Here is a 288,358-nt window from a genome sequence, read left to right as displayed (position 1 = left end):
GTGTTAACATTTCAAAGACAGGGCTCCTAGGCCCTTGAGAAAGATGATTCTGGTTCATAAACCTGGCAAGAACTTTATCTAGTTTTCAAAAGGATTTTTATACATTTCAAAAGGATGCAAAAGTACCCTCAATGATAAATTTTTTAAGGTAAATGCTCTAAGAGAAATGAGGGGATGGAAATCTCTCCCCCATTTTCAACAGGGAGAGTTAAACCTCTTATTTTTAATTTGTGTTTGTTCTTACAGTTGAGCTGACAGCTTGGAACTCTCAAGGCAACCCCTGTGTGTGGGGGGGGGAGTGTCGGGGGACACAATGAGCCTCAGTTTTCATGAGGCCCAGGTGCTTGGGGGGGATGGGGGCTAGGCAGCACCATATTCCCACTCCAGCCACAGGAAGAGCCATGCCAGGTCCTGGGGTGGGGTGAGGGGGCGTGTCTTTATCCTTCATAACCCACACCTCTCCAAGAGGGCTTGTTTGAATCTTATATAGTGTCAGGTGCTGAGGCTTGGCTATGCTCAAAGAGGTTTTTAGTTAAATAATAATATTTAATGGTGCATGCTTCTGTGTGTGTGAAATTTTTATGGGGATAAGCCTAGTAGGTCTTTGGGAAGGGTCCTTTCTATCAACTTTAGCTTTTGATGCATGTGCATTGCTAGTTAATACTTTTATTTCCAAAGGACTAGGTTTGAATTCTGTCTGAGGGTATCTTTATCAGAAATTTGCTTTTTTTTTCCCCCAAAAGTGATATTCCTTCTAACTGGTTCTGTTTAAACTCAATTTATCAAGCAGCTGAGTCTTAGCCAGCAGGTTTTGAAATTAGCACTTATTAGATCAGATTCTATTATTTTTTTCAGTCGGTCTGTGAGAATAAACCTAGGTGCCATTTGAAATGAAGGCACATAACAGCCTTGCTCCGGAGATAATTTTCTCTGTTACACAACACTGTGCCACCAGATCGGTTGCTCAGTTAAAAGCATTTAACCCAGACCAAGTGATAATAGCAGGTGTGTGTATCATAAGAGAAGGTCAAGTTACATCACCCCCGTCTCAAATTCTGCTTTACTTTGTTTGGCTATCGCCACTATTGGTTCTTGATTTTCCACAGATCAAATGAAGGTGAACGACAGCTGTGTTGGAATTACAATGTAAATTGCAACGTGCAAAGCCTACCTGAACAGGAAAAGCTGATGTGAAGCGGACAGTCATGATGAAGGCCTCCACTCTGAACTGGTTTGAACTTTTTAGTATGAAATAAACATATGTTAGTGTAAAAATGGTTAGGGTCTTTACTTTGTGCTATCACGTATCAAGTTCATTTAGTAAAAGCTTCAAGCAGTGAGCAAGTACTTAGTTACCAACAGTCTTAAAAGACAATATTACATTTCCAAATTACTTTAGGTTGGACCTCAGGAAATGTAATTATATTCTTTACATTATTTCGTGACTGTGAATCCCTTTCATTCTTATTCATATTTTATAAAATCCATCATATATTTATTTGCATTTGCTCCCTTTTCAGATATTAATTCTCTCTCCTCAATACCAGCTGTGCCTTTCAATCAAGTTACCTTTGACTTCTTAACATCACTGAAGAGAAGTTTTAGCAATTCATAGCCTTTATACACATGCTTAGTTTTCTTCTGCATTTGATTGCCTTACCTAATAGAGAGTAAGAGGTAATGGTCAAGCAATGAAGCAATAATGTGGTGATTCTCAAGAAAGAAATGAAATGTGAAATATGCCTGATATTATAGGTCCCTCTCTACATTTTGTATCCCCAGATAGATTTTAAATTTCCTAAGAAAGCATCCTTGTTTTCCACATCCCTGTGTCTCTTACAGTGACTAGTAAAGGGACTGAAGCATGGCTTTGCACAGGTAGATGCTCAATATATGCCTTGTTGACTGGAAGATGAAATGCACCAGAAGCAGATGCCCGTCTAACACTTCCCTATAAAGAGGACATGACTCTGAATATCAAGGAAGTTGAGATGGGCATTTTCAAGATAATTAGTTCATCAAAATGAATTCAATAAGCTTATTAGAGCCCCTGGCAATGTATTCTATTTTGGACATAATACATTTAGTAAACACACCTATTGTCTGGCTTTCTGGGAAGGACAGGCTTATTTGCATTTTACTCAGCTGCCTATCTGTTTTTGACCCTGTGTTAACATAGCACCAAAGAGTTGATCGAAATATTCTCACGTGTCTTATGAGGATAAAAACCATTCAGTTTTTAGAAGAGAATTTGTTTTGTTTTAGATTTAAGGAAGAGTTGAATGATCACTTGGGATGTTCATAAACTGATGTCTGTACTGCATCTGCACTGTAACAGATCAGCTAGTTTCTTCCCCCATATCCCTTCACCAGAGGAAATACCCTCACTATTTACATGTGACATTTTTCTTTATCAGAGAGCGGAAATGAATCTACAAGCCCTTTTGGCCTTCATGAACTTAAAGAAATTGATTTAACTTGTTTTTAAGAGAGATTGAATGAAAAATGTTTTTTCTAATTCCCCTTTAAAATCAATCACATCAAACCATAATTTGGTTTCCAACATTGTTACCTCATTATTCTAATAAATTAAAGGATTGACTGATATTTCCAAATCTTCGCAATATATTATACGACTTTTATGTGGAGTTCATCACCATCAGTGAAATGGTAGCTCAAAAACTGTATGTATTGGTGAATTATTTTTGTCTCTCCTCTCAGTATAGAAGAGTCAGTGGCCAGTGTGTTAGGTTAAAATAAAGTAGGCGGGGCTTCCCTGGTGATGCAGTGGTTGAGAGTCCGCCTGCCGATGCAGGGGACACGGGTTCGTGCCCCGGTCCTGGAAGATCCCACATGCCGCGGAGCGGCAGGGCCCGTGAGCCATGGCCGCTGAGCCTGCACGTCCGGAGCCTGTGCTCCACAGCGGGAGAGGCCGCAACAGTGAGAGGCCCGCGTACCGCAAAAATAAATAAATAAATAAAATAAAGTAGGCGATTGAGAAAAGAAGAAAGGTGAAGGGCATTAGTATTTATTAGACATCTGCTTTGTGCTCAACACATTGCCTCATTTAATCTTCCTCTTTCAAAGTAAGTTTTATTGGCTCTACTTTACAATGATGAAACTGGGACTCCGAAATTTTGTCCAAGGCTCCCTAGCTAGAAAAAAGTGGGGGACCCAGGATGAGAGACTGGATTTCTCTGGCTCCCAAATATTTCTACTAACCTATGATGGCACAAACATGATTCAACTATGAAAAAGACATAGGATAGGACAGGAAAAATTTAGCCTGAAAAAATGAATACAATGGGAGAAATTCATGTTTCACCTATACTGTACAAAGAATAGTTGCACAGAGAAAGAGGAGATGATTTCCAAGGGCAGGTTGGAGAACATTAAAATAGGAGGTGAAGAATTTTAATTAGATTTATGGAAAAAGACTTGCCTGTGAGGGCTGTAAACACTGTAGCAGATATTTGAGAGGAGGAACTGCCTTGTCGGAAGCTGTTAGAACAGAAGAGATTCTCTCCCATTAGATTACGCTAATAAATGTCAAGGCACTTAAACCCATCATGAGTCCCTGCATGTGGCATTTGATCCTCACCCCTGCAACTCCTTCAGTTGAATTGTCAGTTGGAATAAAAAAAAAGGACTTGAAATCTCGGGCAGAAGTAGAGTCTACTATTGGTGAAAGGCCAACAGATTAGCTCAAATACACATGTGTGAATATAGATTTGGTAAGATCAAGACAGCTTTAACCTTCCCCACAGCTTGATTCAAGTTTAGACAGGTTTCTTCCTGACTTGAGGTCCTTGACCTTTCTTTTCTTAGAGTTTTACTAAGTTACTTTAGAAAACTTGTAAATTCTTTCTCTGCCCCTTTGAGATGCAAAATGTTAAAAGCCTTTTGCCAGTTTGACTTCCTAAGACAATCTTTCTCAAAGACCTGGGAGTCATACCTTTGAAATGCAATTATCAAGGGAGAGAGCACCCTTATCTCCCGTTGCTTCCAGAGGGTAGGAGCCTAACTTTAGTGGGCATCTTACACCAAGTTGTAAAACTACCTCCTGTCATGAAGGTTAGAGGAAGTTCACTTTTCCTTTAGGTAAAGATAGTTAGCAGACACAGTGGCCTACCATTCCCCTTCCAGCTCTTAAAAACTCTCCAATCCTTTGTTTTAGTAGATTGAGCTCAGACTGAGCTCTGACCTTTCTCCTCTATTGCAGTAGCCTTGAATAGAGTGTTCTTTGCCTGTTTAATTTTGTCCATTGCAGTTTTTGCTTTGGCAGATATTATAAACATATTCTCAGTTACACATGAAGAACTTCTGCAGAACTGAAAAAATGCAGCAATTTAAGACAGAAACCATAGTAATTTTCAGGTGATGCAGAAAACACAGTTAAAAATGCTTATTTGATTTTTTGGGTCATCTTCACTGAGAAATTATGTTCTTCATTATCTGTATTTTACTTTTTATTTAGATTTTAATAAATTAAGTTGATGTGTATTTCACAAACATCAAAGTACTACTTTGTCCTGGTTTTGTGCTAAGAAGATGTGCAATTCCATTATGCTTAATGTGAGTGGCCTTTTTTTTTTTTTTTTTTTTTTGCGGTACGCGGGCCTCTCACTGTTGTGGTCTCTCCCGTTGTGGAGCACAGGCTCCGGACGCGCAGGCCCAGCGGCCATGGCTTACAGGCCTAGCCGCTCTGCAGCATGTGGGATCTTCCCGGACCGGGGCACGAACCTGCGTCCCCTGCATCGGCAGGCGGACTCTCAACCACTGCGCCACCAGGGAAACCCGTGAGTGGCTTTTTTGAGAAATGATAATTTGTTTGTTTTTGTGCTTTCAAGTTTCTTATATAGTAAGCTGCCTATTTGGGGGCAGAAAAATCATCCTAGCAGTTAAGCTCACTTATAATGTTAAATTATTAGTTTATCGTTAATTTTTCATGTGATTTACTAATATAGACATGAGATTAGTTTCGAACTCAGTCAGAGTCTCCTTGTGAGTAATGCTCTTCAGTATGTTATATTGTTTATCAGTTTTTCTGTCTTAAAACAAGGAATCATAATATAATGAAGACTTTCTTTATATAATGTGATTTAACCAAATGTCTTGAGTTAAATGGCACTCAGATTATTATTTAGTTCTTTTTTTTTTTTTTTTTTTTTTGTGGTGTGCGGGCCTCCCACTGTTGTGGCCTCTCCCGTTGCGGAGCACAGGCTCCGGACACGCAGGCCCAGCAGCCATGGCTCACGGACCCAGCTGCCCCGAGGCATGTGGGATCCTCCTGGACCGGGGCACGAACCCGCGTCTCCTACATCGGCAGGCAGACTCCCAAACACTGCGCCACCAGGGAAGCCCCTATTTAGTTCTTTTAACTTGGGTCTCTAGAATTCATGCATATTGATATCACCATGATATTTGGAACATCCTTGGTTCCCCAAGTAGATGTATGGGTAGTAGTCTCATTATACTATAGTAGTATAATCTCATTGAAATGGTCTTGGGGTAATTCCTCAAGCCAAAACTGAGTCTCCCATGAATCTCTGGGACCAGGGATAAGCTTTAGCTAGTCCACATTCTCTAGCACCTATCTATCATATATCTATTTAACCAATGATGACAGCTAACAAAACTCATTCCTATAAAATAGAAGTTTATTCTAGAACTGATTTTGATTTCAGACTCTGAGCTCCCGGACTGTCTTCTGATAAATAACCCTACTCAAATGATTGCTTGTAAGTTTAAACAAATACAATGATTTGTTGGTCAAATTTGGGATGATTAACTCAGTTCAAATCTCCGTCTCTGAACTCATCCTTCCTCTGGGTATACCCTAAAACTTTGAGGGTTTTGATAATAATAGCCAGGCATCTCAGGGTTGGGGCGATATCCCATTTCAGCCGTGTCATGAGGCCACTCCAGGAGTCTTATGAAGAGGTCCATCTGGGAGGAACTGAGGCCTCCTGCTAATAGCTATGTTAGTGAGTCATCTGGGAAGTGGATCCTCCAGCCCCAGTTAAAACTTCCGATAACTGCACCCCCCATCAACATTGTGACTGCAAACTTTTACAAGACCACTGAGCCAGAATCACTCAGCTAAGCTGTTTCCCAAATTCCTGACTCACAAAAACTGTGAGGTAATAATATTTGTTGTTATTTTAAGCTGCTAAGTTTATGGATAAAAATTTTTCAGCAGTAAATGACTAATAGATCTCAATGTGTGTGTGCCTGTGTGTGTTTGTGTGTGTGTTTTCTCTTTCCTGTGTTGAGCTGTCTACACTACTCCTGGGGGTATTTTCCAGTCAACTGCCAGGTTGGAGGTGGGCACTGAATTTGGGAGAGAGGGATAGAATAGAGATAGCTCAAGGGTTTAGGTTGAACCTGTCCGCGAAGGTTCGGGGTCTTAGGAATTGCAACTAAACCACGAAGGTTTAGTTGGGGTCTTAGGAATTGCAATTCAGGAGGTACAGATTCAAGCAGCACCTCAAATGTTCTCTGAGAGAAGGAAAAATGGTGGAGGTTTATAAAGACAGCAGACAAAGACATCCCAGAGAAGTTACATAGTTGTTTTGCAGAACTATGATTGATTCCAGCAGACATTCATTTACTTGTCAGCAGCTGATTGGTTGCTAAGCTGTGGTTTCCAGGGAGTGAAGAAAATTAGTTCCAGGTGGCCTGTAGTTCACCAAGTCAGAATTTTATGTTGCATCTGGGTGTGGACATATGTAAGTTCTACTTCCTTAATGGCCTCTTGGCTCCATTATAGATCCCTTTGACATAAGTGACTCCATTTTGTTGTTCATGGTCTGCAAAGCACGTTTTATTGTCATATCGTTACAGAAAATGGTATCTCCGAAGAGGTGAAAGTAATGGTTTCCAATTTAACAGTCATGACACATTTGAATTCCTCTTCCATATTGCAGCCAAAAAGCTCTTTCTGAAGGGTAAATCTAGCTATCTAATTCCACTGCTTAAAACCCTTGAAAGGTTAAGGTCCATACTCCATAAATGGTTGACAAGACCTTTCTTAATCTGGGCTCTGCTGACCTGTCCAGCCACTCTTACCCACCAAAAACTCTCACCCTTAGACTTACTGAAAGATGCTCTCTCCATGAGCATGGCTGCTCTCACTTGCCAGCCTTGCTCAGACTTTACCCTCTGCATGGAATTCCACACTCTTACTCTGCCCTTTTTATGACTCCATGAATCACATCCAGCCCTTTGATATTTTGCTTGATCTTCACAGCATTTTTGATAAATCTGAATGAACATTTTAAAAACATAGATTTCTTCTTCAGGAACAATCTGAAGATAGGGCAAGATGGAGTTGTCCCTTGGCCCTGGAGACACATGATGTCTTCCTTTTTTAATAGTATTTTTTAAATACCATTTTTAGCAGGCAGTTTGAGTTGGTCTGGAGGCTCAGATAAGCAGATGCCAAGAGAGGGTTAAATATGCAAGGATGCTATTAAGGAGATGGCTGTGTGAAAGGAAATAGGACGTTGTTTTAAGAATACCTGGGATTTGTTTTAATCAGGTATGGTAAGGCATGCAGACATGAAAATAATAGTTACAATTCTCTAGAAACAGGAGGCATATCATGCCACACAGATGAGCACCAGGGTTGGTCAGGAGACAAGGAATGGAGGAAAATGTGGGCAAAAGCCTTTATTGTGGTTTCTGTGGCAAGGAATAGGCAGAGGCAAGTTAAGCAGGTTTAGAATTGGCTAGTTTCAATAATTTCAGCAGCTCGGGAGCCTAGAGGCTGTCTCCAGTTGCCTGGTACCTGGCCTCGGGATGATTAGGGCAAATGGATAGTGGCCTGGGGTGTAAGAGCCCAATAAAGAGGCAGTTGGATATACGGGCTCGAGATTGAGGTTTACATTTGAAAGAAAGTTAAGCTCAGTGACAACTTGTTTATTATCTCTTGGAATCTGCTAATCCTGGGAGGGCCCTTCTTTCCAGGCTCAGCAAGGCCCCAGATGTCAAAGCATTAGAATGCAGAAAATAAAAAGACATGGTTAATAGATAAGGGACCTAGCAAAGGCAGGGAACCAAAGGACTGCAATGAGAGTATGATCCTGAGAGAAGAAAAAGGAGAAAAGGCGGGGTGGAAGTCTCCAAGAGTGCCAAGCAGTTTGAGGAATATTTGGCAAGGTAGTTGGGGAGTATTTAAGCCCAAGTTTGCTGGTGAAGAGTCCCCTGACAACCTGAAACAAGACCTGGTACCCGATCAGATCACATTCGTTCATTGGATGCAGGTGGTCCATGGGAGCACAGCCTCAATGCAAACGTAGTCATGGGTTTCAAAGCAGAACAGCTGGACCCTCAGCCTGGTGTGCTTCCTGTAGTAGGGGTCTGGGAGGCACATTTTCATGGCTGTCATAGAGTTCATCCTTATTCAGAGGTGAGGAAATTGCATTTCAGAAAGTTCAGAAAGCATTCCCAGAGAGTTAGAATTCAGCATTAAGAACCTTTGCTCATACTCCCATGCAACACATCACCCTATCAACAGACAAGCTATCTGTTCATCAGGCAGGGCTTTTTAAAAACTCTGGAGACGTGGTAGCTTCAGCCAATTCCCTTTATCAGTGTCAACAGTCCTTATATTGTCAGTTGAAAACTACTGAATTCATCACGGAATTGATGAGTAATACAACTTTGAATGAGGATTTTCATTTATCAGACATTTAGAATTTAGGTGTTCAACAGACCCCAGATAACTTTAATATAATACGTTTAGGAAATATGTTCCTGAAGGGAAAATTATTATAAACTGTGCTCTTTATCATTTCCATATTTTTTAATCCTTGATATTAGTGACCATTGACCTGGAAGCCATACAGTCATGATGTACTCAGGCATTGTTTGTATTAGGACCAAGCACTCGTTTGATCAGGGCTAATGAGGCCAAGGTCATTGGCTTAACCACCTTGACGTCAACTTAGCTTTAACTAGTCCCAAGGTCACAGACTTTTGACTTTTCAGCTAAGTTATCTATACTGCAAAGGTATGTGCAAGAACACCAGCACTTCTTAGCATCATATCAAGATGGATTCAGTTTTACCTTACTGCCCACTCTTAAGCACAGGACGTAAGCATTTGCCAGATTTACAGGTGTCAGTATACCATTGAATGAATTTCACACATGCCCATTTTATCTACTGACAAAAATGTCATCAGACTTCGGTATGGTAAGCTTTTTATACAATACTTTGAAAAATGTAAATTACTGTTGAAGCATAAGTTATTCATGCTGTTGCATGACTCTAATAATAATGATAATAATGTTTGCCTTATGATCTAGTGAGTGTTGGTTTGTATGGTAGGTAGCCTCTAATAAGAGCCCCAATGATCTCTACCTCCTGGTGCCCACAGCCTTATATAATTGTCTCCCCTTGAGTGTGGGCTGGACCAAGTGACTCAATTGTAAGAAACAAGAAGAGCACAAAAGGGATGAAAAGCCCAACATTGGATTTTACAAAAAGACTGTAATTTCCATCTTGTTTGCCATCCTGCACTTTTTCTGGCTTGGAGATCTTGCTCTGGGAGAAGCAAGCTGTCCTGTTGTGGAGAAGACCATGTGGGGAGGAAATGATGTCTCCTTCCAAAAAGACAGTGAGGATATCGGGCTTGCCCAAAGCCACATGAGTGACCTTGGAAATGGATCGTGCGAGACCTGCCAACAGGAAGCAGTTCTGTCCAGGTCAAGCCTTGAGATGACCGTGGCCCTGGCCTACACCTTGATCGCCACATGGTGTGAGAACCTGAGCCAGAGAGCCCAAGCAGCCGTGCCCAGGTTCCTGACCCACAGAAACTACGAGACACATATTTTATTAGGAGATTTTGGAGGTAACTTGTTATGTAGCAATGGACAACGAATATACCTGCGAAGGCACATAAAACATTTTGGGTGTGAAGATTTGCTGCAGGTTCATAAAAAAACTCAGCTAAATTTTCATGATGCTGCACTTCCTTAGAATCTCCAAAGGATTCGCACAGCCAAAGAAGTGGGAACAGATACTGTTCTTCCTTATAACTTTTAAAGTATTCATTAAGGATTCTCTGAACATTTCATATTAAATTACTTCCGTTATTATGTAGTGTTAAATTATGTCATAAACTGCTTATGTCAGAATAAACTAAAAAGGGTTGGAAAGGGACAGTATACTTATGCTCCTATGCAAATCAATGAAAAGTATAAACCTCTATTTTAGAGCCACCCGTGAAAGCATAAGAATAGTTTGGGGAGAACTTCAAGATGGCAGAGGAGTAAGAAGTGGAGATCACCTTCCTCCCCACAAATACGTCAGAAATACATCTACATGTGGAACTGTTCCTATAGAACACTTATTGAACGCTGGCAGAAGACCTCAGACTTCCCCAAAGGCAAGAAACTCCCTATGTACTTGGGTAGGGCAAAAGAAAAAAGGAAAAACAGAGACAAAAGAATAGGGATGGGACCTGCACCTCTGGGAAGGAGCTGTGAAGGAGGAAAAGTTCCCACACACTAGGAAGCCCCTTCACTGGCGGAGACGGGGTTGGAGGGGGGGAAGATTCAGAGCCACGGAGAAGAGCACAGTAACAGAGGTGCACAGGGCAAAGCAGGGAGATTCCCGCACAGAGGATCGGTGCTGACCAGCACTCACCAGCCCGAGAGGCTTGTCTGCTCACCCGCTGGAGCAGGCAGGGGCTGGGAGCTGAGGCTCGGGCTTCGGAAGTCATATCCCAGGGAGAGGACTGGGGTTGGCCACGTGAACACAGGCTGAAGGAGGCTAGTGCACCACAGCTAGCCAGGAGGGAATCCGGGAAAAAGTCTGGAGCTGCCAAAGAGGCAAGAGACCATTGTTTCCTGGTGCACGAGGAAAGGGGATTCAGAGAACTGCCTAAACGAGGTTTAGAGATGGGCGCAAGCCGTGACTATCAGTGCGGACCCCAGAGATGGACATGAGACGCTAAGGCTGCTGCTGCAGCCACCAAGAAGCCTGTGTGCAAGCACAGGTCACTATCCACACCTCCCCACCTGGGAGCCTGTACAGCCCACCACTGACAGGGTCCCGTGACCCAGGGACAACTTCCCCAGGAGAACACATGGCGTGCATCAGGCTGGTGCAACATCACGCCGGCCTCTGCCACCGCAGGTTCGTCCCTTATTCTGTACCCCTCCCTCCCCCCTGCCTGAGTGAGCCAGAGCCCCCTAATCAGCCGCTCATTTAACCCTGTCCTCTCTGCGCGAAAGGCAGATGCCCTCAGGCGACCTACACGCAGAGGCGGGGGGGGGGGGAATTCAAAGTTGAACCCCAGGAGCTGTGAGAACAAAGAAGAGAAAGGGAAACATCTGGCAGCAGCCTCAGGAGCAGCGGATTAAATCTCCACAATCAACTTGATGTACCCTGCATCTGTGTAATAACTGAAGAGATAACAAATCATCCCAAATTGAGGAGGTGGACTTTGGGAGCAACTGTAGACTTGGGGTTTGCTTTCTGCATCTAATTTGTTTCTGGTTTTATGTTTATCTTAGTTTAGTATTTAGAGCTTATTATCACTAGTAGATTTATTTATTGATTTGGTTGCTCTCTTCCTTTTTTTTAATATATATATATATTTTTTCCTTTTTCTCTTTTTCTGAGTGTGTATGTGTATGTTTCTTTGTATGATTTTGTCTGTATAGCTTTGCTTTTACCATTTGTCCTAGGGTTCTGTCTATCCATATTACTATTTTTGGTAGTGTTTTTAATGCTTGTGATCATTGGTGGATTTGTTTTTTGGTTTGGTTGCTCTATTCTTTCTTTCTTTCTTTTTTTTATTACTTTTTTTTACAAAAACTTTTTATTTTATTTTTTCTTTCTTTCTTTCTTTTTTTACTCCCTTTTCTTCTGAGCTGTGTGGATGACAGGGTCTTGGTGCTTGGTCAGCTGTCAGGCATATGCCTATGAAGTGGGAGAGCCGAGTTCAGGACATTGGTCCACAAGAGACCTCCCAGCTCCACGTAATACCAAATGGCAAAATCTCTCCCAGAGATCTTCATCTCAGCAGTAAGACCCAGCTCCACTCAATGACCGGCAAGTTACAGTGCTGGACACCCTATGCCAAACAACTAGCAAGACAGAACACAACCCCACCCATTAGGAAAGAGGCTGCCTAAAATCATAATAAGGTCATAGACACCTCAAAACACACCACCAGACGTGGTCCTGCCCACCAGAAAGATAATATCCAGCCCCATTGTCCAAATCACAGGCACCAGTTTCCTTCACCAGGAAGCCTACAAAACCCACTGAACCAACCTTAGAAACTGGAGGCAGCCACCAGAAACAACAGGAATTCGAACCTGCAGCCTGCAAAAAGGAGACCCCAAACACAGTAAGTTAAGCAAAATGGGAAGACAGAGAAACACACAGCAGATGAAGGACCAAGGCAAAATCCCACCAGACCAAACAAATGAAGAGGAAATAGGCAGTCTACCTGAAAAAGAATTCAGAGTAATGATAGTAAAGATGATCCAAAATCTTGGAAATAGAATGGATAAAATACAAGAAACATCTAACAAGGACCTAGAAGAACTAAAGAGCAAACAAACAATGATGGACAACACAATAAATGAAATTAAAAATTCTCTAGAAGGAATAAATAGCAGAATAACTGAGGCAGAAGAACGGATAAGTGACCTGGAAGATAAAATAGTGGAAATAACTAATACAGAGCAGAATAAAGAAAAAGAATGTAAAGAATTGAGACAGACTCAGACACCTGTGGGACAACATTAAATGCACCAACATTCGAATTATAGGGGGCCCAGAAGAAGAAGAGAAAAAGAAAGGGACTGAGAAAATATTTGAAGAGATTATAGTTGAAAACTTCCCTAACATGGGAAAGGAAATAGTCAGTCGAGTCCAGGAAGCAAACAGAGTCCCATACAGGATAAATCCAAGGAGAAACATGCCAAGACACATATTAATCAAAATATCAAAAATTAAATACAAAGAAAAAATATTAAAAGCAGCAAGGGAAAAACAACAAATAACATAGAAGGTAATCCCCATAAAGTTACCAGCTGATCTTTCAGCAGAAACTCTGCAAGCCAGAAGGGAGTGGCAGAACATATTTAAAGTGATGAATGGGGAAAACCTACAACCAAGATTACTGTACCCAGCAAGGATCTCATTCAGATTCAACAGAGAAATTAAAAACTTTACAGACAAGCAAAGGCTAAGAGAATTCAGCACCGCCAAACCAGCTTTACAACAAATGCTAAAGGAACTTCTTTGGCCAGGAAACCAAGAGAAGGAGAAGATCTACAATAACAAACCCCCCCAAAAAATTAAGAAAATGGTAATAGGCACATACATATCCATAACTACCTTAAATTTAAATGGATTAAATGTTCCAACCAAAAGACATAGACTGGCTCAGTGGGTACAAAAACAAGAACCATATATATACTGTCTATAAGAGAACAAATTCAGACCTAGGGACACATACAGACTGAAAGTGAGGGGATGGAAAAAGATATTCCATGCAAATGGAAATCAAAAGAAAGCTGGAGTAGCAATTCTCATATCAGACAAAATAGACTTTAAAATAAAGAATGTTACAAGAGACAAAGGAGGACACTACATAATGATCAAGGGATCAATCCAAGAAGATATAACAATTGTAAATATTTATGCACACAACATAGAAGGACCTCAATACATAAGGCAAATGCTAACAGCCATAAAAGGGGAAATCAACATAACACAATCATAGTAGGGGAATTTAACACCCCACTTTCACCAATGGACAGATCATCCAAAATGAAGATAAATAAGGAAACACACACTTTTAATGACACGTTAAACAAGATGGACTTACTTGATATTAACAGGACACTCCATCCAAAAACCACAGAATACACTTTGTTCTCAAGTGCTCATGGAACATTCTCCAGGATAGATCATATCATGGGTCACAAATCAAGCCTTGGTAAATTTAAGAAAATTGAAAGCGTATCAAATATCTTTTCTGAGCAGAACGTTATGAGACTAGATATCAATACCAGGAAAAAACACCTGTAAAAAATACAAACACATGGAGGCTAAACAACACACTACTTAATAGCCAAGAGATCACTTAAGAAATCAAACAGGAAACAAAAAACTACCTAGAAACAAATGACAATGAAAACATGACGACCCCAAACCCTATGGGATGCAGCAAAAGCAGTTCTAAGATGGAAGTTTATAGCAATAAAATCCTACCTCAAGAAACAAGAAAAATCTCAAATAAACAACCTAACCTTACACCTAAAGCAATTAGAGAAAGAAGAAGAAGGAGAAAAAAAAAACACACCAAAGTTAGTAGAAGGAAAGAAATAATCAGGATTAGTAGAAAGAAAGAAATCATAAAGATTTCAGAAATAAATGAAAAAGTAATGAAGGAAACAATAGCAAAGATCAATAAAACTAAAAGCTGGTTCTTTGAGAAGATAAACAAAATTGCTAAACCATTAGCCAGACTCATCAAGGAAAAAAGGGAGGAGATTAATCAATAGAATTAGAAATGAAAAAGGAGAAGTAACAACTGACACTTAAGAAATACAAAGGATCATGAAAGATTACTACAAGCAACTATATGCCAATAAAATGGACAACCTGGAAGAAATGCACAAATTCTTAGAAAAGCACAACCTTCCGAGACTGAACCAGGAAGAAATAGAAAATATAAACAGACCAATCACAAGCACTGAGATTGAAACTGTGATTAAAAATCCTCCAACAAAAAAAGCCCAGCACCAGATGGCTTCACAGGCGAATTTTATCAAACGTTTGGAGAAGAGCTAACACCTATCGTCTCAAAGTCTTCCAAAATATAGCAGAGGGAGGAACACTCCCAAACTCATTCTACGAGGCCACCATCACCCTGATACCAAAATCAGACAAAGTTGTCACAAAGAAAAAACTAGAGGCCAATATCACTGATGAACATAGATGCAAGAATCCTCAACAAAATACTAGCAAACAGAATCCAAAAGCATATTAAAAGGATCCTACAACATGATCAAGTGGGTTTTATCCCGGGAATGCAAGGAGTCTTCAATATATTCAAATCAATCAATGTGATACACCATATCAACAAATTGAAGGAGAAAAACCATATGATCATCTCAATACATGCAGAAAAAGCTTTTAACAAAAGTCAACACTGATTTATGATAAAAACCCAACAGAAAGTAGGCATAGAGGGAACTTACCTCAACTTAATACAGGCCATATGTGACAAATCCACAGCCAACATCGTTCTCAATGGTTAAAAATTGAAACCATTTCCTCTACTATCAGGAACAAGATAAGGCTGTCCACTCTCACCACTATTATTTAACATAGTTTTGGAAGTTTTAGCCATAGCAATCAGAGAAGAAAAAGAAATAAAAGGAATCCACTCACATTTTTTACAGAACTAGAACAAAAAATTTCACAACTTGTATAGAAACACAAAAGAGTCCGAATAGCCAAAGCAATCTTGATAAAGAAAAATGGAGCTGGAGGAATTAGGCCACAGACTTCAGACTATACTACAAAGCTACAGTAATCAAGACAGTATGATACTGGCACAAAAACAAAAATATAGATCACTGGAACAGGAGAGAAAGCCCAGAGATAAACCCACACACATATAGTCACCTTAATTTTGATAAAGGAGGCAAGAATATACAATGGAGAAAAGACAGCCTCTTCAGTAAGTGGTGCTGGGAAAACTGAACAGCTACACATAAAAGAATGAAATTAGAACAGTCACTAACACCATACACAAAAATAAACTCAAAATGGATTAAAGACCTAAATGTAAGGCCAGAAACTATCAAACCCTTAGAGGAAAACATAGGCAGAACACTCTATGACATAAATCACAGCAAGATCATTTTTGACCCACCTCCTAGAGAAATGGAAATAAAAGCAAAAATAAACAAATGGGACCTAATGAAACTTCAAAGCTTTTGCACAGTAAAGGAAACCATAAATAAGACGAAAAGACAACCCTCAGAATTGGAGAAAATATTTGCAAATGAAGCAACTGACAGAGTATTAACCTCCAAAATTTACAAGCAGTTCATGCAGCTCAATATCAAAGAAACAAACAACCCAATCCAAAAATTGTCAGAAGACCTAAATAGACATTTCTCCTAAGGAGATATACAGATTGCCAACAAACACATGAAAGGGCGCTCAACATCACTAATCATTAGAGAAATGCAAATCAAAACTACAGTGAGGTATCATCTCACACCAGTAGAATGGCCATCATTAAAAAATCTACAAACAATAAATGCTGGAGAGGTTGCGGAGAATAGGAAACCCTCTTGCACTGTTGGTGGGAATGTAAATTGATATAGCCACTATGGAGAACAGTATGGATGTTCCTTCAAAAACTAAAAATAGAACTACCATACGACCCAGCAATCCCACTACTGGGCCTATTCCCTGAGATAACCATAATTCAAAAAGTATCATGTACCACAATGTTCATTGTAGCTCTATTTACAGTAGCCATGACTTGGAAGCAACCTAAGTATCCATCTACAGATGAATGGATAAAGAAGATGTGGCACATATATACAATGAAATATTACTCAGCCATAAAAACTAATGAAATTGAGATATTTGTAGTGATGTGGATGGACCTGGAGTCTGTCATACAGAGTGAAGTAAGTCAGAAACAGAAAAACAAAATACCATATGCTAACGCATATATATGGAATCTAAAAAAATAAAAAATAATAGATGGTTCTGAAGAACCTAGGGGCAGGACAGGAATAAAGACACAGAAGTCCAGAATGGACCTGAAGACACGGGGAGGGGGGAGGGTAAGCTGGGACGAAGTGAGAGAGTGGCATGGACATATATACACTACCAAATGTAAAATAGATAGCTAGTGGGAAGCAGCCTCATAGCACAGGGAGATCAGCTCGATACTTTGTGACCACCTAGGGGGATGGGGTAAGGAGGGTGGGAGGGAGATGCAAGAGGGAGGAGGTATGGGGATATATGTATATGTATAGCTGATTCACTTTGTTATACAGCAGAAACTAACACACCATTGTAAATCAATTATACTCCAATAAAGATGTTAAAAAATTTTTTTTTAAAAAGCATAGTTTGGGGTTTCATTTGCCTCTGGAGTGTTCAATAAATATTTTTCATGGGAATACATTTGCTCTATACCAAAGCATGGCATGTCATAGTGCTATGCAAATACTAAATATAGCACCTTTAAGAAGCCATTTGTGAAATATTCACTCATTGCGTTTAACACAAATCAATTTGCACATTTAATGACATATTCCACATCTTCGAGGCCCTGAATAGTTTCCACATTGCCAAGAAATCTTAGGAAAATTGTAAACAGTTCTCCTTCAGTGAGGAGGCAATGCAATATAACAAAAAGACCTTGGAGTCAGATAGACATAGGTTTGAATCCTGGTTCTTCCTTTTGATGAACTGTGTAACACTGGGCAAGTCGCTTCCCTCTCTGAGTCTCAGTTCCATATTTGTAAAGCAGAGATAATAATTCTGACTCCATGGGGTTGTCAAGAAATTCGAGAAAGTCTTTGTGAAGCACTGGGCCAGACACATTGCAAGTATATAAGAAATGGAAGCTATTATTGTATTATTATTATTCAGAAACTTTCTCATTATGAAAACTCTTCTAAAAACTTTTTGAAAGTAGTCATCATGCAGCTCAATCAGCCCCAGATTTATTCCATTCTCTCATTCCTCCTGTTTATCGCTTTTCGTCCACCATTACAGCCCTTTTCCATGTTGTATTGCTTGTCAAACTCCAAGTGAAGGGAATATAAACATCTGTCCAAGCCTAACATCCCCATATTGCTCAGCCTTTTCTGGGGAAAGCTTATTTCTCCACCAGAAGACAGAAAAGAAAGATATTTAATCAGATAATTTCTACATACAGCTTAGAGTAAGATTTATATATCATTTTAATTTATAAAACATTAACCAATGTACATATGTGTCATCAGTTGTATTTCACCTCATATCACTAATTAACTCTAGAGATGTGTCATATGGTCAAGTTCATTTTACTAATGAGAAAGGGGTAGAAATTTTAAATAGCTAAATCATATTTGATGCGATTATTATGACATATACAAGATTTTAAGGTAATTTAAGATTGAAGCACACAGTTGTTGTATCACACATAAAAGCCATATCTAGATAATAATGTCGACATGATAAATTCCAGCCAGAGTCTTTAAGAAATCCCTTATTGCAAAGATGGGTCAGACAAAACTCCTAGTCTGCTATGACCACCTCCTGCAATTTAAACCAGGCCTTACTGTAATTCTTTGCAATTGCAATCTGTTTATTTGCACAACTAATGGTAGAACTCAACATTTTGTGTTTACTTATTGATTTATGTTTTTAATGCTGATCTCTTCCACTAAGTTCTAAGCTTTAGGAGGGTAGGCAGAGGGAGTATTTTGTTTACCACACTATACTCGGCCTTTAGCACAGTACTCAATAAATAGTTGTTAAATGTTGAATTAAAGAGTCAACTTATGTGTTCATGGTTCGTTTTTGATGATTTACTTTTCCATATGTTTGGCGTACTGATGGTGAACATTTTAAAACATTTCCTTACCATAGCTTCTGATTACTACATATAATTATTATACATGTTATAGTTACTATACATATAGTTATATATAATATGTAACTATAACTATATAGTATATATATAATATGAAACTATAGAACTCTTCCTATATATTCCACTTTATTGGGGGGAATTACATCTCGACCCAAAGTCTCAAAAGCTTTCATATTAAGACTGCAAACTCTAAAAAAGAAATCATTAAGAATGCCAGACTCAGCCTTAAAGAGTGATGGCAATCAATGCAGGTCTTCTTAAAGTCTGCTCATTCTACCATCGAGTCAATCCCTGGATAGCACACAAGATGATTCTGATTGATATAGCCACATGAAGACCTGGTCTTGTTTGCTGCTGTATCCCCAGAATAAACAGCGCTAGGATGGAGGAGGCACTCCTTAAACAACTGTGAAATACCCTGCCCTGGCATTGTAGACAATTGCTAAACCAACCTAATTAATAGACTCTTCTTGTGTTGTCTCAAATTAACAGGTCATTTTGATGATGGCTTTTGATAGCATTAAGGTGATCTCTGGATTCAAAACTGATACTCCTAATAAATAATCTAAGAGAAGATACATTAAGTCTAGAACAATTTACTAGTTTTCCAAATGTTTACCAAAAAGTTAAACAAAAGTTGAATAACTTCTAGTTACTCAGTTTGGAAACAAAACAGTGACATTTCTTTATTGTAATGGGTATTAGCTGCCAATAGAAGGAAAAGATATTTAAAGAGTGTTCATTGTGCATGCAGAAGAATTCACAGGATGACATTAGTTTTAGACAATGTATTTTCTTTAGAAAGAGAGAAAGGTCAGTCACATGCTGTAATTCACCTTGGAGGGACACAAATGATTTTGAAAGGCTATTTTGAAGTATGCAAGTCAAGATGGTCTACTAAAATGTATGAATTTTATCACCAAATAATATTTACAACAGACATTTCAGACTCATGCTCCTTTCATACTTGACCCCATCTCATCTCCCACTCCCAAATTAAGGAAGGCTTTCATTTTTTGTTCATATTTTTGGAATTTTTATCGGTGTGTGTCACTTTGCCAATCAGATTTTTTTTCATGTAAACAAGCTTTTAACATCTTTAAGAACCAACATTTCTCAGAGTGTATCACCTGTTCTCCATGATTGTAAATTAATTTAATGACATTAAATATAATGCGCAGATTACTGATAACAAACTTCTGCTAGACTTTTAAGAATTATTTTTTAATTACATAAATGAGGCCTAAACATATTCTTGTTTTAACAAAAACTGCTATAGCTAACACAGTTTTTAAATATATGTATACATATATTTAAAAGATATATATTATTATATATTATGTATATAATCTACAATTTCCATTTTTTAATTTCAGTGTCATTGACAGTCTTTTCATGTTAGTACTTAAAGATGAAATGCTACAAATTTAATTGAAGATTTCCTCTACAATTTGCACTGAGAAGTATCTATTTTTCTCCAAATAATCTTCCCTTACCCCCATCAATTTCTAAGATACAACTAATCAGATGAGATTAGCATTATCAGGAAACCTACAAAAAGGCACTTGAGGTAGTTTTTCTGCATAAATATAAAATATGCCAAGCCAGAGTCTATTCCTGCAATGCTTTTGGCTCTCCATCATTACACACTAGAAAGCCACCTCCTTTTCTACCTTAATTTCATAGCATATTTAGAAAAATTTATAGAAGATGGATGCCTCCAAAACAGAAAAAGTTTGAATTCTAACTTAAAATTTTAGAATTCACTCTTTCTTTTTTGTATTCATTTGTTTACACATTAATCACACTAATGCTATGTACAAGGCATTCTGCTAAGAGCTAAGAATAAGAATATAAATACCAGATTCCTAATGCAAAAGAGGTCATCATTTACCACATGAAAATATCTAAATAACAAAAAAATTCAAGACAGTGTTATAAATGCTGCAATAGAAGAATGAACAATGCTTTAGCTGCCCTGAGGATAGAGAATATTTTAGACAATCAATTAACCAACATTTACTGTCCACCTATATGTAAGACCATTTTTCTTTTGTAACAGTGTTTACCTAAATATCTTTTCATTCTAAAGCTTTTCTGAGTATATTAGAAAAGTATAGTTCATTGGTTAAGAACACATGTTCTGGTGCCTAAATGCCTATGTTCAAATCCTTGTTCTGCTCTTTCCTAACTGAGTGATCTTGAACTTGACCTCTTAGTTTCATTATCTACAAAATGTGGATATTAATAATATCTGACCCATAAGATTGTGATGAGAATTAATACACATGAAGCACTTAGGACAATGTCTGACGTGGAGTCATTCTCTTCCTGTATTCATTTCTATTATGCCATCTTTAGTGGCTTCAATTTAAAAGATCTCATCAGGCATTTTCTCTTTGTCTTTAGTTCCAGACATCCAACCTTTTTGCTTAGGGTAGGCTTTCATGGCATACCATGCAGTCTGTCAACTGTACTCACTCATTCATGACTTAGATTTCATTTAGATATCTCCAGGATGAAGGGAAGCAGTCATAATCTGAAGAGAGCTTCAATCCAGTTATACTTTAATAAGCATCAGACTTATTTCTGGGATATACTATCAAATATAATCTCTTTTGTAGAAAGAAAATAATAAAATAAAGAAGAATTCAGAATAAAACACACACACACACACACACACACACACACTTGTGATTTAAATTTTGAATACCTTTTCAAGAAACTTCATGGTACAGACATTATAAATGCAACATTTTTTTAAAATCTAGCACTTTAATCTCTCCCAGGGGTGATGTTGCTGTTTAATTCTACTCCTTGGCAAAATTGACTATAAACCATTTTTATTGAGGGAGGAGCAATAGAGTTGTCAGATTTAGTAAATAAACTATAGGACACCCAGTTAAATTTGAATTTCAGATAAAGGACGAATACTTTTTAAGAGTAATTATATCCCATGAGATATTTGGAACATATTTATGTAAAATTTTTACTCATTGTTTATCTGAAATTCAAATGTACCTGGGCATCATATGTTTTATTTGGCAACCCTAGGGGAGAATCACACCAAATCTGTTGTAGGAATGCCTTCACTTTTGTTAGATTGCTTTGTCCTTGCTTGCCTCTACACTTCCTACTCTAACTCTTTAGAAATATCCCTAGAAAAGCATTCATGCATAATCATTGTTTTAAACATCTAAATTTAATGAAGAAAATGACATAGCCACACACATAATCCAAGTCTATCATACCTGTCATTCTCTAACTTCTATGACCTCCCCAACCCACCCCATTTCTTTCTGCCCTTTGCTTCCTTTTGGAAGCTTTCTTTTCATGACTGCTTTTCTTTCTTGGACAGCATGGCATCTCATTTTTTCCGATTAGATGCTGGAGTACAGGGACAAAAAATATATATATGAAAAAAAACGCCTATTGAGCCTAGAAATATGTCCATCATTTCAACTATTCTCTTGTATTGTCCTCATCATCATTAATTTGTCCTTCCATTGTCCCCAACTGATGAAATGCGAACACTAGATCAATCCAAACGTCCTCTTTTGTTTTTTTTCCTGGAATCTGAGCATTATAGCAAGAACCTTTATTATGTGCAAATTGGTGCCACTATGAACTGATAGTTTTCAAACAGAAATGTATATTCAGCATTGTGCAGAAATATTGTATTATTTTTTGTAACCAGTTTTCTCTCCCATTGTCCAGATGGGTTAGTTCAAAACAAAAAAATTTTTTTTTCATTTCAAAACTTTCTAACTCCAGGCTTCACCCTTCACTCTTAATAAATAACTTCCCCTTAAACTTGCAGAGAAAATAGAAAATAGGGACCATCACACAAGATCTTCCGCAGCTTCCTTAAAATCCCACGTTCAATTTGTCTGAACTCATTCTTCCCTGATGTTTACGATGGAAAAGGTACTATGTCTCTTGCCTAATTTTATATTACAAACATGCCTATTCCCTCAAGAACCCTGCATATCTCTTTAACTACAGTCTTACACCCCTCCTCCTCTTCAAACTCAAGCATTTTGAAAAACACAAAATAGAGATGTAGAATGACCATTTATAAGTCCTCGTTTAACCAGTAACCATTCTGCATGTTAAAAATCTGCTTTTGTTCTTTAAAATGAAACTGTTTTCAAAAAGATTCTCTTTGCTATCTTTGTTGCTAAACCTAATGAAATCTTTTAATCTTTATCTTGCTTGATCATTCTTTTGCATTTGATAGCATAGGCCACCTCTTGAAACATTTTTTCTCTTGCATTTCTGTTAGACCACATCTTCCATCTCATTCTTCTTCCTCCTTCTATTTTGCCTATGATTTCTAAATCTATAGTTCCAAACCACCTGTATTAATTTCTCCGGGCTACTCTAGCAAGTTACTACAAACTTGGTGGCTTAAAGCAACAGAAATTTATTCTCACACAGTTTTGGAGGCTAAAAGTATGAAATTAAGGTGTCGGCAGAGCCGCTACCTCCAGAGGACCAAGGGGAGAGTCCATTCCTTGTTTCTTCCAGTTTCTGGTGGCTGTTGTCATTTCTTGGTATAACAGTTGTTTTTTTTTTGTCAGCTTGGCCAGGATATAGTAGTCAATGATTTAATCTAACACTAATCTAGGTGTTGCTGTGAAGGTACTTTGTAGATGTGGTTAACATCTACAGTTAGTGACTCTAAGTAAAGGGGATTCTTAGGCTAGCTAGTACAATATTATTTTCAAGTAGAAAAATATACTCTGTTTTTTTAAAATAATGGTCATGGTATCATTTATTTTATTTTTAATTATTAATTTATTTATTTTTGGCTGCATTGGGTCTTCGTTGCTGTGAGCAGGCTTTCTCTAGTTGTGGTGAGTGGGGACTACTCTTCGCTGCAGTGTGCCAGCTTCTCATCGCGCTGACTTCTCTTGTTGTGGAGCACGGGCTCTAGACGCACGGTAGACACACGGGCTTCAGTAGCTGTGGCATGCAGGCTCAGTAGTTGTGGCTTGTGGGCTCTAGAGTGCAGGCTCAGTAGTTGTGGCGCATGGGCTTAGTTGCCCCGTGGCAAGTGGGATCTTCCCGGACTAGGGATCGAACCGGTGGCCCCTGCATTGGCAGGCGGATTCTTAACCACTGCACCAGGAAAGTCCGAAAAATATACTCTTAATGTAAATGGAGCTTGAGAAGAAGGAAGCTGATTCCCATATGACACTAGCTTTCCTGGAGTTCACTGATGTCTCACTGACTTCTGATCTCCTCCTGCCCTGAGGTCCTTCTCTGGCTTAGTTCATTAGTGTGCTTTCCATCTGCAGAGGGCTAATGAAGCTTGATCTGTGCAATGAAAATCACAAAATACTGCTTAGAAAATTATAGAAGCGTCAAATAAATGGATATATCATGTTCATGAGCTATACATGCTAATAAAATCTCAATAAAGAGTCTGGTAGATTTTTCAGGGGTAAATTGACAAGTTGATTTTGAAATTTTCACAAAGCAGCAATGGATATAAAAGAACCAATATAATCGTGAACAAGTAAAATAAAGTTGGGGACCTATCAATAATTAAAATGCAGCTAATAAGACAGTCTAGTATAGGGGTAAGTGTAAACAAAGAGATCAATAGAACAGGATAGAGGATACAGTTGTAGACTCATGCATAATCTGGTCACCTGATAGAAAACTAAAGCATCAATACTTTCAATGGAGGAGAGGCTGTTCTTATCGATAAGTAGTGCTGGACCAACTGAATATTTAAATTGGTTAGAAATGAACTTTGACCTCTAATTCATACACCACACTTGTCATGTTATACTAAGAAATACTTCCCCACCCAAATTTAAAGCTCAATCATTGGCTGAGTGTGTCTGGCTTTCTTGTCTTTTAGCATGAATTTCTCTGGGAAGTTTCTCAGTCCTTCATATAGTTTAATTTCCAAAGATCTGTTTGGCAAATTGACCAAATATACTTGTTTCTGCCTGAATCCAGCAGTGGATGTAGGTTAGTTTCAAGTCAGATTTTTCATCAAAGTCAATAGAATATATGTTTCCTGGATAGAGTGGTAGTTCTTCTCAAACTTAACTTTGTATTAGAATCACCTAAGGGGCTTAGAAGAGAACATAAAAGAAAGGTTTTAGGACCTGGGGTTAGGCAAAATTTTTAGACATGACACCAAAAACACAATTCATAAAAGAAAAAAAATGATAAATGAAACTTCATCAAAATTAAAAGCTTTTTCTCTGTACAAGAAACTCTTAAGGGGATGAAAAGACAAGCTACAACCTGGGAGAAAATGCAAGTCATATATCCAGAGTATATGAAGAATTCTTAACATTCAACATTAATAAAATAAACTAATTTTGAAAATAGTTTGGACATTCAGCAAAGAGGTTATAAGGATGGCAAATCAATATATTTTAAAAATGTTCAACATCATTAGCCATAAGAGAAATGTGAAGTTAAACCATAATGAGATACAACTACACACAAAAACAAAACATATTGACAATATCAAGTGCTGAAGAGGATGCAGAGCAAGTAGAATTCTCATACTTTGCTATTGGTGATGAAAATATGTAAAACACTTGGGCAGTTTTTAATAAGGTTAAACATATATGTACCATGACTCAGCAACTCTCACTTGTTGGAGGAATGAAAGCTATGTTCACACACAAAAAAGCTGTACACAAAAGCTTATATAGCAGTCTCTCCAAAACTGAAAACAACCCAAAGTTTTTCAGTGAGTGAATGGATAAACTGTGATACATCTGTGCAATGAAATACCACTCAGCAATAGAAAGGAGCAAGCTATTGATTCACACCACAGTTTGGATGAATCTCAAATGCATTGTGCTGAGGAAAAGAAGCCAGTGTCAAAAGGTTGTATACTATGTGATTGTATTTATACGACATTCTCAAAAAGATAAATCTATAAACATGGAAAACAGATTAATGGTTACCAAGGGTTAGGAGTACGGGGAGGTGTGGCTAAAAAGTAATGGCATGAGGGAGATGTTTGAGGTAACAGAAGGAACTCTCTCCATAGCCTAATAACTGTGGTGGTTACTTGAATCTATACAAGTGCTAAAATTCATAGAACTGTACATGGAAAAAAAGTCAGTTTGACTACATGATAATTTAAAAGGTAAAATTAATAATTAAAACCCCTAAAAACTCCACATGCTTGCAAGTTATAAGGATCCAGGTGAGTTTGTCGGGCTCTAGCTATAAGAGCTCATTAGACAGTATCATTAGACATATTTCCTCTTTCTTTCTTCACTTCACAGTTAAAATCTAACCAGGCCTCTATGTCTCTGTATGTTAAATCAATGTGTTAAAAATTATTTGTGTGTAAAAGTGTTTATTTTCTTTGCTTTAATTGTGTTGGCTTCATTTTAAGACAAGTTCTCCCTATAAGATGGAAAAAATGACCACCAGTAATTCCAGGTTTACATTTGCCCCACAAACAAAAAGAAATGTTCGCTTTCCCAGGACATAAACAATTTCCACTGGCAAAGCTTATGTCCCATGTCCATTCCTGGATGCACCATTTTGGCCAGGAGATGGAATTCCATATTTGTCCATGTCTGCTCTTGGGCCAGGGTTAGGGGCCACCTCATTTACTTCTAGATAAGCATGAAGTGAGTGTAGTTAACCAAGGCATGCTGGACAGCCAGAAACATATATCATCTATGGTGGACTTAGTGCTGGGAAAGACATTTAACTAATCTTTGTCTCAATTTGTCTATGAAAAAAGGGGATAACGATAGTACATTTTAAAAGCAATGATAGCATCTACCCACAAGTGAGCTGGATCACAGGCTGCTGCTCTATTTCTCTCAGCCATTTTTATAGGATGTTAACTATGGTTGAAGAGAATGAAGTAACAGTGCCATAGTACCTGCATTTCACACTTGTAAAAACGTAGAATGCTGGGACTGAAAGGGTCCATGAGAAGTCTTCTTTCCCATCTTTCTGATTTCAAGAAGAACTATACCTGTGTATCTCTAAAGGAAAGAAAAAAATACATATATATGTTTATGATTTTCATGGAATAATATTCTATTATAACCCATCCTCAGGAATCTCAGAAATGTCTTAAATTCAACTAAGTCTTTCATGTTATTGCGTTCATGAAATAATATGAAAGCTCAGGTCCCATTAGTATTATTCTTTCTTTATTAATAATTTTTTAAAGGAGTAAATGAGCTGATCTTCACTCTATTTCAAATGTCATTATAGATAATATTGAAAAGTCTTTAAGTCATAAAATCCTTCAGCAATCATTTGTTCTTCATATACCAAATTCTTGTTCCACTAAACTTTATGTTTCACTTTTAATCCTTTAGATCTCGCTCTTTTTTTTTTTTGAACCCTTCAGAAATTCTGAACAACCCTCTTCAGGACAGAGGGAACATGAGCTCTATAGATTTTCTCACTGACAACTAAAAACCCAGAAATGTCTTCAAAAGAGGAAACGAGCACAGGACCTGGAGATGAGGTTATTCCAGGATTCTGAGGGAGTCCCAACACTTTCCAGACCATCTGTTCTATATCTAATTGCTAATGCATTGAATGGATTTTTTTCATCCATAAATATAGCCTAAAGGAGAATTAAGCTGGATTTTTGAGAAAGCCTGGCACAAAAGAGCTGTTGTCAAAGAAAGCTAAAGAGGATAGTATTAATGTCAGTACATCAAATTGCAGAAAATACTATTTTCATTTGCTGATGGAGGAGAAATATAGAGCTGCTTATGTGAAGCATTTTCAAATTTGTTCCCTCCTCCCTATAAGTCAGCCTCACTAATTAGAATCAATTTAATTTCTCCAACTCATTTTAAAGAATGAATGTGAGCCAGTAGTCCATTTTTTTTTTCTTCCTGAAAAAATGATACTGTAGCTTTAATTGTGCATGGAGCTAAAAAGGTTGCCATGGAGATGAAAATCTGTGTTGGGGCTGCTCCACTTCTCTGGCCTTGTTCTGAGCCTGAAGTGGCAGGTTCTGTTGTTAAAAGAACAGAATTTTAATTTCTGCCAATAAAACCTGTTTACTTTTTAATGCAATTTTGTTCCTGTTGCTATCTTTTATTTCATAAGAACAGACAAGGTGCTCAAAATGACAATAATGAGAACGTTTTAGACTATTCGGTTTGTGATTGCTGGAGAGCCAGCCTCAAAAATATGTCCCAACAGGCTCTGACGTTCAGTACAGGCTGCTGCCATAGTTTGGAAATGTTTGCCACCTAGTGGTGGAAGTTGAGAAATGCCGAAAGATGCGATAAACATTTCACGTTTTGGAAATTATGAAGCAAAAAGAATTATTTAATAGATTTTACGATCATTATTTATACCTCTCGCACCTCTTTATGCTGTTGTCTGGAATGCGTTTAAGAGTCAGCTCAAATGTTAATTACTCAATGCGAGGCTCCACAATTCCTTCCTTCTCGGTCCTCCTCAATCAGAAATAATTATTCTCTCTATTGCACTCCCACAGCATTTTGTTCTTGCCGCTATTACAATACCGATAACATTATATTTAGGGGTTTGCGTGTGTGTCCATCTTCTGACAGATTCAGTAGTTCCTTGAGTGAAAAGTGCTTTAACACTTTGTGATTTCTCTGTACCTATGGCAATAGTAGGGATATAGCAGGTTCCCAGTAAATGTTTACTAAATTGATTAATTGCCTCTACCCTCAGCCTCTTCTTGAACCATACTCCTCCTTACTCTCTTTATTCTATTGACTTTTTTTTAGCTCCTCCTCAGAAGAGAGGATGTCCTGCTACAAGACCTTTGCACACTGGTTTCCTTTGCCTGGAATAATATTCTTTCTTTCTCTTTTACCTGATTGACACCTACTCACCATAAGGCTCTCACTTCAGAAATTTCCTCTGGAAGGAAGGTTTTCTCTACCCCCTCATCCGTTGATTCTCTTTTTTTCTTTTTGTAAACATCTTTATTGGAGTATAATTGCTTTACAATGGTGTGTTAGTATCTGCTTTATAACAAAGTGAATCAGTTATACATATACATATGTTCCCATATCTCTTCCCTCTTGCATTTCCCTCCCTCCCACCCTCCCTACCCCATCCCTCTAGGTGGTCACAAACCACGGAGCTGATCTCCCTGTGCTATGCGGCTGCTTCCCACTAGTTACTTTACGTTTGGTAGTGTATATATGTCCATGCCACTCTCTCACTTTATCACAGCTTACCCTTCCCCCTCCCCATATCCTCAAGTCCATTCTCTAGTAGGTCTGTGTCTTTATTCCCGTCTTACCCCGAGGTTCTTCATGACCTTTTTCTTTTTTTTAATCTTAGATTCCATATATATGTGTTAGCATATGGTATTTGTTTTTCTGTTTCTGACTTACTTCACTCTGTATGACAGACTCTAGGTCCATCCACCTCACTAAAAATAATTCGATTTCATTTCCTCTTATGGCTGAGTAATATTCCATTGTATATATGTAGCACATCTTCTTTATCCATTCATCTGTTGACGGACACTTAGGTTGCTTCCATGTCCTGGCTATTGTAAATAGAGCTGCAATGAACATTTTGGAACATGACTGTTTTTGTATTATGGTTTTCTCAGGGAATATGCCCAGTAGTGGGATTGCTGGGTCGTATGGTAATTCTATTTGTAGTTTTTTAAGGAACCTCCATACTCTTCTCCATAGTGGCTGTAACAATTTACATTTCCACCAACAGTGCAAGAGTGTTCCCTTTTCTCCACACACTCTCCAGCATTTATTGTTTGTAGATTTTTTGATGATGGCCATTCTGACCATTGTGAGATGGTACCTCATTGTAGTTTTGATTTGAATTCCTCTAATGATTAATGATGTTGAGCATTCTTTCATGTATTTGCTGGCAATCTGTATATCTTCTTTGGAGATGTCTATTTAGGTCTCCTGCCCATTTTTGGATTGGGTTGTTTGTTTTTTTGTTATTGAGCTGCATGAGCTGCTTGTAAATTTTGGAAATTAATCCTTTGTCAGTTGCTTCATTTGCAAATATTTTCTCCCATTCTGAGGGTTGTCTTTTCATCTTGTTCATGGTTTCCTTTGCTGTGCAAAAGCTTTGAAGTTTCATTAGGTCCCATTTGTTTATTTTTGTTTTTATTTCCATTTCCCTAGGAGGTGGGTCAGAAAGGATCTTGCTGTGATTTATGTCATAGAGTGTTCTGCCTATGTTTTCCTCTAAGAGTTTGATAGTGTCTGGCCTTACATTTAGGTCTTTAATCCATTTTGAGTTTATTTTTGTGTATGGTGCTAGGGAGTGTTCTAATTTCATACTTTTACATGTAGCTGTCCAGTTTTCCCAGCACCACTTATTGAAGAGGCTGTCTTTTCTCCACTGTATATTCTTGCCTCCTTTATCAAAGATAAGGTGACCATATGTGCATGGGTTTATCTCTGGGCTTTCTATTCAGTTCCATTGACCTATATTTCTGTTCTTGTGCCAGTACCATGCTGTCTTGATTACTGTAGCTTTGTAGTATAGTCTGAAGTCAGGGAGCCTGATTCCTCCAGCTCCATTTTTTGTTCTCAAGATTGCTTTTGCTCTTCGGGGTCTTTTGTGTTTCCATACAAATTGTGAAATTTTTTGTTCTAGTTCTGTGAAAAATGCCAGTGGTAATTTGATAGGGATTACATTGAATCTGTAGATTGCTTTGGGTAGTAGAGTCATTTTCACAATATTGATTCTTCCAATCCAGACACATGGTATATCACTCCATCTATTTGTATCACCTTTAATTTCTTTCATCAGTGTCTTATAATTTTCTACATACAGGTCTTTTGTCTCCTTAGGTAGGTTTGTTCCTAGATATTTTATTCTTTTTGCTGCAATGGTAAATGGGAGTTTTATCTTAATTTCACTTTCAGATTTTTCATCATTAGTGTGTAGGAATGCCAGAGATTTCTGTACATTAATTTTGTATCCTGCTACTTTACCAAATTCATTGATTAGCTCTACTAGTTTTCTGGTAGCAACTTTAGGATTCTCTATATATGGTATCATGTCATCTGCAAACAGTGACAGCTTTACTTCTTCTTTTCTGATTTGGATTCCTTTTATTTCCTTTTCTTCTCTGATTGCTGTGGCTAAAACTTCCCAAAGTATGTTGAATAATAGTGGTAAGAGTGGGCAACCTTGTCTTGTTCCTGATCTTAGTGAAAATGGTTTCAGTTTTTCACCATTGAGGATGATGTTGGGTGTGGGTTTGTCATATATGGCCTTTATTATGTTGAGGAAAGTTCCTGCTATGCCTACTTTCTGTAGGGTTTTTACCATAAATGTGTGTTGAATTTTGTCAAAAGCTTTCTCTGCAGCTATTGAGATGATCATATGTTTTTTCTCCTTCAGTTTGTTAATATGGTGTATCACATTGACTGATTTGCGTATATTGAAGAATCCTTGCATTCCTGGAATAAACCCCACTTGATCATGTTGTATGATCCTCTTAATGTGCTGTTGGATTCTGTTTGCTAGTATTTTATTGAGAGTTTTTGCATCTATTTTCATCAGTGATATTGGCCTGTAGAATAGAAAAAAAAAGGGACTGAGAAAATATTTGAATAGATTATAGTTGAAAACTTCCCTAATATGGGAAACAAAATAGTTAATCAAGTCCAGGAAGCACAGAGAGTCCCATACAGGATAAATCCAAGGAAAAACACGCCAAGACACATATTAATCAAACTATCAACAATTAAATATAAAGAAAACATATTAAAAGCAGCAAGGGAAAACAGCAAATAACACACAAGGGAATCCCCATAAGGTTAACAGCTGATCTTTCAATAGAAACTCTGCAAGCCAGAAGGGAGTGGCAGGACATATTTAACATGATGAAGGAGAAAAACCTACAACCAAGATTACTGTACCCAGCAAGGATCTCATTCAGATTTGATGGAGAAATTAAAACCTTTACAGACAAGCAAAAGCTGAGAGAGTTCAGCACCATGAAACTAGCTTTACAACAAATGCTAAATGAACTTCCCTAGGCAAGAAACACAAGAGAAGGCAAAGACCTACAATAACAAACCCAAAACAATTAAGAATATGGCAATAGGAACATACATATCGATAATTACCTTAAATGTAAATAGATTAAATGCTCCCACCAAAAGACACAGACTGGCTGAATGGATACAAAAACAGAACCCGAATATGTGCTGTCTATCAGAGACCCACTTCAGACCTAGGGACACATACAGACTGAAAGTGAGGTGATGGAAAAAGATATTCCATGCAAATGGAAATCAAAAGAAAGCTGGAGTAGCAATACCCATATCAGACAAAATAGACTTTAAAATAAAGACTATTACAAGAGACAAAAAAAGACACTACATAATGATCAAAGGATCGCTCCAAGAAGAAGATATAACAAATGTAAATATTTATGCACCCATCATAGGAGCACCTCAATACATAAGGCAAATAGTAACAACCATAAAAGGGGAAATCGACAGTAGCACAATCATAGTAGGGGACTTTAACACCCCACTTTCACCAATGGACAGGTCACTCAAAATGAAAATAAATAAGGAAACACAAGCTTTAAATGATACATTAAACAAGATGGACTTAGTTGATATTTATAGGACATTCCATCCAAAAACAACAGAATACACATTTTTCTGAAGTGCTCATGGAACATTCTCCAGGTTAGATTATATCTTGGGTCACAAATCAAGCCTTGGTAAATTTAAGAAGATTGAAATCGTGTCAAATGTCTTTTCCGACCACAACGCTATGAGACTAGATATCAATTACAGGAAATATCTGTAAAAAATACAAACACATGGAGGCTAAACAATATGCTACTTAATAATGAAGTGATCACTGGAGAAATCAAAGAGGAAATCAAAAAATACCTAGAAACAAATGACAATGAAAACATGACGACCCAAAACCTATAGGATGCAGCAAAAGCAGTTCTAAGAGGGAAGTTTATAGCAATACAATCCTACCTTAAGAAACAGGAAACATCTCAAATAAACAACCTAACCTTGCAGCTAAAGCAAGTAGAGAAAGAAGAACAAAATAACCCCATAGTTAGCGGAAGGAAAGAAATCATAAATATCAGATCAGAAATAAATGAGAAAGAAATGAAGGAAACGACAGCAAAGATCAATAAAACTAAAAGCTGGTTCTTTGAGAAGATAAACAAAATAGATAAACCATTAGCCAGACTCATCAAGAAAAAAAGGGAGAAGACTCAAATCAATAGAATTAGAAATTAAAAAGGACAAGTAACAACTGACACTGCAGAAATACAAAGGATCATGAGAGATTACTACAAGCAACTATATGCCAATAAATTGGACAACCTGGAAGAAATGGACATATTCTTAGTAAAGCACAACCTTCTGAGACTGAACCAGGAAGAAATAGAAAATATGAACAGACCAATCACAAGCACTGAAATTGAAACTGTGATTAAAAATCTTCCAACAAACAAAAGCCCAGGACCAGATGGCTTCACAGGCGAATTCTATCAAACATTTAGAGAAGAGCTAACACCTATCCTTCTCAAACTCTTCCAAAATATAGCAGAGGGAGGAAGACTCCCAAACTCATTCTACGAGGCCACCATCACCCTGATACCAAAACCAGACAAAGTTGTCACAAAGAAAGAAAACTACAGGCCGTTCATTCTCTTTATGAGACACTCCCATTGTCTAATATTCTTAGTCCTTTTCACAGTTGTGATTTTATATTATCTGTGCAACTATATAACTCATGTCTGCCTCCCCCAATATGTATGGAAGGGCTTTGAAAGCTGTAACCACACCTGCTTTGGTTCACTCTGGTTATCTCTAGTGCTGAAAAAAATCAGGCTTAATTGTTAATTATAATTAAATTGAATATTTGCTCATGATTACATTTTTTGTATTTATTTTTATTGAGATATAATTGACATATAGCACTGTGTAAGTTTAAGGTATAAACTGTATTAGTTTGATACATTTCTATATTGCAATATGATTACCACCTTGACGTTAGCTAGCACCTCTATCACATGTGTCATTTCTTTTCTTGTGGTGGGAACAATTAAGATCTAGTCTCTGAGCCACTTTGAAATTTATAACACTATTTTTGTTATAATGACTATGCTGTGCATTAGATCTCCAGGACTTATTTATCTACTGGTTGCCTGTTTGTACCTTTAAAAAACAGCTCTCCACTTCGTCCCAGCTTCCCCTTCCACACCCCCTCCACCTCGTGTCCTCAAATCCATTCTCTACGTCTGCGTCTTTATTTCTGTCCTGCCACAGGGTTCATCAGAACCATTTTTTTTTAGATTCCATATATAGGTGTTAGCATAAGGTATTTGTTTTTCTCTTTCTGACTTACTTCACCCTGTATGACAGTCTCTAGTTCCATCCACATCTCTACAAATGACCCAATTTTGTTCCTTTTTATGGCTGAGTAATATTCCACTGTATATATGTGCCACATCTTCTTTATCCATTCATCTGTTGATGGACATTTAGGTTGTTTCCATGTCCTGGCTATTGTAAATAGTGCTGCAGTCAACATTGTGGTACATGTGTCTTTTTGAATTGTAGTTTTCTCAGGGTAAGTGAGGGAGTAGCATTGACATATATACACTACCAAATGTAAAATAGATAGCTAGTGGGAAGCAGCTGCATAGCACAGGGAGATCAGCTCGGTGCTTTGTGACCACCTAGAGGGGTGGGATAGGGAGGGTGGGAGGGAGGCTCAAGAGTGAGGGGTTATGGGGATATATGTATACATATAGCTAATTCACTCTGTTATACAGCAGAAACTAACATAACATTGTAAAGTAATTATACTTCAATAAATACATCAAGGTACTATAGACCTACTGTGTGTCATCCCTAGCATTAGGTAAAGAAGATACAAACAGAAATATTCATGGTCCTGGTTCTGATATTTTAAATGATGATTAGCATTTAATCAGCATTTAAAATATGCATGATCCACCATAAGACTTTTCACTGAGCTTGTGAAAGTGTCCAGATCTGGGCTGTTTAGTATGGTAACCACATCACACTGGATTTCAAACATCTCTTAGGACAGAGAGATTGTAAACTATCTTGTCAAGAACTTTTCAGAACTGATTACAGCTTCAAATGGCAATATTTGTGATATTAAAATAATAGACACAGAAAAAAAATCTCTCCAATCCCCACACAGCCCCCCCACCCCGGCCCCTGGTAACCACAATTCTACTCTCTGTTTTTACAGATTTGGCTTTTTTAGAGTCCACATCTTAGTGATATCAAGCAGTATTTATCTTTTTCTCTCTGACTTGTCTCACTTAGCACAATGCCCTCAAGATTCATCCCATGATCACATTTTTAAATGTTCCACAAAAATAATTCTACAAGAAGAGTTATCGTCAGAGAATTTTTATCTTATTGAAAAAAAGAGCACATTTTGACTAAATTTATTTGAAAAGAACAATATTCATTTGAATAGTTAGTTTATTGAAGGATGAAAAATAAACCATCTATCTATCTATCCATCTATCCATCTATCCATCTATATGTATCTATCTTCAAGACACTCTGGTATGTTTTGCCATGGGATTTTCACAGGCTCCTTTCAGTCAGTAAACATACAATCAACCATAAGCATGTGTGTGTTCTATAGCAAAAAGAACACAGACTTTGGAGTCAGGTTTGGTTTCAAATAGCTTGGCTATTTCCAAGCTATGAGATATTGATGATGTAGCCTCTAAGAATTTCAGTTTACTCATCTGTAGAATGGGAATAACAAAAACTGTTTTGAAGCACAGTTACAGAGATTAACATACCCTTACTTTTAAATTATCCTTGTTAATCCTTGCTAACCAAGGCAAGTACCTGCTATATGCTAGGAAAGCAAAAATAAATAAGATACTGTCCTGGAACCCAAGTAATCTTATGACGGAGATCAATAAACCAGTGATGATGAAGAGGGCTAACAATGCTGTAAATGGTAACTGCAGTGGGAGGTAACAGTGAGAGGAACAGGGTAAGTCAGGAGCATACGTGGTGCTGGCAGTGGGGCGCCAGGATCAATGGTCTCTTACAGTAGAGGCATATTGGTTAATACATGCTCTAGCACACTGGCTGAGACACTAGCTGTGTGATTTGTTTAATCTCTGCATGCCTCAGTTTTGTCCTCTGTAGTAATAGTAGCAGCAAGAACTTGCAAAGCACTTACTATGTGCCAGGCATTCTTCTAAATGCTTTATGTGTCTTAACTCCCTTAATGCTTATAAACAACCTCATTTTATAGAAAAGGAACAGAGGAAAAAGTTAAGTAACAAATATCTTGCTCAAAGTCACAGAAATAATAAAAATGGCAAAGCTGAGATTCAAATCCTGGCATCTGGCACCAGAGTTCCATGCTTATAGTAACTGTGTAAAGTGCAATTAATAATAACTACATGTTCAGCACTTTACATATTGTCTGGCACATAGGAAGCATTTGATACGTTTTAGCTTTTATTACTATTAGATAATTCTGGTTAATGGAAATATTCATTTACTTCAAAGTGATTTTTTAAGTTTAGTTAATTCTCAGGGAAATATTTAAAAATCTTGTTTCTCTAGTTTTTACCAATAGATGTAGGCAGATCACTAATCATGGGCAGTGTTTTTGCCTTTCAAGAGCACTCTTGTGGAAAAGTATAATGATTCAGGGTAGCATTTTTATTTATCTGAGAATTGTCATATACCTGGGAAGAAATACTAAATGTAAAGAAAATCCATTAATATTTTAAAATTTAGCATCACATTTCATTTCACTGAATGTAGCAAATATATTTCATTATTGATGACTCACATTATAAAATTAAGTAGGTAAAGCATTGCAGTGCTGTAAAAAATTAAAAAGCAATTCCAGGGAAAAATTGAAATCTATTTACTTAAAGTCACAGTAGAGCAAACTTTCTATGACTTCACAATTTAACATTTTAAATTTTCAAAAATTTTCTAACGTAAACATTACAGGTAAAAATCTACTTATCTAAAGAAAATAATTACAACATTAGCATTTAGTATGAGATGATAATGTGCTATCCTTTTGTGTCATTTTAAAACAAATTTGACTAAGGAATTAACCTTGAACAACAAATAACTCTGAATATGTTTAAATATGTTACAGTGTTTAAAAGGTTTTTAGAGCAATTAAAGGCATGAACTGATTAAATATTAGTATCTGGATGAATAACTTATTAGATGACTCTACTGTGAGAGCTAATGCATGCCTTTATTGGAGAAAATACTCCCCTGGCAACAAGTATTTATTTGTCTCTAATGTCTCTAGTTTGTTATTGTAGAAGTGTTTATCACAGTAACTTTATATCTTTCATTTACAAAATGATGCTGTTATCTGCTCTCAAAGCAGGGAGACAGCTGCACTTTCTAACTCATGATTCTGAAACATAATGATTAGTGATAGTTTTCTGTGATTTCTTGGGTTTTTACCATCTCCACTCTGAAAATAGAGATGGTATGAAGAACTTACAATCTTTTCCAAATAAAAATATACATGGTCAATGGATTTTTTAGATATGACCTTACTATTTAAGTAATCTCCAAACCTCATTAATTTAACTTATTAGGAAGAGCTCAACCTTAACTTCTATTGAGTCTCCTTCCAACGCAGATGTTCATTGAGCATCTACACTCTTACTCAGATAATATGCTAATGTTTTATGGCCATTATCTCTTATAACCTTCATAATAAGGAAACATCATCAATCAGAGCAACTAAGTTGGTCAAGGTCCTAGAACAAGTAGATGCAGAGCTAAGACTGGAACCCAAATCTGTCTGACTTAACTGCGGTCTCCCAGCTCTTTGGGGTTCTGTACCCAATTTCAATGTTGAGGGGGTGGATTTCCCCCTGCACTACCAAGAAATTCTCAGACACTAGCAGGGTGTCCAAGAATTCAACTCAATTCTGACACTACCTATCCAAACATAGAATCAGATTCCACAGGTAAAAGGCTCAGTCTCACGAGACCGCCTTTCACTGTAGACATCAATGGCAAGTCCAGGCTGTTACCTGTGCTTCTGACCCAAATAACTATAAATCAGAGGTTCCCACAATGCCCTCCTTGGGTTTGCTTAATTTTCAAGAGTGGTTCACAAACTCAGGAAACCTGTTTACTCATTAGACTTCCAATTTATTATAAAGGATACAAATCAACAGCCAGATGAAGAGAGATACATAGGGTGAGGTTTCAAACAAAGGAGCTTCTGTCCACAGGAAGTTTGGGGCCTGGCATGGTGGCTAATGGAAATGTTCTGATTCCTCAGCCTGGAAACTCTCCAAACTCCTCCTTTTGGTTTTTATGGAGGTTTCATTTTATCGGCATGATTGATAAATTCACTGGTCATTGGTAATTGATTCAACTTCTATCCCCTTTGCCCTCCCTGGAAATCAGGGGTTGGGACTGAAAGTTCTACCCCTCTATTCAAGGTTGGCGCCCCTGGCAACCAGCTCCCATCCTTAGGAGCTTTCCAAAATTCACCTCATTAACATAAAACCAGTTGCGGTGGGAAAGGCTTGTTATGAATAGCAAGACACCCAGTTCACTTTTATGGCTCTAAAATATTTTCAAGAACTGGGAATAGGATACAAAATATTGTAACAAAAGTTGCTCCCATGGCTCTTATTGCTCAGGAAATTCCAAGGGTATGGGGAGCTATGAGCCAGGGACTATGGAGGAAGACCAACTATATATTTCTCAGTTTGGTCGTCTGAATGATCAAATGTATATTTATTATAAGTCACAGTATTGCACCAGCAACTTCCCAGTGGCTTTCTTGGTGCCTCAGGTACTGCCAAGCTTGGGAGGAAAGAATATGAAAGGTGTTTGAGCTGGGATGACTTGGGTTCTCAGCATGTTCCAGAGAACCTTTTCTTTTATATATTTTGTAGTTCTCTCAAATGTCTTATTTGTCAAAAGAGTTCTACAACTAAAAACCACTTGCCATAGACTGAATGTTTGCATTCCCCCCCCCAAATTCTTGTGTAGAAACATAATCCCTAATATGATGGTACTAGAAGGTGGGCTTTTGGGGAGGTGATTAGGTCATAAGGGCAGAACCCTCATAAATGGAATTAATCCCCTTATAAAAATGCTGAAGAAAACTCCTTTACCCCTTCACCATGTGGTTTTATTGATCTTTGCTATTGTTTCCTTCATTTCTTTTTCATTTATTTCTGATCCAATTTTTATGATTTCTTTCCTTCTGCTAGTTTTGGGGTTTTTTTTGTTCTACTTTCTGTAATTGCTTGAGGTGCAAGGTTAGGTTGTTTATTTGAGATGTTTCCTGCTTCTTAAGGTGGGCTTGTATTGCTATAAACTTCCCTCTTAGAACTGCTTTTGCTGCATCCCATAGGTTTTGGGTCGTTGTGTCTCCATCGTCATTTGTTTCTAGGTATTTTTTTATTTCCTCTTTGATTTCTTCAGTGATCACTTCGTTATTAAGTAGTGTATTGTTTAGCCTCCATGTGTTGGTATGTTTTACAGACCTTTTCCTGTAATTGATATCTAGTCTCATGGCGTTGTGGTCAGAAAAGATACTTGATACAATTTCAATTTTCTTATATTTACCAAGGCTTGATTTGTGACCCACGATATGATCTATCCTGGAGAATGTTCCATGAGCACTTGAGAAAAATGTGTATTCTGTTGTTTTTGGATGGAGTGTCCTATAAATATCAATTAAGTCCATCTTGTTTAATGTATCATTTAAAGCTTGTGTTTCCTTATTTATTTTCATTTTGGATGATCTGTTCATTGGTGAAAGTGGGGTGTTAAATTCCCCTCCTATGAATGTGTTACTGTCGATTTCCCCTTTTATGGCTTTTAGTATCTGCCTTATGTATTGAGGTCCTCCTATGTTGGGTGCATAAATATTTACAACTGTTATATCTTCTTCTTGGATTGATCCCTTCATCATTATGTAGTGTCCTTCTTTGTCTCTTCTAATAGCCTTTATTTTAAAGTCTATTTTGTCTGATATGAGTATTGCTACTCCAGCTTTCTTTTGGTGTCCATTTGCATGGAATATCTTTTTCCATCCCCGTACTTTCAGTCTGTATGTGTCTCTAGGTCTGAAGTTGGTCTCTTGTAGATAGCATATATAAGGGTCTTGTTTTTGTATCCATTCAGCCAATCTGTTTCTTTTGGTGCGAGCATTTAGTCCATTTACATTTAAGGTAATTATTGATATGTATGTTCCTATTCTCATTTTCTAAATTGTTTTGGGTTCGTTATTATAGGTCTTTTCCTTCTCTTGTGTTTCTTGTCTAGAGAAGTTCCTTTAGCACTTGTTGCAAAGCTGGTTTGGTGGTGCTGAACCCTCTCAGCTTTTGCTTGTCTGTAAAGGTTTTAATTTCTCCATCAAATCTGAATGAGATCCTTGCTGGGTAGAGTAGTCTTGGTTGCAGGTTTTTCTCCTTCATCACTTTCAGTTTGTCCTGCCACTCCCTTCTGGCTTGCAGAGAGATCAGCTGTTAACCTTATGGGGATTCCCTTGTGTGTTATTTGTTGTTTTTCCCTTGCTGCTTTTAATATGCTTTCTTTGTATTTAATTTTTGATAGTTTGATTAATATGTGTCTTGGCATATTTCTCCTTGGATTTATCCTGTATGGGACTCTCTGTGCTTCCTGGACTTGATTAACTATTTCCTTTCCCATATTAGGGAAGTTTTCAACTATAATCTCTTCAAATATTTTCTCAGTCCCTTTCTTTTTCTCTTCTTCTTCTGGAACCCCTATAATTCGAATGTTGGTGCTTTTAATGTTGTCCCAGAGGTCTATGAGACTGTCCTCATTTCTTTTCATTCTTTTTTCTTTATTCTGCTCTGCAGTAGTTATTTCCACTATTTTATCTTCCAGGTCACTTATCCGTTCTTCTGCCTCAGTTATTCTGCTATTGATCCCATCTAGAGTACTTTTAATTTCATTTATTGTGTTGTTCATCGTTGCTTGTTTCATCTTTATTTCTTCTAGGTCCTTGTTAACTGTTTCTTGCATTTTGTCCATTCTATTTCCAAGATTTTGGATCATCTTTACTATCATTATTCTGAATTCTTTTTCAGGTAGACTGCCTATTTCCTCTTCATTAGTTAGGTCTAGTGGGTTTTTATCTTGCTCCTTCATCTGCTGTGTGTTTTTCTGTCTTCTCATTTTGCTTATCTTACTGTGTTTGGGGTCTCCTTTTTGCAGGTTGCCGGTTCGTAGTTCCCATTGTTTTTGATGTCTGTCTCCAGCAGCTAAGGTTGGTTCAGTGGGTTGTGTAGGCTTCCTCGTGGAGGGGCCTGGTGCCTGTGTTGTGGTGGATGAGGCTGGATCTTGTCTCTCTAGTAGGCAGGTCCACGTCTGGTGGTGTGTTTTGGGGTGTCTGTGGACTTCTTATGATTTTAGGCAGCCTCTCTGCTAATGGATGGGGTTGTGTTCCTGTTTTGCTAGTTGTTTGGCATAGGTTGTCCAGCACTGTAGCTTGCTGGTCGTTGAGTGAAGCTGGGTGCTCTTGTTAAGATGGAGGTCTCTGGGAGATTTTCGCCATTTGATATTATGTGGAGCTGGGAGGTCTCTTGTGGACCAGTGTCCTGAGGTTGGCTCTCCCACCTCAGAGGCAGAGCCCTAACTCCTGGCTGGAGCACCAAGAGCCTTTCATCCACACAGCTCAGAATAAAAGGGAGAAAAATTAGAGAGAATTAGTAGAAGTATGAAGAAAGAAAGAAAGAAAGAAAGAACGAAAGAAAGAAAGAAGGTAAAGTATAAAATAAAGTTATTAAAATTAATTATTAAGAAAAAAATTGAAAAAAAAAACAATGGACGGATAGAACCCTAGGACAAATGGTGGAAGCAAAGCTATACAGACAAGATCTCACACAGAAGCATACACATACACATTCACAAAAAGAGGAAAAGGGGAAAAAATCATAGATCTTGCTCTCGAAGCCCACCTCCTCAATTTGGGATGATTCGTTGTCTATTCATGTAATCCACAGATGCAGGGTATATCAAGTTGATTGTGGAGCTTTAATCTGCTGTTTCTGAAACTGCTGGGAGAGATTTCCCTTTCTCTTCTTTGTTCTCACAGCTCCCAGGGGCTCAGCATTGGATTTGGCCCTGCCTCTACATGTAGGTCACTGGAGAGCATCTGTTCTTCGCTCAGATAGGACGGGGTTAAAGGAGCCGCTGATTCGGGGGCTCTGGCGCACTCAGGCCGGGGGGGAGGGAGGAGCACTGCGTGCGGGGCGGGCCTGCGGCGGCAGAGGCCGGCGTGACGTTGCACCAGCCTGAGGCCCGCTGTGCGTTCTCCCGGGGAAGTTGTCCCTGAATCCCGGGAACCTGGCAGTGGCGGGCTGCACAGGCTCCACGGAAGAGGGGTGTGGATAGTGACCTGTGCTCGCACACAGGCCCCTTGGTGGCGGCAGCAGCAGCCTTAGCGTCTCCCACCCGTCTCTGCGGTTCGCGCTTTTAGCCGCGGCTCGCGCCCGTCTCTGGAGTTCCTTTAAGCAGCGCTCTTAAACCCTTCTCCTCGCGCACCAGGAAACAAAGAGGTAAGAAAAGGTCTCTTGCCTCTTCGGCAGGTGCAGACTTTTCCCCGGACTCCCTCCCGGCCAGCCGTGGTGCACTAACCCCTTCAGGCTATGTTCAAGCCGCCAACCCCAGGCCTCTCCCTGCGCTCCGACCGAAACCGAGCCTTCGCTCGCAGCCCCGCCCGCCCCGGCGGTTGAGCAGACAAGCCTCTCGGGCTGGTGAGTGCCGGTCGGCACCGATCCTCTGTGCGGGAATCTTCCCGCTTTGCCCTCCGCACCCTGTTGCTGTGTTCTCCTCCGCGGCACCGAAGCTCCCCCCTCCCCCTCCCGCAGTCTTCGCCAGCAAAGGGCCTTCCTAGTGTGTGGAAACTTTTCCTCCTTCACAGCTCCCTCCCACTGGTGCAGGTGCCGTCCCTATTCTTTTGTCTCTGTTTTTTCTTTTTTTCTTTTGCCCTACCCAGGTACATGGGGAGTTTCTTGCCTTTTGGGAGGTCTGATGTCTTCTGCCAGCATTCAGTAGATGTTCTGTAGGAGTTGTTCCACGTGTAGATGTATTTCTGGTGTATCTGTGGGGAGGAAGGTGATCTCCGCGTCTGACTCTTCCACCATCTTCCCAGCACCTCCCATAGGTTTTGGATCATCATGTTTTCATTGTCATTTGTCTCTAGGTATTTTTTGATTTCTTCTCTGATTTCTTCAGTAATCTGTTGGTTATTTAGTAATGTATTGTTTAGCCTCCATGTGTTTGTGTTTTTTATGTTTTTTTTCCTGTAATTGATTTCTGATCTCATAGCATAGTGGTCAGAAAAGATGTTTGATATGATTTCAATTTTTTAAAATTTACTGAGGCTTGATGTGTGACCCAAGATGTGATCTATCCTGGAGAACATTCTGCATGCACTTGAGAAGAAAGGGTAATCTGCTGTTTTTGGATGGAATGTCCTATAAATATCAATTAAATCTAGCTGGTCTACTGTGTCATTTAAAGTTTGTGTTTCCTTATTAATTTTCTCTCTGGATGATCTGTCCATTGGTGTAAGTGAGGTGTTAAAGTCCCCCACTATTACTGTCGATTTCCTTTTTTATACCTGTTAGCATTTGCCTTATGTATTGAGGTGCTCCTATGTTGGGTGCATAAATATTTACAACTGTTATATCTTCTTCTTAGATGATCCCTTGATCATTATGTGGTGTCCTTCCTTGTCTCTTGTCACGTTCTTAATTTTAAAGTCTATTTTATCTGATGTGAGTATTGCTACTCCATCTTCCTTTTGATTTCCATTTGCATGGAATGTCTTTTTCCATCCCCTCACTTTCAGTCTGTATGTGTCCCTAGGTCTGAAGTGGGTCTCTTGTAGATAGCATATATACGGGTCTTGTTTTTGTATCCATTCAGCCAGTCTGTGTCATTTGGTTGGAGCATTTAATCCATTTACATTTAAGGTAATTATTGATATGTATGTTCCTATTGCCATATTCTTAATTGTTTTGGGTTTGTTATTGTAGGTCTTTTCCTTCTCTTGTGTTTCCTGCCTAGACAAGCTCCTTTAGCATTTGTTGTAGATCTGCTTTGGTGATGCTGAATTCTCTTAGCTTTTGCTTGTCTGTAATGCTTTTGATTTCGCCATCAATTCTGAATGAGATCTTTGCTGAGTAGAGTAATCTTGGTTGTAGGTTCTTCCCTTTCATCACTTTAAATATATCGTGTCACTCCCTTCTGGCTTGTAGAGTTTCTGCTGAGAAATCAGCTGTTAACCTTATGGGAGTTCGCTTGTATGTTATTTGTCGTTTTTCCCTTGTTGCTTTTAATAATTTTTCTTTGTTTTTAATTTTTATCAATTCAGTTACTATGTGTCCAAGTGTGTTTCTCCTTAGGTTTATCCTGCCTGAGACTCTCTGCATTTCCTGGACTTGCGTGGCTATTTCCTTTCCCATGTTAGGGAAGTTTTTGGCAATAATCTCTTCAAATATTTTCTTGGGTCCTTTCTCTCTCTCTTCTCCTGCTGGGACCCCTATAATGCAAATGTTGGTGTGTTTAATGTTGTCCCAGAGATCTCTTAGTCTGTCTTCATTTCTTTTCATTCTTTTTTTTTTATTCTGTTCCATGGCAGTGAATTCCACCATTCTGTCTTCCAGGTCACTTATCCATTCTTCTGCCTCAGTTATTCTGCTATTGATTCCTTCTAGTGTATTTTTCATTTCATTTATTGTATTGTTCATCTCTGTTTGTTTGTTCTTTAATTCTTCTAGGTGTTTGTTTTGTAATTCTTCTAGACCTTTGTTAATCATTTCTTGCATCTTTTCGATCTTTGCCTCCATTCTTTTTCCGATGTCCTGGATCATCTTCACTGTCATTATTCTGAATTCTTTTTCTGGAAGGTTGCCTATCTCCACTTCATTTAGTTGTTTTTCTGGGATCTTATCTTGTTCCTTCATCTGGTACATAGTCCTTTGCCTTTTCATTTTGTCTATCTTTCTGTGAATGTGGTTTTTGTTCCACATGCTGCAGGATTGTAGTTCTTCTTGCTTCTGCTGTCTGCCCACTGGTGAATGAGGCTATCTAAGAGGCTTGTGCAAGCTTCCTGATGGGAGGGACTCGTGGTGGGTAGAGCTGGGTGTTTCCCTGGTGGGCAGAGCTCAGTAAAACTTTAATATGCTTGTTTGCTGATGGGTGGGGCTGAGTTTCCTCCCTGTTGGTTGTTTGGCCTGAGGCAACCCAGCACTGGAGGCTACAGGCTGTTTGGTGGGGTTAATGGCAGACTCCAGGAAGGCTCACGCCAAGGAGTACGTCCCAGAACTTCGGCTGCCAGTGTCCTTGTCCCCGCAGTGAGCCACAGACACCCCCTGCCTCTGCAGGAGACTCCCAACACTAGCAGGTAGGTCTGCTTTAGTCTTCTATGGGGTCACTGCTCCTTCTCCTGGGTCCTGATGTGCGCACTACTTGTGTGTGCCCTCCAAGAGTGTAGTTTCTGTTTCCCCCAGTCCTGTCGAAGTTCTGCAATCAAATCCCACTAGGTTTCAAGGTCTGATTCTCCGGGAATTCCTCCTCCCATTGCTGGACCCCCAGTTTGGGAAGCCTGACATGGGGCTCAGAACCGTCACTCCAGTGGGTGGACTTCTGTGGTATAGTTGTCCTCCAGTTTGTGAGTCACCCATCCAGGAGTTATGGGATTTGATTTTATTGTGATTCGCCCCTCCTACTGTCTCATTGAAGCTTCTCCTTTGTCTCTGGATGTGGGTTATCTTTTTTGGTGATTTCCAGTGTCTTCCTGTTGATGACTAATTGTTCAGCAGTTAGTTATGACTTTAGTGCTCTCACAAGAGGGAATCTAAAATCTTAATAATAGCTAAAGTGGCAGGTAAAATTATTGTATCCAATAATTCCTGAACATAAGGGCCATTTTAAATTTTATTTCCACTGGCAGTAGGGAAGCCACATTGCTTAAACAGCATTCCAAAATCATGAGCTACTCCAAAAGCATATCTACTACCAATATAAATATTAGCAGTCTTGCCCTTGGCTAAATTATAAGCCCATGTAAGAGCAAATATTCATCCTTTTGGGCCAAAGTAGCCATAGGTAAATGTTCTGCCTCAACAATATCAAGAGGATTTGCAATAGCATACTCAGCACAATGTTTGCCATTGTCACCTTTTAAATAAGAAGCATCCGTTAAACATAAGAAGTCAGCAGTATCCAAAGAATTTCCCTCAGATCATCATGAGGAGTTAGGAGGTGGTCCATCCGTGTTAAAGGGTTGTGACAGACTTTGTCAGAGACAGAGGGGAGAACAGTAGCTGGGTTAAGGTTATTACAACATAAAAGAGTTACGAGAGGAGCAGTTAACAAAAGAACTTGCTCAGGAGAGCTTCTACTGCACAAAGTACAAAAGTGGTTAAAGGGAATCCACAAAGATTTTCTTGGTGGCCTTAACCAAAAGGTCAATGGCCGTGATGGCTCTAAGGCAAGGGGGTATCTCCATAACACATGGTCCATGTCTGGTTATAATATGCTATGGGTCAATGATGGTCCCCATATTTTGGGTGAGTATCCCATGGGTGTTCCCTTCCTTTTCATATACAAAAAGGGAATCTGATCATTGGGATGCCCAAGGGAAGATGGGTTCATCAAACTCTCCTTTAAAGCCTTGAAGTTTATGTAGTCTGATTCTTCCCCAAAAATTGGGTCAGAGTTGGTGTTTTGTAGTAAAACATACAGACGTTTGGCCATTTGGAATCCAATTTTGGTGATAATCAACCAGCCTGAGAAAACCTCACAGTTGGCACTTACTTTTGGCTTTTGGAAAACTTAGGACACCATAAAGACTATCTGGATCAAGATGTAGCACTTGTTCTGATATCAGGTGCTCTAAATAGCAAACCTGGGTTGGGCAAAATGCAATTTTTCTTTGTTGACTATGTCCCTTTAAGACTAAAAGCTTTAGCAAGTGGATGCTGTCTTCCTGTGAGGAGGCTTGAGAAGGAGATCAAAGAAGCAAATAATCAACATATTGCAACAAAGTAGAACCCCTAGGATGATTTTATATCATCCAGATCAGTCTTCAGGATTTATGAGAAATAAGAAGCACTCTCAGTAAAATCCTGAGACATTACTGTCCAGGTGAATTGTTTTTCTCTCCAAGTGAAAGTTAAAAGGTATTGGCTAGCTTCATCCTTTGGAATACTAAAGAATACACTGAATAAATCAATTATAATAAAGAATTTGCTTCCAGAGGGCATGGATGTTAGTAGTGTATGAAGGGTAGAAGTAATGGTGTCGAGGGATAATAGTGTTGTTTGTTGTTCAGAAGTCCCAGACAAACCTTCACCATTTGCCCTGAGGTTTTCTCATGGGTAAAATGGGAGTGTCACAGGGACTAGTACAAGGGATAATGAGGCAGGAGTGAACAAGATGGCAGAGTAGGAAGCCTCTGCGCTCCCCTCTGCCAATGGGCACACCAAAATTACAACTCTTTACAGGGCAACTATTGATAAGAACAACCTGAATACTAGCAGAAAAGACTTTCCAGAGCTAGAGGTACAAAGAAGGAATCACAATGGGTTGGGTAGGAGGGGCAGAGTCATAGTATAGTCAAGACACAACCCGGTTCCTAAGAGGAAGGAAAATCCTAAACCCAACTACTAAATAATGTAAAAATGGAAATTCAGGGAGGCTAAGTGACATGCTCAGGGTTATCTTCCGAGCCAGCAGTGTTGCTGAGCAAACTCCAGGAGCCTCCTACGTCCTTTCCCAGTACTCTAGTTTACAATATGATTCCATGGCTAAGTGCCCAATTATACTCATAGAAAGACACCAGAGGAGCATATTTTTGTATTGTATTTCTCTCTTTTGAAGGGAATAGTTTTTGTTATCAGAAGCCTGTCACTTTCTTCTAATAATCGAGTCCCTAATACATTTTCAAGTAGAATTTCTTTTAAAGAAGCCTTGTGCATGGCAGTTTTATTGTTTGGAAGCTCAATTTGTTCCAGAGATAAACCTCTGAGTAAAACAAATGGTATGTTCTGTGCAAAACCTCACAGCTATAGTTTTTCTTCCTGCTTATGTCAAAAGAGATAAAACTAGAGAAATACGCAGGAAGATAACCTAGTTAAGATGCATTGGAAATCTCAACATTCAATGTTATTTACAACTAGCAATGGGATGAAATACACCCAAAAATATATTAAGGAGGAATAATTAAATTGAAGGGTGAGATGGTAGGAAGAGATGAAGAAAGAGAGAAAGAAGAAAGGAAAGAAAGAAAGGAAAAGGGAAAAGAAACTCAGTTTTTACATAACTACATCAAGAGGCTAAGCACCTTGTCCTAGATTAGTATAGTCCATGGGAAGCTTTGAAATTACAGAAGTGAGTATTACTATAGTTCTCACTATTGAGTATCTACTAGGTGCTGAGAGCTTTAAGTGTATTAGCTTTGATCTTCACAACAACATTGCAAGTTAATTATTATTATCTCTACTTTTATATAAGGATACTAAGACTGAAACAGGCCAAGTAACTTTCCCATAGCCCCAGAGCTAACAAGTGTTGGAGATGAGTCAATCCTTTTTCCTGTTTTGTTCCAGAATCCAAGACTTTTTTTCCTTATGCTGTGCAGCCTCTGGAAACTGCCTCAAATGTGAATACATCTGCTAAAATCAGCCACAGGAACTTGTCTTTTGTGTACTACATTAAAATACACAAACCAACTACTCACATCCCGTCTCCAGGAGATGTCTCTTTTCAGGTCGTTTTTGTGTATTCACTACCTCTATCTCTTATGAACATCCCTTACCTGGGCTACCATTAGGAAATATAACACAGAAGCTTAAATTTAACTATCACTTTCAATGCCTGGATGGGGAGCTACTTTCTCTTAGATAAGAAGTACATTGCTGTCAGTCATTACCAGGAAAGATAACTGACTCAGGATGGCAGACACCTTGCAAAAGGCCTGGGACACCATAAGAGATAGTCAACCAGGTAGAAAGTGGTGGCAACTGCTAATCCTAATCACTTTCATTCACAGAATATGAAAGTTTCAGAACTGCAAATTCAAAGAACCTTTTGGGGTAGTAAAAATAAGATCACCAACATAAACCGTGGATTGCTGTCCAGAGTGAACTCATATAATTCTGTAAACTGGCATTATATGAGTAAAATAATATTTCTTTGGCAAAATATTTCTGCCCTATTACCATAGTCATAGTTGCATTTTTTTCTTTCTATCACATATGTGCTTTTTAAAATGTTGACCTATTTCTGGTACGTATTTTATAAATGGAAAGAAAACTCAAGTTGATGTAATAGTAGCATCTGGTTTTCCAGAATAAATAGTTTATACTTATTAGCTTGATATTTTCCCCTTCTTTTTCTTTTTCATTATTAGTAAGAGAAGCCCTTTAGGGTATGTTTTGATTTTAAATATTAGGTCAATATATTTTGAATCACATTTCTAAAATCAAATTTTCATCCCTGAAGCAAGTTATCTATTCCAATTGCTAAGACAAATTCAGCTGTTTCTGAATTAGAAATAAAAAATATAGAGAGAATTAGGTATCAAATATTTTCCGTGATAAGATTTAGTAAAAATATTTGTGAAGCCTGTATTCGGTGGTTGTAGTTTTTGTTTCAAGGAACTTTGAAAGCATTGAGTTCAATTTCTTATTTTCACCAGATAAGGAACAGTTAAATTTCCCAAAATCTACTGTAGTTGAATATATGAGTTAATATGTATCCCTTAGAATTTGTCTAAGTGTTGTTATTTTTCAAACTAAACAGAATGTAGTTTGAGGGAAGAAATGAGGCATAGTGATAAAAAATGATATTTTAGAGACTTCCCTGTCAATGATGTAAGAAAAATAAAATCTTGGTGTATAATTACAGACACACACACACACAAGCACACTTATACACACTCCTGATTTCGAAAAAAATGAAAATCAACTCAATTGCCTCTGAAATTGACCAACAAAAAAAAATTCTCAGTGATTAAAAATAATAAGAAAGAAAGTAAGGATATTTGACCACCTAAGCTAGGGATGTTCAAAGAATTTTTCTGTCTTTTAATATATTCACCAGGTTATTATTATTTTTATTTTAAAATCTTTATTGGAGAATAATTGCTTTACAGTGGTGTGTTAGTTTCTGCTTTATAACAAAGTGAATCAGCTATACATATATCCCGTATCTCCTTCCTCTTGCATCTCCCTCCCTCCCACCCTCCCTATCCCACCCCTCTAGGTGGTCACAAAGCACCGAGCTGATCTCCCTCTGCTATGCGGCTGCTTCCCACTAGCTATCTATTTTACATTTGGTAGTGTATATACGTCCATGCCACTCTCTCACTTTGTCCCAGCTTACCCGTCCCCCTCCCCGTGTCTTTAAGTCCATTCTCTACGTCTGCATCTTTATTCCTGTCCTGCCCCTAGGTTCTTCAGAACCTTTTTTTTTTTATATTCCATACATATATGTTAGCATACAGTGTTTGTTTTTCTCTTTCTGACTTACTTCACTCTGTATGACAGTCTCTAGGTCCATCCACCTCACTACAAATGACTCAATTTCATTTCTTTTTATGGCTGAGTAATATTCCATTGTATATATGTGCCACATCTTCTTTATTCATTCATCTGTCGATGGACACTTAGGTTGCTTCCATGTCTTGGCTATTGTAAATAGAGCTGCAATGAACATTGTGATACATGACTCTTTTTGAATTATGGTTTTCTCAGGGTATATGGCCAGTAGTGGGACTGCTGGGTCATATGGTAGTTCCTTTTTTAGTTTTTTAAGGAACTTCCATACTGTTCTCCATAGTGGCTGTATCAATTTACATTCCCACCAACAGTGCAAGAGGGTTCCCTTTTCTCCACACCCTCTCCAGCATTTATTGTTTGTAGATTTTTTGATGATGGCCATTCTGACTGGTGTGAGGTGATACCTCATTGTAGTTTTGATTTGCATTTCTCTAATTATTAGTGATGTTGAGCATCCTTTCATGTGTTTGTTGGCAATCTGTATATCTTCTTTGGAGAAATGTGGAGGGAAAATAGAAATGTCTAGTTTATATTTTAAAATAAATCCTGCATTGTGTATTTTTTACATATATACTCATTTAGCAAGAAAATAACTCAGCATAAACTTTGAAATATAAAGAACTCAAATGTCAATTCTATTATGAAAACACAGAAAATTTTAAATTTGTATGTGAGAATATTTTTTCTTTGAAAAACCTCAAGGTTTTTCATTCTTTTTGTGTATGTGGAATTAATCATTATATTATGAGAACTGGACCAGTTTTATTGACTTTATCTGATAAATTCCATTGATATTAGTAAGATTTTATCAGGAAAAAGTTTTAATAATGCTATTTTAAAATATGAATAAACAATAGAAATTCAATAATAATTGTTATATCCACTTTTATTGGAACCAACTAGACTCCAGAAGTTTAACAAACATTATTTTTCTTTAGTCTTTACAGAAATTCCCCAAGGTAGGTATTAACCTTATTTTACAAATGAGAAGAGTAAACATGCTGAAGCTAAGTAACTAGTCAAGTCACGCAATTTGTGAATCAACCCCAAGATTGATTTCAAAGCCTGTGCTTTTGCCACTAAACTGTCTTTCCTGTAAACAAAATGCTTATTTTCTGCCACTGCCAACACTTTTAGTGTCAATTTTAGGTTACATTGCATCTGCTTATAGTCTCTTCTCTACTTAGATCAGTCAAGAGAACCTAGGATTTGCTGTGGTAACAATTTTAACTCTGAAATGTCCATGACTTTATATAACCGAGATTTATTTCTCAATCACCTGCATGCACTGTTGGGTTGGTGGCATGAGCTATGCTCCACGGGTCACTAAAGGTCCCAAGGTGACGGAGGCTCTTCTATGTGTAATCTCACGTGCCACATAAGATGGAGAGAGGGACTAGAGCACGGCACAGACTTCTCAGTGCCTTAACCTGGAATGACACAGATCACTTCTGCTCACATCTCATTGGCCAGGACTAGTCCTAGGACCCCACCTAACTGCAAGGTTTTGGGGAAGTCCAGCTTTTCTTTTGTAGGGAAAACAAAAAAACTCTTTATTGGTGAACACTAGTAATGTCAACTGTAACCTTCTTATTATATGCTAATTTGATTAGCATTAAGGACTCTTTTAGGTATTCATTAATATAATGAAAAAAAGAATTCCTTCCAAATTATTAAGGAAAAGCATATAGACAATATGGCAAATGATAGAATATGAAAGGAGCAGTAAGGAAGCAAGCGCAAAAGCCAAAAAATAAGCAAAAAGAATAGAATACATGAGGAAATAAAGCAAACATAATTGTGTAAAAATATTGATTAAAAAGTAACATCAAGCCAGAATTAAATATTTTTTAAAAACTAGTTCAACTTAAAAAAAAAAAAAAGAAGAAGGCAGCTACAATCCATGCTGTGTGAATGAGTCACACCTAAATCTAGTTAAAGGATGAGTAATTCTGTATGACTCAAATACAGACAAAAAGATAGAGGGGGATGAAATCAAAGATGTACACAGAGTAGCATACATTATCTTAGATAGGTTCACTACAAAATATGAAAGAAGTAAAATCAGTTAAACATCTAACCCAAGTAACTAGGAAAGATTACCAAAACATATATGAGGGAAACGGAATGATTTGATAAAAATATTAAGGAATTTTGGAATAACAGGGAAAGAAAGTAGAATCAATCACAAATTCCCCAGATGTGGTTTATGGAAATGGCAGCAGCAGCAACTGCAAGAGTGAGAATGAATTTGATAATCCAAGTAAAGAAAAAGCAAAACCCACACATACTCCCAATTCATAACAAGAAAATTAAGTCATGAAACATATCAGGAAAATTAAAGAGAATTAGGAAATCGTACTTCTCCCAACTAAGTAACAATATCTGAAGTCCAGGATGAAATGGTATTGTTGGTAAAATTTAAATTGTGTAATTTGACCCAAGAAGAGAATATATCTAGAGTCTAATAACTGTAAAATAAATTGAGAAAGTTGTCAAGAGATACCTTTGAACAATATTTCAAATGCAGGTAATTTCAGCATGAAATCTTTTAAAACACCAATAGAAATAGAGACATTCTGTTATTTAAACTGTGCCTAATCTCAGAAAAAGAAGGAAATCTTTCCAACTATTCTGTGTATTGAAAATTACACATACATTGGAATCTGACAAAGATAACATAGAGTTTAAAAAAAACAAATTTGCCTATGAATATTAGTGCAGAAATATGACGAACTCTCCAAATTGCTAATACAATATAATAACGTATTTAAAATTTTTGCTCCTGATAAGAAAAAAAAAAGTGGAATTATCCTTAGAATGAAGGAATAGTTCAACATCAGGAATCTATTGATATGATTAGTTGTATTAAGAAGTATAATATGCATAAACACAGATAATCTACAAGTTTTATTAAAAGATATAAAAGAAGATTTGAATAAACACAGATATCTTCTATTCTTCATTTGGGCTACTTAAATCTGAAAGAATTAAGATGTTGGGCTACAGCATCTGAAAGATGTTGACTCCACTAAATTAATGTAAACATTCAATGCAATCCCACCAAGATGTTTGGAACTTTATTAAACAATTCTAAAGTTCATCTGGAAGAACAATCATGGGGAAATTTTGAAACATTACAGTAATATACTATGTGGTAATAAGGCCGTGTAATACTGTCCCCAAATGGGCAAAGCAATAGAAAGGACCAGAAGCAATAGATAAAACAAAGTCTATATGGCATAATTTTATCATAAAGTATATGCTAAAAATAGCATTTCAAATCAATGACAAATAGATTATTCAGTAAATAGCACTGAGATAGTTAGCCTAATAGAACACAGAGTCTATAACAGCATATACCCAAAGCCTATTGATTTGCCTTCCTGGGTTTCTTTCCAGTTCTTCTTCTTCTCCCTTATTTACTGCCAGTATGTAAGTGAAGCCATCACCACCTCTCTCCTGAGCTGTTATGATAGTCTTCTGACTACTCTCCCGAATTCCAGCTTCTGTATTAGTTTATATTTAAATAAACATCAAAATGAACTAAGAGTTTAAAAAGGTGGACCTTCAAAGTAAGAAGTTTATATTAGTAGGAATTTTTAGGAAAGTTTCCTGAGACATGTTAGTCATTCCTTAATTTTGTTTATGAATATATTATAAGGGCAATATTTTAACAATATCTCATTGATTACATGATTTCAGACTTAGAATGAAAATTTGGAATGTGATATAGAAAAGCTTCTGTGTTAAAATACAGTCACCTCTTTATTATTCTCTGAGTTCACAATCAGAAATAGCTTTACTGTGAATAATATAAATAGTAGATGATACAGGGGCATTTACCTTGGTTTGGAATAAATTATATGATATTCTGGGAAGTAGGGGTTTGTTTTCGGTGATAATCACCTTTTACATAGGTTCAAATTAAAATGTATAACATTTTCTGGGAAACGAATTAGACCTTGGAACTCACAAAGTATGGTCCTCTGACCAGCTGTATCATCATTTCCTGGAGACTTGTGGGACAGGCAGAATCCCAAGCAACACCTCAGATCTACTAAATCAGAACTTGAATTTTAGCAAAATTTTCATACATTCTTGAGAACATTAATATTTAAGAAGTAAATATTAATTTAACCTAAAATTAATTTAATGTAAGAGTATTTTCTGGGATAATCCCAGCTCAATCTGTGATTTGAAATTTTTGTTCCACAGCACATAAAATCACAGGGGATACTTAACTTGGTCGTCTATCTGTCTACATCTTTTCTTCTCTACCCCTTTGCCAAATGTAGGAATTAATAATTATCACAGGAAAGGAGAATTGACAGAGAAAAGTTCCCCTCTTTTTCTTTTTCTATCATACCAAGCTTTATCAAGCATCTGCTGTAATCACCCAAAATACAAATGACTATATCACGGGAAGCAGTATATTTTTCTTCTTTCTAGAAGAAACTATATTTTGCTTTTAATCATTTCAAGCTATATTTCATTGCTAACTCTGGACTATGTTTTTCTATTGCCAAGGGCACTATTTAAAAAAAAATTTATAACGCAAAGCATTGTGCAAACATGAAAATATTGGAACAGTTTGTTTCAGTATGTTTATGTTACTCTCTATTATATCTGTAATTTCTATTGGCAACTATTTTCACAGTTTATAAATGACCTTGAAAGTAGTATAAATTTGAATCATATGTCCCAAATTCTGAGAATGTGTCTCTAAATATGTCTATTTTGTATATATATATCTTTTCTTTTTCTCTCTCTCTCCCAGAGGAGACATTTTTATCATCTCGTTTTATCCCTTCAGTCAAAGTAAACTTGGACAATAATTATGGGTGTGCTTTTTGAAGGATAAGCATTTTCTAATCTTTCTACTCTTGTCACAGCAGGAAATTGCTTATTGGTATCATGTATTTCTTTTAAAAGCAGATGATCTATTCAATAAGATAAATCGCGGCCATATGTTGGTAGCCTGAAAAAAATGCCATAAGCAGAAAATATATTGTGAAAATAAAGTGCTTACAAAATTGTCCAGGCTGTCATTATTTTATGGGTTTAGTAGAAGGTAAACATAAGATGCATATATGTTGTTATTCTGGATCTTGAAGTGCACAATAATTTTACTTCTTACAACAATATCTCTTTTCAACTACTGGAGAGTTTTCTCAGTGTGTTTTCTTAGACTATGAAAGAGGGAAGATTATCTTTTTGTTCCAAAGAGATACCTTAGATTGAATAATTCCTGGAAAGGAGGCATAGGGCCTTTATGGAGTGCGGGAGGGAGCTAGTGTTACAGGTCCCCAGTCACAGCGTGGGGTCCCCGGGTGAGTCCAGGGTAGGAAATGGCATCACACACACGCAGTCAATGCTTTGAGGCCACATGGACAACGGGACCGTCCCACAGTTACACTCTACCCGCATTTACTCATTCATTCTTTCAGCACCTGTGTATTGAGCACCTGCACAATTCTAGGCGCTGTTCTAGGCATTCACGACAAAGCACAGAGCAAGAAAAAATTGTCCTCAAGAAGCTGTCATCCTAGTGGAAGAATACAAACACAAATAAATTGACAGTCACAAAATATATGGAATATTAGATAATGAGTATTATGGGACAAAAAGTAAAGCAGGAAAGGAGTATGGGCAGTATTAGGAGGGGTCTTTCTAAATATGGCGGTCTGTTGCACTTCAAAAATCGGTTTGACACTGAGTCTCAGAGTTCCTCTCTATTTTGTTATAGGATGCTGACAAAATGAGAGACACAGAGACCTGTGTTTCAAGACTAACTTCTTTTTCAATTTTTTGTTCATTTATCCTTCATTCAGCTTTTTAAATATATATATATATATATATATATATATATATATTCTTGATTGTGTAATGCTTCTCTTCACAACCCATTTAGAGTTTACTATCTTTCTTAGTGTAAAATCCAAAATTCTTACCACGGCCTACAAGATCACTACCTGATCTGGTCTGTCCCTCCCTGTCTGGCATCATCACCTACCATTCTCCTTGTTCTCTCAGTTCCAGCCACCATGGCCTCTCTGCTACTCCTCAGACACACGAACGCTTATCTGAGGGCTTTTGCAGGGCTGCTCCCTTTACCTTGGCAGTTCATCCTCCAGGTATCTAAATGCCTTGTTTTCTTAGTGTTGGTCTATAAAAATGAACAAAAAAAATTCTCAAATAAAAATAGAGAAACCTCAATTGCAATAGAGTCGAGAGGCCAGAAGGGGGAGCTCTCATACCTTACAACGATAGCAGAGCCCAAGAGCGAGAAGGAAGACTTCCTCTTTTGCCTGGCAAGAGCTCACCCAATAAGAGACTGTCACAACTCAGCCAATGAAAAGTCACTGTACTCTGAACTCTCAATTCTTACAATGGACTCCTCATTTACTGTACCTCTCCCAACTTCCTTTTCCCCTCTGGAAAATAGTTCTCCTCTCCTTGTCATGTAGGATTTGCTCATGGTTCACCATGGCTGCAGGCCCCAAATTGCAGTTCTTTCCTGATCCCAAATAAACCCAGTGTTGCTGGAAAAATAAATGGCAATCTATTTGTTTAAGGTCAACAGGTCTTTCTTCAATACGACATCTTCAGAGAAGTCTTCCTTAAACCCCCTAACTAAAAAAAGCACCCCAATCCCCATCAATCTGTCCTCTTGCTGAACCTCAACTTTATTAATAAATAGAGACTGAGTATTTTCATCCTTAGATTGGATGGTCCATGTAGGACCTCTCAATGTAGGTGACACTTAGGCTGAGAATCAAATGACAAAGCTAGATTCAGTCATGTGAAAATTAGGAGGAATGTCTTCTAGGCAAATTGATGTAAAAAGTCTAAAGCGTGAGAAGTTTGAATTACTAAAAACATTAATGTGGCTGGAGCAAGGAGGATGAAGGGGAACAAGTTTTTAGATGAAGTTATGTGATATTGTGTTTTATAAGAATGACCAAAATATATTTCTCATATGTATTTGTTCTCTATCCATGGTTCCTGGTTCATACCTCCCCAAACCCTTGGAATTTCCTGAGTGATAAGAGCAACGTGAGCATCTTTTGTTAGAATATTTGGTCTTGTCCTCAGTTCCTGAAATCTGTCTCAGAGCCATAAATGTAAAATGGGTGTCTTGTTACTCATAACAAGCCCCTGTTCACCACAACTGGGTTTAAGTTAATGAGGTGAATTTTGGAAAGCACCTAAGGAGCGGGGCTGGTTGCCAGGGGAACAAACCTAGAATAGCAGTGTGGAACTTTCGGTCCCAACCCCTGATTTCCTGCGGTGGGGAGGGGCTGGAGGCTGAATCGATTGCCAATGGCCAATGATTTAATCAACCATGCCTATGTAATGAAGTCTCCATAAAAACCCAAAGGACTGGGTTCGGGGAGCTTCTGGGTTGGTAAAAACATGGAGGTGCTGGGAAAATGGTCCTCCTGGAGAGGACATTGAAGCTCCATGGCCTTTCCCCATACCTTGCCCTATGCATCTCTTCCATCTGATTGTTCCTGAGTTGTATCTTTTTTAAATAAACTGGTGATCTAAGTAAAATGTTTCTCTGAGTTGTGTAAGAACCACTCTAGCAAATTAACTGAACCCAAGGTAGGGGTCTTGGGAACCTCTGATTTACAGCCAGTTGGTCAGAAGTACAAGTAACAATCTGGACTTGCAACTGGCATCTGAAATTGGGGGCAGTCTTGTAGGACTGAACCCTTAACCTGTGGAATTGATGCATCTCCAGATAGTGTCAGAATTCAGTTGAATTTAGTTAAATTCTTGGACACCCTACTGGCGTTCTGTGGGAAACACCTCCTCCCCCCCACACACACACTGAGGGTCCAGGAACCCAATTTAGGTTAGAAACATGGGCAAGAACCAAATCAAGTGAGAATTCTGGTTTACAGTAAAGAGTTTGGGTGTTTTGTACATCTGATGGGAAGACATCATAGAATTTTAAGCAGGATAGTAGTATTTTAAAAAGATTACTTTGGTCACCATGTAGTGCCTTTTACAGAGATGACTTAAAACTGTAATGATTATTATCAATGAACACTCCTGAGTACCATGAAGACCTTTGAGGGCCCTAATCTAATCTGTGTCATCAGGTAAAATTTCTGTTCTCAAGTGTCAGTTGAAGGAAGAGAATCTGAATAAAGAGCAGGAAGAGAAGATGGGTTTGGGGTGGAGAGAAGGTCATTGCATGCAGAGAAATGTGTGTGCAGCCCCTGAACTGGTGGAAGCTTGGTGCACTTGAGGATTGAGAGAAAGCCATCATAACTGGAGGGCAGAGATGCCTCGCTAGAGGAGGAGAGTCAGGTAAAAGTCAGCCTAACAGGGGCTTATAAGCCATGTTAAGAGCACTGGAAAATCAATGAAGAATTTTAAACAGGGAATTTCATGATCAGATTCTCATGTCTTTAAGGTGCTTATGTATAAGCCATTATGTGTGGCTCTTATGTATACAATAGGTTTAGGTGAGTGAGAATAGGGCAGTTTGGGTGGGTGTTGGACGTTCTTATATTGCCAGAACCTATGGCCCTGTCTTATATGGATATTTTATATACACTAGGAGGCCAGAGGATAGAATGGAGTGGAATGCTTGTGGTGGGGATGTAGAGAAGTACATAAGTTCAAGATTACAGATGTATTCGATAGATAGATGGATAGATCATTTTAAATAATCCAGACTTGGTGGTACATTACATGAAAGCTTGAGAAGATGGGAACATCAAAGAGGACTGCTAGGCCCCTGGTTTGTGCAATCAGAGGTTGACGATACCCTTCACTAAAATAGGGCATTTAGTCATATCACGTTGGTTTCAATATGATATGTTGTCCTAGTCAGTTGTAAAGTGACCTTGTAAAGTCAAATAAAGGCTTAAAGACCATACTATATTAGAGGTATTACCTCATTTTTGAGGACTTTACGTTTTAGATACAGTTTTTGCATTTAAGCCAGGAATATTCTCTATAAACTGAAACTCTTTTAAATACTGGTTGATTTTACATACTTATATGATATGTTTAGCAAGTTAATCTTGTAGATTTTTCTCACAAAGACATATTTAGCAATACATTCTTACCATGAAAATCTTCTTCCTAGCTAATAATTATGATAGATGAAGACTAATTCTGTTTGCCTCAGTTCTAATCTTCTGTTTTCCCACTCTGTAAGTCATTTTTGTCCCTTGGAGAGCAAAGGGGGAATTTTATTCAATGGGTGGCACACATTTCCAGGTTTCTTACATTAATCTCTAGATAATGAAAATTTAAGAATGCCAAGATTGTTTCTTCCATCTCACTTTTTCACATTATTTCCTGATAGCAAGTCTTTTTTTTTTGAAAAGTAAAATTAACATAACACAAGACTAACCATTTTAAAGTGTAAAATTCAGTGGCATTTAGTATATTCACAATGTTGTGCAAACATCACCTCTATCAAGTTCAAAATCATTTCATCACCCCAAAAGAAATCCCCATAGGGATTAAGCAGTTACCCCCTGTTTCTTCTTCCTCCCAGCCTCTGGCATCCACTAATCTGCTTTCTTTCAATAACATGTTATTATTATTTTCTTAATTTACAAAGAAAAAATACACTAATCTGCTTTCTTTCAATAACATGTTATTATTATTTTCTTAATTTACAAAGAAAAAATATTTATTATTTTCTGTAAATTGTGCACTACATATCTGTTATGTCAGGAAAATATACATTATATATGCGTGTGTATCTATGTGTGTGTGTCTATACACACACACATTTTTCTTTTCAGAGTGCCAATTGTTAAACACTTACAGGCACACCACTGGACATACAGCTTTTGCTCAGGAATGAGTAAGGAACAAGGAAATCTGACTAGAGAAATTTAGGCAAAATGATCCCTCAGGAGCCTGCATTCTTAGAATGACTTCTACCCTCCCCTCTGCTCTTTTTGTTTTTTTCTAATAATAATAGTAATAATAACCTTTATAATAAAGACAATACAATTCTGAGCACTTAGTATGTGCAAAGCCCTTAGAATTATGACTACTTAATTCAATCCTTACAACTACCTGGAATTTTGGTATTATTATTATTATTTATTTACTTTTTAACATCTTTATTGGAGTATAATTGCTTTACAATGGTGTGTTAGTTTCAGCTTTATAACAAAGTGAATCAGCTATACATATACACATGTCCCCATATCTCCTCCCTCTTGCGTCTCCCTCCCACCCTCCCTATCCCACCCCTCTAGGTGGTCACAAAACAACTGAGCTGATTTCCCTGTTCTATGCAGAAGCTTCCCTCTAGCTATCTATTTTACATTTGGTAGTGTATATATGTTCATGCCACTCTCTCACTTTGTCCCAGCTTACCCTTCCCCTTCTCCGTCTCCTCAAGCCCATACTCTACATCTGCATCTTTATTCCTGTCATGCCCCTAGGTTCTTCAGAACCATTTTTTTTTTTTTTTAGATTCCATATATATGAGTTCGCATACGGTATTTGTTTTTCTGTTTCTGACTTACTTCACTCTGTATGACAGACTCTAGGTCCATCCACCTCACTACAGATAACTCAGATTTGTTTCTTTTTATGGCCGAGTAATATTCCATTGTATATATGTGCCATGTCTTCTTTATCCATTCATCTGTTGATGGACACTTAGGTTGCTTCCATGTCCTGGCTATTGTAAATAGAGCTGCAATGAACATTGTGGTACATGACACTTTTTGAATTATGGTTTTCTCAGGGTATATGCCCAGTAGTGGGATTGCTGGGTCATATGGTAGCTCTATTTTTAGTTTTTTAAGGAAGCTCCATATTGTTCTCCATAGTGGCTGTATCAATTTACATTCCCACCTACAGTGCAAGAGGGTTCACTTTTCTCCACACCCTCTCCAGCATTTATTGTTTGTAGATTCGTTGATGACGGTCATTCTGACTGGTGTGAAGTGATACCTCATTGCAGTTTTGATTTGCATTTCTCTAATGGTTAGTGATGTTGAGCATCCTTTCATGTGTTTGTTGGCAATCTGTATATCTTCTTTGGAGAAATGTCTATTTAGGTCTTCTGCACATTTTTGGATTGGATTGTTTGTTTATTTTGATATTGAGATTCATGAGCTGCTTGTAAATTTTGGAGATTAATCCTTTGTCAGTTGCTTCATTTGCAAATATTTTCTCGCATTCTGAGGGTTGTCTTTTAATGTTGTTTATTGTTTCCTTTGCTGTGCAAAAGATTTTGTTTCATCAGGTCCCATTTGTTTATTTTTATTTCTATTTCTCTAGGAGGTGGGTCAAAAAAGGATCTTGCTGTGATTTATGTCATAGAGTGTTCTGCCTATGTTTTCCTCTAAGAGTTTTATAGTGTCTGGCCTTACATTTAGGTCTCTAATCCATTTTGAGTTTATTTTTGTGTATGGTGTTAGCGAGTGTTCTAATTTCATTCTTTTACATGTAGCTGTCCAGTTTTCCCAGCACCACTTATTGAAGAGACTGTCCATTCTCCATTGTATATCCTTGCCTCCTTTGTCATAAATTAGCTGACCATAGGTGCATGGGTTTATCTCTGGGCTTTCTATCCTGTTCCATTGAGCTATATGTCTGTTTTTGAGCCAGTACCATAGTGTCTTGATTACTGTAGCTTTGTAGTATAGTCTGAAGTCTGGGAGCCTGATTCCTCCAGCTCGTGTCTTTCTTTCTCAAGATTGCTTTGGCTATTCAGGGTCTTTTGTGTTTCCATACAAATTGTGAAATTTTTGGTTCTAGTTCTGTGAAAAATACCATTGGTAGTTTGAAAGGGATTGCATTGAATCTATAGATTGCTTTGGGTAGTAGAGTCATTTTCACAATGTTGATTCTTCCAATCCAAGAACATGGTATATCTCTCCATCTATTTGTATCATTTTTAATTTCTTTCATCAGTGTCTTATAGTTTTCTGCGTACAGGTCTTTTGTCTCCTTAGGTAGGTTTATTCCTAGGTATTTTATTCTTTTTGTTTCAGTGGTAAATGGGAGTGTTTCCTTAATTTCCCTTTCAGATTTTTCATCATTAGTGTATAGGAATGCCAGAGATTTCTGTGCATTAATTTTGTATCCTGCTACTTTACCACATTCATTGATTAGCTCTAGTAGTTTTCTGGTAGCATCGTTAGGATTCTCTATGTATAGTATCATGTCATCTGCAAACAGTGACAGCTTTACTTCTTCTCTTCTGATTTGAATTCCTTTTATTTCTTTTTCTTCTCTGATTGCTGTGGCTACAACTTCCAAAACTATGTTGAATAATATTGGTGACAGTGGACCACCTTGTCTTGTTCCTGATCTTAGAGAAAATGGTTTTAGTTTTTCACCATTGAGAGTGATGTTGGCTGTGGGTTAGTCATATATGGCCTTTATTATGTTGAGGTAAGTACCCTCTATGCCTACTTTCTGGAGGGTTATTATCATAAATTTGGTGTTGAATTTTTTCAAAAGCTTTTTCTGCATCTATTGAGATGATCTTATGGTTTTTCCCCTTCAGTTTGTAAATATGGTTTATTACATTGATTGATTTATGTATATTGAAAAATCCTTGCATTCCTGGGATAAACTCCACTTGGTCATGCTGTATGATTCTTTTAATGTGCTGTTGGATTCTGTTTGCTAGTATTTTGTTGAGGATTTTTGCATCTGTGTTCATCAGTGATATTGGCCTGTAATTTTCTTTCTTTGTGACAACTTTGTCTGGTTTTGGTTTTCAGGTTGATGGTGGCCTTGTAGAATGTGTTTGGGAGTGCTCCCCCCTCTGCTACATTTTGGAAGAGTTTGAGAAGGATAGGTGTTAGCTCTTCTCTAAATGTTTGATAGATTTCGCCTGTGAAGCCATCTGCTGCTGGGCTTTTGTTTGTTGGAAGATTTTTAATCACAGTCTCAATTTCAGTGCTTGTGATTGGTCTGTTTATATTTTCTGTTTCTTCCTGGTTCAGTCTCAGAAGATTGTGCATTTCTAAGAATTTGTCTGTTTCTTTCAGGTTGCCCATTTTATTGGCATATAGTTGCTTGTAGTAATCTCTCATGATCCTTTGTATTTCTGCAGTGTCAGTTTTTTTAATTGTTCTCATTAACACAACTTTTAAATATAAAAATAGTATGTTTCTTCAGAATATACTTAACATTTCTTAATATGTTAATTTTTGCTATATCAAATGTGAAAACCTCACCAGCATAAAATTAGTGTTAAGATCTAAGCTGAAATTTGTAATTGAATACACAAACTTATCTCCCAATTGTTTTAAATATTCAAATTAATTCAATAAATATTAACTGATACCTTGATATGTTCATGATTGTAAGGAATAAATATATATATAATATGTGATCCTTCCATTCAGGGAATTAATTTTAGTAAGTTTACTGTGAGTCATCATTCATCAGTATGATCAGTAGATCATGAGAAAAAGGAAAGTTGTAGAAGTTTCCATGATGGAGAAAGAGATTGAGATAGGCCTTTAAAACACAGGAATTCAAATCGATGGCAAAAGAGGAAATACAACTCCAGACAAAGTGAAGAGTATGAGCAAAAATTAATCAGGGAGATGTAGAGACACAGAGATATAAAGAACTTTCCTACAGCATCCTCCAATCACACCCTCCATCTCCAGTTTTTAATCAATGCTTTTCTTTTTCAAGAAAAGTACCTATGGTTAAGTGGGAGAAAAGCGAGTAGGGTCAAGAGTCAGAAAATCAGGGCTTACTTATGGTTATGCTATGTACTGGATTAATATTTGCCAAACTATTAACCCCTATAAACTTCATTGTTCTTATTTGCAAAAGGGATCTTATAATAACACCTGATTTATAAGGCTGCCATTATAGAGCTTTCACCCAGTAGGAAAGTAGAGACAATGAAAAAAATGAACAAATACATATAAATCATGCTGAATGATGATAAGGCCTGTCAGACAAAGGACAGTAAAGGTGGTTTGGCTGGACAGAGCAGTGGACGGAGTGTGCCTTTTTACATGTATTGATCAGAGAGGGCCTCTGATAAAAATGGCATTTGAGCAAAGACTTGAATGAGATGATAGATCAAGCCATGCAGTTTTCTAGGGGAAGAATGTTTCAGGCAAAGGAAGAGCAAATACAAAGATACTGAAGTGGGAGAACACTTGGTGTAATTGAATATTACTGTAAGAAAAACCAGAGTAGCTGAAGTAGAAAGACCAAAGATTGAAAATAGTACAAGAGAGGAAGTTGACCTGAGGATGGGGGGACAGATAAAGGAGGGTCTTATCAGCTGTGGCAAGGATTTTGCATTTTACCATGAAAAATACGAAAAACCATCGGAAGGTTTTGAGAAGTGACTTAAAATGACTTATTTCTATGGAGACTAGATGGCAAGGGGTCATGAGTAGAAGTGAGTAAACCCATTGAAAGGTTAGTGCTAGAGTTTAGGTGAAATACAGTACTGCTCTATAAATTTTACTTGTAAACTGTAATATAAATATTTACTATTATATTTTCTATTTCCTCCGTTCCAACCCAAGAAACTCATCTTAGCTCTGAATACTTCCCCCTCTTTCTTGCTACATCCAAGAAGAAAAGGGGAAGTGAGGGTTGGCTGACAAAATATAATTCACATTAAAATGAACTTTTATGATCTACTTCTCATAATTATCCAGGCTCTGGTCTGTCTTACTTGATAATGAGGCATAGTTGTTACTGCTTGTAAATAACTGAGGTGTCAGAAATCACAAGGAGGTATTTTGAAATTTGCCTTTTTACTTCACAAATGCAAAGTTTTCTTTACCGTATAGAGGCAAGTAAGAAACATAATTTCTCCTGGCCCAGATTTCTTTTATGCATGCATCTGTAATGAAAAGAACCTTGCTTAGGGAGGGCTGTTACCTCAGAAAACTAGAAAAAAAGCTGGATTAAAGAACATTTTATTACAGACTTTATGAAAACATTACCAGTTTAATAAAAATACAATATAAGCCAATAATTTTAAAGTACCGTATTAGTACTTGCACTATATGGTCTTGATACGTTATTGTTGTCGACAGGATCATAAGTACATAGTAGCCATAAGCTATTGTGCTGAGGCTGATTAATGTATTCAGATTTCAAAGTATGACAACGCTTTATAAAACTTTGCTCCTTCTTCTTGCCTGTAAATACTTATTTTACTGCTCAGTGTTTTGCAAAAGTGAACAATGAAAGGATTCTTTAGTTGTTTCTCTTTCTACCCTCAACATAAATCTAATTTAGTGCAAAAGCTTTGATCCAGGACTGGCTTAAATGCCACATATACCCAAACTCAGGATCATCTAAAGTCCCTGGTTTAGAGAATGCAGCAGTGAGGAATATTATTTCAGACACAGTTGAAAAAAAAACCTGCACATAGTTCTGTTGTGACAAAGCAAACAGTCACCTTATTTGCCCTTCATTTTAAAAGAAGCTGGTGATGATTTTAGAAGTGTTATTTTCCATAGCCACTCACCTCCCATTGGCATTCCTCCTGCCACCTCATCTTACAATATTCGCCTCCACCATACAGACGTCTATGTTACAGGAACCACACTTCCATAAAAATGGCCATTTCCCAAATTTCAGTAAAATGACTCAGATACTGCCTGGTTTTCTGATTTTGTTGCCAAAATACTCTCATATCTCTACAAATTCCCTTTTGAAAAAAGTTTAGAGCTGCATGTATTCCATTTCTAGCTGTATTTCTTGTCTAGCAGTTTTTTTTTGAATAGACAATTATCGCTCCAGGTGCTCCACAGTATTTTCAGTAAATAAAACTATAGATTATATAAGTATAGATTTGGGTATGGGGGGAGTAAGGTTATATAACTAGGAATCAAGATAGAGTTAGAGATCAGTAGAAGAATCAGTATAGGTGTGCAAATTTCTATTTCTCTATTTCCTGAGAAAAATTACCCTAGAAAACTAATCTGTTTTCCAATAAACGAAGCACCCAAAACTTGACGAAAAACACAACTGAAAATACAGAATATATTTTCCATTCTTTGGAAGGCTTTATGAGTAACAAAGGCCAATGCTATGTTAAATTATCTTCATGTGTATAACTTATGCATGTTATTGGATCTATTTGCTTGTCCTAAAGATTTCTGGGTAGGAAAAAAGTATAGGAGTAGAGTCCAAAGATGTGAGTTTAAGTTTAGTTGTATGACTTTGGTCAGTCATTTAAATTTTTATGGCTTCTTGGTTTTCTTTTATTTTTAAACATAAATTTAATACCTTATATGTATATTATATGATATAATACATATCACACATATTGTACATTATGTATTGTATACATGTGAGATATATATATATATCTATATATCATAGGATTGATATAAGTATTCAATGGATTACAAATGTAAATGCCATTGGAAACCAGCATTTATTATTTATTTATTTTTACGTTTTAAGAAAACTAACAAACGACCTCCAGAAAGGAAGAGCAGAATTATCAGAATTTAGGAGAACAAAAATGTTATACAAAGTCTTCTGGATTCAGTTGTGTACTCTGTCTACAATTTATTTTACTTCTATCTAGCATTTTTCACTTAAACTAAGCTTTCTTAAACTAAGGCTCTTTTTAAAAAAGAGCTCTATACATCGGTTGTGGACGGAAGAGGAAAGGTAAAAGGCAAGCCTCTTGGTGAACTATTGTTCACATTAGCTGCATCTGAAGCTGTGACATAGCTTGATATTTCCAGGTGTCATATATTATTGTTTGACCATTACTTCTTCCCCATACCCAAGACCTCTATGGGGGTAGAGGACAGTACTTCCTTGACCCCCAGATGTTGCCCTAGCCTTGTTTTGTCCAATAGGTAAGAGTGAGAGGGTCCAGTTCCAAACTTAGTCCTTAATAGACAACAGTGCTCCCATTGGCATTTCTGGGAGCTTCTGATGTTCAGTATGAGAGGATATGCCCCAGGTATTCACTGCGCCTCCTGTCTGGGCCCCAGAACGTGACACAGAAAGTACCGCACCTTCCCCAGCCTACCTGCAGATCTGTGAGCAAGACACTAAATGGCTGTTGTTTCATGCTACTGATTTTGAGGGTGTTTGTTAGGTTGCATTATTATGATAAGAGCTAGTTGTCCTTACTACTAAGACTTACTGAGAAAGCTTTTGGAGAATATGAGACCCAAATGTCTCTGCTACTCCTTCTCCCCAGTCTAGTCTTTGGAAGAGCCCGCCCGAGGGAAATGCTGTTTCCAGAGCAGGGCACTAGTACCCAGATCATTTATCCAGTGGGAGTGGGAGTGCGGCAAGAGGCAGAGGGAACAAAGACCAAAGGATCTCAGTTTAGAATTTAAGATAGTTGAAATCCACCACATTGAGAAAAATTACCAGTCAACTCAGTTTAACCTTTGTGGGGAGGAATCAAGGGGTTGAAGCAAGAGGCTATTCATGTTTAAGGACAATCCTTCTTCCTTAACTAGAAAATTAGAGATGAAAGATACCCCCGACACACACACACACACACACACACACACACACACACACACACACACACACACACACACCGGACTTAACTGTTAAGCAGGGAAATCAGCAGCTTATCAGGAAGCCTTGCTTCTAACGGGGTTCAGGATTGCTAACCCAACACATGGCACCTTGGCATATCGAATACTTCAAGCCGAAGAAATTTGAGAAATGGCAGGTGCAGGGAGGATTTTTTTACTTTTTCCTGAAGCAGGTCATAAGATCCTCATGTGAGAGGTGGCCTTCCTATGCCCAGAGGAAAGGAGTATCCTCATCTCCAAAGACGGAGGGATGCAGAGGGGAATCTGAAGGAACAGGACTTGCTCGGTTTTCCCATTTACTGATACCTCTTTTTGTCCTATCCCATTTTTCCACAACTCTCCAATCTTCATCAAAGCTAGCAAAAAAATTCTCAGGTTTCCATAAGAAAAACATCAGAAAACCAACAGACAAAAAATTGAGGGACAAAATACCTGACCAGTCCTCCTCAAAACTTTCAAGGTATCAAAACCCAGGGACGTCTGAGAAATGTCACAGCCCAGAGGAGACTGGGACAGAAAAAGGATGTTAGGAGAAAACTAGGGAAATTGTAATAAATTGGGGACTTTAGTTAATAATAATGTATCCATCTTGGTTCCTTAGTCGGATAAACATGTCATACTAATGTACTAAATTACTAACGTGTTGGAAATAGGGGTACTGGGTTGGGGTCCACGGCACTCTGTACACTCTGTACAGATCTTTGCAACTTTTTTGTAACTCTAAGCTATTCTAAAATTAAGCGAGTACTAAACAGAGATAAGAATGTTAAAAAAAAATTCTCAGATTTCTTCATTTCCTTATGAAGTCCTTCCTGTTGCGTAAAATTTATGTTAAATAAATTTGTAGACTTTTCTCTTGCCGAGAACTTAGAAGGGTAGAGAGAAAAGATATTTCTCTTCCCTTACACATCCATCTTTATAAAGCCAGCCTGCTTCAAATTAAAATGCAGACCCTCTCCAGATCCTTCTAGTAGGCAGCAGAGATTTTACCCAGGAAGACTCTGAAATGAGTCATTACTGGATATTCATTAAACTGAATCCAAGTTAATGCTGTGCTCAAAGCCAAAAGTTTATTCTTTATTTATGTACTACTTCAAATTATGACTACCTTTTTGGTCCAATGTAGCAACGAAATTAAGATATTCCAATAATGACTAAAAACATCCTAGAGAGGCTGCAAAATTTCTGCTATGAACCTGGTCAAATTACCAAATTCCCAGGGAGAAACTTTAAATCTCCTTCTAAGTCCAAAGTTAAAGTCTAAACATGAATCCAAGGCTGGTATCAAATTCTCTTGTCTAATGAATAAAATGTTCGAAGAAATAAAAGCCTCAGATCCGTCCTCAAAAATGTCTTATTCTGCTTAGGCTCAGCTGGGAAAGTTTTCCATGTTGGGTGAAATTGCGGTTCCCACAGCAGAAGCATCCTAGGACAGCCCCTTAATGGAATGGGTGATTAAGTACCTAAAGAGTTACTGATATTACACTAAAGAAGCCCAAAGATTTTCTAGCTGTGCTAATATATCCTCAAGATTTAAAAGTGAGTGAGTTTCCAGCCCCTGAAGAAGCTCTTCAGGGCAGCATTATGACACAGGATCCCTTTTGTACTCAGCTTTGATCACAGCAGTAGCAGAGTCTCAATGAGATCTGGATAAAGTGAATTGAGTGTGAGTTCTATCTACACACTGTATTTTCAGTCCTTTGCCCTCTGGCTGTGGCTGCTGACTTTTGCCCTGGACTTTCTCAGACATACGAAATTATCTCTTAGGAGGGTTTTCTCTTCATCTTTGCGTTTGGTCAAATGGAGAAATCCCCTCTGGATGTTTTTGAAACACGTGTCCCTGAGGGCTGAGAAGGGCCAATACCTCTGCCACATGCCTCGCTAGATTATATAAAAGTTAGATTGGGGAAGACTAAAGCCGTGGTTAGAGCTTGCATAATTACAATTTGGGACCAGTCAGGGACCACATGGCAGGATGTGACTCTCGAGCCTCTGGACCAGTCACACTAATCTAAGATTCATCCACGCACAGGGCCATGGATGTAGAATGGGATTTGGAGCAATTTTCTAATGCCACCTCTCTAGGCCTAGCACTGGCAGTTACAGCCAAAAATTCACTAGTGAACAGGGACATCGACTGTTTTGTAATTAAAAGTAGCAAATATAATGCTGCCTACCAATGCCTCCAAACTGTTGAATCCCACATCAGCCTCCCCTGTGATGCCAGGCCAAGCTGTTGTCAGGAACCTCAGGATCAAGCTGCAGCAGCCAAGGGCCTAAGAGCCCTCCCTGCTTTTTGGTTAAGATCACTTGCCTGCAAGCCCTCCTATAAGAGAAGCTACTCATTTATGGGCAAACCTGATATAACTTCCAGTGAGCCAGCAAGGTCAGAATCCTGCCTGGCTTAGCTGCTTAATGTCTCCCGGCTCAGGGCTATTGGCTTAGATTGAAGCGATTAATAGCCATGGATACGCTGGAAAAATATGGTGTGATATACACCAGCGTTACCTGCTTGGGTCAAAACCCCACCTGGTCAGCATTGAGTCAAGCATGAGCAAAGCTTGAAGATCCCCACTCTACCTACACTAGAAGTTTAAATTTTTTTGAGCTAAATGCCAGACCTTTTTGCTCTTTCAGATTGCTGTCCGTGCACCAAAACACTGCTTATTTATGAGACCACAGGTTTTCTACCACTAAACACCAACCACCCCCATCACCCCAAATTTGAAAGCCTCATCCCTCCAGTCACAAGGTCCAACCCAGACAACGGATGCCTGCTGGAGGGACTTAGTAATTACAAGTTTACTGCACGCTTGAGAGTAAACCAGAGACATGCTTCCTACAGACATGCCAATCCCAAGAAGAAAGGAGAGAGAAACAGGCAGAGCTAAACCCTGTTGTTCCCACCAGCCCACTACTGATGGAGAGAAGGTGCTGAGAGGCTAGAGCGTCAGGGAACAGTCAGAAGGATGGAGGAGATGTATTACTCATCCTCAGAGTAAGGGTCCAAGGCTATTAACTTTTTTCCAAGCATCTTTTATTTTAAAAACCACCTTCTCCTACTGACTTGAAGTGTCATTTCTTCAATTACTAAATTTACATTTATTCATGGGCCTGCAATTATCCATTCAATCACTACTCTCAAGCTAGTTACATTACAAAAGTGTTAAATAATGTATTTTTAAATATTTAGTAGGGTTATTCTCCTCTCTTGTTCTTTTCCCCACATTGTTTTAATAGATATTAATATGTTAATTTTCCCAGATTAAAAAAATCATTTTGTGGTATTCTTTTTGAGATTACATTATAGATTTGGCATAGAATTCTAATACAATAATCAAACATTTTATACCATTTCCTTATTTGTACTTTTTTCTTCAACTTCTAGGTTTTGAACTCCAAAAGGACAAGGACCACTTATTTTTACTTCTGCATTTCATACAATAGTTTCTACATATGTTAAGTGATAGAAGCAAAGACATTTTCCAAATATATTGGGTATTTTTACATCAATGCCTTTTTCCTTAAAAAAAATTATACCTTTTACTTAGATTCTCTTTCCCCACCTTCTCTGTCTGCCATATTCTGTTTATTCTGCCATACTCACCTTAAATGTAACCTCCTCTGGGAAGCCTGCACATATACCTGCCCAGGTAGAGTCTTAGTCTCTCCTCTGTGCTGCTGTATTACTACCTATAGGTCTATGTCCCTCATGACATTTTACTGTATATGTATTTATCTCTCTTCCTAGAAACACCAAGTTAGGCTTCTTAACAGAGGGATATTCTTTGTTTTTTCATCTTGTACATTTCCTGATATATAACCTGGTTTTCAACATGTGTTATAAATGAATAAATGCAATAAATGCAAATTGCTTCTGCTTAATATTTATCACAATGGAAAGTAAATAAATACTTTTTTGTGTAATTCATTACATACTCCATTTAAAAAAAATTTATTGGAGCATAGGTGATTTACAATGTTGTGTTAGTTTCTGCTGTACAGCAAAATGAATCAGTTATACATACATATATCCACTTTTTTTAGATTCTTTTCCTATATAGGTCATTACAGAGTATTGAGTAGAGTTCCCTGTGCTATACAGCAGGTCCTTATTAGTTATCTATTTTATATATAGCAGTGTGTATATGTGTCTTCCCCATTAGATAGTAAGCTTCATGGTCAGAAACCATGTCAGTCTTGTTTAACACTGTCTCCTTAGGGTGTGGCACAGAATAGCTCATTAATAAGTATCTATTGAATAAATTGATATTATTTCCTATTGTAAGTTAATAATATTATTATTCATATTGTGATGAGACCATAGCAAATGTTCAAATTGAAGTTTTGCATACAGAAATTGTATAGAGAAATACAAAAGATCAATAGACACTTCAGGAAAAGGAATAATATTGTCTTACGACGTTTTCAAGATTTAAATTCCGTATTTTAAAAGTCATGAAAAGACTGTGACCACAGGAGATGTCCTTCAGCGAAGCAATATCTTTATTTTACTCTAAGTCAAAATATGATGAGTAATTTACCCATAAAGCATTTATATGGTGCATATAAATAGGCTATTAGCAATAGAAACAGCAGCCAACAGGTTTACCCTGTCAACAGCAACTTATTAACATGACAAATAGATAAAATAACATGTAAAATGAGCCACAATCCTGCTTCATTTTCATTTCAATGGTCATTCCAGAAGAAATTTTATTATCATTGCATTTAAATGTTTCCTTATTGAATATTTACAGTTGTTTTTAATAAAGAAGGGTCTGCAAAGTCATCAAGAATTTTTTTAAATGACAGTGAAATATATCTAGAGTGGCACCCTTTTGAAGGGAAAATAATTCTGAAGATATAGAAATTACAGGCTCTCCATGAACATGACAGAAAAGATAAAGATGCCATTACTGAATAATGGACTCACCATGAGTCATTAGTAAGTCGCTGTTGTTAATATATTATGTATTCTACTTAATATATGATTATATACATTATGCTTGTGTGAATAACTGCAAGCATAGATCTTAATAGTAACCTCACAGTAAACATTTAATTTAAAATAAATCTTTATAGATCCCATTACGAATCAATTTTAAAGCTTAATTGTACACCCTCTTTGGAAAACTTGGTTAAGATTATGAGTTGTAATAATAGCTAATATTTATTGAGAATTCACTATGCATCAGGCACTGTTCAAAGCAATCTATACATATCGCCTCATTATTTGATCTTTTTAATGACCTATGAAGTAGGTACTGTTATTATTACGATTTGATTAAAAAGGGATCTAAGGCTAACAGTGGTCAATGACAAGGCCTATGTTACCAAAGTCAGCAGCGACAGAACTGGGACTTGAAATCCAGTTACAAATCCACAGTTTTGTCTGTGCAGTGGATTTTAACCACTGTGCTCTATTCTGTACAGCAAACTGGCAGAATAAAGAACAGATCTGGCTAAAATCTTGGTCAGGAGACTATTACAAATACATTTGAATTTGAATATATTTTGGCATGGCATCACTTTACAGCTCTTTGCATTTCTGCCTTCCTCATTACTCTCTATTGCCTGATTACCCCTCTTGGTGCAGTTAGTTGACCTCTCAGAAGACATTCGATTTTGAGATTCTTGTTTAATCACATCAAAGACATAGAATAGAATAGTAAATATTGAAGTCTGGGGGCAAAAATGAAAAGGTCTAGGATCAATAAGACTAGTTGAAGATCCAGCTAAAGTGTACCTCTAAGGTTCTAAATAACATCTGTGTCTGTGTTGGCATCTTTCTATCAACCTCTCCATTGGAATTGGATTTTAGTGCAGACCTCATTTAGCTTTGACATCAGGTATGTAGCAATGTTTATACGCAGATACTTCAATTTGGGATTACAGAAGATGGAACTGATTTAGAGGACACAGATCTTGCCCACAGGCATTTTATTATCTAGATTAGGAGACATCTGGTAGGAAGTAACTGAATAAAAGCACTCTAATAAGAAATGTGAGTATAATTTGAGATACAGAGATTTATAATAGAAAGAGCCCAGGCTTTGGTGTCAGAATGACCTGAATAAAAATCTCAGAGTTTCTATTTAATAACTCTCACCTCTGGAAAACACATTAACCATTCTGTTTTACTTTTGGCCTATCTAGGATGAGAGTGGCAGTGCATTCCTCCCTTTCTAGGAAGAGATTTTGGAGCTCTGAAATTAGTTCATTTAACTTTTTTGTACCTTAACTTTCTGATGGGTATAAAACCCATGATATTTCTACAGTTCACAGGTCTTCTCTTTTGAATTGTCCTTTCAGCTTTTAGGAACATGAAATGACTTTCATTTTTAATATTGTATTTTTCAGTTCTAGAATTGTCATTTGTAGTTTTGCACTGTTAATTTTTTGCTAAAATTTCCTATCTCATTATCCACCTTTTCTGCTAAACATGTTAACATGTTTATAACAGTTATTTTAAAATTCTTGTCTGTTAATTCTAATCTCTGGAATACTTTTGGGTCTGTTTTTATTGACCATCTTTTCTTTTTTAAAATTAAAAAAAAAAATTTTTGGTCATGCCATGGTAGCATGTGTGATCTTAGTTCCCCAACCAGGGATCGAACCCACACCCCCTGCAGTGGAAGTGCAGAGTCTTAATCACTGGACCACCAGGGAAGTCCCTGACCAGCCTTTCTTTTGAGGATAGGTCATGTTTTTGTGCTTCTTTGCCTGTCTTGTAATTTGTATTCTGGATATTGGTATAAAAGAATAATGGATATTGAAGTAAATGATATTTATTCCCATTAAAGGTCACGATCCTTCCTATAATTTATAGTTGAACTGATTCTAGAAGGGATTGAAGTTTGGTTTAATTTCAGAACACCACTGGTTCCAAATAATTTCAGAGTCCCGTTAGGACTCTCCTTTAAGCAGGACTTGGGATTTAAGCACCAATAAAAATCTTGAGATGTCTCACGGTTTTACAGTCCTGCTTTTTAGGTCATCAGAAAGCTTTCACTGCACTCCAGCCCTACTCCCAGCGTTCATAATTTCAGCGTTCTCTATCTGACCTCTTTCTCTGCTCTTAGCCCTTAGTGAGCTCTGCCATGCACACACTATAGCCTCCATGAACTTTGTGGGATTTCTTTCAGCTCTCCTGCTATTTTTCCCAGCCTTTGCCCTGAGTGCTGGTGAAGATCCCATAAAAGAATTGGCAGATGGGTGCAGACTTGTTCTACATCTGGAGGTCCTCAAGATTCTAATCTGCCTTATCAACCTCTGTGAGACCTTTAAAAGTTTCTCCTTACTTTGCAACCTCACCATTTATGTTGGGCATGCATTGTCTCCCACCATGTTTCCAAAGGTGAACACAGCCGGCAACATAGGAGGACATTGTAAAGCTCTGAAATTTAACTCCATTAACTTTTTTGTGTACCTCACCTCTCTGTGGGGTATTATAAACTCTAATTTTTGCCGTCTATCCATCTTTTAAGTTGGTCCACTGGGAGCAATAATCTCTTGTGATTTTCTACATTCTAACGGAGTGAGGAAATCTTACTTTAACCATTCTCAGTCACTATTTTGTCATCTCTGAAAAGGGAAACTTCGTGTAGATTTAGGATAGCATGTGAAAATTACTTAGCATGATGCCTGACATTGGTAGGTGCTTGATAAATACTAATGTATCCTTTCTCCATCACGTTGGCTATCAAGGGATGTCCAGTAAAAAAATAAACAGCTGTGTGGGTTTTGCCGGAATAGCATTTGGAAGGGGTTAAGTTTTGAAGACAGAGCACAGATGGGCAGAAAGGAATAAGAAAAGCAAGTCTTTGTATGTCTTGTTTATTTCTTTCAACTAATATTTACAGAATGTTTACTTATTGACTGTGCTTATAAGGATTGTTCTTAAGGAGACTTATAAATCAAAGGTCATGTGCTCACCTATTAATTTTTTTAACCCTATTAATGTATCCACTACATTCTACAGAAACAAACATGGTTATTTGCACTTAGGGGTTTGTTTAAAAGGGAATGGGAGATGAAGTGGAAGTTGTGGAAACATAATGGATTCTGATAAAAGGAAAACTAAATTAAGGGGCAAAAGAAGTACAATGGGTAACAAATTAAAAGAGGAGGAAAACTCTTCCCAATCAAGGACAGCAGACAATGACTGAGAGTGCTTATGTCTCAAGGAAGGAAATTAATTTATAAACAACTCCTTGTTATATATCAGAAAAGAGCTATAGATCATTGCTAGGATTCACACCTGGAAGGATGAATTGGATTACTGGGGGGTGGGGAAAAGATCAAAAAGGGAAGCTGCACTGTCAGTTACATTTAACCGCTAGAGTTTTCTCTTGATGTTTTGCATTTACTCAGACCAAGAAGAGTCTTTTTGCTCAAACTGCTTTTCCCTCACCAGGAGAACCAGATGGGTTACCCCAATAGGAAAATGAAGTAAACCTTTACGTATTAAGAGATTGTTATTGAACAGAATAATTACATTTTGGGGGATGTGAATTTTCATATCTTCCAATTTCATCGTGAATACATGATTCATAGAAAGACAGGAAATTAAAGCCAAAAAATCAAAGGAAAGAATAAGAAAAGAGTCTCTTGCACATTTTACTTGGGTCGGTAACAAATTAAAACCTCAGTGAATTGAAATCCCGTGGGAGTGGAAGCAGGAGTGAATTTCTCCATTTGTGATCTTGACCTATCAGCTATTACATGAGGTTTCCCAGATGCTGGCAAAATCGGTCCTTGTTCTCTGGGCTCTCATCATCCCCTCTACAGTTTCCTGCTTAATCTGGGAGAATTTGATTAAAAAAAAATATATCTAACAAACCTTAAAGTCTCTATACTGGCCAGACTAAGAACTATACTGTGTCATCGGGCACAGCAGTCATTTTATATCCTTTCTCTCTTCCTTTCCTGTATCTCTGTGGAGGGAAATATTCCATCAGACGTCTGTATCTTTATGCAACTCTCTAAAACTGGGCATTAAGAGCCTCTTGATTATATGATTTTCTTTGCTGAATATCACACCATATATATATATATATTTATTTATTTATTACACATATTATCCTTGCCATTCTGTTTATGGCAGTCAGTACGCTAGGAAACAAAAATACTTTCTGAGTGTTTAACTTATAAGTCACTGACCTTGCTATCTATTTCATAACTTACCCTCCTAGTCTATTTGAAACCAAAACCACAGTACTGTGGGCTACATGCATCCTAACACTTAGCACATTATATTTTAATTAGGAGATGTGATGGTATAATAAAAAGTACACGGGCCTTGTTATCAGCATACTACCTCTAATACTAATTGTTTGACATTGGGTGAGTTACTCTAAAATTCACTCCCTTTACTTGTGAAATGGGCATAATAATTAGAAGCTTTTTGTTGTACATTTTCAGCTCTTGTACATTTTCATGCAGTTATTGCCAAGCAGAAGTAGATGGCACTAGACTGGCTACTTGAAGATTTTTTTTTTCTGCTTTTCTTGATTCAGATTCTTTCCCATATCAATTCATCAATTTCTAAGCCTTTGGGGTCAAACAGAGCATGATAGTTGCACTAATCTTTCAGGATTCATGTGGTATATCCACTGTCTCTCTGATGTACACCTTTCTTATTTCTCAGATTGATTCTGGTTTAAAAACTTCAAAAGCCCCAATCTCTGGAATTTAGCAGGACAAAAGAGCCAATCTCTGTGGCCTGTGAGGCTTGACTGAGAGACATCTGAGAGGACATTCTGCTTTATTTCCCAATTTAGGGTCTTTGGTGGATATTAAATAATCCCTGACGATAGCTGTGACTATTAGAAACCCAGAGGGAAGAAATGGTAAAATTTATCAATTTCCAAATGAACATGTAAAGGAGAACAAAACTCTTGCTACCTAAGGAATATATTTTTTTCTTAAACAAAGTTAAGTTGAAGGGAAAACTGAATAAAATAATCACAAATTCAAAAGCCCCCAAACTCTACACCTATAGAATTTGGTCTACCATTTCAGTGAAAAGGCTCGGAAAATCTGCCCTCTTCCCAGAGAATCTCAGTCTCTCTAGTGAAAATTTACCAATCAGATATCACATTCTGTTCATGCCAATATGGTCTGTCCTATTCAGTCCATCTTTAAATAGCACTTACAAAGGAAATGATAGGTGCTAACTAAGAGAGCAAGAGTTCTTAAAGGAAATCAGGACCCTGAAGAAACACAATTGGGCTTAAACAGCCACTACATCATAAAGTTTCAGTTTCACGAAGGAGAGATACAGTGTTCATAGGGAACGATATTGACAAAGAAACGCTTTAAAACACTCTCCTACTGTCTTAAATTTGGGCCCCTCACTCCTATGTAGTTCTAGTTTTCTAAAGAGTTAATTTTTTTGCCTTTGAGAGTATAGATCCCCAACAAGTCAATGGCCTCCTCTGCCTTCCCTAAGTCTTGCATCTTACCACTCCAACAGCAAGGAAAAAGGAATCCAGGACACACACACCAGAGGGAAAAGAAAGAACACTGACCCCCATATTTAAGGTGAGCTGTCCTAGGCTGTCCTCCCCAGGCCTTCTTATACCGGGCAGCTGCAGTGACCCCAGTCCTGCATCACCTCACCAACTGTGAGTTTGAAAAACATCCTGTAAGTAAGCAATGGAAGGAAGTGTAAAGAAAGAGTAATGGTTTGCTAGACTTTCTTCCAAAAAGTAGCAACACTGACCCTACTTCTATACAAGCTCCAGGGAATACCTACATCTAAAAAGGGTTTTGGGGCCTCAAGTTTAATCTATTTCTCCTTTAAAAAAATCTATAATATGTAGTACATCTCCATTTTCTATTCCACATTATCTATTTTATCTCCAATCTTTTTTATTTCTGTATTCCAGAGAAGCATATCAAAATTTCCTCTTAATCAATGAGTTGCCTTCCTGGAGCTTCAGTTCTGCAGTTTATAACCTCAACCGTGAACTTAAGTTGTTCATATTTCATCTTAAGTTTTCTAGTACTTTAAAGTTATTTCAGTCTACTTACATTTACTTAGAAATCATTCGTGAAATTCTCAATTATTTTTCAGCACTGATAGTGGTCCTTGACCAATTCTAATTGTGAGACTAAATAGTTGTGGTAGGTAGTTACTTAAAATTTGTTGATGACAAATTGATGTTATTCGTGAAAGTTACATATAATTTTAAGCATTTATGTGGACAAAAAGGGGCATTGTAACTTATGTATCTTGTTGCCTCAATATGATGTTTTTACAGTACAAAAATACTAAATGAGATGATAAAATATCCCAGAATGTAAAGCACAAAGACAAAAGTATAAAAAATATAAAAGAGAGTGATGAGACATGGAAAATCAAATAAAGTCAAACATACATTAAAAAGTATTTCCAGGGAAAGATAGGAGAGACATTAGTCAAAGAAATAATATGAGTTTTTACCAAAGTTAAGGAAAAAATAAGTCCGAAGATTAAGTGTCGAGCAATATAAGTGAAAAAGGCCCACACTTAGGCATACACTCCTAAAGTTTTTCAAACCAGGAATAGAGAGAAGATTCTAAAAGTTTACAAGAAGAGAAAAGAATAAAATTGACTATCTACACAGAAGTGAGAAATGAAATGACACCATGTTTTTCAATAACAAAGGCTGATAAAAGGCAACAGGATATATATACTTCATTGAAAAAGTTTCATAATATTAGAGAAATGAAACTTACACAAGAGTGAGCATAAAATCATAACACTAACTTAGCTAAGCATCAGCTTCAAGACAGTGTTTTCAGCTGAGTTCCTAATGAACAATTGACTTTACTGTTAATAGGTGAGAAATAAAATTCCGCTCATTTACTTGAGTATACTGGAGAGAATGTAGCCACACAGATAATATATGGACCGTAGCTCAGCCAGAAGATGAACACCCCCTCACCAAGAGCTCAGATCAAAAGGGAAAAGATCAAGAGTTGCTGCATCACAAGACCTATTCTCAGTTAAGTAAAAATCAGAATGTTGGGGCTTCCCTGGTGGCACAGTGGTTGGGGGTCCGCCTGCCGATGCAGGGGACACGGGTTCGTGCCCCGGTCCGGGAGGATCCCACATGCCGCGGAGCGGCTGGGCCCGTGAGCCATGGCCGCTGAGTCGGCGCGTCCGGAGCCTGTAACGGGAGAGGCCACAACAGTGAGAGGCCCGCGTACCGCAAAAAAAAAAAAAAAAAAAAAAATCAGAATGTTGGAGGAAAGCAAAGCTTTTCATAGATTTTCTGTATGGAATTCATCACAAATGTGTAAGCAAAATCACAAAAGTTTTAATCGTCCCAAACCAAGGTGACATCCACCATATGATGGTTAGGGATGAGACTGATAGCACATAAGAAGAAGAGAAACAAGAAAGCCCAGAGCACCTCCAAGTTTTGAGGATCCCAAGTAATTTGGGTAGAGTTTCCCTTAGAACTCTGAGTAATTTCATAGATGCCAAATAATTCATGCTTAACATAATGTGTGATAAACTTATTAGTTCATAGTCTGTATGAATTGAAGAAACCTGGAAGAATATATACCAAAATGCTAATAAGAATTATCTTTAAACTGTAAGATTATGAATTATTTTCACTTTCTTCTTTACATGTATTTATAAAGGGAAGTAAATACTTTTATATTCAGAAAAAATAAAGCAATTTTTTCAATTGATAAAATAGAAATTAGAACCATTCTAATAATGGCAAAACTATGCTATATAAATTCAGGCTGCTATGACTAGTATACTGCTTAAAATAGCTAGAAGAGCTAAAACTTGTCCAGTTTAGTTCAAAAGATAGCTGAAGTGATCAGTAATAACATACAGTGCTTTTTTTTTTATCTTTACAAAGTGACGTAGCTAAGTTTATCTTGTAGTTTCTGTTCCTATTGAGAAAAAAAAGGCTGTGGCAGCATGTATATACGACCACAGTTCTGAAACGTACAGTAAGATTCTCTGAGTCACTGTAAAGTGCCCATTGTATACTGCTGGACATCACCAACACTATTCCACTTTTTAGGTTGGGCTACTGAATTTATGCAAAGCCTAAAGACATGGCTAGAGTTTCCAACATAGTATTTGCTGAAAACCCAGGTTCACAGATTCTGAATTAAGCTCTGCAAAGAAAAAAAAAAAAATCCATCTGTTTATTCAGACAGGGATGATTGGTCCCCCAACTTCTTCCATATGTAAATAGAAGTTTCAGAAGGGCACATTTCCCAGATTCCTAAGCACCTAGGTGTGGACTTTTTATTGTGTTCTAGTCAATTCTGAATTGATATGCACATTTCCTCTGTGGGAGAGGACACCTCCTTCTACTCCTTTCCTCCTTCCTGTTTCCTAGAAAGCAGACATAGTGGAAATGAGCCATACTGGGCTATGTAGATGAGGAAAATGCCTGGATGACAGAGCAACGTGATAGAAGGAACCTGGATCTTCAACACCATGCAGCTGCCTTATCTGCCCCACACCATGTACACCTGGACTATTACTTAAGTGGGAAATTAATTTTTGTTTTTTTAAGCTACTGTGATTTTAGTCCTCTATTACACATCTGAAAAGTATCCTAAATAAAGCAATTTCAAAACTGATGGGGTAACAAGGGAATTGCCTATTCGTAGGATGGTCAGTTTAAACACACGTTCAAGCTACGAAATCAGTAGCTTTTATTTTTTTACATGCTGCTCCCTCATCTTCCAGAAAGCTGCCATATTCACCCATTATTTTAAGGTCTCACAAACCTCAATATTTAAAAGTAAAGATTAGAGCTTGACAAAGAGGAGATTTTTTTATATTCATGTTATTTTTTCCTCTCACTCTCTTTCTTCAGGAAAATGCGTGTAAGCTACCAGTTAAATTACTGTGGGTTGGTGAAAAGATAACCTAACCAAATATTCCCTGAAATTATACACAACCCATATGACAGTACCCTAGGGCACACAAGGTTCTTGGCATTATGGAAGATTTTAATATCATTTTGTGAAATTCTTCAATAGAAGCTGCAATTGATAATCAATGAAGTATTTTCTTGTAGAGGGTGAGTTCATATATATGCACTGCTTGAGGCACAAGGGGACAATTAATGTAAATCAATTAATACAGAATAAGGTATTAAAACAATATATAAATGGTAATAAAATGTAGAATCATATTGTGGGGATCTCTGGCAATAATAGAATAGCATTGGTGAAACTTAATTATATTAATTTTGCTTTAAAAAAATCTGAATTTTTCTGCAGATATTTACATACTTTAAGGACACAATAATATTACAAAAGTAGCGATAATGTCCAGTCCCCTCTTAATTTTTGCACTAATGATGAATAGATGTAGCAAAGTTAAGCAAAATTTTTGATTATCTTTAAATCATTTCTAATGGAATGTGTTATGTGGTTTCAGGGATAGAAAATACAACAGATTTACCTTCCTAATTATGTTTTTCTGAGACTAATATTAACATTAATTAGCATTCCATTTGCACCTACCAGGAAAATTATTCTAGAATTTAAATTTGCTATAGTTAAGTCATATTCAAATTGAGTAGATTTTTTCCATGTATATTAAAATGTTTAAATTTCCCCTGAGTGGGGAAAAAACTTCCAAAATATATTACATTTGAATAATTCTTTCAACTTTTCAATCTGTTTTATAGCAATATAAAAATTTTTCCAAGATTATAAAGCTAGTAACTGTTCTTAAGATCCCCTCCAAAAAAGTCTAATTATCTTTTCTTACCCCAAAACTGCTACTTAGATACCAGTTAGTCCCAAATATATATAGCTAAATAATGATTGAATTTAAAGTAGCATATGAGACCCCACTCTAATACCTTGGTAGCTCTTACCTAGTATATTAGCTTGCTAGAGCTGGGTGGCTCATATGACAGAAATTTATTTTCTCACACCTCTGGAGCCTGGAAGTCTGAGATTAAGTTGTTGGCAGCAATTCTTCTCCCTGTGTCTTCACATGTTCTTTCTGTGTGTGTCTGTGTCCTAATCTCCTTTTCTTATAAGAATACCAGCCATATTGTATGAGGTTCTACCCTAATGACATTATTTTAACTTAATTACCTCCTTAAAGGACCTATCTCCAAATATAGTCACATTCTGAGGTACTTGGAGATTAGGACTTCAACATAGGAATTTGGAGAAACACTGCTCATAACACCTAGAAAATATAATCTCCTCTTTTTCCTATCACAAAGATCCCAATTATAGTTCCACAGACAGAGGTTACTATCCATCTGTTTGATTAGGAGCTGAGCTCTGTAGTACAAGGTCCCATATCCTGAGACTGTTTTGAGTGGACAGTACTTATTAAGTCTTCTTCATACACAGTATTTCACATGATATTTCATTTGATCCTCAAAACAAACTTGTGTGGTAGGTATTATTACTACACTCATCAAATAGATGAAAAAACTGAGGATCAACAGGACTAAATGGCTTGCACAATGTTACACAGTGATTGACAAATCCAGGACTCAAGCACAGTCCTCAGACCACACCACCTGCAAGGAATTAACTAACCAAATTCTTTCCTTCCCCCTTCCCTCCTTTTTCCCTTCTTGCCTTTTTTTTTTAAATAAATTTATTTATTTATTTACTTATTTATTTATTTATGGCTGTGTTGGGTCCTTGTTTCTGCGCGAGGGCTTTCTCCAGTTGTGTTGAGCCGGGGCCACTCTTCATTGCGGTGCGCGGGCCTCTCACTATCGTGGCCTCTCCCGTTGCGGAGCATAGGCTCCAGACGCGCAGGCTCAGTAGTTGTGGGTCACGGGCCCAGTTGCTCCGCGGCATGTGGGATCTTCCCAGACAAGGGCTCGAACCCATGTCCCCTGCATTGGCAGGTGGATTCTTAACCACTGCGCCACCAGGGAAGCCCTCCCTTCTTGCCTTTTAATTTTTTTTCCTTCCTTTTTGTTTTGGGTGCTCTATTTAATTTTTTTTCAAATGCTATAAAATCAATGAGGATTGGTTTTTAAGATACATATGTAAATTTATATATTAATATTTATATACTTTAATATTATGTATAAAACCCCAAATACATAGAAGATATATTAAACCAAAAGAAATTGCTAATATTCAATGAGCTTTGACCTACAAAAGTGGCAACTTCCTACGATTCAATCAAGAAAAAACACACCATAAACTTCCAGTTTCCTATATGCATCTCCCTTGAATTATTTCCCTTGAGATTTACTCCCCCTTCCATCTCTCATTGGACCCCATCCCAAACCCAGCTGTTTGTCAGCCAGTTGTTCCCTTCAAGATACCAATCTGGGAACAAAGTGGAAAGGTCAGGGCAGAAGACATGGCGATGTGTCTCTTGAAAAGTGAATAAGTGAGTGGATCATGAGCAAAAACTAAATAACCATTTCTGAGAACAGCTTCTTATAGTTCTATTCCACTGAGAAGTTAAAATGAGTTGACATTTACTGTTAGGTATTCCCTTCTCCAGGATAGATAATATTTCTTTACAAAGAAACTAACCCCCAATCCCCCCAAAAAAACAAACAACATACCACTCATGATCACTGTTGTTATCTAATACACACGTGTATCACTGTTAATACTTGTGGTAATTATCTATTAGTGTGTAAAAAATTACCCCAAAGTTTGGCGGCTCAAGACAACACACGGTTATTACGTTCCAGCTTTTGGGGACAGGGAATCCAGAAGTGGTTTAGTTGGGCAGCTCTGGCTCAGGATCACTCTCATTGCTGCTGTCAGCACATGGCAGGAGCTGCAGTTACATGAAGGTTTGGCTGAGGATGGAAGATCCATTTCCAAGATGCCTTACTCACATGGCTATTGGCAGAAGGCCTCAGTTCCCCACTGACTTTTGGCGGGAGGCTAATGTTCCTGCCACGTGGGCCTCTCCTCACAGTATGGAGCTAACTGGCTCCAGACCCAGCAACCTAAGAGCAAGCCAGCCAACAGGAGGACACAGTGCTTTTTATGACCAAATTTCTGAAGTCACCTGCCATCACTTCTGCTCTATTCCATTCACTAGAGGCAAGTCACTAAGTCCAGGGGAGGGAAATTAAGCTCCACCTATTGCAAGGAGGAGCCTCAATGAATTTGTGGACATGTTCTAAGCCTGCTACACTACATCTATGTCGTGCGTGCCAAGAAGCACTCAAGAAAGAGTCCGTGGCTCTCAAACAGTAATTCGAGATCGAACAGGAAATTTGGGGCCTTCGTCTTGTACATATATAATAGAATACATTAAACACTTCTGAAAAATAGTTTAACATAACTGAACATACCAGCAGAAAAGTTGTCTTGGCTTATTTAAAAGATCAAAACATTTTGATCCTAAAGCGTTGTGTTCATGTGTACAAAGGCCATTCCTTCCTGATTAGCTCACCTGTTGCTTCATATTATAGTTCTACTCAGTGTCTGACTTTATTTAAATCCCAAATCATTGATAATGTGCACAGACTTCAAATAAATTTAACCGAAATGTATTGGTTTTATGATGAGTATGACAAATTAGCATATAAATTTATCAAAAGTTTGTCCTTACCTTTGCTCCTGGTTTCCAAGAGAGGGCACCAAGAGCTGAAGAATGACATCTTCATTTTGGAAGGAAGATTCTGGCAACTTACACCAAGATGGAAAAGGTTGAAAATGATGCTGGCAATATGCCATTGCAGAATTAATCATTATTTTCCCTCTAGTTTAATAAAGACCACATTTCCTTTTTCATCACTCAGTCACTGTACACATTAAATTTCATGAAAGGTTATATTAGTTTATATTTAGAGAGGGAAGGGATAATGCTTGCAGCGTGCAGACATCTAAGGGCTACGTGACCCACAACTGAAGCAAGACCATGGCATCTAGCCATCTGCTTCTCTTTTCTGCATCTCTCTCTGTCTCTCTCTCTGTCTCATTCTCATCCTAAATTTTGGGGATCTCATATAATTTGTTTTTCATCATTGTCAATTTGGATTAGTCTTTTGTGGCAGAATTAATTCACAGACTTTTTCTCCCAGGGCTTCTTTGAAGGTTCTTTGCAAGAAAGCTCAGAACCCCCTCCTCCCTCTTCCACATGCCTTCAGCTCCCCCTCAAAGATGTCCCTCCCTGCACTGTCTTGCTGCTTGGATTTCCTAGCCTGACAAGGTGCAAGAAAGCCCAAAGCCCAGGTCCCTTCTCTCGTGTCAGCTCCACCCATGGGAAAATGAAACATCCTTCCCCTGTCAAACAGTGGGTGTGCAGGCTACTTTTCAGTGACTTGTCCCCAGCCTTACCATTTCTTGGCTAGTCTGTGCTGAAGGTGTAGAGTAAAATTGAAAACATGTGCACAGGGCCTCCCTGGTGGCGCAGTGGTTGAGAGTCCACCTGCCAATACAGGGGACGCGGGTTCGTGCCCCGGTCCGCGAAGATCCCACATGCTGTGGAGTGGCTGGGCCCGTGAGCCATGGCCGCTGAGCCTGCGTGTCTGGAGCCTGTGTCCCGCAACGGGAGAGGCCACAACAGTGAGAGGCCCGTGTACCCCCCCAAAAAAAAAAAAAAAAGAAAAACATGTGCACATAAAAAAATAATTAGAATATATAATTGTTATCACATAGATTTCTTACCATTATCTTCAAAATTAAACTATGTATTTTATCTATCTATAGAGAGAGATGGATGATAGATAGATGGAAGTAAAATAAAATATTTTAAAATAAATTATATTAATGAAATTCAATAAGATCGCTGCATGTCATGAATCTCCAATAATTTAATCCATACAATGAAAACCTTATAAGCTAAATGTAGCAGGAAGCAATCTTTGGTGAACAGGATGCTGCATGTAAGTAAAATTTTTGTAATTGTGAAACAATGCCTTTATTCCATGTAAGCTTCCCTATCCATAATAATCTTCTCTTAAATTGTCGCATAACTTCTTGTATTTGTTACCATCACAGCTAAGCTACTACTGACATATTTTAAATGAGTGTAAGCCAGTGGGATGTTAGAAAGTGGGGCAGAATGCAGGAACAATTCTTCATTATGTATAGAACTGTCCTGGGTACAGAAGAACATGTAGCATCCCTGGTCCTTGCCTTTGAAGGTCAAGAGAGGGTCCAACTCATTGTAATGACTTAATTCCCATTTACAATTTCCAAATATCTCGTGAAGTAAGGCATTCTACTGAAAACTACTGAACTATGGGGAGAGAGAGGAAGAGGTTGGAATGGTTTGGCTCCTTCAATAGGAGGTAGACCCCAACTTCTAACAGCATCTGAACTTAGAATATGGGACATCACCTTTTGGGCCTGGTCATGATAGCACAACACAGGGAAAAAAGTCACACTTTATCACCACTTCAGCTTCATCTACAGATGAACATAGAAATTCAGATATTTCTTCTGTCTTTAATGAGTTGTTTACACACACATATTTTTGTATGTCATTCTCTGATGGTAATCCTAAATAAATATTTAATTTAGACTCTAAGGTTTTGACTCCGTAAGATTTTGCCTCCTTGACTATCTGAAGGAACTGAAACTATTTACTTATACCTTTTCATAAGGATCATAAACAAAATACATTAGTTAATAATTCTGTATACACATTTTCACTGTTTGACTCATGTTTACCTAATCAGGTGGTTTTCACATTGAGAATATTTTATTTTGTAAATTTTCCAAGCCAAGTGGTGAGGATAATAGGGAACGTTCTTGGAATTTGAGCTCCTGATCAAAGTTCAGGACCTCTTCCTCCTTCATCATGTTCCTTGGGTCAGGGGTACCTTGTCATGTTATTGACAAGTGTTTACTGACAAGAGGTCATCTAAATAAATGTCTAATATTATGGTAGAATTGGGTAGGGGCGTATCTTTCAGGCACAGAGCTGCAATAGGAGGTGTGGCCATGGTGCCCAGTGAACTTCAATGCACTATTTCCATAGCCATAATGCCTATCTCTGGGACAGATATAATCTAACATTAGATACCGGGTTATGCCTGCATCAGGATGGAAGTGGAAATGTTTGATGATCTCTCTCAAGCCAGAGGTAGCATTTAAAAAAGAAGGATCCCTGTGGATGCTATGTGTAATACAAGTGAAAAAATATTGATGTTTCTGACATTCCAAACAATAACTCAGGATGCAAGATGTCAGTTCCTGTTAAAGACAAAGTTAGCTTTGTAATGAGAATTTATGGAGCTTCCACAGAGCATATAGCCATGAACAAGCTGATTTCAAAATCATTTTTTCTTTCTCCTTATCCCAACAGACAAACATGTTTCCAAATCATCAAAGCCAAGAGTTTAGGAGCTACACAATTTTCCCCTGCTTCATCTTTGTAGAGGTAAGATTATTCTGAAAATTCGACCTTAGAATATGTATTAATCAAAAGAAATATGTTACCCCTTAAAAGTTACTCTATGTATCCTCCTCTGTAGACACTGAAGCTTTAACTATAGAAATCTGTAATGTCACAGGTGTATTTTCATCTGAAATGTTTCATGGTCATGGTGATTATGAACATGTGTTCCACATTTGTGTCACGTGCAAATGCCTTTCTAGATCTAGAGTTACAGTTTCATTACCTCATCAATGCATTTCCTTCTGTCTACCTCCACTTTCTGATATCCACCCCTCCCTCCGCAAGCTATTCCTTATCCCAGGACCTGTCAGCTTTGCTCTGGAACTCCATGTGTTGACTTCACTTAGTTGATTAATATAGCTATAGCTGACCCTAAATTAGCCAACAAGCCTTGAGGCTAATGTCATGCAGTTCAGGACCTTCTGCCTCACTTTCTGCATCATCACCACTTACTTATTTTGGCTTCCTCCACCTCATTTTTCTTTACTCACCTTCTTTTCCATCTCATGCTCTTCTTTCATTATATTTATCAAGGATTATAAGGAAGTTGGGTTGATGGGAAGTTAGGGTACATCTCCAAGATTTTTGCATCACACAGCCAATGAAAGAGTTCATGGGAGATTTAATGTGCATATGGATGAACTGTTACTCACATTGGCCTTTTTAGATTGTGCGTGCATAAGAAACATACTCATAATGCATCAACTACGATGGAAAAGAGACACCCAACTGAAACCTGTTTGGCCAGCCCAAATTACTGCTATATATTTACTTTTTTATTAAGTACCTGTACAACATTAGAGATATCACAAATACATTTTACAGTGACCTCATCTTTATTATATGTATATTATTTCCATGTTATAATGAATAAAAGTAATACTTTAATTAAGCCAGAAACACTAAATGATAAGTGCTTCTTGCAATGATGGCTTTAATAAGATTATAGCTTAGTGCTCAGACATGACAATTGCTTTCTTGGAGTCAACATCCTATTTTTATGACTGCAATGCAGTTTTCTCTTATCCTTCTAAAAATGATTCATGCCAATCATATGTCTTGGGAGGCAAAGGTATAAAGATATTAGAGGAAGGAAAATGATGAAATAAACTGGCAAACAGGTTTTCAATGTTTCAAACTTTCCAATTATTTGAAAATATGCTTTAAAGCTCTAGAACTACAAGAGGTAAAGCTCCTTTAAGAAACTAGGTTTTGTAAAAAAATATCCAGTAAATACACAAAGTAAGCTGAAAGTAACTATGTTTAGAATTTATGACAGAGAACTTTAGCCTTAGTGTCAGCAATATTTACATAAAGATAAATAAACTGATGAATAATGGATGAGAGAAAATGCTTTCTTTACAGTTGGGTAAAAGATATACAACATGCTATTTCTACCAATTTTTCTTTCATGATCTGGAAAAGAAATAGCATGGATGGCAATAGGAAGAATTTAACTCAGTCAGACTACAAGTTAAACAAGTAGAAGTTCCTGGGTAGCTAAATAAGGCTGGCAATGGCAGGCACAGACCTTAGTTTTTCACTATTTAAAGTTTTCCAGATTAGGTGGAGCATGAGAACTAGAGCACAGAAGGATAAATGACAACTTCTAATGCCTAATCACGTTGTTCCTGAAACTGAAAAAGTACTGGTGTTTGGGGAGCAATGGATGTTCTTTAGAAGGATTCTAAGAACTGAAAAAATGCTTTAGGGTGAATTGGGGACAGTTGCTAAATTACCTGTGGAGTCAGTCCAGGAAAATAGACTGCTAATAGTTGAGATGGAAGGAGTAAGGCAGGAATGGTGACTAGTTGTTTTAAGCTAATTTTAAATACTATTTTAACTGATGTTAATATATGAACAGAGATTGTTAGTCTATCAATTTACTTTAAGTGATGTTAACTTGCGCCTCAGTTGAGTAAACTAGAGATTAGATTAAAAAATGTTTGGAATAGCATCCATTAGTCTACTTAACTATTCATAGCTAAGGAAGAAAAGGTCAGGCATGGTCCTCCTTCTCCACTATTTCATCAACTCCATCCACCTAATATTTAATTGGACAGTCAGAATATAAAAAGATATTCTGATCTGGTTTCCTTGACCCTCCTTTGGATAGCTCTACTCCTGTGCTTTCACAGACATGGACGCAGTTTTCATGCTCCATGTGCTTTGTTTCTGCTACCTTGATGTCTCTCAAAGTAGTAAGACCAAACCACCTCTACCTGCTTGACCAACCGCTTCACTCCCCTATTTTCTGCCCAGACAGCATTTAAAACTTTTCTTTAAAGTAGAAATTACTTTCATTTTCTTTCTGATTTTAAATTAAGAAATATGAAGTTTTAAAAAATGGATATTATAGTAAAGTTTTTAAAATTCCATTTATTCATTTCTGTTTACTGAACGCCTTATATGAAGCAAGCATTGTTTTCAGCTCTGGGGATACAGAGGTGATAAAAATAGATAATATCTCTTTCCTCATGGGTGTCACATTCCAATGAGCTGGGAAAACAAGTAACACATAAGTGAGTAGAATATTTAGAGAATCAGTCGCAGATAAGTGCTCTGGGGAAAAAGAAAGCAGGGAATGAGGATGGGGTCAGCTGATGCCAGGCAGCCTCAATTTTCCTTATAATGTTGCCACTCATAAATAATTCTGTTAATATTTTAGCATATAACTTACCATAAAGTTTCTTTTTTAAATTCATTTTATTTTTTTATCTATAAACATATTCACATAGTTTAAAAGGTTAAAAAGCATTAAATAATTATAACAAAAAATCGCAGTATACTAATTCTGTGTCTCTCCCTCCCGCAGAGTAACTTTTTAATCTGTTTCACCAAATAATATGTGTATACTGCTGTCTTGATTCATAAATTTTAAACATCATCTATTGACTTGCCTTTGAGGGAATGAAGACTTTATATCTCTTACATTCCCTACTCCTTTCTCTCCATTCCATTCTACTATAACTGATGTATCAGAGTTTCTGGCACAAATCTGTACACAACATTTTCATTATGATTATGGCTTTCTAGATTCTATTCAAGTAATGGACTATTGGTTCATTTCCTTTCTTTTATAACTTCGCTTTCCTTGGAGTTAATAATGGCTTCGTTATTTTATTTGCTTAGTTTTCCTTAAATCTGATTAACTCTTGACACACTATTTAATCTATTACAAATGTCTTACTACAATTTTCTACATGATCGAAGCTATCAGATATTCTACTAGTTACTGTTCCCTCTTAATCCCTCTAGGTACCTTTTATTCTCTTGTTTGAAACTGGTCTATCTGCTCTCTAGGCCTCGTCCAAAACAGTTGTCTTGAGGTTTCCTTTGCCACCATCTTGGGGATTATCTTTCTTTCCATCTCCTGTGTTGTATTGCCTGTTCACTGCATCTTAGGTCTCCTGTTCTTGGTTTTTTCTCCTGTTTTAGTGGAGAAAATCTTGCAGTAGATTCTCAAAAAAGTTAGTTTTCTATTGCTTCTGTAACAAATCACTACAAATATAGTGGCTTAAAACAATACAAATGTATTATCTTGCAGTCTGTATGTTAGAGTCTAACTTAGATGGCACTGGGCTAAAACCAGGTATGGACAGGGTTGCATTCCTTTCTAGAGGTCTGCGGGTGAATCTTTGTCTGTTCTAGTTTCTAGCGGCTGCCTGCACTCCTTGGCTTGTGACCCTCCCCATTTTAAAGCCAGCAATGGCGGGTTAAGTCCTTCTCACACTGCATCACTCTGACCTCCTCTTCTGCCTCCCTCTTCTACTTTTAAGGACCTTTGTGATTACACTGGGCCCATCTGAATAATCTCCCTATTTTAAGGTTAGCTGATTAGTCAACTTTACTTCATCTGCAACCTTAGTTTCCCTTTGCTATGTAAGGTAACACATTAACAGGTTCCAGGGATTAGGACATGAACATCTTTGGGAGATCTATTGTTCTGCTTACCTCAGGACAGATAGGAAACACATATTAGTCTCTGTTGTACATGGACATGTTGTACATGGATCGGTTGGATACAGGATTATATGTTTAAAATGATTCCATTCATAATTTATAAAGTATTATTTCACTCTCTTGTAGCTTGCAAATTTCTCTTCAATTCAGATGACATTCTGAATCTCAAGAAGCCTTAAGGAACTTGTTTTTACTGGTATTACAAAATTATATAATCATATAATTATATACCTTAGTTTGTATATTTTTTATTTACTGTTTGGGCATTTGGGGAGGGTCCTTCCACTTTAAAGACAAATATCCTTCAGTTCATATATTTTTTTCTAATTACTTGCATTTATTGATTTTCTCCTCATCATTTTTTCTATTTTCTGTATCAGGAGCTCCTGTGGTTTGGTTATTGGACTTGAATAACATACATATATGAGATAGAAGAGGCATCATACACACATGTAGATAAAAGAAGAAAAAGAGGAGTTATGTTTATATTAAATTATGTAAAAATTAAATAAAATATATAAATAAATATATATATATATATATATATATAGAGAGAGAGAGAGAGAGAGAGAGAGAGAGAGAGAGAGAGGATTCAACCAACCAGGACCATGTAGTACTGAAATACTCTTGAAAAATATTTGCATATAAGTGGGCCCATGCAGTTCAAATCCGCAGTATATATACATACTGTGTATATATATATATATATATATATATAATTTCTGTGGTTTTTTATTCACCTCTTTATCTTATTTTCTGAGAGATTTCCTTGATATTATCTTTGAACATTCTCACAGAATTTGTAAAAAAAAAAAGCTATAAAATATTTAATTTATAAGAACTGAACTCTGTCTTAGTCATCCTTTTTTGTCTCATTTTCTTCATACATTTTTTCTTTGTAAAGAATGATTTATTTCAAGTTGTCTTCTGCTTCCTGCATTGCCTTTTCTGGCTCTTAATTCCTTTTCTTTCTTGGTGTTTTTTTCTGGCCTCTCTCTTCCATATTCTTCTCAATAGTTAGTAATAATCAAATTTCCATTTCTTATCAGAATAAGACATAAAGAGTTGATTGGAAATTTTGCATGTAGAGGTCAGATTTATTGATAACTGTGTTAGGGCACAAGTACTACTCAAACTCTACCCAACCCAACGCGATGAAAAATTTTGAGATGCCCAAAATATAGAAGTCACCGTATTTCTTACACATAGAAGTCTCTAGTGGGCAGGTTGTTTATAATTATAATATGATACTTTAAATATGATCAGATGCATGTGAAAATTGTGTGAAAGTGGACTGTGAGGCCTTTATGAAAAGGTCTTCCTTAAAGGTGCATAGTAACTATTCTGGAAAGAGAAGAAGAAAGATCATTCTAGCTTAACAAACAACAATCCAAGTGGTTTATTACAGCCACTATGGAGAACAGTATGGAGGTTCCTTAAAAAACTAAAAATAGAACTACCATATGATCTTGCAATCCCACTCCTGGGCATATATCCAGAGAAAACCATAATTCAAAAAGATACATGCACCCTAATGTTCATAACAGCACTATTTACAATAGCCAAGACATGGAAGTAATGTAAGTGTCCATCAACAAACGAATGGATGGATAAAGAAGATGTGGTATATATACATACACACACACACACACACACACACACACACACACACACACAATGGAATATTACTCAGCCATAAAAAAGAATGAATTAATGCCATTTGCAGCAACATGGATGGACCTAGAGATTATCATACTAAGTGAAGTAAGCCAGACAGAGAAAGACAAATATCATATGTCTCTTGTATGTGGAATCTAAAAACATATGATACAAATGAACTTACATACAAAACAGAAACAGACCCATAGACATAGAAAACAAATTTATGGTTATTAAAGGGGAAAGGAGGGAGGGGATAAATTAGGAATTGAGGATTAACATATACACACTACTATATATAAAATAGATAACCATCAAGGACCTACTATATAGCACAGAGAACCGTATGTATAGTGATATATATATGCATATATGTATCACTTTGCTATATACCTGAAACTACCTATAACTGTAAATCAACTACACGTCAAAAAAAATTCCTGTTGGGGAAGAGTGGATCTTAAAATTTGATAGACTATGCAACTCCAGCTTTAATGGATTTTCATTTCCAGTCTGAAAGACAACAGAAATGAATATGGATTTTTTTAATGAAAGAAACTTTATGAGTAAGTGAGTTTTAAAAAATTAAACTGGTGGTGGTTTTCCAAATGGCTTTCTTTTTAAAAACGAAGGCTTGGAGAAGGAAAGGAGACCACACTGGAAGATATTTTATTAATCAGGCTTTTGTGGTGATAAAATTCTGAACTATTAAGTGGCATTGAGTATGAAGAGGAAGTGACAACCTAAGATGTTGTTTCTAAGAGAAGCATCAATATTCACTCAATGATTAAATATGAAAAGGGAAGAGAGAAGTTAAACATAACTCAAAAAGTTCAGGCCTAGGGGACAAGTTTTAAGTAATTTGTGTGGTGAGAAATATTTTCTGTATAAGCCCTGAGTGCTTTCTGATTAAAATTTTACTCATTCTCTATTTTGAGAGCTATCTCTTTATTTTCTTAAATTTTTTTTTTTTTTTTTTTTTTTTTTTTTTTTTTTTTTTTTTTTTTTTTTTGCGGTACGTGGGCCTCTCACTGTTGTGGCCTCTCCCGTTGCGGAGCAGAGACTCCGGACGCGCAGGCTCAGCGGCCATGGCTCATGGGCCCAGCCGCTCCGCGGCATGTGGGATCCTACCAGACCGGGGCACAAACCCGTGTCCCCTGCATCGGCAGGTGGACTCTCAACCACTGCGCCACCAGGGAAGCCCTATTTTCTTCAATTTTATAACCAAGCCTCTGGCTCTTTCTGGAAAAGCATCATCTTTCAAAAACAACTTTTTAATTAATTACTTAACACTTTGTACGTCCTTATGAATGAAATGCCCATGTGCTTTTTTTTTCTTTTCTGGAATTTAGAATTTATCATGTGGTAGTGATCTGAATATTACAGCACAGACTAATGAGAACTGAATTTTTTATACGTTTTTTGCTTGATAAACATCCATCTTTTTTTCTGTTTCAACATGGATAAAGTTGATAAATAATATTAATGTTTTGAACCTGACAAAGTTTCTTTCCTTGACCAAACTCTACTCAGGTTCCCTTGAGCTCTTTTTCAGCTAGGCTTGACTTTTGACTCGGTGTTCTTCTCCGCACTGTTCACTTTTAACCAGTTTCCCCCATCCTCCATATCTGATCACCCTCGATATACAAGCAGGTTCCTCATCCTCTACTGTCTCCCAAGTGGTCTCTGATCACCCTGGCTTGCTTTCAGCAAGAATCCTGTTGGGTGGATTCAGCCAGAACCTCCCATTGCAGTGATTCCTATACCTATTGTGATACAACCCCTTTGAATAAAAAGTCCTCCTTACCCTCTTCAACAAGTATCGTGAATAATTTTTTTCTTTAATTTTTTTCTTTAACAAGTCTTATGCCCAAGTTTCATCAGCCCCACATAATTTATATCTGTGGAATGAGATTTGACTGTAGCTAAATGTCATTTGACTGTAGATTAATGGATGATCATCACCTCCACAATCACCCAGCAGCAACAAGGTACGCCTGGTACCGTGCTTGGTTCTAGGGGTACAGGCAGATATAAGACCTTTCCATGGCAAGTCAAAGATTACAATTATTTGGAAGGAAAAATATATGCCAAAATGGCAAATAACTACTTAGGTCAATATTTCATTTCATGGCTTATATTAAATCCCAATCTTCTCTTTAAAATTAAGTTTTAACTAAACATTGTCTCCATAAGTCTGCCAGGGAAACCTTTTATATCTTTAATCCTTCAAAACTGTCAGGACAGAGGAATGTGAAAGCAAAATAAATAAGGAAATGGGGCAACATTGCCAATAGACTACTTTTATGTATTTGAATTTGTCTTGTATTTACACAACTTACTAGGTAACAAGAATGAATACTATCTCAAAAATTCATCATGAAAAGTAGATAATGTTTTCTATTCTAATTTACCATAGAATAACAAGATATTTATCTCATTCATATTCCATCTGACGCATTTAAACTCAGTTGGCTCTCAAAAATTTTTGTGACTCCTGCTGATTCTTCACCTCTCCCTTTCATGTTTCCTTTTATCTTTTGAGAAGCACCTTTTTAAAAAGTTACTTCTAAAGGGACAAAGAGCAGTGTTGTTGCAGTACACACTACTCTTCACATCAGACTATTTCGATTGCTTTGGTTACCTGGTAATTTACATTCACTCCCTTCAGGTAGCATTCGGACCCCACAAAACATCTTCCCCAGCAGGCTTATTGCTTTTTCATTCCTATGGAGTCTTGTGCTGAGACAACTTCAGACACAGGCCTTCCATCCAGTCATAGCTCCTCACTCAGTAACACTCTGCTGTGATTCTTACATCCAGCGCAAGATGGTTTGATGGTTGAGACTGCCAACTTTCTACAGAAATAATAAGAAAGGTTTAGAGGAGTTGGCCTTTTAAGTCTCTATAAGAATTGGTCAATTAAAAGCAACTATAAAAAACACCTTCCAAACAAAAGCTTTTCTTCATACTGTGAAAGGCATTATGGTGTATCTTATAAAATCTGCTTCACCAAAAAAAGGCAATCTGTCCAACCCTGTATAAGTAGCTGTAGGTATACATTCTCATGGATGCTTCTTTTTTCTCACTTGGCTCATTTTTAAGCAGAAAAAAAAATAACTGTACTTTAACTGAGGCTACTAAATACTGATAAAAATGATGATGAACCGGCAGTGTGATAGAGAGAAAGTCCACTCAGCTGAGATGCTCATGATTCCTGAGAAACCTAGGAGTACTTGGTGCAGAATGTTTTGTTTAGCGAATAATCATATTTTGGAGTCAGATCCTTGGATTCAAATTCATCTCTTAATAAAAATGAAAGTTTTGGAAGTTACTTTAACTTTTCTCTGAGACTCAGTTGCCACATCTGTAAAACGGAAATAATTCAAGTGGATTGTTCACAGGATCGTTGCTAGGAATAAATAAATCATTTACATAATGTATTTAGCACTACACCTAGTACATATTTGTTCTCAATAATACAAGTTGTTAATGTGTATCTATTCTACAAGGGTCTATTGTGCTGTTTATACATCCTAGTCTTTTTTGAGTATCCCAAACTGAGTATTCCTGCACTCAAGGACTGTGCAATTTAATATAAGAGATAACCTCACAGTCAAGTCATTTAAACTAGCAGAACCTATAGTGACGAGCCTAGGAAGCCATACTTTCTTTCTGTAATTTCCTCTTTTGACCAGTTGATATTTGATTCAAGGTGATTCTGTCAGTCCATGACATTAGAGATTTGGAATTGATTTTAAGAGATACAAATTAGTCTCTGAAAATTGCCTGAATCGAGGACAAGCATATCCAAGAATTATGGAAATCGTGGTCAAGTATTTCCAAAGCAAATCAGAGAAATTTGATATGCCAGGAAAGAAAGACTGAGAATAGAGTGGCCTTGCTTTCTGGTAGCTTTCCAATTTCTGATTCCATTTCTTTGTGAAAGCAAGCTGCACTTTCTGCTTATCGGTTACATTTAAAAATCTATATCTTAATAATTAATTTTCCTTTTGGCTTAAGTTTGTATGATTTGAGTTCTATTGCTTAAAACCAAAGTGCTTTAACTAAGACCTAGGATTTGATAGGAGAAAGTGAACTGATATTTAAAGATCTGGAAACAAAGTCACATCTGATGAAGGATTTGTTGTCAGTTATAGCAACAAGAGGAGCAATAAAAAGAAAAGACTGAAAGCCGACTGAAAACTGAGCAGGAGTGGTGCATACCCAGGGTCCAAACCTAATTGTGTTGAATGTGTTACTGCTTCCTCAGCAGACTTTTATTCTCAGCCATTCCTCTATGAAAATCTGAGCCCAGGGTACCTTTAAGAAAGTCACTGTAGGACTTCTAACAATAGTAATTGTTAAAACCCATGGATACTATAATTTGCAAATAATATTTAGTATTACTTTGCTAATGATAGAAACACCTGCCCCAATATTGTGTGTCCTAGCAATGCCTAGAATAGTGTTCTAATGTATTTTTTGCATGAAATACAGTAGTGAATACATAGTAATTACTTAATAAGATACGTACTTTGCATAATTAATAAATACTCTTTCAATGAAATGTTTGATTCAATATACGGCAGTAGTTAATAATAATGATATACACTAATTAACCAAATTAAAATATGTAAATTATCTTCTGGTATTCTGTAGTTGTCAGTTCACGTCATGGATTTGAGACTAATTTTTGTTAATTAAAAAATAATAAACCTAAATAAACTATAGGTTATTTTGAGATTTAGCAAGGAAATTTCTTCAGTAATAAAGCCAATTTTATATAAACATATCTTTTATTCTGACTCATGTGTTGTTTGAGTATCAGAAGTACTCACTCCTCATACTGCAACTTAATTTCTGGTAAGCACTGGCTCCACAGGAACAGAAATCCCAATTTAGTTCTCTAGACATGAGTTGAATGAGAACCCCCAAATTTGTACCTGGAACCTTAAAAATTAGGAAAATATGTCAAAGGCTTTACCATGTAACAATTTCTTTTCCAAAAAAGGATTTTGTCCTTTTAGAAGTATTTGGGGATGTATTTACTACCTTAAAAATACATATTCTATTTCTTTTAAAATGCTTGCTCAGGGTTTTGCATCAGATTAAGATGGAAGGACAAGAACTGTGTTTACACTCCCACCAGAAAAAACTTAAGAAGCAGACCTAATATATCAAACAACAGTTTGCAGATATTAGATATTAGGCAGTGCAGGGAAATGATCATGAGACAGGGGAACAATTAATGTAGTCCTGTGATTGCCGGAGAGAGTTTCCAGGCCACAGATCAGGGAGGAGGAGCAGAGCCCAGGATTTTCCCTGAGTTGAGGTTATAAAGTTGGGAGTCTAGGAGCAGAGTATTGGTAAGAAAAGAGCGGGAGAGAGAGAGAGAGAGGGAGAGAGAAAGTGAATGATAAGCAAGTAGTGGCATATCCATATAACCTAAGGTTCCTCAGCAATAATAAACTATAAATGCAGCAACACAGGTGAATCTCAGTTTTGAGAAGTGGAAGAAGTCACACCTCCCCAAAAAGGCTATATTCTTTATGATTTTATTTATATATATATTTCTAGAATATGAAAAATAATATATAGTGAAATAATATATAGGACATCAGCCCTTGCCTAAGCATGGGAGAGAGAAGTGGCAAGGGGAAGAAGTGATGCATAAAGGGCATGAGAAAACTTTGAGCTAATGGATTTGTTCATTATCTTGATTATGGTGATGGTTTCGTGGGTAATAAACTCACCAAATTATATATTTAAAATATGTGCAGTATATGGTAGGTATTTATGTATATGCAATACATTGTATATGTGCAGTCAAATTTATCAATTTTACCTAATAAAACTGAAAAATGATTTTAAAAAGCACATAAAGCCTTTTAAAATATGAGTATTTTAGCATTTTGAAATTTTCGAGTAAAGAAAATCAATCTAGGCCAATTTACATGAAAACACCTATACACAGTCTTGAATGTCCTTAGATGGAATGAAAATGAGTTATGTCATTAATTATATATCAGTATTGTTTCAGGATAATAATTATCTCTAGGCCTAAATTATCATAATGTTCATCACTTAAATCTGTGTTCCTTGCTTCTTTATTCATTTTTCTATAAAATACATTATTTTTAACTAAAAACTGATCCAAATAGCTGATTGGATAAAGGCAAAAATATATTTTATTAATATGCCACCTACTGATGAGATTATCCTCTTATATATTAGCTATTATATGCAAAATCTTCCTTTGTCTTTTTTTAATCAGACAAATTTAAATAAGTTACTTAATTTTATGAATATTGATGAATGGAGAAAAAAACATGGTCCATCTCCTTATCATTTCCCATTAAAAAACTTTTGTAGGAACTACATAGCACTCAGCTTGATACTGTGAACAGGGCCATCACCATGGGGGATAGTTCTGTTTCAGATCTTTAATTGATAAAGTGTCCTGAATCCATACAGTGGAATACTACTCAGTCATAAAAACTATTGACATATACAATAACATGGATAAGTCTCAAAGACATTGTGTTAAGTGAGTAAGTCAGTCTCAGTAGATACCATACAGTATGATTCCATTTATATGGCATTCAAAAAAAGGCTGGGTACCAGACGTTGAGGGATGTAGGATGAGGGAGGGTCTGACTACAAAGGGTCAGCAGGTGGGAAATCTTTGGGATGTTGGAATAGTTCTGTATCTTATTTGTGTTTTCAGAAAGCTTTCTTTTAAAGTTCTCATGTTCTCCTTTAATTTATTTTTGAGTGGCAGTGTGCCAACTAAAATCTCAACTTCTTAGCCTTGGTGTCCTTGAAGCTATGGATAGCCATGTAACATGTTATGGTTAATGATGTAGAAATATGGTACCAGGTGGGAGGTGTAGAAAACTATGTAACATAGTTATGTAACATAGTTATGGTTAATGATGTAGAAATATGGTACCAGGTGGGAGGCGTAGAAAACTATTCTCACATGATAAAATATTAACTAGACTAATCTTGTGTGCACCTTTTTGCCCATCACTTTTCCCCATTACTCTTGCCTTCAATGCAGATGACATGAATGAAGGTGTGGCAGCCATCTGTGACCAAGGGTTATACACTATAAAAAAAAAAAAAGAAGAAGATAAATAAAGTTATACTGTTATCAATCAATGAGTTTGAAAAAATGCTGACTTTTTATTGCTCAATTTATGATTTAAGATAATCATTTTTCAAGTTAATAAACTGTACTTAGTTAACAAACAACCTTGCCTTCATATTGGTAGCATGAAAATTCTAGTGATCTGTTATAAAAAAGTTCCCCCTTGAATTTCTCTGCAACTTTTCATAGTGATCATTAAATCTACTGTGACATTTTATCAACATGTTCAGAGTTTGCCTTTTGTGGATAATACAAACGTTGCTCTCTATCAACCTGTCAATGTATTTGGCTTTCGGAGCTCTTACTCAAAGAGATTCATTCCATGTTATCTTGAGGTGGTAGCAGCTTGTGAAAGGTTATCTGTGGGGAAAGATTTTTCTCCTAATGCTAATCTCTTACAATGAAGTAGTTATCAAAAAGATGGAGTAAAAGGAAAACTCATAGTCGATAAATAACAAAATGTGAAATATGATGTAAATACACATACACATATAATATGTGTATAGTCTATATCTATAGCTGTATCATACAGATAAATGTGGGACACTGTATAAAGGATGAAGGTATTCCCTACAGACATTAAGAAATCTAAGACTTCCTGTTCTTATATTTGGGACAGTACTATGATTTCAAATAATTAATAAAAATACAATGAAGCATTTGCTAGTGTAAAAGATAGCTCAATCTCTTCAACAAGGAGAGAAATAAATCTTGTTAAATAAAATTGTCTAAAGAGTGCTACGTAGCTACTTCTGCACACTGTTGAAAGCAATAAGAATCTCGATGGTAGTTACCGGCTGGGGTCACCCCAATGTATATCTATGACATCAAACCCACTTTCTTGGGGAAAAATAAGCATTTTACTAAATAGGTACTTTAACATAGAATGGAAAATGAATTTCAACCACCTCACCACCAGTCTATTGGTAGTGGCTGCCTGAAGCATTGCGGTGAGAAGAAATCTGAAGTAAAAATTGGATTCAACATGAAAGAACAAGATTCTTGATTACCAGTGTCTGCACTGGTTCGCAGGTGAATTGAAGTCTCAAGTACCATGCACATCCCAGCCCTGGACTGGATTTTAAAAGATAAAGGGATTCGTATACAAATATCTGATTCCTCCTTAAGGAGCTGATCAAAATCCTCAATTAAAGGAGTTATTTTTCGTATGAATTTCTTTTCTTTTAGGTTCTCTTTATGCTTTTTTGTGCGTAACCCCTGTCACCATTTTCCTATGTAGACTTGCACTGGAATAAAATATTCTGGCATAAGATACCTTACTACTTTTGGCAGACAATTTTTGTTCTCAGCTTCTGTATTTGCTGCTTCTTATAATAGAATTTTTTTCCATATTTTTGTCTTCCTAGTATCTGATCTCCTTTCCTGTGCAGTATGAATTTCCCACTTCCTATGCTGTGTGAACTCCCTAAGCTGTGTGTACAAGTCTTGGTCTTTATGGGAGATGGAGCCTGTTTCCCATTTTAGAAGGCTAAATGACTAGATGCTCATTACGCCAGACTCTTGTAGCATGGGTATAGATAATTGACCTAGGCTCAGACAATCAAGTACTATAGGCATTCAGACAGGAGCTGGTGACTGATAGAAGTGGATATAAAGATTGTGATAGAAGCAGATATGGAGATTGTGATAGCGGCAGCAGTATAAATAGTATGTTTCCAAAAGCAGCTATGTCAGTAGTTCCAGTGGCAGCATCCAGTGTCCAGTGCAGGTCTTCAGGGCAGTGGTGGCGGTCATGCATGCTGTAGCACCTAGCGACCAGGGGCAGCAGCAGCGGTGTCTTTACTAGACCTGCTCTGTGATAGGATTCAGGCTAGGGTTCTTGCTACTGCCTAGCTTCCTTTGCTTCTGCACAAGTTTATTTCTCCAGCCTTACCAAAAATTCTGTGGAAAATCCAATATATTTTCCATAAGTACTTTTTCTGTGTAAATGAATCAGAATAGGTTTCTCTTGGTTGCAGCTAAGATCACTGACTAACAGATTTGTGAGAGCCTTTATGAGTGATAAAACTAGGTAAGTTTTGCGGTACGCGGGCCTCTCACTGTTGCGGCCTCTCCCATTGCGGAGCACAGGCTCCGGACGCGCAGGCTCAGCGGCCATGGCTCACGGGCCCAGCCGCTCCGCGGCATGTGGGATCCTCCCGGACCGGGGCACGAACCCGCGTCCCCTGCATCGGCAGGCGGACTCTCAACCACTGCGCCACCAGGGTAGCCCAAAACTAGGTAAGTTTTGCTTCTCCCCACTTTGCTCTGTAGATGCTAGCTAGCTTTGTTACTTGATAAACCTCAAAAAGGGTTTTTCTGTCTCCCTGTTGAAATTTGCTCCTTTATATAAGCTCTCTATATAGGTTATATGCTGGGGTTTCTGCTGCACTGAAGCAATGGGGCTGATAAATTTTGTACCTTTTGACAAAAGGAGTAGCTTCACTTAAGTCAGAGCCAAAAGTAGAAAATTCATCTTCAGAAACATGGATACCATAACTATTTTGTCATCGTTTCTAATGATGACAACAATATATTCCAAATTCAACCAATTCTCACATCTCCACTCCAACATTGTCACCATCATTTCTCCACAGATGACTCAAGAGCTAAATAACTGGTCCCCGGTTTGTCTCCTGCCCATCCTACCCATCTCCCACATGCACAGGTTATCTTCCAGATAAAACTTTTAATGGCATCTCAGCATGACTTAGGGAAAACAATCCAGAATCTTCACCATGGTTTACAAAGATCTACATTCTTTTGCTTTTGGCTACATCTCTGACTTCATTTCCTATTGCTTTCCATCTTGCCACACTGGCCTTTTTGCTGTTCCTTTACCAAGCCAGCAGTGCTCCTATTTCAGGGCCTTTGCACTTGCTGTTCTCTCTGACTTGAGGATTCCTTTCCCAGAGACTCACATAACTCATCCACTCACTTAGTTCGGATCTCTGTTACAACACCATCTCCACAGAAAGGACTTTACTTGCTATTCTTTCTAAACGACCACACTTGTCACTCTTTGACCCCTATTCTACTTTATTTTCTCCTCATAATTCTTATTACTATCTGACATTATACAATTTTGTTGTTTGTTTTTTTGTTCTACTCCCCACCCCCATTAAAGTGAGCTTCATGGGAGGCAGAGATTCTAACATACTTTTTTTCATGGCTATATGACAAGTGCCTGGTAGAGTGCCTGACACACAGTATTAAATAGAGGGATGAAGCGGAACAGTTCAGAGCTGGGTGTTGGGTAAGTGTAGAAAAGTGTTGTATAGACTCTGACTTCCTTCCTACTACTGCAGCAATTTGTTTCATTGGAGCTGGACTCAAACATAAAATCTCTGAGAGAAGTGTCAGCCTAGCACCTAACAAACTCTAAAATGTCTGTGTATGAGTTTGACTACATAAATTAATTGGTGACAAAACCACTTAATAAACATAATATATTTAAATAATGATCAAATGATTAAATAAGTGAGTGATCAAATATAACTGGACAGTCAACTTGGAATCCTTGCAAACATTAGGAAATGCCTCGGGTGGCCTCATTCCTAAATTCTATATTTTTTTCCAGAAGTTTTTATTTCATATTTGTACCCCTGACTTAATAAATTTTCTTGAGCCTTTATGTTAAATTGGAGCAGCATGCACAATTTAAATTATCTGTTAAGTTATAGTTATTATTTGGTTGGTATTTGTGGCTTTTACAGAAATTCAGCTAAGCAATTCTTTTGTCATCATTTACCATGAGCGTCCAGGTAAATGTTATTTACTTCATTCCGAGAATATGGTGTTATCTGGTGCTTGCTTCAAGTCAATTAAATTCAGAGCACAGTGCTAGGAAATGTGGAGATTCTCTAAATAAAATGGCATATTTCCTGTCTCCAAAGAGTCTGACAGTTCTAAAACTAGTACAAATTGGGAATCTTTCTGGGTATGACACTTGGTCTGTTTCCAGCTGAGTCAGTCTTCGTCTTAGTTTCCCCAACTAAAAAATAAAGCTAATAATATCACTGACAGGAAAAAATAGTGGAGAACAGCGAGATAAAGTTTAGAGTTTGAACTTACTAGTAAGGTACAAGTTAGGTCAATACATTCTAGAATGTTTCAGTTGTGTGAAACAACAAAAAAAGAAATCAGATTCTCTTCTAATATCTGTTAGCGTTAGATGACCTATTAGAGCTGGAATTCTAACAATTCTAACAAAACAACAAATCTAGTGTTTTCAAACTTTAAAAAATTGGAATTATTTTGCAATGAAATCTTAAGCTGAGCCATAAGTGCTTAAAGTTGTTCAAAGTAGAACCATATAGGTGTACACTGCTTAATTAGAATTTGACGTCTCTGAGACCAACCTCCTGGGAAGCTGTCACACAGATACAACAGTCTGACAGTTTTATGGTCACCTGCACTAATTCAGATACAGTCTTCCCTTTGGCACCATTAGACAGAGATTACCTATTTCCAGGACAGCAATATAAGCTGTCCCAGAACAAAGAGATAAGAGGAGGGAATCGAGCCGCCTTAGATATAAGAGCTTGACTCTTCATCTCAGCAATTTCCTCTCGATATTTTGAACTTATCACCAGCCTTCCTTAATTCATGGTGTCTCATCCTTTAATCTGTGCTGCCTCCTGAAAAATTAGGAACCTAACTCTTGTCCCAGATATGATTTTCTGTCCCCACATTGTGTGTGTGTGCATGAACACACACACGCACACGCACACACACAATCTGATCCCATTCAAGTTGGTGGTCACAACCCAAAGCTGACTTGCTCCTATCTGTTTTACAAGGACAGTGTTGGCAGAGAACTTGCAGATCTTGTTCTCCATTGTATCCCAAACACCTATCACAGTGCCTGTATTCATATATGCCTGCAGTTATTTATTCACCACTTAGTTAAACACTTGCAAGCTTTCTCTACATCCGACACTGTCCTTAACACATAGAAACAGTGTTGAGAGAATTTGCTCCTGCCTTCCTGGATCTTGCCATCCTATGTATGGTTGGTAATCTATAAATAATTTTTCAATTAATGAAAACAGTTTCCTTCTGGCAAATAAAGAAGCAGTCATGATTGGACAATAAACAAACAAAGAAACAAACAAGTTTTTAGAGCAGGTTTAGGTTCACAGCCAAATCGAGCAGAAAGTAGGAGAGTTCCCATGTACGCCTTGCTCCTCCAACCCCACAGCTTCACCCACTAGCAACATCTGGCACTAGAGTGGTACAGGTGTTAACAATTGATGAGTCTGCATGGCCACATAATTACCACCCCAAGTCCACAGCCTACATCAGGGTTCACTCCTAATGTTGTACATTCTATGGGTGTGGACAAATGCCTAATGACATGTATCTGCCATTTTCGTATCTTACAGCATAATTTCACTGCTCTCAGAATCTGGCTAGACTTTTAAAATTCTATTTTAGGATTTACAGAAATTAGATTGAGTAGCATCTCCCTTCAGATTTTTTGATCAAAAGTTCTGGCTTAGATGATATTTGATTTTCTGAGGAACCAGCCCATTCTGGCTGAAACATGTGTTCAGATCAGGTGATCTCACAAACATGTAAAGGATCTGGCTTCTCATCCTCTCATAGCAAAGTAGTTTCTAGAGAAGTTTCCCAAATGAGGCAGTATATGGAATGACAGAAAAAAAGTCTCTGCCTTTGTCATCACTAGGCATGGACATCACTTTGATAGTCTTTTGTTTAACCTTTTTTTTTTCTTCTGGAAAAGGAGCTTCAGTTGGCTGATTTCATTTTCAGAAACCCACACAATCTAGAGAGACTTCTTTATAAATTAGGAATTGTCTGGCATGGACTCCTCTCCAGTCATGACCCAGAACGGGATTGCCACTCAGACTTGCCTTTGCACTTGACCGCTCACAGGTGGGCTCTAGACTCAGAGCTTAGAGAGTCTCAGACGTCAGAAAACAGGATCAGCTGAGCACCAAGTGGTTCCTGAGGCATCAAACACAATTTGAAAGTCATATTTCTAATTCCCTCATTTTCAGAGAATGAAACAGAGAGTCACAGGTTGAAGTTACCTACTTGCTTCAGATCAAATAGCTGAGTAGAGGCAAAGGTTATGCTAGAACAGAGGGATGTGGAACACTTATTCCAAAATTATTTCTACTGCTCTATATTAGTGATGTATTTTCTGATGTACTGACTTTCATCAGTCAAAACCAACTAATCATAAACCAAGATTGAATAGAATTGCATAAAGATGATATTCCTGATTTAGTAAAACATTTTGTAGTGAGATGAATCAAAATTTTCCCATTGAGGAAACAGGTCTCTGAAAGCAGACATGATATTTGTGTACCTGGGAATATTTCCTTGTCTTAGAAATGCTCAAGGCTTTTTTTTTTTTTGATGACACTACTCTTTCCTTTCTGAATTCCATGCATGGGGCACCAGCAGCCATTTAGAGGGCCTTGGATTTCTTTAAGCTATTATTTTCCTCATCATTTAAGCTTAAGTATAAATCTGACCAACACAACTCTGCAACTACTGAAATCAGAAGGGAAGAATGTCTTAAGCAGGTGAAATCCCCAGGAATCTCAGGCAAGTCAGATAAAATTATTCCGTTGGAAGCTGGCCCTGGTATGAGAATAGCCACCAACACCCCAGGGAGAATTGCATGGCATCTTTAGTGAGAAGACACGATAAAACATTAGTTTCTTCCTTCAAAAAAATTATCACATTTAACTCCTTTGAGAAGGGTGCAAGAGTTCACCACTACTTCCATCTGATTATAGAAGTCTAGTTTTTTTTTGAAATATACAGAAGCTGACAAATTCATTGAGCCAAGGGCTATAGCATCCCTCAGGGTTTCACTTGAGTACTCATAACAGGTGGCTGTCTAGACTGTTTTTGAATACTCCAAGGACAAAATTCCAGTTTTAATTATGAAAATCATTAATATATTAATATGCTTGCACATGATTTTCCTACTTTACATAGCAATAGTGAGGATGAAATGAGATAATACATGCAAAATGTTAAACACAGAGGCTGGAATATTGTAGGGTTTAATACAATTTATTTTCATTTCCTTTTCTGTCACCAAATATAAACAAAATATAAATTCCATACACCTGAAACTAACACAACATTGTAAATCAACTTTACTTCAATAAAAGTTTTTAAGCTAACAGTAAGCTAACTGCAAATGCATCTTTTTTCTAATACACTATGAGCCCTTAGAGCAGACACCATCCTATTTCTGTACTCTCCCTGTCTAGTTCTGTGCATTGCTGAAGAGTAGGAAATGAAGGAAGAAGGGTGGAGAGGAAGGAAGGAAGGAAAGAAGGAAGGAAAATAAACAGGAAGGGAGAGGGTAGGAGATAGGAATCATCAAACAGGCTTATATTTCTCCAGTAATTCCCTACCACTTTCAGGATAGAAAGACATGCAACTCCTTAGCTTGGTTTACAAGACAGTTCTGGCTTGGCCCTGGCAGCCTCTGTAACCTCTATAAATACAGTTCATGTTCAGCTTCAGTCAAGCCCAGTTAGTAGCATTTCCTCAGATACACGCTACAATCACAGCCCCCAACTTTTGCATATGCTACACTTCTAACTTGAACATGTCCTCTCTTGATTTCTGTCCCCTTAGAGCCTAGCTAACTTCTCCTCACCTTTTAAGCCTCAGCTAATGCATTTCATATAATCACAGTAAGTAAATTCTTTTCATCCTTTTCCTTTCTATTGCCTCCCATTTCAAAAAGACACTTTGTCATTTTTTCTTTTTCAAATATTCATACATGATAGCATATTTGCTTTCTCAGAATGTACCCCAAATATTTTTTTGCTTCCCATTCTGTCCATTTTATGTGTACCAAATCCACATATAAATTTCTTTATCCATAACATGTGCAATCCTCTTCCCCCCTAAATATCACTTGTTCCCACCTATTCTTTCCCTGCTATGCACTCAGGAACCAGTGCTACACCTTAAGTAGATGATCTCTCTTGGACTCTGGGACTCTGGAATACTCTGTAGGAGAGTTTGGTATTTTTTTTACACCAGTCCTACTTTAAAACATTAAACTTTTTGTTTTATAGAATTGGAGGTTTATGTGCAATTGTCAGAAACAGTACCGAGAGACGCCTCATACCCTTCACCTAGTTTCCTCCAAATGTAACGTCTTTGAAAGCTCCAGTACATCACAACCAGGATTTTACTATCAATATAGTCAATATACAGAACAGTTCCATCACCACAAGGATTCCCCGAGTTGCCTTTAATATTACAAGCACCTCCATTTCCCCAGCACTATCTTTGACAGGTGGCAACCACTAATCTGTTCTTCATTTCTATAATTTTGTCATTTCAAGAATGTCATAGAAATGAGACCATACAGTATGTGACTTATTAGTATTGGTTTTGTTCACCCAGCCTAATTCCCTGAAGAGTCATCCAGGTTGTTTTATGTATCAATAGTTCATTCCTTTATGTCACTGGCTAGTATTCCATGATATGGGTATACTACAGTTGTTTATCCGGTCACCCATTGAAGGACATCTAGGGTATAGTTTTTGGAATTGTAAGTTTGGTTCATGTTTGTTTAGTACCCATTTCTTCAACAAGGACATAAGGACCATGAGGACAGAGGTTATTACTCCATTATTTATACCTAAAGGTACACTTAGCAGTATCACATTGCTTGGCACACAGTACGTACTTAATACATATTTTTGAATAAATAAGAGGCAGAATCTTGTCTTCAATTTATGTCCAACTGAGGATAGTTATACACAAAAAACTAGGTATTCTGAGTAGTTTATGATCCCCCTTTTCTACCACATAAGGTTGTATCTTGCAAATATATCAAAGATTGGAAGGAAGCAATCCAGTCACCCAGTTCCACCATTCCTTGGGCCTGGTGAGCACTGTTGCACCATGTCTCCTCTGGGTCTCTCTGCTCTAACTGCAGCTGACAACCTCTGAGAGCTCTACCCCTTCAGCCCCATCTCCCTGAAGCCCCTCAAGGCTTTCAGTTATTTACTGAGCACCTCCTTTGTGCCAGGCACTGTGTTTAGAGCTTGAGGAAAAGCAGTAAACAAGATGAAAAGACAGAGTCTTAGCTTTTATGCACTCCATATTTTATTAATGAAGACAGACAATAAATATGAAAAACAGAAATTAACAAGATTTCAGATAGTGATAAATACTGTGAAAAAAATAAGACAAAGTGACATGGTAAAAATATGCTGGTGGACTGGGGCAGGATGGAGCTGCATTTAACCAATGGCTTAGAGATGGTCTTTCCAAGGAGGTAAGATTTGAACTGAGGTATGAATCCATAAAGGAACCAAGCATATGAAGGTCCAGGAAGAAAGGACATTTCAGTCAGAGCAAATAACTAGTGAAAAGATAGGAAAAAAGTAGGTATGTTTGGGGAGCAGATGGAAGGCCATTTTGATAATAAACAATGAAGTTGAGGAAGCAGGCAGAGACCAGATCATTCAAGACCATTCAGTACTTGCTGGACATTGGGAATTTATTCTGAGGATGAGGAGAAGCCACAGGAGGGGGTTAAAACAAGAGAGTGACATAATTAGATTTTTATTTTAAAAGATCACTCTGGCCATGACGTGGAGAATAGTTTAAAGGGAAGCAGGAACAGAAGGAAACCAGTTATTTCATCCTCCATTCTCTTTGTGATCCTCTTTTTCCCTTGGACCAAACTTTACTTGTTTCTCCCTCAGTGGTGTTTGTTTCCCCTTTTGCCATCCATTTTCACCTAGTTTAGGATCCCAAAGCAACACTTAGGTATTTATTCCACTTTGATAAGAAGTTATATTTTATATATGAACTTAATTTCCCAGAAATTTTAAAAGTTACTTTACTTAGAAAAAAGTTATGGAAAGACATTATTTTTTTCCTAGAAGCTACTTTTTAAAAATTTTTATTATTTTTTATTGAGGTATGGTTGATTTACAATAATATATGTTTCAGGTGTACAACATAATAATTCACAATTTTTAAAGATTATACTCTATTTATAGTTATTATAAGACATTGGCTATATTCCTTATGCTGTACAATATATTCTTGTAGCTTATTTATTTTATACATAGCAGTTTGTACCTCTTAATATCCTATCCCTTATCTTGCCCCTACCCCTTGCCCTCTCCTCACTGGTAACCACTAGCTTTTTCTCTATATCTGTGTTTGTTTCTTGCTTTGTTATATTCACTAGCTTGTTTTATTTATTAGATTCCATATATAAGTGATAACATACAGTATTTGTCTTTCTGTCTGGCTTATTTCAGTAAGCATAATATCCTCTAAGTCCATGACAGTTATTTTTAAATGGTTTGAAAAAGAGAAGTCTTCAATACCCAAAGAAACTCAAGACTATTTTCATACATATGGTAGAATTATGACCAACATTTTCCTAAAGCAGTTTAAGAATTAAACCAGTCCTTATACACAGTGGCCAATCAGTGATTAATGTTTCTGAGACTGCTAATCACAGCACTATGTCAAAAGGCCAAATAGTTCAGCTGACAGTTATGCTATTGGACCTGCAGCTGTACTTGTGGGAATAGCCATTGACTCAGCAAATAAAGAGCTATAAGAATTTCCTAGTAAACCAATTTAACTCCCATGTATATGTGTCTATATAAAAACGTTTCATGTGATATTGCTAGCAGTTAATGAGGTATTGAGGTGCTGTCTCCTGGGTCCCTTTAAGCTACATGATTCTATGTTCTGTTTCTATAGAATTATAAACCACGTAGCAGGAAGCTCACATTAAGCTACTACCTTTGTGCTGCCCGATGCTGGGATTCAGGCATAGTTAGATAAGTTGTAGAATAGATCTGCCAGAGTTTCTTAGTGACTGAGAAGCTTTCTGGAAAAGAATATAAACTGTGTTCATTGCTGAACTTCAAGCATATCTGATCATGCCTGATGAATTGATGAGTTGGCTTCAAAGAAGCCTAACTGTGAGTAAGAGATTAAAAACTATATATAGAGAGTTGATTCCAAAGAAGAAGAAAGCAGGCAAATGGCTTAGATCCAGTAACAAAGATTTTAGTCATCAGAGGAGGAGGGACTCAGTACAAGTCTTGGTTGATGCATGATTTCATTCTAGGCTTAGCTTCAAGGACCTATAAATTAAAATAGAAAGACTTCTTTGGCTAAATGCTGTAAGACTTCGTGACACAGGCAACATTAATTTCCACCATTGTAGTAAAAATTTGTTAAAAAATATTCAGAGGGAAGTAAGACTGCTCCCACATCCTTTCATGGACCACACAGACCTTTGTTGTAACTAAGGGCTCAGAGTGGACACTCAGAGGTCTTGGGAACCCAGGAAAGCAGCAGGAAAGACTCTCACCACCACTGTAGCTGTGTGGTGGTCATCCGCCTCTGCATTCTTGAGAATGGCGACTTTTGCGTCAGTGGAGCATTAGATAGAGCATACAGCGTCAACAGAGCAGCATGGATGCTGTACGTTAGTTCTTCTTCCTGACAATTTGTAAGACACTTCCTGGGGAATCTCCAACTTATTTGTGGCCAGGTGTGTTGAGCTGGAAGTATGGAAGGATGTGATGCAATGCTAGGAGAAGAAATTTTGCAAAGGTTGGATTTTCCTATATTGAGTAGGTCAAGGCCAGAGCGAGGATAATTTACAATAGGATAACATTTTTAAAATTTTCTCTAAAATTGAGATTTTCCCCTGCAAAACTCTAACCACCCATCCATATAGGCACCCATTTATACATTTTAAACATATTCAGTGACTGCCTTTATTTCTCCCCCTCTGAAACCAGAAATGGAAAACATCATTTGTCAGTTTGGTTGGGCTTATTATAAAATTTCTGTCACTTTTCAGTTCTTTATCTTGTCCTAATCTTAGTTTCTTTATTCTTTCTTAGTTCCCTCTCTTTGATTAAGTTTTGAAAATTATTCTTAGAGCCATGAAGTAGCTATATCAATAAAATTATATCAATAAAAATGGACATATTTTTGTTGTAAAAATTGTTGGTTATTAATTGCTCACCGTCCTTTCCTCCTGGTTCTAGCTAACTGAGAAACAGAATTGAGGGGATAAATAAGGAACACAATTAAGTATTGATACCGATTTTATTGATAGAATGGGATTGAGAACCCAGTCTGGATCTGAGGCCAGGATGGTACTTCCTATGGCCCCTCCTGAATGGAGTCTCCTCGGTCCCACGGAAGTATTCACTCATTCACAGGCGGAGATGCTAGGTTAGAGAGAACAGAGGGCAAGCTGGGCTCACCAGGACACTTTTCAGTTTGGTGACCACACGGGTGGGAGTGCAAGGTGGTCAGGCCCTCAGCACTTGAGAATTGGTGGTGATTACTTAGCAATGCAGCAGTATTTCAACAAAGTGACACTGCCTCACAGTAAGTGTGGCTCACAGATGTTAAGCTCCCCTAGATCTCACCAATCAGATATTTTACCTCTGCTCCTATGTGTGGAATATGTGACGTACCATCCTCTCTCCAAGGAGAAAAGGAGAAGGAAGTCAGGGAATGAGTTCTCTTCCCCAATACTCCCAAACTTTGTGCTTATTTAATTGTGTGTGTTTAATAACCAAGCCTACGGTCGTCCAGGGTTGTGACTATACCTCTTCAGAGGAGGAATTAGCAGAGTATTAGAGGTGCCCCATGGCCCACCACTGCCTCCTGGGCCTCCTTCTGGGTCAATAGTGAACAGTTCAGCTTTTGAACTCAGAAAGTTCTGACAAAGCTTAGAATAAGCCATTGATTGATGTAACTCACAGGGTACAATGTACTCATGGCCAAAAACTCATTCCCTGTTCAAGTTCTAACCTCAAATTATGCCCCACTACATTGTCAAATGCTTCTTATTAGAAACTATACAAAAAGTCCATATAAAAGCAAAAGTAGCGCCAATAATACAGTTTAACTTCAAACTATATCACACACTTGCACAACATGAAATTCTTCTCAGTATTGTATTCCTAGAGAGAAATGAAAGACCAGAAGCAAAATCTGATTCAAGTTAATGAAACTTCCAGGAAATCAAAAGTCCAAAATCTTGCCTCTTCAATGTTTTTCTTTCTATTTTCAGCAAGAAGGATTTCAATCACATGCAATCAGGGTCCTTTTAGGAGCAGGCTGGCCTTTTCCTATGGGAATAGGTGTAGCCTCTCCAACAACTTCAAAATTTAATGACTCCAATTTTAATTCACACTCACGTGTGATGTGTTATCAGACAAAGAATCCAGGGTCTCTAGGACATGGAAGATGATTTCAGCTGCAGCCTGCACTCATACAATTTGAAAGAGACAAAATAATTTCAATCTTCCCACAGCAGTTATCCCCATACATAATATCATGTCACAGTGCAACTGTCAGCACTGAACCATAGCAGAAAAAAAAAAAAAAATAGAGTAGATTTGATTTGTCTTGCCAGAATGCCTGATAGTCTAGGCCAGTTTATTTTGAGTCCTTACACCATGAACTTAAATTCAGTTATGAGAATGCTTCCATTAAGAGGTTAATGATGACACTGTTTCTCACATTTCATATGTTCCTACATTTTCCAAAAATTACAAATTTGCTGTGATAGCCTCTTCAGCCTCCAGGCCTTATTTGAAGCTCTCATCTTTCACTTTATGTTCATTTCACAACTTTTCACTTCCATATCTCCCTTGAGTCGTACTCTTCCAGCATGATTCTGGCATGTGGATGCTGAGGAATGAGCATGCCGCCTGGGGATACAACCTCCCCTCCTCCTTGAGAGCTGGGTACCCTACATTTTAAAAGAGCCAACACTCCAGAGTTCATTGCATCACATTCTCCACAATGTCAATCTTCTGCTCTGTGTTTGGATTTCTTCAACCTCAGAAATATCGAAAGGCATTTTTAGCAGTGTGTCATTTTCTGTTGCAGCCTCTTCTTTTGGAATTCCTTGGGCCTAAGAATCCTGTGTCTTAGTGGGATCTTTCCCTCACCTTCATATTTGCCTCAGCTGGAGATTTTCCTTCAGTATATTATTGACTGAAAGTTGCCATTGATTTTTCCAATGTTTGTGCCCTTTGTGGATTAACAGAGGATAAATATATCTTTCCTGTGTGCACTTTGTCCAATTCTGCATTCCCAGAGTGTTAGAGTTGGTAGAAGTTGAATCCCTTATGCTTCTTCCAAGCATCCCAAACACTGCTTCCTGCTGTCTCTTTTTCCCACAGGTTTCCATTTGCCTTCAGGGTTCTATTTCTCTCTGTTGTTCCCCTGCTCTTTCAGTGAGAACCAGCTGAGCTTTTAAAATTTTACTCACTTCTTAAATGACTGTCTTTCCTTCTCTAAAGCAACAACCATAATATTAATTATAGCAACCTAACCTTTATTGAGTACTTATGGGGGGCCAGATCCTACGCCAAGAGTTTAAAGGTAGGCATGTTTATTTCCTAGTTACCAATGACTATTTTAAGGATTCAGGAGGTGAAGATATCTCCTGAAGTTTACAAAATTAGGGTTAAACTAAAAGAGAGAGAGAAAGCGAGAGAGAGAAGAGAGATGAATTACCTATTATCCACATTTAAATAGGATACATCTATCCGTAAAAAAGTTCCTCACCTCACCAGCCAGTTAAATCACTTATCCTCCAATAGAGAAGAGCAAATGAAGGGTTAGAGATAGTATCGGAAAATATGTACTGCCGTGCTGGAGAAAGGCAATGCTTTCTTGTGGTCAAGGGTCCAAAGTCCCTAATTGAGTTGCTGTAGAGACTAAGTGATTTCATATAAGTTACTCTCATTAATAAAATCAGTAAGTGCTGCTCCTTTCTCAAGAGTGTTACAAAATCTTCTTCCTTCTACAGAGTTAAGGAAAAAGGGAATAATTGTGTTCTCCAATAATGTCCAGTTCAGGACCCACAGCCAAGGATGTGATTCCTCACAATCACAGTGGAAGGAGAACTTGTTGATTCATTCACATCATATTTCTCTCTGTCTTACAGCATGGGAGAAGAGCATGCCTATTAATACGGAACTTGTGGTGATTATGCCCCTTGTATGGTTTATAATAATGGTGTTTGATCACTTACTCACAGTGTTATATATAAACTTTAAGGATTTTTTTCCTAAGAGATAGCTTGGGTGGTTTTTTAAAAGTATAAATACAAAGCATGTCATTGCAAATATTTTATACAATACTTATACAGGGAAAAGTAAATGAAAATCACTGGTTACTCCACTTCCAAGAGACGTTACTGTTAACATTGTCATGGGAACCTCTCAGGGATTTTTCTGTTCATGTGAACACACATACCTTAAAATTATAAAGTGGGGCATCCATTATACTAGTGCCCACTAATGTGTTAGAATGTATTTTTTCCCTTAATAATATATCATTGGTGGAGGGGCGTCAAGATGGCAGACTAGGAAGACCCTGAGCTCAACTCAGGGAGCCCACAAACACATCAAAGCTACAATTACATATATGGCAACTCTCACTGAGAATTACCTGAAGACTAGCAGAACAGCTCTTCTACAACCAAGGCTATGAGGAAAGAACCACACAGAGTCTGGTAGGATGGAAGGAGAATTAATCTAGTTGGGACCCACACCCCTAAGCGGGGACCCAGAAGAGAAGGGGGATTTCACAGGCTTGGGGATCCTCCCTAAGAAGTGAGAGAGATACGAGCCCCATATTAGGCATCCCAGCTATGGAGTCTGGCACTGGGAAGATAAGCCCCTGTGACTAGTTTGAAAACTAGTGGGCTTACCTGAGGGCTGTAAGAAACAGAGCCTCCACTCTTGAAGAGCACATGCATGGACTAGCTTGTTCCCAGTCCCAGTGCAGAGGCAGCAGATTGAAAGCTGCCTGATGCTCCAGCTGGCCTGCCAAAACCTCCCCAGTACACCTTCCAAAGCCACACCAGCCTCCTGCTCGTCCATCTTGCTCTGACACTGCTCCCTGCTAAGGTGGAGACCACCATCGTTTGCCCCAAGGAAAAGTGAAGCCAGCTCAGGAGAGCTGCTCCAGCACCTTGGGCCCCACACATGCCCCCAACCAAAGAGAGACTGCCATGGCTGCCAGGAGAAGCCCAACTCCTTCAGGGCCCCTTGGGCCCCAGCCTTACCCCATGAGAGCAAGGCAACAGCCCTTGATCCTGGGAGAAGCCCCAGAATTCACAGGGCTTTGGCTCTTGTCCCTCCAGCTTGCCAGGCTTACCTCTCACCAAGGCAGCAGCCACCAGTGCATCCCAGGAGAAGACACAGCCCATGCTCACTTCAGATTCAGCTCTCTCACAAAAGCCATGGGGCACAGGCAGACTGCATAGGGACACTCCCAAACAAGGACTCCTGACCATCCTAACACGGCCAAAGTCCACCATGGCAATTGGTAACAAAGGCATGACTACTTAATTGTGCACTTACTGTAGATATTTGCAAATAAGTCCCAAGTTTACACCCATATATGCCTTATGTCCGATAACTGATGTAATCTTTCTTTGAAACCACCTTCCTGCCACCCTCTCCAACAATGCTGGCGAGTAGGGAAAATATAATTTAGTTTAATCCAGTAACTTACATCGATCCAATAACTTAAACTTTTTTTTTAGATAATAGTCTTACTCAAGCAAATTCTCCAACTTCCAGATTCTCTGTCCTTGTCCTGATATGTCCAAAATGGTCTCAAGTTGTGAGATGTAAAGGGCTACATAACCCATGGTGATTGAGAGAATGGGAGGGACAGGTCTGCACACAGGTCCCTGTATGCCCTGCTGGCATACTGTGCTAATGTCTATGATTGGGGAATTTGTTGCATCTTCTTTGGTTTGATCAGGACCCAGAGATCCTCTGCTCCTGACTCAATCTTTTCTTCGCTTACAAGTGCTAAAAGGTCCTATGTGTGGCTGCAGGGTTCTGTACTTGGTTGCGCTCGGCTATAGTACATTTAATCCCTGCCAGACCTCTATGGAACCTCTGGGAGGTACCGTAGCTGGATGCCCAACTACTTCTACATCTCCACATCAACTTCACTCTGAGGACATGTGGTACCTTCCAGGTCTTTTTCATGGCACATAAGAGTTAAGTGCCTTAGGAGTTTTATCTAAGACTCTCATTCTGCCTAAAGACTCCAGACGGAGAGCAGGAGGGATGCTCTCTGTAGCTGTGTTCTCTTCAAGGTAGACTTATTTAGATAGTTCTTGATCCAGGGCTCAGTGCCAGCTGATACATCTCTCCATCTTAATGTTTCCTGTTTAGTGTGGCAGACACATATGTATACATGTCAGGTATAATACAAACCTTATATTCCCAGCTTGTGTCAAAAATATTTTTCATAGTCATTGGTAACTTTCCATTTAAAAATTGACCTAGCTTAGCGAGGTATGTAGGATAGATGATCTTAAGTCACAGCTCATAAAGCAGATCTACCACCAACAAGTAGCTACAAAAACATTGGATTGAGGCTGATGGGGAGGTTGATACAAACAAGCGTAATAAAGACATATCCTTTGGCAGGTGTCTGGGTCAGCATTATAATGTAAATTTGTTGCCAGTACTCTTTATCTTCTCAAGTCATTTGCGATTTTAGAGATGCCCAGTTTGCACTAAGGCATAATGAACCCTATGAGATTTTAACGTTGTTGGCCCAGTTTTAAAATGTGGTTAACTGAGTGGTTAATGTAGGATGAGTTCTTAGGACTGCATTAGGCCAATCAGTCTAATTAGGTTGCATGCCCGTTGGGCATGGACTGTGAGTGCTTGACTAAGTTTTTCGTTAAGATTTAGCACATTTTGTCTCAATAAATTTCTTTTGCACTAAACCTCACAAAGTGGTTTGCAAATCACCACTTAACTATTATAAAAATACAAACACATGATTTATAGAACTAATACTTTCACTCAGTTTGAAAGCTGGCCTCTGATTTTATGAAAGTACTTTAGTACTGTTACATAATTTTTTCCCCAAAACAGTAAAGGGAAAAATCTGGTGATACATGTGTACATTAGATACGTGTTAGGCTACTGGACTCCTGTAGGATTCTATAATTCTATGTCAATATAAAGGAATTTTTAAAAACTACTCTGTCCTATTTCCACCCACAATTTCTAGACTGATTTATTAGTTGTTCAGTTATTTAATCAGTAGCTCAAGATATCTTACGAGTTTCCACTTTTTCAATAGGCTGAACTGATATTAACACTGGTCTATGTAAACATAACTTTTTACTTCACTGGTAGCTAACTTTAAAGACTTTATGAGAATCAACCTTTTTCTACTGTCCACAGCTGTATGTATTATATATGTATGTACACAGAGCTAAAATATTTTCAAGAGAAACTTTCTAATCATATGCCCATATCATGGTATTTAGACTGTAAGATTCATGAGGACACATCCAAGTCTTTTTCACCTTTGTTTTACAACAGAGTTTGGCACACAGTAAGGACACAACCAAATATGAATAAATAAGTACCTATTGAAACCTCCTGGCAATAAGAGACACCCAGTCATATGTTCATGAGATACCACCTTGGGAAAGAGATAGAACGGTGACTCTAGGGGACTCTGCTTATAAAGATTCAGGAGATTCATAAAAACTTCAGTAAGGAAGAAACTCATTCAAGATGGTAAGATCCATGTAGGCAAATATTTCCCTACAAATAACATACCCGTATCTTACTTTGGCTTCATAGAGTCCATAAGATCCGTATGAGGTGCACAAAAGAGAAAATAAGTTCAACATCTTATGAACATTCTATAGTATCAGAGATTCCTAGAGTTAAGAAGAATCTTAGAGGTCATCCGTCTAAGTTTCCACCAAAAATTAGAGATTCTCTTCTCAGCCATAGTAATCATCCAGCTCAAATCCTTCCACTAATAGGAAACATGTGCTTTGTAATTATATACTTACGTGCTTGTAATCCAAACTAAACAGATTTAGATCCTAAGGAAATGAGTGGGCTTGAAGAAAATGACCATACATGTAGGACAGAAGAGTCCAGATATAATGAAGAAAATTTACCTAATTAGAAATAAAGCCTATATCTAGATCAAAGGGAAACATTATACTTCAAAAGCCAGGATTAATGAAAGAGACCAAACCTATAAATATATTGGAGAAATTGTGATTTCAAGGATAAAGCATCTTTTGGGCTATACTAGAACTGCTAATTGACACCCCGACCCAATATCATTTTCTCATCTTCTTTTGTAATAAGGGTATTTTAACAGAGCTACCTAAAGTAAGCATTCCTTTTCCCAGACTCCCTTTCATCTTAGTGTGGCTATGTACCACATTCTGATCCAAAGGATGTGAGCAGAATTTGTGTATGTAACTTCTAAGTCGTGTCCTTAGTAGGAAGAGGTATATCTGCCCCTATGCCCCCATTCCCTTTCCAGCTGGTTGAGATGTGAACATGGTGGTGAGCCATCTTCCATGTGGATGAGAACAACTTCCTAGAAATGGCAGAACAGCAGGATGAAAGGACCTGCATGTTTGCCTTGATTGCTTATGCTTGGACTATTACAAAGGAGAGAAATAAACTTACTTCTAACTTATCTGAGTTCCTTTTATTTTAGGTCCTTACGTAATACACAGCTTTCCAGGTGGACAAATTGCAAAGTGTCAGGATCTAAGTAATACAGATATAAGTGTGTTTAAGTGATATATAATAAACTTAAGCATCATACAAAAGATACAATACTTTCTCTTCTGGAGCTGATGAAATATTTTCAAATATTATGTTAGGTCAACAAAAACTCATTAAACTATAAAAAGCAAAAGTTGTACAGGTGATTTTCTTTGATCAAGAAAATAATAACACAGAGGGTAAGGAGATAATTATCAAAAACATTTGACTACTTCGAAAATTTTAAAATGTATCCCTTAGGTCAAAGAAGAAATTAAAGTTGCAATTATAGCTATTTAGAAAATAATGACAAGAAGCTTCTATTAAAGCTTATGAGCTATGACCTTAGAGCTGTGATTGTGGTCTCTGGATGTTATTTTCGGCCAAAAGGAGCCAGAACTCACTGAAGACAGCTGATTTCAGTTCTGGGTCAGGAAATGTACACATGTACAATATGAGTCCAGAACATCTTTCATAAAAGAAAGTAAGAAAGTTTTCATGGTGTACTGGGTTCATGTCAAAATGACTCCAGAACAAACATGAAAAGATTTCCACTGGACAAAGGTGAGCATCTTGAAAAACAATAATATGTGCTCTGGGTTGAAATACATCAAATATGTTTAAATCTACGAGTTCATGAGGGTAAGTGCTTTCCCCACTCCACCCAAGCAAATTAAAAAAAGAAATCCTTGGATAACTATGAAAGTACTAGGAAACAAACTCACTGTTTTGAAAAATGTAAAAAAGAAAGTAATCAATTATTTATCTTGTCCTTCACATAAGATCTACAGCTCAGAAAAACAAATAATTGATGAGTGAATATTTCTCCTTATGGAAATTTTGAAGCTAATAAATGTAAAAGGAATGATAAAAGTGAAAATCACTATTCTGCAACCCTAATGCAAATCTAATGTAAACAATCCAGGCAATGATCAAAAATGGCTGCTAATATGACAAAAAGACAATCAACATTATGTGTTTCTTGATGGAAGTATTATACATAATTCCACCTTTGATTGAAATCAAATCTGCTCTGATAAGGACCAGTTTACAGGGAAATAAGGGACAAAAAATATGATAAATGATACCTAAGGAAAATAATCATCAAAATCCAGTCTTGGGAAACTATAGAATAATAGAAGAAAAAGTCAGGTTTCTTTAATAAAAAGATGGAGAGAGAGAGAGAGAGAGAGAGAGAGAGGGAGATTTGTAGAGTATAAGATACTTAAAAGACATATCAAGTTATATAAGAATGCTTATATTTTAGAGGTACTTATAGATGAAATGATATGATGTCTAAGATTTTCTTCAAAATAATCCAATGGTGAAAGATCTAGCTGAAGACCTATAAATAAAAGAAGACTGGTCATCAGTTGATATATTTGCAGCTGGGTAATAGACCCACATGGGAGTTTATTACACTGTCTTACTTCTGTATATGTTTAAAATTTTCTAAAATTAATAAATTAAAAAATTATGGAAAAAAGCATTTCTCAGAGAAAATATCATTTTAGTCTTGGATCTCTTCATTATTAAAGAAGATATAAACTAGCAATTCCGCTCAAGAACTTTAAAAAGAATAACAAAGCAAACTCAAGGAATATAAAGTAAATTAAAACATTAAAACATATTAAAAATTTCAGAAGCATAATGTCTTCTGTGTCATAAATATTCTTCAGTACATCAATTGATTCCTAATTTCCTGTGTGAGGGCATTTAAATCAAGCAGTCTTAAAATCTAGCTTAATAACAAAAAGTCCTTCTAATGGAATTCCATCAGAATAGCCTCCCTTGTCTTCATCTAACAGATGTAGAATATGTAGACTTATGAGTCCTGGTGTCACAGAATCAATAAAGGTGATGGAAATGATTTCTTTTAAAACAGTATTAGAATACTGGTCTGTTTCTGGGACCTCATATGTATAATCTTAGGACTGTTGACTCTCCTTTGACTTGAACTCTTGCCAATATTCCAAGTGGTAAACCCTTAAAGAGTCCCAAATCACTATCAACACATCAAATTCCTTAAGAAGGAGATTTCTAGTCATGCCATCTATAGTTGACTATATTGTCTTCCTCCTACAGATTGCTGTCACCCTGGTGCCTCCCTTTACTACTTCTATAGAGGGCACAAATGTCTGGAAGACAAGCTTTTCATATGATAATTTCTTCTATTCAGTCAAGATAGATTCTAAAATCAAAATCATTATACAAACATCAGAGATGATAGACTCTTCCATTTAAAAGCATTGCTGGCATTGAGCTGGTTAAGTTTCTGATGTTGAAAGTCATTTTATAACACGCTCCGTAAGTAAACAGTAAATATCTAGTCACAGTTTATGATATATCTTTTCAATATGTATAATCATTTCTTTTTCCCTAAAGTGTTCTCCCTAAATTTGCAATAGCTCATGTAAGCATTATGAGCTGCATAATTGGCAATAGCTCATGTAGGCATTATTTTACCTATCTGTGTAACTATTTGCTTAAGAATCTATGCGATATTGGGAAAATACTTTATTTCTCTGAGGCTGAATTTCTTCATAGATAATACTGAATAGTAACACCGTATATTGATGTTGTACAAATTAAATAACAATGTAAACGTTCAATATAGTGCCTGACTTATGAAATATACATTGTACAGCTTAGATTTCTCTGGACAAATACAAAAGGACAAACATTTAAGCACCAAAGTATATTCCTTATGAGTTGTATATTACTATGCTGTTACAGTGGCGACACTATGATATTTGGGCAATAATTCTTGTGTGTTTTAGTCATGACATTCTTTCCACACCATTTAGAAGAAATTTTTAGAGAAAATCATTAATAAAGAAATACAATTTACATTTTTTCTCACAAATTAATGGCAAAAAATTATGAACTATAAGCACCTAATAGAAAAAAAAGTCATGCAAAGAACATTAAAATGAAGCTATTGATGGTGGCTTATTCATGAGCTATTGATTATGCTGATTTAATTACCCACGGTTATAAGATTTTAGAACGAAAAAAAAAAAATTGAGGACACCCAGTGCAATCCTGATCATCTCATCTTCTGTACTTGGGAGCATTATTCATCTTTTTAAGGGAAATATAGATCCTAATAAATCAAAACCAAATGTATTCTTCCTATGTTAAATCTTTTAGGGATATAAATTTGACAAGTTTTGAAAATTTAGGAGGGAACCTTTTGCTTTCTATATCCCTTTAATTCCTTTAATGGAATAGGGTGAGGGTAGAGGGGTGGGGCAAGGAGAGATGAATAATGGTATCATTTTGATTTATTATAAGGCATAAGCTAATATTATTTCTGTCCTCCACAGTATCAGATAGAGAAAGTAAAGAAAGCACTTATTTTCAAAAATGAAGTAGAAGAAAAATAAACACACTGAAATTTATTTTTGATTATATGGTTGCTAGATCAATCTTATTTTCCATTGATTTATTTTGTTTCCTTCAGAGAAATCTAAATATTAAAATCTTGCCCAAACAGATAAAGATTTTTTTTTTGCCTTTGTCAATTTTAGTTTAGTTCTTAAATTTGGTGCAGGTTTTTCAATCCCAGAAAAATGTCTGAGTTATAGGTGCATAAGAGGTACAACCAAAAGAGTTTCTGTCATCAAAGTTCATGATTTTTTCGTGTGTTACATAAGACAGCAGGCAAAGGTCACCAAAACCTGGTCCCTTCTGAAGGTATAGTTTTCTCCCCTTTCCCTCCTTTTCACTACCACTCATCCCTCCCCACTCCATTAAAATAGCTGTACATAATAAACAGACTAATAAGACCCCATTATTTGATAATCTGTGTTATTCTTTACCCGCTTAAGACTTATTTTTCCATAATTTTCTTCTATTTGGAGAGACTGTTCAAACATTTTGGCTACTCGAGGCCTATATAAACTCAGGATCCACCTCAAACCCGTTTCCTGCCAAGAAACCATCTTTGATTTCTCTAGTATCTGGAATTAGTATCTCTCCAGTGTAATTACTTGTGAACACCCCAACCCTCATTAAATTCAATTAATGGACTTTTATCTTGCTCCAAGCATCTGAACTTGGTCAGAAGAAAGACAGCAACGCTGATCAATATAATTTTAAATTCATCTACACTGACCTCAAGTTACAAGCAATTCTTTCACATTTCCTCACTTCATTAACTTTCTTAGTCTCTTAGGTAAAGGTTTCACATTTTCTCTCTCTCTTAAAACTCCAATACCCCATCCTTCTCCCATTTGATTTCCTTGATTTTTTTGTCATTGAGAAAATATGGGCAACACATGCTCTTCCTACCAAATTTACCAATTTACTTGCATCTGTACTCATACCACCAGTCTTTATTTCCATGACAATGGTAAACTAATGGTACCTCTATATCTGAACAAACTCTTCCTTTGTGCACAAAATTCCATTCCTCTCACTCACCCTAGGGCATTATTCCTGCAGTTGATCCTTTCTCTCCTGCATTGCCATTTTTATCCTCTTTTATTGGATAATTTTTATCAGCATAAAAACAGTTACAATATCTTCCATGTTAAGAAAAAAACCCCTTTCTTCACCCCACTTCCCCTTCCAGCTACTACTCTAATTTTCTAACCCTCTTTACAGCAAAAGTCCTCAAATGAGTTGTCCATCCTCACACTCTCCATTTGTCCTTTTATTCTCTCTTGAATCCAAGAGATTCATCAGAAAATCAGTTGGCTTTATCTTCCAAAGACATCCAAATTCCAACAACTTTTCACCACCTTCACCCTCTTCTAAAGAACCATCATTTCTCACCTGAACTAGCGCTTCAGCCTCCCAACTAGTCTTCCTGCTCCCATAAGTGTCCCCACCCCTGCACTCTGAGTGATACTCTTAAAACATAAGTTAGTTAGATCATGATACGCTTCTGCCCAAAACCCACTAAGGATTTTGCATCAAACTCAGAATTAAATTCAAATCTGCAGCATGGTCGGCAAAGCTCCCATGATCTTGCCCTCCACTAACTCTATGATGTCATTTGCTGCTAATTTCTCATTCTGACCTCACCTCATCTCAATTATTCTGCCCCAGCCACAGTGTCCTACTTGGAGATCCTTGAGCGCACCGGGCACACTCCTGCCTCAGACCTTGGTACTTGCTGTTCCCTCGCCTGAGAAGCTTTCCTCCCCCCACATACCCACACATTTGCCTCTCACTTCCTTTAGTCTCTGCTCCAATGCCACTTCTTAACAGAGAGGCCTCACTTAAACACTCTGTATTATGTCTCTACCTTTCTCCCTCTGCATTATTTTTCTGCATAGCATTTATCAGTACCTAAATATTACATAGGTATTTGTTGAGCAACAGCTTTTCCTGCTAGAATATAATCTACATGAGAGATTTTTTTTTCCACTTCTCTATTTCCAGCATCCAGACTGTATCTTTCAAGTAACTGCTCTCAATAAATATTTGTTGGCTAAATAGTAATATCACATGTTTTATCTTCCTTTATGTAATTTATTATAACTTGTTTGCACTGTATGTAATACATATATATCTTCTGGTCCACATACATAATATATCTTCTTCAGAGCAACCAATGATGCCCAACAATACATCTGTGTTTTGTGGACATTATCTGTTTTAATTCTTATAACAATTCTGAGATTAGGGTTATATTATCCTCATTTTACAGATTCGGAAATGAATCTAAAGAGATTAAAACTGTTGAACATAGTTACCATTCACAAACCTCATTCCTGACCCCCCCAAATAAAGGCTCTCCCTGTAACTTTACAGTTGAATTTGCTTTTCTAACATTTAGTTCAAACTATGCTATTTGTTGGAAATTTAATTAAGTTAACAGCTCAAACGTAAGCATCGTTTATACACCTTTGAAACGTGGATCTATAGAAATGGCAGTTGAATTAACTACTTGACAAGAACTATTTTCCCATTTGCCTTTACTTTCCTCTACGTTCATTAATGAAAGCACACTTAAATACCATGAAATAATGGAGTTGCCTAAATGATTGGGCATGAAAAGCTGGAAAAACACACTGTTTTGGCTCAGTGAGATATTGAAATTTTTATTTTTAGAAATATTTCTGGAGAGAGTAAAGCTTGATGAAGTATATGAAAACTTGAACTGAAATGTTTTATTTATTGACGTAAGTTTTTTAAACAATCCAAGCTTTAATTTTTTTTCATATTTAATTATTTTTATGCCACTAATTTTCTATGACTTTCTACTCATGCGCCCATATTCCCTCCCCGAGGCCTTTATATTTCTAATTCTTACACATATAATAAAGGTTGGAACAAACTGATGAGGAAAAAAAGTAGAATTCTGCCTTACAAGATCTTTCTTATAATTTTCTAGATGTGCATCCCTTGCTTTCAAATTAGCTACGGTTCAGGAAGTGATGCTGCTAAAACTCCAACGTGAATGTATGAAGATCCAGACATGAGAGAAGCTGGACTTTACATATAGATCTTTCCTCACTGGCGTCCCTCTCCCTGCCTTGTTCATCTCTGCGTGGGGTTATGCCATCCACCCAGGGGCACAATGTCTATTTCCACAATGCATGGAAATCACCCTGGGAATCTCTTTTCCCTCTCTATGCTTTCTGTCCCCATATTAAATCCATCACTGAATCTTATTGACTTTACTTCTAAATAACTCTCTAATCTATGAACTTCTCTCCCTACTTATTGTCACAACCCTGGTCTAATTCTCTGGCTTATGGCAACAGGTTTCATACGGTCTTCCAGCTTTCAAACCTTTTTTGATAAACAGCCACTGTGATTTATTTTAAACACAAATCAATTCATATCTGTGTAAAACCTTTCAATGTCTTCCCATTGCATTTAGGAAAAAATTCATCTCCTTTCCATAAATTATAACGTTCTTTATGCTTTAGCCCAGCTAATACCACTCTCTCTCTCACTACCTACCATCCAGTGTTTATAACTTCACTGGAACTTTTTCTGGTGGTCATCCAACCACCTAGAATGCTCTTTTCCAGACCATGCAAGGCTGGATTCTTCTCACTTTCAGGTCTCAGTTTAAATGACTCTTCTTCAGAGAGGCTCTCCCTGACCACCCAAAGTAAAGTAATTGTTCTCATTGTATTCTCTGTCAAACAATTTTATTCATTTTCTCTGTAATACTTTTTGCATTCACAATGACATATCTACTTGTTGATTGTATGTGTCTCTCATTACACTGTAGACTTCATGGGAACAGAAACGTCTATATTGCTCTCCAGTATACACCCAGGGCCTTGCACAGTGCCCAGCATGTGGTAGTTGCTCGATAGATAACTGACGACTGACTGACTGACTGACTGACTGAATGAATCAATGAAAAACTGAATAAATTGTTTGATTAACTTGGTAAACCAAAATTATTGGGTTCAGAGTCTATCACAAGATGTTCAAGCCAAATAAGCTTAATTATAGATAAAATTAAAACATATATATATATATATATATAAAACTGTTGAAAATTGTAAAGCACAATAGAATTGAAAGAATCATTCAACAAAAATATATACTCTTTGTTCAAGCTGATATTTGTAATTATAGACTAAATACTGGCTCCTTAAAAAAGCATAAATAAAATCATTATTGCATAAAATTTATACAGTAGTGCTTTACATCTTTAATAGTATAGGAGTAAATTTGCCTCTGTGGAAACATCAATTTTATCAAAAAGCATTAATTAGAAATCAAACTATAAATGTTGGGCTCCTGAATTAAAAGTGAAGGCGTATCTGTCTCAACACTGCGAGTGCTTTATTCTCACAATGTCGCTCATGAAAGCATCTCCTTGTGTCTGTGCCTCGTTCCTCTCCACGGGGCTAGGATTTATTTATGTTGTAGCATTGCTCTGGGAAAAGGACACCACACTGCCCACTTCCGTTGCCTCAAACTCTGGCTCATTCAAATCAGCTTATGCAAATAGATGTCTGAGAGCAGCCTTCTCTGTCTCCACCAACTCAGCAGGCATATGTGGATCTTTGTTTAGGTCAATGCATGCCATATATGCATCCACATGGCATGAAAAATATATTTCTTAAAGGAAAATTCTTAGTATAAAAATTTAAGCTAAAAGCACAGAATATAAAATGATGTGGGAAAGAAAGTATAGTAAATTTGACTACAGGCGTGATATGTAAAGTTATATTATAATCCAAGAAAATTCATTACAGCAGAGATGAGAAAACATTGCCTTATCATCTATTCACTTTCCCAGAATACTGCTGAATTCTGGGAAGAACAAGTGGAAAATAATAACAGTTAAATATTCTGAAGCCTTAAGTTTTCTAAGCACTTTATGTACATCAAGTAGTTCATGCCCCACAAAAATTCAGTGAGGTAGGTAGTATTATTCATTGTGTTTGACAGATAAGTAAACATGACACGTAAATATTAGGTAACTTATACAAAGTCATGCAGCTAGTAAGTGGTATGGATAAGATTTGAGTCTAAAGCCCACATTGTTTGTTTGTTTGTTTCGCGGTACGCGGGCGTCTCACTGTTTTGGCCTTTCCTGTTGCGGAGCACAGGCTCCAGACGCGCAGGCTCCAGACGCGCAGGCTCAGCGGCCATGGCTCACGGGCCCAGCCGCTCCGCGGCATGTGGGATCCTCCCGGCCCCGGGCACGAACCCGTGTTCCCTGCATCGACAGGTGGACTCTCAACCGCTGCGCCACCAGGGAAGCCCTAAAGCCCACATTCTTAAATACTGTTCAATACTGCCTCTGATAAATAAGTTACAGTCCAATACATTCTTGAAGAACCTACAGATCAGTAAAAGGGAAAGACACGTGCCCGAACAAAGGATTAATCCTTTTATATAATTAATATTTATAATTTCCAGAATATTTTTACTATATTATTACATTAATTCATATAGGTAAACAATTAGCATAATACTTGGCATATAGTATATGCTTGAAAAGTGTTCTTCTTCACTGGATCCTCACCTCTACTCTGTTAGGTAGCAGAGAGTAGATGTCAACATGAGGAAAGCTATTCATGATTATGAATTAACCATGAAATTCTGGTGACATATTCAGCCAGAGTTTTTCTCACTCATGCAAAGTGCCATGTTGGTCAGCAAGGGCTCTCCTTCAAGCATGGATCAGAGGCAGTAAAATCTTTGACCACGGTTACCAGTCCTAAACCTCAATCCAACTCCCTCCACCTCAACACATGGCTACTTGGGAAGGCACAGAATGAGGTCAAATGTTGATAGCTCCCTCCATCTCAACACAGGTCATTTCTTTTCCTTTTTGTTCTTTATTGCGGTATAGTTGCCATACAATATTAAGCAAGTTTCAGATGTACTACATAGTGATTCACAATTTTCAAAGGCTGTACTCCATTTATAGTTATTATAAGACATTGGCTCTATTCCCTGTGCTGTACAATATATCCTTCTATTGACGCTTATTTATTTTATACATAGTAGTTTGTACCTATTAATCCCCTACCCCTATCTTGCCTCTACTCTTTCCCTCTCCCCACTGGTAACCACTAGTTTGTTCTCTGTATCTGTGAGTCTGTTTCTTTTAGGTTATTCAATAGTTTGTTTTATTTTTTCAACACAAGTCATTTCTGCTGCTTACATTTTCTTAATCAGAACCAGTTATACGACCTGAATGCAAATCCAAAAGAAGTTGGGAAATGTTGTTTTTCTATGGGCCCATATAAAGAAAATCATGTAATAAACAAAAAGAATTGTATCTGCTACTAGTACTAGTATTCCTCTTTGTCAGATCAGTATAGTGAGGTACATGAAGGTATAGTGACCTACTCTTGACCATTCAGTCAGTACACATTGAAATGAAACAGGCTTTCTGCATTTTAAATTAGTGGTCATTATGCTAAGTATCATAACCAAATAGTTAAATCTTATGAAGAAAACAGTTATTTCAGTTGAGAGTTATTGAAATCCTTCATAGAAGAAATGCCATTGAAACTGTTATTAAAGGTAGATAGGATTTGTGTACAGAGAGATGGGATAAGGGAATCCTAGGCAAAGTTACATAAGCAGAGTAGAAGTAAAGTAGTAGAAAGTATATATAGGAGCTAACTCAATTTGACCAATCAGGATAATTATTTTAATGGGCATAAAATTATCCTGCTAAGTGAAAAATTTCACCTTGGTCTGATTGATACAAAAATCTAAGTGCTTAGTTGATATGGACATTAAGACAACTTATTATTTCATGGTTTGATCACCTTTGCTCCTTTTATTGTTAACCCAGACATAGCCTTGGGTTCTAAAATGTACATATGTTACCTGAAAACTCATAATTTATTTAAAGTTTGCTAGTGGTAAAATGCTTCAAAATATTCCCCCGATTTCAAGTATGGTCATTAATGACTGGTATATACTTGAAAAAAACAATCTAAAAAGCCATTAATATAGAAACGTTAAATTTAAACAAAACTAGCACTCATTCATTCATTTATTTATTCATTTGGCATTTACCTTTCAAGGATTTACGTTCTAGGCAAAATACTTGATGCAGGTTAGACATGATTGAGATAGGTCCCTCACATTCTTTTAATTAGTATAGACCAGTGCACTTCACATAGAATTAGAATAAACAGGATTTGCAATAACAAAGATATGCTTTGTAAGTATTTGTATTTTTTTCCCTTTTTGAAACTCAAATGCAATAATTAAATTAAGTTGGGCACAAATACTGACATACAAAATGGAAGAATTTTTTTAATCATGCCTGTCAGGATTTAACCTAAATAAAGCAGAGGATCAGTTTTTTCTCTCTTTCTGTGTATATTACCCAGAACAAAGGGGAGATTCTGAAGCTTTGGCAGTGGACTTGGAAAAGAAGCATACAACATCTCCCTAGGCAAAGCCCTAAAACGATTTAAACTGTGTGCTTCTGTGAAACATGCTATACGTGATATTATTAGGCTGAAGCAGTAGAAAACAATAAAAATAATACAGCTTTTCATTTGTGCTCGTCTTGAAAATTAGGCAAAGAGGATTCACTCAAGAACAGATTAGTTACATAAAACATGACACATGTACCCAGTTAGAGGGCACCTCCTTGTTTAGATTCTTTGGTCTCTGTGGTTACAGAAGGCTGGGCCAGCTGAAGATGGACTTGCCTCATCTTTCTCATAAAGTGAAGGGGTGACAGGCAGATAGCGGCCCACACCCTTACCACGTGCTGGGGTGTCAGGAAAGAATAGATTGAGTATCAAGGATGACAAAATATCATCAAAATGTTCCATACAAAATTAAAAATAATTATTTCAGGATTTTTGGCACAAGAAGGTAATGGATGGATTTTGATACAAACTATAGTGTGTTATAATTTAAAACCAACTATACATTATAGAAGGCACTCTAGGATTAAGGAAATTCCCACAGCAAATAAAAATTAATGTAAATGTTCTCTGGGGTTACATTTTTGCAGCTTCATTATTTCGTGGAAACTTCTGATGTGGGAAACCATATTATTCACTGGAGATAGTGATATATGCAATCGACACAGGGTAGAATATTTCAAGTAGGGCTTCAAGGTTTAATTAGAAAAGGCAGGTTAGTGACCTATAAACCTAAGAAAGAGATTCCAGTATTTCTGTCTTAAAAAAAAATCAACAAACATACAATCAATAGACTGTTCTTATGGAGCCTTTGACGTAAACGATGAGGGATATATAAAAGAGAATGAGAAAACTTTATGCCTGCTTGAGAGGACAAAATATACCATGATGAGCACTGTTGTTTGTCAATTTTAAGAATCCTATGAGAAGAGGAGGACTGGAGACTAATATGCAATAATCAGAGAGTGATATAAGTTGGGATAGAATGAAGAACTAAATTGTTGGTTTTCACTCATCTTATTATAAAGTTTTGGAGAAAAGCGCTATCTGCAAATACTAGGTTAGACAGAAAAACATCCAGAGAAAAGTGAGCCTTGAATTGAAGCTTAAGTGAAGGGAAGAAAAGATATTGAAAAGAAGAGGGTAGAGAATTCCATGACAGGGAACTGTATGAACCTAGGATATAGAAAGATGATAAAACTTGGAAGTTGACATCAGGGCAGAGTTGGAAGTTGCTTGAGATAACTTAAGGAGGATCAGACAATGATAAAAATCATGGAATTGATATGTTCAGCAGAGAATTCATTGAAAGTCATATTTTAAAAAGTGTGATGTGATAATTACGCTCAGTGTCTTCTGAAGAATAGCCTGGAAAGTTTAAAAAAGATGAACAGAAAGTTGAGATGTGATGTCAGGGAGACCACAGATTGTACTAATTAAAGCATGAGATGATAAGGGGCCAGGAATACTCTATGTTATATAAAGAACAACAGATGATCTTCCTTGATTATTAAAATTAACCCATCCACAGTGATACTCCCTAATCCTCTTCACGCACTGCTTTTTCTTAGCTTTCCTAACCATTTTATTTTTATTTATTGTCTCTCTCATCTCTACAATAGGTAATCTTTTTTGTTTTGTTTTGTTTTTTCAGTGTTGTATTTCCACAGCCTAGAACAGTGCTTGACACATGATACGTGCTCAATAAATTTTTTTGATAAATCAATGAGTAAATATTGCAAAAATCCTGAAGAAAGTGATCCTTAGGAGCAGACTGAATATAAAGAATGCCTACTCCTGGGCATATATCTGGAGAAAACCATAATTTGAAAAGGTACATGCACTGCAATGTTCACTGCAGCACTATTTACAATAGCCAAGACCCAAGTGTCCCTCAACAGATGAATGTATAAAGACGATATGGTGTGTGTGTATATATATATAAAGGCAGACAGAGAAAGACAAATATCATATGATATCACTTATATGTGGAATCTAAAAAAATGATACAAATGAACTTATTTACAAAACAGAAATAGACCTACAGATATAGAAAACAAATTTATGGTTACCAAAGGGGAAAAGGGGGGAGGGATAAATTAGTTTGGACTGACCTATATTCACTACTATATATAAAATAGATAACCAACAAGGACCTAATGTATAGTACAGGGAACTATATGCAATATTTTGCAATAACCTGCAAGGGAAAAGAATCTGAAAAAAAAAAAAAAAATATATATATATATATATATAACTGAATCACTTTGCTGTACACTTCAAACTAACAACATTGTAAATCAACTATACTTCAATTATAAATGAATAAATAAATAAATAAATAAATAAAATAATGAGGAGTAAGATAAAACTAAAATAATGATTCCACAGAATACAACGTAGAATATTTTTTAAGTGATGGGAACAATTGAGGAGTTTTTATCCAATGGGGGTAGTTTGGAATTAGTTTTAGGTTGGAACCTAAATAATATTAGTAAAATTTTATTTGGTTAGTATTGTCTTCCCACACTTAACACAGTACCTACAAAGTTGGTGTTCTATAAATTCATTTTGAAAGAATACATTCTATATTGAGTTTAAGGATTAGTGAATGTGCTCTGTTTGGAGTTGGAAAGGTAAGTCTGAAGAGCAGGGAAAAATAGGAAAGGTAGATATGAAAGGTTTCAGCACAGAAGCTGGACGATCTGGTGTGGCAAAGGAATTTTCAGAGTTGGAAATGCATAAGTGTTTTCATGTGTTCATGCAACTAATTTTGTGAAAGAAAGGTTACTCTCATTTGACTAAAAACTTGTTTTAGCAAATTTAGAAATTAATTTGAGAAATTTGCAACCTGGAGGCAGAGCATACAAGCACTAAACTTTGGAATTAATTTTACGCATATGTGTCTTTTATTCATTAGGTAAATTTCTGAAAAGTTATATGCAAATCAAATAAGGGCAAATCTAATAACATTGACTCACATTAGAAGAGCTATTTTATATGCATTTCTGATTGATTTGCAATTGGCAGTCCTTCATAACACCTTCATCCTTTCTTTGCCCTTCAAGATTCTGTCAATTAGTTGATGAACTGTCAGCATTTAAAGTCTTCAGGAGCTTACTATTTAAAGGATGCCTGTAGTGAATGCTTTAGTTGTATGAGAAAATCATATTGGGATATATTGAGTTTTATAGAGAGTAAGGAACATGTACCATGACATCTCAGAAAAGTTTTAGTATCATAAGTACACACAAAGCATGGAATGAAATAATAGTTGTTTAAAACACAACAAATGTTGATGCAAGTTAGTTTGTTGAAGTTAGTTTGTTGTTTGTCCCCTTTAAGGGAATATATATAATGCTTTTAATCAGTGCGAGAATTTGACCAGCTATTAAGGTCTCTGAATTCAAATTTTCCAAGACTGAGGACTTGATATGAAAACTCGAAAATGCCATTGATTTGCTTCTATTTCATTCTCTTTTGTCTTAAGACAAGCTTAACATTTTTACTTTGGGGATATTTTAATTATGTGTGTCTGTGTGGATAAGTGTGCCTCCAGTATATAATCTGTACATACACATAAATAATTAGTCAACTTACTTTTTTCCCCTTCTCCTTGGAACATCTCTTTGTGAATAATTTGAGTCCACTTGAACCAATTAACATCTTCAAGAAAATATTTTGTACACCAATTACATGCAAATGTTGGGGAAACAAATTTGAATAAATTTTGAACCTGACTCAAAGAGTTCTGAAATCCATGATCCAAAGATCTCCCAAGGAACACGGAGAGCAGGGGTCCTCGTCCAATGGTACCTTTTGGACCCCATGGCACTAATGAAAGCTGTGCAGTCCGTACTTGAAAATAATGTGTCCTCTGATCTGAAGATAGTCAGATTTATTGCATTACGTATTAATATAGTTACCCCTTCTCCCTATCTTCTGATAAAGATAAAACAGTATGAGTAACAAGCCAGTGAGGCCTTAGGCACCGACTCTTTTCTGATGTAAACCTCTTCCAAAACAAACACACTTATCTTCTTCCTCACCACTCTCAGCTATTCTCCTTTTCTCACCAAAACGTATGATTTTGATGCTGATGGTCTGAATTTCCTTCCCTAGGCATTCCTGCTAAAGATACAGGCAGAACCAGCATGATCATCACACTATAATACTATTCTTAATCTTTCCGAAGATTAAATAATGACTGGGAATGAGAGTAAATTATATAGGAAAATACCATTGTGTAATTCTCATATGTGAACATACTCTGAGTATTATTGAAGATAGACTAAAATATGTTGCGGTTACACCCCTCCCCCCCAAAAAAAATCCTTTAAAATCTCAGTGGCTTTCAGCGACAAAAGGTTTGGATTTTTTTGTTTGTTTTGTCTTCCTTATTCCTGCAACATATTCATCTCAGGTCAGTGGTGAGCTCTGTTCCTTTTTGTCTTTGTGGGGTGGGGCGTACAAGCCAATATGGTTTCATGTCGATGGCAAACAACTGTGTCTTCCAAAGACTTCCAGCTGGAAGCGGCCCGCTCAACTTACCTTCACAATGCTTTGACTAAAGCATGTCACACGTCTATGCACAACCTCAAAGGGATGGAGAGTGCTGTCCCATCAGGTGCCTGGAAGGAGGAAAATTACAAATCACAAGTGCTCTTAAAACTAGCTCACCCTGAACTGAATAAGCAATGTGTGTATATACTTTTTTTTAAAATACAAATTTTCAGTTTAAACCAGTTCAAAAGCATTTTGGAAAGAATAAAGCACTATATAAATATACGTACTATTATTATTAACATATTTTAGGCAACATATGATCATTAGAATGGAGAATTTGGTAATTATAATAAATGACTAGTTTTAAAGTGTCCTTTGCTTTTTTCCCCCCATTCATAGAGTATTTATTGAGTACCTCTGATTTTCCTGGTACTGAGCACATAGGAATAAGTGAGACATATAGCCTCCTATCAAGGAAATTACAATCCAGTAGAAAAGAGTCACTAGTAAATCAACAATAATGACAGATTACATTAAATGTGATGACAGAAACAAATAAGTGATGTAAAGAGAAATTTCATAAAGCGATGTCAGGATGACTCTGCTTGCCCAGGTAGATTGCCAAGAGTAGGTGACTTTGAGATGAGTCTTAAATACTGAATAGAGATTATTACAGAATGGATAAGAAAGGTCTGGACAAGCACAGACATAAGAGTTTATATAATGGTGAGAAAGTGCAAGGACATCCGAGGCTAGAGAATAGATTTATGAGGGCAAGGGGTCCACAAAGCAAAGTATAAGTTGAGAGATGTAGGCAGATATATTTGTGTCATGCTAAAAATTTTTCAACGTTTCTGAAAGATAGTGGTGAAACATAGTAGACTTTGCCTTAGAAAGAACATTCTCTTGGTAGGTGAAGAACAGATCTTCATTACCTTGTATAATACCTAGTATATAATCGGTAGTCAACAAACAATGCTGACAGAATGAGTGAGTGAATGGTGGCATGTAGGCCTCACTGCAATACATTAACCAATTTTTCTGAAATTTGGAAATATCATACATTCAAAATGTTGGTAATGTTTATGACAAGTATTTCTGAATAAAGACCCAGAAATGCAACTATTAATTTATTCATTCAAGTATTCATTTCTAGATTTTCTAAATTCATTCATGTAACAGATTTTGCTTCTATGCAAAGCACTACATTAAGTGCTATGAGAAGCGAAGGTACTGACATACAGATTTATTTTTTCCTGCAAGGACTATAGAGTCCAACAACAAAAAGAATAAGACCCATGCTCAAATAATTGCTTCAATGTGGTATATGGTGAAAGGAATAAAAGAAAAACAGATTGGTGCTTACTCTAGGCCAGTGGTTGTAAATGCTTTCTGGAAGAGGTTATCATTCAGGCTGGCCTTTGACAGATTTATTTTAGACTTTTAGAGATAGTCAAGTTAGCAGTAAATAAACAGCAATGCCTATTTCGAACAATCTGATCCATTTTGTATTTTATTGTTGTTATTTATGTTAATCCGTCGAAATTATGAGTCAGACTAATTTTTAACTATGCAGCTGATTCAAGTCAGTGAGATAACCCTGAATTTATCTTGCATACAAGTTAGCTCTCAATGCACCAGCTACTCATACTTAGTTACCTTTCCTGACTTGTGGAACAAATATTGACAGTTTGTTTTTGTCACCAGTATTTCCAGAAAATTAAAATTTATCAGCTTTTCAAACCATTTTCCAATTTTATCCTTTGGGAAAAAGGTGATAATGGAATGATTAAGTACATATGCAGATTTTATAGGAAATACATTACATTTTATAACCTGATAAAATGCTTGTTGATAAAATGCTTTCATTATATTATTTTATTTCATAAATTTATTCATCATTAGAGTATTTGTTATGTTCCAGAAAATGTACCAAATGATTAATAATACCAGATTCATTAAGCCTATTGATTTGCCAAGCATTCAACTATTTGCTTTGCACACCTTATTCATTTAATCCTCAAAATGACGATATAAGTATTGTTATTCTCATTTTACAAATGAGAAAATTTAAGTGTAGAGAGTAACCTGCCAAATGTCACATAAACAATATGTGGGGATCCAAGATTCAAACCCAGATCTGTCTTTTCCAAATCATACTCTTAATTTCTATACAGATTGAGGAAAGAGTGAAAAAAAATCTGACTCATCCTAATGTCCACCCAGGATAACTGACATATACAGAAACCACAATACTGTAACAGAAGTGCTGAAATGGGGACTGGAAGTTCTAAAAGGCAGAGTCTGTCTTTTCCCTTTTGGAATCCCAATGCCTCACCTTGTTCATTGGTGTATAGTGGTTGCTTAGGATACATTTGTTGAATGAACAAATGAATAAATAACTACAAAGAGATAAAAGGAGAAATTGGAGCATCAGGAGGCTTTTTTTTGCATAAGAGGAAATTGAGAGGTTAAATATCTGCCCCAAACAAAACATCTATTCTAATCAAAATTAGGCTTGAGCCCAGACCATCTAACTCTATTCTTTTCCATGGTACCACAGCTGCAGGAAGATGGCATACAGACACAGATGACACTTGTCCTTTATCAAGATGACAATACCCTTGAACTCAGGTGTCGCTCTGTATTTACTGTAAAGCTCCAGTGTGTTATTGTATGCATGGGGTGGAGGGTTATGTAGTGATGAGAGCATGAGCTCTCAGGCAGGTATGAGCAGGTTCAGATTTAGGCTCTGCCATTTATCTCAGGTAAGTTGCTTAACCTCACTAAACCTCAGTGTGATCATTTATAAAATGGACATGTTGTGCCCGATCATAGAACTGTGAGGATTGAATGTGAAAACTCGTGAAAAGTGCTTAGCACAGTGTCTAATGCAGAGTTCAAAAGACCTGGCTGTTATTTTATATCATCAGATGTATTTGCTTAGTAGGACTGCTGCAGCAAAGCACCCAAAACTAGGTAACTTGAAAGAATAGAAATTTATTGTCTCACAGTTTTGGAGCCTACAGCTCTGAAGTACAGGTGTTGGCAAGGCCATGCTGTCTCTGATGGATCCATGGGAGAATCCTCCCTTGCCTCTTCTAGCACCTGGTGTTTGATGGCAAGCCTTGAGGAATGTATTACTCATTATTTAGCTTGAGGATGTATTACTCCAGTTACATGGCTGTCTTCTCCTCAGGTGTCTTTACATCATCTTCCCCCTGCACGTGTCTCTCTCTGTGTCCAAATTTCCCCTTTTTATAAGGATACCAGTCATACTGGATTAAAGCCCACTCTAATGACTTCATCTTAACTTGATTACCTCTGTAAAGATGCTATTTCTAAATTAGGTACTTGGGATTAGGATGTCAACATATCACTTTGGGGAGACAAAACTCCACCTTTAATACCAGGCATCTACTTTTAACACCGCTCCTTAAGGGAGCCGTGTAACTTCAAATCTCCCAACCCAGAAGAGCTGTATAGAAAGCACTTTTCTGAGAACGTTCTCTTGTGCGTCCTACTTTTCTGTACCTAGCTTCTCAGCTATCTCCTGACAGCCTCAATTGAGAGTTGCCTCTTGGGTCTGGTTTAGATGTCACTCCTGGACTAATTAGGGGAGTCTCTTGCTGAACCTGCAACCTCTGTCCCCAGTGGCCCCTGAGTTCTGTTCTTCTCGCATCAGTACTGCCTTTGGTGGTAAGACTGCCTCCCTTGGAGGCCAACCTTGTCCTCATTTTACCTTCATTCATCCTCTATTGACATAGATGATAGTAGTAACTGCTCATATTTATTGAAAGCTCTAATGAGCTAGGAGTTATATCAAACACTCGACAGGCATTGCCTCATTTAATCCCCACAACAGCCACATAAAGGTTACAGATGAGGAATCCAAGGTTCAGAGAGGAGGTTAACTTGCCCCAAATTGCACAGCTAGGAAAAGACAAAGCTAGAATGTAAGCCGAAATGTGTTTAACACAAAAGATTGGTTCTTAACTATACAGTCTCTGCCCTAAAGGAGCACAGAATATAGTAGAAAAATGAGACCACAAAATCAGTAACTATAGAAAGTAAAATGAATGGAATACGAGATAAACATAAAAAACTATGTGGACACCCATCAAGGGTCTTAATCCCCATGGCAGTTATCAGGGAAGGCTGCTGAAGGATTATAATTCAGTAGGCATACATGGAAGTATGTGTCATGGGCAGAAACAGGTAAAAGAAGAGGGACCAGGAAGGGCTTGTATAGCATACAGAGGTCTGCAGTCTTAAAAGATGGTAGAGGGATGGAGAGCATACCAAGAGGAGATGGCATTAAAGATTCTTATTTAAGCAAGGAAGTGACATGATTTGTTCACATGTTGGGAGATTCATTCTGAAAGGAATGTGGAGAAGAGATCTGACAGGCACACATTGAGAGGTAGGGCATGTCTATTTCATGAAACAGGTAAGAAACCATGAGGCTTGAACTAAGATGGTGGCTGAAGGAATGGAAGAGAGAGAGGATTTCAGAGAGAGCAGGTCTAATCTATTGCACTTGGACCTGACTTAATGTGTGCAAGAGACAGTAAACAATGAAATAACTTCCAAGGTTCCAGTGTGATACCTGATGTGTGCAAAGCATTGCTTTTCACTGGAATAGGGAATGAGAAGGGAAATCAGGTGTGGATAAGATGGGAGGCAGTCGTGGCTTTAATTCTGAATTTGTTGAGTGTGAGGTACATGAGGTTATGTAAGTGAAGGAATTTCAGAACTGGAAAAAGAAGTACAGATATGAAACCAAAGAGGTTAAGTACAAATCTTGTATTCCTGACTTTGAATTGAAATGTCAGTATGAGCTCATGGTGTGTCTTCTCTAAAAGAAAAAGTTAGCTCTATCCATTGAAAAGACCTAGAAATGAAGACCAACCTGGTAGCAATAGACAAACCCTTATTCATCAGATTTTGGTCTGTAAATACCATTTTCCCCTAACAGGAACCAAACTATTTTGGAAAAATAGCTGGTTCTAGGTCTGGGGAAAAACATGTACAAGTTAATTCTGGAACACCTTATCATACCAAAAGCAAGGAAACTACCTATCCAAAAGACCCAGGAAATCATTCTGAAGACACTCTCTGGCCCAAAATAGGATAACCGGAGTATAAATAAGATTAACAACCTAATGGTTTGAAACACATCAAACACTTTTAAATCCATAAGTTTGTAATTTTATATATATAAACTTTTCTGAATGTTTGAAATGTTTCTTAATAATAATGCAAAAAAATTAGGCAGCTAGTACAATGCCTTGCACATAAAAGACATAAGTTGGACTTCTTTTTATTATCACAGCCTGAAAGTAGCTAGCACCTTTCTATAACTCATTTTATTCCTGCTTTCATGTTAAAAAGTTTATTTTCCATTGATAAAAACTTGCTGATTCAAGGGAAACTGTTGAATTATCTTATTCCTCTTGGTTCTCATTTTTTAAAAGGGAACAAATGAAAATCGATAATTAATAAACTTGTTTTTCTCAGCTTCAAGTTACCTGAAGAAAATCACTGCAACATAATGATTTTATATGTAACCAATCTTGCCATTGACCACATTGCTTTTGTCTTTTGTGTTTAATACAAAACTGCTTTACTCCACATTTTGAAATGTTTTCATCTTTCTCATAAAAAGAGGGAGGCACATAACATATTACTGATTTTCACTAACAAGTGCTAGACCATGTGAAAAACCTCATGGGGTTAATTTTCTGTTTTTTGTTTTTCCCATGCTAGGCTGATTGAATGTGTCCCATGACTTAGTTCAGCCTCAAAACATGGCACTGGATCAATCAGTAGGTTTGACACAACTTCAGCTGCTCTGATAGAGGATTCATTAAAAAGAAGTCATATTCATGAGATATTTTAGCTGATAAAAGAGAAAAATAAAAGTGTGTCCTTGCTACTTTTTCCCAAGGGGAAAGGGAAGAAAGGGGTGTTGGTGGGATAAAAAAGAGTCAAGGGAGTGGGGGCCATGTTCCTTGGATGCAGGAATCTTAAGGTCTGCCTTTTGACTTCAAGATTAAGCTTTGTTCCCATGGTAGCATGGGTTTCCAGATTGGGATGCCCAGGTCCCTTCATATAAATATATTCTTCTAAACTTCTGCTTTTTTCAATTGGGTTACTGTGTTCTATTTTAGTACACTTCTCACTTACTCTATAATCTAAAAGAGAGACTTTGATACCGGAGCTAAATTAAAGAAGAGACCTCGCTTGTTTTTAGATAAAGTGAGAGCCGTCAACCTTCTTGAGAACATCATGTTTGGATTGATAGATTTTCTCACTGGCTCTTTTCTCTCAACTTCCCCTTGGTAGAGGACCTCATCAACTTCCCTATTCTGTTTTGTTTTCCATCCATCTCAGTGAAGGAAGATGGCTCCACGAAGGCTGACCCTATTGCCCATCTCACCTTCTCACTCTTTTCTGTCTCTTTCAAAATCAAAAACAAGTTCTTCCCCTCCGGCTTCCTTATTCACTCATACTTCTATTGGTTCTCAGCCATTAAATGTGTGCGCTGATTGTTCCTTTCTTGGGAAAACACAACAGAACAAAAAAGTTTTTACCTTGTGACCTCCTCCAGCCACTATTCTATTCCCCTCACATTACTGATTCTTAAACTACAAGAACAAATAATCTGGACCCAATGCCTCTGTTTCCTTACTGCCTTCTGAATCCTGGCTTCCTCTTGACCACTTCATGTCGAATAAAATTGTACATGTGACCAGGTACCTAATCACCGCATTTAGTGGCTCAGACTCTGTCCTCATGCCCCACATCTGCACGACAGATTTGATCTGTGTTCCTCACACATCCTTTGTGAACTCTCCCTCCAAGATCTACTTGACACTGGGAAATCCTTGATATCTTCAAACATTTTCAACCATTAATTCCCTGTTGCACTGGCTGCTCTATTTTTCTTTACTCGTATACTTTTCTTTCTAAAACTTTCCAGAATATTGGGCCTGTAGGAGGATAATATACAGTATCACTTGATTCTACTGCATAATTTTGAACCAAGTGAAAAACTGAACATGGGAGATCAGCAATTGGATATTAACTGTTTCTATAGATCCACGGCCAAAAAGGGATGCTAATATTCTTTGTCTCTCCACTTATCCTAAGCTCAGACCTTGAAGGAATCTATTCAAGGAAACAAATTGGCTTTGTAGGGCAGACATACTTACCCAGAATTGTTGCTTCCCACAAAAAGGGGGAAATGAATCTCCAGATCTTTCAGGCTTTAAATAGATAAGATTTACCCAGTGGAAAAATGTGAACCAGTGAATGTCACTGTACTCCCAGTCAAATAAATCACTGCTCCCTCTTGGGGAGAAGTGATTAAGACACATCATGAGTGTTACTCTAGTGCAGGTTTTTCCATAAGGAAATACGGAACTATATATACACACAGTGTGAGGTATTCTTCATTCTTATGTTAATCATCATCTTTATGTAGATAATTCTGTCTCTGAGTTTGATGTATGCCTAACTTTACAATGTGAAACTTACTCACCTGCCTCTACCCCATGTTCTTCTCCATTATAGCCAATGGCAATACCACTCCCAGTCATCCAGACAAAAAACTTTGGCATCATCTTTAATTCATGAGTCTCCTTTCTTCCTATTGCTTTTCTTTCAAAATGTCTCTCGTACTCATCCTTTCTCTTCAATTTGTACATCTACCACTCTCTTCTACTCCTTATTTATCATCCATGCATTCAACAACTATTTATTAAGTACATACCAGGTGCTAGGAAATGTTTTAGGCAGTGGAGATATAACAGAAAGGTAAACCATGGATTCAGCCCTCATGGGGCTGAGAAGAGCACACAAAGGTTTTTATCCATCTCCTTTTGATTCAGTTATCAGAACATACAACATCTGCTAAAGCTGAAGCCCACAGTCTTAGAAATTTTTCTTTCATTGCACTCCCAGTCTGCACATCATTAGTACAATTCAGATGGAAATCCTGCAGAGATGCAATATTGCTAACAGACTGTACTTTCCCAGAAAATTTGACCTCCCAAATTTGATTTATTTAACATATTTGCATTTTAATGCATTTTTCTGAAAGGGTAATCTCATCAAGATGGGCTGCTGTGGTTTTACTGAGTAATTCACAATTTTCAGCTCATTTATATGTATTTATTAATGTGCAGTATGAATATTTGCACAATGCACAGGCACATATGGATTGTGTCCACCAGAAATGCACATTTAAAAATTTCAAAGGCTGAGCATTTGGTATCTTGGTTACCTTACAGCTGTTCCTCCTCTAGCTTAATATACTCCATTGAGTCAGTCTCCCAGTTTTAAGGTTAATAATAAGTAACACTTCTGTGGTACCCTACAATTTATAGTACACACTTTTCTCTGACATTAACTCATTGAATAACATGTCTGACATCTTGGGAAAGCTCAATAACCTCTTGAAGCTACAGAAGAACCATTTAAAGGGCCAGTTCTCCTCCAGCCGCTGTCACTAACCTTCAGTGATGCAAGTTCCTAAGTCAATCCTGACTAAGCTGTTACATTTAGGTATGGCACATGGACATGGTCAGTGGATGTGGCCAGAGAAATTCTGATATGACCAGATTAAATTCTGGCACTCTCTCCTTCCACCAGCCCCAGCCTCCTTTCAACTCCATTTTCTAGGCTCAGTTGGCACAAATGTGTTTTTTTCCAATGTCTCTTTCCTAGTTCTCTAGTTCTTCACGGGAATTGGTATGCTTTTCCTTAATCATTGGGACAGGGTGCCTATTTCTGCCAGCTGCTACCATGAGAAGGAACTCTGGCAGAAGCACCCTATCTACATTCTTCTCAGATATTGGATGGGATGTTTACATTAATACGCTGAATTCTTGTCTGAAATGTTCACAATATTCCTTAGGACATATATGTGTGTGTGCATATATATATATATATATATATATATATATATATATATATATTCCAAGAGACTGTTGCAGGTACATATCAGTCTTCATTATTTCTAAACATCATATTTTATCATCTTTCAAATACAGCTAAGTCATAATTTATACCTTTCTGTATGGGATTAAAAACTCTCACAAAACATGTCACCTTTATGTGTAAGAACAAAACTACAAATATATCAAAAGTTTTATTAGTATGATGATGTCTTTCTTATAATTTTCCACACTTCAAATATTTCCTTTTTAATTTTTTATTGATGTCTTGTGTACAGTTCAATGAATTATAACCTATGTATATTTCAGATCATTGTCACAACAATTGGGATGCAGAACAGCTCCATCACCCAAAGAACTCCCTTGTGCTATTTCTTTACAGTCACCCACACATCCACTCCTAGCCTGTGGCAACCACTGATCGGTACTCTATCACTGTAGATGTGTCTTTTCCAGAATGACATAAAAATCGAATTGTACCTTTTGAAACTGGCTTCCTTCACTCAGCATAAAGTCTCTGAGGTTCACCCAAATTATGGAGTTTTATTCCTTTCTATTGTTGTGTAGTATTCCTTAATATGGATATACCACAGCTTGTTAATCTATTCAAGTATATCTTTTAATATATTTATATTAAATATAAATGGTATTTGTAGAATTGGTACAACATATTAAAAACTGTCAATATGATGCAATAGAAATTTCTTGGGAACCGGCCAGATCTAGGTTCAAACACCAGTTCTGCTACTTATTAATCATGGGCCAGTAGGAAAGTATCTCTGAGATTCAGATTTGGCAAAGTGGGAGGTAATGGTACTTAATATTGCAGGGTTCTAGAATTAACTACATACAATTGAAACATGTGAAGTGTCTGGCACATAGTAAATAGTCAAACGTGTCTGTATTACCTCCCATCTGCCACTAAGTGAAGGTAGCATAGTATATATTTTTAGAAATTTTTGTCTTCCTGATTTTCAGGTGTGGAAACTCATAATATTGACCTTATTGTAATGTTTTGTGAGCAGATGGGAGGTAATCTATTCTTACTATGCCTGTACAGACCTTTGCAGAGCATAAATTCTTAATAAACATGTCTCTAAACAAATGCAAACCACTAGTTTGCATGATTTTCTAGTACAAGGTTATCTTATGGAATAATTTTCTAGAGGACCGGAATCTGGTAAACTTGTTTTGAGCAGCACCAGCAGAACTGGGGGTCCATGTAGTCTGATGAGATATATAACAGAATATATATATGTATATATATATATATATATATATATATTTTTTTTTTTTTTTTTTTTTTTTTTTTTTTTTTTTTTGCGGTACGCGGGCCTCTCACTGCTGTGGCCTCTCCCGTTGCGGAGCACAGGCTCCGGACGTGCAGGCTCGGCGGCCATGGCTCACGGGCCCAGTTGCTCCGCGGCATGTGGGATCTTCCCGGACCGGGGCACGAACCCGTGTCCCCTGCATCGGCAGGCGGACGCTCAACCACTGTGCCACCGGGGAAGCCCAAGATGCATATTTTATCTGCTCCTCATCTTGCAGTCATACATAGCCAGGTGGAGAGAAGGGAGCAATATTTAAATACAAAGGAGGCTTGGGTGATTCAGAGAGCATTGGTAAAGCCCTCTGATGAAGCTGATTTCTAAGCACTCTTATCTCACTTGATACTAGACTCCATTACCTGTCAGTAATTGATTTGTTGCAATTCCTGGAGCGTAGCATTTGGCTTCCTTATCAATATGAGCAAGAAGCAGCAATTAAATTTCTGACCCAAAGGTAAAAAATATGTGTATGCTTAGCCCAGACTCCCCATATTATATTCATTTTATACTTCCAGCTGTACAACTGAGTAAGACTGTCCTTCAGACACCAACATTTATCGTCTGAAAATCATGTTGAGGAGGGTTTCAGAGCAGTTGTATTGCCAAGTAGATCGTTAAAGTTATGTACCATTGAATCAATTTTAACTCATGTTTTCTGACTTTTACAATGAGGTAATAAAAATTTACTTGGTCTCAAACTTAACTTTAAAGAGTTCAACTGGAAATCCATCAGATTGGGAGGCACAGACATCATTAAACAGTGAGTAAATATAACTTATTTTTTCCTAACGTTACAATTTATGAAATAATCACCTGGATATTTCAGCAATCAAGCTTATTTGTATTGATCTTGTATAGGTTGATCCACTTGCAGTTGCCAATTTCATACGGTTCAACCTAATGAAGCATTCTAATATATTGAGTTGGGAGAGCAGTGGGATGCTCTTACGGACTGCATTATGTCCTCTCACCACTAATATGTTGAAGCTCTAACCTCCAGTGTGACTGTATTTGGAGACAGGACCTCTAAAAGGGAGATAACTAAGGTTAAATGAGGTCATAAGGCTGGGACCCTAATCTGCTAGGATTGGTGTCTTTGTGAGAAGAGGAAGAGCTACCTCTCCATGCGAGGGCAGAGGAAAGGCCACATGAAGATACAGTGAGAAGGCACTGTCTACAAACCAGATAGAGAGGTTTCACAAAAAACCAACCCTGATGGCACCTTGATCCTGAACTTCCGGCCTCCAGAAATGTAAAAACAAAAATTTCTGTTGTTTAAAGCCACCCAGTCTATGGTATTTTGTTATGGCCACCCAGGCAGACTGATATAGGTGTCAATCCCCAATCCTCCCCAAATTTTCACTCCTGGTTCAGCAGCTAAGCTGGATTATCCAATATTAAAAGGACATAGAGCATCTACTCCTCAAGCCTATGGTCTCATTTACAGGTCCACTAAACACTAAAATGAAAACTCTGTGTTATTTCAGAGCAGCTTATGTTTTATGCTCCTGTAGAATTACAAATAGGTATCTTGATTAGTAAAAACCTGATTACTCAAACTGGACTCCACATAGACTGGGACCCTCAAGTAAGTGGTAGTATTCTGCATACTACTTTTTGGAAGACTGATGTTGTCATATCTCTTCAGTAAATGGAGTGGCGGGAGTGTAGTTTTAAGAATCAGAGATTCTTAGAACTATTTTAGCATATAGTAGTCACTCAATAAACATTATTGTGGTTTCAAATAAATAAAAATATATTTCAGGCATTTTTTTTTTCGCAAAATGTCCAGAGTTTATCCTACCATCAGCACTTACAAAAATCAATCTCCTACATCTAGAATCACTACAATAATAAACAGTAAGAGCTGAGCTTCCAAATAATGACCCCTATGTCAGATCATCAAAGAAAAATGTAGTACATTCAGCACAATTTGATTACTAATTTAAGAGTTCTGACAAAGAACGTTAGAGGGTTTCTATTAATAAAAGCAGTAGTTCCCCAGGATACCCTATTTCATGAGCCTTTCTAAAGTTAATTAAGATTTTACTATTCATGTTCTTCTATTTTTATTGGCGATCTGTATGAGACAAAAGAAGTATTAAAGCAAGTCATCAGTAAGTGGAAAACAAGGTAAAATATTTTATCCTTATCAAGTACATTAAAGGCCCCATTACACATCGAAGCATTGATTATAATAACATAATTGATAAATAATGAAATATGATTAATCACACCTGACTTAATAACAAAGGGTGATAATCACAAGAGTAACAAAACAATATGCACAGTGATGTTTCTCTTCCAGATACTTCCCCCACTTTCCTTCAAAGTGATACAGTCTATAAATACTTATACTTTAATGGCAATTTTTCTGCTACTTACTAGCTTCCAATTAATTCAGCAATTAAGACATTATTTCTTTACTTGACCAAAAAATTACTTTCCATGCTTATAGATGTAAACTTGTAGGTGGAAAAAGCTCAGTAATTTATGAACACATTCAAGAATGATGAAATTTAGGGCAGAAATTCATCATGCCAGAAGCCTTTGTGCTCTCACTAAAATAGCATTCCAAAAATCATCTGATTTTTTTTTTTTTTTTCGGTACGCGGGCCTCTCACTGTTGTGGCCTCTCCCGTTGCGGAGCACAGGCTCCGGACGCGCAGGCTCAGCGGCCATGGCTCACGGGCCCAGCCGCTCTGCGGCATGTGGGATCTTCCCGTACCGGGGCACGAAGCCGTGTCCCCTGCATCGGCAGGCGGACGCTCAACCACTGCGCCACCAGGGAAGCCCCAAAATCATCTGATTTTAAACTAATAGTACTAATAGTTGATCATGGTCCATGTGTGAACATAAGGAACCATTCTGAGTGTCTAATTTCTATTGTATCTTTGCTTCAATCATTACCTAGTGCATTGAAGGACAGCCAAACAAACGCTGATTGGCATTCACAAGCTGAATCTTTGACAAAGGACCTGCAGCTGTCATCAGCATAGTTGGCGTCACAGGCTCCATATCGCTGCTAAAGAAACTGTTTCTCAAAGTGTTAGCAGGATTTGTGATTTTGTTTAGTAGGACGGTTCTCATTTATCATAGCTCACATAACAACTTTCAGGTGTCTTCAAGTAACATGAAGTTACAAAGACAGTTCAGCAGAATTTTATGCAGGAACTTTTCCAAATGGATCAATAAAAGTTTTGCTGATCCAGCAGTGGCAGGATTAATTATACCAGAAGAGTAACAATAACCGTAATGATCACTTATTGTGGTGAATGGCCAAGGTTCTATATCACATCTTAGTGAAGTAGGCAACATTATCCTCATTTTAGGACACTACAGAAATTAAAATGACTTGGGCCAAGGTCCCTCAGTTATGAATCTACAGAGTAAAGATATGAAGTCAGTTCTGTAATCCCCAGTCCTCAGGCTTACCCATCATACTTAACTGACACACTCTTATGTTCTTATCCTTAACAATTGTTTAAAGGTATTCTTAGGGAAATTGAATATTTTGGAACTTCCCCTGATGTTATGGATCCATAGATTTATACTTAACAAAATAATTTTTTTTTTTTTTATCACTGAAACACATGGTAAACAATTCCATATTCACAGACATGGCAACAGAGCAGGAAGCAATGAATCTGAGCTTTGGGGAACTGAAACTCAGTGCTGGGGAGAAAATCCAGGACCCACTCAGATGAGGTATTCTCTCCTCCTAATTAGGATGCTTTCTAATGTAGATTTGTCCAGTGCTTTAATATTTATGAAACATTTTATAAATATAAGTCATTCGATGTCTTTGTAAAGATTCACTAACCCAGTTTTACAGATGAGCAGACTAGATTCAGAGAGGCTAAGTGATTGTCACGGCCACACAGCTTAAGTAGTAGCAGCATGTCCCAATTAACTTTCCCTAACTTAATAATTTAAATTTTTAATTCTACTATAGGATAATAACAATAATCTTAAAAGATAGCATGCTAGTTAAATTTTTCTGTTCTTTCCCTGCTTTAATATTTAATAAATTTGGGTTCTTTTACCTGGTCAATCAATTTCACACCTATACCTTCAGTGAAATATAACTAGGTTTTCTAATAAAATATGTGCTTCGTTTGTGATAACTGTTTTGAAAGTGAAAATTTAAAATACTGGAAATATAGAAGAATAGAATAGCTGTAATACAGTCACAGAGTAAGGCACTTTAAAGATATCTTCGTGGTTCTAGAGGAAGATAAGTACCACTTACTCAGGTCAGAAGCATCTGGCCTTTGAGATAAACATCCCATTACAGCTGGAACCTCAAAGGCAGACATACAAATTACTATTCTAGCTGTTTTTCTTTCCTGTTTTCTTGAGAAAGCAGTTACCTCCTAAATCAAGCACTGAAAATCACCCTGTGAGGATGCAGTATGCTATGACATCCAAAATAAAGAGGTCAAAGGTGTAATCCCAAATGCTCCTATCTCTCTTTAGTTTTCGTATGAGGATATTGTCTCTTTGAGTTTGTATCAATGTGTTTAAGTACAACATTTCTTTAGTTAACCAGCCCTACATCTTATTTCTTATTCAAGCTTCAGGGGTGTTCTCTATATCAAATTGTTTGGAAGTTAGTAAACTAGCGCAATTGTTCATTTTCTAGATCCAGGTCAATAAAGATCTGTTGAGATATTGTCTTTTGCAGCTCAATAAGTATTAGAATGAATTACTTATTCTGAACACAGCTATCTGGCCTATATACAGGCTTTTTTCCCCAAACATATTCCCATGAGATCTTCTACCAATATATGTTAATATTTAACGTTCCTCATTAGTACAAAGTCCTGTAACTTGTCACACATGTGAATCTCCTTAAACATCTCTAGTGCAGGTTCAGCATTATGAATACGGATTTTTGTTGTTGTTTTTAAAAGAAGGACTCTATTCTTCTTTTGGAGAGCTTCCCTAGTCCATTTATGTAAAGCCTTCTAAATTCATACCTTACCATCTCATCTATGAACTGAAAGTAACGTTATTTATCTCACCATCTCAGCTATGCATAGAAAGTAATGTTATTTATCTCTGTTTTTGCACATGGAATGAGAAAATTTCAGGAAAATGCCTGGGTTTACCTCTCAGTTACCTGAAACACATGGAAACCATTGTTTATAATTCCATATCTCCTTTGGTCCTTGGAAATGCTCAGGTATCTCTGCCAAAAACATTCTGTCTATAAACTAATGAGGTCCAAATCCCTGAACCTGAGCAGAGAATCTCAATCTGGCTCTCGGTATTCATAGATTTGTTGTACGGAACCCAACTGGTCATAATCCTGAGGAGTCAGGTCCATCTCCTGTTCCGTTTTAGCAGGCACATTAGTTTCTCAAACTTAAAGAAGAAGAATACATTCAGTCATCTAGCTATCCACAAATATTCAATGCTTGGCTTCCCAAGGATTATTCAAATGGTCTTTGCACTTGCTACCAACCTAAAGGTCCCCTCCACCTTGCCTTTTTGTACATTTGTCTTCTATCTATAGAAGAAAAGTTATAAACCATACAGACAAGGACTACATCTTTCTATGCCAGTCTAGCACCTTACTAGTTCTTACTGGAGCATGAGTATTGGGGTGGGTAGATGGGAGGTATTGGAACTGATAAATGATTCCCCCAAGATCTGTCCCAGTATTCATGTTTTATAGGTGGAGAAACATGGTGGGATGGAGTGGTTGTTAAGTCATGCACAGATAAATACAATATGAATCACTGGAAGTTGGAAAATAAAAGAGTTATAAATACCGCACTTTTGACCTACATTACTCACTTTGGTAGGAGCTGACATGGGGAGAATTTGGACAGGACAGACTGATGGCTACAATACATTTGAAAGCACAATGATATGCCTAAGAATTAAATTAAATTAAGAATTTGGGCAAGATTCCAAAAGATTAAATATGAGTAGTGCTTTTTTTAATCTAGAAACAGATAGTTACATTAAGAATTGAGGCAGGGGCTTCCCTGGTGGCGCAGTGGTTGGGAGTCTGCCTGCCGATGCAGGGGACACGGGTTCGTGCCCTGGTCCGGGAGGATCCCACATGCTGCGGAGCGGCTGGGCCCGTGAGCCATGGCCGCCGAGCCTGCGTGTCCGGAGCCTGTGCTCCGCAACGGGAGAGGCCACAACAGTGAGAGGCCAGCGTACCGCAAAAAAAAAAAAAAAAAAAGAATTGAGGCAGGGTTCCAAAGGATTCTTTGAAGTTGAAAAACGTATTTTGGAAAAGAATTAGCTTACATGATTCACAGGAAAATAAAATGAAGAAACGCCCTAAATAAGTACCTTCTTTGGTACTTACTTGGTACAAAGCCCAGAGGTAAGAAAATTAGTTCATTTTGTCCCCAAAGAAGCTCAGGCTCAGGAAAGTAAAGTAACCAGCCCAAAAGCATATTGTTCGTGCTCTTTCATCCACCTCACACCATTTCTATGTATAACCAAGCTGTTCAAATATTCATGGAAGTTTAATTTAATGTTGGTATCTTTATAATGTGAGGTAAGATTATTAACCTTGAATTTCAGCATTGGATGGTTAGTCAACCATGAGTCGGTCAACAACACTTTTTGACCATCTAAAATGAACAAATCATGGGGATATTGAGAATTCTGAAGGAAAATAGTATCTTATTCTTGAGGTGGATACCGTCTGAAAGAGAAGATAGAATGTGCACAAATCTACAGAAAAATATATACAGAAATATGGATACACCCAGAATCATTTTGTTTTTGTTTTTGTTTTTCTTTGCGGTACGCGGGCCTCTCACTGTTGTGGCCTCTCCCGTTGCGGAGCACAGGCTCCGGACGCGCAGGCTCAGCGGCCATGGCTCACAGGCCCAGCCGCTCCGCGGCACGTGGGATCTTCCCGGACCGGGGTACGAACCCGTGTCCCCTGCATCGGCAGGTGGACTCTCAACCACTGCGCCACCAGGGAAGCCCCAGAATCATTTTGTAAGCAATAAAAAGAGAAGGAAGTGACTGGTGATGGGTGTTAGAATGACCTGGGTTAAGGCAGGCTAGATACATGTATGACTAAAGGTTAAACTTTATAGAATTTAAACACAATGTGCCAGACATAATGAAATGAGCATCAATAATCCTCATAACAACCTTGTAAAGTAGTTACGAGTATCATCCCTATTTTACCGGTGATGGAACCAAGGCAGGAAGAGGTTAAGCATTTTGCCCAGGTTCCCAGAACTGGTAAGTGGCGGGGCTGAGATTTGAACTGAGGCAGTACCAGAGTCATTGCTCTAACATTGCCCTGTGTGCCAAATAAGTATACAGGCTAGGTTTATCTGGGGACATAAAGATTGGGATTCCCTAACCTCGATGTAAATTTTATACGTGAAAACACTTCCCTGTTGTTCTTAGAGGAGTAAGTTCCTTAATTCATTCAAAGATTAAATATCTACAGTATACCATACACTGCTCATGCTGAGGACAGAGCAGTGAATAGGACAGACGAGGACCCGGCTTTGTTACACGAACAGTACTAGGCACACATAACACCGGAACAGTGCATTACAGTGCATTTTAATTTCAAAAGTAATGCACGTTTTCATCAGTTTGAATACATTACCTACGTTAGACTCTCCTTAATCCAAAGTTACATTTTAAAACTATCCTTTTAAATTAACACCATTCTTCCAAAAATTCTATTAAACAGGATTTAGAACCAGATTTGCAGTTTAAACACTCTTACAGTCTTAGAATGATTTTCTGAATGTAGCACTAGACCATGTATCTTTGTAGTAGTTATATTTTCATCGTATGATAAGTCTTGCTTGTCCATTTAGGAACAGTTTGCTCCCACTGCCCCAAATTGCTTATTACATAGGTTTTTCGGTGTTGTTTTCCTGGTAAGCACTAAGTAATTAGTTATTAAATGATGTCTGTAATAACATGGAGGGTAAAATAATTCTACATTAAAGAAAGTCACACTGCCATTATTATCTCATCCCTAAACCACCAATCACTTGCCAAATTTAAAAGGCCTTTTTTAGCTTAAAAGTGTTTTTTCCTGATGATAAAGGCCCACCTCTAAAAATCATCAGGCTACAACCCATTAACATGAATATTCTACAAATCTCCTAAGGTAATTCCACGTTGTAATGAGAAGGGCAGGGCTCTGGGAGTATTTTCATCCCCTCGCCTTGCATACAGGCTTCCTACCTGCTCTCCGGAGTGAAAGGTAAGCAGTGTCAGGTTCCACTAAGCTCCACCCCTCCCTAAGCCCCCTCAGTCGGCTGCCTAATCTTGCAGGCAGGGACCCATATGGCATCACGAAACGGGCTCCTTACATACATGCAGTTGCACAGCTACTTACATACCCACGCACACGCGTGCCTGCCCAACGTATGGGTGTGTTTTGTATGCCTGTGGTGTGAGCCCTCTGTCTCCCTCTCCTTTCACTTGACCCCTGGGGAATCCCGGCAGTACCTGGGAACTCAGGGAATAGCGAGGTGAGGCAAATGGCCCTTTTCCCTTCCCTAGGGGCTGCCACTGCTGGGTCCCAGGAATCTGCAGTGCCTCGTCTCACAAGCAGCTAATAAAGGGAAACTGAGAAGATGAGCCAGAGGAGACTACGTGAACGAGGAAGGGGCCGTTGTACAAGACATGATGCTTCGGGAACTCCCGAGCTATGATTTCTGTTTTTACATACAAAGCCCTAGGAAGCTGGAGCGGGAAGCAAAAAAACTCAGAATCTAAAATCCTCTGGGATGATGTTTCTCATTGCGCCTAGAAACTCGCGCTGGGCGTGTGTCCTGCACGGGGTTAAGGAATCCAAAGAGGCGCCGGCTGAAAGTCGCTGCGCGGAATCGGCACTTGGCGCTTTACGGGGTTGCGCTCCGAAGACGCGTCCGCGCACCATTTTCCCAGGCGTTGCGCGGGTTTCCTAAAACACCCAGCTGCTGCCTCAGAAGGGAGTTTCTAGAAGCTCCTTCTCTACTGCCTCCCCTCCCCCCCTTTTGGTTTTTACCCCTGTGAGGAGCTTCGCCTGCTCCACTGCGTCCGCCCTCCGAGGGGTACAGGTGCCGCTGTCCCAGCCGCCGCCGCCCGGTCCGCCTCTCCTCCGGGCGGGCCTGGGGGCTCGGCCCCGCGCAGCTGCATAGCGAACGGTGTCTCGCCTGGCCGCGACCCGCCGCCCGGGACTCCCCGCCCTCCCGCGCGACCCCGCGCCCGGGCGGGCGGTGCTTGCGGCGGGCAGGGGGCGGGGAGGGGAGCGGGGGTTCGTCCGGGGGTAGCCACCTCCTCCGCAGCCAGCCGGCGCCTCGAAACCCGGACCTGCCTCCGCCTCTTCCTCCGGCGGCTCCATCCTGCCTCCCGCGCCTCGTCCTCCCGCCGCCCCCGCCGCCGCGCCCCCGGTGGCTGCCTCGGCGGACCCGGGAGGGGGCCCGTCCGCCGCCCGCTCGGCTCGGCCCGGCCCGGGAGGCGTGCATGCCCCGGCTGCCCGCGGCGCTCACCAGCAGCATGCTCTATTTCCAGATGGTGATCATGGCAGGGACGGTGATGCTGGCGTACTACTTCGAATACACGGACACGTTCACTGTGAACGTGCAGGGCTTCTTCTGCCACGACAGCGCCTACCGCAAGCCCTACCCGGGCCCGGAGGACAGCAGCGCCGTGCCCCCTGTGCTCCTCTACTCGCTGGCCGCCGGGGTCCCCGTGCTCGTGGTAAGCCCGGGGGTGCCCGCCCTCGCCCCGACTGCCCTTTTCCGCCCCTCGCCTTCAGGGTTGAGGCCCCGCTGAGGTCGGGGCGCGGCAGCCTTTGCCTTCTAAGTTCCTCCAAGTTGGCGGCAGACCCTTCCCCAGAGGACATTCTTCTAGGGCGCGTCGGTATGGGTCCGAAGGAAGCCCCCAGCTCTCCCCACCTGCCGCCCCCGCACCCCCGCTACCCCCCGCGGTGGCTGCAACTTAGCGTGACACGGAGGGGGATGGGAGGGAAGGGGGCTGTAGACGGTAATGGGTGGGAGTCGGGGCTGGGGAGGAGGTGAGTTATCCGGTTGAATCTTGACTTCATCTACTTGTGGCCTTGCTCCGCTGGCTGCCACCTCTCACATTGCGACTAGAAGACGAGCAGCAGCGGGGCCAGCGGGAGGGAGACGGCGATCAACTGCTGGGGTGTGGAAGGGACTTCTGCTTCCAGAATCGGGGCGCAAATTCCCTTTTTACCGCCTCCTTCCCTTTCGAAAGGAAGTGCCAATTAGACTAAGCTGACCAGGGAACAGATATCTAAAAAAGAACATGAGACCTCTCCTAAATGAAGAGGCTCCAGTAGCAGTGCTTGCTGAAAAGCAGGAGCTGTGCCTAAATTACAGGATTTATTTAAACGCTCTTCCATTCCCTGGGCGGCTTAAGTCCTTTTCTCATAGAGCTTTTCTGAGAATGCCTTTTGGACTGTGTGTGTGTCTATACGGGCACATGCACGCATATATATACACAGATATACATATGTAATTATTAGAATGATAATCGTATAATAATTTACGTATGTGAATGTGGTGCAAAGTTATAGGTAGGAGAATTGGTGGTGTTTTTTCAGAAAATAATTATTATGGTTCCTTTAATACTGTCAAAGTATTGGAGGTTCCCTTCTTGTGGTACAGCTCATCTTGTCTCTCTCTCTCTCTCTCTTTCTCTCTCTCTCAACAGATAACTAATAAGAAATTAAAAATGAAGAGGGAAAGGAAAGGGACTTTTTTTTCCCAGTGGTTGAATGTGTAAATTGCAATAATGAATGTTAAGAATATCTGTTTTATCTGTTAGGTTTGGATATTCATGTTTTCTTTGATTTTAGAGGAAATGAGTTAATAATTTACAAAATAATGAAAAGTTCCTAACACACATAATGGAATTCCACAAACCAAGGAACTTCTTGATAACTTCAAAGTAACTTTATCACAGGTACTGTGATAGTTGACGTCAAATACGGCTCCAAGAATACTGTTTTGAAAAGTGTTAGACCTTGCACCAGAAAATGTTTTGTTTTGTTTTTTTTCAGTTGTAATTTGCTAAAATATATCAGACACCCCAAATCCAGCTTCATGTTTGTGTTCTCTGTCCTCTATTTGGAAAGCTGTAAGAGAAAAAAATAAATTGGTCATTCTTGGGCCCTTTTGCTTTCTGCAGATGTTGAGTTTCCAGACACATGTTTTCTAGGAGACTGAATAGCTCAGGGATTTTTCAAGGATTTTTTTTTTTTTTTTTCTTTTAAGAAAAAAGCCTGTCACTTTCAGGACACTGGTTTGGGTACAGCCATAATCAGTAATGTCTGTAACTCATCCCTTGGTGATTACGATTCTGTGGCTTATTTAAATGAGATAGCACTTTTCAGATCCTAACCATCCATCCATGGTGGCAGGTGCCATTTAGAGACATAACATATTTTCCCAAAGAATTTGATTATTCTCCACTTAGGGGGAACCACAGAGGGGAAAGGGAATTAATTAGTCATTATTGAGCACCTGCTTTGTGCTGGGCACTGAATAGTCATGGCCACGTATACTTCTCAGAGCATCCCTTCCAGGAGATAGTCTCTCCAGTTAACATTTGAGGACCCTGAGGATCAGATAATAAACTAGAAGCACCTGAAAACAAAGATGGTGGGTGTGGTGTTTGATGCCTGTGAGACTGATGCCAAATGCCATACTGCTTGTCCTACTTCCAAAAAACATGTTCTCTGAAAGAAGATGAGAAAGGCTGCTTGGGTGGGGATCTAGAATATTCTTGAGAGATTTTAAAAGGGAGGATCCAACGTGATTTCCATGTTTCGATTTTCAGTTCATTAGTTACAAGAGAGAGAATTTGGGAGTCAGTCTGAAGAGAAGGAAATGTTGGATATTCAGGCTAGCTGTGCTGCTGGCCTTTGTTTCTGCTTCTGCTCTTCCCAATATTACACTCTCATAATGTGAAAGTTTGGGAACAGTAATGGCAGCCCTGCTTTTCCATTCTTCTCAAGAACACTGGCTTAGCACAGTCACTTTGCATGAAAACAATATTATTAATAGTAATGTTAGTAGTACCCATCATTTGTTGGGTTATATACCCTATACCTATCTAATACTTGCATTATCTATGAAAGCAGTTATTATTACTGTCACCTACCCTTTGGCAAAACTGAGGTTTAGGAAGGTTAAGTAACTTGCCCGAGGACCAAGGCTAAAAACATTACACCCAGAATTTTAACCCTACTGTGTCACGCTCCCAAACCTGCGCCTTTTTATTACAATATGCAAATTCAGCTTACTCATAAATCATTCTTCTAAATAAATGCCTCAAATGGTCTCTTTCCCCATCTTTTACATTTCTTGGACTGTAGTGATACAGATTCTTCATTATATATATTTTTAATCTTCAAAACTCATTCTAATCCTTAAAGTTAATTTTGAAAAGTAGCTCTCCTCACTGCCACAATCTGTGGTTTTGTTTCAAATTTGCCAAATTTATTTATCTAAAAATTAAAAGGAAAATATTCTTTAAATTTTATCACTTTTATATAGTGTTGACTTGGGGCACATGTTTGGAGCCTGACAAGTTTGGATTCAGATTCAAAGTGCATCCTGCTGTTATGGTAAGAGTTGGGGATTCTGCTTGCTGTGTAACCTTGAACAACTAATTTATAGCTCCTTGATCCTTAATTTTCTAAGTCACAGGATTTTGAATATTAAATGAGATATAATATATAAATATCATCCTTTGCCCATAGTTGATACTCCATAAGAGATCACTATTTCATTAACACTATTAGTAAAATAGTAATTCAGTAAATGCTTATTGAATTCCTGTGTTGCAAGCAGCATATCAGCCAGAGTGGGGGTTATAAAGGTAATTTCAGAAGTAAACCATGGTCACTAATCCTTAAGAGTTTACAGTAATTTGGGAAATTAGGTAATCATGCCAAAAGTCATAATGTAAATCACCATAATAAAAGTTTATGTACATACATATTTACATATATGTATATATACCGCAAAGACCTCTGGTGGTTCAAAGAGGACAATCATTTTTATTTGGAGAGGAGAAGAAAGACTTCATGAAGAAAAGGGTGGCTTTTGAGATGTGACTTGAAGGAGAGGCTGAAATGGAGTTTGAGTCAGGACATCACAGAAAGCAGCAGTGTGAACATGAGTGACTGCTTGGTAGCAGAAAATGCAGTCTGTACTCTTGAAACAGTGGTTGGTCTGTCTTGTTTCTAAGAGTGGTGTGTGGGGAATGCAGGGGTATATGGCAGAAGAGGAAGACTAGGGTCTCATTGCTGAGTCCTGGAATGTCAGGCTGAGTTTTTCTCCATTTATTGGGAATTGAGTAGGGACTTGTCTGATAGGTGGTGTTTTAGGACATTTTGGGGACAGTAGTGTAGGGCTCTTCTATTAAAATATCTGTGTAAGATAATTTTACACTCTAAATCCCTGAGTCTATTTTGTGTTGTGAAATATTACTATTTTAATTGTGTTTTCAGAAAACACCTGTAATTTGGGCTCATTTACAAAGATGACATGGTTTATAAACTCTTTGAAAACAGGTACTGTTCAGTTTGATCTATATGCACTCACCCAAGCACTACCTACAGAATTTACAGATATAAATTTAATTAGTGATCTTTGTTTTTCATTGATTAAAAGACCTGGTGATGACAATGGTTTCTGCCCCCCAAATTTGGATACAGTGGCCACTAGCCCCTATTGTACCTTAGATCTCTGAGCAACACAGATGATTTGAAGGAGACAAAGCTAGACCATCCCTCTTCATAGAGTCAGAATCAAGACAGAGAAGACCAGCACTGAGGGTTAGGGAGCATCTCTGATTGTTTATGCCTGCATCCCCAGGAAGCTCCCTCTGGGTTCCGAGACTGAGGCATGGAGCTACTGCCGCTATACCAAGGATGTTGCATCTTATATCCAGAGGTCCATCTTGTTAAATCAAAGCCTAAAGCTCTCCCATAGACCTCTCCTTCCTTGAACCTTGCCTTGGGTGCCCACTACTATCTCCACCCATCTCCACTCCTGGAATCCTATGAGTATAAAATGAGTTGACATTTAAGTACCAGAGTAGTGCCCAGCTGAATATGTGTTAGCTACTGTTAGTCCTCCCAAGGTTGGGATAATTCATCAAGACAACCTATTTGGGCTTCCCCGGTGGTGCAGTGGTTAAGAATCTGCCCGCCAATGCAGGGGACACGGGTTCGAGCCCTGGTCTGGGAAGATCCCACATGCCGCAGAGCAGCTAAGCCCGTGAGCCACAATTACTGAGCCTGTGCGTCTGGAGCCTGTGCGTCTGGAGCCTGTGCTCCGCAACGAGAGAGGCCGCGATAGTGAGAGGCCCGCGCACTGCGATGAAGAGTGGCCCCCCACTCGCCGCAACTAGAGAAAGCCCTCGCACAGAAACGAAGACCCAACACAGCCAAAAATAAATAAATAAATAAATGAAATAATAATAAAAAAAAGACAACCTATTTAAGGCACCTAGCAAAATACCTTTGTTAGTGGGTTCCAGGGCTGATAAAATATTTGAGGTGAACAGAAGCCACCTAGTTCAATTCATCACCCACAAAAATTGGGGAGTCTGAATAGCAAGAACACTAAAACTCAATTAGAACTCTGTTCTTCCAGTCAAGTCAGTGATTTCTGCCTTTGACGACTCCTCCATTTCTTCAGCGGGCTAACACTAGCTAATATTTCCTATGTACCAGACACTGTGTAATGTACATTTAATGTGTTACTTCATTTAATGCTCACCATGATAGTACTGTCTTTAAACGTAGGCACTATCATTAAGCCCACTTTATAAATGAGAAATAGGATGTTTAGTGAGATTAGATGTCAGACTTGTATTAATTTTTTTCAGTCCATTAGTATAATTAATCTTCACAATAAACTTATGAAGGAGATTTGGATGTAAAAAGGTGAGATGACCAGTCCAGAGTCCCACAATGACAATGCTAGAATCGTCAGAGCCTGTGCATTTAGTTCTTTTGTTATGTACCTTTATCCTTACACAATAAACAAATCTTTAAAGATATTTAGTCATAGGGATTCAATACTAGAAGGGTTAAATTTTTCTCAAAACTTTTATCTTCAATTTCATTTTTTTCTGGTTTGATGGGAAACTTTGTGTTCTAGTGTAGACAGTGGTTTCAGTGTGTAGTGTAGGAAATTGTTTTGTTTCCTATTAAGCTCGAAATGTTATGGAGAGGTTGGTGGCAGCGGGAGGGATTCAGAGATATTTCTGTTCTGATCTGCAGCCGCATTTCTTATCTCTGTGGCACACATTGGCACAGGGCTTCAGGCACCTGCTTTTCTGTGGAACCACCCTCTGGTTCTAGATCTGCAAACTGCAGTGCACGGAGAGCTGAGGGGACCTCTGTTTCTAAGACATGTTTCTTAAAATGGGACCTAGCACTAGATTTGGGGGGGGGAGCAGTGAACACACTGAAATTATATTATAAAATACCGTATGTACATGTGTATGTATGTGTGTGTGTATGTATGCATTTTTCTAGTGAGAGCCTCCATGGCTGTATCGGATTGTCAGAAATGCCCAAGATTCCTAAAAGTTAAGAACTACTCTTTGAGGATTCATGGATCTGTTTAAACTCCTCCTTAGGTCTCTTAGGCCCTTGCTTTACTTAGATATTCTCATTCATATTCATTCATTCATGTTCACCCTCCGTCTTTCCCTTCTCCTCCCTGCATTCCTTTGATGGTCTCTCTTTTTTCATTTATCCCCTCCCCTTTGCAAACTGATTAGGAGATTGTGATGGGGGTAAGGGGAAGCAAAGGCCCAGGAACCTGAAAACCAGCTTGTGTTTCCTTTCCCTTCCTTTTCCCTGCCTCTCCCCCTCCCTTCTGCCTCTTCTCCTCCCACGCCCCTTCTTCCTTTTCCTCTCCCCTTCTCCCCCTCCATCCCCTGTCACTCATCATCCCTGTTGCTTCTCTGCACCAGTTACCTTATCTGAAAAATGTTGACTTATTCCTTCCTGCCTTTCCTACCTTTTGGAACTGTTCTTGAGAATCAAACGGATGTAAATGCACCTTGGAGACAATAAGTCACTTCATGCATATGTGGAAAACATAATGTGAGCAGATTACATGGGTGTAGCTGCTTGGTCATTGGAGATGGTTAGACTGCTTATAGCATGGCTTTGCCAGCTGAATACACTTACTCTGTGGAGTAGAAAAACGGAAAAGGGTTTTATACTTCTTTTTTAATTTTCTTGTAGAAAGAAGAGCAAAAATAAAAAGACAACAGTATGAAATGGCCTAACTAATTATTACAGACTATTACTCCAATACTCAATGCCGTTTTTCAAAATGTTTCAATAAGCTCTTACTGTCAAGATTATTATAAAGAATCATCCCATTCATTTGTGTAATTTGAAAGAAATAATGTTTCCAGGGAGCAATGTTGATACCATCTGTTAAGTGTGCATTGTATCATATTCATTTTTAAATTTGTACGGTACCCAAAAGTCATTATTTGTAAAAGTTTGGAATGATGATAATGGATCTACTCTGTGCTAGGCACAGTGCTATTACTTGACTTGTATAATGAGGGAGGCATAGTCACTGCCCTTCAGGAGTTCACACACTATGCATGAAATTATATCTCCAAGCCTCAGCTTTCTTGTCTGTAAATTGAGATGATACTTAACATTATCTTTTAAGAATTAAACATAAGCATGCATTAAGTGATAGCTGCTCTTTTAACATAAATGCCAGTAACATTTATTGGTGCTACGCAGCAAAAGGACATCAGGTGTCCTTAATCATTTCTGTTGAATGGATGTGGTAAACCATTTACTCTTCATATTAACTATTCCAGGTACTATGTGTGGTAACTAACACATCTAGGGAGCTTACGCAATTCCTCCACTGGGTAAATGCCACATCTAGGATCTGAATCTATTACTTCAAATCCAATGCTCCCTTGGCTACCTGCCATTGCCCACTAATTTGATTCATAGCCTGAATGGTGGCATTCCTAGAAGGCAGAGGAGAGTCAAAGCATATTGATTATGTATCATTGTGCTCTTTACAGCGTCCTTATGCTTGTAAATGTATAGGCTCAATTACAACCAGACATGAAAAGGGGAATTTAAAACCTGTGTTCAATATGTATATGTATAGCTGATTAACTTTGCTGCACACCTGAAACTAACACAACATTGTAAATTAACTATACTCCAATAAAAATTTAAAAAATAAAATAAAATCTGTGTTCAAAGACAAAACTTCATTGGTTCCTAAAACCAGTGGAATAGCCAATAGAACTTGCTTCTCCCAGCTCAACATTCCCATCCATACGGTTCGAGGAGGCAAGTTCTGATGTCAGAGATCTTAACCTAGGAAGAGGAAGAGCTTTTAAACAGACTTTGGAAAATCATAAGACTATCGTTTTGATGGGAGATATTGTAAAATATGTGAAATGGAGTTCTATATTCAGTACTATTTAAACTATTTCTGAGAATGCCAGTTTTCACTCAGCAGGCTGCTTACTTTTTTAGTCTTATTATGACAGATGTAGTTTGAGAACCACTGTCAGTAAAATCACCATTTTTTTTTGTAAAAACAGAATCCTAGAGATTCTTTTTCCAGTTCAGGTGCATTTAAAACTTTACAGACAGTCTTGGTGGACGTTTCTCTCTGAGAGAACATGTGTGAGTGGAAGCGTGTGTGTGTGTGTGTGTGTGTGTGTGTGTTTGGTATTTAATACATTTGTAATTTTTTGTATGAACTCACTTTTATTTCCCTTGCTTCTAACCTTTCTAGTGCTCTCCCACCCTTCCCCTCAGGAAAAATAATATTTCTGAAACATTCTGCTATATCCTTTCAGACCTAGCACCAACTCCTCTAAGTAGATCCTTCTTCCCATATGAGGTAGCTGCATTCTCCTCTATGATTCCTTTGTGGCTTCAGCACATTATGGCATTAAAATAATCTTATATTGTGCTTTATGTTGTATTTAATTTTATTCACGTTTCTATCACTAGACTTGAGCATCTCAAAATCAGGGTTGTGTAATCTGACTCATTATGCCCAACTCTTTGGTTATTTTTGGTGGATAAATTATCCAGGGACTAATCGAAGTTTGTGATGATGAGGTTATAATGACCAAATTCTGCTGAGCACACAGTTACTTAATAACCATTCATTAAAATAGGCAAAATATTCCATACAGCCTATTCTGTAAGTTTAATGAACTGGCAGCTCTCTGTCCTTTGATGCGTTTTAAGTGTATAAACCCTGTATAAAAGGTTCAGCATAGCCAAGGTGTGATTCTGTGTCCTCAGACTGACATGCTTCAAGCAGAAACCTTCCTATCCATTGAGAACAAGTCACTGGGATATGGGTTACAGGCCTCCCTGGAGTCTTATACCCTGATCATTCAAGGGTAGGAAGTATCTCCAAACTATTTGAGTCAATCCAGTTCAATAGCTTGAATTTCACCAATTAAGAGTCCATTTTAGCACTGATCATGCTAACTAAAAGTCACTACTTTCATCAGTAAAAAATCATTTTATACCTACAATGCTAATTTAGTTGTTAATTAACATATGATAGCAAAAAGACTTACAGCAGCCTCTTTGGAGTGTGACCTTTCTGATAAAATGCTTGTGACTATCGGACTTCCTCTCTCCCTCCCTTCCCCATTCCTTCTTTCCCTGAGCAACTATTTGTTGAGTACCTTCCATGTGTAGCATACCTTGAAAATAAGGCTTACAGAAGTTACCTGACTTGCTCCAAATCCCAAAACCAGAATTAGAGCCGATCTTCCCCTTTTCCAAATCTTTCAAAGCAGGGTCAGGAAGTAAAACACTCATGAAATCATGGGGCGGTTAAATACAAATGTAGTCCTGACATATCTGCATATTACCAAAATAACTTACGGCATTTCTTCTATAAGGATTTGTGTTGATATAACCAGCCCTGCTATGTTGCGGAAATTGTGTATTGTGTTTCTAGCATAATGATCCCTTTTTTGAAAGGGTGCTCTCAGTAGTGCCAGCAGAAACTGTACTTTTCTATCGAGATTTTTTAATCGAGATTTCAGATTTAGCTTTTTCTCACACTGGGGTGCACAGAAGCACTCTTGACACTGAGAAGCATCTTGTATTTCCAGAGATCTCATCAAAGCAGAATGCCATGTTCTCCCAAACAGAAAAATTGAGCAGTCTTGGATAAAGGCAGTGCACCTGGGGCCTCATCTTGTAATTTAAAATGAGCTCCTGACATTTCCAGTCAAAAAACAAAACACTATCTTTGGGTTGGTGGCAATGACCTCTTCCTTCACACGTGCCTTTCCAGTGTGGGGTTTACTCAGTTACTAAAATGAATGAAGAGACTTAGTCAAAACTACGTGACAACCCTTTTGGTCTTTCACAAAGAGACCTTTGTTTCTTCTTCTTGCTGGCTCCATCACATGGTTCCTTGGGGGGTCTCCTTTTCCTTTTTCCTGGGGCTCAGTCTAGAATACAGATAGAGGAATCCAGTAGACACTTTATTCAAGCCACACTGTCAGGCTTTTTCTGCCACTCCATTTTTGGAAAAGATTTGTGAATCCACTGTGAGAGAGATTATGCTTCTTTGTAGCTGGGACTTTTTAGTCATGAAAGAGGCCTTAGAGATCATTTAGTTTCATCTCTTAATTTCCAAATGAATGGCCAGAGAGATTAAATGACTTGCCCAAGGCCATGCAGCTAATGAGAAATTACACCAATTGCTGACATGTATGGGCACTTGGTATACATCAGTCCTTGTACTTTACACTTATTAACTAATTTAATCCTCACAGCATTAGAGGTAGGCAGTATTGTTATCTCAATTTACAGATGAGAACACTGAGGCACAGAAAGATTAAGCAACTAGCCCATGACCCCACAGCAAGGAAGTGACGTGCCTGGGCAGAATGTCTCCATATGAGCTTTTAATAACACAGAGATGGTTCTTTTCTCCAGTACCAATTTTTTTGTCATCTCCTGGAGAGGTTAAGGCCGCCTGCAGCAAATCGTTCTACATAGCAATATTAGTTGGGAGATAGAGATGAAGAGTATGTGATTATTATGATAGCTTTTTCCTTACGACACTGTAGTGCTGATTGAAAACATTTTCCTGAATATTGTATTTACAATTAGCAGTTAATCTGTGATAGTGAAGACATAGTAACAGATAAGGAAAAAGAGCATTTAATTCCCTAATCACTTGGTTCTATGATGCCTTCTTTTATGTTGCTGACATCAAATCTTTTCAGACAAAAAGTAAAACTACATTTGAAACTTGCCACAAGTGGATATCACAAAAACCTAACCATTTTTAATACGCAGACCTTTAGGTTCTTTTTTTTTAATTTAAAACTGAGGGAATATAATTAAGGAGTTGATTACACAGGTGATGGGAAAGTTGAGAAGCTGAACAGGAAATGGTGAGGCCACCCAGAGTTTATGCAATTGCAGAAAGCCACTACTACAACTGCCAGGGCTGGAGAGACAGAGGAAGGAGATGGGGTTAGCAGAGCTTGGGGCAGAAGTTGGAACCTAAAATGATGTGTTTCACAGGAGCTAAAAGTATGGAGGAGAGCTCTTGGTAGAGGTGTTGCCTGAGGAGGGAGGAAGGAAGTGGTGAAGAAATACCGATTTTGCCTTCCTCTGCCTTTCAATCTCCCGTCCATACCTCCCAGACTTTAAGTTCTTTTAATGTGATTTTTACGTAACACAGTAAAATGATCACACTACATATAACTGATATATAGCCTATCTACTGCATTCAAGACATAGTTACTACATTTGGCATACTAGTTTGGCATAAGTTTGGCAACTAGTTAGAGGCATGGAAAAACTATTGGTATAAATATATGTCAGAGAAAAGGATAGGCAATTATATATTTATATGTTTTGAAGTCTTCTCTTTTTTTTGAAGGAACTTAGAGACATTCTCAAAACTTGGTTCAATCCTGTGGTGCCATTTCCTGCGAAACAGCAGTGACCTGAGAAAGTGCAGCTCTCTGCTCTCTGTAATTCTCTCTGCTGTTTGTTTCCATCTATTAAATGATCTCTATTCTTTAATCTGGGCAACTTCAATCATACCTCTTTCATAATTCTTTCCTTGATGTGTCTAGTCAATATTAATCTATCTTTCCTATAAACTCCTTTTTTTTTTTTTTTAATATGTGTCTTTCCCCTTATATACTTTCCATAAAACAGGAGTTGTCGCAGGTGTGAGATGGGGAGCTGGAGAGAAAGCAAGACAAAAGAAAAGGATCAGGGCTTCCCTGGTGGCGCAGTGGTTGAGAATTCGCCTGCCGATGCAGGGGACACGGGTTCGTGCCCCGGTCCGGGAAGATCCCATATGCCGCGGAGCGGCTGGGCCCGTGAGCCATGGCCGCTGAGCCTGCGCGTCCGGAGCCTGTGCTCCGCAACGGGAGAGGCCACAACAGTGAGAGGGCGGCGTACCGCAAAAAAAAAAAAAAAAAAAAAAAAAAAATCAGTAGCAATAATGTACTCTTTTATGGAAATAGTGAATGCAGAGAATTGGTAATAAATTTTGTATTTGCAGGTTTCATGATAATCTGAAATTAAAATAAATAAATAAAAGGAGCAGTGACTCACTGGACTCACAGGCAGGACTCACTCACAGGTGACCTGAGCTGTCCTCCTTGCTCTGCTGCTTTCAACCTTTGAGACCTTGAGAAAGTCAAGTAGCTTTCCCGCCGCTGTATCATTAGATAATTGGTTTGAAAGTGTTTGAACCTCACCCAGGGCAGAAAACTGGCTCATGGCCCCCGGAGCAGCTCTTTCTGTGCATGAAACAAGTCTGACTATTAGGACGCTCTATATTACAGTGAAAGTCTGTCTCCCTGTCTTCTGCTCAGTGGTCTCTCTCACCTTTTGAAGCCATCTGGAACCACCTAGATGGTTTCTCTCTGAATCTTCGTTTCTTGAGACTTAAAGTCTTCATCTTGACATAGCATGGATTTGAGTCCATTTTACCCTTTTGGCCACTCACATCTGACTTTACTTCGGATGTCCTATGTTTTTAAGGTGTGGCACCAGCACTAAATGATGTGTCTCAGGTGTACTTTCACCCCTCGCAAATAGAGCAGGACTTTTGCATACAAAATTTTTTCTTAATACATTAGCCTTGGGATCAATATCCAGTCACCTTATGGTTAGTTATCTCATCTGTAAAGGGAGTAGCTTAAACTTTTCGTCAAGTAGGCAGAAGCCCTAGTATGATGATGTACACTGTTCTGCTCCCATGGCCACAACAGACATTGCTAAGAGACTGTGGCATTTTCTCACCAGCTGAGACTGATCTGGGCTTTCAGTCCTTAAGACAGAACTCCAGGCAACCTCTTGTAACTGTATTTGCCCTCTTGGAATCAAATGACTATTAAAATGCTTCAATTGTATGTAGCATGTACAATGTAGTATACTGCATGGCTATGCATTATCGTTAATTACATTTAAATACTATGGCCGTCAAAAGATTATAAATGCTTATAGAACAGCAAATATGTCTCGTATGTCTTTGACTCTTGCTCATCACATAATGCCTAATAGAGTGCCTTTCAAATAGTAGATATAAGTAATTATTTGTGTATTTTAGAAGAGAATTAGAGAAGCATAAATTAAAATTATTTATAAATTTACCCGTTCACAGATACTTAAGTCATAAAGTCCAAATTATTTTTCCAAAACCCATCTTTAATATTTTACTTTATTTGCCAGTGATCCCTGATTTCAAATATTTTCCCCATGTACACTCACTTCATTTTTTTCATTTACTTAAAGTTATGTAGAATGTAGTTCAAAATAAATCTTATTTACTTGATATGAAGAATATTTCAAACACCTATCATTTTGTTTTAAAAATCTTTAACATCATCAAGTTTTGCTTCTGTAACCACTATTTCATTCCCCGTGTCTTTAATTGTCCGTTGCACATACTTTTGTAACTTAAATTGTCACTACTTAAGCTTTTATGTAGCACACGCTCTTTCTTCATCAACTGTGACATTTTCTTTATTTCAATACTTTATTTTATTTTTCTCAAAACAAATTGGTTGATTTAAAGAGCATATCATCTTCCATTCTGTTTTGTAAATTAAACCACCAGTACATTTTACGTGTGAAATTTGCATGTATGGTAAATTGGAAGACTTTTTTGGTGTTCTGAAGGAGAATTCAGATGGCTGGCAGGGTTTCTAAATGAGATGAGTCATGATTTTATTGTTACTCAGGGTCTCTGAATCATACTGTATACATTTTCATTAGTAACCATAGATTAACGGTTGAAACATTTGACTCAATACATGGAACTATTTTTGAGGAGAGTTTCTTTCCTTGGAGAGTGATAAAAATTAGTGGTGCTTTAGAGAATGACATTAATGAGTAAAGAAAGATTCAGTGCTGCTGGGGCAGGCAAATCACTTACAACTTCAATTAACTTCAGGAGGAACCAGGAAAATGAAATTAGGATTTTACTGTTTATGGATACTTTTCATTGAAATTCAGGATTTCCCAATTAGAGTAAAATATCAAACAAGTGCAAATTAGTTCCTCTCTGAATCAAATGGGTGCACATGAAATGGTCTCCTAACAATCACATTAAAGCACAATGACCTGGTATTCAGTAATTCATTTCTTCATGTATTCTTGAGAAAACATTTACCAGTCCTCCCCGGACAAGGCTTTGTGTGTGGAAGCGATTCTACACATTCAAATGGAAGAAAGGATTCCTGTCCTCAAGGAACTCAGTCCCATGTGTGTGAAGAGTTAAAATATACTAATCGTGATAACTGACAGTGAGTGGGCTGGGGTGAGGGAAAGCGAAGAAGGGAATGAAAGAGAGTTCTGAGAGCAGGTGATGTTAGCTAGTCAGGGACGTGACGCAAGGGTGTTCCAAGCAAAGAACAAACACAAAGTCATTTAGGCTGGAGAAACCTTCTTGTTTGAAGAAACTCCAAGAATGTCTGGAATGGAAAGGTGCCTAACACAGAGGCAATTAGGTTCAGAACATAAGGATGTTTAGTAAAAAGTACATTACAGTAATACTCAGAGTTTGAAGTCCAGATTCCCTTATCTGCTTGAAGAGGTAAACCTGTGATACACAGTCTAACCTCTTAGGCTCACTTGATCTGTCTGCAAAATGGGACATCTAAATCTACCTGTCTTACAAAGTAAGTTTATTTCTGTGACTGATTTTTATTTAGTAAACTAAAGGAGAAACATTAGAGTACTTTTCAGAGTTTTACGGCAATATTCATCACGTGGGTCTTGGCTGGCAAGTGTGTTCCAGAGTACTTATATTTTCCTTGTTTTAAATAAACATACCATTGTGAAATAAACTGTTAGATAGCTACTGAGAAGTTAACCCCCCTGACACATATATTACATGATTTTAAATCAGTATTTGCAACATGGACAATGCTAAAATATCCATATTTGTATAATTATGAAAGCTTATGTTAGTATGCACATTTAAAATTTAAATTGGTTAGTATATTTTTGTTACTATTGCTGTGTTTTGCTTCTATAATTAGGTCATTTTGACTTGCATTTTATAAATTACCTAACAGGTGTGCTCACCTGTGTAGTAAATGTCTTCAGTCTTCTCATTTTAAATTGGATTCTAAAGTGAAAAATATGCATCTACATGTTGCTCTAGAAATGTGAGGACACGAGCGTGCAATTCTTTTAGAAAGCATGGGTTAAAATTTATGTGTAATGGAACTGTATCATTCTTGGTAGGTGAAACTCAGACTTTCCAGTTTATGGCATTAAGGATTGAATGTGCTTGGTTTTCTTGCAAGATGCTCTATCCTTCTAAATTTAGTCATCTAATTAAGATTTCCATTCATGGGGAATGACTTTAAAGAGCACATAAGACAGGCTTTTACACAAACAAGCTTTGATTGGATTAATTGGATTTGCATAAATTTTATGAGGTGAGTGTGCTAGTGTCTCAGCTTCATCTGCTTGGAAGGGAGAACTTAAAGGGATTTGTAAAGAGGAAACACATTAAAGGTTGCAAAGGAAGCACGCAAAAGCAGTCAGGTTAATGGCATGGCGAGAACAAAGCAGCGCTTTGGCAGTATATAAGCTGGCCAAGTCTGGAAAAGCTGGGCATAGGACAAAAGAGATGGGAGGTTCAGAAAGACCACAAGATTTTGGTGTGTGTGTGTGTGTGTGTGTGTGTGTGTGTGTGTGTTTGTTTTTGTTTTTGTTTCCCCCAAAGAAAAGGGATCTAAAGCAGCCCTGATGCCTGATATGAGTTTGACTACAGAGGCTGGGGGAGCTGGTGGTACATTTAGGACTGAGATAGCCAAGGCAAGGATGGCAGCTTGGATTGTAGGCAGACAGGCTTCTTGCAGGCAGTTCTAACAGAGGGTCGCTTGGTCATTAGAGACCCGTGCTGATCCAGGCTTACCGAAAAGATGGCATTCTGGAACTGGGACGCTGAGAAGTAGGACAGAGCAGGACAGCACCAGGGAAGCAAAGAGGTGGTGAAGTGGAGCAAGGCACATGTGAGTGAGACAAGGCAGGCTGGTCAGAATAGGCAAGTCCAGAGGAGACAAAGGACAGAACAGGCTGCTGAGACAAGGTCTCAGGCACACAGCCCAGGGCACCGGGGCTTGGCAGCCCAAATTAGGATCTCCAGCAGTGGAGACCAGGAACCCTTCCCAGCAGGCAGCGATCAGAGGCTCAGAAGTTGATTCTGAGCCGAGGCTCAACAACAGATGTGAGGTAATAGAATTCAGAAAGCCTTGATATGGAACCAAACTTCAGACCTTCCAGCCGCTAGTGCACAAGTGATCTGCAGAACATTGATTCTGGCATTCATGTATTAAATAGTAACAATGAGACATCAACAATAGCAACCTCATCACCCCTTACATTTGCATAAAACGCTATCCTTCACAGAATGGTTCACAACAATCATGTGACATGGATAGTCTAATCACTTAGAGGTGATAAAACCCAGGCTCAGAAAATTAATATTTTCTCACAGTCATGCAGTCAAAACAGTGGCAGAATTTAGATTAGAACCTGTCCCTGGTGTGTTTAAACCTTTGTTTTTTGTTTTTTTTAAACATCTTTATTGGGGTATAATTGCTTTACAATTGTGTGTTAGTTTCTGCTTTATAACAAAGTGAATCAGTCATACATATACATATGTTCCCATATCTCTTCCCTCTTGCATCTCCCTCCCTCCCTCCCACCCTCCCTATCCCACCCCTCCAGGCGGTCACAAAGCACAGAGCTGATGCTTTGCAGAAAGTAAAGAAAAGGGCAGCTGGTATGAGGATAAATGAGAAGGGCTTTCCTGACCTCGGGAAGTTCACAGTCTAGTCAAGGATCCAGGCTCATGCAGAAATAACTTTAACGTTTCAAAAACTCATCCCTTTACTAGAAGAGCAACTGGGGCTTGGGAAGCATTCAGCCACTGTGTGATGTCTGAATGAATATCGAGTGAACTGTGGTAGCCCAGTGAAGAGAATAATCAGTTTGAACTCAGGCTATAAAGAAGGCTTCTCTGAGAACATGGCATTTTAGCTACTAAGGACAGGATGCTTCCGTTAGGGACATGCTTGTTTGGATTTGGATGGAAGGGAAAGAGAACTAGTATTTATTGAGGTAGATTTAGATTAGACATACCTGGGCTTGGATCCCGGATCTACTACTAAATCAGTGTAATATGGGGCCGGTAACCTGACCTCATTGACTCTCAGTTTTCTTATAGCACATGCTCATTGTACAGAAGCTAGTGCCTTGGAACATGTTAATTTGGTGGTGGGGGGTGTAAGTTAATTTTCACAAAGGTTCTATCATTTTGTATTATCACCCTTTTGCAAAAGAAGAAACTGAGACTCAAAAAATGTTAAGTAACTTGCATGAACTTAAGCAGTTTGAAACCAGAAGATCTTCCTGGCTCCAAAACCCATTCTTTTTTTTCTTTTTTTTTTTTTTTTGCGGTACGTGGGCCTCTCCCGTTGTGGAGCACAGGCTCTGGACGCCTCGCAGGCTCTGCGGCCATGGCTCACGGGCCCAGCCGCTCCGCGGCATGTGGCATCTTCCCAGACCGGGGCACGAACCCGTGTCCCCCGCATCGGCAGGCGGACTCTCAACCACTGCGCCACCAGGGAAGCCCTCAAAACCTATTCTTTTTCCAGCACCCTCCAGTGACATGCAAGGGATGTATTGAGGGGCTCCAGGGGGAGCTTTGAAAAGAGGGAGTGAGCTTCTTTCATTTAGTCCATTTGATTGTATTAGGGAGTTTGTAGAAGGAGAGAGTTAGAACCAAGAGAAGAGAGCAGTAATTTATGTGCAATTGAAACAATTCCAAATGCAACGATAACTATCACTGATGGAGAAAAGAGGTTTAGAGGATAGGGTAAAAATTCCATATGAAAATCAGACAGCTGAAATGCCTATTGAAATTGTAGCCCTTATAAAGTAAGATGAGGTGGGTTTAAAGGTGTGAACATATTCAATGAGTGAATCAAGACAATATTGAGTTGAACTAAACAACCAGAAGAACTTATGTCTCATGGGTATTTTGAATTAGGAGAAAACAGCTTAACTGTAAGAATATTAAATAGGATGGAGGTGAAAAAAAAGGGGGGTATTAGTCTCTTCCCAGAGTATGATCTGGGATCATCTCTTTGTGTTTAACGGTCTTTTTATATCTCCTTTTGTCAATTCTGCTGTTCCCAAATTATTCTTGATTGATGTAGGATCCCAGATAAGTAGATACGATAAAAATGTAAATGTGAGGGCTTGTGGATTCTCATAGTACCATAAAGAAGGAAGCTGTCTTGCTACTGGATATGTGATATGAATAAAGGCTTTTTGGTATGTTGAAGTATTGGCAAAGGCATAAATTCTGAGCCACACAGATTGTCTGTATGTGAATATGTGGATGGATGGGTGATGAAACATTGACACCGGGGCATGGCTATGGTGTCAGGTCCACAAGTGTCTCAGTGAGATCCTACCATTGTTATAGCTAACATCGTTCATTCAGGTAGCAGGTATTCAGTTTGTGATTCAACTGAGCCAAGCTTCTTTTCATTCTTCCTATATCTCTCTTCCTTCCTCCCTCCCTTCCTCCTTTCCTCTCTTTCTTCCTTCCTTTTTACAGCAAACATTCATATTTTGCCTTCTCTGTGCCAGGAACTGAGCAAAGTTCTGATAATAGATAAATAAAGGAGTCAGGAATCATAGTTGAGACTCAACCATTGTAGACCTTAGAGGAATTAAAACTCATTCCTGCTTTTCTCCTTTGGCTTTTGGCAGACAAAAGTTTGGAACTGTCAAAAGATTTTACAACTTTTGTCTAAAGTTACATTCATGATCTATAGCATAGCTATAACACCAGAGGTAGTTTTGCATGAGCATTTTGAGAGAGTTACATTCTTACTATTCCACTGTCTCCTTTTCATCTTTGTTATCTTTGGTTACTGGCTTATTTAATAGGTACTTTGCAAAAGCTCTGTCTACTGTAGTCTAAGTATGTAATATATATGATGTGAATGTTCCGTAAGAGCCTCCTCTATGGAAGAGGCCAGTTTCTGACCAGAGTATAAGCCATCGCTCCCTAGCAAATATCCACACGTATTAGCCACTCATAGGGAAACTGGATTAAAAACATACCAGGAAAAATGTATGCTTAAATAATGCCAAGATGAGGAACTAGATAAGGGGAGGAGCTGGTTCACTTAGAAGCGTTTATTGAGTTTGCTGCATTTAAATAGATGGTATCTATAAAAAGGTTACTTAAGAATCCTAGTTGATTGGCAAAAATTCATAGTCAAGAAAAGCCAAGTTAGAAATTCTAGATACATTAGCACATGTCTATAGAAACAATAATAACATTGCTTTCAGGAAGGAAGATAGGAAAAAAAAAAACAACAACAAGGTACAAATTTTGTGAGTTGATTCCTCTCTGATCTGTTTGTTGTTTTAGTTAGACCATGTAGGAATAATGGATGGTGAATTGATTGTTGCAGGTTAGACCTCAGATGTGATTGACACGTCAGAGCTGCATCTGATTCAGGAACATGACAAATGTCAGGACAGTTGATTAAAATAACCATCCAATACAGTAGAGTTTCATGTGTATTTATTTAATCCATCCTCAAATGTATGCTCAGTTGTTTGGTAGGGTGTCTATCATAGAGCACTTTATCTTTTGAAGACCAAAACACTGTAATAAAGAGACATGATGAAAAGTTTCCTAAAAGCTCTCCTCATATTTAGTTTTATATTTCTGCCTTAGAGAATCAATCAGATGTGCACACTAAGTAAATGCCTAAAAATCTATTTCCACGATCCAGTGGCAGCTCTTCCCTCTGCTCTGGCTCCTCTGAAAACCCAGGGCCTCCCGAGCCATCTGCAATTATGATGGACCAGGGGATGTAAAAATAGAAAGTAGCCCCGTGATATCGAATAGAAATATAATACAAACCATATTTTACAATTTTCTAGTAGCCACTTTTTTAATTAAAAAAATAAAAAGAAAACAGGTGAAATTAATTTTAATAATATATGTATTACTTAACCCTGTATATCTAAAATATTATTTCACCAGGTAATCAATACACAAATTTATTAATAAGTTATTTTCCATTGCTTTTTGTACTGAGTCTTTGAAATTCAGTGTGTGTTTTACACTTACAGCACATCTCAGTTTGGACCAGCCACCTTATGAGTGCTTAATAGCCAAGTAAGTGCCCAGGGCTATTGACAACTGTATTGGACAGGACATTTTTTTCTTGTTATCTTAAAGAAACTTAGCGGTTTCCTAGCCTATTCTTCCTCTGCTTTTAGGGGATACTTTTGAATTGATATATACCTTTTTTTTTTTTTTTTTTTTTTTTTTTGCGGTACGCGGGCCTCTCACGGTTGTGGTCTCTCCCGTTGCGGAGCACAGGCGCCGGACGCGCAGGCTCAGCGGCCATGGCTCACGGGCCCAGCCGCTCCGCGGCATGTGGGATCCTCCTGGACCGGGGCACGAACCTGTGTCCCCTGCATCGGCAGGCGGACTCTCAACCACTGCGCCACCAGGGAAGCCCGATATATACCATTTTGAGTTGTGCTTCAGAAGACACACCTGAGTAGATTTTTAAAGCAGTGTTCTCAAATTAACAAAGACTTGGTTTATTGTAACTGTTTCGAATATGATTTTTAAAACACTTTTTTAAAATAAAATACTGTTTTTCATCAAGGTTAAGAAATAGAGAAAGATGTGAAAATATTAAAACACTTCTGAATCTTAAACTTGGATCTGGACATATTACAGATTTCCCTTCCATGAATCGTGCTGTGGGAGGAAAAAATTCATTGCTGTGTGTGGATTCTCCCCCAGTCACCTCTTCCTTTTGCCCGTTCTTTGTATATGTTGAAGTATGTGGAGAAGGGTTATTCAAGGCATCATTAAAACATTCTTGCTTTTTTTTAAATAATAAGATTTTGTCTTATCATCAGCACACATGGTGGCAGCAAGTGCCCTAAAGACTGCAGTTCTGTCATATGTATCTTTTCTTTCTTTGTTTCATTCATTCATTCGTTCATACAACACTTAGTGCCAGACCACTTGCTGGGCATGGAGGTTAAACAATGAAAAGGCTCTCACAATGTAGTGGGAAAATTGTGTAAAAAAAACTACAAATATTAACATATGATGTCCTTCACTACCCTCAAGAGGACATATTACTTAATCTTTGTTGGTGTGATAGAGTTTGGGCCCAGATGTCTTGGAAATGGGAAAGTGTTTCTCTTTTCCTTTACTTTTATTGAAGGTGCTAATTATGTTCATGTTCCTGGGTTCCAGCCAATCCTTTCTCCAAGCAAATACCCCTCTCCAGAGAAGCTTATGTTCATGTTTGTGCTCAATTATTACAGCCATCAAATCAGTCTGCATAGATATCAAAAGAAATGAATACTTTACTATTTGAAATTACACTGGGTTATATTGGTACTTTTACAAGTATTGCCACCAAAATCTCATTGTTGACAACTTTATTCATACTGCAAATACTGGCAAAAAATATACTGTTGCAGCGTTCAGTTCATCTGTGTGTGTGGATCGGAGCTTCTCACTGGTTCCTGTACATCTCCAAGTACATGAATCACGTGCCATGATTTTTGTTAATGGAGGGGCACATTGCAGAATCTGTTTTCCTCTAGTGCCAATTTACAAGTGTTCCCACTTGCCAGGATGCTCTTTGCAAAGATGAGATTGGATACAAACACCTAATGCCGTGTATCAGGACAGGTGAGGCAGAGAGCCATTCTGTGACCCAGTGGAAGAGCTGGGGCATGGGAGCAATTGAAGAATGGACACAGAAGGGTAGACTACCCCAAGGGTGCTCTGGGCATCTGGTCTTGCAGCAGAACATGAGCTATGGAAAGAGGACTTACAGAAGATAGGAATTATAGGAAAGTCTGCATCAGGGAGGCCTATGGGGAGTAGTGGCGTGTGCTGGTATTGGGCAGAACACATCTCCCAGGAATCTAGGAGCTGGTGGGTGTGGGGAAAACCTGTTGCTAAGTTAGAGAATAGGGCTTTAGCCACCATGTAGGGTTAAGCAGAAGAACTCCACTACTTGGAAGACAGAGGGGGACTGAAAGTCTCATCCATAGCGGCACTGGGGTGCTAAATAGGTGACCAAGGCAGAGACTCAGGAACTGGGCTCATCCAGCAAAAATCAGGCACGAAGTAGAAATTGCATTTCAGGAACAAGGCATAAATCTCGTTATCAAATATAGGCAGGAGTGTTCAACCTGAATTAGCAGTAGAGACTTGATATTGAATCACAGAGCCTGTGCTATAGTTGTGTAGTTCTCTCCTGCCTAAACTCTGAGTTTTCAGAGATCAGGGAGAGCTCAGCTTAAACTTTGGGGACAAAGGGGAAAGAAATATACTCAAGTGACCCTGGTTTTGTGAAGAGGGTGGGGGAGGGGAGGTACAGAGCTAAGAATGAACTAGGATGAAACACTGTCATCCATTTCAGAGTCCCACCTTCAACTCCTCACCAAATTGATTTCATTATTTAAATTGAACCCATTGTCAGGTCATTTACGATTAGACTGTTTGGGGAATTGCTCTGTTGATTCAGCTAACAAGGTTTTGTGAAAGGCAAAGGCAATGTGAAAAAGTTTTCTGCTTTCATCACCACCAAACCCTTTCTTGGAGGTCACCACCACCAACCTTCTTGTTTGGACATTAAATTCCTCCACTTCTTTGCAACACTGGACACAGCTGATCAAGGACCCCCCACCCCCACCCCCCTGACATTATCTCCTCCTGGTTTCCTTGACGTGATCATTTTCCATCTCACTGACACTCCTGCTCTGTGTCCTTTGTTGCTCGTCTCTTTGTTTCCCACTCCCCAGTCGTAGGTGATCTCAAAAGGTACCCTTAAGCTTTTCTTTCCTCTGCTCTCCTCTCCTCATGATTTGCATGTGCCCCTTTGCTTCCCCACTGCTCTAAGCCTGGCTCATTACCTGGAAGGATTACTGCAACAGCTAACTTAACCTGGCTTTTCACCCCTCTCTGTAGTCTCTTCTGCTTCCAGATTGATTTTTCCTGAAGCACAGGTCTGATCACACTACTCCCCTGCCCAGAAATGTTATAGCCTCCGACTGTGAACAAAATTAAGTACCAGCTTCTCACTTAGATCTCAAGGCATTTACATCATGGTCCTAAGATAATCTCCCATTAGGCCCCCATATCTAGTCTGCATTCCAGCCAGATTGGCCCATTTACTGTTTCTCAACGGTATCCTATACTTTCCCTCCTCTGAGACTTTATTTATATTCTCCTTTTGCCCTGTAACTGTGGTAACCACATGTCTTGGTTTTTCTGGATCAGTCCCGGTTTATTCCTATTGTCTCGATAATAGTATTACTCAGCTCCCATTTCACACTCAAAAGTGTAGTAATTTACATGATAGATTATATGGTCACCCTACCTATAAAGCTCTTTTTCCTGTTCCTTCTCTCTGTCTTATGCCTCAGGCTGCACTCTATTTAATTTTGCTTGTGGTAAACATAGCCCTATCCTTTTAAGCCATGTGCCATATTAAAAAAAAACCAAAAAACTAACTTTCATGAGATTTACTTTCTCACTCTCCACCCTACCATCACCAATTTAATGTATTCCCTTCCTATTTTCAGCCCCTACATTTGCCAACATGGTATTGTAGTTGTTTGTTTTTAAATGTAGTTATTTGTATATTTTAAATCCTTCATAGTAACTTACAAGTTCAAGGCCTTATTTTTTGTATTGATTAGATTACTTTTATTTGTAAATAACAGAAAACTCTGACTTAACCATTTAACAATAAGGAAAATTTATTGTATCACATAACAGAGGGTGCCAAGTTAGGATGGCTCAAAAATGACTAATTTAGTATCTGAACAGTGGATTAAAAATCCAGGTTGCCCCTTTTATTAAATGCTTTTTCAACATCCTTGGAAATGATTGTATGTTTTAATATTTCAATTTAGTAAATTGTGTTACTAGACTGTTTTCACTGCATTCCTGAATATAATCAATCTGTTTCTCATTGTATATTGTTCATACTGCATGGATGAAATAGTTTTGGTAATGCTTATTTATGAGGCGTACATTAATATTTGTAGATAAGTGGTTTTAAAAAAATCATTGAATTATTTAAAAAAAAAGAAGATCCAGGTTTCTCTTCTCTTTCCATTCTGATACACTATGCGTCTACTCTAATCTTGCTACCTCCGCTCACAATTGCCCAGTGGCCAGCCTTGTTCTAGAAATCACATGCAAATGTGATGATGTCTAGAAGAAGAATATTTCTTCTGTGAGTCTCTAAGCAAGAATCCCTGTTACAGAAGCACCCATTCCCAGCAGAAGTCACCTCATCCCTCCTTGGGCAGAATTTCATTACATGCCCAGCCTAAACTAGTCACAGATGAGGCCGTCAGGACTTGACAAATCATTCATCCCCTGAGGTTGAGGTGGCCCTGATTCCCTTGAAGATCGTGGCCATTAGGGAAGGTTGAGCAGAGCAAAATCAAGGCTCTGTGAGGAAGAAGGTTAGTTACCACTAGTTAGGCAAGCAACAGTATCTGCTTCATATAAGTTTGGGTTCAATCAATGTTTATTAAATAAGGTTTTAGTTTTATTTCAAGATATGAAGAATTGTAATTCACTTGAATATTCTAATGCTGTAATGAATTATAAATACTGATCTTAAATAAACCTTTAAAATGATCAGTACTGCACGTAGCAGGTTCATTTCAACACTGTTTTGCTTAAGTTCGTATGGAGAGATTAGAATTAAGACTTTGAAAGAAAACTTGATTGAGATTTTAATAGCTATCTAAAACTGCTGGCCAGAACACTGTGCTCAGAATTGCTCATTAAGTAGAATTATTTCCTGTTGCTTTTTGAGGGAATGTTTTTCTGAGTATTTGAGTGCTATATTCATAGGATTCAAATACTCATAGGATATCAACTCTCTGTTAACAAATTTACCTTTTGGCACTGAATTGCAGAATTCTCAAAATGCCTGCCAACTATGAAATGTAATCAACAATAGGTCAAAACATTATGATTTTGAAATGTCCTGCAGCATCAAGAGGAGTTGGAAAGAGAGGCTGCTAAACGAGAATCCTCTTCTCATGCCCACGAGAGGACTCTTGTTCTTTCCACCCAGGGTCTGTTCAAGCCCAACACCTCCCAAGATCCTCTGTGGGTAAATCAGTGGTGGAAGCCAGAGAATTTGGAGCAGTTCTTGTGTTCCTTGCACGGTAGTTAGTACTGTACTCTGTAAATGGGGGCTCGTTCAACCTTCTGAAGTGTTGTCACCAGTCTGCCACACAGATGGTCCCAGTGAGGAGACCCTAGGGAGCCAGTACCCTCTGGGTCAACAGGAGATAGAGCCAGCACTATTAACCTGAAAATATTCCATGCAATAAAAGGGATCAGAAAGACTCGTTTTATTTCTGAATGAAACAAAGGACAGAACAGAGGAAAACTGCTTCTAAACCCTTCATTGGATATTGCTGCTCAGAATTCTGGACCTTGGTGCCAGAGGGCTTCGGGCTGGCATTTTATGTTTTCAGAAACCCTCTTGTTAAGTGCTGAGATGTAATGACTCTAAATATTTTGACAGCCTGCAGTAGGACTCAGGAGAGAGGCAGAATCTAAGATTATGCCTGGCTTGGATATTTGAACAAGTTTTCTGAAGGGTAAAGGGTCTGGATAAGATCGAATTCCTCCCAAGTGTAAAAGTCAGGGATTCTTATCTAAGGGCAGCCTATTTGCATGTATGTTCAAATATATGTCAAAGTTAATCTGAATCTCAGTGGGGAATGGTGGTAGGAAAATAGCATAGAAACTGAGTAAGCTGTGTATGGAAGAGATAGTGGACTTCAAAGTCAGACTTTTTTTCCCTTAATAACTTGAATGAATAGAAACATTTTTACATCAGTCCTATAGGCTTCTACTGTTCTATTAAACTCCTGCAAATAGATATATAGTCATTATTCTTTTGAGAAATAATATGAATATATAATTTTTATTCAAAGTTTTTAAAATAAACTTCCTGCTAATATTATCTGAACATCCCACCAAACTGCGCCATCACCAGTACTTCAAATGACATTTCGGGGTAACAGGCTGATTCTAAAAATAAGATGCAGGAGGCTGGGAAGACATTGCAGAAATTAATATTCCCAGCCCCACTGCACTCTGCCTACCCATACAGACTGTACTCTTCGTTTGAATGCACTTAACTGTTCATTAGAACATCTTATCTATAAGCCTCATCTAGCTTTTTTTAAAAAAACAGATTCCAGTATTTGTACTTTATTCAGAAAAGCTAATTGAGGGAAATAATATTCATAAGTGCTGAAGTTCAGGTGAAAAACTTTGCTAGACTTTTCTTCCTAAAATCAAGCCAAATAATAAAAAATATTACAATGTCAAGTTTGACATTGAGTGATAAAGTAGGTTAATATGGATTTTATAAAGCGCTTTGACTACATTCCTGCAAAAATCTTTAATGATGAATATAATATTAAAATTGGAGTTACACTGCCTAGATTTGGATCTCAGGTCTGCCATTAGCTATGAGACCTTAGGAAAATTACTAAACCTTTTTGTGCCACAGTTTCCTTATCTGTAAAAAGGGATAATAATACCTAGGGTAAGGTAGTGTAGTTGTGAGGACCATGTCAAATTGATATACATAAAGTGTTTAGAACAGCACCTGGTCCATGGTAAGTGCTATATATCGCTTTTTAAGATGACAGCAAAGAGGGTGTATTTATGAATTTATATAATAAATATGTATGTATCATAAGCTTAAATTAAGGGCATTTGGGATAAATAATCAGTTTTCTAAAATGCATTTCCTCTTATATATTGGAAAACCTTACATTGGCTTGCTTAATAAATTCAGTGGAATCAGAACTGTTAGGGTTTCACATTTAAGTTCTAGTTGTACATTTTCCTAATAAGCTGGGAGCAATAAGCTGGAAAGTTACACGTATACCAAATACAAGTGAGCCCAGACTGCAAAATGAGCTTATGTTCCAAGATTCATCTCATTCATTTATTTTTGGGTTTCAATCATGCTAGTCTTTGTACATTCTCATCAGCATTTTTAATGACTTGGTAAAGTAGAAGCATTTCCTGCGTAATCAACATTTATTTTTCCTGAGAAAGTATTTTAAAAATAAAGTCCTTCAAACGTCTAGTCTTTTTTTTCAGTAAAAATGAATGGCCTTAAAAGACATTTGTCCTGGCAGTCTATTTAAAGATGAGAGAAATGAAAGCCAAGAAAACCAGAAGAAGATGCCCTCAAGGGAAAGATCTGTATGATGAATTTGAAATTGCAGAGAATACTATTTCTGCTTTCCCAGGCAGAGCTGTCACCTCAAAAGCCTATTTTCATGAAAGGAGAGTGTTACTCAGAGTATCAGAGTTTAGTCTGTTGAATGCATATTCCCTTAATGCGGGTAAGGCACTTGAAGGTGACCACTAATCATTCAGTCCTGTTGTACAACAGAAACTTGTATTTTGGTCCAGGAGAAATCTTAACCAAACAGCAGTGTAGATTCTTCGAACTAGCAAAAAAAAAAAAAAAAAATTACTGTCCACTAAAGACAGTAATGAAGAGTTACTACATTGGCTCAGGTCCTGAGATTATTCTCCCCAGATTCAGTTGCCAGCAGGCATTCCAAGGAAGTCCAGTAAGGGAACATATAACTCGTCTGTACTATAGAGAAGAAATGTCATTCTTTCTTAGCCATCGATTGAAAAGGTCAGGTAAATCCCACTATCCTTCCCTGGGTGCTTTTCTGCTACACAGATACATCTCAAAACACTACTTAAAAACCTCTTTATTTCCCACCTGTGTCATTTTTCAGAGTAATATTTTTCTCTCTCGTGTGACTTATTACTTGGTCTCTTTTGTTTTAGACATTCTTCTCTCCTCTTCCTAATAACTAGGGAAGTGGTGAATGAGTTCATCATTGCTTTATAAAGTTAGCATTTCTCAGCTTTACTTTTTCTAAAGAGCCCTAATTCTTTTATCCAATTATCATAAATAGCTATACTAGCTAATCCTTCCTAAATGTGAATTTTTCTCTTCTTAAAAAAAAAAACGACTTTGCTTTTACTTACTCTGCCTAGTGTTTCTGGGATACAACTCTACCAGGATTGTCCCTAGAAGATAAATTGCTAAGATCAAATCAATTTCGGAAAGTTAACAGTTTTCTTTAACAGATTGTCATGCTTTGGGTTATGTAGGAAAGCTAATTGGGAGGAAATTGCACTTTTAAATGCAGAAAGTTCAGGCAAGAAAGCTTTAGCTACCAGACCTTTCTTCCTAAAATAAAGCAAGATAATACAACTTTACAATGTCAAGTTGAACTCCAGAACTGGACTGCATGGAGCTGAGTGGGTCCTGACTTCCTGACTTATTACCTGAATGACCTTAGATAAGTCAGATAACCTCTCTGCACCTTAGTGTCCTCATCCATAAAATGGAGACAGTAGAATAATACCATCATAGGGTATAGCTGGAAATTATGAATCTTGATGTGCTAATGTGCACTGTGAGTCTCCAGGAGGGGTAGAGTTTGCAGCTTTCAGCTGATTTTTTTTGAGCTAAGAGTCTCCTCCCAACCTCCCTAAAAAAAACCCCAAACAAGAAAACAACAAAAAAAATTTACTTTACATCCTGTTGAACTTAGTTTTAGAAGCACTGACATAGGGACATTTAATTACTGCTTGTGCTTCAAAGGCTCATTTCTAAAAACTCTGTTATCTCCAGGTCCCAAAGAATAAATTTTCTCATGGTGCTTTTTTATTGTTGATAAGAACAGGGGAAATTAATTCAAACATGTATTTTAGAAGAGCTTGAAAGCAAGCTAATAACCTGTATACTAGTTTTTATTAATTATAAGCTAGCTCTTTTGAGGAATGACAGGTACACTATAACCGTAATGGCCTACAGATTTGTGAACATGCAGAATTTGACCCTATATGTTAAAATTTTTAAAAAAACACTACAAGTATGCAAAATGAATTTATATTACAGTGCTCTTATAATTCATTTTTCTCATAGCTTATGTTCACTACATTTATATGAATGGTTGGGCAAAGTATGGATATCATGTAAAGTTTAATTAGCAGCTATTATTTTAAATAGGAAAGAAGTTTTTTTTAATGGTTTTCACAAGCGTCTAGTCATTAAAAAAAAACAAACAAGAATGAGCATAGCATGTAAATCTGTGCCTTGTCAGGCAGACCGTGTTTCCTTTTACTGCATCCTCATGCTGCTCTCCCAACCCCCCAACACAACACACGTATGCACCCCAAGATTAATCGCAGGACTTTCATACTATTCCAACTTATCAAACCACTTTATTATGCTATTCCAGGCATCCCAGATTCCCTTACCACAAACACTAACCCATCACAGATCTGAGCTGGACAGATTCTTCAAGGTCGTCTAATGATAGCTAAAATGTGCAGAGTGCTTACTCTGTGCTAGCTCCTGTTCTGAGAATTTTGTAACAGTTAACTCATTTAATCTTTACCACAGCCCACGATGCATTATTTCTATCTGTTTTTAATAGATGAAGTCACTGAGGCAAGGAGAAGTTATGTGACTCATCTAAGGTCATTCAGCTAAGAAGAGGTAAAGGCAGGACTCAATTCCAGGCAGTCAGGTTCTCGAGCCCATGTTCACTGTACTGCCTTGGAGACACAGGCATGCCTTTCCCGGGCTTGGAGCGAATATTCCAGGTAGTATTTCTCCATCCTCTGCTCTCTGGTCCTCAGGCCCTAGAGAGTTAATACTGACCACACTGCTTAGACTGGATCCCTTTCTGCAAGGGTGTTTGCTCACTCGCATACTCAAGTCCTCAGTCAGCACTTACTCCTTATCTCACCCCTTCTTTGTTCACTCACTACTATTACTTGTGTATGTGACCGTAGTGGCAGAGAAGTTGGATGTTTCTCCGATGTCCTCCTGCATTTCAGCCATAGTGAGAAGTGCGGTGAGTAGACTCTGAGCCAGAGAATGAGCATGACCTGCTGGGGTGCTGAGCATTAGGTGACCTGTCAGGGTACTTCATCTCTCCAAGTCTCATGTAAAACATCTGGAAAGTGAGAGCATTGAATTTCTTTTTATTTTAGGCTTCATTTAACCTCTTTTACAATCCCACCCTTCACTACAATGCCTAGAATAGCTCTTTGCACAGTACAAGTACCTAATAATTATTTGTTCAAATAAATATCTAGAAACTCCTTTTATAAAATGTCCCTGACAAATTTAAAACGTGGTAATCAGGAGTTTTAGACTCCTTGAAATAGCCTGTAGAGAGCTTGAGGGCTTATTAAAACACTAATGGCTGGAACCCGTGCCCAGAGTTGCCAAGTCAGTAGGACTGGGGTGAGGCCCGAGTTGCATTTCCATCAAGTTCCCAGATGCTGCTGATGCTGCTTGTGTGGGGACCGTATCTGGGAATCACCGCCCATCGAGCACTCTCAAAAAAAAAACATATCCCTTTCCTCTGGTTTCCCAATTAAAAATGATTTAATAAGATTGTCGCATCCATTGGGTGGTTTGACAGCTTTCATGTGTCTCTTATCCCCTGCTATCTGCATTTTAACAGGAGTCTCTTTTTAAAGACTACAAACCTTATTTCACAGGAACAAATCTAGTTCTTGGCCTCCTAGCCTTCTATCTAAGCTACCTTTGACCCACTGTGGCACTAAATCTGTCCTCTCCCTAAGGTATTAGGGCCTCCTTGTCACACACCCACATCTTAACCACTGCTCTTAACATGTAAAGATTAAGAGCATGGGCTCAGGAGGTGGGCTGTCTTGGGTTGAGAGGTTGGTTCCTCACTCTATATCCAATCCTAGACACTTTCTCTGTGCTTCATCGTCTTCATCTGTGACTGGATTTCAATAACAGTACCTACCTCATAGGGTTGTTTTAAATATTAAATTGGTAAATATTTGCAAAGCACTGAGAATAGTCCCTAAAACGTCGTACATGCTATGTGTTTTTGAAATCTTTTTTCCCCCACCTTTATGGAGATATAATTGAAATAGAACATTGTGTAAGTTTAAGGTGTACAACGTGTTGGTTTGATACATTTTATATTGCAAAATGATCACCACTATAGCCCTAGCTGACACCTCCAACCCATCCCATGATTACACATTTTTGTGTGTGTGGTGAGAATATTTAAGATCTACTCTTTCAGCACCCTTCAAGTATATAATACAGTGTTTTTAACGATAGTCACCATGCTGTACGTTAGACCCCCAGAAGATGTTAATCTTATAACTGGAAGTTTGTGCCCTTTGACCAGTATCTCTCCATTTCCCCAACCTCCCAGCCCCTGGTAACCAAACCACCATTCTACTCTCTGTTTCTATGAGTTTGACTTTCTTTTTTTCTTTTCTTTAGATTTCATATATAAGTGATACCATGCAGTATTTGTCTTCCTCTGTCTGATTTATTTCACTTAGCATAATGCACTCGGGGTTCATTAAAGTTGTCACAAACTAGGATTTCCTTCTTTCTCATGGTTGAACTCCATTCTGTACACACACACACACACACACACACACAAAACACACCTTCTTTATCAGTTCATCTATAACTGGACACTAAGGTTGTTTCCATGTCTTAGATATTGTGAATAATGCCACACTAAACATAGGAGTGCAGGTAACTTCTGTATCCTGATTTCAGTTCCTTTGGATAAATACCCCTCAGAAGTGGGATTGCTGATTAATATGGTAGTTCTATTTTTAATTTTTTGAGACACCTCCATACTGTTTTCCATAGTAGTTGTGCCACTTTGCATTTCCACCAGCAGTGCACAAGGGTTCCCTTTTCTCTACACCCTCTCATACACTTGCTATCTCATATTTTTTTTTTTTTTTACATGGGCCTCTCACTGTTGTGGCCCCTTCCAGATGCGCAGCCTCGGCGGCCATGGCTCACGGGCCCAGCCGCTCCGCGGCATGTGGGATCCTCCCAGACCGGGGCACGAACCCGTGTACCCTGCATCGGCAGGCGGACTCTCAACCACTGCGCCACCAGGGAAGCCCTATCTCATATTTTTGATGATAGCCATTCTCACAAGTGTGAGGTGATATCTCATTGTGGTTTTGCTTTACATTCCCTGATAATTAGTGATACGGAGCATCTTTTCATGTACCTGTTGGCATTTGTAAATCTTCTTTGGAAAACTGTCTATTCAGTTCCTTTGCCTACTTTTTAATTGGGTTGACTTTTTTGCTGTTGAGATGTGTGAGTTCTTTATATGTTTTGAATATTAACCCCTTATCAGATGCATATTTGCATATATTTTCTCCCATTCCATAGGTTGCATTTTCATTTTGTTGATTGTTTCTTTTGCTGTGCAGAAGCTTTAAGTTAGCTTTTATTATATGTTAAATGTTTCCCAAATTTACCTCTCAGGGTATCACCTTCATGATTTCTATCATGGCTGCATATCCCCTCAACTATCATTTATTTTTTCTTTAAATCAATCTACTTTGCTAACAAGTTATTATAAAAGAAAACTTGTATTATTACTGTAAATGGAACACTGGTATCACTTGATAAATAGAGGGTAACCATAAATTAAATATAGTGAAAACCAATTTTTTTTTACTATAGCCAGTTATTTTCTACTGAATACTCTGAGACTTATTCCCTTTTTATGAAAAACAGGTAAATTAGCAAGTTCTAGCTGCTCTAACAAATAAACCGCCACATTTCACTGGCTTCATACACTAGAGTTTTTCACTCACGTAACAGTACAGCGCAGGGCTGCTGATTCAGGGACCTTGACTCCTTCCGTCTTGTGGCACCAACAGCTGAGGGACCCAGAAATCTCTCTGCTTCCAGTCAACAGATGCAGGGAGAGAACATGGAGAAGTCACCTGATTTTTTGCCTTTTTGGTCTGAAACTACCATAGGTAATTTGTCCTTTGGTGTAAATCACCTAGAGGTGGGTGTGCAGGGAATGTTGGTCCAAGCTAGGTAGCCACTTCCCACAGCTACTTTATAGTATGAAAGTGAGAATACAAGTTTTTGGTGGTCAAATTATGAAACATAAACAGGTTCTAGCAAGACATAGCCATAGTTTCTGAATTGCTGGGAGGGATTGTGCAACTACTTCTTCACTAACTATATTACTATTTTAGTTCAATTAATTCTCCTCTCTCCTAACCTCAATTTCACTCAGAAACTGTTCCAAGAAGTTAACAACTGCCTTACTTAGAGAGAGTGAAATCCATATAAACACAGAAGAAACCTGTTTCTCTGATTCATGACACAAAATTAATGAGATAGTACCCAGTGTAGCTTTTTACCTCTTAGTATAGCTTAGAACTTTCCTTGGCTAGATGGGAAATGAGCTCTGTCTCTATATATGTCTGTATAATAACCAAGAATGAAAAATGTGGTTGATAGGAACTTACATATAAACCCAGTACCCTCCTACATTTTAAAACTTAACTGTGTGCCATTACTAAACTTTTATGATTTAAAGTTGTTGTTATTATTTGACATATATTTGAAATGTGTGAGACACATGCCCAGTACCACCACACTGATTGCACGATTTCTGCTGCTGCAGTACAATCTGAAATATTTTTCCTGTGCTAATTTCAAACCAATGAAGCATGGATATGTTTGAGTGACCACCAGCTGAAGGGGAGAGGAATTTCTAATTGGGTTTTTATAAGTGAAAACATAAAGCTATTTGGAGTTTGACATTTGATGAAAGTCTACTATGATGTTATCATCCTGGAAAAAACTTACTTCTGTATTTTGTCATGAAGAAGTAGGGATAACAGAGGGTCAGCCCCTGGAAGCTGAGGTGCGAGAGCAACATTATGTGCTCATAACAGGGAAATTTATACTTAGTGAGTTATGATTCATACCTGTATTTTTGTAGGTTGCTTTCATCAGCCACGTGGAGCTTTTTACTCACTGGCGAACATAGTAAAAGATAAGAACCAGAACTGGATACCAGATCTGTGTTCAAAGATGAGATGGAGGCATTGATGGGTCATTTAGGAAGGGGGACTGTATAGGCCCAGCTCGATAAGCAAGGTAGGGTTCAAGCAGCTTCATAATGTCAACACTGAGTTCAGTAAAGCATGATGGAGTGACTCAGAGGGTGGTGTATCATAGGGAGCATATAGTACTTCATTTTGGTTGGTCAGTGGACTGTAGGGCTTCCATTTACAGGCTGGGTGAGGTTCAGGAGCACAACTGTTTCCTCCAAGGAGGTAGACTGTCAGGGTGCAGTGGGGAGGGGACTGTGACTCAAGGAACAGCACAGTTGCTCAGACACAGCTCTGTGGAGCAGTGACAGCCCTTCAGTATCAGCTCCTGAGCCCTTGGTGGGCATCTTACCATATTCCAGATATATTGTCATGGACCACGAATGACAGCAACCTTCCAGGGAGGTTGCTTGAGGGCTTCCAATGGAGCTGGGGGAACAGGGGCCTTTCCCTCTCTTAGCAGGGGAGGCGTGATGGTGGGATGAGGTTAGTGAGCCCAGATGAGGGGAGCTGGAAGGCAGATGCAAGGAATGAAGTGAGGGTTGACTGCTGTGTTCTTACTGTGCCAGCCTATACCCCCTCTACCAGTAGAGTCTTTTTTTTTTTTTTTCTTTTATTTCCCAGTGAATGGGGAGCTTTTGCTGAGGTGGGGGAGGAATACCCCCAAGGAACTGCTGGCCCATGGGAAGCGGGTTGATTCTCCCCGCCAGAGCCACAGGTGTCCTTCCCGATGTTCTACTCCTTTCTCATTCTCTGTAGCCCGCTGCAGCCTGTGGCAGGCAGGAGGAGGGGCCATGCTTCCTCTTGGTGGGTCACAGTTAACACTGTTCATCATCTCAACTCTCTCTGGAAACGGCTTTCATTTATAAGTTCACAGAGAAAGGGAATTTTATCAAGGAAAACTATGAAGCTTTTAGCATCTCTATCTATGGCTTCCATGCCCTTGTCCTGTCATGTTTCCCTGTCTCCCACTCTCAGGACAGAAAGCAACCAATTATGCTCTTTCCCAAAGGGCTGCTTTGGGAATCTACTGAAAATGGCAGCCAGTGACTCCAGATTAAGAACTCCTTCTTGACAATGGTGAGAAATGCCCAAAGCACCAGGTCCTCAGTTACACGTCAGAACCTAATGCCTGCAGTAGAAATATGAAGAAATTTTACTGGAAAGAGAACCTCAAAATAATAATGGCAGAGTTAGAAAGGGTGGTGTGAAGCTTTTTTGGTCTTTGTGGGAAGACTGGTGTGTGTGTCAAAAGGATCAGGAAAATCTTTTTCTATACTCAGTTCTCTTATATCTGGAGATTCCAGGAGTTATAAAAGTGCTTTGTGCCCCAGCACCTTTCCCTTAAAACCGTAGAAATGCTAGGAGTATGGTGGGACTCCAGGATGTAACATGAGCATTGAGGACCGACAGTAGGGATCAGGGGGCTGACCTGGCTTAACCTGGGAAAATTAGAGGAAAAGCTTACACATTCCTAGGTGAAGACTGTGGTCAAAATAGCTCTAAATTTGGATTCAGATTCTGGTTGTGCCAGTAACAACCATGTTTGACTTCTTTATTTCTCTCTGGGTTGGTGTCCTTATCTATTAAGGGCAGATTGAGCTCGATTTCATTCATTCATGCGGCCATTCATATTTATGGCCGATCACTGTGTTTTAATATGGAAATATAAAGATAACATTATACAATCCCTGTCTCAGAGAAGCTCTCAATTAAGTGGAGGAGACAGATGTTACTGATACTTGTAAAAGCATGCGTAAAGTACCATAATAAATATACAAAGTGCTTTTGGAACACAGGGAAGGAGGGTTGGGTTGTACCAGGAATAGAGTTGCATTAGAGTACGCAGTATGTAAATCATGTCTTAAGAACAGAACTGCCTACCATTGCCTATCATAAGTGTGGACCAAGTATACAAGCCAGAATGTATGGGAATGCCTGGTATGTTGGGGAATGAAAATGTTTAGCTGTGACTAGAGCATAGCGTGTCTGGAGGCTTGTAAGGGAAGCTGAAAAAGATGGATTTAGGTTCACCTGTAAACAGTCTCTTACAACAATTCCTGTTACTCCATTGGCTATGAAGACACACTGGAAATTGTAAACAGGAAATTTGGATTGCACACAATTTGAGCAGGGAAAAATGCAAGCACAGAGGTGAGTTCTGAGAATATAAGAGCAATACAAGAATATTAAAATATAAGAGCAATAGAAGTTAGCAGTTGATAGAGAGAGGCAGAGGAGGGAAATGAAGGTTTCAGCATGGTGTGTAAGGGTGTGAGAGTTTTAGCCTGTGTGTCCAAGTTGGACAGGAGGTTTAGGGTGGGAGACTGGAATTTCACTTTGGATGGGAAGGCTTTGAGGCTTCAGTATGTAGGTCTGAGCATGTTGAGATGTTGCTATTTGATAGGTGGTTGGAGACCTGCATCTGGAGCTCAGTGGAGAGAGAAATATTTAGGACTTGTTACAGTAACAGGGGTTGGTAAAGCCTTAGGAGGAATGAAATCCTCTAGGGAGGGCTTCTGACAAGTCAAGAGAAAAAGAACCTGATAAAATCAGGGAACATAGAATTTAGGTCTGCAGTTCACTGACCAGAGCGTCTACCTCCAAGGCAAACTCAGTCCACTTTAGCCTTATGTTCAGGTCAAGTTGAGAGCTACAAGGAGAAAGGCTATCTCCTTTCCTCTCCTAATACTGTCTTCCCCATAGGGCTTCCATCCAAATCCTCTACATCTGTTTAAGAACTATCCTTCCTTGAAGCGTAGTAAGAATCACCCCCCGTCTTTCTTTGATGCCATGTTAATTTGGGTTCCTCTAGAAGCAGGTACCAAATGTGATTAGATATATACCATATGTTTATCAAGGGAAACACTTGTAAAAGCTAAAAGTTGCAGGGTGGTAAACCAGAGAAGGCAAGGAGAACCTTCAGACTATGATGGAGGGCTGACCCCTGTGAAGGAGAGGGGGAAGGAAGGAGGATTGGGTAGGAAGCACCTCAGAGTACAGCACAGCTCCAAGAAAGGCCAGAATCATGGGGAGTCTTTATCCCTCATCTTAGAGGAATAGACTCACCTGAATCCCCCCACCATGCCTAGCCATTGCCAGGAGGAGCCTGCAGGAAGTGTGGCCTCAGCAGGGACTCAGTATTTGATCCAGAGGAGTGACAACTGGCAACATCAGACCAAAAGCCTGCCCAGAGCAAGAGATCCTAGTGGCACATTTCATGGCCACCATAGATGGCCTCAGTGACTCAGTGACACTTCCTAAATGTTCTACTGCCACTTATTGTCCAAACCAGTGAAAACTCAGCATTTACAGCCTTGCACCATTATTAATTATCTCACCTTGTGTCCGCCCAACTAGATTATAAACCCTTCCTTAAACATCAGTGCAGTGTCCTTAACTCAGAGGCATCTATGTATTCATCGTAATAAGAATTGTGTTATTTTCATTACTTGAATTTATCTGAGAGGTGTAGCAATGGGAGTTTTGACTTAGGAAGTTGGGATGAGGGAAGTTAAGAAAGAATATGATTTGGATGAGGCGTTCCACAGATGTCACAGTGAGGGAGGGAGAACTAGGGAAGCAGACATACCCACTGAAGGAAAGCAGACACTAGGGCCTAGGCACATGAATTTGATGAGATGAAGTCCAGGTAGGCAGACAGAAGCCAGTATCCAGAGAACATGGTAGAAAGTGCTAGTCGAAGGGCAAGAACTAGCACGGAGGAGGTCCAGCAAGATATAATGGATGGGAGTTTGAAGTAGACATCACGGCAACTCTCTTTTTTTGAGAACTAACCTTTCTACCCACCAGGCAGTTTTCATACACCATATCACACCTTCTTAACCTTGGTTAATTGGACCAAAGAGACACCTGTCTCAAGCTGAACCTTCTGGGAATTTTGAATGGGGGTTCAGTAAATCTAATTTGTCGAATTTTCCTTGAACTGAGCTGACATGTTGAAGCAGGGCTCTTGGAGACTGCTGGAGCCCTTGTGTACACTAGGAAGCAGTAGAAGCGGCTGCAGAAAGACAAGAATGAGTCAGGCATTCAGAGACAAGCTGAGATGAGAGACAGCACGACTCCAGAGAAGAAGAATGAGACTGAGAGAGTCGTTGCCTGGACTCCTGAGAAATTTCCATCCCTCAACCTAATCCTGTGCCCTTTCACACTAGGTTCTGAGATAACCCACCAACCTTAGAATAAATTCCCTATTCTTCTTAATCCAGTTTGAGTGGGATTCTTTTAGTAGCAGCCAAATAATATTGACTGAGACAGTGTGTTGACAGATATGCTCAAGACACAAACAGGAAGCTCAGAAACATGCAATTTGCAGGGATACAGACAAGCGAGAGGTTAGCATTAGGAAAACTGGGAAGAGTATCCCGGACAAAGCAGCTTTTAGTCTGGTAAGTAAATGGGTAACCAAGTCAGAGAGTAAACATACAGGATCTGCTTAGAGGAACTAGGGTAGACGGTAGAGCCTTCCTCACAAGAACAAGGCAGAAAAAGATGGTTATTAGGTGTCAGGTAAAAGGTCAGAGGCAGGCTAAGATCTTCCGATCTATTGAGGATGGGACTCATTCATGCATTCAGTAAGAATTCTTGGGTATCTACTACAGTCTAGGGGGTTCAGTGTGTTAACAGACTGAGTTGTGGGTTCAGTGTACTGTGGGGTGGAGCCAACCCGGGAGTGGAGACCCTATGATACCTGCTGTGGGGAAGAGAAGGCTCAGAGGGCAGAATCGGGGGGCATCAGTCAGCTCATGATGTGGAATGGATGATAGAATGTTAGAATTTGGAACATTCTGGGGTAAAACAGACCTGGACGAAGTTGGAACTGAGAACTCAGAAAGTAACTTCTTTCAAGGAGCAGCAGAGAGGAAGGTAGGGTGAGGAAGGAAAGAGTGATTCCGAATGGGAGATAAGAAGGTGTCAGACACACAGCTTGTCTATTTGTCAGTTTCTCCTAGGACCCTGGTGGCAGCTGATGAACCCATAAAAAAATACCTGTTGTGCCTGTTTATGCTGACCTGCTCGACTTTGCCAAAGTTAAAAATTTCAGGAGGATTTGGAAAGCTATAGACTCTAGCCTTTCCTAATTCAATTCTACCTTACCAGATAGGCAAGACTAGATTCCTTTAAAGTAATTCAGCTCAACATCTTCTGGTTAAACTTTGAACCCTCACATACTGGGAAGAAGAAATATAGTAGAGGAAAAGGAGGGAGAAGGAAGGATAAAAATTAAGAGATGCCTCATAATCTGTTGCACATATTGGGATAAAATTAGTCTCCTGTGATCTCCTTCTCTACCTCCCACTCATAATTTTGAATATCTGGTAATCGTAGGTATATCTTTTCACAAAGACCCCAAAATCACTTCTCCAGTGGATGTCAGGGACTCCCTATATAGTGCGTTATTTAACCTTGATAAGATGACCTAAAAACTAACCTAAACAATGACAAATTAGGAGACATGCTATTGGCTCTGGTTTCTTTTCTCATAATCTTATTTCTAGTGTGGTTGTGGTGTTAAATAGAGTCAGAAGATCTAGGGCTGAGTCAGAAATTTCTGCTTGGCTTCTGACTGGCCTTATGGGGAGCAAATTATTTAACCTCCTCAAGCTTTCATTTCCTCATCTGTAAAATGGTATTATGACACATGACACTTGTTCTAATACCCTGATGGGTGATTTTAAAGACCATGTATAAAAACTAATGAAATGGTACAAACACCAGTGGAAGGTAGCCAGGTCCTTTCATAAATCACATAGTTGAGTAAAGAATCTGTATCAGAACCTAATTTTTCTCCTCACTAGCTCTGTGGCCTTTGACAATTCATTTGAGTTCCAAGTCTTGTTTTTTTTCCCTTGTAAAAGAGGTATGATAATATTCTCTGTTTCATGTAGTTTTTATGACGATTAAAATGACATATGTATACTAAAGTATAAAGAATATATTAGTGATTACAATTCTTAATGATGTCCCAGAATAGAATAATGATACTATTTTGATTATATTTTCTTGTTATAAAAGTATTAATATAATTTTATATAAGTATATTTATATCAGATACTTTCAAGATTCTTTTCTTTTTTTTAAATAAAAGCATTCTTTTTTTTTTAAAAAATATTTATTTAGTTATTTTTTATTTGTTGCACCGGACCTTCGTTGCGGCATGTGGGATCTTCGTTGCGCCGTGCGGGATCTTTAGTTGCGGCATGCGGGATCTTTTAGTTGCAGCTTGCGGGTTCTTAGTTGAAGCATGTGGGATCTAGTTCCTTGACCAGGGATCGAACCAGGGCCCCCTGCATTGGGAGTGTGGAGTCTTAACCACTGGACGACCAGGGAAGTCCCAAGATTATTTTCATTGAGATTTGTTCTGATATGCAGAGTCAAATTTAAATGAGACATAATCACTTAAAAATGAAACTTGAAATTCAATTACAGATAAAAAATGAGTGCATCCTTAAAGCAAAGATCTTTCATATATTTCACTTCTAATGAAGTCTTTTAGAAAGCAAAAATGTTATAGTCTGTTTTTATTCATAATTTATCAGTTTAATACTTTTTTGAATTGAGGGAAATACGGGTTTTATATATATAGGGATAAGGTTATAATAAAAGGGTCTGGGGCTTCCCTGGTGGCGCAGTGGTTGGGAGTCCGCCTGCCTATGCAGGGGACACGGGTTCGTGCCCCGGTCCAGGAAGATCCCACATGCCACGGAGCGGCTAGGTCCGTGAGCCATGGCCACTGAGCCTGCGCGTCCGGAGCCTGTGCTCCGCAACGGGAGAGACCCGCGTACCGCAAAAAAAAAAAAAAAAAAAAGGGGTCTGGTTACCCAAATATGGTTCAGGTTTATATTGAGATTATTACCACTCAAAGGAAGTCCTTTTTTTGCATTTTTTAAAAATTAAAATAGTCTACACTTATACTGGCTAAATTCTAATGTTCTTTAATCTTTTATTTCCTTGGAAGATAATAGTTGGAGAAACTGCTGTGTTTTGCCTACAACTGGCCACAAGGGATTTTGAAAACCAGGAGAAAACTATTTTAACTGGAGACTGTTGCTATATAAACCCACTGGTGAGGAGAACTGTGCGATTTCTTGGTATGTGTTCATTGAATTGTTTTTATTGTTACTGAAACAATGTTTATGTATAAGCCAACCTTTAAAATGACCAGCATATTAACTGTATTTGAATATTAGATTATATTTTCTTTGAAATGTTTCAATTTGGTTTTTAAAAATAAATACTGCATACTATTTTCTCTCCTGTTTTGCAAAACTCCATTTCGTGGTGTCATTTCCATATTATTTTAAGGAAAACAAATCCCACCACACTTGGATATTTAAATTCTAAAAGAAACTAAAAATTACGTAATTTAAAGAAATGATTTACTATGTTTATTAAATTTCAGAAACAACGCTTAGGTAGAAATGATAATCTAGTTTGGTTATCGAACATCATGAAGGACAAGCAAAATAGCTGGACAAATAAAAGAAATGCTGTATTTGTTAATTATCATAAGTAGCACTCCATGAACTACTTCTGGGGTGTTTTTTTTTTTTTTTTACCAAAAAATGGTACAAAAGCCATTTTTTACAAAAATTGGTGATTTTATTAGGGGACAAGATTTACTGATCCTTTAAATCTCAAATTCTAGCACTAATGATATGAACATTGACGAATTACTGAAAATCATCTCAATTCAAAAGACACGTGGCCAAGACAGGTTTTTTTAAACTGAAACAATAAAACTTAATATAGATTATTATTTCCTGGCTTTATCAAATAAGAAAAAGTGCATCTAAATATACTAAATAACATTTAAGATAAATTCTGATCAGTATTAAGATTACGGATACTGTAACCCTTCAATATATTTCTCATATTGATGGGAACAAGATGAAGACTTTGGAGATATTATGCACAGCTCACCTAATCTATATATAAACCCACTAAAGACTAATCAAATGTCATCATGCCTTTAAATCTCTCTGGAGCCGAAAGGTCTTCATATCTAAGACTGTTCATTTTATTGCCGTCAACTTATACATCCCCACAGCCCTCATTTATACTGTGGAAGGGATAGCTTTTATATGAAACTTTAAAAGTTATATTTTTCACATGCATGAATGCTGTGTTCTTGACCCATTTAATCTTTGCATGAGAAACATTTAATAACAAAATAAGCAATAATATACTCGGAACTAAAGTATTTTGATGAAGTTGAACTTTCCTAAATATTGTTAAATTATATTATGCCTACTTAAGTAAAGTATTTTTATTCATTTACGCACATATTTCTAAAGAATATACAGGCATACCTCCAAGATATTTGAGCTCAGTTCTAGACCACTACGATAAAGCGAATATGGCAATAAAGCAAGTCACATGAAGTTTTTGGTTTCCCAGTGCATATAGAAGTTACGTTTACACTCTATTGTAGTCTGTTAAGTGTGCAATAGCATTATGTCTTAAAAAAATACATACCTTAATTAAAAATACTTTTAAAAATTAAAATCACTAAAAAATGCTAATCATCACCTGAGCCTTCAATGAGTTGTAATCTTTTTGCTGGTGGAGGGTCTTGCCTCAACGTTGATGGCTGCTGACTGATCAGGGTGGTAGCATCTGAAGGTTGGGGTGGCTGTGGCAACTTCTTAAAATAGGACAACAATGAAGTTAGCCACAGTGATTGAGTCTTCCTTTTACGAACGATTTCTTTGTAGCATGCAATGCTGTTTGATAGCTTTTTACCCATGGTAGAGCTTCTTTAGAAATGGTAGTCAATCCTCTTAAACCTTGCTGCTGCTTTATCAACTAAGTTTATGAAAGATTCTAAATCCTTTGTTGTCATTTCAACAGTCTTCACAGCACCTTCACCAGGATTAGATTCCATCTCAAGAAACCACTTTCTTTCCTCATCCACAGAAGCAAATCCTCATCCATTCAAGTTTTATCATGAGATTGCAGTGATTCAGTCACATCTTCAAGCTCCACTTCTATTTCTAATTCTTTTCCTATTTCTACCACATCTTCAGTGACCTCCTCCACTGAAGTCTTGAACCCCTCCAAGTCATCCATGAGGATTGAATCACCTTCTTTCAAGCTCCTGTTTAATGTTAATATTTTGACCTCTTCCCATGAATCATGAATGTTCTTAATGGCATCTAGAATGGTGAATCCTCTCCAGAAGGTTTTCAGTTAACTTTGCCCAGATCCATCAGAGGAACCCCTATCTATGGCAGCTGCAAACTTATGAAATGTATTTCTTAAATAATGAGACTTGAAAATCAGAATTACTCCTCATGACCTGCAGAGTGAATGTTGTGTCAGCAGGCATGAAAACAACATTAATCTCATTGTACATCTCCATCAGAGCTCTTGGGTGGCCAGGTGCGTTGTCAATGAGCAGTAATATTTTGAAAGGAATTTTTTTTCTGAGCAGTAGGTCTCAACAGTGGGCTTAAAATATTTAGTAAATCATGTTGTAAACAGATAATGCTGTCATCCAGGCTTTGTTGTTCCATTTATTGAGAAAAGGCAGAGTATATTTAGCATAACTCGTAAGGGCCTTAGGCTTTACAGAATAGTAAGTGAGCATTGGCTTCACCTTAAAATCACCAGCTGCATAAGCCCCAAGGAAGAGAGTCAGCCCGTCTTTTGAAGCTTTAGAGCCAGGCATTTTCTTCTCCTTAGATCTGAAAGTCCTTGATGGCATCTTCTTCCAATAGCAGGTTGTTTTGCCTACATTGAAAATTTGTTGTTTAGTGTAGATACCTTCAGTAATGATCTTAGCTAGATCTTCTGGATAGCTTGCTGCAACTTCTGTATCAGCAGTTGCTGCTTCACTTTCTACTTTCCTGATATGGAGATGACTTATTTCCTTAAACCTCATGAATCATCCTCTGCTAGCTTCAAACTTTTCTTCTGTAGCTTCCTCACCTCTCTCAACTTTTTTTTTTTTTTTTTTGCGGTACGCGGGCCTCTCACTGTTGTGGCCTCTCCCGTTGCGGAGCACAGGCTCCAGACGCGCAGGCTCAGCGGCCATGGCTCACGGGCCCAGCCGCTCCGCGGCATGTGGGATCCTCCTGGCCCGGGGCACGAACCCGTGTCCCCTGCATCGGCAGGCGGACTCTCAATCACTGCGCCACCAGGGAAGCCCTCTCTCAACTTTTATAGAATTGAAGAGAGTTAGGGCCTTGCTCTAGATTAGGCTTTGGTTTAAGGGAGTATTATGGCTGGTTTGATCTTCTATCCAGACCACTAAAACTTGCTCCATATCAGCAGTAAGGCTGTTCCGCTTTCTCATCATCCTTTAAGAACTTTTCCTTTGCGTTTGCAACTTGGCTGACTGTTTAGCCCAAGAGACCTAGCTTTCAGCCTATCTCAGCTTCCGACTAAGCTTCATCATTTCTAGCTTTTGATTAAGAGTGAGATGTGTGACTCTTCCTTTCACTCGTACACTTAGAGGCTATTGTAGGATTTTTAATGGCCTAATTTCAATAATGTTGTGTCTTAGGGAATAGGGGGTCCTGAGGAGAGGGAGAGAAATATAGGGGAACGGCTGGTTGGTGGAGCAGTCAGAGTACACACATTTATCAGTTAAATTCACTGCCTGGTATGGGTGCAGTTTGTGCTGCCCCAAAACAATTACCATAGTAACATCAAAGATCACTGATCACAGATCACCAATAACAAATATAATCATAATGAAAAACTTTGAAATATTGGGAGAATTTCTGAAATGTGACATAGACACACAGAGTGAGCAAATGTTATTGGAAAAATGGTGCCAATAGTGTTGCTCAATACAGGGTTGCCACAAACCTTCCATTTGTAAAAAAAATGCACTCTCTGCAAAGCCCAATAAAGCGAACCTCAGTAAAACGAAGTCCGCCTGAACGGCACACAGCAAAGTGTGCTTTTAAGTCTCTGCATGTTTCTTACTTCTTATATGATTTTATAAAATATTTAGGAGTGCTTTGGTTTGTTTCTTATTTCCTTGTTTATCATGATTTGGATGTTTCTAGTTTGTTAAAATAAAATGGAAGCTTGCGTGCAAAGCATTACTGCATAATAAGACATCACTCTTCATAGCAACTTTATTCTGGAGGTCAGCACAGTGGATACACTCATGAGATCTCACTTTAATAAGTATCTTTGTAGTTAACTTCAATATTGGCCTTGGGCCTGATGCACTATTTTAATTCTAAAGCACATTTGGGAACGTTACAAGTATCAAGAGACATTTCCATATCCTTATCACACATTCCTCTGTATTTTAAACAGGAAAACTTATTGTACCAGATAAAAAGAATGGTTTGGTTAAATAAAATGAGTACTTCTTAGCCTAGGTTTCAAGAGAAAAGAGGTGAAGACTTGCCATTTATATTGCCGTGCTAGACCATGAGATTTGGAAAGAGAGAGTATATGCGGTAACATTTTATTGAGCTTTGTTCTTTTCCATTTCTCTGCTTATGCCAGATTTCTGATTTGAGTATCATTTACTTGTATGGCTCATGGAATACTGGTAAGATGTAAAGAAAGCTTTTCATTGCTTCCTTGTAAGTTTTTTCAATAGAGAACTAAGGTCTTTGGTTCATGGTGGTTTGTATGCACATAGAGTTTTGCTATGTGCAGGTTTGGGTGCAAGAACCTTGCATAATGTTACATAATATTTTGAAAATGAAAAGGATAATCATGTATCTAATCCTGGAAAATTATTTGAGCCTGGTGAGTTGCAACACAACTGCCAATAATTATGTAAAGGCTTAGGAAACAAACAATCCAGAAATATATGACAAAGAAAAAAAAGCATCGAATTATCATAATAGAATTTTATGACTTTTTAATGAGCCGACTGTTTGGGAAGTATTATTTTGGCATAGTTTTAAAATGTCCTGATGGATTTTATTACCCAAAATTATAAAAGAACGGATTTCTTTACATAGATACCACATCTTTGCGGATTGTATCTGTAAGTTTATTGACAATGATGCCAAAGAATTTATTTTGCCTATCCTGTCTAAGTAGAAAGATAAATTTTGGTGATAATGACCAATGACATTGAATTTAGAAAATATTTTTGGTATTTGAGTAAATTGGCATGTTCCTTACAAAAGGGGAAACATTTATGTACTTAATTTTATACCTTCAGGTAAACAAAGTAAATAAATTTTACTACTGCGAAGATAATTTAAACATTATAATGTAATTGCTTTATTATTTACTAAATTGTCCCAAATTTGATAAATTGAAACTCAAGCCATAAAAGATAAGGCGGGACTTAGCTGTTATGTAACTTTAAAAAATGTGTTTCTGATGGCGATATAGAGATTAATCTGAAAACATTCTGCTTTACTTAAGATTTTCCATGGTATTTAAATGAAGACTGATGGCATTGGATTTTGCTGCTAATTGGCACCTCCAGCTGAGTTAATATCAGTTTGAATGAGCTTAAGAGGCATAATCAAAGGGAGATGACTGCTCTGCTTAATGTTAGTAAGATTAAAAAAAATGCAAAAATAGGGAAAAAATAAAGATTACTAACATTAGCAGAAGGTGATAGACTGAACCCTCTCAAGGGAAACACATCTCCATTTAAAAAATCTCATTATCCAAACACAGCCTTAGAATATATTTTCTTCTTTTATCATATGTCTTATAAACCTGTCGTGCATAAAAATGTAGCCAGTGGTAGACAGCTCAATATGTTAAATAATTTAACACTCCCACTACTTCAGAAAGCAAAGGGAGGAGCTGGAGGGAGTGAAATGGAAGGAACCGTATATATATATATATATATATATATATATATATATATATATATATATATATGTATGTAGGAACTATTTTATAGTTTCTAAAATATTTCCATCTTGGTGTATTGTGAATTAACCACAATAAACCAAAAAGTTAAAATGGTGTGTTTTCTTCCTCAGGAATTTATACGTTTGGACTGTTTGCTACAGACATCTTTGTAAATGCTGGACAAGTAGTTACAGGAAATCTGGCTCCACATTTTCTCGCCCTGTGTAAACCCAACTACACGGCACTTGGGTGTCAGCAGTATACGCAGTTCATCAGTGGGGAAGAGGCCTGCACGGGCAACCCGGATCTCATCATGAGAGCAAGGAAAACATTTCCATCCAAAGAAGCGGCTCTCAGTGTCTATGCAGCTATGTATCTGACAGTAAGTAAGAGTTAGAAACCATTCTTAGTTTGTCTTTTTGGTAATTCTCCCAAAGCAGAAATTATTTCTCCCTGCCATAATGGAAGTCACAGTAACAGCTTTCTGCAGGACATTTAATTTATTTTTAATGATAGCTGTTTGTACTGTGAATAAAATTAAGTCAGTTGACTCTCGTGAGATTATGTGTGGGTATTTGGTTGTATTAAAAAATATAGCCATTAGCATTTCCATTTGAGAATATGTTTGTCTTTATTATTAAATAAGGCTTAATGGAAACAAATTTGTCCTATAGCAGTTGCCATAAACTTGTAATAGTGCAATTAAGAGAACTACCCAGGCCTCTTAGCCACCTACTCAAGTTCTAATGTACTCTGGTGAAGGCGGGGAAAGAGGCACTCTTCTTCCAGAAAGTTCTTTTGTTATTGGTAACTATATCATCTTAATATCTCAATGAGTGTTTTAATATTTTCTCATAGAACTAACCAAAATGCCCTTAAAAATCATATATATTTTCTTTATTCTCGAGTATTTGCCATCATTTTAGTGGTAGGAGCCAGGCCCTAAGTGCTGCTATCTTAGGACATTTAGGTGGAAGTAAGTGGTCAAAGCTGAATGCATTAATGACAGGCAGGAGTACAAAGAAGGGCAGCCTTGGCAGGCAGCTCTTCACCCCAGTATTTATATCCATCAGTCTTTCCCTCTATCACCAGAATGTGCCTTGCCAGCTATAAGGTTGAACTCCCAAAAGTGTGCTTTGAAGGCTTTTCCATAGCTACAATAAAAAGTGCAGAAAATTTTTCCTTTCGGAGTTCTCCTGTCCAACAATGCCAATAACTACTTCTGATTTCAGCTCATTGATGAGACCTCAGGACCAATTTGAAACCAAATTTGATAATTTCTGATTACTTGAAAAAACGCAGAATTATTTTTACCTTCAACGAGCTATTTGATTATGGAAATGTTTCTAATGCTCCTGATGCAATCTTGTCAGTTTATCTCTAAAAGAGAGAATATCTGCTGTGACACCTCTACTTGAGATTGGAAATAAAGGATACTAAAGAAAGGACAGTTTAAGAGAGGAACTATGGCATCATACATAACATTCACGATGGCACGGTAATTTTGGAGGTCATAAGGGTGTGTGCATTTTTTTTGTTGTTGTTTGTTTGTTTTTGCGGTACGCGGGCCTCCCACTGCCGCGGCCTCTGCCACCGCGGAGCACAGTCTCCGGACACACAGGCTCAGTGGCCATGGCTTACGGGCCCAGCTGCTGCGCGGCACGTGGCATCCCCCCGGACCGGGGCACGAACCCGTGTCCCCTGCATCGGCAGGCAGACTCCCAACCACTGCGCCACCAGGGAAGCCCAGGGTGTGTGCATTTTAACATTTTAAATAAGTTTTTAATCCAAGCTAATCTACCACTTTTTTTTTAAATTTAATTTTTTAAAAAAATATACAGCAGGTTCTTATTAGTCATCCATTTTATACACATCAGTGTATACATGTCAATCCCAGTCTCCCAATTCATCCCACCACCATGCCCACCCCCCGCCGCTTTCCCCCCTTGGTGTCCATACGTTTGTTCTCTACATCTGTGTCTCTATTTCTGCCCTGCAAACCGGTTCATCTGTACCGTTTTCCTAGGTCCTGCGTTAGTATATGATATTTGTTTTTCTCTTTCTGACTTGCTTCACTCCATATGACAGTCTCTAGATCCATCCACGTCTCTACAAATGACCCACTTTCATTCCTTTTTATGGCTGAGTAATATTCCATTGTACATATATACCACATTGTCTTTATCCATTCGTCTGCTGATGGGCATTTAGGTTGCTTCCATGACCTGGCTATTGTAAATAGTGCTGCAATGAACATTGGGGTGCATATGTCTTTTTGAATTATGGTTTTCTCAGGGTATATGCCCAGTAGTGGGATTGCTGTGTCATATGGTAATTGTATTTTTAGTTTTTTAAGGAACTTCCATACTGTTCTCCATAGTGGCTGGATCAATTTACATTCCCTCCAACAGTGCAAGAGGGTTCCCTTTTCTCCTCACCCTCTCCAGCATTTGTTGTTTGTAGATTTTCTGATGATGCCCATTCTAACCGGTGTGAGGTGATACCTCATTGTAGTTTTGATTGGCACTTCTCTAATAATTATTGATGTTGAGCAGCTTTTCATGTGCTCCTTGGCCATCTGTATGTCCTCTTTGGAGAAATGTCTATTTATGTCTTCTGCCCATTTTTTGATTGGGTTGTTTGTTTTTTTAATATTGAGCTGCATGTGCTGTTTATATGTTTTGGAGATTAATCCTTTGTTGATTCGTTTGCAAATATTTTCTCACATTCTGAGTATTGTCTTTTTGTCTTGTTTATGGTTTCCTTTGCTGTGAAAAAGCTTTTAGGTATCATTAGGTTCCATTTGTTTATTTTTGTTTTTATTTCTATTACTCTAGGAGGTGGATCAAAAAAGATATTGCTGTGATTTATGTCAAAGAGTGTTCTTCCTGTGTTTCCCTCCAAGAGTTTTATAGTGTCTGGTCTTACATTTAGGTCTCTAATCCATTTTCAGTTTATTTTAGTGTATGGTGTGAGGGAGTGTTGTAATTTCATTCTTTTACATGTACCTGTCTAGTTTTCCCAGCACCACTGGGAAAAGAGACCGTCTTTTCTCCGTTGTATATCCTTGCCTCCTTTGTCATAGATTAGTTGACATAGGTGCATGGGTTTATCTCTGCACTTTCTATCCTGTTCCACTGATCTATATTTCTGTTTTTGTGCCAGTACCATATTGTCTTGATTACTGTAGCTTTGTAGTATAGTCTCAAGTCAGGGAGTCTGATTCCTCCACCTCTGTTTTTTCCCTCAGGGCTGCTTTGGCTATTTGGGGTCTTTTGTGTCTCCATACAAATTTTAAGACTTTCTATTCTACTCTGTAAAAAATGCCACTGGTAAGTTCATAGGGATTGAATTGAATGTGTAGATTGCTTTGGGTAGTATAATCATTTTCACAATATTGATTCTTCTAATCCAAGAACATGGTATATCTCTCCATCTGTTGGTATCATCTTTAATTTCTTTCACCAGTGTCTTGTAGTTTTCTGCATACAGGTCATTTGTCTCCCTAGGTAGGTTTGTTCCTAGATATTTTATTATTTTTGTTGCAATGGTAGATGGGAGTGTTTCCTTAATTTCTCATCATTAGTGTATAGAAAAGCAAGATATTTCTGTGTGTTAATTTTGTATCCTGCAACTTTACCAAATTCATCGATTAGCTCTAGTAGTTTTCTGGTGGCATTTTTAGGGTTCTCTATGTATAGTATCATGTCATCTGCAAACAGTGACAGTTTTACTTCTTCTTTTCTAATTTGTATTCCTTTTATTGTTTTTTCTTCTCTGATTGCCGTGGCTAGGACTTCCAAAGCTATGTTGAATAATCGTGGTGAGACATCCTTGTCTTGTTCCTGATCTTAGAGGAAATGCTTCAGTTTTTCACCATTGAGAATGATGTTTGCTGTGGGTTTGTTATATATGGCCTTTATTATGTTGAGGTAGGTTCCCTCTCTGCCCACTTTCTGGAGAGTTATTATCATAAATGGGTGTTGAATTTTGTCAAAATCTTTTTCTGCAACTATTGAGATGATCAGATGGTTTTCATTCTTCAATTTGGTAATATTGTGTATCACATTGATTGTTGCATATATTGAAGAATCCTTGCATCCCTGGGATAAATCCCACTTGATCATTGTGTATGATCCTTTTAATGTGTTGTTGGATTCTGTTTGCTAGTATTTTGTTGAGGATTTTTGCATCTATATTCATCAGTGATATTGGTCCGTAATTTCATTTTTTTGTAGTATCTTTGTCTGGTTTTGGTATCAGGGTGATGGTGGCATCATAGAATGAGTTTGGGAGTGTTCTTTACTCTGCAATTTTATGGAAGAGTTTGAGAAGGATGGGTGTGAGCTCTTCTCTAAATGTTTAATAGAATTCACCTGTGAAGCCATCTGGTCCTGGACTTTTGTTTCTTGGAAGATTTTTAATCACTGTTTCCGTTTCATTACTTATGATTGGTCTGTTCATATTTTCTATTTCTTCCTGGTTCAGTCTTGGAAGGTTATACCTTTCTAAGAATTTGTCTGTTTCTTCCAGGTTGTCCATTTTATTGGCATAGAGTCGCTTGTAGTAGTCTCAGGGTGGTTTGTATCTCTGCAGTGTGTGTTGTAACTTCTCCTTTTTCATTTCTAATTTTATTGGTTTGAGTCTTCTCCCTCTTTTTCTTAATGCATCTGGCTAATGGTTTCTCAATTTTGTTTATCTTCTCAAAGAACCAACTTTTAGTTTTATTGATCTTTGCTATTGTTTTCTTTGTTTCTATTTCATTTATTTCTGCTCTGATCTTTATGATTTCTTTCCTTCTGCTAAGTTTGGGTTTTGTTTTTCTTCGTTCTCTAGTTCCTTTAGGTGTAAGGTTAGATTGTTTATTTGAGATTTTTCTTGTTTCTTGAGGTAGGCTTGCATTACTATAAACTTCCCTCTTAGAACTGCTTTTGCTGCATCCCATAGGTTTTGAATCATCATTGTAATTTATCTCTAGGTATTTTTTGATTTCCTCTGATTTCTTCAGTGATCTCTTGGTTATTTAGTAATGTATTGTTTAGCCTCCATGTGTTTGTGTTTTTTAACTTTTTTTCCCTGTAATTGATTTCTAATCTCATTGTGTTGTGGTCAGAAAACACGCTTGATATGATTTCAATTTTCTTAAATTTAGTGTGGTTTGATTTGTGACCCAAGATGTGATCTGTCCTGGAGAATGTCCCATGAAGAAAGTATAATCTGCTGTTTTTGGGTGGAATGTCCTATAAATATCAATTAAATCTAGCTGGTCTATTGTGTCATTTATAGCTTGTGTTTCCTTATTAATTTTCTGTTTCGATGATCTGTCCATTGGTGTAAATGAGGTGTTAAAGTCCCCCACTATTATTGTGTTACTATCAATTTCCTCTTTTATAGCTGTTAGCAGTTGCCTTATGTATTGAGGTGCTCCTGTGTTGGGTGCATATATATTTACAATTGTTATATCTTCTTTTTGGATTGATCCCTTGATCATTATGTAGTGTCCTTCCTTGTCTCTTGTAACATTCTTTATTTTAAAGTCTATTTTATCTGATATGAGTATTGCTACTCCAGCTTTCTTTTGATTTCCATTTGCATGGAATATCTTTTTCCATCCCCTCACTTTCAGTCTGTATGTGTCCCTAGGTCTGAAGTGGGTCTCTTGTAGACAGCATATATATGGGTTTAGTTTCTGTATTCATTCAGCCAGCCTGTGTCTTTTTGTTGGAGCATTTAATCCATTCATGTTTAAGGTAATTATCACTATGTATGTTCCTATGACCATTTTCTTAATTGTTCTGAGTTTTTTTGTAGGTCCTATTCTGCTCTTGTGTTTCCCACTTAGAGAAGTTCCTTTAGCATTTGTTGGAGAGCTCATTTGGTGGTGCTGAATTCTCTTAGCTTTTGCTTGTCAGTAAAGCTTTTGATTTCTCCGTCAAATCTGGATGAGATCCTTGCTGGGTAGAGTAATCTTGGTTGTAGGTTTTTCCCTTTCATCACTTTAAATATGTCCTGCCACTCCCTTCTGGCTTGTAGAGTTTCTGCTGAGAAATCAGCTGTTAACCTTATGGGAGTTCCCTTGTTTGTTATTTGTCATTTTTCCCTTGTTGCTTTCAATAATTTTTCTTTCTTTTTAATTTTTGTCAGTTAGATTACTATGTGTCTTGGCATGTTGCTCCTTGGGTTTATCCTGCCTGGGACTCTCTGCGCTTCCTGGACTTGGCTAACTATTTCCTTTCCCGTGTCAAGGAAGTTTTCGTCTATAATCTCTTCAAATATTTTCTGGGGTCCTTTCTCTCTGGCTTCTCCTTCTGGGACCCCTATAATGCAAATGTTGCATTTAATGTTGTCTCAGCGGTCTCTTAGGCTGTCTTCATTTCTTTTTATTCTTTTTTCTTTATTCTGTTCCACAGCAGTGAATTCCACCATTCTGTCTTCCAGGTCACTTATCCGTTCTTCTGCCTCAGTTATTCTGCTATTGATTCCTTCTAGGAATCAATTTCAATTATTGTATTGTTCATCTCTGTTTGTTTGTTCTTTAATTCTTCTAGGTCTTTGTTAAACACTTTTTGTATCTTCTCAATATTTGCCTCCATTCTTTTTCTGAGGTCCTGTATCATCTTCTCTATCATTATTCTGAATTGTTTTTCTGTAAGATTGCCTATCTCCACTTCATTCAGTTGTTTTTCTGAGATCTTATCTTGTTCCTCCATCTGATACATCGCCCTCTGCCTTTTCATTTTGTCTATCTTTCTGTGAATGTGGTTTTTGTTCCACAGGCTGCAGGATTGAGGCTATCTAAGAGGCTTGTGCATGTTTCCTGATGGGAGGCACTGGTGGTGGGTAGAGCTGGCTGTTGCTCTGGTGGGCAGAACTAAGTAAAACTTTAATCTGCTTGTCTGCTGATGGGTGGGGCTGGGTTCCCTCCCTTTTGGTTGTTTGGCCTGAGGCGGCCCAGCACTGGAGCCTATCCTGCTCTTTGGTGGGGCTAATGGCCGACTCTGGGAGGGCTCACGCCAAGGAATACTTCCCAGAACTTCTGCTGCCAGTGTCCTTGTCCTCATGGTGCGACACAGCCAGCCCCCGCCTCTGCAGGATACCCTCTAACACTAGCAGGTAGGTCTGGTTCAGTCTCCTATGGGGTCACTGCTTCTTCTCCTGGGTCCCGATGCACACACTACTTTGTGTGTGCCCTCCAAGAGTAGAGTCTCTGTTTCCCCCAGTCCTGTCGAAGTCCTGCAATCAAATCCCAGTAGCCTTCAAGGTCTGATTCTCTAGGAATTCCTCCTCCCATTGCCGGACCCCCAGGTTGGGAAGCCTGACATGGGGCTCAGAACCTTCACTCCAGTGAGTGGACTTCTGTGGTAAAAGTGTTCTCCAGTTTGTGAGTCACCCACCCAGCAGTTATGGGATTTGATTTTATTGTGACTACACCTCTCCTGCCATCTCATTGTGGCTTCTCCTTTGTCTTTGGATGTGGGTATCTTTTTTGGTGAGTTCCAGTGTCTTCCTGTCGATGACTGTTCAGCAGTTAGTTGTGATTACGGTGCTCTAGCAAGAGGGAGTGAGAGCACGTCCTTCTACTCCGCCATCTTGAACCAATCTCCTCTTTATTACTTTTCACTACCTGGACTTTTAAAAAAATCCCATCAAGAAAATTTTTATAGAGTTAAGGATCAAATCCCATCCTATCCATTTTCTCTTCTGACTTCTGTACAATTTTCCAGTTACAGTTTCCTTCTTACACTCACTCTGCTCCCAACTGTGTTCCTCTAATTTCTCCTGATTTCCGCTACACACTTGAAGGTGTGTAGACTTTATATGAAATCTTCTAAGCCATGCGTATTCTTTCCTATTCACTAAATTGCTTGACTGCGTGTTCCACCTCTCCTAGAATATGGAACATTCAGCCTTAATATGAAGATTTAAAACTTGAGTGAATCAGGAGCCATAAAGTACTTTTCACTCATTGTCATCACATCTAAATCTGATGTTTGTATTTGTATCTGGGTATGAGTTGTAAATGTATCTGCATATACACATGTGATCAAGCCAATGACTTTAGACAAATTTTAGAATACTCTCTGACCCCAAATACTGTGACATGGTTATCTTAGCACTGATATAGATGTTAGATTTTACTGTGTAATCAGGGTGTGCCAATGGTGGTGAATGTGTTAGTATAGTGAGATACTTGGTCTTTTTATTCTGCCAAAATGGTGTGTCTGCTGGCATTTGTTTTAGCAACTTCTTTTTTTTTTTTTTAGCAACTTACTTAAAGACATTTATTTAAACTGCTTCTGAATTATAAGCCATACTGTTCTAATCTGTAATAAACCTTTGGAGATGTTTTAATAATAATAATTATTATTATTAGCAAACATTTATTGAGCATTTGCTATATGCCAGGCATGAGTGCTTTACTTTTACTAATTTATTTAATACATTACTCGTTCTTATTTATGTGTTTTAAAATTTGTTCTTTATTTATCATTATTATTATTGTAATAACTGATTATTTGTATTAATTTATTGAATCCTCATAACAACTTCATGAAGTATATAATATTATTATGCACATTTTACAGATGAGGACACTCAGAAGGTGAAGTAACTTGCCCGGATCCATAGAACCACACTTTTTCCTGGCTACAATGATTCTAAATGTTCCAGAGAGGGAATCATTAAATCATATTAGCCCTAATGTGTGTGTGGTTAGCTGAGTTCCCTCCTGGTCCTACATAATTTCAGCATACATAAAAGTTAAAACCAAAGGTTCAGATGGTAGATATGTTTAGAGAAAAAAATTAATAACACTCCAGCATTCGGAATTCTTCTATCGTTAAACAGTGATTCAGACTAAAAGTCAGCATTCCTGCTTGTAATTACATTGAAGGGTACCGCTGTCTTTTTAACAATAGATTCTGTTCTCTGCTAACTGCTTTTCTCTCTTCTCCACCACCCCTTTGTGTGTGTAAGTGTGGGCGGCTGCCATGGCAACTCTGAATATAACTCCTACTGCAGATGGAGGGAGTAGTCAGGATTTGCTGTTCTGTTCGAACCTGTACATATATTTCTTCCCAGCTTCACTGGAGACACCTTGGGGAAACTATATAAGAGAAATGTTGGGGTGTTTCAAATTAATACAGTCTCATGAAACACTTGCCAGAATTTTGACATGTAGGTAAATAGGGGAAGACAGCCATATACTCAATATTCTCTGTGGAAATAGGCTTATTTCTATATTTAGGGAGAGAGATTTGTTTAATGTGGTGAAGGTGTTATAAATGTATGTAAACACATAAATAAAAATAAATGAGCCCTAGGAGGAACTATGTGAATAAGAACTGAAGAATATTTTCCTGCTGCTTCTCTTTGTGGATTAGTAAATAAAATTAAGGAACTTGAACTCTCCCTTAGCATCTGACTTTAATTAAGGCTTTGGAGATAATTTGGTCACAGAGTTGTTCTCTTCTGCTTTACTGAGAACTTTCAGGAAAAAAGAAAATCCTATGCCTAGTTTTGCAAATGCTGTCGGTTTCCCAGGAAAAAATTCTAAAGGTTATTTAACCCTCAACCATTACATTTATAATTCAGTGTTAAGTTGCATTAGAATAATATTTAAATTTAGCTGTGTGGTATTCCTTTTCATATAAAATGGATAAAGCTTTTTTTGATTAAAGTCAAATGAACTCCAGAGTTGAGAACGAGACATAATATTTGGTGACTTTCCAGTTAACCTCATAAACCATTGAAAGAAAAAGTCGTAGAATGGTCTCTTTAGGTCACTTCCAATTCTGGCCTTAGATTTTCTGAAAATCTTTTTTTTTTTTTTTGCGGTACGCGGGCCTCTCACTGTTGTGGCCTCTCCCGTTGCAGAGCACAGGCTCCGGACGCGCAGGCCCAGCGGCCACGGCTCGCCCGCCCAGCCGCTCCGCGGTATGTGGAATCTTCCCGGACCGGGGCACGAACCCGCATTCCCTGCATCAGCAGGCGGACTCTCAACCACTGCGCCACCAGGGAAGCCCTGAAAATCTTTTTTAAAAATGGGAAGGGTCAGCTACATTTATTGAATATTAGTCTTTTCCCACTGTCTGTTGCCACGTAACAAACCACCCTTAACCTCAAAACAAGAATTTATTATCCTCAGGACTCTGTAGGCTGACCTGTGCTTTTCTTGGTAGTCAATCCTCTTTGCTTCTCTCGTGGGTGGCATTCAGCTGACCAGTCAGCTGGGGGTGGACTGAGCTGGGACAGCCCCAATAGCTGGGCTCTCTCATTCTCAAGAGGCCTTTCTCACAGGTTGTTTTCCCTGACAGAATCTTAGAGCAGCCTACCAAAAGGGCAGAGGTCCAAGCTGTAAGGCATCCTGAGGCATAGGTTCCAAAACTTGTTCAGCATCCCCATCTCTGTATTCTCTTGATCCAATCACATCACAAGGCCAGCCCAGATTGATGGGGATGGAGAAACAGTCTCCACCTAGAGATGGGAGGCACAGCAAAGTCAGATTATAAAGAGTGAATATGCTGGGAAAGGAGGAATTTGTGGACATTAAACAATTTACTACAGTCTTTTCCCAGAATATTAGTAGAAAGCTCTAAAATATCATTTTCTTCTCTTCTTCCTCCTCGTTGTCGACAGATCATTCGTATCATCCTACTGTCACTTCCCACATGGCCATCTTTTATAATAAGTTCACAAGGTCCCACGTGCAGCAATGACTGCTTGCAGGCTGCCAAGACCAGAGTTAAATAAACACAGCCCACTGGTGTGTCTGCCCCTCCTTTTGTGATGTTTTACCTAATTCTGCACAGGGGCACGAGCAGGGCTTCATTCTGGGGTACAGGAACTTGGCGGAGCATGCCTATTACTTGCAGCAGTTGGCGCCATGAGACTGACTGGTCGGGGACTGTGTTTGGAGAAGAAGGGTTGGGGTGGGTAAAAAGAAAAGCTCTGGGCTGCCTTCGCAAATTGGTCTTCACTGGCTGGTGAGACCTGGCTGCCCTCAGAAAGCCATTCCTCTAAATCTTCTCTGCTCAGGAGTCATTTAACACTGAAATGTGTAAGGTCCCTGTGCTCTAGATTTCAAATGAGCAAATTTTATTCTACTAGATAATATATCAAAAAGTATTTACTGAGCACCCACTCATAATGTGGCTGCTGTGCTATTACTTGACTACCTGTGCCACAACCACTGATATTAGCCGACTGACGGTTCTGCTGTCCGCCTTCAGCTATGTGTTATTGGTAACAGGTGGGGAAGGTACGAAAGGTATCCGCAAAGTACCCATGGGGTTCCAGTATTTTCACTACCATAGACCCCTTTTATAGTTTATCTTTCCCCTCCCCCCCACTCCTCCATGAACTCCATGTCTTTAAGTTTTCTATTAACACATTAACACTTTTCCTTCTCGCAACTTAGGCCCAGATATTAAACAATGGTCCATAATAATAAAACTATAATATGCTGCTTTGAAACTGCACAATACAGTTATTAAAACTGCACACATACAATTATTAAATAACAAGCAGTAAATGATTAAAGACACATGGATACTCTGCCTCTTCACCTTAATTTTACCTGGCTTCTGTAAGTGACACTTATATCTGGGTATTCGGTGATTGACCTGTGGCTTTGTAGTGGCATCTGGTTTTCTGGTCACATCACAAAAATTCCTGTGCGTTCCACAACATATCAGAACCACTCAGCAGCATGAGATCACCAGTGTCGCCAACTGACTTAATATAGTTCCAGCCAAAAGCAAAGAGTTACTGACATTTTACTTAGTGCGTGTGGGCTTATTATGGGTAAATATACTGTTCTGTTAGGTTCGTTGAAATATTGAAAAATATGTCGTGGCATTCCATTCATACATCTGGGGTTTCTTAGGTGTTAGCCAACTCCAGCTTGGGGATTGCTGGCGGCACTTGCACATTCTAATTAGGAAAAGGGGACTTACTATCATTGGGCAATATAATATAAGATAGCCAGGGCTGCATTATGACTTTTGTAGGCCCTAGGCACTTACATGTGCCTTCATAGGCCCCTTCTGCCATTGAAACAAAATGACCTCATTACTATAAAAACAAATTTGTAAATAATATACATTCAACATTTTCTTTAATATTCACTTTTTCCTTCTGATTTTAAAAGATATTAAGACAGTTTCATGGGTCCCTAGAAGTATCATGGGCCCTAGAAGTATCACTGTGCCTACAGGAGAAGTTTGTCCTGAGGATGGCACCTAATAAAGCTCTAAGTAAAATATGATTGTTAGTGTAGCAGGTAATGACAGTGGGAGCCACTGAGCGTCCAGGAGGGAAGAGGTCACTTCTGACAAGCACCATGGGGAGAGCTTCAGAAGTCAGTGGTCCTTGGGATGGGTCTTGGAGATGAATATGATTTGAATAGGTAAAGAAGAGGCATTCCAGGTAAGGGGACAGGGAGAAAGCAAAGGCCAGGAGCAAGAAACAGCAGACACAATTAGGATGGACTAAGGTGCGGGAGCTCACATTAGGAGTATATGGTGTGTGTGTGTGTTGTGGGGGGATTGTGAGGTTTAAGGATTAGCAGGAATAAATAAATCAGAAAGACCTTGTAAACCAATCTGAGGCCATATGCTTGAGTTAATAAGCAATACAGAGTAAAATAACGTTGCAGAAGCAGTTCTTTCGAATGATTTTATTTACTTCAGTTTCATTAAATATATTTTGAGTACTTAGAATGCATCCAGCCTGTACCTACTGATATCAACTCCTCCTGAAGTTTAAAATGGCCTGATAGAGACTAAAGAGGGAGTTAAAAAGGAAAGAAGCTAAAAGCTTAGGGAATATTTTAAGGTTGTCAATCTCAGACATGAAACGATAGGGATTTAAATTCAGCTGGTTTCCTTAAGATTGAAAGCCCTAGTGCTGAGGAGACCAGAGTCAGACGATATGAAATGTATAGATTCAAGCAGCTGAGGGATCCCTAATCAGTTTCTCTTAGAGCACAGGAATAGGAGTCAGACCTAGACCTAGAGTCAATGCTCTGCTGTGCACCTCAGGGTTTATACGCCACCACCAGCTTACTTAGGTGCTATGGCTAAACGGAGCCAAGTCCCTGGGCCCAAGTTTTGTATTTCATACTGTTTCTGTATTCCATCCTCCTGTTCCCCAGCTTCCATTTGTTAAAAAGTAACTGTCTAGCATCATACGAACTACTCTCTATGCCTTAATCTTCACAATGGCTGGAATGAGTTTGGGTGTCTTCATTTTAAAGGTAACAAAGCTGAGGATACAAGAGGCTAATTAACGTGATTAAAGGTATTCAGCTAGTTTTTGTTAGAGCTGGTACTGTGACCCAGGTCGGTGTGACTCCAAAGCCAGTATTTGGTCTCTTACATTGCACTACCTCCTGAGATATGCCCCAGTGAACAGAAGGCAGCTACATTCTGAGTTATCTTCAGAGTCCAGTACCTTACATATAGTAGGTGAAGAAAACTACTTAGTTGATTTTAATTGAAATGTTCCACAATATGAATTAGGAAGGTTGTCAAAAAAGTATGCATTCCATAAGTTCCTGTTTTGTGTCCTATTTTCCAGGCAGCCAGGTAGCTCAAACACTAAAAGTTACACAAATGGTCATTATTACTGGACTTTAATTGTACTCTGATTTTAAGCGAATACGTATTTTATTCTTATGAACCTTAATTTTGAATATCTGTGTTCTGCACATTGTTTGAGATGTTAAAAGAACTTCAATTGCTTTTAAAATGACAATTTCTAAGTTATCTTCAACTTCTTTACAATGTACAATAATTGGCGACATAATAACCTAACTCCCACTGGCCATGCTTAATGCTGATTAGGCCTCTGTGGTAGGCAATATTACTTTGATGTTACGGGCCAGAACTGTATTCGTAAGTGTGGAATGTGTCTTCCCAAGGCTCCAGTGTGCTAACCACCTCTTGTTTATCTTGCCTGATCAGAATGATGTCTTGGCTGTAAGGATCAGTATGGTGGTCTGCGAGATGTTCAGAATGTCCACCTCACTTCAGACTATGATGTGGCAAAGAGTAGGAGAGTTAACATAGCACTGACATAAACTGTGATGTAAGGAGTTGCTCGTTCCATGTGAATGTGAACCGTTTCTCATCCTCTTTCTTGAATGAGATAGAAAAGAACACATTTAACAAATCAGTGGTCACCACTACTTGGTTGAAGATTCAGTAGTCTACATTCATTCTCCAGGATCTTTCCAGACCGGTGAATTAAATGGAGACGAGGAGACCTACCACCCCTGCATTCTTAAGATCCTAATCGGTGGCATTAAATCCTCACCATCTTCCCTTTCCTAATGCAATATTATTTTTTATTTATTATCTTGGCAGGACTGGGAGAATATAGTTTCATAAGCTTCCAATTGAATTACCCAATACTCCAGCTGCCCAGGGGAAGATGACCACTAGGTGTGCTCTCAGACCTAGTAAATCCACTGTGAGCCAGACTTTGGCCTGGACTCATTTATTTAGTCCCTATGTGACCCTACTCTACCATGAGGCCATGATGGTGTTAATTCAGGTGTCCAGGTAACAATGTCCATTGGGATCCTATGTCCAATAGTCCTCAAAATATCTGGATATTCTCTTTTCCCTAGTGTAGTCACCTGAATGAATGGTCGCAGGTCCTTTTGGGGCAGGACTGGGAAAATCATTACAATGTATACTTTCTATAGTTTTGCAGGTCCTTCCCTCTGGAGAACAGCTGCCTCTTCAGTCAATGAGTTTGATTCAGGTCTGATAACTGCACAAAGGAGTAAAAGTTTTTATTGCAGCATCCACTCTCAGCTCTGCATTCTTGCTTTCTTGTGATTATATATTAAGTAGTCTCATTGGCTCCCCATCTGTTTTGCCCCTAGGGAAGACTATGAGCTATAAATCATCTTTGAAACTTGCTGCTGGTCAAGTCTGCTTGGCTGTCACTCAGGCCTTCTGCATTATTATGATAACTGAGACACTCCCTCCCACCCCACCCCTCTTCTGATGGTTAAGCACCCATAATGATAATTGGCTTCTCTTTCTTCAGGCTCCTCATCATCTGCATAGATATCAAGGAACCCAGCTCTGTGATAGGCTCTCCTACCATCAACCCTGGCCTGCACAGGAGAAGCGCCACTGAACTTCTGTGTCACGCTGGTACCCCTCTCACTTAGCACACTCCTGATGCCTCAAGGAATAGCTCCTAGGTCCTCCCATGGTACACAATACTCTGGTGCGCCTTTGAGATCATGTTGTATGTCCATTCCAGCAACACCCACTTCTCTGAGACTTTTCATTTGTTCCCCCACCAACTGCCAAGGCAATTCAGGCATGTCAGCTTCATTAAGAGAAAGGAACCATTTGCTCTAGGCTTTCAGGAGCCAGCCCAGCAAGGTGCTTGTACTGTCCCCTGGGGCCTTGCAAGAGTGTTAAATCCTACATCCCCAGGGAACGTGTCCTGGTGTCAACAAACACTCCCTTACCGTGTTTCGGTTTCATCTTCCTTGATAAAGCCCCCTCAAAATCCAGCCCTGTAGGTCTGTCCTGGCTCCAGCCAGCGTGTACTGGCTAATTCTTGCAGCTCTTTGGGGGTGAAATCTATCTGCTTCTCATCAGGTTCATCACATCCTGGGCAACTGAGTCCTAGTTATTTGCCTGGCAGCCAGGAGGGGAGGTGGGGGCAGATCATGAGGGGTCCCCTGGTGCACTGGGGGACAGAGACTTCTCATTCCGCCACAATCATGCGTCCTGGCATGGGTGGACTGGGGGAGTACCAGCACTTTGTAGGTAGAGGTGGGCCACGTCTGAAGGCTCCGAGGGTTTAGAGGAGTCTTGGTGAACCAAAGTCTTCAGGCACATCCAGCCAGATGTCCCCATCCTTTGTGTTAAGGTCTTAGATTTTCCAAACCAGGGTCCTGACCTTGGCACAATAGACCTGCCTTAGCTGAGCACTCAGTCATCTTTGAAGGCCCCCTGACTCTTAGCTAGTAAGTCATAAATTAGGCCTTCAGCTTTTTCTACCCTCACACTGCAGAATAAACAGCCTCTTTCTAAGTTACCAAAGAGGCTCTCTGGCCGACACAGTTTTCATTTGTTTGTTAACTACCCTCAGCTTATCATTTTCTCTCTCTAGGGCACCAACACGACTTAATAAGAGTCAGCCAGTTTTATTATCCCTGAAGGCAACGTTTCCCCGATTTCTCAACTGGATCATCAACCTGGTTAGCATCTTCCTCCCACCTAGTGTGACCAACTATCAGACTTCAGACTTTCAGTGGTAAAATCGGGAAAGTTTGTGTAAACCAGGATGAATTGGTTACCCTACTCCTACCGGAGCATTCTCCCAAGCCACTACTGATGGCTTTTAGCAATTGCATTGCTATCTGGCAGACTGTCTGTGCCTCACACACCACATAGAATTGGGTCCTTATTTCCGGCCAGGATTTGTTCCCAAACCCTGTCTTACCACCTGCTTTCTTAGACCAGCCCTGGTACCAACTCCATTAGTTAGGATCCTCCAGGAAGTGGACGAGATTTATTGGCAGCTTGGAGGGGAGGCAGTCCTTTCAAAAGTTAGAGGAAAGTAGCAAGGTTGGATAGGGAGAGTCTCAGCCAGTCTTGAGCAGAGGTGGTCCATTAGAAGAGCCCAACATTGGGCATAAATGGCCAAGCCTTAGGTCCCCTGCCATTCTTAGTCGCTGGTGGGGGTCTGGCCAGGAAGATTGTGGCCTCTTTTCAAACACTGTGGAGAATCCAAATGCTTTACAGGTGGAGATTCTCAGCTCACTGCTCTCCTAACAGCAGAAGAGCTTGATCTTTTCTGAGGGGAGATGAGAGCAACTTACCTCTGTGGCTGCCACACAGCTTTCATCTAGTTCTAACTCAGAGAGGATCTAATAAGATAAGGGCTTAGTAGTGTGATGTATTTTCTTCTGTGATCCTCCCTGTGTCAAATATATTTGCATTTGAATTGCCTTAATGTATAGGAAAAAAATGATAACACCGTAATTTCAGTCATCAAGCTCCTCCTAAACTGACGATATAGTTTAAATCCAGATTTCCTGTCACATCCTCCACTGTATTACAAAAGACATCACCTTTTCCTATGAACACAGTCTGCTTTGAGCCTTTCGTTTGCTTACACCATTTAAAGAAAATCTTGGAAGAACAAAGGACTTCAAATAACAAATAGAAATTCTTTTATAATAATATAGAAATTTAGAGTATAAAAATAATTATTACTGAGCGCTCACTGTGTGAAGCGTTTTACATACAGTTTATTTACTGCTTCCTCTCCTTCCTCAAACATATTAATCAGGCCTCTTTCTATATATAGGGATGTGTGCCATTAGCTACGTACAATGGAGGGAAATATGATTTCCTTAGACATGCTAAAATTTCCACCACCAAAAAATAAAACCAGCAATCACACAGAAACCATCCATTAATTTGAACTACCATCCCATTTCTGAAAGAAGCTTCTAGAAAGACTAGTTTATACTTCCTCACCTTCTAAACTAGTTACAGTGTGGGTTTTGTCCTTCTCCACCCTGCATACACTCTACCTAAATACTCTTCAGATTTCCTCCACCAGAGGTCTTAATCAGAAGCCTCTTCAGATCCTTGTCTTTCTGACCATTTCAACATCACTGAGACTCCTGATCACCCCCTCCTATCTGAACTTTTCTCTTTTTTTAACCTTTGAGAACATTATATTTTCCAAATTGGCCTTCTGTCTCATTAAGTGCTTTACTGCAATGTCAGAAAACCACCTACCAGCATTTACCAGGTTTCTGTTCTTGACCTCCTTTTCTTCCCTCTGTTATCCCTCCCAAGGGTGATCTCATTCATCGCCATTTCCATGTCTTTTGAAGTGAACCCTCAAACTCCTTCCCTGGCCTTATCCTCTGTCCTGAACTCCAGAGTTTATTCCTAACTTGAACATAAATATGTTGTGTTTCATCAGCTCCTTAAACTCAGCATTTCAAAAATGAAAATCATGACCTTGTCATTGCTCCAAACTAGCTACTGCTTTTGTATCTTCTGATTTGATTATTGGCATTCCTACCCTCCCAGTTACCCAAGTGAAACCTGTGTCTTCCTCAACTCCTCCTACTTCCACACCCCCACGTCAGATGTCTGATTAATTATGTTGGTTCCACATGTGAAATCTCTCAAATCCAGACTCTTCTTCTCCACCCTGCCCCCCACACTTCTGCTTGAACATGGGTCCTTTAAATCACTTGCCTCGACTATTGCAGCAGCCTCCCAAAAAAGTTTCCTAAGAAAGCTCTTCACTTACCCCATCCATTTTACCCTGTGCCACTAGAGTAACACTCCTAAAGCATGAGTGTAAGCAAGTCTGTCTTTGCACAAAAGCTTTTCATAGTCTCCCCTCACCAACCCCTCAAGGGTCACACTCCTACACGTGATATACGAGAGCCTCTTTGTCCTGTCTTCCCTTCTGCTATAGACTGAATTGTGTCTCCTGCAAAATTCATATTAATATATTGAAGCCCTGACTTCCAATTGATGGCATTTGGAAGTGGGACCTTTGGGGGTTAATTAGGTTTAGATGAGGTCCTTATGATGGGATTAGTGCCCTTATAAGAAAAAACATCAGAGAGCTTGCTCTCTCAGCCATGTGAGGACACCAAAATAAGGCAGCTCTCTGTAAACCAGGAAGAAGACTCTCAGCAGAACCCAACCATACTGGTCCCTGATCTCAGACTTCCAGCCTTCAGAGCTGTGAGAAAATAAATATGTTGTTTAAGTCATCCAGTCTATGGTATTTTATTATGGCAGCTTGAGCTAAGACACCTCCCTAAATTCATAACACCCTCTTTCATGAGCTCGGTTCCCAGGTCACATGAACTCAGTTCACACTAGATCATCACCACAGTTACTGACCACAGTATTTTTTTCCACTTTAATACTTTTACTTTTGCTGTTCTCTCTCAACCTACAGTATCTGCAGTACCTCCTACCTCCATATTCACCTAATCAAAATTCTAGTCACCTTTTCATGTATCAGCCAAAGTTCTCTACTACACATAATAGAAAGTGAATCTGGCTGATTTAGCCCAAATGAGGTGAAAGGACCGGCTGAAAAACTAGGTTCAGGGAATGAGCAGGAACCGATGGAACCTGAGCAGCCAGAACTCAGCCAGAATCTGACCACAGGAAGGGCTTGGTGAGGATACACTGCTGTGACCACAGGACCCGTTCACCACATTGCCACCCTCTTGCCATGCCTCTACGAGCACGGCTTCCACTGCAGCTCCCGGTGGAATGAATATTTCACTTTATCCGCTTCTCTGTGTCACTTGCAGGCCTGCAGGTACATCTGATTGAGTGTGGGTCACGTGCCAGCAGGTGGCTTGCCAGGGCTTTGAGGAAGGCACTGTCCAGCTCTTGTTGGCTTTATTGGTGGGATAGAGTCTGTGCTTCCCATATGGGAGGTGTACTGTAAGGAAGGGGGTTCAAACATTTTGTAGTAAAAAGAAACACGCTCTTTACCTTTATAACCTAGAGCAAGGTTGATCTCCTTTTTGAAGTTTAGTCACATCTTTTTAATTGAAATTACTCTACCCGCCTTCAGTGGCACACCTAGCCTATTTGACACCAAAGCACATCATTCTTTAGCATCCCTTCCTTTAAATGGAAAAATTACTTTCAGTAATATTTATATGATAACAGTAATAATCATTATTTTATTGATTCATTTTTTCAGGTTTAAGATAAATAAGAATGTTTTAATTTTAAAGGCATTAAAATTTGGTAAAGTGTTTCACGTATGAACTAAAGTTTGCACTTACCCAATAAAAACACTATACACTGCTTTTCCATTATTTTATGATTTTATTATGCTGAAGCATCTTATTATTTCATTACATCATTTCATTAAGTTAAACATAAAAACTCCAAGTAGTCACGTAGATTGGCAGAATCAAAATAATTCAAGGTTTCTTCATCTTTACAGTTACTAAGCTTCATTTTTTTTTCCCTCTCAAATCTACTGTTTAAATGTGGCACCATAGGGGTTTGAGACACTCCATGACCAAAGTGTGCTTGAATGGTTCCCAGCCTTTACAGACTTACTCTCCAGATGAGTATGTGTGGCTGAGTCCACATGCCAGAAGTCGAAAGTATAGCTGGGAGTTCAAGTTAACTTCCATGTACAATACAATATTTATTAGAGATTATGTAGTCAAAATGTGCTGATTTGAAGATCATATATATATATATATATATATATATAAACACTCATAAGAAACAGCATCAATTATTTCAGCTTAAACCAATGTTCCACTTACTATTGCTCCTTAACAAACCATCCCAGACTTGGAATAAAACAATTTACTGTGCTCACAGATTCTGTAGGTCAGATATTAAAAAAAGACGCAGATGGCTGTCTTGTCTCTTCTACATGATGTTTTTGGCCTCAGTTGACAAGACTCAAAGGCTGGCTCCAAGGGCGCCTTGATATCTAGAGCATGGAATCATCTGAAAGATTGTTCATTCAGATGCTGCATCAGGGCTGGGAGGACTTGAAGACTAGGGCTACTTATATATGACTTTTCCATAGGTCTTGGCTTCCTCAGAGCATGGCTGCCCCAGATGGTCAGGTTTCCTACAAGACTCGAAGCACGAGTGTTCCAGTGAACAAAGCAGAAGTTCATTGGCTTTTATGAGTTCATAGTGTCACACCTGCTGCATTTTGTTGTTTACAAGCAAGTCATAAGACTGCCCAGATTCAAAGGGAGGAGAATTTGACTTCACCACTTAATGAGGGAATGGCAAGGGAGCAAGGGGATGGCGGGACTGTTGCAGCCATCTTTGAAGAATACAATCTGCCACAACCAACAAAAGATCCTGGGGGGCAGAAGTCCCTATTCACTGACATTGTTTAGAATTGCCTGGCAATTATAGAAAGCAGTTAGACAGTTGGTTTTATTATTGTATTCCCTTTATTGCCTGCACCTGGGGCAGACTGCTGTTCCCACTCTGCCCTTAGTATGCCACTGCTCATGTTCTGATCTGGGAAGGCCTTGGTAAATTAGCACTTAAAAAGGGTAAAGGTTCTCCCAGTTGTTTTATTATTTATGTATTTCTGCCTCCAGTAGATTATAAATTCACTGAGGTTAGAGACCATTTCTGTATAGCCACCACAATGCCAGCAGTAGCATGAGTATAATACAGACTAGAAACGTATGTTGATTGGTTCAAACAATTACACCCTATTTTAAATGCTCATTATTTGTAACTACGAAGTTTAAATAGATGTTTTCCCCTTGCCCCCTAATAAATCTATAATCTCTAATTATAATGATCTAGAAAATGATACTCAGAGGTTGTTCCTATACAAAGCACTGGATTGATCCTTCTGAATAAACAGGTCAAATTCCTTTTTTTTTTTTTTAAGTTTAAATTTTATTTCATTTGTTGGTACAGACTCTTTTTTCTAACACCTTTATTGGAGTATAATTGCTTTACAGTGGTGTGTTAGTTTCTGCTTTATAACAAAGTGAATCAGCTATACATATACATATATCCCCATATCTCTTCCCTCTTGTATCTTCCTCCCTCCCACCCTCCCTGTCCCACCCCTGTAGATGGTCACAAAGCACTGAGCTGGTCTCCTTGTGCTATGCGGCTGCTTCCCAGTAGCTATCTATTTTAGATTTAGTGTATATATGTCCATGCCACTCTCTCACTTTGTCCCAGCTTACCCTTCCCCCTCCCCATGTCCTCAAGTCCATTCTCTATTAGGTCTGCGTCTTTATTCCCATCCTGCCCCTAGGTTCTTCATGACCATTTTTTTTTTTTTTTTTTTTTTAGATTCCATATATATGTGTTAGCATACTGTACTTGTTTTTCTCTTTCTGACTTACTTCAGACAAGACTCTAGGTCTTGTATGACAGACTCTAGGTCCATCTACCTCACCTCACAAATAACTCAATTTCGTTTCTTTATATGGCTGAGTAATATGCCATTGTATATATGTGCCACATCTTCTTTATCCATTCATCTGTCAATGGACACTTAGGATGCTTCCATGTCCTGCCTATTGTAAATAGAGCTGCAGTGAACATTGTGGTACATGACTCTTTGAATTATGGTTTTCTCACGGTATATGCCCAGTAGTGGGATTGCTGGGTCGTATGGTAGTTCTACTGTTAGTTATTTAAGGAACCTCCATACTGTTCTCCATAGTGGCTGTATCAATTTACATTCCCACCAACAGTGCCAGAGGATTCCCTTTTCTCCACACCCTCTCCAGCATTTATTGTTTGTAGATTTTTTGATGATGGCCATTCTGACTGGTGTGAGATATCGCACTGTAGTTTTTCTTTTTTTTTTTTTTTTGCGGTGCAAGAGCCTCTCACTGTTGTGGCCTCTCCCGTTGCGGAGCACAGGCTCCGGACGCGCAGGCTCAGCGGCCATGGCTCACGGGCCTAGCCGCTCCGTGGCATGTGGGATCTTCCTGGACCGGGGCACGAACCCATGTCCCCTGCATCAGCAGGTGGACTCTCAACCACTGCGCCACCAGGGAAGCCGCTCATTGTAGTTTTTATGCACTTCTCTAATGATTAATGATGTTGAGCGTTCCTTCATGTGTTTGTTGGCAGTCTGTATATCTTCTTTGGAGAAATGTCTATTTAGGTCTTCTGCCTATTTTTGGATTGGGTTGTTTGTTTTTTTGATATTGAGCTGCATGAACAGCTTGTTAATTTTGGAGATTAATCCTTTGTCAGTTGCTTCATTTGCAAATATTTTCACCCATTCTGAGGGTTGTCTTTTCATCTTGTTTATGGTTTCCTTTGTTGTGCAAAAGCTTTTAAGTTTCATTAGGTCCCATTTTTAAATTTTTCTTTAATTTCCATTTCTCTAGGAGGTAGGTCAAAAAGAATCTTGCTGTGATTTATGTCATAGAGTGTTCTGCCTATGTTTTCCTCTAAGAGTCTGACCTTACATTTAGGTCTTTAATCCATTTGGAGTTTATTTTTGTGTATGGTGTTAGAGAGTGTTCTAATTTCCTTCTTTTACATGTACCTGTCCAGTTTTCCCAGCACCACTTATTGAAGAGACTGTCTTTTCTCCATTGTATATTCTTGCCTCCATTATGAAAAAAGTGGTGACCATATGTGCGTGGGTTTATCTCTGGGCTTTCTATCCAGTTCCTATGGTCTACAGTTCTGTTTTTTTTTTTTTTTTTTTTTTTGCTGTACGTGGGCCTTTCACTGTTGTGTCCTCTCCCATTGCGGAGCACAGGCTCCAGACACGCAGCCTCAGTGGCCATCGTTCACAGGCCCAGCTGCTCCACGGCATGTGGGATCTTTCCGGATGGGGCCACGAACCCGTGTCCCCTGCATCGGCAGGCAGACTCAACCACTGCACCACCAGGGAAGCCCTACAGTTCTGTTTTTGTGCCAGTACCATACTGTCTTGATTACTGTAGCTTTGTAGTGTAGTCTGAATTCAGGGAGCCTGATTCCTCGAGCTCCGTTTTTCTTTCTCAAGATTGCTTTGGCTATTCGGGGTCTTTTGTGTTTCCATACAAATTGTGAAATTTCTTGTTCTAGTTCTGTGAAAAATGCCAGTGGTAGCTTGATAGGGATTGCATTCAATTTGGAGATTGCTTTGTGTAGTATAGTCATTTTCACAATGTTGATTCTTCCAATCCAAGAACATGATATATCGCTCCATCTGTTTATATCATCTTTAGTTTCTTTCATCACTGTTTTGTACTTTTCTGCATACAGGTTTTTTGTCTCCTTAGGTAAGTTTATTCCTAGGTATTTTATTCTTATTTTTGCAATGAAAAATGGGAGTGTTTCCTTAATTTGTCTTTCAGATTTTTCATCATTAGTGTATAGGAATGAAAGAGATTTCTGTACATTAATTTTGTATCCTGCTACTTTACCGCATTCATTGATTAGCTCTAATAGTTTTCTGGTAGCATCTTTAGGATTCTCTATGTATAGTATCACGTCATCTGCAAACAGTGAGAGCTTTATTTCTTCTTTTCTGATTTGTATTCCTTTTACTGTTTTTTCTTCTCTGATTGCTGTGGCTAAAATTTCCAAGACTATATTGAATAATGGTGGTGAGAGTGGAAAACCTTGTCTTGTTCCTGATCTTAGTGGAAATGGTTTCAGTTTTTCACCATTGAGGACGATGTTGGCTGTGGGTATGTCATATATGACCTTTATTATGTTGAGGTAAGTTCCCTCTATGCCTACTTTCTGGAGGGTTTTTATCATAAATCGGTGTTGAATTTTGTCAGAAGCTTTCTGTGAATCTATTGAGATGATCATGTGGTTTATATTCTTCACTTTGTTAATATGGTGTATCACATTGATTGATTTGCGTATATTGAAGGATCCTTGCATTCCTGGGATAAACCCCACTTGATCATCGTTTATGATCCTTTTAATGTGCTGTTGGATTCTGTTTGCTAGTATTTTGTTGAGGATTTTTGCATATGTGTTCGTCAGTGATATTAGCCTATAGTTTTCTTTCCTTGTGACATCTTTGTCTGGTTTTGGTATCAGGGTGATGGTGGCCTCGTAGAATGAGTTTGGGAGTGTTCCTCCCTCTGCTGTATTTTGGAAGAGTTTGAGACGGAGAGGTGTGAGCTCTTCTCTAAATGTTTGATAGAATTCGCCTGTGAAGCCATCTGGTCCTGAGCTTTTGTTTGTTGGAAGAGTTTTAATCACAGTTTCAACTTCAGTGCTTGTGATTGGTCTGTTTATATTTTCTGTTTCTTCCTGATTCTGTCTTAGAAGGTTGTGCTTTTCTAAGAATTTGTCCATTTCTTCCAGGTTGTCCACTTTATTGGCATATAGTTGCTTGTAGTACTCTCTCATGATCCTTTGTATTTCTGCAGTGTCAGTTGTTAATCCTCCTTTTCATTTCTAATTCTATTGATTTGAGTCTTCTCCCTTTTTTCTTGATGAGTCTGGCTAATGATTTATCAATTTTGTTTATCTTTTCAAAGAACCAGCTTTTAGTTTTATTGATCTTTGCTATTGTGTCCTTCATTTCTTTTTCATTTATTTCTGATCTGATCTTTATGATTTCTTTCCTTCTGCTAACTTTGGGATTTTTTGTTCTTCTTTCTCTAATTGCTTTAGGTGTAAGTTTAGGTTGTTTATTTGAGCTGTTTCTTGTTTGTTAAGGTAGGATTGTATTGCTATAAACTTCCGTTTTAGAACTTCTTTTGCTGCATCACATAAGTTTTGGGTTGTCCTGTTTTCATTGACATTTGTTTGTAGGTATTTTTTGATTTCCTCTTTGATATTTTCAGTGATCTCTTCATTATTAAGTTCTGTGTTGTTTAACCTCCATGTGTTTGTATTTTTTAGTTTTTTTCCTGTAATTGATATCTAGCCTCATAGTGTTTTGGTCAGAAAATATACTTTATATAATTTCAATTTTCTTAAATTTACCAAGGCTTGATATGTGGCCCAAGTCATAATCTATCCTGGAGAATGTTCCATGAGCACTTGAAAGAAAGTGTATTCTGTCATTTTTAGATGGGATGTCCTATAAATATCAATTAAATCTATCTGGTCTGTTGTGTTATTTAAACCTTGTGTTTCTTTGTTTATTTTCATTTTGTATGATCTGTCCATTGGTGAAAGTGAGGTGTTAAAGTCCCCTACTATGATTGTGTTACTGTTGATTTCCCCTTTTATGGCTGTTAGTATTTGCCTTATGTATTGAGGTGCTCCTGTGTTGGGTGCATAAATATTTACAGTTGTTTTATCTTCTTCTTGGATTGATCCCTTGATCATTATGTAGTGCCCTTCTTTGTCTCTTGTAATAGTCTTTGTCTTAAAGTCTATTTTGTCTGATATCAGAATTGCTTCTCCAACTCTCTTTTGATTTCCATTTGCATGGAATGTCTTTCTCCATCCCCTCACTTTCAGTCTGTATGTGTCCCTAGGTCTGAAGTGGGTCTCTTGTATACAGCATATATACAGGGCTTATTTTTGTATCCGTTCAGCCAGCCTATATCTTTTGGTTGGAGCATTTAATCCATTTACATTTAAGGTAGTTATTGATATGTATGTCCCTTTTAGCATTTTCTTAATTTTTTGGGGTTTTTTATTGTAGGTCTTTTCCTTCTCTTGGGTTTCCCGCCTAGAGAAGTTCCTTTAGCATTTGTTGTAAAGCTGGTTTGGTGGTGCTGAATTCTCTTAGCTTTTGCTTGTCTGTAAATGTTTTAATTTCTCTGTCGAATAAGAATGAGATCCTTGCTGGGTAGGGTAATCTTGGTTGTAAGTTTATCCCTTTCATCACTTTAAATATGTCCTGCCACTCCCTTCTGGCTTGCAGAGTTTCTGCTGAGAGATCAGCTGCTAACCTTATGGGGATTCCCTTGTTTGTTATTTGTTGCTTTTCCCTTGATGCTTTTAATATTTTTTCTTTGTATTTAATTTTTGATAGTTTGATTAATATATGTCTTTGCATGTTTCTCCTTGGATTTATCCTGTATGGGACTCTCTGTGCTTCCTGGCCTTTATTACTATTTCATTTCCCATATATGGGAAGTTTTCAACTGTAATCTCTTCAGATATTTTCTCAGTCTCTTTCTTTTTCTCTACTTCTTCTGGGACCCCTATAATTCGAATGTTGGTGTGTTTAATGTTGTCCCAGAGGTCTCTGAGACTTTCCTCAATTCTTTTCATTCTTTTTTCTTTGTTCTACTCTGCAGTTATTATTTCCACTATTTTATCTTCCAGGTCACCTATCCCTTCTTCTGCCTCAGTTATTCTGCTATTGATCTCTTCTAGAGAATTTTCAGTATCATTTATTGTGCTGTTCATCATTGTTTGTTTGCTCTTTATTTCTTCTAGGTCCTTGTTAAAGATTTCTTATATTTTCTCCATTCTATTTCCAAGTTGTTGGATCATCTTTACTATCATTATTCTGAATTCTTTTTCAGGTAGACTGCCTATTTCCTCTTCTTCTGTTAGGTCTGGTGGGTTTTTCCTTGCTCCTTCATCTGCTATGTGTTTCTCTGTCTTCTCATTTTGCTAAACTTACTCTGTTTGGGGGTCTCATTTTCTCAGGGTGCAGGTTCGTAGTTCCTGTTATTTTTGGTGTCTGTGCCCCAGTGGCTAAGATTGGTCAGTGGATTGTGTAGGCTTCCTGGTGGAGGAGACTAGTGCCTGTGTTCTGGTGGATGAGGCTGGATCTTGTCTTTCTGGTGGGCAGGTCCACGTCTGGTGGTGTGTTTTGGGGTGTTTGTGGACTTATTATGATTTTAGGCAGCCTCTCTGCTAATGGCTGGGGTTGTGTTCCTGTCTTGCTAGTTGTTTGGCATAGGGTGTCCAGCACTGTAGCTTGTTGGTCATTGAGTGGAGTGGATCTTGGTGTTGAGATGGAGATCTCTGGGAGATTTTTGCCGTCTGATATTATGTGGGGCTGGGACGTCTCTGTTGGACCAATGTCCCAAACTCAGCTCTCCCACCTCACAGGCACAGGCCTGACGCCTGGCCGGAGCACCAAGACCCTGTCATCCACACAGCTCAGAATAAAAGGGAGAAAGATAGAAAGAAAGCAAAAAGGAAAATAAAATAAAGTAATATAGAATAAAGTTATTAAAATAAAAAATAATTATTAAAAATAAACAAAAATTTTAAAAGTATTTAAAAAAGCGAAAGAAGTGCAACGAAATCAAAAAACAAATCCACCAATGATAAGCACTAAAATCTATAGTTTAGAAAAAACAAAACAAAACAAAAAACGAAGAGACAGAAACCTAGGACAAATGGTAAAAGCAAAGCTATACAGACAAACACACACAGAAGCATATGCATACACACTCACAAAAAGAGAAAAAGGAAAAAAAAATTATATATCGTTGTTCCCAAAGCCCACCTCCTCAATTTGGGATGGTTCATTGTCTATTCAGGTGTTCCACAGACGCAGGGTACATCAAGTTGATTGTGGAGATTTAATCCGCTGCTCTTGAGGCTGCTGGGAGAGATTTCCCTTTCTCTTCTTTGTTCTCACAACTCCTGGGGTTCAGCTTTGGATTTGGCCCCGCCTCTGCTTGTAGGTCCCCTGAGGACGTCTGTTCTTGGCTCAGACAGGATGGGGTTATAGTAGCAGCTGATTCGGGGTCTCTGGCTCACTCAGGCCGGAGGGAGGAGGGGTACGGAATGAGGGGCAAGCCTGCGGCCGCAGAGGCCAGGACAATGTTGCACCGGCCTGAGGTGCTCTGTGTGTTCCCCCAGGGAAGTTGTCCCTGGATCACTGGACCCTGGCAGTGGTGGGCTGCACAGGCTCCTGGGAGTGGAGGTGTGGGTAGTGACCTGTGCTTGCACACAGACTTCTTGGTGGCTACAGCAGCAGCCCTAGCATCTCATGCCCCTCTCTGGGGTCTGCACTGATAGCCATGGCTCATGCCCATCTCTGGAGCTCGTTTAGGCAGCGCTCTTAATCCCCTCACCTCACGCACCAGGAAACAAAGAGGCAAGAAAAAGCCTCTTGCTTCTTTGGCAGTTCCAGACCTTTTCCCGGGCTCTCTCCCGGCCAGCTATGGCGCACTAGCCCCCTTCAGAGTGTGTTCACACAGCCAACCCCAGTCCTCTCCCTGGGATCTGACCTCCAAAGCCCGAGCCTCAGCTCCCAGCCCCCACCCGTCCCGGCGGGGAAGCAGACAAGCGTCTTGGGCTGGTGAGTGCTGGTCGGCACCAATCCTCTGTGCAGGAATCTCTCTGCTTTGCCCTCTGCACCCCAGTTTCTACGCTCTCCTCCGTGGCTCCGAAGCTTCCCCCTGCCGCCACCCGCAGTCTCCACCCGCGAAGTGGCTTCCTAGTGTGTGGAAACCTTTCCTCTTTCACAGCTCCCTCCCACTGGTGCAGGTCCCGTCCCTATTCTTTTGTCTTTGTTTTTTCTTTTGCCCTACCCAGGTATGTGGGGAGTTTCTTGCCTTTTGGGAGGTCTGAGGTCTTCTGCCAGCATTCAGTAGGTGTTCTGTAGGAGTTGTTCTACATGTAGATGTATTTCTGATGTATTTGTGGGGAGGAAGGTGATCTCCATGTCTTACTCTTCCGCCATCTTGAAGCTCCTCCTAATTCCTTAAATAAATTATTTACACTTTCTATGGCACTTTTATTAGAGCCAAGAGAGGAAATGGGCATACACCTTGGCGTTTATATATTTCCCCCAAAGGCCCTCCCGTGGAGTCTCTTTGCCACTCTCATCTCAACTGGGTAAGCCTTTAATCAATCTCGTAATTGGACATGGTGCCTGCAGTGGTTCCATGCACATCCTGAGGGTGGGGAGGTCCTTTTTACACCCTTCAGTGATCCTAGTTACTTGTCACTGCCTGGGGACGTGAAAGCAGCTGAGTTGGATTCACAGGGATGCTGGCTGGTAGGGTCCCTGTCCGCATCTGAGCTGTGACTGGCGATGACCACAGCCTCAGCACCCGGTACAGCACCCCCTTGGACCCTTCAGCAGTCAGCTTTACAATACTTCTTATACACTCAAAAAAGCCCTAAAACTTAAGGCCCTTTTGACTCTTACTTTCTCTAAAAAGGGGTCCAACATATTTGTGTGAATAGCTGAATAATAAGTGACATGCTTTTACTGTGTGTGCCAGTACTGTGCTAAGTGCTTTCCATAGATTAGCTTGTTCAGTCCTCACACTTGTAAGCCATGGATATATTATAATTCCCAAATTAAAGATGAAAAAACTGAGACTCAGAGAAATATAATAACTTGCCCAGCGTCACACAGCCGGTGTATGCTGGAGCCAGAGTCTGAATCCAGAATGCGCCCCAAGTGTATTTTCTGAGCCACTCCCTTGCGCTTCCTCCCCGGTACAGCCAGTAAACTAAGGTGCACACCTGGAGTGCTGACAGTGTAGAATTCTATCCAGGTCCCTTACCTGGGGCCCTTTGTTCTGGGTGGCTAATGTCTCTGTAGTTTCCCAGGAGCGTAGTTTTGACTCCCATGTGCCAATGGTATAATACGGTGTTTCAGCCTGGTTGGTTTCTTAGGGTGAACCAGAAATCACAGTGCACTTACCAGAATGCTAAAGATAGCCACTGCACGTAAATCAGGCCTACTTCTTATACTTAAGTGTTCTTAATGGCCCCAGTGTGCTCATATATTCACAGCTATTAGGTTTAACTAACTTACGGTGACACCCACTAATTCACTTGGGCCATTTTTAACACAGAATCACAGGGTCTTTTAAACTCATTCTGTAATTAATTTTCTTTATTCCATAAAGTTTTCTTAGTGGGTATTTTCATTTCATGAAGGTCTATGGTATTAAGATGATAGCTTTGGGGTTATTTACAAATATAATTAAAATAGGGAAAATTAAATAGTAAAGTTGAACAGTCATTGGAGGTATTACTTCAGCATGAAAAACTTCTCTTCATCCCACCTACAAACATGGTTTAGGCCCTCATCGTAGCATGCCTGGATTACCAATAAAATTTTCCTAATAGCCTCTCCTCCTGCCCATTGTAATCCATTTATTCTTCACGTAGTTTTCCAAGTGACTCTCTAAAATGGAAATCATAACATGCAGGGCCAGTTTCATTGGGTGTGTAACCTGTGCTGTCACACGGGGGCCCATGCTCAAGAGGGCCCCGTGGTTGGTTTTGATGCTCTGCTCTTGACATTCCTAATGATTTTTCCACAAGAGGTCTCGCATTTTCACTTTGCACTGGACCCTGCAATTTAAATAACCAGTCCTGGTAACATAACCATGTAATCCTCTCATCACACTTCCTCATGAATGATCTAGAAGCCCCTCTTTGAATTTCCTAAGAATTCATGAAATATGGTTTAGAAACATCTGGATTTTCTGTAAACTTCCTTATTTTGCAATTCTATAATTCTATGACCGTAAAATGCTTTACAAATATAAATACTAAGGGACGTCAAAGATCTCATATTTACACAAGCACCTTCCAAACTGATCCAGTGCACATAAACCTAAGATGGCAGTAGTTTTTGTTCATTTGTGTTGGTTTCTCTGCTTGCTTGCTTTATCACACTGTTGACTTGTATAGACTTCATGGTCACACAATTCCCAACGTTTTTCTTTAGCAGTGACCTTTGTCTTTTCCTTTAAACTCACAGGTCTAGATTCAGCTTTTCAGTAATATTCAATGCCATCAATTATCTTAGTGTCTGACAAGAAATGTCTAAAAGGGCTCAAAGTAAAATAATCTTGATTCACTATATTTTTATATGAATTTGCAGCACTTGTACCACATTTTAAAGAAGAAATTTAGATTTAAACAATGAAACAATTATTAGTTGGTTTATTTCCAAAACACTGACAATAACAATTGATTCAGTTATGTATTCATTAATTTATCAAAAAAATATTGCTCACCTATGATGTTCTAAGGATTCAAAGACAAAGGCATTCAGCCCTTAATCTCATGGTGCTTAATACTTAGATGTAGCTGGGAGGGGGAGGGTTCTATTAATTTGCTAGGGCTGCCGTAATAAAATTGCACAGACTGGGTGGCTTAAACAACAGGAACTGATTTTATCACAGTTTGCAGGCTATAAGTCCAAGATTAAGGTGCTGCCAGGGTTGATGTCTGGTGCTGTCTCTCTCCTTGAGTTCCAGTCTGGTATTTTAACTTATTTGTTGAAACTTTACCTGATGGCAACCATGTCTTACGTGGAGTTTTGGTACCTAGCTGAGCCTTCAAAAGCCTGTTTAACTCATTAATGTTATATACTTAACGGATATTACTAATAATGCTATAGGACTACCATGAAGTACAACGCTTCCATGATGAAACAGGTAGAATGTTTTGATTCTTGGTGAATGTGTGAACATAATTGTCTGTTTAGGTAGGAATATAGATTTCCTCACTGGAACCTTCTGTTGAGGCCTGGGACTAATTATGCTTTACTCCTCATTCACCTTACTTTCTACCCCCACTGACCTGCACTCAGTTCACACTCATGCACATGAATGCACGTGCACACACACACACACACACATCCAGTTAACCACCACAGCTTACCAGTTCAACTCCCTAAATATTTACTTAATCTGTTCTTAATTACAGCCATTACTCCAGTTCAGGATATGACGGTCCAACACCTAGAACCCCTTCAGCCAAAGTGATATTTTAAAACTCAGATCTTGTCCTGTCATCTCCTGATGTCCCTTTAATGGCTTTCCATTTTCCTTTTAATAAAAATCCAAACTCCTTCACCTGACACACAAAGCCTTTGTGTTTTTCGGTTGTTTATTTTTCTTTTTAAAGCCATTTTTATTTCTTTGTTGTTGTGAACAAGCATATGCTAATTTTTTAATGAAGTATAGTAGATTTATAATATTTAGTTTCAGGTGTACAGCATAGTGATTCAATATTTTTACAGGTTATACTCCATTAAAAGTCATTACAAGATAATGGCTGTAATTCCCTGTGCTATACAGTATATCCTTGTTGCTTATTACATAGTCATTTGTATCTCTTAATCCCATATACCTATCTTGCCCCTCCCCATTTCCCTCTCCCCACTGGTAACCACTAGTTAGTTTTCTGTGTCTGTGAGTCTGTTTCTGTCTCACTATATACATTTGTTTGTTTTATGTTTTAGATTCCACATATAAATGATATCATACAGTATTTGTCTTTCTCTGGCTTATTTCACTAAGCATGATATCCTCTAGGTCCATCAACATACAGAGCCTTTGGAAACATGATCCCTGCCGCTCCAGACTGATTTCCCGCCACTCCCCTCTCTGCGGTCACCTCCCAGCCCTCGCCCACACCCCACCAACCAAACCTTCAGTCTGACACACTGATTTTCAGTTCCTCCAGTTTCTCCTTTGTGCATGCTCTCACCTCTGCTTGAAGGACCCCTCAAGCCGTGCCCTCGTCCAAGACAGAGGTAGAGGCTACTGCATATGGCATGGTGGTGGTCAGAGCATGGACTTGGCACCTAACTGCTTGAATTTGGAGCCCTGCTTCATCACTGTTAGCCATAAGTCCACGGGCTACTTAACCTTAACCTAAGTCTTAACCTTTCTGTATCTTAGTTACCTCTGCTGTTAAGTACCAAAGTCGTGGAATTATTTGGATTACATGATTGACACAAGTACTGCATGTAGTATAGTCCTTGGCAATAGTAAGCATTCAGGTGATCTTAACTTTTATTGTGATTAATTAGTTATTGAGAGTGAGCCACACACCGTGTTAGCCACTGAGGTGACAAAGAGGAAAGGATATTTCTATCCCTCATAAGCTAGCAAAGAAGAAAAACATATATTGTTTCAATACAAAAATGATGTCTTTTCATAATTGTTATGAACAAAATGCCTAGTAGCAAAACGAGAACGAGTTCACTCCCCACAACAGCTGGACCAGAGACTGGGAATGTGATTTGAGGTGCAGAGCAGGCATCAGGGAGAGAGGGATCTTTTAACATCTAGCCACTCATGTGCCCCAGGCCTAGAGCTTCTTGAGGTACGGGATGAAAGCTGGTGGGGATATGGGAGAAGAGAGGCCACTCATAGGGCTCATCCTCTCCATTTAATCCTTCTTCTTGAGGAGGAGTGAGGTGAGAGTTGGAGATCAGATGGGGGCACAATGGAAATGAATCTAGGCGGCTTTTAGTTGAATGAAAATTGAGGGGTGGGAGGAGAGAAGTCTCAAGACATGAGATGGGGGAACAAAAGGCACCTCCTAAGACCCTTGGGACCATAGAGGAAAACTTATCCCCCTGTGATTTAGCCACAGATGAGGGTTAGCAATGAGGTCAGCAATATCCTGAAAGCACACTCTCAGATTTTAAGATATCCCTTGAAATCTCACACTGTTATATTTAATATTTATTATTTGTGTGAAATGGGTAAAGTACTTTGTTGCTAACTGCAAACATATATATACTGTCTTTTATTATATACTCCCAGTAACTATGAGACTCTGTGTGGGGTTGGGGGAGGCCAGGGGAGCATGCCTTCTCTTCACACATTTCTTTTCCTTATTGCATTATTACATTTTCTTTTTAAGTCTTATGAGTCTTTTCCTATTATTGTATAATTTAAGAGAGTATCTCAAGATCTGTACTCCAGTTCTTAGTCTTTAATTTTTTATAATTCATATGATATATAGATTATTATACATAGTGCATATCATACAGCGATCGTGTATTTGGATAATCACTTATCCATTAATTATAGCTTCTTTCCTTAGCTAAGGAAAATCTGAGAAACATTGTGAGTCCTAAGATTTAACCACAAATTTAAACAGTTTTGAGGATTTGTCAGAGATATTTGAGATGTGCTTTTACCATTTTTACCACTAACTTCTTATCCCTGATTTTTTTTTTTTCCTTTTTCCTTTTTGCGGTACGCAGGCCTCTCACTGTTGTGGCCTCTCCTGTTGCGGAGCACAGGCTCCGGACGCGCAGGCTCAGCGGCCATGGCTCCCGGGCCCAGCCGCTCCACGGCATGTGGGATCTTCCCAGACCGGGGCACGAACCCATGTCCCCTGCATTGGCAGGCAGACTCTCAACCACTGTGCCACCAGGGAAGCCCCTTATCCCTGATATTAAACTTAAATTTCTTATTTGCATATTTTAATAGTTTAGTAGGTTCTACTTTCTTCATTTGCCTTTAAGTTAAACCAAAACGAATTCCTCAATTCATCTAACAGTCTAGTGCACGTTTTGTTGTATTTAAAGGTCTCTAGGTTGGTCTTTGACATATTAATTTCACTTTCTTACTTACCAGTTAGAGAATTTTAAATCTTAGAGATGATGGAATTCTCACAATCACAGGCATCAAATTCCTTTTGCTTGCATGTAACTCCTCACATGTCACATAGCTTTCTTTTCCTTGTATCCCAATCAGAAATAAGACAGAAGCCTATCTTTATCTAAATATTATCTTACTATTTTATCTGGTGAATGGAAACAGCTGTTAGATGATGGAAATGTTTTTATAGATGACAGAGAAAATGTCAAGTAAAGGAGTTTTTGTTCTTCTGGCTGATGGACGAAGTGCCGTGTGTACAATATATTTATCATGGGGGTCATACTGGAGAGAAATGGCCTCCATGTAAAACCAGCCACGGCTGCATTACAAGGATAAAGTAAATGTGTCAGTGATGAAGGGGCTGCTATTCACAGCCAAACCATCAGTCGGCCATTGTGCTGGGGGCAGCTGAGTCACTGAGCGTATTCTGATCCTAACTGTGTGTACCAGCTGGTCCTGAACACTGAACTTGTTGTTAATTTACATCACATTTGTGACTCCCTAGCGTTACCCATTCAGGGACATCAACTACACGATAAATTCTGTGTCTGTGATTATGTGATCTTTTGTTAGGGACCCATTAAGTATATTGTAAAGAAAATGGATGGCCACCCTTGGTTTTTCAAATGCAATATGTTTAAGGACCTTTATTCCCATGCACATAAGTTAGGCGATTCAATTTATTATTTCTCCCAGCAAATGTAGTTTTAATCCAAATATATCATTTTAATCCTTTAGGTTTTTTCCTGGCACAGAGCAAACAAAAATCTTCATGGTGCCCTGTGACAGTAATAAAACTTACACTCCTTGTAAGATAACTGTGCTAAATCCTACAGACTGTTATTGTCATTTTCATTTAAAAACTGATCTAACTAAGATTCAGAGAAGTTAAGTAATCTGTCTAAGGTCACAGAAATAATCAGTGATAGACTGACATTTTAGCCCAGGTTACTAAACTCCTAAAGTTCAGCTTTTCCTCCTGGTTTACACTGACTAAATAAGGAATCCACCAAGTATTTAAAGGGTATCGGGGGGACCTTCAAGTTGACGGAGGAGTAAGACGTGGAGATCACCTTCCTCCCCACAAATACATCAGAAATACATCTACTTGTGGAACAACTCCTACAGAACAACTACTGAATGCTGGCAGAAGACCTCAGACTTCCCGAAAGGCAAGAAAATCCCCACCTACCTGGGTAGGGCAAAAGAAGAAGAAAAAACGGAGACAAAAGAATAGGGACAGGACATGCACCTCTGGGAGGGAGCTGTGAAGGAGGAAAAGTTTCTGCCCACTAGGAAGCCCCTCCACTGGTGGAAACGGGGCGTGGGCAGGGGGGATGCTTTGGAGCCACAGAGGAGAGCACAGCGACAGGGGAGCAGAGGGCAAAGCGGAGAGATTCCCACACAGAGGTTCGGTGCCAACCAGCACTTACTAGCGTCAGAGGCTTGTCTGCTCACCCGCTGGGACAGATGGGGGCTGGGATCTGAGGCTTGGGCTTCGGAGGTCAGATCCCAGGGAGAGGACTGGGGTTGGCTGCGTGAACACAGCCTGAAGGGAGCTACTGTGCCACAGCTAGCTGGGAGGGAGTCCGGGAAAAAGTCTGGAGCTTCCAAAGAGGCAAGAGACCATTGTTTCCAGGTGCTCGAGGAGAGGGGATTCAGAGCACCACCTAAGTGAGCTCCAGACAGGCGCGAGCCATGGCTATCAGCTCAGATACAAGAAACAGGCATGAGATGTTAAGACTGATGCTGCAGCCACCAAGAAGCCTGTGTGCGAGCACAGGTCACTATCCACATCTCCCTTCCCAGGAGCCTATGCAGCCTGCCACTTACAGGGTCCCGTGATCCAGAGATAACTTCCCTGGGAGAGCACACGTCGTGCCTCAGGCTGGTGCAAACTCACGCTGGCCTCTGCCGCCGCAGGCTCGCCCCGCATACCAGTTATAACTACTGTACCCCTTCCTCCCCCCGGCATGAGTGAGCCAGAGCCCCCTAATAAGCCACTGTTTTAACCCCGTCCTGTCTGGGTGGGAACAGAAGTCTAAGGGCAGCCTACACACAGAGATGGGGCCAAAACCAAAGCTGAACCCCAGGAGCTGTGCGAACAAAGAAGGGAAAGAGAAATCTCTCCATGTAGACTCAGGAGCAGCGGATTAAATCCCCACAATTCCTTTTTGTTTTTTTTTTTGGTGGTACGCGGGCCTCTCACTGTTGTGACCTCTCCCATTGTGTAGCACAGGCTCCGGACGTGCAGGCTCAGCGGCCATGGCCCACGGGCCTAGCTGCTCCGCGGCATGTGGGATCTTCCCAGACCGGGTCATGAACCCGTGTCCCCTGCATCGTCAGGCAGACTCTCAACCACTGCGCCACCAGGGAAGCCCCACAATTACTTTTTTATTTTACTAATTTAAAAATTTTTTTAATTTTAATTATTTTATTTATTTATTTATTTATTTTTCTGTCTTTTTTTTCTCCCTTTTCTTCTGACCCATGTGGCCGACAGGGTCTTGGTGCTCCACCCTAGTGTCAGGCCTGAGCCTCTGAGGTGGGAGAGGCCAAGTTCAGGACATTGGACTGCCAGAGACCTCCCAGCCCCACGTAATATCAATCTGCGAGAGCTCTCCCAGAGACCTCCATCTCAATGCTAAGGACCACCTCCACCTAAAGGCCAGCAACTCCAGTGCTCGATGGTCCATGCCAAACAACTAGCAAGACAGGAACACAACCCCACCCATTAGCAGAGAGGCTGCCTAAAATCATAATAAGATCACAGACACACCAAAACACACCACCAGAAGGACAAGATACAACCCCACCCACAAGAACACAGGCACCAGTCCCCTCCACCAGGAAGCCTCCACAAGCCACTGAACCAACCTTACCCACTGGGGGCAGACAACAAAAACAATGGGAACTACGAACCTGTAGCCTGCGAAAAGGAGACCCCAAACACAGTAAGTTAAGCAAAATGAGAAGACAGAAAAATATGCAGTAGATGAAGGAGCAAGGTAAAATCCCACCAGACCAAACGAATGCAGAGGAAATAGACAGTCTACCTGAAAAAAGAATTCAGAGTAATGATAGTAAGGATGACCCGAAATCATGGAAACAGAATGGAGAAAATACAAGAAACATTTAACAGGGACCTAGAAGAACTAAAGAGCAAACAAACAATGATGAACAACACAATAAATGAAATTAAAAATTCTCTAGGAGGAATCAATAGCAGAATAATGGAGGCAGAAGAACAGATAAGTGACCTGGAAGATAAAATAGTGGAAATAACTACTGCAGAGCAGAATAAAGAAAAAAGAATGAAAAGAATTGAGGACAGTCTAGAGACCTCTGGGACAACATTAAACATACCAACATTCGAATTATAGGGGTCCCAGAAGAAAAAGAGAAAAAGAAAGGGTCTGAGAAAATATTTCAAGAGATTATAGTTGAAAACTTCCCTAACGTGGGACAGAAATAGTCAATCGAGTCCAGGAAGCACAGAGAGTCCCATACAGTTAAATCCAAGGAGAAACACACCAAGATACATATTAATCAAACTATCAAAAATTAAATACAAAGAAAAAATACTAAAAGCAGCAAGGGAAAAGCAACAAAAAACATAAAAGGGAATCCCCATAAGGTTAACAGCTGATCTCTCAGCAGAAACTCTGCAAGCCAGAAGGGAGTGGCAGGACATATTTAAAGTGATGAAAGGGAAAAACCTACAACCAAGATTACCCAGCAAGGATCTCATTCATATTCGATGGAGAAATTAAAACCTTTACAGATAAGCAAAAGCTAAGAGAATTCAGCACCACCAAACCAGCTTTACAACAAATGCTAAAGGAACTTCTAGGCAGGAAACCCAAGAGAAGGAAAAGACCTACAATAAAAAACCCAAAACAGTGAAGAAAATGGTAGTAGGAACATATGTATTGATAATTACCTTAAATGTGAATGGATTAAATGCTCCAACCAAAAGACATAGACTGGCTGAATGGATACAAAACAAGACCTGTATATATGTTGTCTACAAGAGACCCACGTCAGACCTAGGGACACATACAGGTGAAAGTGAGGCGATGGAAAAAGATATTCCATGCAAATGGAAATCAAAAGAAAGCTGGAATAGCAATTCACATATCAGACAAAATAGACTTTAAAGTAAAGACTATTACAGGAGACAAAGAAGGGCACTACATAATGATCAAGGGATCAATCCAAGAAGTAGATATAACAATTGTAAATATTTATGCACCCAACATAGGAGCACCTCAATACATAAGGCAAATGCTAACAGCCATGAAAGGGAAAATCGACAGTAACACAGTCATAGTAGGGGACTTTAACACCCCACTTTCACCAATGTACAGATCATCCAAAATGAAAATAAATAAGGAAATACAAGCTTTAAATGACACGATAGACCATATAGATTTAATTGATATTTATAGGACATTCCATCCCAAAACAACAGAATACACTTTCTTCTCAAGTGCTCATGGAACATTCTCCAGGATAGATCATAACTTGGGCCACAAATCAAGCCTTGGTATATTTAAGAAAATTGAAATCATATCAAGTATCTTTTCCGACCACAACTATGAGACTAGATATCAATTAGAGGAAAAAAACTGTAAAAAATAAAAACCCGTGGAGGCTAAACAGTATGCTACTGAATAACCAAGAGATCACTGAAGATACCAACGAGGAAATCAAATACCTAGACACAAATGACAATGAAAACACGATGACCCAAAATCGATGGGATGCAGCAAAAGCAGTTCTAAGACGGAAGTTTATAGCAATACAATCCTACCTCAAGAAAAAAGAAAAATCTCAAATAAACAACCTAACCTTACACCTCAAGCAATTAGAGAAAGAAGAACACAAAAACCCCAAAGTTAACAGAAGGAAAGAAATCATAAAGATCAGATCTGAAATAAATGAAAAAGAAATGAAGGAAACAATAGTAAAGAGCAATAAAACTAAAAGCTGGTTCTTTGAGAAGATAAACAAAATTGAGAAACCACTAGCCAGACTCATCAAGAAAAAAAGGGAGAAGACTCAAATCAACAGAATTAGAAATGAAAAAGGAGAAGTAACAACTGACCCTACAGAAATACAAAGAATCATGAGGGATGACTACAGGCAACTATATGCCCATAAAATGGACAGCCTGGAAGAAATGGACAAGTTCTTAGAAAAGCACAACCTTCTGAGACTGAACCAGGAAGAAATAGAAAATATAGAGACCAATCACAAGCACTGAAGTTGAAACTGTGATTAAAAATCTTCCAACAAACAAAAGCCCGGGACCAGGTGGCTTTACAGGCTATTTCTATCAAACATTTAGAAAAGAGCTAGCACCTCTCCTTCTCAAACTCTTCCAAAATATAGCAGAAGGAGGAACACTCCCAAACTCATTCTAGGAGGCCATCATCACCCTGATACCAAAACCAGACAAAGATGTCTCAAAAAGAGAAAACTGCAGGCCAATATCACTGATGAACATAGATGCAAAAATCCTCAACAAAATACTAGCAAACAGAATCCAACAGCACATTTAAAGGTTCATACACCATGATCAACTGGGGTTTATCCCAGGAATGCAAGGATTCTTCAATATATGCAAATCAAGCAATGTGATGCACCATATTAACAAATTGAAGCATAAAAACCATCTGATCATCTCAATAGATGTAGAAAAAGCTTTTGACAAATTTCAACACCGATTTATGATAAAAACTCTCCAGAAAGTAGGCATAGGGGAATTAGCATAATAAAGGCCATATATGACAAACCCACAGCCAACATTGTTCTTACTGGTGAGAAACTGAAACCATTTCCTCTAAGATAGGAACAAGACAAGGTTGCCCACTCTCACCACTCTTATTCAACATAGTTTTGGAAGTTTTAGTCACAGCAATCAGAGAAGAAAAAGAAATAAAAGGAATCCAAATTGGAAAAAAGGAAGTAAAGCTGTCACTGTTTGCAGATGACATGATACTGTACATAGAGAATCCTAAAGATACTACCAGAAAACTACTAGAGCTAATCAATGAATGCGGTAAAGTAGCAGGATACAAAATTAATGCACAGAAATCTCTTTCATTCCTATACACTAATGATGAAAAATCTGAAAGAGAAATTAAGGAAACACTTCCATTTACTATTGCAACAAAAATAATAAAATGCCTAGAAATAAACCTACCTAAGGAGACAAAGTCCTGTATGCAGAAAACTATAAGACACTGATGAAAGAAACTAAAGATGATACAAACAGATGGAGAGACGTACCATGTTCTTGGATTGGAAGAGTAAAATTGTGAAAATGAGTATACTACCCAAAGCAACCTACAGATTCAATGCAATCCCTATCAAACTACTACTGGCATTTTTCATAGAACTAGAACAAAAAATTTCACAATTTGTATGGAAACAAAAAAGACCCTGAATAGCCAAAGCAATCTTGAGAAAGAAAAAAAAAACAGAGCTGGAGGAGTCAGGCTCCCAGACTTCAGACTATACTACAAAACTACAGTAATCAAGACACTATGGTACTGGCACAAAAACAGAAATATAGATCAGTAGAACAGGATAGAAAGCCTAGAGATAAACCCACACACGTATGGTCACCTTATCTTTGATAAAGGAGGCAAGAATATACAATGGAGAAAAGACAGCCTCTTCAATAAGTGGTTCTGGGAAAACTGCACAGCTACATGTGAAAGAATGAAATTAGAACACTTCCTAACACCATACACAAAATAAACTCAAAATGGATTAAAGACCTAAATGTAAGGCCAGACACTATCAAACTCTTAGAGGAAAACATAGGAAGAACACTCTTTGACATAAATCACAGCAAGAACCTTTTGACCTACCTCCTAGAGAAATGGAAATAAAAACAAAAATAAACAAATGGGACCTAATGAAACTTAAAAGCTTTTGCACAGCAAAGGAAACCATAAACAAAGTGAAAAGATAACCCTCAGAATTGGCAAAAATATTTGCAAACGAAGCAAGTGACAAAGGATTAATCTCGACAATATACAAGCAGCTCATGCAGCTCAATATCAAAAAAAACATTCAACCCAATCCAAAAATGGGCAGAGGAGCTAAATAGACATTTCTCTAAAGAAGATATACAGATTCCCAATAAACACATGAAAGGATGGTCCACATCACTAATCATTAGAGAAATGCAAATCAAAACTACAATAAGGTATCACCTCACACCGGTCAGAATGGCCATCTTCAACAAATCTATAAACAATAAATGCTGGAGAGGATGTGGAGAAAAGGGAACCCTCTTGCACTGTTTGTTGGGAAGGTAAATTTATACAACCACTATGGAGAACAGTATGGAGGTTCCTTAAAAAACTAAAAATAGAACTACCGTAGGACCCAGCAATCCCACTCCTGGGCATATACCCTGAGAAAACCATAATTCAAAAAGATACATGTACCACTATGTTCATTGCAGCACTATTTACAATAGCTAGGAAATGGAAGCAACGTATATGTCTGACAGATGAATGGATAAAGATGTGGCACATATATACAATAAAATATTACTCAGCCATAAAAAGAAACGAAACTGAGTTATTTGTAGTGAGGTGGATGGACCTAGAGACTGTCATTCAGAGTGGAATAAGTCAGAAAAAGAAAAACAAATACTGTATGCTAACACATATATATGGAAAAAAAAAAAGTGGTTCTGATGAACCTAGGGGCAGGACAGGAATAAAGGCACAGACGTAGAGAATGAGCTTGAGGACACAGGGAGGGGGAAGGGTAAGCTGTGACGAAGTGAGAAAGTAGCATTGACATATATACACTACCAAATGTAAAATAGATAGCTAGTGGGAAGCAGCCACATAGCACAGGGAGATCAGCTCAGTGCTTTGTGACCACCTAGAGGAGTGGGATAGGGAGGGTGGGAGGGAGACGCAAGATGGAGGGGATATGGGGATATATGTATATGTTTAGCTGATTCACTTTGTTATACAGCAGAAACTAACACAACATTGTAAAGCAATCATACTCCAATAAGATGTTAAAAAAAATAAAATATCAATAAAATACAAAACAATTGATTAACTTTTAGAAGCAAAATGTTTTTTAAAAAGCTGTTTTAGGGCTTCCCTGGTGGCGCAGTGGTTGAGAGTCCGCCTGCCGATACAGCTGACGTGGGTTCGTGCCCCGGTCTGGGAAGATCCCACATGCCCCGGAGCGGCTGGGCCCGTGAGCCATGGCCGCTGAGCCTGCGCGTCTGGAGCCTATGCTCCACAACAGGAGAGGTCCGCGTACCGCAAAAAAAAAAAAAAAAAAAAGCTGTGTTAATAATCAGAACCTGAAAAAATAGACTGTGATAGTTTAACTCTGAAAATTAAAGATAATTCCATAAAATCATTTTATTACTTTATGTGCTGCTTGAAATAGTAATATATTAATAGATGTAAAAGTTAGATATAGTTAAAAGATATAGCTAACTATTGTCTTACAGAACACGAGTGCCCTAAAAAATGGTTTTAGGTTCAGTACACAACTCCAACCAATATAATAAATAAAAATAATAAAATAGCAATAAATGCTGAAATAGGAACAATATTTTTGAATATTAACTGATATATTTTTCATTTCCCTTGAATCATATGCTCTTGTCTATGTCTGCAATATCTAGTAGAAATATAAAATGAACCACATATATGATTATTAATTTTCGAAGTCATATTTTTCAAAAGCAAAAACAAAGGTTCAAGTTTTAAAATATATTTTATTTAACCAAGTATGTCTAAATTTTAACATTTCAATATGTGTCAATATAAAAATTATTAATGAGATATTTTGCATTCCCCTTTTTGCAAAGTTTTCAAAATCCAGTGTCTATTTGTCTTTTGCAATTCAGCTCAGTTCTGATACTACATTTTCATCTCAAGTATTTGATCTCTATTTAGGTTTCATAAAACTTACAGTGTAAAAGTAGAAACACATACCCAGTTTGTTCCAAACATATTTAAAAGTTTTCTAATAATCAAAGCAAGTACCAGTTTTAAAAACTGAAATTAACTAATATTAAAAATGCAGTCCCTTGGTCCCACTGTCTATGTTTCCAGTGCTCAGTAGCTCTAGCTAGCAGCTACCATATTGGGCAACGTAACTCTAGGATTTATCATCTGTTATTCAGTGTCTCAGAGAAGGACATGCCATAAGAGAAGGGCCAACATCTATCTCCCCGTTTCCCTGTCTGCTAGCTTCTGGCAGCCCCCACTCTACTCTCTGCTTGTATGGGGTTGACTATTTTAGATTGCACATATAAGCGAGATCTTGCAGTATATGTCTTTCCTCGCCTGGCATATTTCACTTACCATAATGTCCTTCAGGTTGATCCGTGTTGTCTCAAATGGCAGGACTTCCTTCTTTTTTAATCCTGAATAGTATTATATCTATACATACCACACAGGTATAATGTATAGCAATGTAACTACACTGTATTGTGTACTTGAAATTTGCTAAGAGAGTAGGTAGATCTTAAATGTACACATACACACAAAATGGTAACTATGTGATGTAATGGTTACATTAAATTAGCTTGATTATGGTGATCACAATGTACACATATATAAAAACAGCAAGTTGCATACCTTAAGTATATCGATTTTTTAAATTTGTCAATTATACCTCAGTAAAACTGGAAAAAGAAAAAGAGAGATGGGCCAGTACCAATTAGAAAAGGAAGACAATGTTTGGCTTCAGTAGTCAAATCTCTCTTTGTCAAAAGAGAACCGGAATTTCTAAATTCCAAAGCTACCTTTACATACCAAAAGCAAAATTTGAAGATCTGTGTATTTTATTACAAGGTAATAATAAAGAGTACACAGGATATAGTATAAACAGGGTGGTACCACCAACATATAGATGGGGAAGGTGGCAGACTTTCTCTCTCCCTCATTCTGTTCCTCTTCAGTGCAGGATGGATGCCCATGATGAAGTTTAGGTCAGTTAGGGGGAAAAAAAGTAGCTGCATGCTCTATACAATCTAGGTTTAGTACATAAAATTTATGGCTTCAATATACCACTGTTTATCGTGCTTCCCCAACACAGCCCTGGAAGGTCTGAATTATGTGGACACAAATCTGGTACAAAGTCCATGGTCTTTCTACCACTGCATTACCTCTCATCACAATTCTATTACATGCCCTATCAAATACATTTACATTGCAGTTTGGCAAATGTATGATCATGGATAAGTATGGATATAATAATAAGACTTTCAGGACACTGCACACCTGGCTTAATAAATGTACACTCCAAATTTTGTTCAATGTCTCTGTACCAATTTGCAAATAAATCTCCAGTGGAGTGCCATGGAATTCTACCCTTGACACTGCCTTGTTATTGGTGATCTGTATGGTGCTAAGAAGAAGCTGAGAGAAATGGGACTAATTTGATAGATGTCAACCTCAAAGGTCAAAAGGGTTTTAACAAGGTGGAATGCTATTTTGAAAACAATTAAGAAATTTGATTTTTAAAAAATAACCCCAGGAATCCAAGATAAGAAGAACTTGGTGGGACATCAGTCCATGTGAGGACTACAAACAATATGACCAGTAGTAATGCTATGTGGTTATTAAAAAAACAAAACCAAAAAAACCTATTGCTTCTTAGGATATATGAATCAAAGTAGTCCAAACCTGGAAATCAGTTTAAAGAATCCATCCTAACCTGATTATGAATTGTAGATCCATGAGTAAGACTATAGGGTGCAATCCGAATAAACCCACACATCATGGTCAATCAATCTATGACAAAGAAGGCAAGAGTATACAATGGAGGAAAGACAGTCTCTTCAATAAGTAGTGCTGGGAAAACTGGACGGCTACCATTCTCTAACACCAAACTCAAAATGGATTAAAGACCTAAATGTAAGACTGGATACTATAAAACTCCTAGAGGAAAACATAGGCAGAACACTCTTTGACATAAATCACAGCAATATTTTTTTGGAGCAGTCTCCTAGAGTGACGGAATAAATACCAAAATAAACAAATGGGACCTAATTAAACTTAAAAGCTTTTGCACAGCAAAGGAAACCATAAACAAAATGAAAAGACAGCCTAAGGAATGGGAGAAAATATTTACAAACGATGCTACAGACAAGGGACTAACTTCCAAAATATGCAAGCAGCTCATACAGCTTAATATCAAAAAAAAAAACAACCCAATCATTTTATACATAAGGAGTTCAAGGCTTAGATAGGTTGAATAACTTGCTTAAGTAAGTGACAGAGCCAGGACTCAAACTCAAATCTCATTGGTTCCAGAGCAGGTAACCTAATCACTATGCCACAATTATCCCTTATGGATCATTTTTACAAATTCCAGTCCATTCATTCATTCACGCATGAAGCAGATATTGATTGATTATCATAGTTTTCTTTTGACACCATGACAAAATACCACAAACTTAGGGACTTAAAACAACCCAAGGTTATTATCCTAGAGTTCCATAGATCTGAAGTCCAGCATGGTCTCACTGGGCTAAAATCAAGGTTTCAGCCTGGCTGCATCCCTTCAAGAGGCTCTAGGGAGAATTCATTCCCTGCCTTTTCCAGCTCCCAGAGGCTATCTGAATTCCTTGGTTGGTTGCTCCCTTTCTCCATCGTCAAAGACGGCAGCATAGCATCTTCAGATCTCTCTGATTACAGTTAGGGAAGGTTATCCACATTTAAAGACTCATGTGATTTGGTGACATATTCACAAGTTTCTAGGATTAGAGCTTCGGCATTGTTAGGGGGCTAATATTCTTTCTATCACAGGTGCCTACCCTGTACCAGGTTTTGATCCAGGCAATATGAGATAGACAAGGAGGAGAAAGACAATAGCAACTAAACACATGCTTATGCAAGACAATTTCTGATAGCGATGTGTATTTTCTGACAATAAAAGAGTTCAAAAATTCACTTTTCCCCAAGCATACCATTCATGCATTCATTAATTCAACATTTTTGAATACCTACTACATAAAAGGAGTTCTATGCATTTCAGGTAGAATGGTGAATGGACAGAGGTTTTATTCTAATGGAATATTGTCGTGGAAGCAACAGATATACCTACACAGAAATGGGGAACATGATTTTAAATAGTGACAAATGCTATGAAGAAAATACTCTATACTCTTTCTCTTGTGCCTTTGCATTTTTCATTTATTCGTTCTTTTATTTAGTAAGTCTAGTAAGTCTTTTGAGTGCTTACTGTGTTTCAGGCAAAGTGCTAAGCTCAGGGCTTACAGTGCAGACTCCAGATTTGCCTTCTGTGTCCTCACTGTAGTGAAGGGAACAACCTAAATGAGTATAAACCACACATTGTGGTAAGTGTTTTGGGAGAGGACGACGCAGGTGCTTGGGGAGCGCATAGCAGGGTTACGGATACTCTCCCTGGGTCTAGGACACCTTTTACCCCCATTTTCCCTTTGCCGGGAACTCGTACTCATCCTTCTGGATCTAACCTAGATTCCTCCTCTTTGAATAACAGTTTCAGGTGTATAGTAAGTAATTAACAAACACAAACATTTGTCTTTTTATTTTATAATAGTATTGTTTTAAAATTGTACAGTGCTTTCTCATTTACCCAAGAGATAGATTAATATTCTCACAAGTGAGTCCATTCACTTTACTACATGGGCATTGAGATTATTTTTTAGTAAAAGCAAACAAGTAAGCAAAACCCCTTTATATGTGTGTCAATTATTGTATATATTGTATAAGCAAGGAGAAAAATGTGTAGAAGAATATACACCTCGCTGTTAGCAGGTAGCAAATGACTGGTTTTAACCTTCTGTATCTTGGGGCTAATAGATATTCATGGGATTGATGAATAAGAACTACCTAATAATGGCTAAATGGCTTGGCCTATGAGGTAGTGAGCATTCACTGACCCTTGAGGACTGAGCAGATACCATCCTGCTCAGATTATACACCCTTCTGTTTGTGTTTTATTTTAGCTACATTTTGACATCTGGTTAACCTAGATGGTTTCATAAGTGAATTAAAAACCAAGAGAGCATAAATAATCAATTCCTGTCCTGTGTCCAACTTGCTTAATAGATTCTCATGCTATAATTTCCTCTTCTGCAAATTAGGTATAATAGACCTTCTGTAAGGATAACACAATTAGACTGGTTAAAAGGCACTTACATTCATAAGTACCAAAAAGTTTCCTAGTACATATAAGTGCAAACTCAAATTTTTCTTTTGTGACATCCATGTCAACTGATTATGGTACAGAAAAATCTGTGCATTATAAAGCACTACAGTGGCCCACTTTAAAGTTGAAATTATTTGAAGAGATGTCGTCCTTCTCCCATAACGCTTAAAATTCAATTATCTTCTATTCTGGTTCCGGACATTAAGTGGGGATCTGGTGGGGGAAGAGCCAAATCCCAGGCTATTCCTAATATAAAAGCCTTTTCATGAGTTTGCATAGTGGCCAGACTGTGTCTTGGGACGCTTTATAAACAGTGCTTAAGTCATAGAGCATCTTAGGAATAAACTCAAATTCAAGAGACACTTCAGAGGATTGTAACCCAAGGTCACAGATTACTATAGGCTTACACAATTTGGATAAGTTAGGGCTGAGCTCTATCTGTGATGGCCTCTGGGGTTGAAGGAGAAGGCAAGTGTTTTCCAAAGCCATACAGATTCTGTAGATTTCCCACACAAACCACATATATACTACTTCCTACTTCTTCCTAATAGTAGAGTATAGATGTAGCCTCACTGCTATGTACTATGGTGGTCTTCTTTCCCGTATTTTTCATTTCATTTCTCTTGCATTCACTGATACTTAGCTTATGCCATTTTCTCTAGGCAAGAAATCAATCAAGAAAGAAACAAAGGTTAAAGGCACCAAAGTGCTTTACCCCTACTTCCCATTGACATCTCTCCTTCTCAAAAGTGCCACCCCCAATAGTTAAGTTGTATATTCTTCATAGTAAGCTTTGTCTTGAGTCAATTTTTTCATCTATAAAATGAAGATAATGATGATTTCTTACTAATATGGTTATTTTGAGGATTTAATAAGTAAAGTAAAATGCTTAGAACATTGCCTTGAACAGCCATCGCTCATTAAATCATAGCTATAATAAGTATTAGCGGTATTAATACTATTCAGTTATCATTTCACGTTCATTTTGTTTTAATAAGGATAGGATGTCTTTAGCGTTCTGACAGATGTGAAGAAATGCAAAGGTAAGAAGTTAGTAATCAGCCACATAGCTGTGTTACAGAAAATCCCACAAGCAGCTCAAATTTCACTCCCTGTTTATATGCACGAGTCAAATAAGGAATTACTCTATTAGGTACGTCACTGGACACCTGAAGTGGTGTGATATTCTTGTTACTCATGTGTTACTCGTGTGGGCAAAACTCTTTAATATATTCTCTCAGAATGGCAAAAGCACCATTTTCTCTTTCTCATCTCCTATTTGCCTCTCATGTATACTTATTCTTCTTAACTGAGATTATTTAGCTCTTTCAAGCACAGGCTTAGAATACACAGACATAGCTCTGAAGGTCATAGGCCCAAAATGGAGATAATCCAGCTTTTTTTTCCCCTAGAGTATCAGGACCAGGGATAGATTGCAAAGAGCTAGAACTTGGCTAGGTAGAAGCCTTGTATCACATGAACTGTTTAAATATTCATACAGTGTGTACTGGCAGCTAACAGGGCTGCAAACTTGCCCAGAAAAAAAAAAAAAAAGAGAAAAGATAATTACTGAATTTCATAGCATTCTAAAATGGCTGCCATGAACTAAAAGCATAAGTGCTGATTTTGGTTTAATCTCTTAGGCAAATGTATTTTTTATTCAACTGAGGACAATAGGCAAGTGGTTACATACATTTCTAAGTATTTTTCTGATTATATTATCAGTATCAGATTCTGACATTAATATCATGAAAACTGATTGCACTGTCAAAGCCATCTCTTTAATAGTTACTTTACTAGTGACTTGAAATAATAACTGACACATTTCCTTCACAGTCAACAGATTTACTTATATAGGAACACATGGTTTAAGTTATGAGCAATTGAGCTATAGAATAAATCAGATTGGGGGAAAGACTGGGTTTTTTGAGCATGGTGGCTCACAACTTGAAGGCATTTCATTCTGTGCAATCAGCTGACACTTAATTGTTCTTCATTAGCATATGTGAAGATGCCAAAAATGTAGGTGTTTACTAATTGTTTTGTTTTGGCTTTAGCTGACACATTTCCCCCATCATCGTTAATTTTTTTTTGTTGTCCTAATGGTGGTTGATAAAATTTGGTTAAAACAAAGTAATTTCACAATTTCAGGTAACAGCATAAAAGCAAACCTTGGCACTGTATTGAACTTTAAATTCTTTTTTCAAAGTAGTATCTGTTTAGTGGAAATACACTCCATTTTGTTTTTTATAACTATACTCACAACTTCTAATTTTTATAAAGTATGCATCCTCTCCATATGGTATACAAAAATGTAAACATTAAAAACATTCATTCATCAGTTTTCCCCTTCTAATAGTATTGATCTAAAATGTAAATTCAGATGAAACAAGAATAAGTACATTAAAAGTTAAAAAAAAGTCACTTGGAATGTCTGCACTCAGTATCTTATACTTTTAAACTCTACTTTTAAGAAACTTCTTTCAAAAAATTCATAAACTTCAGTTAATTATTTGAACTATATAGGCATATCTATGTCAATAAATATATATATGTACAGACACATATATGAGGTGTATATCAAGGAAATATGTTCATGGAAAGTCATGTTTTTCATTTACTATTTCAGATGTACATTACCAACACAATCAAAGCCAAAGGAACAAGACTTGCTAAGCCTGTTCTATGCCTGGGCTTAATGTGTTTGGCCTTTCTTACTGGGCTCAACAGAGTAGCAGAATATCGAAATCATTGGTCCGATGTGATAGCAGGCTTTCTGGTTGGAATATCTATAGCAGTATTTCTGGTAAGTACAAATTTCTTTAAATATCATTTGTTTCTTAATCAACATGTATAACCACCTATTAGAAAATACAGGTGTGAATCACTGGGTTTAGTTGTCAAAAGGTGGTATAGCAAATAGAAATATTTATGTTTTAAGTCATTCGTTTCTTCCTGCTCCCTCGTTTATTCTGCGCAAAGTCAGGTTTGGGGGTGAAGAAAACACATTGGGTTGACCAAAATGTTCGTTCGGGTTTTTCGTAACATCTTACGGGAAACCTGAACGAAACCTGAACGAACCCAATATATTCTACATTTAAAGGTGAACAAAATATTTTCATGTAAAATGGAACGGGGCTAAAAACACTCATGCCTCCCCAGATGGTTTTTAAAACTGGGTTGTTTGAATATTTTAAAAGTTTCCTCATGGCACTTTACATCCTGGAGTATGTAGACCATCCCAAAGTGCCCTGGTGCCTCTGCGCAGTACTGTTAGTGAGCCGCCAAGTCTCAGCACCTGATAACAGGTGAACCTCACTTGTGAGATGAACCGGTTCCCTGCAGTGACTAAAAACCCAGGGATAGTTTCCAAGATGACGTCGCGCAAATCAGATTTTGCCAAGGAGTGAAGAGCATACGTAGTGACTTCTGATGAAGTCATCTCTACTCTTATGATAAAATCCCCTTGGAATATGTCTATAGGTTTTAGTTGTTGGAAAATATACTTCAGTCTGGCTGTAGAATTAATCAATCCATTATAAGTATGGATATTTTACCCAGATGGAAAAAATGTGTAGACTACTGTAGAAATCAAAACATATTTTTGGGGCTTCCCTGGTGGCGCAGTGGTTGAGAATCTGCCTGCTAATGCAGGAGACACGGGTTCGAGCCCTGGTCTGGGAGGATCCCACATGCCGCGGAGCAACTAGGCCCGTGAGCCACAACGATTGAGCCTGCACGTCTGGAGCCTGTGCTCCGCAATAGGAGAGGCCGCGATAGTGAGAGGCCCGCGCACCGCGATGAAGAGTGGCCCCCGCTTGCCACAACTAGAGAAAGCCCTCGCACAGAAACGAAGACCCAACACAGCTAAAATAAATAAATAATTTAAAAAAAAAAACAAAAAAAACCGTATTTTTGTATTGACACATTATAAGAAACACTTTATTTTAATTTTAATTATATTTAAATTGTTTCTCCAGAGTAACTTTCCTTCTTCAGTTTATTTTCACTAGTTCATAAGCAGTAAGCAAAAACTTATATGAACCTTTCTTCTACCAAAGCTTTGGGCACTATCTTTGTGTCGGGCATTTTAGGAGGTTATTTCTTCTAGAACTTCCTGCGGTAAAGTGGTGACTATCCCCTGATCCCTCTCTAGACCCTGTGCTGCTTTTCTTGCTGATGTCACTCCCTCTGATGTCCAAAGTCCTGAGAGACTTAGGCTCACCCCACTCTGTTTCCCAGAGATATCCTGTAGCCTCAGGAAAACTGGGGCCCACCCACGCTTGGGCCAAAACCTTTCCCTTGCTGTCACTTATCACAATTGAAACAGGTTAACTTTTTATAAAACAGAACAAAACAAAAAGCATCTTACATAAATCCTAAGAAAATAATCATAGGCAGGGCAAAGAGCATACCAAAAGTCAAAGTTTTAAAACTGCTGTCAGATGTAACTGCGTTTCAGCTCTGCGGGTCCAGAACATCTTTGCTAGCATCTCATCAGGCTTCGTCTTATCCTCCTGTGGCTGTTACGATCTTCCCTTTACTGCCAGTGAATGTCGTGACACCCTGCGTTGTGAAATCTAGAGCCCTCATGTCTTCCCTGTCGCTTCCTTATCTGAGAACCATGTGGTGAATGATCAGTTGGGCTCTGGATACCCCTTGGGTTCAAGACCCTCCTACTGCACATATTTAGAACATTCCACAGGCCCCTTCAGACATTCCCATGCACCCAGGAAAATGACCTTATAAAAAGGTCATGTGAAAATGCTTTAACCACGTAATGGCTAAACAAGCTTTTATACGTTCATTCCCAACTGTTTATGAATGTGAGTGCCTACAGGTGCCAGGCAAGGTGTCAAGAACTGGGGCTGCAAGGAGGCTCAGATAAGCATGACCTGTCTGCTGTGGGAATTTGTTTCCGGGGTCAGGGAGGAATAGTCAGGTTATTCCCGTAAACGTTCCCTCCCTCTCTTCCTTCATGAAACAAACATTTACTGAGACCCTATTCTAGTCCAGGCACTGTGCTTGGTGCTGGGAATAAATACACGAAAAAGATACAATCCAGGTACTCAAGTAGATCGCAGTCAGGTGGGACAAGGTGGACACAAAGAGTTCTATAGAGGGTAAATGTAATGGTAGAGGTACATATACTCAACACATCTACCCTGTTGGGATTAGGGACAAATCAGAAAGAGGAGATAATTTATAAACTTGAAAGGTTTGTAAAGCAGGTAGGTCTAGCCTGGGGCATAAGGAATGAGGGGCAAAGAGCACAGAGCACAGAGGCAGTACGAAATGCTTCATAAAATAAGTATGTATGAAGCCTCTCCTATAGTCTAGGCCCAAGGCGCCATGTGCATCTGAGAGAACATGGCCCCCGGAAATGGTACCAGACCTCCAGCGCGAGTGACGAGAAAGGGGAGTGGAAGAGCACACAGGGGAATACCCTGAAAGGCCTTGTATGTTATGACAATAACGTAGACTTTTGTTTAAAAACGTATGTGATTTGGGAGCCTCTATCAGGGTCCAAGTGAGTTGAAACAGAAAAACAGCCTGATTGAATCTGAATCCCAGCTTCTTTATCTACTCAGTTTGTGCCGTTAAGCAACACTCAGTTTCTTCCTCTTTAAAGGAGGCTATAAACAGCCTCCTTAAGGGATTATTATAAGGATTTATAAAGGTTAAACAAAATGGTGTGTATATTCAGGGCATGGCCACATGGATGACTGAAATAATTTCTGTAAGTGAGAGTTTGTTTCCTGTCAGTCCTTTTACTTTCTGGTAAGATTTGTGCTTTGGGGAAAATATGTTTTCTGGAAAATAAAGCTCCAGGTGAAGATAGAGGAGACAAGTTAGGCAGAACCAGGGAAATAAGATGGCACAAATCGGGCCTCTGAGGGCACAGAGAGAGGGGAGGCTATCGGGAGGTATTTGGGAGGTGGAATGTTTTGGAGCTTGATGGAACATTGGAGATGACGAGGATGAAGCAGGCAGCAATCTATGATGACTCTCGGATTTCTCACTTGGGCAACTAAGTAGAATATTTATTTCAAGCAGTGACTGCAGCTCTGGTTTACAATATGCTGGCGTGTTTCCAGTGATCCTTCAGTGTGTGCAGATCACTAAAATGATTCCAAAATAAAATTAACAGTAACCTACTCCAAGACTCTGTGTGTCGGTTGAAGGCGTTCACATCCCCCATCACCCACACCTGGTGTCTAGCGTTTGCCTTTGACCCACTCTCCTCCTTCACCCCCACACCCAGTGACTGATCTAGTTCCAGTTCATTTCCACCAGAGTCTTTCTCCCATGTCGTATTTCTGCACTGTTCTGACCATAGCCTCTCGATTTTAGAGATCAAAACTTCTTACCTCTATTATATCAACGGGTTCCTAGCTGCCTGCTCACTTCAGACTCTCCTCCACATACCTCACATTCTGCTTCATACACATGATACCATAATTCATTGCCAATAACAAAGCAAAACAAACAAACAAAACCCTCTTTCCTGCTGCATTAAATCAGACACTTCCATTGAACTTCTGGGATCCTCCATAGTCTGGCTTCACTCTTCCCGGCCAAGTTTATGGTTCCCTCGTTGCAGTGGAACTCCTGCACTTGGAATCCAGTCAGTTTTCTTCCTGTCTTACACAGACAGGCTCTGTCTGGCCTGTGCGTTGCCTCAGCTGGAACACCCACTCCTCTGTATAGTTTAGAGAGCAAAACAGGAGTGGGAGTCAGACAAACCTAGGTTGAATCCTTCTGTTGCCACTTTTTCTTTTTGCCACTTTTGCTGGATGTGTGACATCATACAAGTCACTTAGCCCCTCATCATCCCTAAAATAGTGAGGCCTCCCCTGAACTGTATTTAAAGTGTTTACCCCTCCCCAAGGACTCCTTTTCTCATTTCCTATTCACTTTTCTCCACTGTGTAATTCAACTTTTAATATACCACATATAATATTTTTGGTTTTGTTTTTTGCTATCAAACCCACTGGAATGTAAGCCACTCACAGAGAAGGTGTTTATTTGTTTTCATCACTGTGTATTCTCAGTATTGGGTCTGGTACATAGGAGGTTCTCAGGAAATATTTGATGAATGAATGAATGAACTGTTTTATTTACTTTCCAGAGCTCTTTTGAGGGTTAAGGGAAATCACATATATAATAAAGGCAGTCGAGTGTGTGGTACAGAGAAGGCTCTAGGTATCATGGTCTTCACCTTTGATGACTGTATTCAAATCCTTTATGCACTTGAGATTTTTCTTAGACAAATCCCAGCTTCCCCAGGAAGTGTCCCTGACTACATGGTTCTCCCATTTTTCCTGAATTTCCACTGCACTTGAAGTCAGTCCTGTTACAGTCTAACGAGTAATTACCTTCAGTAGTAAATTTATTATTCTTATCTCACGTGCCTTTTCTTCAAAGTTAGAGAACACAATCCCCAAGCTTAGGAAAATACAAAGCAAATACTAGTTGAACAATAGGTGTAGATTGACTAATATTGTTTTATAAAAATGTGTGCCTCAAAGCACTTACAACAAAGATGCATATTAGTGTCCAGCAGAAAAGTTCAAGTTTACTGAGCCAAAGCAAAAGCTTGTCGGGTTGACATATGTGATATCATAATAATAAAAATAGGAACTATTTGAATACTCTTTACTATATTAACTCAATTAATCCTCATAACAGCATGTTGAGGTGTAATTATTATTGTCCTCAGTTTTCAGATAAGAGAAACAGGTCTCGTTATATTAAGTAACTTGCCTGGACTCACAAAGTTAGTAAATGAAAGAGCCCGGGATTAAGCCCCAGGCCTGTTTGACCCCAAAGCCCGTGCACATAGCCCCATACAACAGAGATGTTTTATTTGCCACAAGCAAGAGAGAAAATGATCACAGATGGAGCAGATTAATTTATTATCACAACCGGATAAAGGAAACAAAAATCTATGTGTAACGGTGACTTAGGAGTGTCATTTTTTGGAAGAGAGGGTAGAATTACACTCATGGAAACCACTCATGTAAAAATAGAATGTTTCAAAAGAAAATCACTTTAAATTGTACAGGAACGTTAGAAAATTTGAGAATTTTTAGGCTGGATACATACATGCTCATTCATTAATCTGTTCATTCACGGTGGCACTGAGAATACAATAGTGATCAGAAAAAAAAACATGTCTGCTACCATGGAGCTGACAACCTTGAAAGAGAATCACATCAACCAAAACACTATGCTAACAGATGTATAATTTCATATAGAGATAGGTGCTTGGATGAAAAGAATCACAGGTCCTTGCCTGCAAACAAACAAACAAAAACAGCCTGGGGTCAAGGAAGACTAGTAAGGAAGTGGAGGGGAGATGGTGATACCACAGATGAGTAAGATATGGTGCCCAAAGACAGTGGAGATGAGTATTCCGAGCAAAAGGCAGTGAAAGGGAGCAGAAGGTGTTTAGATAACCAAGAAGGAAGGTTGAAAGGTGGGCCAGAGTTTACACTTGAAGAGAAATGAGAAGCCAAGCCACAAGGTGGTTTTAAGAAGGTTGACATGATACAATTTGCATTTTGGAAAGACCATTCTCACTTCTTTGTAGGAAGGGATCAGAGGGAGGCAAGATTGGATTTAGGGAGACTTTAGAAAGCCATGCAGGAATTCAGGCAAGCGGTGGTGATTGCTTAGTCGATGGAGTCGGTGTCGGAGATAGAACAAAGCAGATATAAGAAATCAAAATCTTTAGGAAGGAAAATTGAGCAAATTGAGTGACTGGTTGAGTATAAGAGGTGTCCAAGTTTTCAGCCTCGTGCAGCTGCATTAGGGGAACGGGAATGTGAGGGGTATTGCCTTTCCCTGAGAGAGTCCAGAAAAAGATCCAAGTTTTGGAGTAGGGCCAGGAGATGGGCGCATCTTGGGTTTTATTTTGAACATTTGTTGAATTTTTCATACCTTTGCCAAACAAAGAAATGGAGCTAACTTGCTAATCTATTACAAACTCTTCACTTTCAAATTGAGAAGACTGAGACCTAGAGGACTGTTCAAGAACTTACAGACTCAGGATCAAAAAAACAGGTCAATTGCTTTTCTTGGAGTATTTTTCTAATAGGATATCAGTTTCGTGCTTGTGAACGTTACAAGACTTACTAAATATTTGAATATGATTCTAGGGAAGATTTGGTAATTTCCTTCCTTATGATTTAAATAATAACAGTAATGAAGAGTAATCATTATGTTAATAGATGCTTTAATGAATATCTACTCTGTGTTAGGCATTTAAATATTTCACATGTGAATTCTTAGCTGCTTCAATGGGGTGTTGTCCTGACCCTCAATTAAGGTAAAGAGATAACTGATAATACCTTTCAAAGAGTTTTCCAAACCTAAATAACGTTAAAAGCAATTAAACTAATTTCAGTAGCCCATATTAACTCTAGATGAATGTTTCTTCATCTAGTGACTTCCTTTTGTCTATGTACATAGTTATTTTAGCAAATTTTAATTCAGAAGAATTTGTAGCAATGTTTTTCATCTGCCGATTTTCCATTAATTTATAATATTAATGAAAAGGGAAATGTGCATGTGTGTGTATATATGTCATGAAATGGGTATGAAACTGCTGTTTGTTATGTTGTTGTTGGCTAAAATTCTTGATTATATTCTTTGTGCTCTTGGCAGTAATCAGTTGGCAAACTACAGCCCATAGGCAAAATCTGGCCTGCTGCTTATTTTTTTTTAAACTTTTTATTTTATATTGGAGTATAGTTGATTAACAATGTTGTGACAGTTTCAGGTGTACAGCAAAGTGATTCAGTTATACATATGCATGTATCTATTCTTTTTCAAATTCTTTTCCCAATTAGGTTGTTACAGATTATTGAGCAGAGTTCCCTGTTCTATACAGTAGGTCCTTGTTGGTTATCCATTTTAAATATAGCCGTGTGATAAGTTGTATTGGGACACTGATATGCCTATTCCTATATGAATTGCCTCTGGCTGCTTTCACGCCAAAATGGCAGAGCTGAGTACTTGCTGCAGAGATTGTATGCCTGCAAAATCAAAAATATATACTATCTGCCCATTACAGGCACAACACTATCTATTAGTCCTTTGCAGGGTCAACATTTGATAGAAGGATTATCAAGTACCCATCTCTAAGCCTTTGCCATCCCTTACTTTAAACATCTTGATGGCAGTGATGAAGCTGAGGTATCAAATAATCAGGCTTTGATCTATGCTTCTGATCTGTAATTATTCAAGGAAGTGGAAGGATAATAAGTATATAGCAATTTGCAGGGAAATTTTTTTTCTGAGATAAAGTCTCAGAGTATGTGTTATTTTGTAGATTTGAAAATTTTATTTAAAAACTGGAGAGTAACCAAGATCTAATTGGCCTTTGAAAATATTCAGTAATGAGCCCTACTAAAGGAGAGGCTTTCCAATGGAGGATTTGTGAAAAATATACAGTGTAAATTTATACTTGTATATTAAGCATTTATTTTTTTAAATGAATGTTAGGTTATAAATTGCAAGTAAGTTCTATATTTTGGTTTGATAATAGAATATAAAACCCAGAAAAAGAAGACTCAAGAATAGCTTACCCATTAGTTCAATATAAGCAAATAATAGCAAATAATTTTCCTGAATTGTTTAAATCACTATTACTTTTTTTTTTTACATCTTTATTGGAGTATAATTGCTTTACAATGGTGTGTTAGTTTCTGCTTTATAACAAAGTGAATCAGTTATACATATACATATGTTCCCATATCTCTTCCCTCTTGCGTCTCCCTCCCTCCCACCCTCCCTATCCCACCCCTCCAGGCGGTCACAAAGCACGAGCTGATCTCCCTGTGCTATGCGGCCGCTTCCCACTAGCTAGCTACCTTACGTTTGGTAGTGTATATATGTCCATGCCTCTCTCTCACTTTGTCACAGCTTACCTTTCCCCCTCCCCATATCCTCAAGTCCATTCTCTAGTAGGTCTGTGTCTTTATTCCTGTCTTAGTCAGAAAGAGAAAGACAAATACCCTTTGCTAACACATATATATGGAATATAAGAAAAAAAAAATGTCATGAAGAACCTAGGGGTAAGACAGGAATAAATCACTATTTCTTAAAGTTTGACTCACCTACATTTTTTTTTTTTTTTTTTTTTTTTTTTTTTTTTTTTGCTGTACGCGGGCCTCTCACTGTTTTGGCCTCTCCCGTTGCGGAGCACAGGCTCCGGACGCGCAGGCTCAGCGGCCATGGCTCAGGGGCCCAGCGGCTCCGCGGTATGTGGGATCCTCCCGGACCGGGGAACGAACCCGTGTCCCCTGCATCGGCAGGCAGACTCTCAACCACTGCGCCACCAGGGAAGACTAGGAATGCCTTTTAAAAGTGGCAACTCCTAGGCCTTATCCTTCATCTGTGAAATCAGAATTTTTAGGAGAGGACTTCGGAATGTGCATTTTTAAAAGTGCCAGAACTTTATTTTATGCACACTAGAATATGAGAACTTCTGGTTTAATTCAAATTCTGTCACTTATGGGATAAAAGTGGGATAATTGAAACAAGGGCCAGTTTCCTTTATGTAGAAGTTCTTCTATTTCAGTGGTAGCAGTAGTAAGCTATTGTCGAAATGCCAAATATATGTGGGATACAATAACAGACAATAACTTAGGTTAATTAAAGGATGCTACTAAATTAGAAAGTGCCAATTGTAGAAGGTTTATTATGAATGTAATGATCTTAAAGCAATGGGAAATAATTAGCATTTATTAGCCACAATAGGAAAGGTTAGCTTGCTATGAATTTTTATAGGGTTATGATCTTATTTTTGGATTGATTTGAGCATTGACTATAAGCTAATTTAATGAAAATTTTGGAATAATAAAATTGTCCCTATTAACTGAGCTACATATTAATTGATGAATGTTCTTGAACATGCTTGTACTGGATTAACCATTAAAATTTACACAGAATAAATCTGGATGTAAAGTTATAGACATGTAATATTTAAGTAATTCCAATACTTTATTACTGTGATTAGATTTATCAGGCTATCCACAAGGGTCATAGTTATAAGGAGCATGGCTTTGCTTTAACTGTATTTTTTCCCAAAATTTTAGGTCGTGTGTGTGGTAAATAATTTCAAAGGAAGACAACCAGAAAATGAGCATATACACACAGATAATCTGGCACAGATGCCAATGATCAGCATTCCTCGAGTAGAAAGTCCTTTGGAAAAGGTAACATCTGTACAGGTGATTCATAATTTAAATTCTAAATGTGATTGTTAGAGCAAATGAATAATTACTCTTGAGAGTTCCTACACAGTCATTTTTGATTTACTAAAACAAGCTCAGAGTCTCATGTGGTATTTAGCAAGAATTTAGTCACTGAATACAGCATCTTAGAAAAATGCATATCACGTGGAAAATATTTCTTCAAATCCCTCACGCTAAATGCTGAGTCTGTACATGGGATGCGTTCTGTAAGTTGCCATAGCTTCAAGATAGGAATGTTATACAGTGGTCCCACACATGGGCAAAATAATAAGATAGTATTACTTGAGAATATAAGCAGTTTTTCATAGCATATATTCCATTTCTTCTTCGTCTCACTTATATGAGAAACTGCTTAGTGTAACAACTGGCACATAATCAGGACTCGGTAAATATTTGTTGAACCTCAGTGTATAAAGTTCTGGCAGCAGAGAATCACCAGTCATGCTCTCCTGCTCAGGGGGGGAACTGGGGGTCAGCTTGGGCTGAAGGGAGCCTGACTAGGTAGCACTTTGAATGGCAGGTCAAGGCCTCATTGGGCATAGCAATGAACAGAGAAGCAGGTAGATAACAATAACTTTTCTTGAGACTCTAAATGACTGCTCAGAGGGTTACTAATGGCTTCTCCTCAGCCCTGTCCATGTCCAGATTTTGATCAATATCTTAAATGAAGAGTTCAGTTACATGCTAATTGGCGGTTTAGATGGTCTGAGTCTGTGAGGGATAATTAATACATTGGATGAAAGAATAAAAATTCTTGGAAGAGTACAACAAAGATACAACTAACAATTAACTAGAAATAAAGGAAGTGTTTTGTATTTGGACTTTTTAAAAAAGGTCCTGTAGGGTAGGGTATGTCTAGGTTAAGTGCACAAATGAAAAAGGCTCAGAGAGTATAGAAGTCTACCATTCAACTTGGGTCAACAGCATGATATGTCTTCCAGAAGTTAATACGGTTTTAAGTCCCACTTAGGGAAAATGATATCCTGAATGAGGGGTTCAACGGTTTGCTTTGCTCAGACCAACTTGGTGTACTGTGTACTGCCCTTGGCAACATGGTTTAAAGGTGAATATTGATAAAATAGAAAAGTTGACAATAAATATTTGTTAAGTGAGCAAATAGATGTGTCTAAGATGGTGAGTGGACTCAAAATCATGGATTATAAGAGACTGGAAGGAACAAAAATGGTTAGTTTATAGGAAGAGAAAACTCAAGAAAGAAGCAATATCTTCCCATAAATATCTGAAGTACTGCTGTATGGCAGAGGGATGCGATTTGTTCTGTGGGGCCTCAGAGATCACAATTAGGATGAAAGAAATGAAAGTGTAGAAAGATAAATAATGTCTGGTAAGTAGTAACAACTTTCTGAAAGTGGAATTCCCACCTTAAAAGCAATGAAATTTCTTTTTACTATAGGGATTCAAGAATAGCTAAATAATCACTTATCCATGATACTGTGGAAGCAATTCAAGCATTTAGATGAGGATAGAGACACTAGATGATGATGATGATGATGATGATGATGGTAATAAAATAGCAATGGGCATTTAGTGATCATTCAGAATGTGTCAAATACTATGCTGATTGCTTCCACAAAAACACTTCTGTGCTCTACAAGTAGAATTTTGTTCTTTACAACAATTTTTAAAGCTGAGTATTATTAGTGGCAAAGACTGCTAATAGTTGACCAGTATTCCTTCTCCCCTTCTTCCTTTTAGTTACTGAAATTTCCCACTCCAATTTTAGCTACACTCACAGCTGCCCAGCTGTAGTCTTTTTCCCAGCTTCCCTTGCAGTTAGGTGTGACCATGCAACCAAGTTTAGACCAATACAATGTGAGCAGAAGGGTAGGTGCAACAACATCTGGGTCATCTCTTTGAAAATTCTTGTCCTGGACATTCTGTACTCCTTCTCGCCAAATGGAAAAGGTAAATGACTGGAATAGTCTTTAAGTTTTAAAGACGACCTCCTCTCCTTGACAGCGTAGGTTCTGGATGAGCTCATGGAGCAGTCCACATACATACCCTAGATGGTTCTGAAAAACAAATAAATTTCTTTTCTCTTTGAGTCATTGGATTGTTTTCATCTTTTTTCTACAGTGGTTTAGTTGATGCCCTCTTATAATAAATTTCCTCATTATACAGTTAAGAAAACTGAACTTCCAAGTAGTTAAGCAGTTTGCAAATGTCCATATCACTGATAAACAGCAAAGAAAAATTATACAACATAGTAATCCAAGACACATGCCTATGTGATAAAATATATAAGTGAATAATACATATAAAATTCAATCTTGTTTAATTTTAAATTAAATATAGAAAACAGTAGAATTTAGGAAGAGATCTTAAACATACTTTGAAGAAAATGGTTAGGGTAAAAAATAGAGTCTTTATTTTATATAGCTCTCAATATATTAACTTGAACAAAAATCACAGTCTTCTGCTTTTTAACATATTTATTTGCATAACGGTTCTTTAGTGGTCTACTAGCATTGCCAGATATTCTTATATACCATTACATCATTATGTATATTAAGTTATTAAAATATTTCTGTTCTTGATTTTATGCGAATTCATTTTTATTTATAGTGACTTTTAAGATGTTAGATGGTAAAAGCAAAAATATTCTATTAGAATCCATAGATTGCAAGAGATCCGTGTTTATTAACTTCTTTCTTTCATTAATGTTTTTGTTTATGACAAATTCATGTGCCTTGTCTTCACTCCAGTAGTTAGGCAATAAAGATGATTGGAATCTAATTTGATTCTCCCCTTCACACACCTAGCACATTTACGCTCACCCCGCTGAGCTCCAACTTCCCTCTCCGCTCTCTCCATCCCTGTCTGCAAGGCAGAACGCTGTCTGCGCAGTTTGTGGTCTGCTGCCCTCACTCACATAGACCGCAGGAAGAGCATGGGTCTCAGGAGTTTCCACCAGGAGCTCTGCGGGTGAGAGGACATGTATTTGAGCTCATCAGCCAGAAAGGGAAGAAGACCATCACTTCAGGGAAGCCCACAGTAGCTTTCTCTTCTTTCTGTGATAAGGAATGTTTGGAGTAAATATATTGCTTTTCATCATAGTTCACAGTGGGAAACAAGTGAATGCAAATCGCTCCCCAGTAAGTTGATCTTAATAACCGATAGTTGGAGAATGACATTAAATCCTTAAAGCTGGCCCTCTGAGGAGAGAAAGGAGGCCCAGTGTTAAAGTGTGGTCCACAGGCATGGCCTAATGTTTTAGCATTATTATGCCAAACTATCATTTTCTGGTTGTCGGTTTTACATGGAGAAGGCAAAGGGTTTCTTTTAGAAGTTATGTACTTATATAACCTCATGTTCAAAGTACATGTTTGATAGATGGTACACTACAGAGTAATTACAGCATGCAAACGTTCTTGCTTATAAAATGCCAGCAATTTACCCCTTAATTATAGGGAGTTTGTCATATAGTTAATTACCACAGTTTGAGGAAAAGTCATGATTTTTCTGAAGGCTAAATAAATCTGAACATTCATTACATTTGGTTTTATGAAAAGAATTAATCATCTGTGGAAAGTAGCCCATCATATCTCAATGCCCACTTATTTAAGTTACCAGTAACTTTATTACAGCCATTTGTAATATCAAATCATGGAAGATCTAAATGTATATCTGTCGTGAATTATTAAATCAGTTGTGATACATTCCTACAATGGGATCCAGTACATTATAGTGTGGTACTTCTGCTTACAGTTTCTAGAGGTAGACTAGCTGGCAGTTACGGACAATTTTGATCTTGGGCAGCTTACCTAAATGCTCTGTGACTCAGTTTTCTCCTTCATAGAATGTTAGTCGTAAGAGTTCAATGAGATAATAGTCAAGCATTTTAGGGCAGTGTCTGGCACCTCTGAAGCCCTTAATCATTACGAATTATAATTATTATTACTATTCCACAGTTAAAATGGATGAGGTAAATCAAGATGTGGAAAGTTTTCTAGTATGTTGTAAAATTTTTGTAAGTTGATATGTATAAAATGTGTCTGTGTATGATGAAGCCAGTTGTGCAAAACACCACACAAGATATTTCTCTCTAGTAGGAAAGAAAAGAGCATATAGATGAAAGAGAGAAGGGGGCAGGGTACCCACAGACACCAGTCTGAGAGCAACTGACATAGTGGACCTGATTCTCTCCTGTCTCTGTCTTCCTCCCTTTCCTCCCCTCCCTCCCTCCCTCCCTCCCTTCCTTCCTTCCTTTCTTCCTTTTCTCTCTCATTTTCTCTTTATCTTCCTGTAATGAGGCTATATTTATGAAAAATTGTGTAACTAAAATAATTACAGTGTTTTAAAATTATTCAGTTTTCTTCAGCTGCTCTCTGAGGAGGTCTTGGTTATGCTTCCTTGTATTGACTGTTGATTTGTTCTGATTGAGCAAAGTCCCTTGGAAATTTCCCTGGAATAATTTAAATTCCTGTGTCCCTTCCTTATGACTCCCACAAACCTTTTGAGAGTGTTTGGTTTATTTTTCTCTGCCAAATTGGTTGTAGCTCGCATGCCTTTATGCATCAAGCCCAGGGTCCAGCTGTCCTTGGCACACCTGCAGTCATCTCCATTTCATATCTGTCCTGGGGCCCTGACACGAGCTGTGTGTAGGTGCCTCTCATTTGCAGGAGCCACAAAATCCCACCGACCGAAGGCCTCAGGGAGCCAAGTCACACCACTCCTCCCCTTCAAACTTATCCTTTTCTGGCTCCTGCCTTCAAGGGCCCATGCATCCCAAACAGAATCTTCAGGGGTGCTGGCTTCAGGAGGTCTCCAAAAACACAAAGACACCATTAATTACTCTCGGGAGGCCAAAAACCAAAAGTCTGCCTCTCCTTCTAGGAAATGAAGATGGAAACATTTACATATTCATTAGCTTTACTCTCCTATATTAGCAAGAGCAAAGTAGGAGTTAATATCTTAATAGCTGTGTCACAGAGAGAAAACAAGATAGAGTAAAATTATAGGCATTTCTACTAGATATGGTATAAATAGTTCCAGTTTGATGGATGTCACCAAAGGACAATTGAAATTTTTCTTTGCCAGTAAAGAAGTTCAATGTTGCAGAAGTGGCTAAAATCCTATACGATCCCAGTAATACCTCCAAAATTTCAAAGAGTGAGGACAAGAGATAAGAATGACCTTTAAGGGAATGAGAAGACTTATTTAGAGCACAATTCAGCACCTTGGACCAACACCATGTTGAAGCAGGGTTAGCAGATAGGCAAGTACACACCAAAAGAAAGCCTTCAGGCAAGAAGCTTTCCTCTGATCAGGCTTCTCATTAATATGGGCACGTGCCAGATGAAAGAACCCTTTCCTGAACTGAATGGGTACCATAAAATGGGTAAAAAAATAAATAAGCTGCCTCCAAGGACTATGCCATCTTCCTGTAGTAGAGTTTAAGCTGAACAGAATAGCAGTCCTGATATTTCAGCAGCCATAGCAATAGTTTCATTATAGCTTCTATATAGTTTCATATAGAAATAAAGTGACCTTCCTGGAAATGTCCATGGCCTCAGCTTCTTCTCCCACTCCTGTCAGGTTGGTAAATCATCAAAATGATATTATAAAACTACATTCTCCTGCTCTTCAGCTTAAGATCTAGGTGAAGGATTCCCTGACTCTTCAAGAAAACAGTTCAGGGGTCTTTGAATCTTCTCCCACTCAGTTTAGGAAGATAAACTGAGCTAAATCTATTCTGATTCAAGTATAAATAATCAGGACAATTACTTAAATCCTTTAAAACGATTTCTTGACACAGAAGAGAGACATATTTTAAGAGATAGAATACGTTTTTGAGGGAAAAAAAGATTACAAGATAATTAAATTCATTGTAGATAATATCTGCTTTCTACTGTCAAGGAAATTAAAGAAAATATGTGAAATGAGAGGTGAAAGATAGCTGGAACAATTAGGAAACTAATGTAAGAGAAGAATGTCATGGCAAGATTAAAACCAATACTAGAAACCATAAAGAACAAAATCCACAATGGAGAAAGTGAAATCAGTTATGTTAAGGACAAGTTTCAGAATTCGTAGTACAAGAACAAGAGAATAAAATTGATCTGAGTAAAAATAATAGATATGAAGGATATACCACAGAAACGTAACATGTGAATGACTGTAGATGCTAAAGAAGAGGACAAATGAAGCTATAGCAATATTCAGAGAAATACTATAAGTAAACTTTCCTTCCAAATAAATATCTGAATCTTTAGGCTCCAAGGGTTAACAGGATACAAGGGAAAATTAAAATATATACCAGAATTTAGATATTTCTCAGTGAAATTTTCAAATTTCAATACTGAAGAAAGAATTCTATAAATATTGTGGTAGATGGTATTGTTGTTCCCAATTATTAACTACCCTTTTCTATACGCAGAGTATCCTTCCTGCTCCAGTTATTTTGGACTTGATCAATAACATGTGAGTGAACCTGATAGATAACCCATCAACCAGAAACTTGTAGAGCCATCATGAGCTTCTGCCCACCCTGTTGCTCTTGAGCCTTCTTCCAGGAGAAGGCTGTGTTCCAGATACGGGCTGTTCTGACAGCCTGAGTCCCAGAATGGGAAGTCATGGGAAGCAGACCAACACCCAACCTGTAGCTTGGGGCAGATCCGTAGAACCTGACCACCAACATGTAGTATGAGGAGGTATATACACACATTTGTTGTTGGAAGCCAACTGAGCTTTTGAGGTTAAAATAGAGTGTGCCTACTGAAAACTAATACACACAAAACTAATATACCACCCAAGACTAACAGCATGTTAGCCTCAGACTTCTCCCTCTATAGGATTAGATGCCAGAATAAAATGGAGTAATGTCTTCCGAGTTTCCATGAAAAAGGTGGTGACATACGAATTCTATTCCCACCCAAAAGGTCATTTAAGTGTTAAGATAATCATAAAGCACCACGTGCGTAAGAATTCAGGAACTATATTACTCATGAAAGAAGATACTTGCTCGTACCAGAAGATATTTACCAGTTAACTGAGCAAAACACCAATATCTAGAGCTCTCAAATTGAAAAGTCATATTATGAATGAGTTGGCAGGAAAAATGGAAACCATTTAAATATAGACTTAATTAGAATTGACTGTGGTAAATGCAGTGACAGAAACAGGGCAAAATTATAAAATTCATTTAGAGAGAAGATTTATAACAAAATAAATTAATACAGCAATGACAAAATGAGACAAATCTTAGATAATGCTAATAAAATTGTCAAAGTATGATAATTTGTAGATTTTATAAAGGAGGGACTCAATATTACTGCTTCATTCTTGCATTACTGACTAGAAAAATTTAGGTTCAAGCATTTTTTAAAATAAAATTTATCAAGAGTAGTTTAAACAGTTTAAAAAAGCCAATGACGAAGTGTAAGATGTAAACTACACACTTGCCAATGGGTTAATGTTTGTAATATATAAAACATCCTAATTGAAAACTGGGTAAAGTTCATGAATAAGCACATCATTAGAGATCAAATGCTAATGAAAAAGAAGTATATGGAAAAGTACTCTCTGTCATGTTTGATGAAAATTTGTGAAGGGTCTTGTATGCAACACTGGGAAGTTGGTTCTTACCCTGTAAGCAAAGGGGAGCCGTGAAGGAGTATAAGGAAGGAAGTGGCGTGTTCAGAATGGAGAATAAATTGAAGGAGAGCAACACTGCAGCAAAACAAAATCAAACAAAAACCAATCTGAGAGGCTGTTGTAAAAATCCAGATAAATGATAAAGATTACATGGACTAGACCTCAATACAGCCATGTTATGCAATATTGACTGACCAGGCATCATTTGGCAAAGTCTCTCTTGGTCGGGTGCTGATTCTGATCAGAGGAGTTGTATTACTCCATTCAGGCTGCTATAACAAAATACGATAGACTGGTGGCTTATAAATAACAGAAATTTATTTCTCACCATCCTGGAGGCTAGGATGTCTAAGATTAAGGCACTGGCAGATTCAGTCTCTGGTGAGGGCTCACTTCCTGGTTCATAGATGGCCATCTTCTCCTTGTGTCTTCACATGGCAGCAGGGGTGAGGGAGTTCTCAAGGGTCTTTATAAGAGTACTTATCCCATTCATAAAAGACTCTGCCCTTATGAGCTAATCACCTCCCAAAAGCCCCATTTCCTGATATCATGTTGGGGATTAGGTTTCAACATATGAATTTGGGGGCACACTAGCATTCGGTCTATATGCAGGGGTTATCTAACCATACCAGTACTTTACAGTGAAAAAGGGCTAACTGCTGACCAGGGTGTCACTAAGAAAACTATCCCTCCACCCTACCCACCTCAAGAAACCTGCTGACCTTTCATCTATGGAGTTTTCCTGTCCTCTCTTCAGACATTTCTCTTGGCCATAACTAACAGAAAAGGAGCACCTTGACTTCCTTCCTTCCAGGGATCCTCCTGGGTCAAGCTGCATTCATCCCAGAAACAAAACACTAAGTGCTTTTGTTTTTTCCCTCTTGCCCTCTGCTTGTTCTCTCTCTAAGGCAGAATGCTGCTGTTCAGATTTGCATAGGTAAGCACATACACATGATGTGTGCTTATGCATTATCAATTTTAACTGGTACCAAACAGCAAATCTAAAGAAAGGGACACTCACTATCTAGCAAGGGAACAAAAATATTTAAAAATAAATGTAAGGATAGATGGGATTTGATAGAAAATGGAATATTTCCAATAAATCTGAGAGGAGTTGATAATCTACATAGTTTTATTAAGGCAAATAGAACAGGCCACTGTAGCCACTTATGGCTGGCTCATTGGAGATCACTTTGAGAACTCACTTAGTGGATAGGGCCAGGTATAGGCAATGCTTTTTGAGAAAAAATATTTTTTTTCCATCTAAGCCTAAGCATTTTTTCTTAGGTTTATGTGACCTAATCATTTAAACCAAAGGTAATTCCCTCTTGCCAACAACAAGAAAGGGAAGGTAATGCTAGGAATAATTTACAAGATTACAGCTTTGTACATCGGGTCAGGGACTTTTCACTAACCTGTACTACTCAAGAACCTTCGTTGTATGAAAGCACTTCCTGATTAACAGAAGCATCACCTGAGTGAAAGTGGTAACCAGTGATGGCAGTTCGAAAAATCTAGAAATGGCATAAGGAGTGTGTACTAATACAGATAGAAATTACCATGTTTTGTTTAATTCCCATGGCAACTGCGAAGGAAAACTATATGGATAGAAAAATTCTAAGGGAATTCACGGTGACCCAGGAAAGCCCATGCATTAACATTTACATTGGCTGTTTTGCAGATTATAAAATCACAGAAATCAAGGTGAAGCCTGAGCTGAAATTTAGGCAGAGTGGGGGTGGGGTGGAGGTTGGAGAGACAAGCTTCTGCAGCTGGCAGTCCTGAGTCTGAAGCTTGGTTTGTCTACATTAGAACTAGGTGGGGTTAGACAAATTATTCCTCTTCTCCTTTTCCAAAAAGATTGATATAATAATGTTTTCCTTATGGAGTGATTATTGGGATTAACAGATCCCAAATGAACTTCTTGGCACATGGTAGGTGCTTAACACAAGTTAGTTCCCTCCTGAAACAATAATGATTCCCTTAATAGGATTTTCATTCTATTGCAGGATAGGATACCCTTATAGATATATTTCACGGATTTAAAAATTTATACAGGTCGTCTATGTCATACATAGCACATGTGGCAGAAAATCTTATAGTATAAAATGTTGCATACATTAGTGTCATAGCAACAGCAAAACAATCCTGTGGTTTCTTGCCAAGACAAATATGATTATACGTTACGGTGCTCTCTGTGATAAATTCTTTTGAGGTTTCAAAATGTGCTTGAATAACAATGGCAATCTATTTAAGATTCAGTTACTTTTCTATAATGCAAATCTTTGTTTAACAGAGCTGCTGAACTGTAATGTAAATGTTACATAGGACCTGTCAAAACAACTGTATTAGTGATCAGATATTGGAATAGTTAGTGGAACAAAATATCTTTATATTTTAGGCCTTTTTTCTCAATCTAAGCTTTGAGCACTTATGAAAAATATTTGAAGTGAATCAATGTTTACATGCCGTACTCTGTTCTCATTTGTTAAATTTAATATTGCTTAAAAAAGGCAATTGAAAATGGAAGCTTAAAAATTCCAACCAGGCATCAACGTTTTAGGTTAGAAAAATTAGCATATACTGATATTACTTTGCCATATGTCATTTTTCCTATTTGTACTTACAATATATTCATTATTTATTTCTCCACACTATTGATAAATCATAATATACTATACAAAGAATAAAAGCCAGATTTTTTTGTTCAGTCGTATCTAGCAGGCCTTTTATAAAAGCGTCTTTTCAGTACATTACTTTTGATTATAAACAAGCTCTCTCATCTCATTTTATGAATAAATATAGAGTTGATGACTGCATTTTTAAATTATATGATTCGTGCAGTCATTAGTTAAGGACAGAATAAGACAATGACGGATTAAAAAAATCATTCTCAGTGCACACATCGTTAGTTACACATGGAAAACTTCTTCCACCCATTCATCCCCCTCTTCTCTCAGATTGGTTCCCTTTTGGTAGACTGTCCTAGAGACGCTTTTGAAGCTATGGCAGCCTTCAAAATCAGTCCAGAGCACCATGACACTATGAACATTTTTGGTAGAGAAAATACAGTTTTATTTGACTAAAACTAGGAAAATAAACAATGACCCCATTCCCAGTCTTATGAAACAACCACATTTAGTTTTCGTTGTTTGTCGTTTCTGTTAAAGGAGCAACAAGTAACTTATGTACATTATTTAAAATTTGAAAATCTGGGTAAGCAAAACAGTAATGAATAGGAAATATCCATATCGTACCACAGTAATCACTGGACATATTTTCTTAAAATAGCCTTCGAGACCCCATGAGTATGTGTCTGAGTTTGTGTGTGGTACAGGACCTCCCTGGATGCTCCCTTCTGTAGCCAGCTTTTGCCCATGTAACAGTATATCATGAGTATGCTCACAGCTCAATGAATATATCATCATATCAAGCATAACTGTAAAAGCTAATCTTCAGTGAGAACCTAATATGTGTCCAGAATTATGCAAAGAACATCACACATAAAATGCCATTTTAGTTTTTACAGAAATCATTTGAGTGTAGCTTGTTATTCCGATTTTACAGAGGAGACTTAAAGAGGTTAAGTAATTTGCCCAAGGTCACATAACCTGCATTCTGAAATTGGAATACAGAACTGTTTTTTCCATTTTTTATTTATATTCCATGTTTATCACTGCAGAGCCCCAGATCATAATCACTGTGCTGTACACATAGAATTACATTGAAAAGCTTTAATCCATATAAATTAATCATTACCTTTGTTAAGCAGAGGATTGCTTCCATTTCCAATTTCCCACAATTATAAACAATACTAGGGTAAACATCTCTAAAATAGACATATTTGTAAGTTCAATTAATAACTTATTTAAGATACATTTATAGAAGTGGAAATGCTGGAAAAAAAGAGGATGAATACTCTTAAGGTTTTTGGTTTGATTCACATCAAACCAAGAATGGAGAATATTGTTCTTAAAAATCTTCACCAATCTTATAGGTCAAAAATAAATGAAGTACCTCATTTTAATTTGCATCTTTTGAATACCTTCCCATACATTTATTTTGTATTTCCCTTTTTGTGACTGAAACAAATATTGAAACAATAGTTCAATAACTGACAAATCAAATTCTAGTCATCACTTGGCCCTTAGACTTAATTCATAGAGTGGCTTAATGGTACTCCTTTTTTTAATTGGGGTTTATTAAAGGCATAATTTACATCCTATAAAATTCCCTTTTTAGCATATAGTTTTATGAGTTTTGACAAATGCCTAGCATCATGTAATCATAACCACAATCAAGTTATAGAACATTTCTATCACCCTAAAATGGTAGTCAACCCCTCCTTTAGCCCCCAACCCCTGGCAACCACTATCTTTTTTCTGTTCCTATAGTTTTACCTTTTCCAGGATGTCATATAAATGGATTCATATAGTATGTAGCCTTTTGAGTCTTCTTTCACCTTGCATAATGCATTTGAAATTCATTCATGTTGTTACCTGTTTTCTTTTTTTCCTTTTTTATTGCTGAGTGGTATTCTGTTGTATAGGATGTACCACCATTTTTTAAAATCCATTTACCAATTGAAGGATATTTGGACTGTTTCCAGTTTTTCCCAATTATGAATAAAGCTGATATAAAAATTCATGCACAGGTTTTTGTGAAAATGTATATTTTTCAATCTCTTGGGTAAATACCTAGGACTGGGATTGTTGGTTTGTATGGTAAATATATTCAATATGTTTACCTTTACAAAATTTTTCTGAAGTATCTGTGTCATGCCTAATGGCCCTTATGGGTTTGAATGGTTCTGAAATTACTCTTGATGTAGCTCATCCAGATTTTTATTGACTGGTACCTTTTTCTGAAAATAGGCAAGTTTTTAAATAAAGAGTTCTAATCAGCTCCTGGTTATACAAGAACTTATCATGCACTTGATTCATTACCCACATCCTCTGATTCTTCTCTGTCAAGTAGCATTGGGCTGCTTATTTAGCAAATATAATGTGTTTTAAAAAGTTAAAGAGAAATTAAATAAGAAGCCATTAGTTAGATTAAAATACTAGTGTAAAAGAAGGCATGGGTACAATTTATGGGTGAGTTACATTTTTTACCATCATTTGTTATGTATAGTAAAATTTTATTTGTTACTAGGTTTGTAATATATGAAACATGTAACAAATATCAAATAAGCAGCACTATGGTACCTTTCCCAGGACTCATGAGTTTACAGTCTCATGAGTCTGTACTTTTATAGATTTTATAAATAATTTTATAAGCAAATTCAGAACAGGGTGATGATAGCTATGCTAGAGGAGCACATAAACGGGGACCCATCCAAACTTAGCGATGCTTACAACATCCTCTAAGTAGAGATCTGAAGGACTGGTGGCCATGGGAGAAGGAGAGAATAATATTCCAGATAGAGGAACCAGCTTGCACCAAGGTTTTATTTGGCAAGTGAGGTAAGAGCACTGGGGCAAGAGACTTGAGGATGCCATTAAAGAGAGTTCAAATGGGGTCCAGAATGAATGTAATAGAAATAGAATTGAAAAGAAGCAAGATGAGCTGGAGCAGATGCACAATTATTGGTTGGGAAATTTCTAAAATGGCCAAAGAAACTTTGTAGTATGAGGGAGGTAGGCCAGGAGGTACATTGAGTTGATGGTTGAGAACATAGTTGTGAATATGGGCTAAAGTTGTGTTAGACAGGTCATTAGAGTTAGGGAAGTTAAGAAACTTTAGATAGAGTCCAGGGATACCCACATCCACTAAGGGCCATAAACACATTAGTATTAATAGACTTACGTGGAGTTTCATGTTGGTGCATTGGGAAACATTGAGTTACAGTGAAACCCAAGAGTTTATTACACATCTTCTCAATACCTTATGCCCCATGAAGTTCTAAGCAAGGGAAATAATGTGCAGCTGTTCCCAGAAGTATTTAAACACAGGAATTTTTTTTTTTTTTTTGGAGAACCATTTAGGATTACTGCTTTTTTAGGCAATGCTCTTTTTACCAGATAAATAATATTTTAAGAATTGATTGTATATACCTGGCAGTGCTCACATTGCTAACTAATCACTTTTCTGTACCTTTTGGCAGTGGTTCTCAGACTGGTGTAAAAGGAAATTCCTGCGAAGAAACAAAACTCTGAACTAATATAAAACTCTGAATTGAAACAGAACCACTATAAAAAAAAGAAATAGTTCCCCAAAAGTCATCTTTCCTGAGAGAACTCTTGTTCTATCACATTTATCTTTTATGTCTTCACATCCCCAACTTTTTAAAACAAGAAATTGCTTAGATGAACTTTACAATGTTTCGTAGTCTCAAGTTTGAAGTTCTCTAATAATTTCTTCTAATATGGACCTAACATCATTTCTCTTTTCTAAAATACTCACCAAGTTCACAACCTACCAGGAGGAAAACAATGTGACAAAGTAGAGTCTAAGAGCACACACTTCATATGCTACTGCTTTTCTTCCTTCTCTCTTCTCCTACCCATTTTGCCTTCATCAAGAGACACAGTGAAGGAAGGAAGGAAGCAAATGCAAAATAAAGATAGCCAATATTTGGGAGTATGACATCCATCCACCTTCCCCTGATAAAATGTAGGTTGTGTCTGTAATAATTGTTGATTATTATAGGACCATGATTCCTTATCCTAAATCATTAGTGCTAGGTGTTTTTCAGGATTAAAATATTTTATATTTTAGGGAAAAGTACTGTGTATTCTGTTACACAAGCAGGATCTTGGGCATCACTTTGTAATCAAAGATGGATATTTCCACAGCATAACAGAGTACAAATTGCCTCACAGCTATTCAGGTTTGTTTTTTACCACCAAATGAATTTGCACCAATTTTACCAGAAACATTTGGGTTTTAAAGTTTGTTTGGATATTAGAATTGTAGACTATAACATTGTGAAATTCCAACCAATTATAAAAATCTTCTTGACTTCATTCTCTCTCTTTTTCTTTCTTTTCTTTTACTTTTTTATCTTGTTTCTCTGGCTTTTACAGACAACTATCGATATAATGATATGTTTGAGTAGAGACAAGGACCTTTGTTCATATCATCTCATTTAATCTTAATAAAAATCTATTTGAATAGGTATTATTATTTCCATTTCACAAATGAGAAAGCTAAGTCTCTGAAAGGTTAAATTGCTTGTGAAAATTTCAGTTGGTACGGAGCCCACCTTCAAACACTTGGCATTCACACTACCTGACTGCAGAGTCCACTGTGCCACCCAGCTTCCTTACCAATAGAGCTGAGTACACAAATCATTGAGTTAGCCATCATATGCACAGATCCCATTTTATGCTTAAGTTTAGCATAAAAGCTGATTGCTGATAACCTCCTGTTAAAAAACAAAAGCTGTTTATAATCATCCAGAAAGAAGGAAACTGGAACAACATTTAACCTCAGCATTTGGTCCAGCAATATAACAGCGTAGAACTTTAAATAGACTAGCACTTTATCCAAGTAAGTCAGTCAGTATTTAAATAAACACTGAAATAATATATAAAACACATTTTGTAGGTGTCCCAAATCCAACCTATTGAGAGTGGTCAAGAAGAAAATTCACAGGGAAGGTCCTTTAAAGGCTGTCTTGCAAGGCTCTTCAGCTGGATAATGGGAATCAGCCACTGTGAACACCTTCAATTAAGGCAATAAACGTATGTGCGCTAGAGCGCACTGGTGTTGGAATTGGTTGCAAAGCTAAGCCAAATACAGAAACCGTGTCCTTTTGTGCAGGTTTCCATTACAACGAAAAGGGATCTAGATACTAGATTGTTTGGGTTGTTATTGTTACTTTTATTCAATATAAAATTTTGTATATATTTATTCAAATATATTTTGTTTTTTCACTGATTTTTTTCACTCATTAATGGGAAATTAGTGTTCTTCAATGAAATAGCCCTTAATAGTAGTGACTATTTTTTGTTTTCTTACCTGAGGTACTCATTTTGCATCTCTGTTTTCTCAAAGAGAAATGGCGGGTGGCAGATCTTGTCAGGTGGCAAGTCATCACCAAATTTTCATGTCATAAGTAAATGACAATTTTGTTTTAAGTAACTTTTTAAAATTCCAAAGCATAATTTATACAACTGGGGGTATAGAATAAATAGGAAAACAGAAATTTTCACATAGAACTTAAGGCTTCAAAAATTGATATGCTAGAGACTTAGAGTTTATCAAATTTAAGAATCCAAAACTACTTTTCAGAAACAAGCGCTTGTTTTTCCATGGGACCTCTGCACTCAAGGACTGGATTCAGTATTTTGCTCACTGATTTGCTGTGGACTTGAATGAACACTTTCTAATGGATGTAGCATATTCTAATCTTCAACTCTTTGGACACAAGCTTTGTTATCTCCACTCTAATCTTCTGTATGTATAATTGCACTGATGATTTATATGACCACTTTCTTCTTGTGACTCTGAATTAAGCTTCTATGCATGAGTTTTTGGTTTGCCTGCTGAGTGTTTGCACTATCATCTACTAATAAGATTTAGTATTGCATATTAAGAATTCAGCTCGATTAAAAGGGGAAAATCCTTGTCACCTAGTTTGCCTCATAAGGAGTCCATTCCTTAAGACAGGTGATCTGAAAATATTAAGTGCAATTCTGTTTTTTTAAATATTACTGAGAAAAATGCTGATGAGGTGAGCAATGTCATAACTTCCTGCATAGGAATTATACCATTTGAATATTTCAAATCATACATTTACATGCATGTAATTGTTATAATATAGAATCATAGAGTCTTATAGATGGTAAGGACTTTAAGTAATTAGTTTGCCCTTTCTCTAGATTCTTTCAGGGAAAAACTTCTCCTGTGCTAGACGAGAATTCATCTTATTTCTTAAAGCATACTGAGATATAAGGTCCATCCCTTTCAGTCTGTGGTGTGGGTTTATTTGCTCTTAGTGAAATTAATAAACAGATGGCCCCTGTGCTCTCTGTATACTCCTTTAATGTACTTGGAAACTGTTATTAAATTTCCCCTTTATTTTCTCTTCCTTTTGCATAGTCACTTTGTTATTTATTTTCCTCTGTTTACCTAATGACAATCTTTAAATGATTAGCCCCAAGTAGAACCCTTCTGATTCCAGTCAAATAGGAAAAATCAACTCAGAGATTAGAGCTTAATTGTGATGTGAAAGTGAAAGGGTACTAATTGGGAAAAGCAGGCATTTCCCCAGAGCCCTGGGATCTAAAAGTGGAGTCAGTCTGGAAACAAACTGTTTACCCTTGAAGTTTAACCTGGTAATGACTTAGCATAAAGAAAGGGGTAATATCCTTCAGAATTTATGGGCAGTGAAAGGAAGATCTAGTGGTCACCAAAACGTGCTTTTATTTTATTTATTTTTATTTTTTTGCGGTACGCGGGCCTCTCACTGTTGTGGTCTATCCCGTTGCGGAGCACAGGCTCCTGATGTGCAGGCTCAGCAGCCATGGCTCACGGGCCCAGCCGCTCCGCAGAATGTGGGATCTTCCCAGAGCGGGTCATGAACCCGTGTCCCCTGCATCGGCAGGCAGACTCTCAACCACTGCGCCACCAGGGAAGCCACAAAACGTGCTTTTAAATGGCAAGACTGAATCTAGGATTTCCTGGTTCTCAATAGCACACTTACAGTTATCCATTCAATGTCTCATTTCTAAGGTGACCTCGTGTCCCTATTTGGGACAGCCCCAGTTTAAGCCTCTCATTCCTATGTATGATTAGCATCCCTTTTCTCCCCCACTATGTCCAGGTTTAGATGATAATTTATATGCTCTCCCTGCAGTCAGTCATTGCACATTCTTTGTCACTCTCTCCAGCTTGTACCTATCCCTTCGTTTTTCTTACTCTGCTTGTGTTCTCCCTTGCACTGATTATCAGTGATTTGTTTCTGATACTTTCTTTGCTTTATTAAGGTATTTTAACATTTCAGTTCTATCTTCCAAAGTGATGGCTGTCCCCTTCACTTTGGATCATCTTCAGCAAATTTAATGAGCCTTGTGGACACTTTATTATTTAGGTTAAGGGAACACTGATACCTAGGCCAGTGGCCTTTGGAACAGCATCCATTTTCTCTCCCTTGTTTTTTGTGTGTGTGTGTGTGTGTGTTTTTGCGGTACGCGGGCCTCTCACTGTTGTGGCCTCTCCCGTTGCGGAGCACAGGCTCCTGGTGTGCAGGCTCAGCAGCCATGGCTCACGGGCCCAGCCGCTCCGCAGAATGTGGGATCTTCCCAGACCGGGGCACGAACCCGTGTCCCCTGCATCGGCAGGTGGACTCTCAACCACTGCGCCACCAGAGAAGCCCTCTCCTTTGTTTTAATCTCCTTTCCTTTCTTTTTACTGTCATGTCTTCACCCTTTCCCAACCCTCCATTTGCCACTGACCGATTAATCTTCAATTTATATCTTAACATCTTTCCAGAAATTACTATGTGCTAGGTCCTGTCCAGAGGAGTGCACTCCTGTCAGTTTTGTACTGAAACACTGTATATCAAATTGTTCACAGATTTCAAGTCCCCATGGGGCCACTGGAAATAAAACTATGATGTACTGTTTCCACAGTTCTTATGGCTTTTACTCAATCATAGTGCATTATATAACTCTGACAAACATTTTTTGTCCTAAAGTCATGCTTGTGCTTTTGGAAGGAAAACTCAAGAAAACTTAGAGATGAACTGTTGAATTTGCCAACATTTTCATCATGCATTTTTTTAAATGGGAAATTAAAGTACCCAAGGTCTTGTCAAGCAGTTAATAAAAGGGTCCACATGCTCTGCTCACTACTGATTCTTACTGATATTGTTTTTCTCTAGGCTTAAGTGGGTCACACCTAGAAAATAATGCCTTAAGCTGTGGTTAGTAATATGCTTCTAGTGTTTAATATGCCTCAATTCAGTGAAAATGAATTTTAACTTATTCACATACATTCAGAAAATGTTTTAGCTATTTAAAACACCTTACCTTGAAAAGAGCTACACATACATGGAAGAAATCTCATGGCGTGCATTCATTATGTGAAATTCTATTTATGATGTCTTTGACTTATAAAGAGTCCAAGCTACTATGAAAAACATTCCAAACAGGTAATTTGATGGTAAAACCCTTCCATAATGCTGCTGTTAGTGGTTGGGGCTGTCACTTAAGTTAGCTCTTGACATGACCTATATGTGGCATGATTAATTATGTCATGTCGATTTTCCACTGCAGTATTTCAGCAGCCATGGTATGGCCTGTTGCATGTCTGAAACCATTTAAATATTAGCCATTCCGCAGGGTTCCTTTGCACACAATTCAGTTGCTTAAACAAACAACAACAAAAAAAAATTTAAAACCTCCTTCAAGAATTTTCTGGTTGAGGTAAACAACAGAGATTGCAGTCTGTAGTCTGGATTCATGCATCAAAAATGAAATGTTTAAAGGAGATCTTTGTCAACTAGCAAATGCCATTTCAGTCTGAACATTTCACCACTCCTTCTATGCCATCTGTCTCACAGGGAGCAATTAGTCTGAAACTTCAACATGCAGCATTAAAATTTCATTAACACTGAACAGAATATTAACATGCCTGGCATTGCCATTTTTATCTCTCCAAATTTCAGTGTTAATTTTGAATAAGGCAGGTATAACATTTTACTCTATTTGGTTAATTAATAATATTGAATAAAATATATAATTAGCAGCCAAATTTATGTAATAATATGTACAACTCATTTAAATAATGCTGTATGCTTTTGCAGTTTAAACATACCTGGGCTACAGCTTTATATGAGGCTAATGATTATTTGTAAAAGCACTGAATCTTCTACAACGCCAGTTTTCCCAGGGCTCTGACTTTGTAATTCTTTTCTTTTTGCAGAACCACATCACTGCCTTCGCAGAAGTCACATGATATTGAAGCAGATGGTCTTTCACTGCATTGGACATCGTCCCTTTTCACCATCCATTCATAACACCCAAAGTGTGTTTGATGACAAAAACGTTTATCAAGTTGTCTAATCATTTTTATAATTTAAAAATCAGTGTCAACTTATCTGTTTCCCCCACTAGACTGTGAGCTCCTCAAGGGCAGGATTGTGTCTTTCTTCTCTGTCTCCCCAGCACCTATGACAAAGCCTCACACAGAGTAGGTTCAATAAAAAATGATGACCAATGAACAAAAATTAATTCTGAAATAAAACATTCACTTCAGTTTCTCACAGAATCACTGAGACCATGTGAAAAGAAACCTCTACGCGAGTCGTATTTGTGTAAGAAGTCCCTCTATTTTGAGCTAGTCAAGCTTTTTAATTTTTCATGTATCTTCTATTCGGCAGCACACCATGTTTCATTTGAAGTGGACTTTGAAAGTCATGGGGGTTTTTATTTCATTATTCAGCATGACTTATTTCCATTCTAACAGATTTCAGTGTGTGAAATTACTTTACTTTTAGAAAGTATGTTCTGTACTAAAATAATGTTTGCACATAATATTATGCTATATTTCACTTAAAATACCATTCATACTATAAATTCTAAGACTGGTGCTTCTGCTTTTGAAGGGGAAAATGCCAATTTTTACTGTAATAAGTAATGTATCATAATTAAAAATTATTTATTTGGATTTTTGTTCCTGACAGTTGTGGTTTAATTGTTGACTTGTAGTTTTTGAATTCAGGCAGTGTTTAGGAGAGTCAAAGTGACTAAATCCTTAGCAATGATACCTATTTATTGAGCATTTTTCCACTGATAATGGTCTCAAGAGTGGTCTAAGGCTCCATTCTTTTACTAGTCAAGTTTCCAGATAATTTAAATGGCAAAGAACCACACCCTGACAGCTCAGTTTAAATTATATAAAAGTAAGAAATGTAGTTAATGTATTTTACTTTGCGTATGTGTAGTACGTTATAGTTTACAAAGTACATTTTAATTTATTAGTTCATTTAATCTTCACAGTAACCCTGGGTAAACATTAAGAGATTGGCTTTAGTGTTACAGATGAGAAAAATAAAGACAACACAGGTTAAGTAATGTGCCCAATTCCACACAACTAGTAAGAGGCAGTTAAAGTTTAAATTTAGATTTTCTGACCCTAGTATTCTTTTTAAATATGCCACAGCTGCCATATCATTTTGGACACATCGAGGCCTTTTAGAGGTCAACGGAGTCTGGGCAACTATCTACACTTCAAAAAATGAAGACATGCCAAAATAAAGTTATAAAGTTATGCTGTATTTTAAACATTTGTGTTTTAAGAAGAACGAACACTTTTCAAAGCACAACAATATACTAGCCAATTTATAATCCTATTTAAAAATAACGTCAAGAGTCTAGATGTGAGGTCTTTTGTAAAGTCAAAACCTAAATCAGATGTCTGTCCTGCAACCCTCACCCCCATGCCCTAACCCCACCCCTCAGGAGAGGCCCTGAGGGACTTCCCTTACACTGAGCATGTGGAATTAAGGATGAAAATCATAATATAAGGAAAATAAATTGGACTCTGAGAAAACCATTCAATGTACTGCTCAACAATAACTTTGTGATTTTCAAAGCTACGCAGAGTAGCTTTGTCTTATATGAGAAGTGGTTAATTGACCGAGAAGATTCTTCCCAACCTTGATAGAGCTAAAGGAAACAAACTTTTAATTTTCTCTGTGATTTTAACAGAAATCAGAAAATAAATATAACCAAAGACTTGTCCATTACTCCCAAATTAGATGTTACTTACTCTTTTTCATCACCGTGGGAGTTAAAGCACTTTTAGTAGGGCCAGAAAAACAAACAAACAGAAAATTCACGTTTCTACCTTTCAGACTTCTCTAGAAAATTCAGTTCCGGTAGAAATTTAGAACACAAAAAAAGCTTGGAATGCCTTTGACCCTCATTAAAGACTTTTTAGGAAATAACAGTGATGTGGAATTCACTTACTGGCAATGAAAGTGGAGGGAATGATCATAATATCTTAGGAGGCAGGATTACAAGTAAGACTTAAAGAGATCTGTTCTCTTGGTTCTAGCATCAGTCTTCAAGGAATCAATTAGTCACATTTTTCTTGTTGGAAGCCTTAGCTATATATTATATATAAATGTATCTCTGTACCTGGTTAAACCTGGTCTAAATGCAGGAGTTATAAATTCCTCAGAAATCCACATTTAAACCAGGATCAGAGTAAGGTCATCTGTAATATTTAAATGTCATGGACCCAAGATTGTGCAGTGAATGATCCTGCCATGAAGGAAATTCAGAAGGATAAAAAGGATACACATGCATAAGGCAAAAAGTCAGCAAAGAGCCCTTAACCATGATGCTGTTACTGAGAATAATGATAAAACTCATTTAAGAAAATATTCATTTGTAAATATGTACATAGGTAGTCTAGTGAAAGCAGGCAAACACATGTCTTTCTGATAAAAACATCTTTTTATTCTAGTTACTTGGGGCCCAGGTCAGTATAAATTGGTCAGCCTGAAAATTTCAGTAGTCTCTGTTTGCATGGCAGAAATTCTGCACATGTTTTATCTGATTCCTAAGATTATCTAAAAGGATCTTTTATGTTAAAAGAGAGGTGAACCTTCTTTGACAGACTTTGTCTATTCCACTTCTAACTGGGCCTCTCTTTTCTCAGGATCTATCCTAGCCAAATATCTCAGTTCCATTTACCATACAGTTTCCTTTGTGAAAGAGCAGTAGGGGAGGAAATAATTCTCTGCTGTGTATTGTATTTTTCAAATAAAATTTAAAAACTAAATTAAAAAACCTAAGTTTGATTTTTTTTCCCCAGGTATTAATTCTTTCTTGGGGGTAGAGGAATAAAGAATGCTGACTATCCTGATGGAAGTCAGATTGCCAGAGCGACTGGAGAATGTTTGGAAGGGGATCACAGTGGTTCAGATTGGACCAGTTCTTTGGGCAGCTAAAAGACCCTCTGCATCCCATGGGCCATCCTGGGATCTCACCAACTTCCTTATTTACAAATCACAACCCCCTGGAGACAATATGGGATACTGAGCAGGTACACAATCTACTACATAATCTGCCTCCTATGTATGAGCAAGATGCTAAAGACTAGTTGTAAATGACCTTGTGATGCCGAAAGCTCAGCTTCTCTGTACACAGTTGCTGAATCAGATCTTGGAGACAGAGTTTTGGGTGAAGTAGAAAAGAGTAGCTTTATTACTTTGCCAGGCAAAGGGGACACAGTGGGCTCCTGCCTCGAAAAATTATGTGGCCCCCCTTGGAGAAGATAGAAGTTTTGTTTGTTTGTTTTGTTTTATTTTGCGGTACGCGGGCCCCTCACTGTTGTGGCCTCTCCCATTGTGGAGCACAGGCTCCGGCCGCGCAGGCTCAGCGGCCATGGCTCACGAGCCCAGCTGCTCCACGGCATGTGGGATCTTTCCGGACCAGGGCACGAACCCGTGTCCCCTGCATCGGCAGGCGGATTCTCAACCACTGCGCTACCAGGGAAGCCTAGTGAAAAGTTTTATAGTAATTGTTCAAAAAGGGTGTGATCAGCTCATGGATATTCTTCTAATGGGTTCGTGGGTAGGTAAGTAGGAGTCAGCATCATCAACCTTCAGGTCCAGCTGGTCTGGGGTCTACATGCTTGTGTGCAGCATACCATCGTTAATCGTTAACTTCTCCCACCTGGAGGGGGTTTCAGTATCTGCAAAATAGTTCAAAGATATTGTTGTGTGTATCCGTTAATGGGGAAACAGGACCTTGCCCCAAGGCTGCTCGACTGTTTGTTTCTCCCTGGTCTCGCATCCCCTCCCTTCGCTAATTAACAACTGCTTGGATCTACCCATTGGAACTCAGGGAAGGTCATGGAGGCTGAATGAAGGCTGTTTCCTGTCATCAAAGAAACGGGGGACACAGAAAGGTTTTGTGCCTAGGAGCCCCACGGGGCCATGCTCAGTATCACTTGTTCCTGCCTCTAGGGTACCATTTATTAAATTTTTATTTTATACTCTAAAAAGTTTCCCTGGACATATACCAAATGGTTCTATTTACACCTTACAAACATTGATCTCACATTTGGCAGGCATGGTCTTTCTGAGTTTTGTGAGTTATGATTCTTTAAAAATATCAATTAAGGAAATTTATTCCAGATTTTAAATGAATGATTCTCTTCCAAGAAGTAAAAATAAAAGTATTCAAATTCTTCTTTCCTGTCTCCTTCACTTTAGATCATAGTTGGTTCTTGGTCTGATAGAGCCTCAGGACATGATCAAGGTGTAGTAAAAATTAAGTTTGCTCTCACCACCCCAAGATTGTGAGCCATGAATGGATTATAGGATCTAAATTCTAAACTCACACTGCCATTTTCAAATCTGTGCACTTGCTCACAAGGACCTCCAGACAAAAAGAAATACAGAGGAGTGGGCATGAAACCACCTCCAACAATCAGACAAAAACTGAAAGTTTACGTCTCAAAGATGCCAATATTAACGAGGGTGATTCTTACACCATCCTTTGGCCTGTTGACCTTCATATTACTGCATTTATAAATTCATTTCCATTTTCATTTTGCACTGAAATACTATCACTTGTAGAAAAGGGGAAAAAGTTTTTTTTCTTCCCAGGAGGAAAACAAGAGGTGCATTTTAAAATTGATATTTAAAAAAGGTGTATTTTAAAATTGAGGAAAAGAGGTGTATTTTAAATTTGATATTTAAAAAAGAAAAATCTTTCCAAAATATTGATACATTTTGAGTATTAATCAGATTTCCCTAGAGATATTGTTCTTACTCAAAAAGGCCTTTAGGCCTTCACTCATTCAGCAAATATTATAGAGAGATTCTGTACACCAGATAATTTGCAGTGTGTCGACTAAACAGTGGTTAGAAAGAGAGACATGGTCCCTACTCCTCCAGGTTGGATAGATCAGCAGCTCTGACACTGATGGTGCCCTAAGAGGTCTGTTTAAAGTTAAGGTGGTAGAATTGGCTTGGAGTTTACCAGCTACCTACTCTTGGGACTAAGCAAAAGACATTTTTATAGATTACAGCTAAAGTTAATTTAAAAAACCTTTGCCTCTATAAATGACACTGTACTATTTATTGCTGAGCTTTAAAAAAAGTCAAATGCCATAATAATAAGCAAATACTATTCTCACAAATCTATGGTTTAGCCGAGCCATTTTTCTAGTCTGAGCTGGGTTCATTCATGCATCCGTGACCAAGTTGACAGCTCTGTTGATCTTGGCTGGACATTCTCCAATGTATGGGGATCATCTGGATGTAGGCTAATCTAGGATGGCTTCACTTGGGACAACTGAAATTTTCTCTGCGTGGTCTCTCCTTCAGACTAGCTAAACTGCTTCACATAGGGGCCAAGTTAGAGCAGAAACATGCAAGGCTCTGGCACATTATCAATTTCATCTCATTCAGTTGAGATGGGCCAAGGCAAGTCCCAAGGCCAGCCATTTTCCAAGGAGTGAGGGAGGAGCTGCAAAGGCACATTGCAGAGGGGTGGACACAAAGATGGGTGGAGAACAAGGGCTATTTGTGCATTCAATCTACCATAGACTTCCTGCAGCTAGACCTTAAAAATGTTCAAGCAGAGCCTAACTGAACTGAGTTCCTCAATGTGCTGAGCACGGATTTATTCTGATAAGCATGAGAAACTCACAAATGACAATAGAGAGCAAGCTCATTGTATCTGACCCAGAATGCACCTCCCCAATCTCCAGCCAAACCCCCAAAATGCCTTTGAAATAAACTGACTAGAGAACTGTCCACCCGGTACTTAGAGCCATGGGGAGCTTGCTGAAGCCCTCCTAGGTTCTCCCAGAAAGCCTTCCTAGCTCTTCTCCTGTAGGCACATAAGAAAGAGAGAGAAGGAGAAAAAACATCTGAGCAAAAAGAGTAGGGAAGAGA

The 288,358-nt window shown here is 38.3% G+C and overlaps 1 protein-coding gene across 1 annotated transcript; it reads left to right on the top strand.

The window, feature by feature from the left end:
* Positions 1–155,027: 155,027 nt before the first annotated feature.
* Positions 155,028–282,419, top strand: PLPPR5 (phospholipid phosphatase related 5). Its single transcript, XM_079902310.1, has 6 exons — positions 155,028–155,854; positions 196,757–196,889; positions 202,731–202,981; positions 253,233–253,409; positions 262,711–262,830; positions 282,361–282,419. Exons 1-6 carry the CDS (start codon positions 155,618–155,620, stop codon positions 282,391–282,393), a joined length of 951 nt encoding a protein of 316 aa, XP_079758436.1. The 5' UTR covers positions 155,028–155,617; the 3' UTR covers positions 282,394–282,419.
* Positions 282,420–288,358: the final 5,939 nt, after the last annotated feature.

Source organism: Stenella coeruleoalba, assembly GCF_951394435.1.
Source record: "Stenella coeruleoalba genome assembly, chromosome: 1".
Lineage (NCBI taxonomy): Eukaryota > Metazoa > Chordata > Mammalia > Artiodactyla > Delphinidae > Stenella > Stenella coeruleoalba.
This window is presented reverse-complemented; position numbering and strand designations above follow the sequence as displayed.

What these genes read in the sequence shown, in the direction of transcription:
- PLPPR5 (XM_079902310.1), top strand. Translation starts at nt 155,618, where the DNA reads ATGCCCCGGCTGCCCGCGGCGCTCACCAGCAGCATGCTCTATTTCCAG. An exon ending in GAGAACTGTGCGATTTCTTG is followed by an intron (nt 196,890 to 202,730) that starts GTATGTGTTCAT and finishes TTTCTTCCTCAG; the next exon opens with GAATTTATACGTTTGGACTG. An exon ending in TAGAAAGTCCTTTGGAAAAG is followed by an intron (nt 262,831 to 282,360) that starts GTAACATCTGTA and finishes TTCTTTTTGCAG; the next exon opens with AACCACATCACTGCCTTCGC.